Here is a 288358-nt window from a genome sequence, read left to right as displayed (position 1 = left end):
GATATGAACAATATGTTTGAAATTGTTTTCCGGCATCTCCCCTTCAATATAATCATGATCAGCCACAAGATAGCTGCTACAAAAAATATAGGGGTAAAATCACTGAAAGAAAAGGAAAAGCAAACAAGGAAAATCTATTTCACTTGGATTCAGCTGAGCGATTGTAAGTGTTAGTGGTTAAAACACACAGAAAACCCCAATGACAACAAATCCCTTCATCCTTGCTTGTCTCACTTTGCTTTGTCTGTTTGTTTAAAATATTTCAACATTTATGCCTGCTTTGTTTGCTCACAGGCCCCTTCCACTAGGTTTCTATGCCTTCACCTCACGTAACTAACTTTCCGCCAAATTTTTTCCCATTCTGATTTTTTTAAGATATATTAGACATTTTTTCTGTTTTTAATAATGAAAGGATTCCTTGCTCCAGAATCTGAAATAAGCCAAACTTGGTGATGATGAACAGAATCAGGTTATTTGTAAAAAAAAAAAAATCCTTTGATCCAGTCCTTTTTTCTTTTTTGCATTGCCCTTGCTTTCATTAGTGGTATTGCAAATTATATACAAATATACCTATGTATGTGTGTATGTTTGTGTGTGTGTGTGTACCTCTATACAGCATTTTGGAATATAATCCTGTTGAACCACACTAGATTTAGTCCCATGCAATCCCCCATCCCGTTAAAGACCTTGGAGTTTTCATGTCAAATGATCTAAGAGCCAAAGCCCACTGCAATTACATAGCAAAAAAAGCTCTAAGAGTTGTAAACCTAATCTTGCGTAGTTTCTTTTCCAAAAACACCACACTATTAACCAGAGCATATAAAACATTTGCTAGACCAATTCTAGAATACAGCTCGCCAGTTTGGAACCCTCACCACATCTCTGACATCAATACAATTGAACGTGTCCAGAAATATTTTACAAGAAGAGTTCTCCATTCCTCTGAAAACAACAAAATACCTTATCCCACCAGACTTGAAATCCTAGGCTTAGAAAACTTGGAACTCCATCGCCTTCGACAAGACCTAAGCTTAACTCACAGAATCATCTATTGTAATGTCCTTCCGGTTAAAGACTACTTCAGCTTTAATTGCAATAATACTAGAGCAACTAATAGATTTAAACTTAATGTCAACCGCTTTAATCTAGATTGCAGAAAATATGACTTTTGTAACAGAATCATCAGTGCTTGGAACACTTTACCTGACTCTGTGGTCTCTTCCCATAATCCTAAAAGCTTTATCCAAAAACTTTCTACTATTGACCTCACCCCATTCCTAAGAGGACCATAAGGGGCGTGCATAAGCGCACAAACGTGCCTACCATTCCTGTCCTATTGTTTTTCTTTTCTTTCTATATATATGCTTATACCTCCTTATATTTACCCATATATGTTTATATACTATATAATCTTTTGTATGATTCCTACATATATTGTTGTGACAAAATAAATAAAATTAAATTTAAAAAAATCTGAATTCTTGAATATAAGAAAAATTATATTCCCAAACTGAATGAACTGTAATTTTTTGAGTCTTCCTTTTTTACCTCATGAAACATTAGAAGTACATTTAACATTGTCAAACTCCATTTACAGAAAGCTCTTCCACTTTCAAATCGCTGACCTCAATTGAATAGAATGTCAACTCCATCATGTGCTCTGCTGCACATATGGAGTCAAACTACCACATTCATCAACCCCAGCTTGCTGCAGCAAAGAAGAATAGTGATGGCAAATCTTTTCCATTCAACACATCCAAAATTCAGACAATCTCTCCTTTCTACCTCCATCTAGACCACCCTGAACAACAGCACTTGGTGGCAGCACCGAGGCTGGGCTTGAAGTGGAGGCCTAGGCCTCCATGTCAGCCCTAGAGCCACCATTGCCACTCAAAAAGGCCACATGCTGCTCACCTTTAAATGGTGTTCTCTTTCTGTTGACAGGGCATACTCTATTTTCACACAGGCTCAGCAGCCTTTGAAAATCATGCAAGAATGGGGCATGCTTTCAAGAATAGTTGCTGGGTATTGCTGAATGCTGGCATGCCACTCAAAATGTTGTGCTGTGTCATTTTGACATGCAGGTCATAGGTTCACCATCATTGCTATATAATAGCCAGATCAGCATTTTCACAAAGGATTAAATTCTGGATATTAGATGTTATTAGGCATTAGCAAGTGATGTGACATTGAAAAGTAGGACTTTGAGACTGCAGAGGACACCATCATGGCCATGTAGCTTCATTAGGTTGAAATTTAAAAGATGGAAAGACCAGCCATCAGGCTACTGTCAAACTGAAGCTTCCATATCTTCTGGACTGGGTCAATAATAATAAACATTAACAATGATATTATTTTTGTTTTTTCCACTTTTCATCAAATATTCCCTCCCCACTGTTGTCATAGATTTTTGAGCAGGTGTAAATACTTTTAATACATGCACTGCAACCCTGTCTTTCCGGTTGCTTCTGTTGCTTTTGAACAATGTTTTTCTTTCAGTTGCTTTATTCCTGCCATGACAGTCATCCCAACAGGTCTCTGTTACACTTAGTAAATTATACTTGTTTTCCTATATCAAGCGATTGAATTTGTATTATCAGAATAGCACATAGTCAACTGTTATTTCTGATTTTCACTTTGTGGTTTAATAACTACATTACAGCAACTTTCCCACTTCCTTCTACGCCACATAAGCTTTTATTTAAGGAAATAAAATCCTTCAGGGTTTACCAGTTCTTCTGAGGTGCAACTCATCTTGTGCCAGCACTCCATCTTCCAGATATCAGAATGTAATGCCAGAAACCACATTTCTGCCATAAATACTATTTAGAGACTCTTTTATGCACTCACAGTTTCTTTTTCAGACATCTTCGTCAGATTGGAGGGTGGTGAAATCATCATCTGAGTCCTTGGAATTAAACTTCTTTCCTAGATCTTCACAGTCCCCAGTTATATGGTTGTATTTCTTCTTTGAAGTGTTATTTGTCCCCAGATGGTTTAGCAGGGAGAGATAATTTTCAATGAGCTTCCTAAAGTATTGGAAGTAGTTTGATCATCATCGACATCTGCAGGATCTCATTACTTTCATGAAAATGTTTAATGACACATTGTGGTGTTATAACATAAATATTACCACTTTAGGGCATGTGTGTGAGATAATTACATACATAAAAAGGGGACAATCTTGCATTACAATGCTGAAATGATGCTTGCATCAATTTGACACCCCTTCTTCCTCATTCCTGCAAAAAAGCATATTTTGTAAAATGAGTTGTTTCCATGTATTCTGGCAAGAAGCAACAAGGGAGTGAAGAAGAAAACTGTTCACCATAAAATCTGTCCTGCACTTTTTCATCTACTAGAACCTTTTATATGCTGTACATATCTAGAATTTCACCAGTTATTTGTGAATGAACTTGTTCTCACCGAAGGGGGAACAAAAAAGCATACTTTTTCCAGAAAGAATATAGGGCAGGCATACAATTGCTGCTTGTATTTGTTATAGTAGTTTTAAGGATATAAACATTGCATCAGTACTGTTTATAATACTATTGATTGTTACACCTGAAGAATTTTAAGTGAAAGTTAAATGGAATTGAAGCAGTGCTTGCCACTGGAAGACTAAATCTCCCAGTGGCAAATCCCCAAGAGCAACCCAAATCTTATTTCCAAAGGTTGAACAATAACTAGCATTACAAACTATTAACTTTGACATCTAATCCCAAACCTTTCAGAAGTTCTAATAATGAACTCCAGGCAATATTACCCACCTCTCCTTAGCCTTAGTACATCCAAGTGGAACAGACTGTTCTCTCCACCGTTCTCTACTCTACTATGCTCTGGTTTCCTTTGCTTGGGCTGTGCCTCACCTACTCTATACAACTGTACACCATCAGTGGAACCTGTACTCCTGGCTGGGAAATATTGCAGTCAGGGACATTGCCATTTTGTAACTGACAGCTATTTTCTCAATGTGTAGATTTTCTAAGTGCCATCCAAAAAATTTTTGGTGTGGCACCCAGTTTGCCAATAGCCACTGAGATCATCCTGGATAGTTTATGCCATACTTTTTCATTTTCAAGATCTTGATACTTGTGACCTTCTCAAATTCTTCATCTTCCATTCTGCTCTCTACTGCCACATCCACACTTTCTTCTTTTCAACTACAGTTAACTCTGGTGTACTATGAGCCAAGACTTTATCGGTCTTTATTTGGATATCCTACAATATTTTAACCTGCGCATTCTCAACTAACCTTTTCAACTCTATGTTCCCATCAGTTTTTCATTACTGGTACATGTTAATTTTTATAGATGTTCCAGTGAAACATTTTAGCAACTGTATTATATCATTGCTATAATCAAATTGTAGCATCTTCTTGCACGAGCTGAATATATGATCTACTTTTTCTTCTGCTTCTTTGCACAATCTGCTTTTCTTCTGCTTCTTTGCACAATCTGCATTTCAAATCATGTTATAATTTTTCAATTCTGGCTTTGGTTGCATTAGTTTGAATAGCTTTCTCTGGAGAATTCAAAATCAAGCCTTCAGTTTCTTTTTTTAAATATTCCACTTGTAAACCATAGCCAGGTTTTATCTTTACCCACTTTCCCCTCAGTCTTTTGTAGACATTAATCATGTAATGCTTTTCCTTGCTAGCATGCTGTTCTTGTTTTTATTATTAAGTTTCTTGCACATTCAGTAATTTCCAATTCTTAACTTGCATCAATGTTTGTTCTTGGCTGTTTTTAGATAATCAACAGTCAATGCATGCTTTTAGTCTTTTATGGTATGCTGGACTTGAAATATAATTCTGTTTCCATTTCTGCAGGGGGAGTATAATCTATCAATATTTTATCTTCTACTAAGATCTGACTGTCATGGGTTACCCTTCTGATAGAGTACATTACTCTATTACCGCCAGCATTGCTCTCAACTACATCAAAGCATATCAAGACCCACAACAAGGGGTATCCATTGATGGGTTTTGATTATTACTTTGGCATAATATTATTTAGTGGCATTTCAAAATTTGAACAAAATGAGAAACAAGTATTCCTTCTTCTTCCAAATTACTTGGCAGAAAATACTACTAAACTTTAAGGTACTTTATATACTTTATGTACTTTATGTAAGGTACTTTATGTACTTTATATTACTTACATAATATATATGAATAAAGATATATTACAAATGTCATGTAATAACATAATTAATCAAAAGAACACAATCTTTCATTTAATCCAGTTGTTTTAACCAGTGGCTAAATCATATCACCATGTTTATCATAGGAGTAATTAGAAAAGTCTATCTAAAACCAGCTATCAGAAAATGTTATCTTGTTCCATGAATGTAGTGCCTGTCAGACTGTGGATGATTTATCACCTTATAAGTACAACTCAAATTTTTGTATGGAAGCCAAGAGGACACAACTTTTTCCTTTCTTGATGCACGCACTGCTCTAGTTTCACCTATTTTTTACACTTCCAACTACAGATTTGTGGTTATTTCTATAGTCTGTCTCTTCATTATTGAAGAACTAAGACAGTTCAGATGGAAGACTAATTACAGAACTGTAGTTTATCTAGAGTTTGGGGGCTGTTTTTAGTGGGGAAAAAATTTTCAGGTTTTTTTTCACTTTTTTTCACTTTTTTCAGTACTGTTGTAACTTTGAACGGTCACTAAACTGTTGTAAGTCAAGCACTATTTGATATATGGAGGGTTGGTTTTTTTCCAGCGTCTTTGGACTTCAAATAATGCCTCCTATCACAACTACTCCAATATAGTAGTATCTGTATGAGCCTCTCAATATGTAAAGAAAATTTAAAGGTGCCTATACCTCCTCTCTCTTTATATAAAAAGTGAAAGTTAGAATATTTCAGTCATGTGATGTGACACCTGGAAAAATATGGTACCTAGAAATACTTCACTTAATCCACCAGGGAAAAATTGAAGGCAAATGAGGTCCAGGCAGAAGAAGAACATCATGGCTTCAAAATCTAAGGGACTGGTTTGGACAAAACTCAGCAGTACTTTTTCATGCAGCTGTTGATAAAAATAGGGTCGCCAACATGATCGCCAACATCCAATGACAGATATGGCACAAGAAGAAGAAGATACCTCCTATTCAAGCATCTGACCAGAAGTGTCTGTGCACGACTGGCTTGCTTTAAGCATGAGTCTTCATAAGCCTGGTTTAAGAATTTTGCTCAATCAATATTCTCAATTGAGAAAAAAAAGACTCTCACCCATTTGTACTACCTCCTTTTTCATTAATGTTGAACATGAAGCCACAGGGTTGCATCTGGTCAGCATAGCAGATCTGTCTCCTAGGGGGCATCCTTGTGTCTCCTGCATGCATTCGGTGACCTTATGAAATAATTCATATCAATACATTTCTATTGTTTTTTCTAAAGTTCACAAATTAAATGTGATATCCTCTATTCTATTTTTTGCTAAGTCTTATCAATATCTCTTCCTGGGCAAAAATGTTTAATTATACATGATTACAAGTTCAAGCAGAACATCAAAATTCTGCAACAGTTGACATCTGGGCTCCAATGTTTTCTGTGGTGAACAAACTTCTTTAAAGAAGGAGCTCCATCATTTTAGTTCATTCAAGGGATTGTATAATTAATTATTATAATGCAGAGTCCTGATAAGTCCCATCATCACCATTAGAAGGCTTGAAGTTTAGGGACTGATCATCCTGGGGAAAATCTACCTAAGTGGTCACTAAGAACTGACACTGATTTGATGGCACAAAATCCAAAATAAATTCTATCAGTGAAGTTTTCCAAGGATGAATACTTAGCCAAGACTGATCTTGCATTGGTTCCTCCTAAAGAAGATTTTTTTCTGTTTCAATAACACTTACTTATTTGAGCAGCAAGGTCTGTCTGAACTCTGGGGTGCCTTTTTTTTTTCTTTATGGTCCTGATAAATTTACACATCCTTTATCTGGTTGGGCCTTCAGCGCTCATCTCACTGTGCCCTTGATGTCAGCTTTATTCTTGAACTTATGTTCCTAGCATATTTGAAGGAGGCGTTGTTTGCTTGCCAGCAGTAACCTTCATCATGCAGCTCCCCACAAATTGCTACCTCCTGCCACTTCTGAAACTCAGCTTGTCCTTCTAATACATGAGAGAGCAAAGCAATCAACAAACTCAGAAGCAATAAATGCTAGGATTGCCTTCCCGAGAAAGCTCAGTAAGCTGCTGTAGTATACTTAATTCTTAGAATTACAATCTGCTTGGGAAAAAAACATGTTTAAATCTGTGACGACTCAGAGAGAGAAAATATTACAGTAAAAAACAAAACACCGTTCCATATAATGGACACACAATTCAGTGAAAGTTAAAGTCTATCCTTTTCATTTTGTCAGGAGAAAGAAACATTTTTAAAAAGATGCTGGGACTCTAGAAAGAGTGCAGAGAAGAGCAACAAAGATGATTAGGGGACTGGAGGCTAAAACATATGAAGAATGGTTGCAGGAACTGAGTATGTCTAGTTTAATGAAAAGAAGGACTAGGGGAGACAGGATAGCAGTGTTCCAATATCTCAGGGGTTGCCACAAAGAAGAGGGAGTCGGGCTGTTCTCCAGAGCACCTGAGGGTAGAACAAGAAGCAATGGGTGGAAACTAATCAAGGAGAGAAGCAACTTAGAACTAAGGAGAAATTTCCTGACAGTTAGAACAATTAGTAAGTAGAACAACTTGCCTACAGAAGTTGCAAATGCTCCAACACTGGAAATTTTTAAGAAAATGTTGGCTAACCATCTGTCTGAGATGGTGTAGGGTTTCCTGCCTGGGAAGGGGGTTGGACTAGAAGGCCTCCAAGCAGTGATGGGATTCAAGTAATTTAACAACCGGTTCTCTGCCCTAAAAATTTCTTCCAACAATCAATTTGCCAAACTGCTCAGAAAGTTAACAACCGGTTCTCCCGAAGTGGTGCGAACCGGCTGAATCCCACCACTGCCTCCAAGGTCCCTTCCAACTCTGTTGTTATTATTATTATTAAAGCTGCAACACTCAAGAGAATTATGGACCTTGATCCCACTGCTGAGGAATGAATATAGTTAAGGCAATGGAGACAGACATCTTCCACCTGGCTCCCTTATGTCCCACACTTTCAATAAACCTGATTGGGCAGGATGGGTCTACCATAGCTGCACTACAAAAATCTGGATGACTACAGGTAGTCTTCCACTTACGACCATAATTGAGTCCAAAGTTTGTGTTGCTAAGTGAGACATTTGTTAAGTGAGCTTTGCTCCATTCTACGACTTGTCTTGCCACATTTGTTAAGCGAATCACTGCAGTTGTTAAATTAGTAGCAAAGTTGTTAAGTGAATCTGGTTTCCCCATTGACTTTGCTTGTCAGAAGGCTGCAAAAAGGAATCACATGACTCTGGGACACTGCAATAAATGTGAGTCAGTTGTCAAACATCATCAATGTGAGTCAGCTGTCAAGCATCAAATGTAAATCATGTGACAACAGGGATGCTGAAATGATTATATGAAAAGTCACTTTTTCAGTGCCATTGTAACTTCGAACAGTCACTAAATGAACTTTTGTAAATTGAGGACTACCTGTACTAGTTACCTTAAAATTTTATGCATGCCATTACTGCCATCTCTAGTGATCATTGTAATTTTTTCAGCCCAAGCATGGTAGGTCAAGCATGATTCCTTAGTAGGGCTTCCATTGGCAAAACAGGTGGAAGGAAGGAGGGAGGAAGCAAGTGAAGGATGGAGCAAAGAAAGAACCACACCGTCCTCTTGAGGTGCCTCTTCTGAATGAATTCTTGCATCAAGCAAAGCCCTCAAAGGTCCTGGTACTTTCCTTGGAGATCATAATTGGCCATTCTTCCTTCCTTCTTACCACCTCCTCATGAACATATTGGGATAAGGATAAGCATATTGTATCTAGGCTGGAAAAATAGGGATGCCCTTCAGGTGGACACAGAAAGACATAAGCAACTCTATTGCTGTTTGTCCAGAGTTTTGCAGTTTAAGGAAGGAAGATTGTCAGGAATTTGAATGACATTGATAGGCAGTTCAGTAGAATTAAATGGCAGGTGAAAGAATTTCAGAATTAAACCTTAAATGACCTAGATCCTTAGGCTTCATGGGCTGATTTAATTACAATTGGAATTGCTTGGTCTCTATAATACACTTACTGTATATATCTGAGACTTGTTCTTGAATCTTCTGTAAATTCATGTGTGTCTGTGGTGTTAGTGACGAATGTGTTGCTAAACTGAGGACAGAGTCCTCAGTGTGTCTGTGTTGTGACAATATGCTCTGTTACTCATTTTTAAAACCAATAATATAGCCCTTCGTCGGCCCGAAACAGCCCTCATCCTTCAGCTTTTTCTTGAAGTCCCTGAAAATAATCCCAACCAGCTTTGTGTATGTCATTCACAGTTTTCTCAGTTGACTAAATAAATATAATCACCAAGAGGACTTGTGGAAGATAAAAAAGTTTAAACAGGGAAATCAGAACTAAACATAGACAAACTGTCTAGTCTACTCTTCCCTCTGATTTAAAATAATTAAGTTCAGCACAAAAATGTCCAACACGTCTAAAGTCCAACATTATTTCAAACTTTGGTACTACCTAAAATTGAAGTATATGTATGATTCCCCCTTGTTTTTCTGAAATAAATCATGGGAAAGCTGCACAGTCCTACCGATTGGCTAAACAGCTGGGTAAATATTATTCTGAGCACATTACACCTCTTGGCCTCCTGCATCACATGGATCAATAAGGCAACAAGGTCACCATATTCCAATTTGCTTACCATACAACAGACCATGAAGAGCTCTGTTCGTTCTCTCTTCCCTCCACCCCTCACATGACCTGGTTTCATTCTCTGCCAGTGAAGAACTTAGAGGATTACAACAGCTTAAAGGCTGATAGAAAAATGGAGGGGAGAGAAGCATTATTTTATTTTTGTAATAATGGCTTCCCATAATTTCACCGTTGCACACCACTGAATTTTAAGTAATATTTCATAACTATCAGAATCATCTTGCCAGGTTGCTACCGGTGGCTTCTTGCCAATTCTCTTTATCACTCTGGAGTTTAACTTGTGTCATAAGAACTGTTCTAAAATGTGCTGGGTATGATTCAGCAAGTGTCAAGGATAGCTCGAGGTGTACATGGAACAGTATTTCAACTAGTGATAAGTGATGAGACCTGGCTGGCTGGCATTTTTCACATTACCCATACCAGTCCTACCAATATGGGCTGTTGCTAGTATTTCAGAGCAGTGTAGAAGTTGCAATGTATGAACTGCATCCAGGGTACATTACAGTAAGCCCAACCCTGCAGTGAGTCACTGTAGAAGCCCCTGCTTTGTATGACTGTGTTGTGATGTCACTATGGGCAGAACTTGCAGAGTGACATAATTGAATATTCTCACATTCTATGAAAGTGCATCTTGTTCCTTGCTTGCCAGCAAAAACCAGAACAGGTGGCCTTGATGTCTTGTTTCTTACCACTATTGCCACTTTCTGTTTGAGACCAAATTGACTGAAACTTGCTGCTAGACTCTTTTTTGCCAGTAAGGAATAATTAACTTGTTTATTTGCCACCTTCTGCTTATTTGTGGGTTTTTTTTCATTTTGCAGGAGGCATCAAGTTATATCAATTTGATATCACTGACTGTCCTGTTACCTAGATCAGAACAAATGGATATTCAAATTCTTATTATGATTTTCAATAGCTGTGGCTGCCAACACATAAAGGCATTAGCCAGAATGTACAGGTTTGTTTGTCATTTTATCCCCATAAATATCATGCAGGGAAGTGTATGCTGAGAAATACTGGCCCACAGTAACTCAGTGACTTTCCTTGGCTCAACCTGGAATTAATTCCTTTGCTAGGTGCCTTCTGATACCTGCCATGGTTATGGAGCAAAGTCAGTATCAGTGAGGAAAAGTTAGACCCCTTGTTTCATTCCTTCTGGTCTATAATTTATTTTATGGTTTTGAGCTGTCTACAGTTACTGAAGGTTGAGTGACATACAAGTTTAACAAATTATTATATTATAATTCAAGACCAGCACATGCTTGAATTGGACCACATTGATAAAACATTTTGCCTTTGTTCAGATGTCTTTCATTTTTTAAATATTAGTTCCATTAAGCATATTCAAACATAACCAGGATTTTGAGATGAATCTTTGCTATTTACATATTCTTTGACCTTCATTTCTGAGACTTAATCCAGATGAGATCGAATTTTGGATGTCACTTTGGATGTCAATGTGAATTTAACCTGGATCCCCACATTTTCGGTAAAGAACAGGAGTGTATCTACACAGCTAATGATAAGTGTGATGCTGCCTGTTTCTGTAAATGTCTAAAACAGGAAATGTGGCAGAATTCAAATGCTTTTATGACCTAAGAGGCCCTCCATGTCTTGAGACCAGAGGAGCTGAAAGTTTTGCCTTACACACCTGCTTTCTCTTCTCGTGGCAATTCTCAAGCTTTAGAACTCCTACCAAGGGAGGTCAAGTCAATGCCTCCTCCATTAACCTTCTGCTAGCAGGCAAAACTGTTTTATTCAGGCTGGCCTTTGATGTAGAAGCTGTTTTTTTTTTGTTCAGTGGGATGGATGCTGTCTCTTTTATTAATGAGTTTTTTCACAGTATTATTATTACCTGGGCTTTTAATTTGTTTTATATTATTAGTGAATCTGAGCAGCAGAACATAGTTGGTGGAAAAGCAGGAACAATTAATTCATGAATGTTTAAACCTATTTAGATATTTTAAAGCTGAAATGTGCCTATCAGCATCACTGTAAATTATAATACATTTATAATTATAAATTAAAAGGATTTAGACAAATGCACTATTAAACTAATTTAGACAAATAGAGTCACTTTAATGCATTTTTTAATACAAAGATACAAGATTTTTTTAAAAAAAGGCAAATAACCAGTGAACATTAATCAATATTATAAATACACCCACCTTTCAGTATCCAGCCAATCATTACCACAGTTATTTGTAAATTCAAAGTTACATAGATGAACTTTTTCATAGTTCATCTTTATTTCATCTCTTTCATTGATGACATAGATAGCTGCCTCTGTAGAGGCTTAATTTGGTAATAGTTTTTTTTTTTTGTTTACATTTATACCCCGCCCTTCTCCGAAGACTCAGGGCGGCTTACAGTGTATAAGGCAATAGTCTCATTCTATTTGTATATTTTTACAAAGTCAACTTATTGCCCCCCCAACAATCTGGGTCCTCATTTTACCTACCTTATAAAGGATGGAAGGCTGAGTCAACCTTGGGCCGGGCTCGAACCTGCAGTAATTGCAGGCTCTGTGTTCTTAATAACAGGCTTTACCAGCCTGAGCTAAACTGGCCCTTGTCATCCCTAGGGATTTTTAAACTTGTTCTTCTTTTCTTTTTGTTTCATCCACAATAATGTATATTTTCTCTTGCCTTTTCTTTTTAAATTCACTATTGTGTTGAATAAAATATACCCTTAGCAAAGCTTTACTTGCATCCTGAACCGCCCTTACTTCGGTGCCTTTGTTAAGATTATTCTCAAAAAATTCCTTTAACATTTTTTTACAATTCTCCACTACCATTTTGTTTTGTAACAATGTATCACTCAATCAATACCTAAAATAATTATGTTTTTTTTTAAAATACACTGAAGTGATCTGAAAAGTGGTCTCTACTTTATAAGAATAAATAGTGAAATTTTAGAAATCCAAACTGTATCTGTTCCTGAAAAAGATCCACTTTTAGCAGAGCTGTCTTGAGTTCACTGTGTCCTCACCAGACATCTATAATGCCATATTTTCTGAAACCTAATCTTGTATTTGAAATTAGTAGCAAATACATGACCCCATAATTATTGTTCTAATATTTGACTGGTATGAAAGTGTTTGAAATGACACAAAAGGAATCATCTATAGTGAATCTCATAGAGAGCTGCAAGCTCTAGTAGGTTTGAGATCTTCCTTTGAAGATGCATTGCTCTGATCTTTAAAAGAAACTTGCAAAGGGAAAGTCAGTCTGTGCAAAACCTCTGTTAAATCTTCTTTTCTATATCAATATCCAGCAGCGCCCAGAACTCTTCCATTCTTTCTGCAAAAAAATCTGTGACAATCTCTCTCTCTCTCTCTCTCTTTGTATGGTGTTTCCCTGAGTGATTCCATTTCCTAACAGGATATTCAAGTGAAAGGAAGAGAAATAAGCATTCACATATACTTTATATTGTTGTCTGTAAGCAGCTGTAAGCAACTCTTGCAAAAAGTAAACTAAATCTTAAAGCATTGTTATTTCTCTCTTTTTTTCTGTATTCCAACCCAGTGCAATGGTAGAAGAATGTATATAAAAGGCCTCAGGACTCTGATTCTCCATCTATCAGCAGGATAACTGATAGAACAGAAAAGGATCAAATACTAGGAATGATCCCTCCTCCATCATGCAAACAGGATCCACAAAGCTTTCAGCATATACAATTTATTTATTCTAATGACTTTGGAAGCTTAATACAAACATCAATTTGTCTTGGTTGGCAATTTGATCAAGGTATCAGTTTTAAGGCACTCATTGAATTCCCAAGGGACCAGAGTTTGAAGTATTTAGGCATTCACTTTGGCAGGAAATGCACTCTAATACAGCCAGTTCACCAAGAGAACGCATTCTCCTCCAATCACTCCCCAAACTCTTTGCGTGCTTCTCTGGCAATTGTGTTTAGCCCACACATTTTCCACTTTCAGAAAAAGAATAAAGACCTTCCTCTTCCATTAAGCCCAGTTACATTAATGCTACTAATCTGTTTCCATTTTGTTTTCAACTTTTCACATTATATTTCAGAGTGCTACAAATACCCAGTGGGTAGAAGCTAGGCTCTAAATCAAATAATAAATAAAACTAAATGAAATATATTTTAAGACTGGTACAAGTTGGCAGCAATCACTATATCTTGTGGTATGAATGATTCAAATGCTTCTGCTGAACTGAGAGATGGAGCAATCAGGAAATATTCTCATTGTCTTCAGTGATATGACGAGTGGTACATAATTCTATCATCCAGACAGAGAACAAGGCCAATGTTTTAGTTGAAACCTAATTGAGACTGGTGGCAAGCGCCCGCTGAGTTTGTAATGGGAACCTAAATTAATTGACCCTGGAGAATGCAACTCTCCATCTTTTGTCTGATTAGATCTCAGCTTCATTCACTGCTATCAATACTGGAAAGGAATCAGTGCAGTTTAGCCATTTGTGTATATTGTGAAAGAAGTTGCATATTTTACTGCTAAACAAAAAAAGAAAAATAGTGACAGAACAACCATTATGGTTTGTGATCTAATGTTATCTTTTTGCGACAGCAGCACTGTGTAGAAGGATCTAACAAAGCCACATTATCTGAATAGCATGAGGTACAAATACTGGTTTTTTTGTCTCTAAGTTGGATATTCCAGAAATATACTTTCTTTTCTATTCTTAGACGACTGGGACAAAAATCTTATTGATTAATTAGAACCAGAATAAATTAAAATAAAATGAAAAGACTACAGTACAGTGAAAATCTGAAAATGAAATGAAGCCTCAAGCAGCATTAAAAGAAAACTGCCTCTATTTGCAGTTTAAAATAGCAGTGGAAAACTAATTTGAAGCTCATAATTGAAGGGACTCCATGCTAAAGACAAAGAAAGCGACATGGGGATATACTACTGCCAACACATGATCATTTAAAATCAGAAACAGTGATATTGGAAAACAGTGATATTGGAGAGTGAAGTCATACTAGACTAGATGTTAGACTTTCCCTTCTCAGAAATGATCTCTCTGGGAAATTTTTAAAATAGACTTCATTTGTATCCTCATGACTGTTTAAATCAGTATTTCTCAACCATGACAGTATTCAGATATATGGACTTCAACTCCCAGAATTGTCCAGCCAGTCCAGGGTTGGCTTTTGACCTAACCAACATTTGTGCCTGGAAGAACTGTGGCTTTCAGCTGGAATCCCATATCTGATTCGTAGCTCTCAGTAACAATAGCTGCCTAAATATAGAATGTCAAAGTTGTTTTTATGAAGAATCTTCCCACATTGTTCAGTCACTTTCATCCCCACCTCTTCAATCCTTTTCTATGATATAGCTGGAATTCAACTTCTGACAAGTTGCTCCTCTCAGTATTTCTATTATTTCAGAATAGCTTACATGAATAATTTTTAGGTATCTGAAAAAATATATGACAATTCAGCAGAGTTAAGAATTCAGAATCAATGTCAAAAATAGGATTCCTTGTCAAAGTCCATGTCTTAGGAAAACTATGCAAAGTACAGGAAACCCTCAGTTTAATTATTTCTGGTTTTACAGACTGGATACAACACATTCTTTTGGGCATTACTCAAAATAATAAATAAAATATTATATCTAAGTAGTCTAGATGATTCATATAAATTCCATCAATTTATGTGATTTGTGTAATGAGGTCATTACTAAAATTGATGCAAATTGATGCAAATGACATCTCCCCTATAAATGCATCATTAAATTGAGGGTTTACTAGATCTGATATGGAATGATGAGTGAGAGCTTGTAAAGACAGCTAACCAACTTTCAGCGTTGAAATAGCATTTTTAATAAAAACAGCATATCTCTCACCACTGAAAATATATCTGCATTTTTTGCCTTGTTTTTCATGATTCCCTTACAGAATGGAGTTGTACTAAAATTAATGATCCATTGGGTGTCAGGCACAAAGAATCAGTACCACCAGTTAGGTTGATGCATAGATCAGGGAGCTCCAACTTTGGCAACTTTAAGCCTGGTGGACTTCAACTCCCAGAATTCCCCAGCCAGCAAAGCTGTCTGGGGAATTCTGGGAGTTGAAGTCCTCCAGGCTTAAAGTTACCAAGGTTGGAGATCCCTGGCATAGATGATGTATTTAAGTTTTTACACAAGAGTCTAGTCAATTAAAGTTCAGCACTAATTAGTGTCAGATAAGAACAGAATTTAGGAAGGGCTGGACCAAGAATGCTTGTGGAAATGCAGTGATTCTAAACTGATGATGAGTTTAACTCCACCCTCCTGCTCTGCCTGCTCTTCTCCTACATTGGATGTCATAGAATCATTTTTTTAAAAGTTGATGCTTAGAATCTCGATGTTTTGAAACCTTCAATCCTATAACAAACTCATGTGGTTTACAAATTTTTTAATCTCTTGAATTCATAACAAATTATCTAATCATAAAAACTTTTGTTTTTGTTGTATATGGACTTTTTTAATGATATAACTCACCTTAGAAATACTCAGATGAACAAAAGAATCCTATGATGCCTGCAAACATAATTTTTTATCATGGAAAAAATGTGTAGTCTATAAGCTATGATAGCCTAGGCTAGAAATATTGGGCATAATATCGAATTAGAGGATTGGGAAATAATTTGGAACAAAAATTATAAATTAACCAGATTGGCAAAATACAAAGAAAATCAATATAAAATGTTTTACCATTGATACTTAGCACCTTCTAGATTGGCAAAAATATATCCAAATTTAAACCCCAATTGTTGGAAATGTGGACAAAAGCAAGGTACCTTCTTTCATACATGGTGGTTATGCTGTGAAACAAAAAAATATTGGAAGAAAATACATAGTTGGATACAAGAAGTAACAGGCATTCAAGTAGAATATACACTAAAACTCTTTCTTTTAGGAATCATGAAAAGGAAATATGAAAAAAACCCATATATTATTCTACATAAGACAAAGGCGGCATGACAACACAAACTTAATTTATGGACTACAAATAAGATAACCCTTTTCCAACAGCAACCACAGCATCATAGACTTTTGTCTCAATATACGACCTTACATAAATCATCATAATAATAGTATTCCAAACTATAATTTCAAAATAGCCAACTACGACCTTATAAACAACGACCTCTCATCTCTTGACTGGCAAAATCTGTTCTCAACCTGTATCACTGCTGAAGACCACTATAGAATTTTCCTACTTGAAGTCAATAGAGTCATTAAACTTACATACCACAAACCACCACCAAAATAAAAAACAAAACAAATTACCCATATCAATAAAAAAGCTGCAATCCAAAAATAATCCCTCTGGAGAAGAAACAAAAAGGACTATGTAGCAAATTTCAAAAACCACTACAGAAATATATGCAAACAAATAAAAACTGAATGCACCAATTACCACACCAAGCAAGAAGAAGACCTTCTGCGCACAAATTCCAGTCGTGCTTTCTATAATTTTGTTAACAACAAACTTAAAGACTCGAGATCCATCCCACCACTAAAAGAATCTAACGTCAAAGAATGTAATGATGAAACAGTTAAAGCAAACCTCTTTAACACATTCTTTGGCTCAGTCTTTGTTAACAGTAATGGCTCATACCCGACATTCCCCTGTCATACCAACAATGAGTACAACGACCTAACACATATAGACTTCACAGAAGAGAATGTTGAAAAAGCTCTTCGCAAACTGAAACCATCCCTATCTATTGGACCTGATAGATTATGTGCATACTTCTTAAAAAAACTTTCCACTAATATAGAACCCCTAAGCATAATCTTTGAAAAAGTTTTCATGACCAGCTCCCTTCCCAAACTTTGGTCACTAGCCACAATCACCCCTGTCTTCAAAAAAGGAGACCCCAGCCTAGTTGAAAATTACAGACCAATCTGTCTATGCTGCATCACCTGCAAAGTAATGGAATCTATCATCAACCAATCTATTACCCTCCACCTAGAAACAAACAACCTACTCTTTAATAAACAATTTGGTTTCAGAAAAAATCTATCATGTAACTTACAACTTCTTCACTGCAAAAATATATGGACTACAAATCTTGATCAGGGCAAAGCAATAGATGCAATTTACATAGAGTTCTGTAAAGCTTTTGACTCAGTAGTACATGATAAACTTCTCCTAAAACTAAAATCCTACAGCATTTCAGGACCCCTCCACAATTGGATAACAGCTTTCCTATCAAACAGACAACAAGTGGTCAAAATTGGCAATGTTCTGTCAAATCCTGTTTCTGTTACAAGTGGCGTTCCCCAGGGTAGCGTTCTTGGACCAACACTCTTCATATTATACATTAATGATCTCTGTGACCATATCATAAGTAATTGTGTTCCCTTTGCTGACGATGTCAAACTATTTAACCCCACCAGCAATACAACTACCCTTCAAAAAAACCTTGACTTTGTATCTGAATGGTCTAAAACTTGGCAACTCCAAATCTCAACCAGCAAGTGCTCAGTCTTACATATTGGAAAAAAGAACCTAAACACTAAGTACAAGCTTGATGGACATTATCTTACAGATAACCCCCACCCTGTTAAAGACCTTGGAGTTTTCATATCAAATGATCTAAGGGCCAAAGCCCACAGCAACTACATCGCAACAAAGGCTCTAAGAGTTGTAAACCTAATCTTGCGTAGCTTCTTCTCCAAAAACACTACACTACTAACCAGAGCATATAAAACATTTGCTAGACCAATTCTTGAATGCAGCTTGACTGTCTGGAACCCATACCATATTTCTGACATCAATACAATTGAACGTGTCCGGAAATATTTTACAAGAAGAGTTCTCCACTCCTCTGAATACAACAAAATACCTTATGCCACCACACTTGAAATCCTGGTTTAGAAAATTTAGAACTATGCCGCCTTCGACAAGACCTGTCTTTAACTCATAGAATCATCTATTACAATGTCCTTCCTGTCGAAGACTACTTCAGCTTCAATTGCAACAATACACAAGCACACAACAGATTTAAGCTTAATGTTAACCACTCCAATCCTGATTGCAGAAAATATGACTTCAGTAACAGAGTTGTTAATGCCTGGAATAAACTACTGGATTCTGTGATCTCTTCCCAAAATCCCAAAAACTTCAACCAAAAACTGTCTACTATTGACCTCACCCCATTTCTAAGAGGTCTGTAAGGGGCGTGCATAAGAGCACAAGCGTGCCTACCGTTCCTGTCCTATTGTTTCCTTTCGTTATATCCAATTAATATAATTATTACATACTCATACTTATATATATGCTTATATATTGTATAGTTATTTCATGCTTATGCTTATATATACTGTGTGACAAAAAAATAAAAATAAAGATTGGCATTTGTGAAATGTTGGAGAAGTTCAAATATACTCTCTGAAAATTTAATAATTAGAAAAGTATTGGATTACGCCAAGATGGACAAAATGACACTAGAATGAAAGGACTGATGGATTCAGATTTTTACGTAATATGGGAAAAATGGTATAATTGGATCGAAATTAGAAAACGGGAAATAACAGATAGTAGATTTAGTAAAATTGTATAGAGTATAGGAGAGCACTAGTGTGATGATATGTAAATGGTCACAGTCATGCCCAAGAGTTGAATAAGAATTGTTTAATTGTTAAAACTTAATAAAACTCAATTTAAAAAAAGGTGTAGTCTATAATTCAATTTAAGCTTGTGCCACAAATTTGTTAGCTTTTAATGTGCCATAATATTTTCTTTTGTTTTGACTGAAAGAGATGACTATAGTTACTGTTCTGGAATGAAAGAGTCAATATATTAACAAGGCATAAAAATAATATCAGCAAAACAGCTATAGAACGTTAGGTGTATTTTTTATTTGCATTAATACTTATATTTAATTTGAAAAGAAAGATTAAGATGAAGCAATAAACCCTGTAGCTGATAGATAGAAGCAGAGATAGAGAAAATATGTTATTATAATCAAAGAAGATACATTACAAGAGGCAATTAGGTAGAGAGCATTTAAGTAGAAAGTACAGTACAATTCTGTACAACTACACATACCATAAGAGAGTCTCAAATTCAATGAGGCTTTTACCAGTTAAGTGAATAACTGTTTTTATTGCCATCTCGAGTATTCTTCAGTCTGCTTGCTTTCAGAGGGCAAGAACCAGAATTTAAAGTTACTTTTTCTATTGAAGTAAACAGGAACTAAATTTTGACCATATCTAAGATCTAAGCGATCAAGTTAGTCAAAAAAGAATATTTCTTTACATTTCCTGTTCTAAAGCAACAAAATATGAAATTTAATGTACAATTAAAGAAAGCTTTTCCTTGCTAGAACCTAATAGAGTCAGACCTTTGGCCTATCATACTTCTGGCCTTATTTATATTGCCAGTGAGATAATCAAACAGCTGCAGAGTATTTTGGCATTCAGGAAAAAAATCTACATTGTACTTACTTCTATATAGGTTATATTTGTATACTTATTTCATACTCTATTCCCAAATTCTGTACAATTTCTCAATAAAATACCATTCATATACTCTCCTTAAATATTGGAGTTCAATCAAAATGTGTTCTTTATCCTATTCCACATCATCATCTGCCATTATTTTTACATCTGTGCTTTCTGCTCAAACTAGTCTATCATGTCCAATTATCATGCCATTTTCTTCCAATTTCCTGGTCTTCAGCCATGAAATCAAATGTGTTGCCTGTAAAAAGGGCAGAGTTACATACTAGTGGTAGTTACCATTCTTAAAGCTGAATCTAATACATCTAGTCCAGTGGTGAAATTCAATTTTTTTTACTACCGGTTCAGTGGGGGTGGCTTAGTGGGAGTGGCAGGGGAAGGATACTTCAAAATCTCCATTCCCACCCCACTCTGGGACCAGCCAGAGGTGGCATTTGCCAGTTCTCCAAACTATTCAAAATTTTCCAAATTTCTCCAGAACCTTTCAGAACCTGCTGGATTTTACCCCTGATCCAGTCCTACTATTTTTTTTTTTATTCAAAAAGTTTTACAAAATTTTTTTTCCCCCTTTCCCCCCCTCCTCCCCCCTCCCTTCGCAACCCCCCTCCCCCCCCGACTTCCCGGAACGAGCACAAGGTATAGTTAAAAATAAAACAAACATATGCTAAAAAATTTTCGTCCCAACTTAATTATACCCCTACAATCATCAATTCCTAACTTCCCCCGAAAGCAATCAAAAATAATACATCATAATCATTCAAAAACAGTCTGATAACTCTTAGTCTGATATCTACGTTGAATATAGTCAATCCATTTTTTCCATTCCTTTAAGTATCTTTCTTGCGTATTGTCTTTCAAAAAGGCTGATATCTTCGCCATCTCAGCCAAATTGGCAACCTTCAATATCCATTCTTCTATTGTTGGTACTTCTTTTTTCTTCCAATATTGTCCTATTAGTAATCTTGCTGCAGTTATTAGGTTTAAAATCAATTTAGTCTCAATTACTGTACAATCCGTAATAATTCCCAACAAGAAAAATTGCGGCAGGAACTTTGTCTTCTTTTTCAAAACATTTTGTAAAATCCACCAAATTTTTATCCAAAAGGCCTTTATGTCCTTACAAGTCCACCAAATGTGAAAATATGTAGCGTCATCACAATTACATCTCCAACATTTTGCTTGCATATCTGGATACATACATGATAATTTTTTAGGATCTAGATGCCATCTATAAAACATTTTATAAAAATTTTCCCTCAGATTCTGTGCCTGCGTGAATTTAACATTTCTAACCCAAATTTTTTCCCACGTTTCCAATAATATTGGCTCCTGAAAATTTTGTGCCCACTTTATCATACAGTCCTTTACCAAGTCCCTTTCAGAATCTATTTCAAGTGATCCAGTCCTACTATTATTGGGAGGTCTGAACCCCCTTTTGTACCATTTTGGGAGTGATTTTGGGAGCATGCACATTGCCACTCATTGCTTTAGCCAATGGAACAGGCAATCACATTGCATCTGAGCACAAAGAACAGGAATAGTTAAAGTTGCTTTAGCTCTGGTTTATGACAGTTCTGTACAATACTACAGGTAGTCCTCAATTTACAACAGTTCATTTGGCGACCGTTCAAAGTTACAACAGCACTGAAAAAAATAACTTTATGACCATTTTTCACAGTTACAACCTTTGTAGCATCACCATGATTGTGTGATCAAAATTCAGATGCTTGGCAACTGGTTCATATTTATGACCATTACTGTGTGCCAAGGTCATGTGATCACCTTTTGTTACCTTTTGACAAGCAAAGTCAATGGGGAAGCCAGATTGACTTAACAACCGGTTACTAACTTATCAATTGCAGTGATTCACTTAACAATTGTGGCAAGAAAGGTTTAAAATGGGGCATAATTCACTTAACAAATGCCTCACTTAACAAAAGAAAGTTTGGGCTCAATTGTAGTTGTAAATTGAAGACTACCTGTATTTCCTAGTACATTTTATAATTCAACAGTGTTGCCTTTTGAATCCATATATTTATTCATATATCAATGATATGGCCATGAGTTCGGAAAACTAAAGCTTTGTTACGTTTAACATATGCTTATGTTAAAAGATTCAGTAAAAACCAAGAATCAGAATGCCAAGGGCACAAATTTCAGTGGCAAATGGGAAAAGACATAAACTAGTGGTAGCCATTCCCAATCATCTGTCATTCAGTGGGCAGACAAAACACTTTGCCTTCTGGCCTCTTCAAACGGCTTGGATTTCAATGTCTTTTGGAAGCAGAGCAGGAACAGCATGAAATAGGTCCCTGGGAAATAATATTCTAAAACTGGTGTCCTAAAATTCAGCAACTTTAAGATGGATACATGTCATTCCCAGAATTCCCAGCCAACGTGGATTTGTAGGAGTTGAAGTCCACAGATCTTAGAGTAGCTGGATTGAAAAACACCGTGTTAGAGGGCAAGTACAACATTAAAGCATTAATAATACAAAACTGAGACATTTATTATACCATTAGACAGTGTAAATGCCCTTTATAAACCTTACTTCTTTTTTCACTATTTCCTTACAATAAGCCCATAAAACAACATTTGGAATAGTTACACTGTGGAGTTCTTGGTACTCTCTGAGCTTGGTTGTTTGCTTAAAGACGTTTCATTACCCAACTAGCTAACATCATCAGTGCTACTGAACACCAGGGAAATAAGCAGAAAACAATACCCCAATCAAGGAACTACTAAGGAGAAAACCACACCCCCACCCAAACTGGCAGGACAAGGTACGGTCTATAAATAGGTAATAAGCCATACACCCAATCGCACTGATGATGCGTCTGCAATCAAACAACCAAGCTGAGAGAGCACCAAGGACTCTACAGTTCAATCCTGAGCCACAAATATTCTCTTTTATTGGAGTAGTTATATTCCCAATATCCGAATATCACACTATGCAGGCAGTAAACTCTAGAGCAGTGGTTCCCAACCAGTGTGCCGCGGCACTAAGGGGTGCCGTGAGATCTTTTGAGGGTGCCGGGAACTTTTGAGCTACGGAGATTTTAAATATCTATTTCCTTATAAGGGTGCCGGGAACTTTTGAAAGGCTTTCCAAGGGTGCCTCAAACAAGAAAAGGTTGTGCCTCAAACAAGAAAAGGTTGGGAACCACTGCTCTAGAGGATCTCCATTCCTTCAATTCACAACAGCAAGTTTTGTCTAGATTCAGATGACTGTACTGAAAAATGATGACATAAAATCAGAAGCCCATCTTCCTCTGAGTTCAAAGAAGCAGACTGTGCATTTGCAATGAAAATGTATTTGTCATTTTAAAAACAAAATATTCTTGCAAAATTAGAGAGAAATCTGAGGACCATTCAACCCTATCTATCCCTTCCCAACCCCCCATCTTTTTAATATCATCCAACCAATCTTTTTGCTGGAGAATGGCAAAGGGTATATACGTCTACAAAGAAAGGGATTAAAAATCTGGAAGAGTCATGGAAAAAGATTACAGGATTCAAATCACTAGCCCAGAATTCACAGATGAGTTCTCTGAGCACGTGGAAGTACTTTAGAAAGTAATCAAGAGAGGTCAAAACATTAAATTACTTCCCACCATGTTCATATTTCCCTGCAATACAAGAAAGCATTATGGAAACCTATTTTTCCTGCTCCAGGCAATAACATTTTCTTCATTACAAAACCACTGAATGGAATTTCAGAGTATATTTGGCTAGATTCTGACTACATTAGTGATTTCAGTGGGGTTAATCTTGGGGTTACGTCTGTGCAAGTCTTCTCTAAAAGGCAAGGAAACTAACATTTACCAATGTTAAATAACTACCCATTTAAAAATCTACTTTTGTCTGGTTCCTGTAAATTCAGAGAGAATATGTTACATACTGTTATTCAGGTTTAGTAAGTTGTATTTTATGAAAAATCTAGAAGTCTAAAATCTATTATTAAAGTTGCTTTATATTATTTACTAAATATGTTTGAGATCTGAGAAAAAATAATATTTTACTTTGATCTGCAACAAATGTCTAATCTTTGTTGAAGGAGCAATACAACTAACATAATGATCAACTATATATAGTTTATATTTTGCTATACTTCTTTGCACTGCTCTCTGAATAAAATTATTACTATCATAAATTACTATTAATCCTCAAGGCAGTGTCAATTCTTAGCAACCCCATAAAAACATTTTCTTCATGACCTGAATAAAATACTAGGAAGTATAACTGAGAAGACGTTAATGAGCCTATTATACCAGTAGCTCTTCCAATGCAGAAAGGCATATAGAATAGATCATATAGAATAAGTGGGATCAGTTCAGAGCCTGATGATACTTAATACATTATTGCTAAGTTTGAAATATGACAACTCAAGGCACAGGAACTAGCATGATAGGACAACTGCTGAACACTAACAGGTGGCAGCTAGAAATGAATAAGAAAGAATAAAATGATGACAGCAATGATGAAAACTAATGGATAAGAGGAAGCAGACAGAGCTATTGTTGGAGCGAACAGTGTAATAGTGTTATAGGCAGGGGTGGGCTTCAAAAATTTTAGCAAGGGGTTCTCTGCCTGGTTGCTGGGTGGGCATGGTGGGCGTGGCCTAGTCAGCCTCCTGAACCACGGGGGGGGGCATTTTTGCCATCCCTGGGCTTTAGAGGCTTTCCTCGAGCCTCTGGGGGTTGAAAATGGCCTCCCCAGGTTCTGGAGGCCCTCTTGAGGCTGGAAACGGGCCCTTTGGAGGCCAGAAACTGACTTTCCCAAACTTCCAATAGGCCCGTTTTATGCCCTCCCCGAGGCTCCACATGCGCTCTGCACTTACCTGCATCCAAAACGGGCCGAATGGGGACTCTTGGGAGGGGAGGGGTGGGGTGGCCGGGGCCAGCTAGGAGTGGGATTTGGGGATTCTCCAAATTGCATAAAATTTTAGCTAGAGGTTCTCCTGAACCTCTGCGAACCCCCAGCAGCCCACCACTGGTTAGAGGTGAGGAGGAAATGGAAAAACTAAAATATACCTTTCACTGACTGCAAATTTCAAGGGTTTCAGCTTTGCTTCCCCTGAAAATAAGGATAGCTGTTTTTACCCAATTCTACTCTCCTAAATCAAGAAACTTTTTGGAGTAGCTGGAAAGGACTGAAATTGGGGAATATATCCCATGAACTATTTTAAAAATCATTAGAATAAATTTCATAAAAGTCAGAGATAAATTAGCCAAAACAGTCTTCATAATTTTATCATACACACACAGAACAGACAGACAAATATAGGCTTGGCAAGAATTTAACTTGTTAAGTTCCATTTAATAAGGAAGATTTAATCTGTAAAATGTATTAATTGGTCTACTTCTCTACAAACCATAAAGTACTATTTAGCACTTTATGACAAAATTCATTGTTAAATAATTGATGATTGAATTGGATTATATTGAATTGAATTGCCAATGATCACTGTGGTTTAAGGGAATCAGGCTAAATATTATTATGCAAATAAATAAAGGCTTGTACAAAAGCATTGTATGAATCCCATGACAGTAATACAAATATTTCTCTGGTAAATTCTTGTGCATTTATTATTTAAGAGATATTTCACTTGTTATAATTGTAGAAGAAGCTACAGAAGAATGATTAAACTGTAATTACAAAGAATTATTGGCCACATAGAACAGGATGAATATATGAGTGACTGTAGAAAGGTACAATGGAATCATGTATACATCATAGGGACAGAGCTCACAAAAGGCCAAATTCCCATTAATAAAGTTGATCTAGCAACCGAAGTAATTATACCAGGCCAGAATCTGCATAAACATTTTACTTGTTTACTCCTCACATTTAACCAGAGTAACATAATCAGACATCTAGTAAATATTTTACACTTCCATATCTATATACGGAATAGCAATAGCAATAGCACTTAGACTTATATACTGCTTCATAATGCTTTTACAGCCCTCTCTAAGTGGTTTACAGAGTCACCATATTGCCCCCAACAATCTGGGTCCTCATTTTCAGAAGGATGGAAGGCCTTGGGCCGGTGAGATTTGAACTCTGGTACCTCTGGGCCTCTGGTAAGGCCCAGTCTGTCTGTTATTAAGGGCCGTGATAGCTCAGGCTGGTAAGAAGCCTGTTATTAGAACACAGCAGCCTGCAATTACTGCAGGTTCAAGCCCGGCCCAAGGTTGACTCAGCCTTCCATCCTTTATAAGGTAGGTAAAATGAGGACCCAGATTGTTGGGGGGGCAATAAGTTGACTTTGTAAATATACAAATAGAATGAGACTATTGCCTTATACACTGTAAGCCGCCCTGAGTCTTCGGAGAAGGGCGGGATATAAATGTAAAATAATAAAAAAAATAACACAGCTGCTTGCAATTACTGCAAGTTCAAGTCCCACCAGGCCTAAGGTTGACTCAGCCTTCCATCCTTTATAAGGTAGGTAAAATGAGGACCCAGATTGTTGGGGGCAATAAATGTTGACTTTGTATATAATATACAAATGGATGAAGATTATTGCTTAACACAGTGTAAGCCGCCCTGAGTCTTCGGAGAAGGGCGGGATATAAATTCAAATTTAAAAAAAAACTGCCGAACTGCACCTAGCAGTCAGCTGAAGTAGCCCGCAGTTCTGCACTCTAACCACTGTGCCACTACAGCTCTTAAAATATAGATTTTATAAATAAAATATAGATTTTTTCCTCCTGTCATTCTTTCCTTCATTAGAATTACAGATAGTCCTCAATTTATGACCATAATGCAGTCCACCCATTATGGTCATGATGGTTGTAAAGTGGATCATCACTTGATCAGACCTAATTTTAGGACTTTTTTTGTGGTGATGGTTAAGTAAGTTGCAGTTATTAAGCAAACCCATTGTATTGCATGAGGTGTTTTTGAAAAAAAAGGCAGTAAATGCCAGTATTGGGCACAAGCATAGTAAATCACGGCCACATGATATGATGCTGCAAATGGCCATAAATGCAAGCCAGTTGTCCAACACCCAAAATGCATGACAGTTATGTGACAACAAAGGCTTGTCCATCAGAACTGGATAGCTTTGAGGAGGTCCATTATAACTTCAATGTTTGCTAAGTCACCAGACATAATTCAAGGACTAACTCTACTGGCCATTGTCACTTGGTTCATGTGCATATGTTCCACAATTATTCTCTTTTCCTATCTTCACCTTCCATATCAGCATATGTTCTCCAGCAGGTTACTCATCATTGGAGTACAACAGTCCACAGAAGACTTTTAAAACATGCCATTCCTTAGCCAGAATTCCAGCAGAGCTAATCGCGGGGGGGGGGGAAATCTTTACACTTAGAATAGGCAGGTTTCCTCATTAGCAGCTCTGAACTTCAGTGTTTAGCTAGAAAGATTCATCAGTGCACCATCTGGAAACCATCTGAAAGTAGGGTAGATCATTTCTATCCCTCCACAAAGAGCAAAAAAAAAAAAAAACTCACTGAAGAGCAAGGAAACAAAACCACATATTGGGAAATCACTATAAAATTCTTAAATTCCAAGAAGGAAGGAAAAAAAACTGGTTACCTGCTTGCAGGGATTGCATCTGAGATGACAAAAAGAAAAACTGAAACAGTCTGAATTAATCATTTTCAAACCTTACAATAAGAGATCCATATTTTTAGATGCTGCTATGCCCCCAGCTCTCCTTCCCAATTATAAATGTCTGTTTGCTGCCGTACAGTGGGAGAAAACAAGCTTGTAAAATACAGGGAAGGTAGGCACAAGTACTAAGCTGGTGGGTTCCTTCCAGCTGGAACTAGGTTGTTACTATAGCAACAACCAAATGACAGACAAGGTTTGGGGTTTGTTTGTGTTTTTTTTTTTAATTTGAAGAGGTCTACTGTGATAATAGCACTTCCAGGATTTTTCCCTGCCAAGTGATTTGAAAAACCTGTTAGAATCCAAATTACCATATGCCGTATGGTTACAAGTGCTGACTTTTAAATACTTTCTCAACTGCTTTTAAGCTGCCATCCATGCTAGAAGTATGGCTATCTTGATGACATTCCACAAACAAAATCCATGTTGTCATTCGTATACATAACACACATTCTCTGTGGGACCCAAATCATGATTCCAAGAAAGCAGTCTCCATTTGCAAGAGCCCTGAAAGTAATGGTTTGGGAGGGAGTGAAATTAATCCCATGGGCTAAGTTTCTAACCCCATTTTAGAAGATTTCCCCATCATGTGGCCGTTCATGATGCAAAATGATCTGGAAGATGAGCTTTGAGCCTGGTGGGAATACAACATCTCTCTGCTAGTCATAAAAAAACAAAAACCCACCTGTTTGAGGCTTCTGCACAAGCCTGGAACAGATGCCACTGCTTTAAGGGATGCTTCTATTAAAGTTAAAGTAACTCTTAAAGCAGCAGCAGCCCCTTTTGCATTTCACTTGGAAGAAGCCAGTATCATGTAATAGCTATCAGAGCAAGGGATGGTTTGCAAAGCCAAAGCTCTTTTTTAAAATTTTGAAACACTGTGTGCAGCCCTGATACTTGGAAAGCAAGTGCTGAGACAGGAAGCCATCTCTTTCATATGTCTGAGGATTACTATACATGAAAAAGAGTGGCTTTGTGGATATAAACATTGATGCCGGAATAAGACCATATGTCCACCATTAGGGCATCTATCACTTTGGTGACTATGCTTTTCTTCAACAGTGATGACTTTAGCTCTCTTAGAAAATAAGAGAGTAAAGCTGCCTGGCTACCAAGCAGTCATTCCTTCTATATTAAATCCTATTAAGGGCAGCAATGATAGGTCATCAATTTTGTGACCAAGTGCTTTGCCCAGTGCCTCTAACTATGACCGTGGGTTGCAGCAGTGGCTGAAGTGAAGGAGAAGAGGCAATAAATTCCAACCAAAATCAATACTTTTTAGGCTGCGGGAACTCAATCTCGTAGCAAGGGCACTTCCATGCTGTCATGGCTTCTACTTCAGTGAAGTAATCAACATCCCTTCACATTCTGCTCCACCGAAAAGGGAAAGAAAGAAAGAAAGAAAAGAAAACAAAACCCCAAAGCAGATCGGCACTTTGCAGATCTGCTCACCTCGTGTCAAAAGGAGAAGGAAACAAAAAGAAGCCTTATCAATTCCACTATTGCTGGGTAAAATCTGGGAGGATGTGTCGCTCTAAGGTTTTATACATTTGAGATTGCCAAAAGTTCAGTTTGACTAGAAAGGGGTTTTTTTTCTTTTTACTTCAAACAAATGTTCCTGAGTCAGGGCTGTAATTGTGAATCAAATCATAGAAAAAGGTCCTGGGTGTATGTATGTGTAGCTGGAAAAATATCAGATAAATTATGCAAGCCAATTTTGCCTCACTTGTAAATCAAATAAGCTGCTTATATCATCCGTAAGATTCATTCATGAGGCAGGATATTGCACAGTGAGTTTTCCTTTAGCTATCAAATCTTTCATAAGTATTCCAGACAGTGTGAGTATAGGCTGGTAGAACAGATTTACAATCCCAATTTATGAAGAGATTGAGGTATAAAATTACAGCAATAAAGTACAACACTCATCTTGTATATAAAATTTTTTCAGGTATTGCATTTCAATGACTTTGCAGGAAGAGTTTAACAAATACAGTGGAAAGACATTTAAATGTACAATAATAGATTTCAATTTGGATTAAAAATTTCACAGATTTCACAGATATGAAAAAAAAATAACATGGGCATGTACAAAGGGAAAAGAAATGATTTGCTCTTCTAGAGTAAGACATAATCTCTAGAGCTTTCTTCAAAATTGAGAGAAAAATAGACTAAAGCTTTTGTAGAGTTCTGTAAAGTTGAGATATAAGATAGAGCATGTGATCACCATTCTTTCCATTGTTCAAGAAAGGGCTGTTTTTTTAGCCACAGGATGAGTGGTCAAAAAATGGTTTACATTCACACCAAAGGAAGGTCCTGGTTCATTTTTAAAAAAATGTCCTTTATAGAATGTGATTGTAAGTCTGTAACAGTGTTTGTCAACCTTGGCAACTTGAAGATGTGTTGCTGGCTGGGGAACTCTGGGAGCTGTGTATGAAAACAAATTCAGAGATCCAGGCTTTTGGTATAGATGCATCCTTGCAACAAAAGTAGGAAAAAATAGCAACTGATCTTTTTTTTTTTTCCACAATCCTTCTTTCTCTTTTCTGAGAATGGTAATGGAGTAAATACCATGCCAGGCTTCATGTGGTCAAAAAAAAAGGAGGAACAAAATAGTCATGGCATGTTGTCAGCCCCACTAGGTAGATCAGACCAGGAAATAAACTCTACAGGGAAGTTAAAAATATTTGTATTGAGATTGGCTATACAAATAGTCTTTGCTTAATGACCAGTTGCTAAGTTAGCCCTCAGCCTATGGTCACAATTGAGCCCCAAATTTTTGTTGTTAAATGAGCCATGGGTTAAGTGAATTTTGCCCCACTTTCTTGCCTTAGTTGTTAAATGAATCACTGCAGTAACACGGCTGTTAAGTGACTCTGGCTCTCCCATCGATTTTGCTGGTCAGAAATTCTCAAAAGAGGATCGCGTGACCCCAGGACACTGCAACAGTCATAAATGTGAATTTTGATCATGTGACCATGGGGATGCTACAACGTCCATAAGTAAGAAAAATGGTCATAAGTCACCTTCTCATTGCTGTTATAACTTCGAAAGGTCACTAAATGAACTGGTTGTATGTCAAGGACTACCTGTACAAAGTTACCATGGACACCCCCAAAGGTACTTATGATGCATTTTGAAGTTACAATGGCTGCACCCGCTCCATGGGCACACATTTTGGTCACTTAGCAACCAACTCGCATTTATGGCCTTTTGCAGCATCCCACACAGCATCACATGACTACGATTTGCAACCTTTTTTTTTTTTTTTTTTTTTTGCCAGTTTCTGATTTTTCGTTTCAGTTTCTGGCAAAGAATGCCCACAAAATATAATGGATTTGTTTAATTACTACAGTGTTCCATTAACAACTGTGGCATTCACTTAACAGCTGCCTCAAGAAAGGTCATAAAAATCAGTGGGGTCAGATGGTGAAGCCCTTAACAAACACCATGAACTACAAAATTCTGGGGTCAATTGTAGTTGTAAATCAAGGACTGCCTGTGATAAAGTCTTGCAAGCCTGATAGCGCTATACATGTTCCTCCTCTTTTTATAATCCAGTAAATTATGGAGGCATTTCCTGCACTCAAGTCACATGTATCTGATCATTTCTTGGTAACATGTTCTCCCTCTATCATTCAAGGCCATGCTGTACATAAAATAAACCAAGTAACAAATATGTTAGAATACTTGGATCCAAAGTATAGGCTTACATTCCTAAGAAAAGAAAGTAAAATTGAACTTTTAGGAAGGAAGGAGTGTTTATTGGTTATGGTTTGCCCTGTAAAAGAAACAGAATCCTTGATTTTTCCACAGAAAGTTAAATGAAAAAGGATGGTATACTTTGATAAAGGACAAAAACCAAGCACTAATGAGATATCATAAATCAATTTAGACATCCAAACAAGAGAAGAAATAGTGCAGCAGGCTGAAGAATGCATTGTGATTATGTAGCTGCTATAAGAAGAACAAACTGTGAACTTCATCGGCAACAGGGAACCCAGTCAAGAAGATGCAGAAATTGGGCCGGACACAAGCATTCCAAATCAAAAGGGGTCACCTGGTGTAATTTCTATTCTGGAAGAAAGAAAGAGACCCCAGTTCCCTACCCATGAAGGATACTGATGCTGAAACACAAAAATAGCTACAAGCCATGGAAAAAGGAGATTGAAACCCATAACCAGGATGAAGTATGGACTCTTACAGAAATATCAAAAGAGAGAATGACCCTTGAATGTAATTTGGTCTTCAGCATCAAAGGAGATATTGGAAGAATATTCAATGTTCAGCTAGTTGTCAAGGGATACTTCCAAAATACAAATATGGCATTCATCATTGTTTGAAGAACCTGGGGAAAAAAAGGATTTCTGTGCAACTCTTAGTCAAACTGCTACATAATGGACTCTCAAGGCTAAACACATTGTTTCCTAGGAGTTTACAAAATGTAAAAATGACCCCCGTTTTGTACTTGAGGTGCAAAAAGGAAACCTGGATATATATCTTATTGATTTGATTTTGTATGTTGATGATGAAAGGGATAGTCAAAAAATTATAACAGAAATAGAGATGAATCAACTGGTATAATTCTCCTATTCTCTACATCAGGGGTGTCAAACTCAAGGCCCGAGGGCTGGATCTGCTTAGATCTGGCCTGTGGGGCTACCCTGGAAACAACAAAGGACTGGCCTGTGGTGCCTCTGCCAGTGAAAATAGAACTTAGGAGTGCTGCCAGTGGCCCTCCTGAGCTCCATTTTTGCTGGCAAAGGGTTGCAGGAGTCCGTCGCAGCTGAAAACAGAGCTCGGGAGCCCATTTTCGCTGGCAGAGTGTTCAGACCATCAAAGGTGCCCAAGACATGAGTGATGTCAAGCTAGCCCACCCACCCTGGCCATGCCCACCCTGGTCCCTCAAGGTCAAACACAAACCTGATCCTGCCCTCAATGAAATCAAGTTTGACGCCCCAACTCTACACACTCAAAGAAAATAATATGGAAGCTTCTTCCTTAATCAGAAAAAAAGATAATAGACCTGATGAAATACATTGAACTGATAGAGATTAATGAAATGCTACAAACATGAAATTGAATTTATCTGTAACCAGTAATCCTAGATTAGTGGGCACTATGGATGCAAACTGGGCCGAAGATGTTGAAAGTCTGTTAGTGGCATCTGCTTTATGATGGAGGAATTATCAGTCGCTGTGCATAGTGTAATGATTACACCATGCACAAAACACATGGATGCTAAATACCGCTTTATAAAAGAAACAGAACACAAAGGGCTTACTGAGCTGAAATATCACACAACAGAAGAAATGTTGGCAGATATTCTCATTACAGCCATCCATGAAACAAAACATTACATTTCAAAAGTTCTGTTGATATCTTCCAGGTCATTCATGGTTCAAGTTAAACAAATACAGAATGTTCTGCCTGGTTCAGATTTGAACAATTTGAAACCTAAAACACTTTCAGATGTTCTGGACATACTAGAAATAGTGACATTCAGAATAAGCCTCTTTGATTACAAACTCTGGATGACTGACTACTAAATTATACCAAAGAAACATAGAAAATCTCAAGCCTTTGCTATTCTGTAGCGATCATCTAGATTTTTGTAGATCTAAGTAGTTTATGAACTATACATGATTTTATTGTAATGTACAAGATAAATACGTTGATATAAGGTTCATTTTACTAACATAAACTGCAAACTTTATAGAATCAAACTCAATTGAGATATTATATGATAGATAGATAGATAGATAGATAGATAGATAGATAGATAGATAGATAGATAGATAGATAGATAGATAGATAGATAGATAGACAGACAGACAGACAGACAGACAGACAGACAGACAGACAGACAGACAGACAGACAGACAGATTATCGATATAGATATAGATTTTTTTTTTAAAAAAAGTGCAGCCCAATCTCTTGGGTATTAGTTATAAAGCAGAGCTTAATTACAAGTTGATCCAAATAGCATTACATAGTTGAGAAATTATGGAAAATTATTCATATACTTGCAGTATATTCCAATCATTTTCTCCAAAGGCAGTTAATTTCTCAACTTTAAGTCATTATATTCTTTGTCTGTTTAAAACATGCCCTTATCATGAGCATGAAAGACTGGGTTGTCACAGATGAGTTGCCTTGGTCCAGTCGACACCATAGTCAGGTTTTTCTGTAAGTTTTCCATCCATTTCATTTTTCAAAAATGATAAGCAGGAAAACTGTAACATCGAATTATGAATCTGTGTGGCTCCTTCCCAGCCATTTTGCAGCTTAGAATCCACTTCTCAAATTTACCTTTTTGTCTATAGAGAAATATATAACCACTGCCCTGCAAATACAGGATACATTTCAGTAGCATTGTTTTAAGATACATCTATTTATTTGCGCAGGACTGGACTAGAATTTTAAATTTTAAATTTGGTTTTAACGGGGTTTTATTATTTTTATCGCAATTTTTTAATATTCGGCCTTATTTAATAAGTTTTTTAATTGGTGTTTTATTTTGTATTTATATGTATGTTTTTATTAGGCTGTAAACCGCCCTGAGTCCCCCGGGAGATAGGGCGGTATAAAAATGCGATTAAATTAATTAATTAATTAATTAATTAAGTTTTATAGAGGAGGAATTGAACCTGGATATATTTAGTGGATTTCCTTGGTCACTCCTATATTAGTACACATTTTTGGCATGCAAGAGACTTCTTCTATAGAGTTAGTAAAAACTATGGTATGGATTCCCATGTACAGATTCACCATCCTTTGTTGCTTCCGTAAGTTCTTCTTCTGTTCTTTCTCATCAAAACATCACTGTTATTGATGTCTGAATCTTATCTAGTGCACAGTGGATACTTTGAGACTTATAGATACAGATTTATTGACGGCAGGAAATATTGCCTTGGAACAGAGCCCAGGATACAGGGATTGAAGCTAAGAAAAGTTTAAGCAGTACAACATGGCATTCAAGAATAACTTTCAAAGAATACCTTTATCCTTTTTGAAAGGAGAAAAGGGGTTTACTAACATACTGGATTTTTTCTTCCCTAAAGGACCCCTAATCTCTAGTTGGTAGAGCAGAAAATGAAAGTATCATGTAGAACCAAAAAGGCATCTGATAAAAAAGAAATATTCTATAAACCTTCTCAACCAATGTTATATTTCAACGGTACACATTTACACATTCAACACAGCATCTATTTACTATTCCCATAAGAGGGCAGAATTATTCATTGCCTGAGAGTTGCTGCTGACATTTGCTTTGATACAGTGGAGTCTTTACAAAGAAAGAATGAAATCTATTTCATACTGCAAATCCTAATGGGAAAGGAAGGGAAATATACTAAGTTAACAAGCTTGGTTTCACTTTTATTCAAGTGAAGGAGGATTTATGCACCTGTAGGTCCTATTCTTCCTGTCCTGACACCAACTAGTTCCATTCCAGGTTTAGAAAGCCAAGGGATTTAACAGTTGGAGATGGAGATCAGTCTGGAGATATGTTACCTATGCATCAGAAGGATACCAAACAAACATCCCACATGCAGTCAAACATATGGTATAACACAGTGATGGGTTTCAAAAGATTTTACTACCTGTTGGTGTAGTGTGGCTTGGTGGACGTGGCATGGCTTGGTGGAAGTGGCAGGGGAAGGATACTGTAAAATCCCCATTTTCTCCCTATCAGCTGGAACTTGGGAGGCAGAGAATAGATGGGGGCGGGGCCAGTCAGAATTTTTACTACCGGTTCTCCGAACTACTCAAAATTTCCGCTACCAGTTCTCCAGAACTGGTCAGAACCTGCTGAAACCCACCTCTGGTATAACAAAACAGAACATTATAGCCATTTTGTTTTTCCATTAGAAGTCTGAAATACACAGCTTTGATTCTCCTTGAAGTCTTGGTTGAAGCTTTCCTCATTTGCCATCAGATTTTAATATTTAGGGAACATTTTTTTTAAAAAAAATGTACCCTCAGATGAAACAGTAATTAGGAAAATGCTAGAATACACAGAGATGACCAGAACAAGAAATGTTTAACTTAATACTGATGAAACTTAAATTAAATTAAAGTAACTGAACAACATTAAATAAAGAGATGTAAATATAAACAAATATAAATGTATAGATAAGAACAATGAATATTATAATCTGTATGTATGTGTGTGTGTGTGTGTGTGTATATCTATCTATCTATCTATCTATCTATCTATCTATCTATCTATCTATGTTGGAGTAATGCGATTATCCTATTATTGAGTAGTAAATAGAAAAGATAGAATAGAGAACTACAAAAGCAAAATATGTATGTCGATACGGAATGCTGTAAAATTACCATTAATGTTATGTAATGTTCAATACGTTATGTCTTGACATGTTTGTTTTTATATGTGTGTGATTGTTTCTTGTGTTGTTTTTAAAGACAAACTGTTTAATAAAAATTATTTTTTAAAAAAAGATTTTAACATTTAATGTGACACAATGAGAAGATGACTAAATACACAAGGAGTGGTAATTTTCACTTTATTTTAAACTAAATTTTGTTTGTGTGTTAGTTATGTATGAGCCTTAGGGGTGGGCTGCTGGGGGTTTGCAGGTGTTGGAGAGAACCTCAAGCTAAGATTCTGTGCAGTTCGGAGAATCCCCAAATCCCACTCATGGCTGGCCTCACCCACCTCACCCCTCCCCTCCCATGAGTCCCCACGTGCCCATTTAGACGCAGGTAAGTGCAGGGTACGCATGGGGGCTTGGGGCGGGTAAAAAATGGGCCTACCGGAAGTTCAGGAAGGCCGAAAACAGGTTGTTTTCACCCGCCCAGAGGCTTGAAAAAAGCTTCTGGAACCCGGGTAGGGCAAAAATGCCCCCCCACCATGGTGCAGGAGGCCAACTAGGCCATGGCCACTATGGCCACACCCACCCAACAACCGGGCAGAGAACCCCTTGCTAAAATTTTTGAAGCCCACCCCTGGCCTTAGTTACACCTACATCTTTGGTTTTATCCTACACATTTTTAGGAGCCTTCTCCCTCAGTGGGGCCTCAAGACCCAAATTGTAATCCCATCAGCAAAATATTATAAAGAGGAATATTAAGAATTGGATTTGAAAGGTTATATGGCTTTGTGTAATGATGGATACCTCACCCAGATCCTCCGGAACTCATTTTCTGACTTGACAATACTTATCTTGTTATTGCACATTCTGAGAGCTCTTTTCACTGCTAAGTATATTAAAGAGGGTAATTTTTCTTATTTACTGAATACCCCAGCTTCTAGAAGCCAGTGGAAAGCATGAAACACATTTCTATAAAGACTGGATTTCATCAAGGCTCTGGCTAGAATCCAGTGTTGTGTAAACAAAACAGCTAATTGTCAGTATATACACATTGCCAGTCTGGGTCTCAAGTATATGGAGATGCCTCTCAATGTTTCTAAGCAATGCTGTGTGTGTGACTGCATGTCTGTATGTGTGGCATGCGTGTGCGTATAAGCACTGTGTATTATTAAAAGAGGAAAATAGTTTCCTCCCCCAGCCAACCAATACACAGGCAAGACAGATGATGTTGCATGTAGCAATAAGGACTTCCATCAAAGCTTTGGTGGGTTATGAGTGTGCTTAATCTATTCTAATTGTGCCATGATGCAATTTTAGGGAGTGCATAAATTGATACTGTGAATCAAAGTGCAGGTTTGTACCAATGTATTCTGAAGATAAGCTGCAACATGTTCCAATATTTTAAGCATCTTTTTAAAAAAATAAGGATTGTGCAATTCATTTGGAACCAAGAGTGGTACAATTATAGACATAGCATGCTTTTACTAAAATTCAGAATGCTAGAAGTTTAATTAGTCACCTAGGGTGCATGTTAAACAGGTTTCCAAATTTCATGGAAAATCACTACCACCACTATTATCTTCATTCCAAAATGGAAATATTTCCTAGTTTATAAACAACTCATTCTTGATACATCCTTGAAGTGTAGGGGTAGAGACATTGATTAATGGTTTCCCTAAGGTATCAATTGAGGGCAACTAGTATAGAGCCAACAATGCTTGGAGCAATGCACCAAACTCCTGTTTCACCTTTTTCCTGTCTCCCCATCTTAAAGTTGCCATAGTATCCAGTTATCCTAAAAGAGGTTATGGAACTGCTATACTTACGCATGCTGCACCCGTTAAAAAGGCACAGGGCTTTGATCACAAGATTGCAGACAGCACATTGATTTTTTTTTTATTCCTCTGCAGATGCTGCTGCTTTTAGATCTATTACAGTTTGAATCCCTTCCTCTGCCATGCTACCCCTTTACTCTCTGACTCCATTGTATTAAGGAGGACTAAAGAGTCCCAGGATTCAGATGAAAAAATGACAGTATCATTTATTGTCCATATGGATTCGTGTTTCGAAAGACATAGCAGATTTCATCACTATAGGGAAAGGTATGATTCATCTTTGAAATTATTTTTTTTATTTATTTTTATTTATTTTTGTCACAACATCATATAAAAAGGATTATATAGTATATAAACATATATATGAGTAAATATTAGGAGGTATAAGCATCAATATATATATATATATATATATAGGAAGAAGAAAAGAAAAGAAAAAAAAAGAAAAAACAATAGGACAGGAACGGTAGGCACGTTTGTGCGCATATGCACGCCCCTTATGGTCCTCTTAGGAATGACAATCCTTTGAACAGGAACAAGCAAAGAGAAAAGGGTTAATCTGCCTTTTCCAGTTCTATCCCTCTAATCAAATTTTCAACCACCCCAATTGTGCTTTTAAGTAAAAAATGAAAATGGTGGCAGAGCTCATTAATGTCTCATTACTTTTGGTCCTGAGGCAGTCTAGTGTGCTATTTCTGATCCGAAGTTTGTTTGCCTAAAAATTGTAACTTGCTTTTCATTATAGTAATCGTAATTCCAAAGCAAGACAAAAAATATAGACTCAATAGCCATACAATTGCATTAGCTTAACTACATAAGTACACACACGTAAAAGAATTATAAAATTTCTTTTTCTTTGGCCAGGACAGTAGCAACAATGAAGGGATAGAGCAGCCTAGAGTCAATTAAAAGACTAGTGCCAAGCTCTTGATCTGATCGTACAGGGTATTTCTCAGTCAGGGTCTCTACATTAAGAATGCCTTTTTGATTCTAATTTTTGTCTTGCTTTGGAATTACTATTACTTGCACATCTGACATTATGACTTACGAGACCGCCTGCTGTTACCCTATGCCTCCCACCGACCCGTATGCTCTCATAGAGAGGGTCTCCTCAGGGTGCCGTCCACCAAACAGTGTCGGCTGGCGGCCCCCAGGAGTAGGGCCTTCTCTGTGGGAGCATCGACGCCCCTGGCCTACGTCAAATGCCTGATCTTCGGACCTTCCGTCGTGAGCTAAAAACATACTTATTTATTCAAGCGGGACTGGCATAATAGTTTGATTTTAAACTGTGGTTTTATTAATATTTTTAATATTTTTAAATTTTAATTTTAATTATCAGCCGTTTTTGTAATTTTGCTATGTATTAATTCGTTTTTAACTGTACATATCTTGTATTTTATTTCTGGCTGTACACCGCCCTGAGTCCTTCGGGAGAAGGGCGGTATAAAAATTTAATAAATAATAATAATAATAATAATTATAAGAACCCAGGTCTAAAGGCTAGACCGACATAGGAAACTCTATCACCGCACTCTGGTAAGTCACAAAGCCATCTGATCTGTTCAAATTGACCCTGCCTTTTCCTATCTGCTACCTAAAAGGTTAAGGTTTGGTTATATTTGGGATTCCTGAGACTCCTGTAGACCAGTTAACAGCAAATCAATCACAGAACAAATCAACCCAGAGTTTTCACTTGAAGCAAAAATGATCAGATTTAAATTATGAGGTTCGGCAAAGACTTAGCTTCCTGGAAAAACATTATAATGGTAGGAAAGGTGGAAGGGAAGAGAAAAAGAGGAAAACCAGGTTGAAGGTGGATAAACTCAGTTACTGTGGAATGCATGCACTGTTGGAAGACCTGAGGGACCAAGTTAGGGACAGATCATCATCATAGAGTGCTTGATGTTGTCACCTTGAAGGATGCCCAGGTATTTGTAGTGAACTTCTTCATCCAGACTCTTTAAGTCATTTCTATAGGGCCATGGTAGCATAAGAGCCATGGTGGTGCAGTAGTTAGACTGTAGTATTGCAGGATAATTCTGCTGACTGCCAGCAGTTCGATTTTCACTGGCTCAAGGTCGACTCAGCCTTACATACTTCCAAGGTCAGTAAAATGAGTACCCATGTTATTGGGGGCAATATGCTGACTCTGTAAACCACTTAGAGTGGATTGTAAAGCACTGTGAAGCAGCATATAAATCTTGGTGCTATTGCTATTTATAATGATCATCTTCATCCAGACTCTTGAAGCTATTTCTATAGGGCATCTTGATTCCTGAAGATTTCATTGTTTTATCCCTATTCATGGTAAGGGTGGCACATTTGTCCAATAAAATACTAAACCAACATATTTAATTGCATTTATCTTACCCAACATACTCAAGGAAATTCTCAATAGTCCACAGCCTGTAATTCTAAAAGGGCACCTCATTCCTAGACACTACCAAAGTCTTCAAAACATATTATAAATTTCCACTTTTTTAAAAAAAAAATGCTCATCCATGATGCTCAGGAAGTGTGAACTCATTTTCTTTGCCATCAGAAGTAGCAATCTGGGATTTCACTGTGTGGTCACATGCAGAGTCTTATTATGAGCCAAAGATCTAATTACCCTAATCAGTCTGAAATACATGAAGTGTGAAATTAACTTGACTTTATGTTTACACTGTACAGTAAGCCAGCATTATAAAATTTGCAGAAAATGGAATTGTGAAAGATGTATAAGGCAATGATGATTACTGATTACGATATTATTAAAATGCTATTACAATGGATAGCAGAATCTGTGCACTATTTTTATTTAGCCAGAGATTGTTTTGTTATAAAAAAAAATCCCAATAAGATATATTCAAATGAGGTAGATTTATAACAGGGCACAGATGTCTTTTTTGTTTGTTCATTCTTCACTGGTTTCCCATAATCCAGACAGGCGATTTTATCGATTTGGTCATAATGTATCAGAATCAAGAAGCATCTGTGAATATTTCTAAGCATTTTATTTTACTTATGCCCTGTTGAGAACTGCTTCACGCTGGAATTGTAGAGAACTCAGAAAAACAAAACAATTTTTCCTGAATCATACATTCATTCTTCCCACTTCCTTGGAAAGATTTCCATGAACTATTATGGACTTTATTTTTTTAAAAAAATTAAGTAAATTAAACGAATGTTCTATCTGGAATCCTCAAAGTATATTTCATGCCGCAGATATGTTGTTCTGCCTAGCTTTGCTTTGCCAAATTTATAGCTCTTTTTATTACCTGTGAACACCATCCTCCTGGGTATTTACTAAATAAAAGTTGTATTTAATAACTGGTCTTGCAACAGCTCCTCTTTAAGGCTGATGTAGAGTCCATTTCAGCCAGGGAATTGCACTAATTACAGTAGCACCCTTTAGAAGTGTTGACATTATTTTGTAATGGCCAAAGGATTAAAGAGAAATTAGCTAGACTAGTATTTTAGTAATACAGGAACAACCCACAGAATTTTGCCTCAGTTTCAAGTGGACAATTAATGTTAGCAATTTCATTCAATAATTTTGAAGTCTTACAAAGATCTCAGTGCTTTAAGCAAAACAAAAATTCCAGTCAACCTGGGAGAAATTTGTGGGGGGAAAAGCGGTATAAAATACGAACGGTATTGATTTTGAAATCTGTCCATTTTCTATACTATTCTTATTTCTAAGCACTATAATTACCTTATGTCTAAAGAACTAGAGTTGCTTCAAATCATAAATGAGAATTGATGTGACCCAGTGGTTTCTTGGATTGTTTTGGCTTCAACTATGGGAGCAAAAAACCAACAGCAACTGAGATGTCAATATTTTCTACTGCAGATCCATAAGGCCAATGTTATTGATGAAAGACTATCTCAATCAGAAAAACTTAAAAGCAAGGATGGGACAGGATGAAAGATGATGATCCAGAGATACTCCCAAACATAAATCTGTTTTTTATGAACAGTTTTAAAATCTTATATGTAGACACTACTTGCCTAGAGATCTTCTGTCTTTAAATAAACACTAAAAATATGTTGAAACAAAGCCATTAGTGTACAAAAAAGACTTAAGGCAGAAAAGGGGACATTCTAAGAGGTTAAAATTATTTATTATATGTCATTCCAAGGCTACAACTTTAGCTTTTCCAAATCTGATGACCCCTAGTTTTGTCTGTAGCTCCCATCGCTCTGCCCCCAAAGTCAAGCTGACATAAAATAGCAGTTGTGGGTCAACATATAAGGATGGTATCAGATGCATATGAAGCATTTGGCTTTTACTGTAATAGATTGAGAAGTATTAGTCTAAAACATTTTAGCTCATTCTAAGCTTCCTACTTGGCTTTATGATGTAGTGAATTTTTATGTTTCCCTAACTCCATGGTTATCAAATAGTCATTCTGCATATATCAAGGCTAAAAGTTATCAAGCAGTGGAGGCATTGAATTGATGAGCACTAATGAATTTTGGCTCATTTTCCTGTAAAATTCTTCATTTCTTCACTCTTCTGTTTTAATATGCATGGTTTTAGGGTTCCAGGGAAGTTTGCAAACATCTTCAGTCATTTCACAAATTCAATGTGCAAACAAACATAGAAAGGCTTGGAACATGAAAGTGTTAACTAGATAGCTTGTGATCTGTCTCTCCCTCTACCACACTGGCAGTTGTTGACAGAACATCTGGATAGATTGGACAATGGTCAGAAACTAAGTCGAGATTTGTAAGAGATGGCAAAGTAGTCTCATAGCGTTCATTCCCATATTCTATTTGCCATGGCACAAAGATGCTTTAAGAATCATTTTTGAGGTACACAATCTCATGATACTACCTCCATTTCATTACCAAACTGTTGCTGAGGCAGCCTGGTCCTTAGTCATTTCTAACTGACGCCTACTGGTTCCAGTCCAAAGCTTCCCATGCAGCCAAGATAAACCTGGAGAAGATGTATTCAAGGACTGTGATCTGCTCAGTTCCAACTGCAGACATGTCCTTTCCAGTAGTGGGTTGCTACCGGTTCTCCCCAGTTCGCAAGAACCGGTAGTAAACATTTTGAGTAGTTCGGAGAACCAGTAGTAAAAATTCTGCCTGACCCCGCCCCCAATCTATTGCTGCCTCCTGACTCCCATCTCATCGGCTAGAAGAAAAAAATCAAGACTCACTTGTTGAAGAAGAGGAAAAAAAACAAGACACCATCCCTTTAAATCGAGAAGCCAAGAAGCCTCCCAACTGATCGGCTTGCTTCTCAGCCAGGAGATTGCTTGGCAAAGAAGAAGTGGGGGGGGGGGACCGCTGTCGTTTTAAATTGATAGAGCGGCTAGAAGCTCCTTTCTGGGTCAGCTGAACAAAAAATTGGATAAGAGGAGGAATTCTTATATGGTTCAATGTTTTTGAAGTTTTGGGGTTTGTGCAACATGGGCTTTGTGTTTCTAAAAAGGTTTGGGCAATTTCCATTGTGAAGTATCCTGTCTTGAATGAGTTTTCTGCCTGCTTGTAAATGGAGCCGAACTTCCATCTTCCACTTTATATTATCTGTAAGCACCGGTAGCTGTTTTCTGCTTACAAAGTTTCCTTTATGCAGCTGGCAGAAATGTGGAATTCCAGGCAGGTTCCTTGCTAGCAGCTTGATTATTCCTTAATTATCTGGGATATTTTATTTGGGAAATGAAGAGGGAGCAGTTTGATTCCTTCCCAGAACAAATTAGTGGGGTGGGGAGGAATTTTTTTAAATTTGCATTTATATCCCGCCCTTCTCCAAAGACTCAGGGCGGCTTACACTATGTCAAGCAATAGTCTTCATCCATTTGTATATTATATACAAAGTCAACTGATTGCCCCCAACAATTTGGGTCCTCATTTTACCTACCTTATAAAGGATGGAAGGCTGAGTCAATCTTGGGCCTAGTGGGGCTTGAACCTGCAGTAATTGCAAGCAGCTGCTGTTAATAACAGACTGTCTTACCAGTCTGAGCCACAGAGGCCCAAAATGGGGATTTTGAAGTAACCTTCCCCTGAAGTGGGGAGGGAATGGGGATTTTAGGCTTGCTGTCAAACATCAGCTATAATACTAATGACTGTTTTGAACAATATGCAGGTTGTATTACATGAATGGCTATTTTATATGTGAAATTATGACTGAAACTTATATAGGTTCACACTGTCAGGAAGTTTGTCATTAGTTTTAGGTTGCTTCTCTCTTTGTTGAGTTTCCATCCACTGCTTCTTGTTTTGTCTTCTGGTGCTTTGGAAAATACTTTCCCCCCCCTTCTTTCTAGCAGCCCCTTAAAAGACTGTTGCCTATCACACTCTTGGGCAAAGCATGTGAGCCATTTCCTCCTTTCAGTGGTTCATGAAAGTGCTTCTATAGCAAAGGTCTATAACCTTGGCCACTTTAAGACTTTAAGACAGCAAAGCTGGCTGAGGAATTCTGGGAGTTGGAAGTCCATAAGTCTTAAAGTGGCCAAGTTTGGAGACCCCTGATCTATAGTATGTAGATAATAAAGTTAAAAAAAGATGAATAACATTTTTGCAGAACTATAGATATGTTGAGGCTAGGTGTGACAAGGAATGGCTGGGAGGGGAAGGGCCAGGCAAGGTACCCCTTGACATGAGAGACATTGAGTTGGCCATGCCTACCCAGTCATATGACCATCAAGCCACACCCACTGTCACATGACCATCAAGCCACGCCCACAAAATAAGCCACACCCACAGAACCGGTAGTAAAAAAATTTAGAACCCACCCCTGGTCCTTTCCTTGTCTGATTGTTGCCAGTCAGTCTGGCATTGCTGTGTGAGAGGCCAGACATCTCTTCTTTTTCTGGAATATTAATTAATTAATTAATTTCTGGCATTGCAATATTAAACTCCAAAGATATCCTACTATTTGGTACCTGTATATGTTATGTATGTACATGTGAGCATGTGTGGGAAAATTGCAATATTAGTAAAGAATATCATAAAGACATGCACATACATGAAGGCAGAGAAATGCACACATGTATGGAATGGGGCTGGGAAAGAGAAAAGCCTTTTCACCAGATGTAAAGACTAGATCTGGGGGGAAATTGGGTTCAGGCAAGGGAAAAATCAGAATCACAATAGCAGTGAGAGCTCTGTGGTTTGCACTTGTCTGCTTTGCTTTTGAAATAATCTCTTTCAACAGCAAGAGAACTATTGAGGAGCTGGGAAATGCTGGCATAGATATATATCAATCTTATATTTCTCTGTCAGAACTATTGACGTCCCTGTAGAGACTGCTGCAGGCAAGGATGGGATGGGAAAGGACAGCAGGAATTCATTAAAACACTACCTTTAAATTATTCTACATGAATTCAGAATACAGAATAACAGAGTGGGTGATCTTGGAGGCCATCTAGTCCAAGCCCCTGCTCAAACAAGAGACCCTATACCATTCTGAACAAATGGCTGCCCAATCACTTCTTTAAAATCTCCAGTGATGGAGCACCTACAATTTCTGGAGGCAATTCTGATTAATTGTTCTCACTGTCACTAAGTTTCTCCTTAGTTCTAGGTTTGAACTTTCCTTGATAAGTTTCAATCTGTTACTCCTTGTCCTGCCCTCAGTTTGTGAGAGCCCCTCAAATAATGGAGCATTGCTATCATGTCACCCCAGTCTTTCTCTTTGTTAGACTACCCATGCTCTGTTCTTGCAGCTGTTTATCATATTTTATTTTATTTTATTTATTTATTTATTTAATTTATTTATTTTGTCACAACAGTATATATAAGCATAAGCATGAAATAACTATACAATATATAAGTATATATATAAGCATAAGTATGTAATAACTATATTAATTGGATATAATGAATTATATAAATGTTTTAACTTCCGGCCCCCTAATCTTCCTTGTTCTGCATTCTTTCCAGAGTCTCAACATCCTTTTTGTACCATGATGACCAAGACAAAAAAGATGTTGTGACTCTAGAAAGACTGCAGAGAAGAGCAACAAAGATGATTAGGGGGATGAACATTGGTGATATTGTGTGAAGGCAGCAAAACTTATTACTAAACTGTAGGAAAAGTAATCTATGTAGTTTCATTTTGTTCCCAATACCAGGATAAAATGAAAGCATGTGGCTGTGAGGAGCAGCTCTTGGTTAGTCCTGGCAGATCTGGGTTGTAAAAATCCAAACTATTATTAGATGGAATTTTCTGTGTTTCTTTGCTACTACCTGATGACTAATTCTTTGTTACAAACCAGCCCAAATTTGAACACTCTATTCTTAGTAACAGAATGAAAGGAAACTACACTACTAACCAGAGCGTATAAAACATTTGCTAGACCAATTCTTGAATACAGCTCGACTGTCTGGAACCCTCACCACATTTCTGACATCAATACAATTGAACGTGTCGAGAAATATTTTACAAGAAGAGTTTTCCACTCCTCTGCATACAACAAAATACCTTATGCCACCAGACTTGAAATCCTGGGTTTAGAAAATTTAGAACTATGCCGCCTTCGACATGACCTGAGTTTAACTCATAGAATCATCTATTACAATGTCCTTCCTGTTGAAGATTACTTCAGCTTCAGTTGCAACAATACACGAGCACACAATAGATTTAAGCTTAATGTTAACCGCTCCATTCTTGATTGCAGAAAATATGACGTCAGTAACAGAGTTGTTAATGCTTGGAATAAACTAATGGACTCTGTGGTCTCTTCCCAAAATCCCCAAAGCTTCAACCAAAAACTGTCTACTATTGACCTCACCCCATTTTTAAGAGGTCTGTAAGGGGCGTGCATAAGAGCACAAGCGTGCCTACCGTTCCTGTCCTATTGTTTTCTTTTGTTATATCCAATTAATATAGTTATTACATACTCATACTTATATATATGCTTATATATTGTATAGTTATTACATGCTTATGCTTTTATATACTGTGTGACAAAATAAATAAATAAAATAAAAATAAATAGTGTTTGATGGTGGGCATTGTTAGCCCCTCCCAAACCAAGAAAGACATGCTGAGTTACTTCAAAGCAGTTTCCTTATTGTTCCTCGCCTCTAGACAGAAATATTTCCAAATTAAGCCAAATTACTTGCATCATTAAATATATACTCTAAGAATTCCCAAAGAGGAGCTGCCTTGACCCTCTTCCTCCCAACCAAACTATTTAAGCTTTGCTGTCTCTGTTCTGAAATTCTGCCCCTATCTCTGTTTCTTATCTCTGTCTCCTGGGAATCTGGAATACATTCTGCTAGAGGGTCTATGGAGATTCTCAGTCATCTAAGTCATTGTTGTCCCAAAGGTGCTTTTTCAAAAGGCAACTGGACTTTCTTTGTTTCTCCACCATTCAGTCAAGCATCCAAGCTTCTTGGATGAGAAGCAAAACATTTTGCTTGAAAACAAAGAAAATCCAGTGCTTGAAAAAGCACTTTTGGGACATTCCACCAGTGGCATCTATACAGTGGTTGTAGAAAGACAGAAGTGGAGTAGGAAGTAGGTAGTTAGAAGTAGAGGATGTATTTAATATTGCACGTCTTGACAGCAACGAGGATTGTATTTGTGCAATACTAAAAAAATGAAGCTATACCACGAGATGAAGAAATAATTAAAAAGATACTAGAGTGTGCAGAAATGGACAGACTGACATTAAAAATGAAACAGAAAGAAGATACAGAATATTATCAAACATGGAATCTTTTTTATCAGTGGTTGGAAAAATGGGGTGAAGATTAAGAACCTATTATGTATTGTTAAGCAAATTGAATACCCATACAACACGATGTTTATTAAGCACTAAGAAATGTAATTAATAAAAAATAATTTTTATAAAATAAAAAATAATTAAAAGAAGAAGAAGTAGTAGAGGATTGTGAGTTTATCATTTGAATGCTTGGGTTGTTTGTTTTTACAAAAGCTAGGTAAGGCTATAGTCCAGTGTAATCTATCTGGGATTAAATCCCATTGATTACAGGGCGATTGCAAGTAAAGATATTGTATATTGAATTCTTGTATATATCTATTTTAGTGGGGGGGAGGAGTTTGTATTGCAGAAGCAGAAGAAAACATTATATAAATATGCAGCCATTCGTATCACAAAGAGTCCTGTTACAGTTTCTATGTCACATTGGAATCATTTACAAGTGATGTAATTAAGACAAAAGGTGTAATTAGCATTACTTGTAAAAACACCTCTGGAAATTAGAGCACTTTGAGACTAACAGATTTATTTTTGAATCCTTCACTAAGCATTTTCAGGAGTAGCTCTACCATGCAATAGGATGAATGATTGGTTCCAATCGCAACACAATGAAAAGATTAAATAATGTAAGAACAATGGACAGTTTTAAGAGCATTAGTTTAAAAAATCTTGGGTGGAATGGAGCTTTTTAAATATTTGAAGCACCTCCAGAGAAATCACTTGTTATATGCTTTTTCTTCAATGCCAGAATATTTTTGCCCAGATTGTTTCATGAAGTTTGGAGTGTTTGCTATTTTTTCTATTTTTACAATCTAAAGTAGAAACATTTATGATAGCTCCATTTCTCATTTTTGGACATAGCATCTGGCTTTGCCGATGATGAGAAAACAAACTATTCTAACAAATACTGTATGAATAGTGAAGATCAAATGATTTCTTTCTAACTGTTCCTTAAAAGACAAAGGGAATACGGTAATACATATCAGCTTCAGATAGGAAATATAAAACATGGCATAACTCATATTTCACTATATTTCATTTTAACCAGCCTCCAAAAAACATTAAATTCTGAAGGGTTCATATGCTCACCTATCATTATGTTTGAGTCAATTCAGTGAATATTCACATAAGGTATTTTATTCAACTAATACGAATCAGGAAACACAATAATATTTCTACACTTTGGAGATTCTATCTCATTCTTTTTCAGTTAAAAAGTTCAGAATCACTGTGTGTGCATGGAAGATTCAGTATTAATGAATAATGTTTTATATAAATAAAGCAGAAAAGAGGCTTACTGCATTAGATATACTGTAGATGGTTCTTAATATGCACATATTTTGCTTGATTTTCCAACAGTACAATTGGATTGGCTAGTGAATGTAGATATTCCACAGGAAAATATTCTGATTGGGGCAATATTGTATATTGTATGTAGGAGCCATGGTGGCACAGTGGTTAAAATGCAGGCTACTTCTGCTGACTGCCAGCTGCCAGCAGTTTGGGAGATCGAATCTCACCAGGCTCAAGGTTGACTCAACCTTCCATCCTTCCGAGGTCGGTAAAATGAGGACCCAGATTGTTGGGGGCAATATGCTGACTCTGTAAACCACTAAGAGAGGTTTGTAAAGCACTATGAAGTGGTCTAATAGTCTAAGTGCTATTGCTATATTATAGACTATGGTGTTGTATGAATGAAAACACTGCCAACAAACTAAGGAATATTGGATTACCTTAGAGGGTGACCTGTTTCAGACAAAGACTCATCTAAATTATAATTTCTTTAAATGGCTTAATGGCAGGATGAAGACTAGAATGTAGTCCCCTCTTTTTCCTAATCTCAGCTAATGATATAATTCTGGGGATGATACAACCTAAGCTCAATTGTATGGCACCAAGAATAGTATCTTCATTAGCAGTTAATATTGTGATAGGTAAACTTGTTAGACTTTCTCGAAGTTACTTCCCCAAGGGAGGCTCCACATATTAGAGGCGCAGAAAGAAAGCAGGACTGTATCAGCTGGATCTATCCATTATATTCTCTGCACTTCCGATTCCCTCTGTTCTGTGTCATATCAAGACATGGTTAGCACCATAATGGAAGGATGGCATAAGAAACAGATCTTTTTTTTTTAAAAAAGACATTTTGTGAAGCATTGCAGGAATAGATTTCTGAAACTCAGTACCCTACAGAAGAGAAGGCTGGGATTTGCAGTTCAAAATATCAGTGGGTACCAGTGGGGGCTGTTGATTATAAGCATACCAACACACACACACACACACACACACACACACACACACACACAAAATAGAATGGCTGAACTGATACTGATCTTTGGAGCTACAATACATGAAAATCAATAGAAAAGCAATTGAATGAATTTCTGGCTTGATAGTATCCTTCAAAGTTATGTATCCAACTCTATATTTTCTATTAACATAATTCTAGGTGAACAAACCATCATTTCATTAGCTGTTCCTTCACAGTATTGCCAAGAAATTAACTCTTCTCCTCTGCCTCCTTCTAATCTACACATGAAGCTAAACTGTAAAATAGTTTCAAGATATTTCTTTTCCTAAATACAGCTACTTTCTTCACAATTACCTTTTGGATAACTGTTTCATATAAATGAAGTATTGCAGTATTGCTCTCTCTTAGCCCATATACACATTTATGCTTAAATGAAATGTTCAATTTCCTTTTCCTCAGGTACTTGTCTTGGTATGTCCCATGTTATCAACTCACTTTGTATCTGAATCTTGTTCTATCCCTGGTAAGCAAATGTATTTCATCATGGCATGTTTAAAGGGTAGAAAAAATGCTTGCTTCAGAAAAAAAAGATATCTCATATATCAATTTTCAGAAAAGGATATGAAAAGGAAAATTGATTTATATCCTTTCCTAAATACAGGATATTAATCTTTTGAAAGCAAATTTTACTTTCAGACGCAATTGTGACTGTGTAAGGAACAAGAATTGTATCAATACCTATTTTTTCAAATATCTGGTATTTATTATTTCTGCAAACAGTATACCTCTATGCAAAACGAGTTGTGCACATACCCCCATTTATAACAATAGATACAAGAACATATTATAATCCAGAAATGTGAAGCTGTAGTAACTTATTCTGGTTTGTGTTTTGTGATATATTGATCCATAAATTTTGTCTTGCAAAACTGATTCCCAGCCCACAGGTCAGCCATGTACATCTGGTAAGCACTGTAAACATTACAAACCATAATGAAAATAATAAATGAAATTGCTACCAAGTCCACATGGGACAAACATCGCATCAATTAAAAACTAGGATCCATGAACATCAGCTGGCAGTCAAAAGCCATGATCCGAAATCCTTAATCTCTACCTACCCATACCAACACCAGTTCAATTGGAGTAAACCAAAAATCATTGGCCAGACTACCACCCACCACACTCGTGAGTTCATTGAAGCCTGGCTCTCCACAAGCAATTCCATCAACAGACGCATTGACAACAACCAGCCTATGAACACCTCAAAATCCAAATTAACCACACAGCCAACCAGAGACAGCACCAACCCTCAACCAACCCATGCAAGCCCCCCCCCCGCCCCAACCAGCACTTCACCACCAAATGACTCTCTTGTAAACTCATCACAAGACCCATCAAAAGACTCTCACTGGTGATTCACACCTGATCTCTTACAAGACCCACCATAAGTACCCACACCTGACCCATCACAAGATTCATCACAAGACCCTGACCTAATGGGATCCTGACCTGATGAGACCTCCCCATCACAAGCCCTACTGCTCACATGAAGCCCTTACACTGACACTGACATTCCCTCAACTCTTCTGAAGATGTTACCTAGCCTGATAATGAAACCAACCCACAAGCTTGGAGAACAAACCTTCACCCTCATCCCACACCCAAGCTACACATATTTGGCACTATTTTAATAGCACTGTCTTGACCTTTCATGCCTACATCATTGAGTTTGCATCATAGAGAGATGCAACAAATGTTGTTACTTGTTCCCTTTCCCCATGGATATCTATGATTGTGAGAAGTGAAGTACTGACTAAAAGCCCTGATCCACTAGAGCTAATCTTATGTTCTTGTGATCCCATAGCCTAGAGCTTTAATGCCTTCATTGCTTAGGACCAAAAGGATCACAGGTTGTTTAGTCATATATAAAAACAGTGTTTCATGGCTCTTCTCTGTTTATGCATCAGTCCTAGAAGAAAAAGTTCTGGTTTCAATTGAATGTCAGACTTCAAAACCCTATAATCAACAAGCTTCTATTCAGCATCTAGAATGGACAGTTCAAGAAAGGATGAAGAATGAGTCTATTTTGCACCATGAAGAGGCAGATTTCAGATATGTTCATTCTCCATTCATCATATTTTAGTCCTAAATCATTTGGCATAGACATAAAGTGGCAAATCTAATTCTTCTTTGTATGTTATCTCTGGTTTTAAATTTGACCCAATTTTAAAGTCCCTCAATATCCCTTAGATTTTATGGAAAAATCTAAGGGATATTGAGACTGATCATCATTTTACTTATTTAAAAACTGCGTGAAAAATCCAGAATCAAAATAAATTGTAATTCACAACTTAGCTATTAATTTAAATCTTTGCACACAAGGGAGAGAAACAACCTTGCCTATTAGAATCATCCCTGTCCAATCTTTATATTCACTTTGAAGAAAGTCACAGAACTTAATTTCTACCCCCACCCAAACCCCCAAATAACTGACAAGAAACTGTTGTTCTATCCTGGTTATGCAGCTGGTACTTTGAAAACTCTGGTTGGTATCAGATGAGGATTTCAAAGCTTAGTGCAGCACTCTAGAGAAAACCAACTAGTAATCATTTTTTGGATGATTGAAATAATGGTCAATGATTCAAACAAAAGCAAAAACTGGGAACACAAGATGGGTTATGAGTGGGAAAGGGATCATGTGGGCGAGGAGTTGGGATATGTTTTTTCAGAGATATTGGGCCCTGAAAGCATATGTGGATGTGGCTATTTGGAGGCCCAAAGATGTAGTTCTGTGGTCTTAAAATTCTTCTGAATGCAAGATGTTGAATGTATCTCAAAGGCCTTGAATTTTCTTTGCTGTTGCCAAACACTTTGCTCAGCTACTTTATAGCTCACTGATCAACATCTACCCAAACATTAAGTCATTGGAAATAGTGCAATCTAAGTTCATAAGAATGCTGCTTTCAGGACAACCTGGGCCGGTGAATAGCGCAGGCTGGTAAAGCCTGTTATTAAGAACACAAAGCCTGCAATTACTGCAGGTTCAAGCCCGGCCCAAGGTTGACTCAGCCTTCCATCCTTTATAAGGTAGGTAAAATGAGGACCCAGATTGTTGGGGGGGCAATAAGTTGACTTTGTAAAAAATATACAAATAGAATGAGACTATTGCCTTATACACTGTAAGCCGCCCTGAGTCTTCGGAGAAGGGCGGGGTATAAATGTAAACAAAAAAAAAAAAAACCTGAGCATCTAATCCAGTCCTGAGACTGGGCTGCTGAAGATCAAGGCTGCAAATAATTAATTACTGACTTGGATATCATTGTTCCCCAAAAGGGCTAGTTTGCTTTTTACTTAACTGAATAATTTCAATCCTCATTGTTCTAGTCAGTTATAGAAAAACGTTTCTCATAGTCTTTCAGGAGATTCCTTAGATCAGAGGTCTTCAAACTTGGCAGCTTTAAGACTTGTGGACTTCAACTCCCAGAATTCTCCAGCTAGCTATGCTATGCTGGCTGGAGAATTCTGGGAGTTGAAGTCCACAAGTCTTAAAGCTGTCAAGTTGGAGGACCCCTGCCTTAGATCTTTTACAAGTCACTAAGAAAATAATCAGAAAATTCTTTCTATATTGTGAATGTAGAATTAGGCTGGTCTGATCTTCTTTTTCTTATTCAAAAATTGTATGAAAATGACAGAATCAGCATAAAGTGTCATTCACAAGGATTGCTATCAGATCAAAGCCTTATACACAAGGGATACAGATAACAGGGCATTGGACTAGACTATAAGATGTCCAAGGTCTCTTCCAGCTCTATTTCTCTGTTAGAGCTACATATCAGGATCCCTGTTCAATTCATTTGGAAAGAAATCCACATCTGAATTTGGCCTAAATTCAGAATACTTTAGGAAATAAATAGAAAAAGGCCAGATGGAACCCACTAATTATATCAATTCATTTATTTTACCATCCCAACAAAGGTACTTCTTTGGAACAAGATTCAATATTCTATCTTCAGCAGGAAAATTTATTAAAGTCCCTGTAGCTTGCTGAACTTGGCCCTCTGGCTGTGGTGCTGTTAAATCTGTTCTTCATGTATTGCTCTACTGACCCTCTTATAATGACAGCTGCAAAAAAACCTTATTTGTCCCTTGTTACTACCTGCTTCAGGTTATTTTGCTGAATTTTATGTTAACTTCTTCAGGGAAGAAAACTTCAGTCACATAAATGTTGCCAAGTTTTATACAGCAGCAACAGATCACATTTGTAAACAATTTATGTTGGACTCATAATATCAACTAGACAACCTATGACCCTTTCCTTGAGAGAAAAGCACTGGAGTCTGATGTGACCAGAATGAACATTAAATTTCCTGAATCGTATTGCTATTGGTCTGGTTTGAAAATTAAAGAAGAAAACATCAGTGTGCTAAAGAAGAAAGATGTATAGCTGCCCTTTGTTTAATAAAGGACGTTTCTGATTCATCTGCTATTCATTAAGAATACTCTAACATACTAGTTTCTCCAAATCAGCAAATTCATGACCTGACTTTGCACTTTATGTCTAATGAGACCAAAGCATGACTATATTGGAAATTGGTCTGATGAAGAGGAACATCTTCACTTTCTGAAAATTCCTGGAATCATGACAATGTCATTTTTGTATGCACCAATGTTTATCGTTGATACAATTAGAATTTTGTAGGGTTCTTCCATAGTCCATTGCAAACTTGTGGAAGATACAAGTTTCTTATTAAAATGATGGGAGATCTTGTCTTCAGTATTGGTTTATGTGGTGGCAATTCAGAGAATTGAAGTGAATCAAAGAATTCTTTTTGAAAATGAGTGGCTTTAGTTTCTTCACTGACAGCATTGAAGGAATAATATTCTTTCATGATTCCAGAAAAGCATCTAATGCATATGGAATTGATTTTTTTATCATTTCATTTAGAAGAAACAAAATACAATTCTATGAGTATGGTTCTTCAGGATTGTCGAATGTTGGGAAGATGAAATCTATACATTCTTCTATAATTCTTGTCAGCAGAGCAATATCTTTCATCATTTTCATTTTTTCTGAATCTTGTCTTCTCCAACTTTCAATAAGAATTCAGAAACCATCCTTCTCTTTCTCTTAATTACATGTTTCTATCCAATTGCAGCTTGATTAAGCTTCTCATAAATATGGTTTTTGATGCATTAATTCTCCATATTATTTCCTCTTTTCACAACTGGTAAATCCTGACAGAAATCACCACAACAAATAATTAAAATTCCCTAAAATATTTTTGCCACATATATCACAAGGACTGTGGTCTGTGGCTTAAAATCTCTCCTCCCAATCATGGAGCTCTCATCTATGTTGAAAGCAAAGTTATAGCATTAAGAAGTTTTTTGATGTTACAAAGAGCATTTATTTATTTATTTATTTATTTTATTTATTTATTTTGTCACAACAGTATATATAAGCATAAGCATGAAAGTAACTGTATAATATATAAGCATATGTATAAGCATAAGTATGTAATAACTATATTAATTGGATATAATTAACTAAATTAATTAATAAATTTATTAAATTTATTTAATAATAAAGTTATTATTAATTAATTAATTAATTATAATTGGATATAATTAATTGGATATAATTGGATATAATTAATAATTCCATTAACTTTGAAGGATATCTTAATTTAATGTATTTTCCTATCACCAGACATCAATGTTGCTGCAATTATTATTATTATTATTATTATTGTTTCGATTTCTATACCGCCCTTCTCCCAAAGGACTCAGGGCGGTTTACAGTCAAAGTAAAATCAATTAATACAAAGGAAAATTTAGAGTTGGTTGAAGAACTTAAAACCAATAAAACCCCTTATTAAAACCCCACTAGGCCAGTCCTGCACAGTGAAACAGAAATTCTAGATGATGCTACAACAATAGCAAACTCCCTATGTCCCCTGACTTTAGCAAGGATCAAGTTGTTGATAAATATCTTACTAGTTTATTTATTTGATTTCTATACCGCCCTTCTCCCGAAGGACTCAGTTCCTCCTGATGCATCAATATAATAATTTAAGAAACATTACTTTTGCAAATGAAAGTATGTATCCCACGATAATGTTGCAGGATCCAATTTAGGATCAAAGGTTTATTCTTCCAACTTTCAGGCTCGTACTGGAGCCCATCATCAGGGAACTTCTCTCTTTCCAGAATACGTGCACTGGGCTGTTCTACCCATGGTATTTAAATGGTTCCTTATTGTGTGATAGCTTTTAGTTGTAAACTGGGAGATTGATGACAAGCTATTAAGTTGTTAATTGTTGTTTCCTTGTGCTGCCTAATCAGATAATCAGCACTCCTATTGACTGATAAGGGGACTATTTTTATTTGATGATTGAAGACTGGCCCTTTCAACAGGCCCTCCTCTTCGATAGGCCCTCTTCAAGATAAATACTCCTGTGATTAAATCTAGCCAATCATTTGGCTGTTGATTAAAAAAAAGGATGCTATCAGATTTCAGGCCACTTTGGATTGCATATCATTGTAAAGAAAAATGAAGCATTGCCACACTTTTGTACATACATCATGGCATCCTGACATTGTTCCATCATATCTCTTGGTCCACTAACACATTTTGAAGAGAGGATGATGAGTCTTCTGAATGTTTATAAAATCATCATTATTCAGTGCATCAGTCAGGCCTCTGTATGTTGTTGATCTCAAGATTGCTTGATTTATTGGGATGTAACTGAGCCTTTCACCTTCAATCTTAGCAGGCATGTCAAACAAGTATTGTTGGAACAGACCTTCTCTTCTGAGAGATTATTAAACTCATTCTTGTGGTTCATTATTTAATATGCATAGTGACACATGGCCATTGTTTCTTGTTATTCATCATAATGCCAGCCTCTAGCTTCAATTGGAAAGAAATATTTGTATTGAAAACTGTTGTATGAGGGATGTAACTGTGAAATTATTTGCAAACCACTTCCTTGTTTTTTTAACATAAGGTACTTTGTTGTTGCTTTTTGTTCACTGTAGTTTGGTATCATGACAGCATCTTTACAGCAATGTGTGCATTAAATTTTCTCTCATGTTCAAATGCTAATCTTGCTCAGGATCAATGACAATGGACATTTTTGCAATGTCTCAAATTTTTCTTTTTGCAAGTTGAAGGGATACCACGGGGTAGAGCATGTCGAGTCCTCAACATGGCAAGTTTCCCGTGATAATTTGTCCTGTGCTGAGATGGCAGAACTGAGATGGTTATGTCAAGACCAAGGTGGCCATGGGGACATGGCAGTGGCAAAATGGTTGCACTGAGATGGCCATGCCAAGGCGACTGTGGTGACAGTCACATGGCAAAATGACGGCACCAAGATGTCATAGACCCTGCTGATTGGGGTACGGCATTAACTGTCCAATGTATAGCAATGATGGATTTGCCTTCGAATAATCATAGAAAGACTCCATCCATTTCTTATTGGAAGAATTCTTTGGCACCAAAGGATATCACTTGAATTATCATAGGCGTATTATCCGATGCTCTTCCTGAACTCATTTGCAATAGCTTCATCATTGCTGTATAAATTGGAGTGTTCATTAGGTAGAGGTTGCAACTTGCCTCCTGATCTTTTTCTTCATACAGCAGAAATTGGTGATTTCTCCAGGGAATGGAGAAATCCACAGGCATGACAGTGAGGCAGGCCTGTGGCTATCACATCAATATCAGCAGAAATATTATGCCATGTGAGCTATGCATTTTGCCTTGCTCTTGCTCTCTTGAGGTCTTGTCATTGAAGTTAGGCTTGTAATGTTGAGGAACTCTCATATCGTGAATGTTTGCCATGTATTATTGAATCAATCTTTCCTTTTCTTCTCCATCTCTTTTTATATTCTCATGCCATGCCTTTTATTGTCATTTTGGATATCTGCAGCCCTTTTGTCCTTCATTTCTTCATCTCTTTTATTATTTGTTCTTTGTGTCCGATTCTGAAGATGTGTATTTCTCTGTTCTTTTGTCTTGTCCTCTCTTCTCCTTTTGTGCCTGTTGTTGTCATTCTGGATACATGCATACCTCTTCTCCTTTTTCTCATGTTATTTGTCCTGACTGATCCTAGAGTCTTCTAGCACTGGCCTCATCCAATTCTTTTCTTGCCTCCTTCTTGCTCCTTCCTAACAATGTTTGGTGTCATCTGTTAACCATGATATCCCACCTCTCTTTCCATGTGGTATAATTAGGCTGATGATATATTTTTTTAATCCTAATGCTGGATGGTGCCTTCATCACCTCAGAGGAGTATCTATAATACATGACCATGAGATGCTGCAATTGCCTGAAGTTTTCAAATAAAACTGGTGTAACATTGTGAAAATTTCAATTTCTTAGGATCAATGGATTCCCATTGTTCTTATGCATTCTTTAACTAACAAGAATTGAAGAGAGTGGTTTCTTCTGTTCAACAATGTCCAATTCTCAGTGACTGTCACAGAACATGTCTGGACAAGTTTCTGCAGTTTTCTCGGCTTAGTTTTTCAGAAATGGTTTGCCATTGCAACCTTCCTAGAGCTGAGAGAAAGTGACTAGCCAAAGATCAGCCATCTGAAAATGCATCTAAAATGGATTAGAATTCACAGTTTCTTTGTTTCTAGCTTGATACCTTAGTCACTACATCAAAATCAACACAGCATATTTGAGGCACCTTGATTCACAAATTGTTGCAGCATAATACAATAGGAATAGGAGTGACTTCTGATTTCCTGGTGGCTTCCCCATTGACTTTGCTTGTAGGAAGCTGTTAGGCAGTGTTGGAAATTATGTGATTGTGGCTAACCACAACAATGTTGCAGTGGCCACAACTCTTCAAATACAGCAGCTGTGAATATCCTTGAATTTTCAATCACACAGGAATAATGAGTCTCAGATTTTGTATGCATTTTTTACATTAATAGATGTAAGGTATCCAAATACTTTTGTGCTATGATGCAGAGTTTGGGTTAACTGAAGGTTGCAAACAAACAGGAGAGGTTTAGTAATATATAGATATTTCATTTGTAATGATATGAATATAATTTATTAAACTCATATGCTGTCCAAATTTCAATGATTCTACATTCAGTATAATTTTATTTAATTCTTGTTAATTTATTTGTTGGTCACGAACTTTGACTGCCATTAAAGTATATCATGCACTTAAATGATGGTTCTCAGACTTTCACTGATTCTCATTTGTATTCAAATTGTTATTCCTTTCTCCATATCCCATAGATCTCTTAATTTATTTTCCTTAATGTCTTTCCAATTATTTATTTGAACCTGTTTTAAATGTAGTCATTTAAAATACAAATTGAAAATCTATTATGAGTTTCTTTTCTTATTGCTATATTTCATAATCTTGAGTAACTTTCTCTAAAAGAATTAGGTTCTTTTTTTGAAAACATCTGTTGTTGTACTCAAGTTTCAAAGTACCATAGATTTCTAGGCCAACTTCCTACCCAGTGCAGGAATTCTCAAACCATTTTAGATAACTGGCTATCCAGTCTTTTCTTGAAAACATCTGGCGATAGAGCACTCACAAATCACAAGTGGACAGTTCCACAATATAATAGCTCTCATAGTCAAGAATTCTTCCTTATAGTCCTCCTTAACTACCTTAATTGAAGGAGTGGGGTTGAGGTTTAGAGTAACGGGACCCTAGAATCTTTCAGGATATATCTAGTAGCTTAGAAAGTTAATCCATCTATCTAGATAATGTTTTACTTATCTGTATAAAATGTTACACTTTATGATTTCATTATTATATCTTATTGTTTCTTCTCTCTTTTGAAGATGTTGCTGTAATTGGCATTATTCAAACATTCTAATAAAAAATTTCTAGGCCCCTTTTCCTGGATTTGTATTTTATTTTTAATTTTATTTTGTCAAGCATGTATTTATGACAGATACAAGTGTAAACATAATTATAAATACATGAAAAGGATACAAATAAAAGAAAACATTAGGACAGGGATGGTCGGCATGCTGGTGCATTTATGCACATCCTTATAGACCTCTTAGGAATGGGGTGAGGTCTACAGTAGACAGTCTAAGGTTAAAGTTTTGGAGATTTAGGGAAGAAACCACGGAGTCAAGTAGTGCATTCCCAGGCGTTGACAACTCTGTTACTGAAGTCGTATTTTTTGCAGTCTAGTTTGGACCATGAGTTTGTATCTATTGTGTGCTCTTGTATTGTTTTGGTTGAAGCTGAAGTGTTCATTGGCTGGTAGGACATTGTAGCAGATGATTTTGTGTATTATGCTTAGGTCAGACCAAAGACGGCGAAGTTCTAAGTTGTCTAAGCCATTATAAAGTATTATAAAGCATACATATAACAAATTTAAACTGTGATCCAACAATCATCTTTTATATTAGAAAAAGCAAGGAAATTTGACTAGAAAATAATTGGTAATCATTATTTATTATTATGCTTCATTGCACAGGCAACCAAATGTTTAGATGGAATTTGGCATTTTAGTCCATATCTTCCCAAGAACCTGATATAGGCAAACATTGTTGTTTAATTGTATCATTGCAGGATGTAAGCTGTTCCAAGTAAACCTGCCTTTTGCAGTTGACTAATGGTGATTTTTGTCAATGCTGATGATATTCAAATAGTCCTACAATTGTTTTGGGATTGCACCCAGGGTGCTTATTACTATCGATACTATTCAACTTTCTTTTGCTACAGTTGTTCCAGTTCTACTGTATATCTGGAAATAGTAATGTTAGAAACTATAAAAACTATCCACACATTTGCTTAAATCCATATGATTAGTAAGCAAGTTAGATGTACATCCATTTCTGCAAAAAGCATGTCTGCTTCTATATACCAGCAGATTTGCATCAGGTCAATTCATTCTTCAATTGGAATCATATCTTCAGATATGATCTGGACCAATCATCTCTTCAAGCCATCTTGAGACATGGTCAAAGTTAGCAACGGCATCAGCCATCTGTTCAAAACTAAATGCCTAGTCCCAAGTCAACATTAGCAGTTAGGTGCAAATGACTTCAGCTGCTAGAGATAGAAATGCAACAAGAGGGACTATTTGCTGCACCTGTTCTTAAATACAGTTCCTGCCAGAGGAGCTTATCTGAAGATAAGCTTCCACTTCACTCCTGGTTGACTGGAAGAAGCATGTTGGATTCGGTCACATTGCAGAGGATCATAATTAACTTATTAAAAATGTATTCAAAATATTACTTATATGAATTTTTTGTCAATTCAGTTTAAGAAATATTTTGTTCATGAAAACATATTTAAACACTATAACTTTTCATAAGCTTAAAATAATGCATTCCATAAATAATTCTGTATGTTTTGCATCAGTACCTATTGTTGGATTTTGTGAGTGAGGTAAACCATAGATTAGGTTTTTTTCATAGAGAAGATTATTTATGTTAAGTTGAAACAGAATTATGATACAAATTTTACAGCAGCATTGTTAATTACAATCTAAAGTACTAGTTTCATGCCACGGATTATATTTGTGGATATTAATAAGGTGCGTGTTTATGTGTTATTTTAAAACTAAACAGCAAGCCGAGAGCTTGTAGTATTACACCCTTATTGCAGCTCCAGAACAAATAAGGAAGAAGTGTATCTTCCACAGACCCGCCACTCATCTTTCAAAGAGCAATTGCTAAGTAACCAGTTTTATTTTGTATTACCTTTTGTTAAAATTGCTCTCTGATTAAACTTCAACCATATCTGTTATGGGATTTGTAATTACAAGAGAACTTAGTAAGAAAACCCAATTGGCTGGTTGTGGTTCTGAAACAGAGTCACATGGTGGCACATATCCACTGAAAAAGGTAATCCTTTGATGACTGGTCTTAAAGGAAGGCCTCAAAGTTGAGGATATAGACTACCTATTGGCACTGAATAGCTGGTAGCATCTGGCAAAATGTGTCTCATCTTACAAGCTAAGAAATTGTAGACCTGATTAGCAATTGATGGGGAAATGCTAGGATGTACAACAGAGTGGGAAATAGAAAATCTTCCTACCTCTACATTGCTCCCTATTTATAAATTTTTGTCATTTTTGCAGATGGAACTAGATAGTATGCTTTGCTGGATGCAGAGTATCAATTGTAGCAGTAGGAAACTAAACAGTAGTTATTGGTAGATCAGCAGCCTGTTTTAAGAAGACAAATTTCAGGAATTTAATAGCTGTTTTCTTCCAGCTGCTGTATAAACTCTTAGGCTTTAAGGAGGTCCATTCACAAAAATTGCCCATTCTTCTCTGTAATGACAAATCAGCTTAGATAAACTGAAATCATATATAATTTCATTATGTGTGATGAGATGTCTTAGCTTGGATAACCAAGAGCTGGCAGGACATACTGTATTGGCAGATCTGGCTACAATAGTAAGTCACTTGTTGTATAGTTCATAAAGAAAATAGTAGGAAAATAGTGTGACTATGTTTCATATCAATAATATCATTCCTCCAGGATTCCTGTGAAGAAGTTGGGTTTCAGAAAGTGAGTCTACCTCAGCCTGGGGACCAGAAATAAGCCAAGGTTTCTATTTCTGCATTAATCATTTTATAGCCTCTGAAAATACCTGGAAAACTAATGAAGTTATTAGCAGAGTTGGAGTTTTGGAATGCTTTTGATTCAAGGCTTTTTCTGGGACGTCATACTGAGATAATGGCCAGGATTACGTTTAACCAGCTCCAAAAAGTATATCAACAACTTTATCTATTTTTTAGAAAGCTAGTAGAGATGGAGACCACTTTGTTGACATCTGCAGTGAGTTTCACATGAGGCTACCTTTGGATATAATGAAGAAACATAAGCTACTGCAGAATTCAGTGATAACTAGCCAGCACAGTCTCTGGAGTAATCCAAATGGACAACATTGCTGTCACACAATATTAAAATGATTTAGATTGGTTGCCAATTTATTTCTACCATAGATGAAGTAGAAATGACTGGTGATCCACTATATACTCTGGATGACTTAGATCAGGAGTGTCCAACCTTGGCAACTTTAAGACTTATGGACTTCAACTCCCAGAATTCCCCAGCCAATATTATAAACAAGAATTTTATGTGACTTTCTTCTACCAGCTTCCCTAAGTACAAACCAAGACAAAAGTCTGAAGTGCTCCATTATTTTTGTTAATTTCCAGTACTGCAGATACACAAAGCGAAAGTTTAGAAATTTTATGTAAATTAGTATTGTACTTAAGATTCCTATTTTATGTGTTTTTGAAAAAAGAAAATCATACATTTCTGTCAGTAAAAGGCAGCAATAGAAGTTTACACACACCCAAGATTCAACAGTAATCATTATTCAACCTCAATATACTATGTCAAAGTGCACCCAATTGACAAACAATATAAAATTACTTATATATGATTTCCTTGACCAGCATGAGAGACTTGCTCTCTATTATTAGTGATGCACTTCACTGATTCAGGATGAGGTCTTTTCAGGTCTTGTGACTTCCTTTCTGATCTATATGAAATAATAGTTAAGACATGATCTACTGGGCCATTGTTTCAGAGATATCTCCTTATCATATTCCTCAATGCTTTCAGCAACCTCAAAGCTTCTGATGAGCCTGACATTTTTTAAAAAAATTCTGGGAGATATTCAGAAATGTATCTGCCTTGAAAGTAGCCTGTATTGAACTGTATAGCACAAACATCAGTAGGTGACACAGGAAATGTGTTATGTATGACATGTTATATTATGTCATAAAATGCTTTACTATAATTTTATGTCATAAAATAATTTATAAAATTTGCCTATTTTCAATTCACAGCAGTCATGAGTTCCACATTTTGGACGGAAAATGTAAGGTGACCCCTTTGAGGTACCTTGGTTCAAAAAATATTGTCCTACATGTCATACAAAAATGTTGTCCTACAGTTGTTTATTTTCTCAACCATAATTAAATATAAATAAAATCTGGCAATACTTCATGTAGTTTCATTTTATTTTCCTTATACAGCATTTCCTTTTTTTAAACAAACATACAATGCCTTTTTTTTTACATTCTTTATTCTGAGGCTACTTCATTTCAGTAAATGTTACAGTTTAATAATGAATTAAATTGAAGAACTGCTAAAGTATTTTGCTAACTTGAAAAATTACTTTCTTTTGAATACCACCTGGCTTCAGCTTCTATAAAGCATTTTGCTGGAGAAAAGTCAGATTAGATCTCTTTTAATACATGCCAACTGCAAGTATAAGCCAAAACTGCAAGTGATTAAATCTTCTGACAATTTTTTCTTTATTACCAGAAGCTGCAGGAATCTAGCTTGATTGCAGAATTAAAACTGGGAGTGGGTGTCACCACTTTTGTATGTAATTTACATATTCCAGATTATTCTCCAAACTGTTATTAATACCACAGGGTGGGAAAGAATGTATAATACTGTTACTTATTAATTCAACAAAATGACAATTTGAAGGGAAATTTAATTTCAGGGGAGAAAATAGCGGCAAGAAAAAGGTTAAAGCCATTCTTTCACAGTGCCCCCCCGCATTCTTGATATTTCATAATGTTCTTTGAAATATTAAATTCATTCTCAGGCAGAAATTTTGTAAGCATTCGATCAAATGTAGTTATAGCTACTTCTATATAATTGTGATAGATACCTGAGGATTTCTGTTATCAGTTGGGGATAATGAAAAGTTTGTTTATATGAGTACAATTATATGCATCATATGTAGCATTTATTTTGAATTTGCATATTAAAGGACTCAAGAGGATCAGGTATATACCTATCTTCATGAAAGAATGGATATTATAGAAAGGAACTGCTAGTTAATGTCAAGCATACTGGCAAGATGGAACAAAAGTCTTACTAAAAGTATTTTTTGATGTCTTTGGATTAAACTTGATTTGTGGCAACTTCTGGACAAGTCCATGTAGCTTTCTTAGCAACATTTTTTGAAGCTGGTCTGGCTTTGCCTTCTTTCAAGGGCTAAAAGAAAATGGCTCGTCCAAAGTCAACTGACCTGGCTTTGTGCTGGGTCTCCCAGTTTCTAACCAGGTCCCTTTAACCACTACATCAAAGTGATTCTCACCATATATGTAGCAACTTCTTACATTTCCACATAACTCTTTCCTTCGTTATCTGTTACTAAAAAAATAAAATAAAAATCTGCCATGGAATACAGAACCATAAGACACAGTTTTTCAGAGTGCAGTGACATTTTTCTTCAAAACTTCCTTGTTTACATGGAAAAGATGAGAGAACCAGTAAGTGACCACTAGAAGAAATCATGATATGAATCAGATTGAACTTAGATTAATTTATATTTCAAGTCATATTTTGAGTCAAGAAAAGCAGGTAAACTCCATTTAGCCTGCGTAAGATAGTCAGGACTTCTGAATTATATAGCACTTCCCTTGCTAACAAGATGGAGACCTGGAATATTAAATGCTTGCTATAAGCATACTGCATAATGTTTTGTTGATAAAGTTGACCAAATGTTCCCTAGCTTGGATTTCCATACTGAGGCTGGCTATGAGAATAAAACTTTAGAAACTGTGTGTCTTAACTGGATTATTTTCTTGTGACAGAGCTTTACTGAGCATGAGAGCCATTGTAATGGGCAGTTTAGTGTTGGACTGGCAATGGAGAAACCCAGATTCTAGTCTGCCTCTTGAGACAAATTTGTGCCAATCATGTTCTCTTGGGCCAATATACCTGATAGGGTGCTGAAAGAAAGAAAAGCACTAAGAAGATAATCTTCAACTTAACTGAAAGTTGATGCATAAACAAATAAATATCAGAATGGTTAAAGTAATATAGGTGGAATGTGATCTTCCTTCCATGTGTTTTAATTTTCATTTTTTAAAAAAAGTGGCATCAGCTCCTGCACAACACATATTATATAAAATTATACATTTATGTCCATCATCTATAAAGGATGTTGACCCTGTAATACATCTTCTTCCCAGAAATATGTGTAAGTAAAAGAATTTGTGACTTCCACTTTGAATATAGCTCCATAGATAATTTCTGTCCAGGTTGCTGAATTTACTAGCATAAATAACAAAGAAACTAGGACAACCATATGTCTATGAAGCACAAATAAAAACGTATCGTGCAAGGAGATAAACTAGAGTATAATTTTCAAAACTGGCTGAAGGTCACAAGAAAAGTTGCTGCTTTTTGGAAACATAACTGTTCTGGTGTCTGTTTCTCCAAAATGGTTGTAAATCTTGCTTTTTGATGCTGAGAACTTAACCGTGGACAAGCTTACTTTTCCATCACCCAGTCAACAGTTAGATTTAGCACATATTAATGAATGTCAATAGAAAAAAATTCCTTTTCTTAGAATGTTTTTCTTAGAGGTTTTCTTAGAATGTCTCTTTAAAACTAGCATAAATTATTTCTTGATAAATTTCCCATTTAGAGATTTAACAAAAAAGAAATCATTTTGCTTTAGAGTTTCTTAAAATTCAGCTTGCGCTATAGATTTTTCTTTAATATTGCTGAGACATTGTGCTCATGAGAACCTAAACATGAAAGAGTGTTTTATGTTATAAAGGAACAAAAGGAAGAATGTATAAGTCAGGAGCAAAATGAAAAAAAAATGCATTGCACAAATACAGATATGGAACAGGATGTGGTAACTAGGTCATACTAGATTTGAATTCTGAGAGCTAAACCCCATAATATCATTAGGACAATTATTTTAAAAATCTTTACCAAACTTCCCACATCTAATGACCTGCAAATGTATTAGAACAACAATTCCCAAAATTCAGTTAGTGTGACTGCCACTTGGTCATGTTAAATGAGAATTCTGGGAACGATAGTCCCAATACATCTGTGCTGTGGTGTAGAGGTGGAGCTCTTGCCTCACAATCAGGAGGTTGTGAGTTCAATCCTAGATAGAGGAAGATGTAGGGTTTCCTAGCTTGGGCAAGGGGTTGGACTAGATGACCTGCAAGGTTCCTTCCAACTCTGTTAATCTGTAGAGCACGAGACTGGAAAAAGATTGTTCTACACTGAGATGCTCTTTGAAATTCTATGCAAATGCATTCTTTCCAGTACACAAATCTATCTATGTAGTGGATGAAAATATTGATTTCTGATATATGTATGCATATTTTCTCTCTACATTTCTAATAGAAAATAACCAATCCATATGCATAAGCAAGACATGTTGAAAAATAATCAAGTTGCATTTATGAAGAACTATAACAAGTGGTTTCAACTTCAGTGAAGGTCCATTGGCTTTCTTCTTTGCAAAAACATTTTGAACCCAGAAATTGAACATTTGACATTTTCAGAGATAATGTATTAATTTAAAATTATTATTTTTTTGCATATTCTTAGCCAGCTTTTCCAGATGAAAATTGATTCTCAAGTAGAGTTTATACACAAATTCAACAGAAGAAACATCAGTAAATATTGTACTCTTTCAGTGATGGTGCTCATATACCTAGGAAACCAGCCAGCTTATCTTCTAGGACAACCTTTTCTTCCACCCCATTTTTCTCTCCTAGCACTGAGGTACTGTGACTCAATTACAAATTGGTTGTTCTGGCTACTTTGTTATCTAAATCATAGAGTCATAAGGCCGGAAGGGACTTGGAGGTCTTCCAATTCAACCTCCTGCCCAAGACAGGAATCCATTCTGAACACATGGTTGTCCAATCCTTTCTTTAAAACGTCCAGTGACGGAGCATCCACAACTCTGGAAGCAAGCTGCACCACTGATTACTTGTTCTCACTGTCAAGAAATTCCTCTTTATTTCCACATTGGATCTCCCTTTGACAAACTTCCACCTGCTGCTTCTTGTCCTGCCCTCAGAATAAATCAACACTCTCTTCCCTGTGACATGAGTGTGACAATCCTTCAAGTTTTGGGATATAAGCCACCATGACACCCTTAAACCTTCTCTCTGTTAGGCTAAACATACCTAGTTTCCTTGGACGTACTATACCAAATAAGAGAAAAATTGGATTTGGGTTCCCTACCTGAAAGAGAGGGATAGTTAGGCTGCTCTATCCCTCAAGTGGGATGCAGGGGCACAGAACTTTTGAACCTTGAAAGTTTGAACTTTACAGATGATACACAGCTGTCCTTGGAATGCTTTTGTAGTAGCTTCCTAGCTTTCCTAAAATAAGCCTGCCGAGCTGAGCTTTTGTGTCCTTGGAAATCTATTGCTGAAGTTTTTTGCATTGCCCGCTGAGGGAAGCCTGACACAGCTAAAGATGTCTTTCAGCTTTCTGAAAGTCAGCTGTGTTTGAGGAATGTGATACACAAAACATGAGAGCACACTATATAAAAGATACTACCACTTCTTTGTGGTACTGGGAAGGGAAAATGCAAAAAATTCAATATCAAAAGCTAATTCACACACATCATGTCACAAGTCATAATATGGTTCTTAGCTTAATGTAGAGTATGAATCATCCATTGTGGCTTACTGTTATGTGCAGAGCAGATTAAGATGGTGGTTAAGAAGTTGGATTAGGATGATCCATATTTAAGTCCACCTTCAGCTATAGAAATTCACTGGGTAACTCCAGACCAACATACTGCATAGGGCTGTTCTGGGTTAAAGCAAAGGGAGATTTCTCTATAAGCCATTCTAAGCTCCTAGAAAAAGAGGTTCTTAACCTGAGATCCACAGACCCACGGAGATCCATGGATAGATTTAACAGAGGGCAGGAATTAAAAAAAAAAAAAGCCTGCGACTTTATTGCAACCTATAACTGAAATGTAGCTTACATTGTATTGACTTAATGAATTGATAAAGCAATATATTACTATGCTACACATTTGTTATATTTTAACAGCTGTGTTTGTGCATCATTATATTATAAAGGAAATCAATGAACAGTATATTTATGTTTAAATACATTTAAATACATTTCTCTGAGAAGTTTCTGTACAATTCATAGGTTTCATCATACCTATGATTGTATCCCTGACAAAAAATGGATAATAATTCATTTCAGAAGAGAGGCAAACTGAACACATGAATTAAATCCTAGCATTTTTGCCTTTAACAGACTTTGACCTGGGTGGCGTTACCGAGGAACAGCCGGAATGCACCTGCTCCCGGCGCCTATGTAATATTTTGCATAGGACCTTCCCGTCCAGTTTGCGCACAAAGTGCGCAAAGAAGAGCCACCGAGATGGAAAGGTCCAGAAGAGGAACCTTCCCAAGGCTGTTTCTTTGTCGATTTTATTGGCGATTCTGAGGACACACATACGTTAGGGACGAAACTCGGTCATTACAGACGCCTCCCGTCAACCTGGCACAAAACTTGGGGAAAGTGCTGTTAGTTTGGGAGGCGGGGAGGCGAGGTCAAAATGTGTGTGCGCGCACGCGGAGCGCAACGGGCAGCTTCCCGCGTGCCACTGTCCCCTCAGTTTGCAGGATGAGGCGTCCCTCTCCCTCCCTCACGCGCTTTTTTTTCCTTTTTCTTTCTTTTTTTTTTTTTGCGCAAAAGGCGATAGCGCCCCCGCCTGTCTTTGCCGCCCCTGCCCTCCCAAAGAGCAGGGAGGGGCCACGCGGAGCCGCGCGCATCTCTCGGCTCCTCCAACCGTCGCCGCCTCTCCCAACATCGAAGCCTGGGAGACGCAGGCAAAGCCGCTGCAGCGGTAGCGCCCGAGTTGGCTTAGCATGCTCGCCTTTCGGCACCGGCGGCGACGGGTACTTGCTGCAGCCATCCGGCAGAAGCACGAGCGGCAGCTGGTGCCTTTCTTCCCGGGTCTTTAACGCCTGGCTTGCTTCTCCACTACTGCCGCTGCCTCCAGCACCTCCTCCTCCGGGTGGGGCGATTATGAACTAACCGGGTGACTACACTGATACCCCAGCTTCTCTTTTTTCCCGGGTAAGACTTGGCGTGTGGAGAAAGGAGCTGGCAGCTGCTGCTTGGCGGTCCCGCGGGCGAGGCGAAGTCATCCAGGTCCCAGTTAAGACATACCAGTCACAAACCAAGAGGGTTTGAGTCCAAGCCGAGAGGGGTCGCTTGCCCCTGCCGGGAGAAGAGCGGCGAGCGCGCGGGCGCGCACGGCTCAGCTCAGCGGGCAACCTCCACGGCCATGTGCCAGGAAAGAGCGGAACTGGGGTCAGCGGCCGCTTAGCCTGGGATGGGGGGGGAGCACCGGGGGGGAGGAGAGAGGCGGGAGCAATCCAAAGCTGGGGGGGGGAATTAACGGGGAGAGCTGACAGCGGGCGCCGGGGGAGGGGACTGTTGTTGCCGCCGCCGCCGTGTGCGGGAGCTGGTTGGCGCGTGCATCTCAGGGACCTGACTTCTGGGTCCCTCGGAAGAGCCCGGCAGGCGCGAGAGCCGAGAGTGGGAACGTTTGGTGGTTTCGAAGAATTCCTAGAACGCGGTAGGTTGGCGTTTTGTAGGTCTCGGTGAAAGGGTGAGCTTTGTTTCGCCGCCTCCTCTTTCCCCTGGTAATGCGAGAGATGCTGCTGTCTCTCCCCAAGCCCCCTCCCACCCAAAAAATATCGCTGGCTGTGGCTGGGTTTGGCAGCAGCGCTAAAAGCGAGCGAAGTGCCCCCAGCGCGAGCACACAGACACTAGACTGTGGCGGCGGCAGCTGCGAAGCGCGTGGGGGATCCGAAATATTTTGCCCTCGGGCTCAGGAAAAAAAAGCGCTTTCTCGCCGGCTCTCTTGCTCTCTCTGTCTGTCTCTCTCTGTAGCAACCCCGAATACTGTAATTGTAAAGGCAGAGGGGAAATAATGCCGTGGGGGTGGGTGGGGTAGGGTGGGGAATAGATACTCGAATGGACAAAGTTGCTTGACGAATCTCTTAAAACGTTCTTTTCCACAACGATCTAAAGATAGAGTGGAGACTCGTTATGAATATGATTTCTTCCCCCTCCCCTAATCTTTTTTATACTTCTCGTAACCCGTAAACTTGAATTTTAATTTGTAATCGGTGGAATGTGATTGCTGAATCTTTTTTTTTTTTGCCGAGTTTTTTCACTTTCCATGAGGTTTTTTTATTCTACTTTATTTTATTGTGGGTCAGAGTCAAAGGAGTGTGTGAATGGATTTACACACATTGCTTGGGAAGAAGTGCTTCCCGTGATTTTAAATGAAGTGTGTAACAATAGCTTTCTGGGACTTTTCTAGTCCTTTCCTTTGTTTTTCTCAGGTTTAGATTTTGCACTGAATTTCAGAGAAGTCGAAGTTCATGAACAGAATCACTGAGTCCACACACTGGGATCAGCCAAAAGATACAATGTTTGATTTTTACCTTTTTTTAAAAAAAAGTGATGTTTTGTGAATCCATCAATTTCGTTTATATCTTAATAGGTCGTGTGCTCCAACCAAAGCTTAATGCAGTCGTGTGAACCAATTTTATAAGCATTCTTGAGATATTTTTATATCTAATTTGTGTCCAAAAAACTACGTATACTACAGGGAAGAAAAAAGGTGAATTGAAGAGCTTTTATATTTCAGACTACAATATTAGAATAGAATTAACTGTTTAGGCAGAAGTGACTCATGGCATGTTCCCATAGGTGTCTACCAGGAAAGGAATCCTGTTGAATTCAGTGGCACTTCTATGTAAGTAAGCCAGTGGGATTTACTATAGAGAAGATGCAGATAAAATTCCATTATGAATGCTATCATGGGTTTTCCGTTTCAAGTATGTTCTAGAGGTTTACATAAATTCTGAATGTCTTTCTAAAATAACTTTTTACTGGTGTAAGAATATCAGCATATTTTAAAGGAATACATTTAAGTGTTAAAAGAGGACAGGAATATTTCACTTTAAAAATTAAAGTTTTTTAATTAATTAATTTAGCATTTAAAACTGAAAATAAACAGGTGAGTTGCTTAGAATTGCCATACAAAAGTACACTGAGATTTGAATACAATTCTGCAGAAAAAAATTACATTTTATGAATGGTATAATATTTTGCAGAGAGAGGGTTTTCCCCCTTAAAAATCCATAATCTATTCAACTAAGACAGTGGAAGCATCATTTTTGATTGTGGAATATAGGTAAAATGGTCAGACAAATGAATGGTTGCATTTAGGGTATTAGGAAATACATTATTTCCCACTCTGAAAATGTATATTCATTTTAATAGACTTAGTTATGTTTCTCCTGATATTACTTCTGTGTTTGCTATCCAAGGAGAATGACATTTTCAGATCAACTCCTTTAGGATACCAAATGGCAGGAAAAGTTCCCAATTTTATGGTCTGTTAAATACTGTATGCATCTTCCTTCTGGTTGTTTATAGTAGTATGCCCAGCTGCTGCCACCACTTTTTTTATTTTTGGCTCTACTTACCCCACTGCCATGAAACTTGGAAACAGTCAGATACAGGGCAAAGAATTACCATTTTAAAGACTCTATTTTTATGCTAATTGACTGTTCTTTCTCTCCTAAATCCTCACACATTCATGTTATTTTGCAATACAGTTAAAAATAGAGCCATAAAATAAAGCAACCATGTGTAACAAAGTAATAGGTTCACTAAAGAAGTAAACTGGTTGATTATAATTCTTAAGTTTATTATAGATATGCTCATGAAGTTTATAAACCTGCTATTAATTAGAAGTTCATTCAAAGATTAGCTACATAAACTATATACAAGGGGGAGGAGTTTTGTTAAATATTTGAATGATTGTTGCATGGGCAACAAATAGAAACTATGCTGCAAAGTTCATTTTTGAAAGTATGACTTCCTTGTTTAGTGTAGTTATCCTGGATGCAGTATTAGTTCACTGTTATAGTTTCACAAATTCTAAAATCTTTTCTTTTATTGGTTGCTTTGTAGACTAATAATAAAGATGATGTTGCCCCTCTATGCTTAAGAAAGTGGAGGAGTCTTGGTCATTATATAAAATGGGGAGAAACCATGTTTCAAGAACCTCCATCTTTTGAAATGATTTCCAAGTTTTAACCGGGCCCAAACCCACCTGCTTAGCTTCTGTGCCTAGACATAGTCATCTGGATGCTAATACTTGGGAAGATGCTCTGGAAGAAGCCAGTCCCAAATGTTAACACTTTGAATTAGTAAACCCAACCCAATCAAGATTACCAAGATTACAATTTGATTGTATCAGATAAAGCCTTGAAGGGATAATATGTAATATTTATCCTGGGTTCCCTTTGTAACATTGTGTATTAATAGAGATGCAAAGGTAGATCAGACATAATTACGTTCTACCAAAGAATCTTGTACAGTGTTCTCCCATTCTACACATAGATGGTATTTTTAGGATATAGGAAAGACGAGTAAGCATTTAGCTGTCTGTTTGATATATATCAGCTCTAAGGGAATAATATAGTTGCAATGATAAAAGGCTACCCTATTGATTGCTTTCTCCTTCTTCTGCAGGGGAGATTTCCCTTTGTACAATAAATTCTACTTACTAGCATATTTCATGTACCAAGAATATATGCTGAAGGGATTGGAGGAATGTATAGAATATCATTATGTCCACTTGTTTCAAAGTACAAAACTACGATTGTCCTCATAGTCAAGAACTTTCTATGAAATTGAACTATAAATGTATTTGGGAGTAACAATTACATGTATGATAAATCCCCATCTGATGCTTGAATAAAGTAACTGTAAATTCTGTGGCTTTAGACATTTGATAAATTTTGTTGAAAAAGCTATTATTATTATCATCACACATACCTCACAATCCATCTAGTTTTGCCGCCTTTAACATTAAAAAAGAAATTTCAGCATGCTTTCATCATATGAATGTTGTATATCAACAATATCTTTAAACACATGTATGATTCCATAGTTTTTGTAGTGTACACAATGCATACATATATTACAAGGCTTTCTGGAGAACTAGAGTTTTAGCTTTAACATTTACATAACCTTTCCAATTTTAAGAGCTTTTCTATGCGCATTTACTGTTTTTTCATTCTGAAGAATAAATATTTAGTTTTCAGTTAGCAGTGCTAAGTATACTGAAATATCGACTCAAGATTGAAACTTTCCTTTTTGCTTCCTGTGTTTTGCTTCAGTAGTTTATGACCTGATTCACATATATAAATAAACTATAAATAGCAATTTATACTTTATGTAATGTATTCACTTCTTAAGGTAGGTTTAAACAAAGCTTCTCCTTGGTGATACATTCCTTTGTTATATTATGAGATATTATACACTTTGTGTCATTTAGTATAGTGCATGAATTTTAATTTGGGCACCTGATCATTTATGTGTGGGTTGTAAATAGTTGGAAAAGGAGTAGAAGTCTAAATTAGATGTCATTTTATCAAAGTAGCTAAACTTGTAGCAATCTATGTCAGGATAAGGTACATATGGAAAGCAACAGAGATGTAATTGTAGCTGATTGATTCTGCAGACAAATAGCATTAACCTCTAATTGAAAGAATAATAAGCTACTTGGCAGAGGGGTGTGTTTTTTGCATATACCGTTAATTAAATTAAACTGGACATACGGTAGTAACAGAAGAGGAAGAATGTGATTACAGTAAATAAATCCATCCCATTTTTGGCTACTACCAGACTATTCTAATTATTTCCGTTTTCTCAAGGTAATGCGCAAATACTCCTCCTAGGGTTAATGCTACTATTACTTTCTTGTACTAATAAAGTTAAGAGAACCTCTGAAAAATGTCTAAAATTCCACACAAAAAAAATTATGAAATGAGAGATTGGGTTGCCAGACTGCTTCTGGGAGTGGACTAGCACTGGGATGGTTATTAATTATTGTCGCAGCCTTTTGTCACAACTATTGGCAGAGGTAATAAAACAAAAACTATTAGCAACCAAGAGCTTCAGAAGTTACCAATGAAGTGAAATTTGTAATGTGACAGCATGGGGAAGTCCTGTAAATTCATTTGGCTTACATTCAATTTGCTTTTAAATATGTTTTAATTTTTCTCATACACTTTCCCATTTTTTAAATCTTGTATTGTTACATGAACTTTTCAGAATGTGGCTGCTGAATATGCCATCTACAGGCCAACACATAACCTTTTGTCTGAAGAAGCTTGCCCAGTTCGATTATAGAACATCCTTGCCTGCTGGGGGGTTTTATGGTCACGATTTTATTTCAAAAAATATGTAATAGTCGTGCTATGTTTATTGTAGATAAGTACATGTGAGAATACACTTAAAATGAAGTTTAAAACATTGCAATTCTTTCTGATTAGTACTGGCACTACTGATTAGCAGTTTTTCTTAACTTGCTTAGAAAATATTTCCCCAATATCACATTTTATTGATTATTTTTGCCTTCGTTTCTGACTCAACAGTGAGAATAAATCAATATGGAACAGACAGACCACTTATTTTGTGAGGAAGAGAAAGCTTTCCTCAATCTGTTGAGAATTCTGAAAATTTTAGCCTTCTTATCAGTTGTTTTTTAGCCTGATTACCTGATGACCATAAGGCTAGATATATACACAGTGAGTTTTTCTTCTACTTATTTTTGTTTATGAGATTAGTTATTATTTTAGTAATGGGGATGAATTATATCAATTTCTTCTAGAATGTTTCCTTGCATTATTATTCCTTTATTAGAGAAATGTGGTCATAAATCTTGGAGGAAGCGTAAAGATATTATTAAAAGAGCTTGTTTATAGTGCTTCAATACAAAATTTGATAAGTGAGAGAGCTAACCTGATAACCAATGGGAACAATGATTTCCAAGTAGATAGAACTGTTACGTCAAACCCCAAAAATAAAAGCTTTTACTCAAAAAAGTGGGTAAGAGGTTGAGTTTCATGTTTTGGAGTAGGGCTGATCTTTTGCACATATATGGATGTTTCCCACAGTCAATAAAACAGCATATCTGGCCATTTTACACTAGTGTTCACAAAGCAAGTTTGTGAATATAGAGTTGAACGTCAAGATTTATTGCTATCCCTGCTGTGACATCAATAAGTAGGATTATGGATTCCAGCTTTAAACAGACACACTAGAACATTTACTAGCACATTGTAATTTAGAACAGAGGCCCCCAACCTTTGGGGCATCAGGGACTGGTTCTCTGGAGAAAAGTTGTACTGCTGTCCAGAAGAGGCATGGTTTTGTGTGATGACTGCATTCTGTGAATGGGGCTCTGCTTGTTTGTGTGGCCCAGTTGCTGACATACCATGGCCCAGTGCTGGTCCATAGACTGTGGGTTGGGGACCCATGATTTAGAACAGGGGTCTCAAATCTTTTGGACCTTAGGGACCACTAAATTCATAATTTTAAATCCCGTGGACCACTAATATGATCTGCCTAATGACCGGCTGGGTGGGCATGGCTAGGTGGTCATGTGACTGGGTGGGCGTGACCAAAACTCCTCACCTCTCCGCCCGGGTTCCTTAGGGCCCCAACAGGAAGCAGTTGTTGGAGCTAAGCAGCACCACAAGAAAAAGTTGGCAAAACAGCTCAGTTCAAATTGGATCTGACCGAGAAGTAGGCTCAGTAGAAGCACCTCACTGAGGACTACAAGCTTAGGTTTTCCAAGCAGCGGAAAGACCTGCGGGAGTGCAAGGCCAAGTACAGGTACCTGGAAGCTCAGCGGGCTGAGATGGTCAACCAGTCCGGCCATGATGCAGTCCCACTGGAATGAGGCCCTCTGGCTCTTCACCACCAGTGGCACATCCCTCCAGCCTTCACCCAAAGCCCCACACTAGAAGGCTGAAGCAGACCCCAAGTCGGAATTTCTGCCCCTCTCCGACTCACACAAAAAAAGCTCAAAGGGCAGCAACACAAACATTCATTGCACGTATCCGTCCCAGGGGCCGTAGTTTGAGGATCCCTAATTTAGTGCAATATTAAAAATGCAAATAATTTTTCTGTGGACCACAAAAATTTTCTCATGGACCACCAGTGGTCCATGGACCACCAGTTGGTGGCCGCTAATTTAGAAGATATGACTGTATTGCAGGCACAGTGATGCAGCATACCTGCTTAAATGCTATCTACTATGTAGATTTTAAATGGCATTTTCACTCATGGCATAAATTGGCAATTCTGTTTGATAACATGGGAAAGCTTTCTTGCTTTGTTTCTGGTGGTAGAGGTTCATCTCTAAGGTCTGTCTATAATAAATATTTTGCTATGTTTGCAATTTGTGTCATTTTCCACAGGCAATACTGCATCAGGATTTTGCCACTGCACAGTAGCAAAACAAAAAGTGAAGGAGATACATTGAACCATGAATATTGATGGCGATGGATTAAATGAAATCTGTATTATTTAGGACAGAAGTTCTCTCACACTATGGGCCAGGAGATGTTTTTATGTTATTTGCACATAGACTGTAGCATAATCAAAAACATCTCTGCACTTGATTTATATTTTCTAACCATGGAAATAAAGGCAGTTTTTATCTTGACATGTCTCTTGTCAGTGTCTAATCCAAATTAAAAAAGCAAGATAATTAAGGAAACTGAATTGAAATCGGAACTAACAAAACCTATCCATACATAAAATTGTACTTTTAAAAATTATATTACAAATATGTGTATGTTTCCTACTAAAATAAGATATATATTCTCTTTATACATTTAAAAAAGAATATTACATTTTTTGTCAAACATCCCCCCTCCCCCCATGATTTGACTTTCCCCCCTCTGGAAGTTTAAATTTTGTTGATTTAGAATAATTACGGTAAATACACACAGAATAAAGATCTATATTTCAGCCAATAATGATAATGTTAATTCTTATAAAGGTAAGGGTAAAGGTTCACCTTGCATATATGTGCTAGTCGTTCCCAACTCTAGGGGGCAGTGCCATGTCTGTTTCAAAGCCGAAGAGCCAACACTGTCTGAAGACGTCTCTGTCGTCATGTGGCCAGTATGACTAAATGCCAAAGGTGCACGGAACGCTGTTACCTTTCCACCGAAGGTGGTCCCTGTTTCTCTACTTGCATTTTTTACATGCTTTCTTTTTTTTATAATTAATTTTTTTTATTGCTTTTTTCTAACATTACAAACAAAAAAGAAAATACATTTATTCCACCCTTGTGCTATACATGAAAAAGGAAGATTTGGGTCTTCGGATATATCCTCACGATTGCCAAAATCCACGTTCTCGAGGTACAGGTACCAAGGCGTCCAATTTTCCAAGCGCATAGTCCACGAATGGTTTCCAAATCTTCCAGAAATATCTTCTTTATACACACCACTTCTAATTTTAATATCACATGTCATTTTATCATTTAAAGCTAATTTCCACATTTCAGAATTCCACTCTTCTATTCCAAAAATCACATCTAGTTTCCAATATCTAGCTATTATAATTCTACCTATTATAATCATAATTCTAATCAATTCTTTTTCATATTTTGTTAATTCTATTTCCTTAATTACCAACAATAATATAGTTTCCACTCTCAATATTATTACTTTCCCCATCATTTCAAATATCATTTTCTCCAATTGTTGCCAAAACTTTTTAACCTTATCACATTTATACCACATATGTTCATAAGTCCCCAATTCCATATCACATCTCTAACATTTTTTATTAATTTTTTTATTCATTTGTGACAATTTTACTGGAGTCAAATACCATTTCCAAACAACTTTGTAATTATGCTCTTTAATCCTTATAGATAAAGTCCTCATAATTCTACTATTCCAATTCACATTCCAATCTGACTCTGGTATTTCAATATTAAGATCTTTCTCCCAATTTATCCTCATCACTCTTTGTAGTTTTTCATCAGAGTTTATAATCTTATAAACCCTGCTAAAGAGTCCCTTTAGCCCAATTTCATCTTTCATAATCCGAGATACTAGATATTCAAATTCAGTTTGAATTTGGGGGGCCGGTTTAGCTCACGCTGGTAAAAGCCTGTTATTAAGGCTTATTAAGAACACAGTAGCCTGCAATTACTGCAGGTTCGAGCCCGGCCCAAGGTTGACTCAGCCTTCCATCCTTTATAAGGTAGGTAAAATGAGGACCCAGATTGTTGGGGGGGCAATAAGTTGACTTTGTAAAAATATACAAATAGAATGAGACTATTGCCTTATACACTGTAAGCCACCCTGAGTCTTCGGAGAAGGGCGGGGTATAAATGTAAACAAAAAAAAAAAAAAAGTTTCACATCTATTTGTCGAATAGTTTTCCCTTAATTTTTTTGTCCATTTTTCTATCTGTATTTTTTCAAACCAGCTTAACCCTAATTTTTCAATAATTTCTTTGTTCCTCCTTTCATTTTCTAAAACTTTTAACCAATCTATAATAGTTTCTATATTTTCATCTTTAATCACTTCATTACGTCTTGTATTATTTTTAATCGACAATTGGAAATTGGCCGGGCATTTTTTACATGCTTTCAAAGTGCTAGGTTAGCAGAAGGTGGGACAAGTAACAGGAGCTCACCCCATTATGCAGGACTAGGGATTCGAACCGCTGAACTGCCGACCTTTCAATTGACAAGCTCAGCATCTTAGCCACTGAGCCACCGTGTCCCTTTCAATTCTTATAGTTGAATTCTAAAAAAAAAAAACCACCAAAAAAAAGATTCACCAGAAACTTAGGAAATATGTAAATTTCTTATTAAGCTTTAGTAGATTATGTATTTTAAGTTACAAGATGTTTTGGAAATAATTAGGTAAGTTTTCATCTCATCTCAATTATAGTTGAGTTCTAACTCTCACAATTTCTTTGACCCAGAAAATGGGCAAACAAGTGGCATTGCTATTAATAACTTATTAATAACAAGATTTATTTGGCTAGTCAGTGTAATAAAAAGTAAATAGAAATAAAAATGGATGTAAATAATACAAGAAAAATAGTAGAGGGGAAATTGGCATGAAATTTACATGAAACATGGTACCTTGTGCTTATTTCACAAAATATTAAGAATAAGCATTCCATTTTATTTAAGTACATTTATTTTAAATAATTATATCTTAAATGATCTTGTAAAGAGCATTTTTGACAAGTTTGCATGTTAGGCTTTTATTATCATAGAAGAGTCTTTGTAAAACGTTGGCTTAAAATGTGTTCATTCCCTTCAATGTGAATATTAATCAGTAGGATACTTATTTATTGGATATAATTTAATATAACTAAATATTTTACAGTAAAAATTGTTCTATCAAAAATCTCATAAACGCAGAGCTTACATTAAAATAGGATTCACATTGTTGTTTAAAGATTTGAGTTCCATGCCAAACCAATAAACTGGATTGCGTCTAGTATAAGGAACATAGTTAATTTTTGTATTTTTGCTGAATGCAATTACATCGTTGAGATTTGTAAAAAAACGGTAACATGAAATTCAGTTTCGAAGATTGGCTTAAAACTTTTATACTCAAGGATTCACCAAAAATTTAGGAAATATGTAAATTTCTTACTTTTATTAGATTATGTATTTTAAGTTACAAGATGTTTTGGAAATAATTAGTTATATTTTCATCTCATCTCAATTATTTAGATATTTTTAAAATCAGTCTTATTATTCCATCTCTTTTTATATTTTTACATGGCCCAGAATGACAAATACAACAATCTTGTGTTTACACCAACACTGACTTTATTTCTTGACTCAATCTATAAGAAATAATTGTCCTGTTAGCATGTGCCAAAAAGAACAATCTTAATTTTCTGTGTTGAATATTTATAAGTAAATAATGATCACCTCCAAGGCTGTGAACTTAACAGAAGTTTTTTACTCTCTCCGAGCAACTGGTATAACGTAGGTGCATTTAATTCCCATCCCCTAATACTTCACTCAGTTATATTTAGACTCTACTCACTGACATGACCTCCACTAAATTCCATTAAGGATTAGCAGTGAGTGAATTTTCCCACAAGTTTTTTGCTTGAAAAAAAATAGAATTTGCACTCTGCTTCCTAATGTAAAGTTTTCACTAAAAGAGTTGCAGTAGGTGCAATATGCATATATGCATAGATCGTTGCTATATATTTGTCTTTGTTTTACTCTATCTATCACAATCTTGGGCATTTTATTATTAATAGAAATTAAAACCAACCTCTAAAACAGGTAGAAAATATCTGGCCAATAGGTCTAATTTGTCTATTAAGGCTTCCAACAAGGCCCCTCCTGATTTTAAACTCCATTCTAAATTTTTCCCTTTCTTTTCCTTCAGTTGGTAGGACTTGGCTTGGGGATTGCACAGATTTACCAAAGGTAAGAGGACAAAAAGATTGTCAGAGCCTCATTTCAAAAAGGGTCTGTATCTTAATTATTCCACATCTTTCCCATGGTTAAAAAATGTTGCACAGCTGAGATGACCAACAAAGTATTTTCAGATGAAATAGCAAACTGTTTATCCATAGTATGGTTTCTATACATGGGGAATGGGGAGCTTTTGTTATATATACAATTTTTTTTGTAAACAAGTTTTATTAAAAATTTTCTTTCATCATACATATTTTATGAAAAGAGTGTTGACCGGGTCACATCTTACACATTTTATATATATTAATATTTTTAATCTCTTCCAATCTCCCCATTTTTTCCATATTCATCTTTCATATAGTTCTTTTATCACAAATTAATCATTTTTCACTATATCTTGTTATTTCCCAAAAAAGTTTTATTTTAACATTCATATCCAATAACATATTTAGTGTACTATCATATACAATTAATCGGACCTGCCCGGTCACCACCCCCTTCCTTTAACTCTCTTCCCTTCTCTACCTTCTTCTACTTTCCACGACCATCCTCCCCTTCTCTTATCTACATCCTCTCCTCCTTCCTCCCTACTCCTTTCTTCTCCCTCTTCTATCCCTCTTCCTTCCTTTTCTCTTCCTCCTCTTCTCTTTCCTACCTCCTTCTCTCTTCTCCTTCCCTCCTTCCCATCATTCTGAAATGGTAGCCAGGCAGCTCCGATCTTACATTAATTATACATCTTCAATCATCTCTGTACATTAACCATCAATCCATTTTCTACCCTCATACCCCCCTCTCCCTCCCTCCCCCCACCCCCCCGGGACCTCCCAGAACCGAATACAGGGTATAAAACTAACAGTCAAAAATTAAAATATAACACAAATCATAATCCATAGTCACTCCTTAAAATCTCAACTCCCCTTCCAGAAACAAGGAAAATACATTTCTTCCAATCCATTATATATCAAACCATTCCGTTCCTAGAGTTCTCAGAAATTTCCGATTGAGTTGGTGTTTGTTCTTCAGTATAGTACATAGTTTTTGATATCCAACCTTCATCAATCAATACCAAAAGAACGTTCCATCTTCCAATATTCACCAAGGAGTCTTTTGTAATGTCTTTCTTCATTAGGCAGTCTCTCAAAAATAGTTCATATTTCCAACTTAATTTCTTAAATTTTACTGTCCAACCTCCAAAGGTAAAAAATAATCCATCTTTTCATATCTTTGGTATCATTTACATACATCAAATAATATTACAAATATTATTATTAATCCTATATTATCTCCACAATATATCAGTTGTAATAATTAAAATCTTCATTTACCTTGCTTATATCAAATAACATTATTAAAATTACACCTATAACTTATCCAAAATATATCAGTTATAACAATTAAATTCTAGTTAACCATATAACAACATTACATCCATCTCTCAAATATAATATTTAATCCAAATTCCTAAATTTTACTATCTATCCTCCAAAATTAAACAATATTCCATCTTCCTATTCCTTTATACCTCAAATATATCAAATAGTACCCTAAAATTACACATTTATATCAAAAATAAATCATTTACAAAAATTAACCATAATCATATATGATAGAATTAAACATTCTCCCTCCCCTTATCTTCTATCTTACACATTTTCCACGATCTATTCACCATTCAACTTAGCATCTATCGATTAAGGATTCCCAATCTTTAATACATTAGTGTAGAAGTTTCATGCTTTAAAAACTGTATTAAGAAAATACTTTCTTCCTTTATAATTCACTGTTAAACCAGCTGGAACCTCCCATCTAAAATATATCTGGTGTTTCTTAAGCTCATCCACTAAAAAGGCAAATTCTTTTCTCTTTCTTAACATTTTAGGAGAAATTTCCTTCATCATTATTATATCTTGTCCTAATATTTGAAATTTATTTTTATAAAATGCTTGCAAAATTCCATACCTAATCTTCTTATTTGTAAAGTAAATAACCACATCTCTCGGTAAACACTTCTGCCTTGCCAACCAAGAATTAACACGATAATTTTTTTCAATATTAACTTCAAAATCTTCTGGTTCCACTCCATCTATCTGGGCAAAGGCCTGAGTAAAAATCTCTTTCAAATTTTCTTCCTTACATTCTTTTAATCCCCTCACCCTTATAGCATATTCCATTAATTTATATTGTAATATAACCCTTTCTTCATCTGTCCTATCTACCTTAACCTGGATATCATCTATTTTATTTTCTAAATTAAAATTAATTTGAACCTCGTCTATCTTCCTTTGCAAATCTAAATTAATTTGGTTAAGTTCTTCCAGTCTTTCTTCGGTCTGAATACTAGATAGCAGTAATGGGGTAATTGATTCCTTTAATTTTTTCATCTCCTTCCTCTGCTCTTCCACCATATCCTTAAAATCCAGTATTTCTTTCTCCATTTCATTAAATTTTTGATCTATTTCTGAAAGATGAGCCTCCATAAGCTCCTGTAAAAAATTCCTTAGACCTTCTTTGATATCTTCTTTCAATTTCCGTATCTGAATTGAAGAAATTTCCAATATTTTAGAAGTAGTTAAATCTCTTTGCTTAAGAGCCATTTTTAAACTAAGTAATACCAAGAAGAAGAAGAAGAAGAAAAAAAGAAAAAAGAAAAATTCAGTAAACTATTCTTCTTAAACACTGTAATAAAAAGATAAAAAAAGAAACAAGAAAAAAATTCCATTTAAAAAAAAAAATCTTGTTATATTCTTCTTAAAGGTTCCACGCCAGCAATTGTAATAAGCATTTCCTTAGCTTTCACTTCCAATACACAAAATGCCATTTACTTTTATCATCTACAATCTTGACTACGAATACATTCTCTGTCAGGGAGTTAAAATCTTCTTACAATCAGATGCCAACGCTCCTGTTTCAACTCTGTCCGCGTTAGCAGTCCTTCAGTAATCCATGTCAGTCGCGGAGATGGACGCTGCGTTTTGTTCTGCCATTTGGCAGAAGAGTTCCGGATTCTGGAGCTTTTTTCAGGCTATAGAAGGAGCGTTCCCACCAAGCCACCAGACTCTTCCTGGGGCTTGCTGGGGGCTCTACTTCAGCCCAAATGCTCACCTCTCCCTCTTTGCCCGAGGGAAGAGGTTTTCAAGCCACTTGACAGCAGATTAACGCTGTCTGAGCGGCTCTACAGAATCATACAGAACTGGCGGTCTGAATAGACCGCCATTAACGAAGCGGAGCCACCGGAAGTCCATATCTTGTTATTTCAACTTCTGCTATATTGTTTTATTTCCAGGTTCATTCTACAAATTTCCAATTTCAACCATAATATTCTTTTTCCATACTTCTTTGTCTTATCTTAATTTCTACTTAATACATAATACATAAACAGTATCACTATCCGCCCTTAATTCCTAATCTCTTACAATAACATCAATTAATTATCTTATTTCTCCATTTCAGAATATATTTCTGAAAATCCCCATCCCGCTTTTTAACATTTCAACTTTGTCTCTTAATTAAAACTATCTTCAAAATTAAACCAAATTACCATTTCATATTTCATCTGCTATTCTGTTTTACTATAAACAATATACATCATCATATTCAAATCTGGCATTAAAATCCTTTAACTTAATTGACCATCCACAATTAATAATATTAATACAGTTCCCTTAAATCTACGAATATTTACTTTATTTCCCTTCCTCCTTTCCACTGATCTTCCCTTCTTTAACCATTTTCTCTTGGTCTCTCCAAAATTCCACATCTTGATAATTTTCTCCTTTTATCCCATTCTCTTAACTTCTTCTTTTTCTTTTTTTTTTTAAATATACTTATATCTTTTCTTCTGACTCCTTTTTCTCACTTTCAGATATATTATTTGAATAGTTCTTTCTACTATTTCCCTCTTTATCTTTTGATTGATTCATTTTGGGGGGGGTGTTCCCCCCATCCACTCTTTTTTGCCACTGTAAATCCCAGTGAAATCATCTAACTGCTTTTTGCATTCAATTCCTTTTCCTTCAATATTATTTTCTTGCTCCTCATTTATGCTCTCTTCTAGCACCTTCTCCCCTATTTCCTGTTTTATGTGTTCCAGCAAAATTTCTTTTTATTACCCTTTAGTGATTTATGCATATTTTTAAACATCTCAATTCATTCCTCACACATCCAAGACTCCATATTGCCAATTTAAGAAAGTGTTAAAACTTTTAAATTATGTCACATTTAATTAAAATTTAAAATCCAAATAGTCTCTTTTTGTTTTCAATTAATATCCAATGTTGTACCTTGATGAACGTATCTTTTCTTTTATGTACACTGAGAGCATATGCACCAAGACAAATTCCTTGTGTGTCCAATCACACTTGGCCAATAAAAAAAAAATCTATTTAAGTATTTATCCAGTCCACTCCAAGTTAAAGATTTGTTATCTTCCTCAGCCATTGAGAATTGAGACCAAGCAATGTAGAAAGACAGATACTCCTTAAAAGTTCTCAAAGTTTCCAAATTATCTTTTAATAGTCAAGGTCACAGCTGTACTTTCTTTTCTTTCTTCCAGTAAATATTGCAGTACTCTCTTTCAGCCAGCAGATGACTCTCTCCAATCCACAATATTTTCAAACCAACTAAATGTCAAAGCTGTCAAAAATATTTAAATCCACATAAAAACATACTTTTCCTTGGGTTCTTTTATTATTTTTAGTTTCTCCAAATCGAATTATAGATACAAAAACTTTCTTGGGCTTTAGTATTTTAGCCTACTCTTTGTTCTTCTCCCTCCATAGAATTTCCCAAATGCCAAGTAGCCGCTCGTTTCAGCTCTGGGGCATCTTTTAATCCAATTTGAAATGTTCTTTTACCTGTGAGTTGGCCAGTGACTCACCTGGTTCCAGCACTCCGTTCAAACACTGCTCCTGCACAAAAACTTAGTTCAGTTGCCCCAGCTTCAGAGCGGTCATTTTACAATGGCTGCCATCCTGCCACTGGTCCAGAGAGCTGCCTCCGAACTTTCGAGAAACTTGCCTGCTCCTCTTGGTCTTCCAAGATGCCTGTCCTTCTTCACCCTCCCTAGAGGACGGTTCTGGACCGAAGAACCCCCGACGGCGGTTTTTCCAGCTGGATTTTCATGGAGCTCATCAGAGCCTGCTATTTTTCCAACTGGTCTCACTGCGATGCTCCCGGTCTCTCCTTATATACAATTTTTGCTATGCAGGGCAAAGCAGAGAACACTGCTTAGACAAAGGGACTCCCTCTGTGGACATTATCTGTGTATGATGAAATGGAGTGATTTTCTCCATGAATGAAAAAACAGTGGTCTTCTTAATCTTTTCTCCCTTTATTGAGCTCAACCAGGGAGATGGGGAAGTTGAATCTAGCACTTGGACCAGTTTCATGTTCTTTGTGCCATCAAATTGCATTCTTGCAACAAAAAATAGAATGCAAAAGCAGGCATTCTTTATTACACCATTGCAAATTACTTTAATTTTGTTTTGCTGAAGCAATTTGTGTCATGGAAAAGACACAATGTGCTCAACACAGTGAAGAAGCAACTTGATTCACTTCAGTGGAGCAATTTACGTGCCCCCAAATCACTTCAGGTTAGTGCTGCAGCAAAAGGACCTTCTCAGCCATTTCCCCAATGATGGCTGAAGTACTTCTAGATGGGCAGATCAAGACTATCCAGTGTACACCACAGCAGCCCAGCCTGACAAATTTTCACCCTGCATTGAATGGATTCATGGCTTGAGCAACCATTTATCTGTCAACGTTCCAGAAAACCCTTCTTGCAGAAAAGTGTCAGGTGTGGCTAAGGATTACTATTCCTTTCTTCCAGTTTACTCATCGAAGAAATACTTTTTAGTATTTAGTAATCGGTCTGAGGATGCTCTAGGCTGAACAGCTTCAATATATGTTGCACTTGGAAGACCCTTGGAGTGCACCACGATCAATTCAGGATGATCATCTTTAGTGCACGCTGCAGACATTCCCACAGTGTCTACTGAAGCTGCATCATTTTAGGCAGCACTGCAAGAGAAGCTCTTGTCAGTTTATTCAGTCTCTGCAGGTCAAACCTGAGAAGAGATCCGAAGCAGAGCACAAGGAAGTAAAATAGTTAAATGTGAGGAATCAACTCTGCTTCATGAAGCAGCTTCAGGGGATGCCTCATTCATTTTTTCATCAAAGCAAAACTTCTCGTGTAAGCTCATTTAAACCTATTAGATATTACTGAGTTTATATCTTCTTTTTTTGCCAACAGATGGCACTCAAAGCCTCAAATCAAAAATTTAGAATAGTTATTAAATGCATATTAAAACAAAAAAGAGCATAAAATATCAGCCATTTTCAAATACACTATAGCATTAGATAAAAATAACAATTTCTTCAAGGAAGGCTTGTTTCAAAATGGGTTCTTGTGCAAAGAGTTCAGGCAAGCGTAATACTGAATTATTTAATAAAATAATTGTTACATTAAATGATAAAATAATGCTTAAATTAACTGATAAAATAATTTTTAAATTAAATAATGAAAAAAGCTGAATTGATGTTCTTGATACAGAAAGGGCTATTGACAATTTGAACTCAACTTCCTTGTTTAAGGTTCTGAAAGATAAGAATTTTGTAAAAAAAACTTCATAAAATTGATAAGTTTGATCTATATTTAACAGAAATCACAAATAATTGTTAATGAAGATTTAACAAAACCCTGTGAGATACAAAAAGGGACAAGACAGTTATGTTAAGCAGAGGGTTAAGACTAGAAAACCTCCAAGGTCCCTTCCAACTCTGTTTTCTATTATACTCTATCCTTCTCTTGTTGTTGTTGTTTTTTGGGGTTTTTTTTGGTTCAGGAAATATTGATTAGAGATACAAGATAACATGAGAGGATTAAGGGAGGAAAAAAAACTTATAAGCTAAGGTCTTTTGCAGATGAGTTGGGATTGGGTCCAGAGTATCCTTTAAATAGAATTGAAATAATGAAGTTGGTGCTTTAACAAATTTTAAGATTAATAAACAGAAGTTAACAAAAATATGAAAATCACAATTCAGACAGAATGGATGAATAAAGTGAGTTTTAAGATGTGATAAAAATGAATGACCTATCTAGAAAGGTGGTTTTGTTTCAAACAGTACCTGTTTTGACACCTGATGCATCATTTAAAAGTGGCAGAAGATTATATCTAAATTTGCGTAGCAGGAAAAAAAGCCACAAGTTAAATAAAAGATGCTACAAGATGTAAAGGAAAGAGGAGAATTGGAGTTACCTGATTTGAAGATGTATTTTGCAATTTGCTGGTTGATTTAGATGAAAGAGTGCTGTTGAGAAACAGGTTTGGGGGATAGAAGGATGTGACCTGAGGTTAGCTGGCATAGATGCTTGTGGTATAATAAAGTCAAGATCAATGTGGACTTTAGAAATCATTATGTAGATATGCCATATTTAGAATATGTAATAAATACAAGGCTACTTGTGCCCAAAATACTGTGTGAAAGGTCTGAATAATTATGCTGAAGTGATATTTCAGGTTTTTTTTCCCTTTTTAAAAATAAATTTACAGACATTTCTAAAATTCTGTTTTCACTTTGTCATTGTGGGGTACTAAATGTAGATTAATGAGAAGAAAGATAAATTTCAACAACTGTAGAATCAGGCTGCAACGTAACAAAATTGACAAAAGTGAAAGGGGTCTGAATACTTTCTGTATGCACTGTAACAACCCAAGAGAGGCATATGGGTAATTTTCCTGTATTTGATTGATTGATTGATTGATTGATTGATTGATTAAAAAATATAAAAATGGGGAGGGTGGGGATGGAGTGGGTGGAGGTGGGATCTGTTATTACTCAATCAATCACCTCCATTGCGCTATTCTCCCACTGGGGCACCAACCCAAATGGAACAGACATATCTTTAGGCTCTTACAAAAAGATAGGAGGGTTGGGGCCAACCTCACATTGGGGGGCAAGATGTTCCAAAGGACAGGAGCAACAGCAGAGAAGGTCCTCCTCCTAGATTCCACCAGCTGAATAATCCTGGTAACAGGCATGCAGCATGCCTGCTCTGCTAGCATGAGTGGTACGGGCAAAATCCAGTGAGATCACTCAACTAACTTGGACCCATGCCTTGAAGGGCTTTAAATGTGATCACCAACATCTTGAATTGCACCAGGAAGCAGACTGGCAACCAGTGCAGTTTGCAGAGCAGTGGTCTTATAGGGGCCATTCTTGGGGGGCCCAAAACTACTCACACTGCCACACCCTGTACCAGATATAGCTTTTGAATGGTCTTTAAGGGTAGCCCCATGTAGAGCACATTACAATAGTCCAGCTGTGAGATGACTAGGACCTTAAGAACTGAGTGCAAGGAATCCTGATCCAGGAAAGGCCGCAACTGGCGCATAACATAAAGTTGTGTAAAGGCTCTTTCCTAGCCATGACTTCCACCTGTTCCTTGAACGGGAGCTGCAAATGCAGGAGAACGCTCAAGTTGCAGACCGAGTCTCTCTGGGGCAGTGCCACCCCATCCATTTACAACAGTGATTTGTTAAAGCTTTGAAGAATTTGTGAGGTGTAAAAAATAATAATAAAAAGAAATCCAAGTTTTAGAACATTATTTGAAGTTACTAAATGTAAATATTTTTTTTAAATAAAAGAAGTATAGAGTAGGTTTATTTGATCAAGGTTAATACAGATGCTATCTCTGATCATCCTTAATTGATGTTGAGCAGGATTAAACAGCAAGGTTTTAAGGTTTTCTTATAGGTAAGAGATGGAATATGAGGAGAGATCATTTGTTTTATTTTAAAAGAAGGTATTAGTTTACCAATTTTATATTTCTTGTGATGAAGAGGGAAATCATTTCTTTATATATTTCTTTATATTTTTACTGTATTATTTTTTTTCCTTTTTATACTTTTTCTTTTCTACATCGTTTAGTTTTCTTTTTAAAATATGTTAGATTTTATTTACTTTTAGATAAAAGCTAATATAAACCTCTTTATAAACTTACATAAACTTCCTTATAAAAAGCATTCTAGTCTATAAAGGTTTGTTGCTGGCCAAGCAATGTGATACATCATTTCTTCCAGAATGAATGTAGGGGCATGAAATGATCAAAGATTAAACAGGAGTTGTCTACCCTTGCATTCAAGACAGAAGTATATTGCTATTCTGGAGTTGGATATCCTAGCTTCCCCTGTTGCTTTAAAAAACCCAAAGCACATTGAAATAAGCCATAATTCTTAACAGGTAAAACACAGCTTAAAATCATATTAGAATATGAGTTTATCCACAAGTTAATCCAAGCAAACATACTGAGAGCGGGACTCCAAGTTACAAAATTGAGCAGTCCATCAGAAGCGGCCAGTGCCTTTATCTAATAAGTCTATTTTCTGTAATACAGTACCCCCGTCTTATGTCTTAAAGCTTCCCCTGTTGCTTTAAAAAACCCAAAGCACATTGAAATAAGCCATAATTCTTAACAGGTAAAACACAGCTTAAAATCATATTAGAATATGAGTTTATCCACAAGTTAATCCAAGCAAACATACTGAGAGCGGGACTCCAAGTTACAAAATTGAGCAGTCCCTCAGAAGCGGCCAGTGCCTTTATCTAATAAGTCTATTTTCTGTAATACAGTACCCCCGTCTTATGTATTACGTTTCATTGTAGTAATTCAAGCAACAGCAAGAAGGCCAATAGTTCCTTTACTTTCCCCTCCTAACTTACTTGTTCTCACAGATTGCTGCTGTTGTCTGATTGATGCAGCTTAGCTACATGAGTTGGAACAAAAATATAAGCCTGTTGAGCAAATTGCTTATCAATTAATAGAATTTGTGGGAGGTTCACAATGAGCTTCAATTTAAGAAGACGGTTTACTTGGTCCATTGATTTAAAATGAATGATTCATGGACATCTCTTCTGCTTACGCTGTTCTCTGTGGAAGAAGAATTGTGGTTTCTACTTTCGTTGCTTTGCTTCTTTCAATTTTATTAAATAGTTGTTTTCAGCCATAAATTTGCTCCAAAATTGGCTTTGCTTAGATGGAGATTGCATAAATGTATTGTATTTGTCACAATACTTCTTTTCCACTGATAGTTGTTACTTATCAAGGTGACATTTCACAACTCTGCTGCTATAGCTTTTTCCTTTATTAGGTCAATGGTTTTCTCCTCATTTAAAAAAACTCAGGTGGCATGTAGTATTATTGACATTTAAAAAAAAAAACTGGCAGGCAAATCAAATCTATCTCCTGAAAGACCTGTCCTATATATGTTCTACATACAAATTTTATTAAGTTGTGTAATAGGTTGACTTTTGTGACTAGAATGAAATAGTTTTTTTCCCCCATGTGTACTTCTAGTTTACTTTTTAGGTAACATTACTTGAAACACTCTTGAGAATCCGTACATTTTTTGTTTTTATTAATAAGCTATTTTATGTACAATCATTTTCAAAATACCTTGAATTTTTAAAACAGAATTGAAAGCATGAGCACTGAATGAAATATGTGTTTATTGATTTGGTAAGTTTTGGAAGTTGTGCTGGTAAACTTGTAATAATTCAGAAAGCATTAAATTTAAGGCTTTGTGCCTATGTATTTGTACCAAGTATAATATGGAATTAAACCTGTGTGTATAAATCTTCTGGCCCATAGCCATTACTAAACAGGAGCCAGCATTTGTAGCTGGATATTTATTTGTTTGTTTATGGGCATATTGTGTATATTTCTTCCAGCAGAAGAAATAGCAAAAAGCCTGTTGATGATTCAGTGCTATTTTCTCCAGGTATCCTTCACATGGTAACTTCTCATATTAAGGGAATTTCTCTTAGCATGAGCAGGGCTGATCCACCTACTCAAGTACATGCTATAAAGAAGTCACTTTTATCAGCAGCAGCAAAGTTGTATCAGGGGCATGATTTCTCACATGCTTAAAATGGCAAATCAAAAGCAGTTTTTCTTGTATTGCTTCCCTCCAAATTCTGGAATGCCATTCCAGGGAGGTGTGAAGTTCCTAACTTTTTTTTTAACACTACTGATGCCATAGAAATATGCTTCTAAAATTTTCCCAGGCTTGTTACTTATTATATTCATATTATTCATAATAGATCGATATGGGTAAGCTGAAGTGGGATTCTTAAATTCTAATTTATTTCTTATGTTTTACTCCTAATTATAATAAACTAGATCTGTATTTAGAGAATTTCAGATGCAGTGGAAAAATATTCTGCCTGGAATTGCCCCCAAATAATAAACATTGCATCTGGAGTAGTGTGAATGATACATATAAAAATGTAGTTTAAAATGTTAATTTACTCATCTCTGCACATTCCAACATTTTTCTAATTATTTCATCTTGCAAAGGTAACTCTTCATTTTTCCAATTTTTTGCAAGTACAATCCTAGCTGCTGTAATAATATTCACAATCAAATATTTTATATCTCTAGTATATATCTCCGGTATAATTCCCAACAGAAAGGTTTCTGGCTTAAAATCAATATGCTTTTTAATCATATTTTCCAACCACATGTGTATTTTAGTCCAATATCTTTTAGCTTCAGTGCATGTCCACCACATGTTCTAATATGATCCAGGTATCTGATGACATTTCCAACATTTTTCAGATTTGTCCTTAGACATTCTAGCAATTCTTGTCGGGGGTAGATGCCACCTGTAAAATATCTTATACAAATTCTCTTTAAATGCTGTCGATATCGTCATTTTATAATTATACATCCCCAATTTCTGCCAGTCATCTAGATCTATCCCATGACCAAAATTCCTCTCCCAAGCAATCATTGTCTTTTTAACCTGTTCTTCCTCTAACTTCACCTCTAGTAAGTATCCATACAGTTTCTTTATCAGATTGTCATCTGAACCTGTTAAAATCTCATCAAAACTCGTTAAGTTATTATAAAAGCCTTCTGTTTTAACATCATTATCATTTCTGGATTGTATTTGCAAGTATGCAAACCAATTCATTGTTATACCCTCTGCCTCTAATTCTAATTTGGATTTTAACTCACCCTTTTCATTCAGCAATTCATTATATCTAACAATATGTTCCTTTTTAAATGTTACTGAGTAAGAGAATGCCTCAATGGGTAAAACCCACATTGGAATTTTTAAAAAGTGACTTTTCATAATATTTTCCCAATTTAATAACAATGTTTCTCTGACTATATGTCTTCTAAAATAGCCCTGTTATTTAGCTTGTCCATACCATAAAAAGGCCTGCCATCCCAACAACAGATCATGGCCTTCCAGAGTTAATATTCTATTATTTTTTAGGGTTATCCATTCTTTAATCTACATCATATTCGTTGCTTAATAATATAGTTCCCAATTGGGTAGCCCAAAACTGCCTCTAACTCTCTTATCTTGTAATAATTTTATTTTTATCCTTGCTTTTTTCCCTTGCCAAATATACTTCAGCATCGCTTTATTCAGCTCCTCAAAATACCCTCTGGTCAATTTAATAGGTATAGTCTGAAACAAATACAGAATTCTAGGTAATATATTCATCTTAATTGTTGATATTCTTCCCAACAAAGACAATTGTAGATGTTCCCACTTAGTCAAATCCGCCACAATCTGCTGTTTGAGTTTGCCATAGTTATTTTCAAGAATATAAACAATATTATAAAATATGGGATTTATTCTATAATTGGTTAAATGGAAAGATATATTAGGAAAAATGAGTATAAGATATATGTATGGAAGAGATGATTATTTTGTGAATGCACAGGAAGATATGTTAACACCATTATAGCATGTTGTAATGGAATTGATTTGATGAGGTTTTTTTATTTTATATTTAAAAATAAATAAAAAATTTCAAAAAAAACGTCGTTTAAATTGTGTTATATTTATGCAAATGCTATAAATGTTTTTTTTCCATTGAACACTTAAGAATAATAAATTTAGCAGTCAGTCCATTAAATCAAGAGTTTACTGTAATGTTTGTTTGTTTCTCATTGTGCTTTTAGGTCAGTGTAGATTCCTGGCAACTGCCTATACATTTTTTTTCCCATTCAGTTGTGTCCGGTTCTTGGACACTGCCTGGAGAAGTCCCTATAGTTTTCTTAGCAAAGTTTGCCACTGTAATTTTTTAGGGCTGAGAGAAAGTGACTGGCCCAAGGTCACTCTGCTGGATTTGTGACTAAGGTGGAATTAGAATTCATGGTCTCTCAATTTCTAGCCTGATGCCTTAACTACTACACCAAACGGATTCTCAGTATTTAAATAGTAAATATAAAACATTTCTAAACTATTTAAAAAAAAATTGTTTTAAAGGTTGGGCTAAAAAATAAAAAAAAAATAGGTGACCGCAAAATGTATGTAAAACAATTGAGTCTCTTTATATTTCTTGGAGAAAAGATAAGGGCTATAGTAAAAAAGAAAAGATTCTAAAGAGATTTTGCAAACAGTTGAAAGGTTTGCTGTTCCCCAATTAACTAGACATTGCGCTTTCTAGCTGCAGATGAAAATGATATTCTTTTTCTGAATCCACTTTGCTATATCTTAATTCAGTCTCAGTTCTCATCCAATATTCTTGTTTATCATTCCTAATTAGCAATTTTTCACCAACTTGGAGTGATTCTGACAAATGCTTCAGTCTTTGATGTATACCTTCATGATTTCATGCCAGTAAACAGCACTTGCAAAAAAAAAATGTAATAAATATTACCATTGTGTCAGCTGTGATTTTTCTGGGACAGTTGAGGTCCTTCGCTTAAAAAAGAGAGACATTATGGTGACTAAATGAAAGTAGATATAAATGTGGATTCTTCTTTTGAAATCTGAGCGAGCCCAAAGAATCTGCTATGCCAGTTTTAGTAGGTCTATAGCTGAAGAATCTGATTCACTGCTAGTTGCTCATCTTTCCTTGCATTTGTTTCTTCTTTTACAGTAGCTTAAAAATGCACAACAACCTGAGTTGCTATGATATCAAATAATTATTTACTGGTTCATACTGAAAGCAATAACTGACACCAAATAACAAGATTAAGATGGATGCCAAAGCATGTTGCTGTCTGCATTGATGCCTCTGAACTCTGCAGTAATTAGAGGCTCTCCTAGAAACTCAGGTTAGGTAAAAAATATTTCAACATGAGGAAGTTTGCCTGAACTACTAAACATAGCACATTGTGAGACGTAATTACTGAATTTTAAATGGGAATACTGGTCTCTTCCCAGACTCATCACAGCTGTATGCTTCAAACAGGAGTGGGCTTCAGGTCCTTTAGCAACAGGTTCACTGCCTCATCGGCCTCCTGCACCACAGTGGGGGGGGGCATTTTTTACCCTACCCAGGCTCCAGAGGCTTTCCTTGAGCTCCGGGGGGGGGCAAAAACTGCTTCCCCTGGGGTCCGGAGGCCCTCCAGAGGCCAGAAATAGGCCTGTTTCTGGACTTCTGGAACCTCCAGTAGGCCCATTTTTCTCCCCCCAGACCCTCCATGCGGCCCCTGCACTTACCTGAAATGATGAATGGGGACTCACATTGAGACTCCTGGGATGGCGGGGTGGGTATGGCCAGCCAGGGGTGACATTTGGTGGTTCGCCGAACCCTGGTGATCCTTGGCTAGAGAATCGCCCGAACCCTGCTGAATCCTCAGGAGCCCACCTCTGGCTTCAAATACATAAACAGCTACATAGCATTTAAACAGAAAACATCTTTGGTAAATAGTTAAACTCAGAGATGAGAGAAAGGTTTTGCAATTTATTCTTTTGAGTAAGCATTGGGAATTGTATGGGTTCTGTAGGCTTCCAGTCAAATATTTAATATTATATAAACGTAAGAATTTCTTGTGTGCTCAACTATAATAGTGTATTGATTTTTGAAAACGCAACGAATAATTGCAGATACATCTATGCTCTTTTCGTTTAAGTGTATTTTGTACTATCAATCATTGGCTGTTATACAGTACATGCATGGATTTGTAAAGAATAGAATTCTTTTATTTCATGTTTTTCACTGTATTTCTGTTTTACAAAATGAAGAGAAAATCTAAATTAAAATGGGGTCCTAGATTTTTCTTGACCGCTGATTCTTTCTGTGAATTCTAAATGGATAATTGTTAATTTTAGCTACTTTCATTTTATATTTACTGCCTTTGTTTGGCAAAAATTGGGGATGAGGAAAAATTAATAGTACTTGTTTTGATGGTTGTAAGGGAACAGAGCTAGACACTATTTCTACATAATCTCTCTCATTTCACTGAAGCTCAGAATTGTGTATATGAGTGTTATGGATAATGTATATGCACAATAAATGGATGACTGGGGAATTGTTTATTTTATTTTATATATGTTATGGTGGGGTTGGGTTTTTTTTAATGACAATATACTGATTCAAGATATGACTGGTACTTAAAACTATTAAGGGTGGGAAGATCTGCTTAAGGGAGCATCTTCAGAAAGCTTTAGAAATCATAGATAGACAGACAGACATAAATGTAAACATATAGCGTAAGAATTAAAGAGAATAAAGAACAAAGACTATATACAACAATAGCATAAGCAAAATTAAATCCCTGGGAAGGGATTTAAATAATCAAGTTATAGTTCTCATCTCTTTACATATCCTGTCTGCATGCTTGATATTTACAAGAGAAATAAACCTAAAAGAATAAGACAAAGATTTGCTGAGATCATATCCCTGTCATTTGACCCAACATACAGGGGTCTAACTTGTGTGAATCCAATTGAACCTTCCACATTAATGATAAACCAATTGTCTATTAGAATTTAATAGAAATATCTACCAGCGAGGCACCAACTATTTTAATTCTTTTTTTCTACATCTTGGTGAAAATAAGCTAAACAGTATAATAAATAACTCAAGAAGCTTGGGAAATTTTGAAAAGTGAGATTATAAAAGCACAGCCTAACACAATACCAATGAAGAAGAAAAATAGTAGATCTCAAAAGAAACCAGCATGGATGCATAAAGAACTATCTGACAAATTGAAAGACAAAAAGGACAAATATAAAAAGTGGAAAGAGGGGCAAATAACTAAGGCAGAATATCAGCAAATAGCCCGAGCCTGTAAAGATGAAGTGAAGAAAGCTAAGGCTCACAATGAACAAAGGCTAGCGACAAAAGTAAAAAATAACAAAAAAAGCTTCTTCCAACATGTTAAAAACAAGAAAAAAGTCAAGGAAACAATTGGCCCATTGCTGGGAGAAAGTGGCAAGAAGATGACAAGCAACAGGGAGAAAGCAGATCTACTTAACTCATATTTTGCATCTGTCTTTACACAAAAGGAAAAAACAATCCAACCTATCAAAAACAGCACTACAAAAAACAGATTAGAAACACAAGTTAAAATAGGGAAGAAAATGGTAAGTGAACACCTGTCTACCCTAGACGAGTTCAAATCACCAGGACCGGATGGATTACACCCCAAGGTTCTGAAGGAACTGGCAGACGCGATCTCAGAACCACTGAACTATATCTTTCAAAGATCCTGGAGCACAGGGGAGCTGCCAGAGGACTGGAAAAGAGCTGATGTAGTTCCCATCTTCAAAAAAGGAAAAAAAACAGATCCAGGAAACTACAGACCTATCAGTCTGACCTCAATACCGGGGAAGATTCTGGAAAAGATAATCAAGCAACGAATCACCGAACACCTAGAAGCAAACAAAGTAATAACCAAAAGCCAACATGGGTTTGTCAAAACAGATCATGCCAGACTAATCTTATCGCATTCTTTGACAAAATGACAAAATTAGTAGACCAGAGGAATGCTGTCGATATAATTTACTTGGACTTCAGTAAAGCATTTGATAAAGTAGACCATAACCTACTACTAGATAAAGTAGAAAATGTGGGTTAGACAGCACCACCACCAGATGGATTCGTAACTGGCTGACCAACCGCACTCAACGTGTAGTCCTCAACGGAACTACATCCACATGGAGGAAGTATGCAGTGAGTACCCCAAGGCTCTGTTTTAGGCCCAGTACTCTTCAACATCTTCATCAATGACTTGGACGAGGGATAGATGGGAACTCATCAAATTTGCAGATGACACCAAGCTGGCAGGAATAGCCAACACTCCAGAAGATAGGCTCAAGTTACAGAAAGATCTTGACAGACTTGAACATTGGGCTATCTAACAAAATGAAATTCAACAGTGAAAAAGTAAGGTTCTACATTTAGGCCAAAACAAAATGCACCAGTACCATATATGTGGTACCTTGCTCAATAGTAGTACCTGTGAGAGGGATCTTGGAGTCCTAGTGGATAACCATTTAGATATGAGCCAGCAGTGTGCAGCAGCTGTTAAAAAGCCAACACAGTTCTGGGCTGCATAAACAGAGGATAGAATCAAGATCACGTGAAGTGTTAGTACCACTTTATAATGCCTTGGTAAGGCCACACTTGGAATATTGCATCCAGTTTTGGTCGCCACGATGTAAAAAGATGTTGAGACTCTAGAAAGAGTGCAGAGAAGAGCAACAAAGATGATTAGGGACTGGAGGATAAAACATATGACGAACGGTTGCAGGAACTGGGTATGTCTAGTTTAACAAAAAGAAGGACTAGGGCAGACATGATAGCTGTGTTCCAATATCTTAGGGGCTGCCACAAAGAAGAGGGAGTAAGGCTGTTCACCAAAGCACCTGAGGGTAGAACAAGAAGCAATGGGTGGAAACTGGTCAAAGAAAGAAGCAACTTAGAACTAAGGAGAAATTTCCTGACAGTTAGAACAATTAATAAGTGGAACGACTTGCCTTCAGAAGTTGTGAATGCTCCAACACTGGAAATTTTTAAGAAAATGTTGGATAACCATCTGACTGAGATGGTGTAGGGTTTCCTGCCTGGGCAGGGGGTTGGACTAGAAGGCCTCCAAGGTCCCTTCCAACTCTGATGTTATGTTATGTTATGTTATGTTATGTTATGTTATGTTATGTTATGTTATGTTATGTTATGTTATGTTATGTTATGTTATGTTATGTTATGTTATGTTAAATAACAGTTCATCAATTCTAGTTAGTACAATAAAGGTAGAGAAGGAAACATTCTATTCTGCATTCCGTCTTTAGATTGATTGATTGATTGAACATTCAGTCAATTATGTGACATCAAATCGGTGTTGACTCTTAGCAACCACATAGATTTTTTTCCCATGAGAATCTGGCCAACCTGGTCATTCAAGTTTTCCAAGGGTGCACCATTACCATTGTATCTGATTTCATCCACCTTGCTGCTGATCATCCTCTTCTATGTTTCTACCAAGTCCATGGGTTAAAATCTTATCCAAAGAGTCATGCCTTCACATAATGTGTCCAAGGTATGATGGTTGAGTCTGGTTGTTTGTGCCTCAATGAGAATTTTCGCTTCATTTGATCAGTAATTCATATGTTTGCTTTCTTGGTGGTAGTCTCGTTGAATAAGACTTTAAATGGGCCTTGATCAAAGCCCCAAGAGTTTATCTATTTGCATTCCCGCTCTCTAGTAAACCAGGTAGTTGATATGGAATCGTACATAGCAATAACATTAATTTGTCCACAGGTAAACACAAGGCATTGTTAGCTATTCAGCATTTCAACCAGCATTTTTTTTAATATTGCCATTTCTCACATTAATTGATTTGCTTTTATTATCTTGTTACAAGCTTATTCTGAGTATGAAGGCCATGATGGGAAATTATAATTATGGTTTGCCATTGTAACTGCCAGCAGCCGAACCAGCATAACCAGTGGGAGGGATGCTACCAATAGACTTACCCCGTGATGTAGGCTTATATAGTGAAAACATGATTCACGTATAAGAGGAAAACTGGGAGAACTATATAATTTGCCAAAGAACTTCTCCCCAATTATTAAAAAATGAAGTGAAGAAGAAACATAATTAAATAAGGCTGAATGAATGCTGAATATATGTAGATCTTGATTAAGAGTAGGCAAAATAGAGCTGCTGAGAAACAAAAATGGGAGATAACTGCTATATAAAAATCTAAAAGTTTTTTTTAAAAAAATGAAACAAAATTATAAAAGGGGAATAAACAGTGACAGTTGGAAAGAAAAATGCTGTATGTAAATGTGTAGTTGTATGTACATATATGAGTAAATGATTTATCTTCTCTACTTGAAGATAATGCTGGTTAGAACAGGATGAATCTTAAGTTATTTGCTTCTGCCTAGTTAGCCTTAGCTGGAAACATAATTCTGTTACTAAGATGCCTGCCTTGAGGAAAGGTAGCTGAGGTTCCCCGAGACTAAATGCCTGCAGGTTAGTTAGACTTCAGTTCTCAGAATTCTCAACAATGGGAATTCTGGGAATTGAAGTTCCAGATGCTATTGTCAGAGGTTCTTTTTTAAACTGAAGCAAAGTTGATTGACCTAAGGCTCAAAAGATCCACAAAAACATTGAACTCTGAACAGTTTAATTTTTATATTTCTTTATAAGGGTTGGTATGGTATTTTATCTTGAAAAAAAAATTAAAGTATACAAGTGAAACATACAAATATATATGCATGTTTCAATGGCTAGTATACAATTTTCTCTAGACTATATACTGTAATGTTTTACTCTTACAGATATCTGTAAGATATTTCATGCCTCTTTTATCTGGGGTTTCTACTGCTGTTTCTTTATTAATGGACAGCATCTAAAGCACACGTGCTTTGCTGTGACTCTTCTTTTTCCTCTGGATGGCTCAATCTTTGTGAAGGAAAAACACCTTCTTTAATTTGACTGCTTCCTCTGTTGCTGGCTGCAGAGCTTCCAAAATGCACATTTCCTCTCCCACCTATCTCACGGTTTCCGCTTTTACAGGCAACCCTGCTGTGGGAATGCTGGGGAGGAGACTCACACAGAAGGGAGGAAGGCAGCATAGATGCCTGCAATTTTTCTAAGCAGCCTGGTCTTCCAAAGCTCTGGAGAAGATCTAAGTTGAAGAGTTAACTTCTTTCCTCTGTAGAGTATGGAGAAAATGCCTTTCTTCAAGAAGTAATATTGAAAATAATAAACCATACAGCCAGATTCTAAGGTAATTATTTCTTTACACTTTAAAAAGTATAAGCTTTTAAGCATTTGTTTCTTTTAGGAATTTGCAAATAACGTGGATAAATTGCAGTTTCAGATGTATGTCAGGTGAATCATGTGGGCTAAGTGACATAAGATCAGACTGGACCAATTTGAGACCAGATCTCTGAGAACCATTTGATGTACTGATTAAGACATCATGGTAGAAATTGGAAAAGCATAAGTTCTAGTCACTGTTTGGGCATGAAGCCCAAACATGATGTTTGTTGAAGAGAGGTTCAAGGAGATGTTGGATAATAATGAGAAAACAAGAGAAGATATAAAAGAAATAAAAGAAGATAATAAAAATATAAGAGAGGACATTTTGATGGCTTTTCAAGGTTTGGCAAAAAGGCTCGAGGGGGTGGAAGAGGAGGTGCAAGAAACTGCACAGTCAAACCAGCAATTAGAAAATAGAATGGGAGGAATGCAAATAAAATTGGACAAAAATGAAGATCAAGTAGTGGTGATGCAGTATAGAATGATGGAAGGAGCTCTGAGAATTAGGGGATTACAGGAAGAAAAAGGTGAAGATTTTTAAAAAATTATATTAGAAGCTTTGGCTGAATTTATTGAACTTGATCCACAAGAGGTTGCTTATCAAATTGATAAAATTTACAGAGTTAACTCCTAGATTGCTAGGCAGAAGAAACTTTCTAGAGAAATTGTGGTTTATTTTTTGAAAAGGACAGTGAGAAATCAGATTTTGCAAGTTGCATATCAGAAAAAGTTGAAAATAGGAGAACAGGAGCTGAAGGTTTTGAAAGAGATTCCTCCCAAGATGCTAAGGGATAGGAAAGACTTTATTTTTTTTTCACACAAGAACTCAAAAACTACCAGATTCAATTTAGATGGGAAGTTCCAGTTGGTTTATTACATTATGACAGTGTATTATCAAGGAAGAAGATTTCGTATTGATACTGTGCTTAAGGCCAAAGATTTTCTTTCTACTGTGCTGAAAGTTGAAGCAGAAGTAATAGAAAAAATAATTCAAGAGGCTCAAATGGGTGTGGAAGTTGAGGTGATCCCAGTGATGTTACCATCTGAGGAACAACCACAAGAACAAAGAGTGACGAGGGGAGCCCTCAAGCGTAAAGAAAAGGAGCAACAAACTCAAAGTAAAGGTCAGGATTCTGCTACAGAAGCGGTGGGAGGAGCAAGGCCGAAGATACGGGAGGATGATCTTCAGCTGATTGCTCAAAAGCTTCAGCAAGCCAGTAATGGCAAGTAAAATTTTGACTTGGAATGTCAATGGTTTGAATTCAGCTCAGAAGAGAAGACAAATATTTCATTATTTGAAACAATTTAGAAATGATGTGATTTGCTTACAAGAAACACATATTAGATTATCAGATCAAAAATACTTAATAAACTCAAAATTAGGTAAACATTTTGCTGCCTCAGCTTTGGACAAGAAAAATGGCATAGTGGTATATTTGAGAAAAGATGTACCAGCCAAGTTAATAGAGGCAGATACTTGTGGAAGATATATTGCTATTGAACTTATATTAGAAACAAAAAAGATTCTTCTGCTTGGTATATATGCACCCAATCAGCAACAAGAAAAATACTACAGAATGTTGTATGACAAGTTGATTCTATGGGATTATAGATCGTATATTATATTAGGAGATTGGAATGGAGTAATTGATACACCAAAGGACAAGATAATTTCTTCTAAAAAGATACCTGTACATGCAAAGCTCCCTAAATCTTTCTTTGAGATGATAGAAGATTTTGAGTTGAGAGATGTATGGAGATTGCGGAATCTGGAGGAAAGAGACTACACTTTTTTCTTCGATAGGCATCAATCTTTTTCACATATTGATTTTATATTAACTTCTAATGATTTGCTTTCTAGGGTAAAGAAAATTAAGATATTTTCAAGATGTTTATCTAATCATAGTCCAGTTTGGATGGAATTGCAATATGAAAAAGAAGGCAGAAGAATATGGAGATTAAATGAAAATTTGTTTAGATATCAGGATAATGTAAATCACTGTAAAAAGCAGATGAAAGAATTTTTTGATTATAATTTGAATAACGGAACATCAATAGAAATGTTTGGGATGCCAGTAAGGCCTTTATGAGAGGTATATTAGTATATATTAATAATAGACAGAGAAATAAGCAACAAAGACAGTGTAGGTATCTAGAAGAGGAAATTTATAAGAAACAACAGTTATTAATACATAATCCGCATGACCAAAAAATTAAGGATGCAATAAAGATACTACAGAGTCAATTTAATATGATAATGGCTGACCAAGTGGCAACAAATATACAATATGCCAAACATAATACCTTTTGTAATGCAAATAGACCTGGTAGGTGGTTAGCATACACTTTAAGGAAAAAACAAAAACAACGTACTATAGAAAAAATAGAATATAAAGGTAAAGAGAGATATCAACAGGATATAATTAAGAAAGCTTTCTTAGAATATTATACAAATTTATATGCTAAAGATAAAAATATTGAATATGGATATTGATAATTATTTGAAAGATTATAAGGTTAAAAATTTAACTCTAGAAGAAAGGGAAGAATTGAATCAGCCTATAACTTCTGACGAAATTATTTTGGTAATTAAACAATTAAAAATGGGCAAAACTCCTGGCACAGATGGGCTTACAGCAAGTTATTATAGGAATTTACAGGATGAGATGTTAGGTCCACGTAAGGAATTATTTAATCAGATACAATTAGGAGGGGGGATTCCCCTCTCATGGAGAACTTCTTTTATTTCATTGATACCAAAGGAGAAACAGGATTGTTCTAAACCTGGGAATTATAGGCCAATTTCACTTTTAAATAATTAACAATAATTAACAAAACAAAAGATTTTTGTTAAAATAATAGCAAATAGATTAATGTTAATTTTACAACGAAGAATTCATACTGATCAGTCTGGATTTATAAAAGGGAGCCAGATGGGGAATAATGTTAGGCAGATTGTTAGCTTATTGGAATATTTAGAAAAGAAATATTTTATTTCAGCAGCATTTATCTTTTTGGATGCAGAGAAAGCTTTTGATCGATTGCATTGGGATTTTTTATTTAAATTAATAGAAAAAATGCAATTTGGAGATGGTTTTGTAAGAATAATTAGAGCAATCTATGGAGAGCAAACAGCCCAGATAATAATTAATGGTAACTTAACAGAAGCGTTTAAGATTGCGAAAGGAACAAGACAGAGATGTCCTTTATCACCATTACTGTTTATTTTAACTCTGGAGCCATTATTGGACAAAATACGAGAATCAAAGGAGACAGAGGGAATTAAAGTTAGACAACATGAATATAAACTAAGAGCTTTTGCAGATGACTTGGTGATTACTTTAACAAATCCTATAAATTCAAGTGTATCTCTGTTGAAAATAATTGATCGATATGGAAAGGTTTCAGGGTTTAAGGTAAATCAGAATAGAACAAAAGTGATAATAAAAAATATGACCAGAAAACCGAAAGAAAAATTAGAGGAAATAACAGGATTTGAAATTGTAAAAAAGGTTAAATATTTAGGGGTCTATATTACACCATCAAATGTGAAATTGTATAAGAATAATTATGAAGTCTTAGGGCAAAAAGTTCAGAAGGACTTGATGGTTTGGAAAAAATTGCAGTTATCGTTGTTGGGGGGAATAGCTGCCATTACAATGAATGTTTTACCTAGATTTTTATTCCTCTTTCAGATGATACCAATAATTAAGAAAGATAAAAATTTGGAGGAATGGCAGACTGGAATTAATAAATTTATATGGGAAGGTAAAAAGTGAGGGTTAAAATAAAATAATTCAAGGTTTCTGGGAAAGGGGAGGTTTAAAAATGTCAAATTTTAAATTATACTATGAAGCAGCTGTTCTCTCTGCAATAAGTGATTGGTTTAATTTAATGGAGGAAAGAATCCTGAATATAGAAGGTTATGACTTGCTATATGGATGGCATGCATATTTAATTTATGACAAAAAAGTGGATAAGGCTTTTAAAAATCATGTGTTAAAAATTGCTCTCTTGCGTGTCTGGAAGAAATATTTTTATAAATTAAATTATAAGGTTCCTATGTGGGCAAGTCCTAGACATACAATAGAGAATATAAATTTAGAAAAGAATCAGGAAATGATTACATATAAAGATCTTTTGTATACTGAAAGTGGTAGTTTGCAGTTAAAATCCTTGCATGTATTAAAACAAGAAGGGAAAAATTATACTTGGTTCCAATATGGGCAATTACGTGCTAGATGGAAAGAAGATCAGAAAATTGGTATAGTCCAGAATGAGGAAAATTTGGTAAAGCAAATTAGAAATCAATCTCAGGAGCATATAAAGAGATTGTATAATGTGTTACTTGAAATAGACTCTGAAAGGGATTTGGTAAAGGACTGTATGATTAAGTAGGCACAAAATTTTCAGGAGCCAATATTATTGGAAACTTGGGAAAAAATTTGGGTTAGAAATGTTAAATTTACGCAGGCACAGAATTTAAGGGAAATTTTTTATAAAATGTTTTATAGATGGCATTTAGATCCTAAGAAATTATCATGTATGTATCCAGATATGCAAGCAAAATGTTGGAGATGTAATTGTGATGACGCTACATATTTTCATATTTGGTGGACTTGTAAGAATATTAAGGCTTTTTGGATAAGAATTTGGTGGATTTTACAAAATGTTTTGAAAAAGAAGACAAAGTTCCTGCCTCAATTTTTTCTGCTGGGAATTATCACGGACTGTACAGTAATTGAGACTAAACTGATTTTAAATCTAATAACAGCGGCAAGATTACTGATAGGACAGTATTGGAAGAAAAAAGAAGTACCTACAATAGAAGAATGGATATTGAAAGTTGGCAATTTGGCTGAGATGGCAAAAATCTCAGCCTTTTTGAAAGACAATACGCAAGAAAGATATTTAAATGAATGGAAAAAATGGATTGACTATATTCAAAACAGATATCAGACTAAGAGTTATCAGACTGCCTTTGAATGATTAGGATGTATTATTTCTGATTGTTTTGGGGGAGGTTAGGAATTGATGAGAATTGTAGGAGTATAATTGAGTTAGGAGGGAAATTTTTTTAGCATATGTTTGTTTTATTTTTTACTCTACCTTGTGTTTGTTCCGGGAAGTCAGGTGGGGGAGAGGGGAGGGGGGTTTTTGAGGGGAGGGGGGCAAGGGGGGAGGGGGGAAAAGGGGGAAACTTTTGTAAAACTTTTTCAATAAAAAAAAAGAAATTGTGTTGACTACACTCCAATTTTTAATCTACAGTAGTGTTTTATCTTTTTTAATGAGTACTTGAACTACTTACTGAGAGAAAGAGCATAAAATCTATGATCTCCCATCCCTTTCCAGCTTCTCCTGAATCTGCATTGGGGTGGAGTTGGAGTGGTGGAAAACCTGACTCAGTTTGTAGACTACAAGACCAAAATTAAGTGCAGTTTCATTATTTCAAGACTACTGATGCTTCCCAAAGGGATTAAGTCTGCTTAATGAACTTGGACTGTCACTTCGTACTATGAATTGATTGTTCAAGTTCTTTTCAGTCAGAATGACTATGATAAAATCCCACTACTGAACAATATAGTTTTTTCTCTCTACTGTAAATAAATTAACATGGTTATTGGTTACAGTGATTATTTCATGGAAGTATAGTTTTAGGATTAGTAAGGATGCCTGTGAAATATTAGTGAAAGGAAAGACAGGGGATGGGGAAAAATCTGTTTAAATTACCTAAGAACCATAAATTCATAATATGCACAAATAACTTTTACAGTATTGGTGTCAGCAATGAGGTAGTGCATAATTCAGCTTCACTAATGCAACATGACCGCATTAGTAAAAAGCATTAGAAGTAGCCAAGATAATTTTAAAGTAAATTTTAATTCTTTTCAGCCAAGTCATTTTAAAAGCCAATGAAAATTAGGAAAATATCCAAGTATTAAAGAACACCTTGTTTCTTGGGACTCTTTTTATATTTGGAATGCTTAGTTCAATTTATCTTAATATGAATAAGCAAAATGAAACACTAGCTCTATTTTGGCATAAAGTTGTGTTAGAAATTTGACATTATATAAAATGTTCTAAGATAAGCTAAGGCTAAAATAAAAAGTTGTAAACTAAGGTTTCAGCAACTTCCTTATCATGGATTTAGCAGATTAAAATAATGAATTTATTAAAAAATAAATTCTTTAATTTATTTTAATTTAATCAGAAAAACCTTTCTGATAAAGCTTGGAAAGTTAATGAAATTAAATTAAAATTTATGAAAACTAAAGTAGTCATTGCAGGACAGGGTAAAAAAACCCTTCTAAACCTGAGACACATTTTTTTTATTTTTTTTTTATTTACATTTATATCCCGCCCTTCTCCGAAGATTCAGGGCGGCTTACAATGTATAAGGCAATAGTCTCATTCTATTTGTATATTTACAAAGTCAACTTATTGCCCCCCCAACAATCTGGGTCCTCATTTTACCTACCTTATAAAGGATGGAAGGCTGAGTCAACCTCGGGCCGGGCTTGAACCTGCAGTAATTGCAGGCTACTGTGTTCTAATAACAGGCTTCTTACCAGCCTGAGCTATTTACTTTCCACAGATATTATAATAAAAAGAATCTTCTCTTTATTTAGAATACCTGATATAAAGCTTCTGACAGCAATTTTATTAAATAGGGAAGCTATTTAATATATCAGAATAGTGTCAACAATAGTGCAGGTTATTGATGTTTCTTCTCCAATAGTAAAAACACTCATCTTCCAATCCAGAATGTATTCAGAATATAAAAAGGGAACAGAACACAATCTTGTCACACTCCTTTGCCAGATATATTATAAGTCACTCTGCCTGGTTTGTAAATTCAATAATATATAATTTATTGTTAGGTTTTCAACTCCTTTCTTGTTTGTTTAAAAGATTGATGCAATATTTCCATATCAAGTTATTTTTTTATAACTCTTAGAATCAACAAATATATTTTAAGTAATGGTCAAGACATGGGAGAAAAGAGAATCAACCTTTAAATAGTTGGTGGAGAAAGTGAAAAGTGCTTAATTGAGGTGTGAGCACAGCCAGAGGTCGACTTCAAAAATTTTAGCAATGGATTCTCTGCCCAGTTGCTGGGTGGGTGTGTCCATGGTGGGCATGGCCTAGTTGGCCTCCTGTACCATGGTGGGGAGGTGTTTTTGCCCTCCCTGGACTCTGGAGACTTTTCTCGAGCTTCCGGGCGGGTGAAAACGGCCTTTTCCAGCCTTCCCGAGCTTCCGGTAGGCCCGTTTTTTGCCCTCCCTGAGCCTCCTTGCGTGCCTGGGAAGGGCGGGGTGGGGTAGGCAGGGCCAGCCAGGAGTGGGATTTGGAGGTTTTCCAAACTGCACAGAATCTTAGCTAGAGGTTCTCCCGAACCCCCAGCAGCCCACCCCTGAGCATAGCAGGAGCTTATATGGAATCTGGGAAATCACTGCTGAGCCACCCTTCTAGATTTTAAGTATTTATTATATGGGTTTAATGTTTGGGTTTCTGTGTTCTCTCACACTCAGTGAGAGAGAAAAGAGCAGAGAATTGAATGTCCAGGAAGGAAATACTTGCAAAGGATAATAACCAGTATGGGGAGGGAGTGTGGCAAGCCAAGTAACCAATCACAGCTAGATAAATTGGAAGGGAGCACTTGAAAAGGTCTACTCTGAAGAACTGGGCAAAAAACCACTTCTTTTGTGTCATAGCAGTCTATTCCCTGCACTTCAGAAGAGGTGGGCATCCTGTACTATGATCAGCTAAGTGGAACAAGCAGGTATGTCCTTGGTGTAATATCTATAAAGAGTAATATGATATTTTGGATTTTTTTTTTTATTTACATTTATACCCCGCCCTTCTCCGAAGACTCAGGGCGGCTTACACTATGTTAAGCAATAGTCTTCATCCTATTTGTATATTATATACAAAGTCAACTTATTGCCCCCAACAATATGGGTCCTCATTTTACCTACCTTATAAAGGATGGAAGGCTGAGTCAACCTTGGGCCTGGTGGGACTTGAACCTGCAATAATTAATGTGATTTTTATATTATATTATATTATATTATATTATATTATATTATATTATATTATATTATATTATATTATATTATATTATATTATATTATATTATATTATATTATATTATATTATATTATATTATATTACATTATATTATTATATTATATTATATTATATTATATTATATTATATTATATTATATAATTTTATTATATTATATTATATTATATTATATTATATTATATTATATTATATTTATTATATTTATTATATTATATTATATTATATTATATTATATTATATTATATTATATTATATTATATTTATATTCCACCTTGCCTTTAAGGACTAAAAGCAAAACTACATCCTTCATCCCCCATTTTTCTCTGTAACAGCAACTTTGGCTTTGATGTAGTAAGAGGGTCAAAGTCACCCAGTGAATTCCCATAACTGAAGGTGGATTTGAAACACCAATTCACATCTAACAGCATCCTCCTTGGTAGGGAAATACCGTATATACTCGAGTATAAGCCGAGTTTTTCAGCACGTTTTTTGTGCTGAAAAACGTCCCCTCGGCTTATACTCGAGTCTACGTCTTCGGGAACCCCGCACAGGAGGGGGTACCGAACGGACTCCCATGGGAGGGACGGGGAGCGGGCCCGCCGAGGTCTCGCGGGATTTGTCGCCCCCAGGCCGGCCCCCATTCCCGTGTCTGGTGGGCGGACGGCGCAAACTTGGCGGACTGTGCATTGGCGCGGGGAAGCCCTGGTGGTGCAGTGAGAGGGCTGGGCAGGGGAGCCGCCAGCCTTCTCGGCTGAGGAGGAGGGTTTCCCGACGCGAGCCGCCGCCGCGAGAGCCACCCAAGGCCAGAAGAAAGGTCATTCCATCGAGTAATGGGCGAAGGCTCCTTCCTCTCCGCCTTACCCATGCTGTGCGAGCCCGGCTGGGCTGCAACCCCGCCGCCGCCGCTCCTTCCTCAGCCTCCGGGCTCGCGCTCTAGCAGCCGCCAAGCTCAGGCCGGACTCGGCAGCTCCCCATCAGCACTCGCACGGCGCGATTCGGGCAGGAGGAGTCGGGCTCGCTCTGTGGCGGTGGCGCGCTGCCGCCGCCACCACCGCCACGGAGCGAGCCCGACCTCCTGCCCGAATCGCGCCGTGCAGTGCTGATGGGGAGCTGCCGAGTCCGGCCTGAGCTTGGCGGCTGCTAGAGCGCGAGCCCCGGAGGCTGAGGAAGGAGCGGCGGCGGGGTTGCAGCCCAGCCGGCTCGCACAGCATGGGTAAGGCGGAGAGGAAGGAGCCTTCGCCCATTACTCCGATGGAATGACCTTTCTTCTGGCCTTTGGGTGGTTTCGCGGCGGCGCAGAGCGCAGCGCCATCCCGCCTGCGACCCTCAAACTCGCGTTCCGCTTTCTGGTAAATTGGAGACGCCCCGGGTGAACAAACAATGCAGCAACTCAGAGCAAGCCGGCGATTGGCCAAGCTCAACCAGTAGAAAAAAAGGTTCTCCCCGTGTCGTCATTGTTGCTAGGCAGATGTTCAGGCGCAACGGGAGAGAGGAGAGGGGAAAACCTCCTCCCTCAGCCGAGAAGGACTGCACCGCCAGGGCTTCCCGCCAATGCATAGCCTGGCGGGAGTTACTGCAGCTCACCGGCTCCGCCCCAACTGGTGGTGTTGGGGCAGCAGCTGCCGCTTTCTAGCAAAAAGGTCGCTCGCCCAAAACTCCTCGCCTTCTCCTGGGAAGGGCTGGATGGCTAGCCGGGAAGGGTTGAATAAGCAAGCCAACCTCCCTCCCTCCCTCCCTCCTCTCCCCCGCAAGCGAAAGAGCGTTTTCCCGTTGGAAGAGAGAGAGAGAGAGAAAGGAGGGGCCGTTCCTCCCCTTCTTTCATTCTTTCTTCTCCCTCCGTGCTTCAGAAGCTGGGCGTGTGTGTGCGCGCCCTAGTCCCCTTCTGTTCCGTGGCGCTGGAAGAGAGAGAGAGAGAGAAAGGAGGGGCCGTTCCTCCCCTTCTTTCATTCTTTCTTCTCCCTCCGTGCTTCACCGTGCTGGGCGACCTGGAGCAGCTGCTCTTCAGCCAGATGCTCGGTGAGTCAGCCCGTCCCCTTCCTTCCCGTGGGGGTCTGCCTTGCTGGTGAAGGTTATTGGGGCTTTTGAGCAAGGGAGGAGGAACGCGAGCACCGCCTTTCGCTGGCATTCCGGGATTTCCTTTGTTTAGAGCTGGGAATCCTCCTTCCCTTTGCACTCCCTCCCTCTCTCTCTCTCTCTCTCTCACACACACACACACACACACACAGACTTCTAAAGTCGATTGGCACAATGCTAAGCAAACACAGCAGTGGGTCAAGGGTGAAGGGCTAGGAACCTGGCAGGTGAAAGGTTGAGCGACATGAAAGGCAAAGACCACAATTGTTTTAAGAAAGAAGCTTTAGCAGGAGGGGGATGGGAGGGTGTTTTAAGTTTTGGCAAACAGCCAGGCCAACTGTATTGGAGAAGGTCACACAACTGGCCTTAACATTTTAGCTGCTGTCTTTTCCTCACACTTGGGTTTAATGATATTAGAGATCCTTATTGCCCTGCCAAAAAAAAAAAGAGCCACCCCAACGTCTATGAAAATTAACCTTCTCTGCCAAGAGACACTGTGCAGGGTATTTTCACTATTGGTGTGCATACAGGCTTAGATTTGTGCTGGGTTCTTAGTGCTTAGAGCACTGACCTTCAGAGGCACCCTGGTCCCTTGGAAGCTAAAGGAGGACTCATTTTCATGCTTGCAGTTGTATTGTCAATTTCTGTGAGACAATGTTGTTGAAGTAACTCACTCACTCATTCATTCATTCATTCATTCATTCCTTGTGTGTCCAATCACACTTAGCCAATAAAAATTCTATTCTATTCTATTCTATTCTATTCTATTCATTCATTCATTCATTTTATTTTGTCAAATACATATTAAATAATTATATAAATATAAGCATGAATTGAATACATAAAAGGAATACAACTAAAGGGAACATTAGGACAGGGACGGTAGGCACGCTGGTGCTCTTATGCACGCCCCTTACAGACCTCTTAGGAATGGGGTGAGGTCAATACTAGATAGTCTTTGGTTAAGGCTTTGGGGATTTTGGGAAGAGACCAGAGTCAGGTAGCACATTCCAGGCATTAACAACTCTGTTACTGAAGTCACATTTTCTGCAATCTAGATTGGAGAGGTTCACTTTTAAGTTTGAATCTATTGTGTTCTCGTGTATTGTTGTGGTTGAAGCTGAAGTAGTCATTGATAGGAAGTACATTGTAGCAGATAATTTTATGAGCTATGCTCAGGTCATACCAAAGGTGGCGTAGTTCTAAATTTTCTAAAGCTGGGAATCCTCCTTCCCCCTTTTGCACTTTTATTGTTTTTCGTTCAAATAAATATTCATGTTATTTTACTTGGCTCTATCTTTATTTTTTACATTGACCAGTAGCTGCCTCATTTCCCACCCTCGGCTTATACTCGAGTCAATAGTTTTTCCCAGTTTTTGTGGTAAAATTAGGTGCCTCGGCTTATATTCGGATCGGCTTATACTCGAGTATATACGGTAAGTTTACTTTTTTCCATTCATTGAAAACCAGAAAGACCAGGTTAGGTTTATTTAAAAAAGTACACTTGCTGTACTTAAAATAACTCATACTGGATTTATTTTATAAAACACTGTAAAGTAATACACAATCCTACAATATCTACATTTGCTACTGCCTTCAAGACACTCAATTTCTGATTCTCTTAGAGTAATCATGTCTTCTCCATCTTCTTTTCTTTGAAATTCAATACGTTTCTAATCAAAATACTTATTTTGATTTCATTTTTAAAAATCCTCCACTGCAAGATAAGAAAATAACAAAGTGCTTGACATGAAGAATTTCAACTGTTTCTAAAATAAAAACAACTATACTTTGCAAGCTAAGGGTTAGAACTGCCCTGATTGCTTCCTTAAACCTATTTTTAAATGTAATTTAAAGCCAGAGTTATTACTAGTGGAATATTGTTTCAAATGAGAGTCGTTCTAGTACAGTGGTTAAGCCGCCAGGTAGGCCAAAGTTCCATTGACCCTTCACCATAGAAGCTCACAGGATGACTTAAGGCTATTCATTCACTCTCAGACCAATTGATTGGAAGGAAAAAATTGAGGAGGAAGCACTACGTATATCAAATAAGCAAAGAAATAAGTAAATTGTAGCTCTGTAACATGTGAAGTACTATTTTTAAAAAAGTGTTTTAGGGCATGTACAACAAAGTTTATCTACCACTACAAATAGCCCCCAAACATCTTTTCCTAGAATTAAGACAATGGTGTAATTTCCATGTCAGGGAAGAACAAATGAAGTTGTTTTGTGTCAAGTTAAAACTTTACTGCTACTTTTTCACTGCTCCCTATCAACTTTCAAGGCTATCCAAGGGTTTTGTCAAAAAGTGTGATATAGCTGTGATTGGAAGTAATAAATGTTAAACTTCCCTGCATGTATCTTGTGCTATAAATTACTTTCTACTATAACTAGAATTTGAACTTGAAAGCCTTATACTTTAATATAATTTCTTGTTTTTATTGGTTGTGGATGGACAAATAACTTTCTCTCTGTGAATTAATCTGAGGCAATATAAATATGCCCCCCTGCCATGAGTAGTCAGAATGTGCATCAAGCTGATTATTAATTCTCTCCATAGAAGTTATGCTTGCTAGGCTCAGACAAAAGAAATGTGTTACAATCTTATATTCTTGTTATAAATTGAATTGACAAATTAAATAATGGATGTTCTTGTACCGTATGTTGTATTAAATCTTTTAATTGTGTATGTACTGTATGTTGTATTAAGTAGATTGTGGTTTAGACAAAGGAAAACAAAACAGGAGCTCTTTCTAAAACAGTCATGAGGGACATTTCCAGATTGAGGCACGAATGAAGTTGCCACACTCTGCCCCCAGGAACAAGAAAACATATGGCTGCAAACCAGAGAATGTACCCCGTGCATTAGTAGTAGGATGCAAGAATAACTCCTTGAGTGTAATTTTCCATAGTGGTAGCTCTTTAACACCAATAACGTGCATTCAAATTGAGATAGTTCAGCCATCATCTGTCAGTCTTTCCCCTCTTTGTTCAGGTAGTCTTCAATTTATGACAGTTCACTTAACGAAGTTTCAAAGTTAAGACAACCCCCTCTCCAAATACTTATGACTGGTCGTGAAGTTGCATATGTGTCAAAATGGTCAAAAACTTGGCAACTCCAAATCTCAACCAGCAAATGCTCTGTCTTACACATTGGAAAAAAGAATCTGAACACTAAATACAAGCTCGATGGACATTATCTTGCAGATGACCCCCACCCCGTTAAAGATCTTGGAGTTTTCATATCAAATGATCTAAGTGCCAAAGCCCACTGCAACTACATTGCAAAAAAGGCTTTAAGAGTTGTAAACTTAATCTTGCGTAGCTTCTTCTCCAGAAACACTACACTACTAAGCAGAGCATACAAAACATTTGCTAGAAACACTACACTACTAACCAGAGCATACAAAACATTTGCTAGACCAATTCTTGAATACAGCTTGCCTGTCTGGAGCCCATACCACATTTCGGACATTAATACAATTGAGCGTGTCCAGAACTATTTTATAAGAAGAGTTTTCCACTTCTCTAATTACAACAAATATCATGCCACCAGACTTGAAATCCTGGGTTTAGAAAATTTAAAACTCTGCCGCCTTCAACATGACCTGAGTTTATCTCATGGAATCATCTATTACAATGTCCTTCCTGTTGAAGACTACTTCAGTTTCAATCTCAACAATACACGAGCACACAATAGATTTAAGCTTAATGTGAACCGCTCCAATCTTGATTGCAGAAAATATGACTTAAGTAACAGAGTTGTTAATGCCTGGAATGCACCACCTGACTCTGTGGTCTCTTCCCAAAATCCCCAAAGCTTTAACCAAAAACTATCTACTACCGACCTCACGCCATTCCTAAGAGGTCTATAAGGAGCATGCATAAGATCACCAACGTGCCTACCGTTTCTGTCCTAATGTTCCCTTTGATTGTATCCAAATTTCATATAGTTATTACATACTTATGCTTATATATATGCTTATATATCTTATAGTTATTTCATGCTTATGCTTATATATACTGTTGTGACAAAATAAATAAATAAAAATAAATAAATAAATAAAAATGTTGCAGTACCATGGTGATCATTCACTCTTATGACTGACCGCAGAGATGCTGCAACATGCCCCATATCCTCCCATCACGGCCCGTACCCCTCCCATCTTGCACCACTAGGTCCCCATAGGCACTAGGCTGTTTGCTAGCTCATGGGGTTTACATGGGCTTCCCCACCCCATTACCAATAGCTCACTTACCTTTCAAAGATCTTCAGAGCTCAAGATGTTGAAGTAGGAAAGAAAAAGAAAGAGCCCTGTGGCAGAAAAGCAGCCATCTTTGGCTCAGATGCTGGCCAAGCTGTTTTCCTTTTGTCATTACTAGATGGTAAACTTCCCTCCCCTCCCCCCACACCATAGTATCTCTATTTTATACTAGTGGAGTTAATGGTGGGGAGGGAAGGCATGTAGCCAACCACAAACTTTTCCTTCCTATAGAGTAGTGTGTGTGTGTCCTTACATATGCTTCCCCTCTTCGCAAAATCACATTTTTGAAGGGGGAAAGTGTCAGTGGTGAAATCCAAAAATTTTTACTGCCAGTTCTGTGGGCACGGCTTGGTGGGCGTGGTGTTGCTTGGTGGGCGTGGCAGGGGAAGGATACTGCAAAATCTCCATTCCCACCCCACTCCAGGGGAAGGATATTGCAAAATCTCCATTCCCACCCCACTCTGGGACAAGCTAGATGTGGTATTTGCCGGTTCTCTGAACTGCTCAAAATTTCTGCTACCACCGGTTCTCCAGAACCTTTCAGAACCTGCTGGATTTCACCCCTAGAAAGTGTGTATGCGCATGCACACGCGAGCAAGAGCACATGTGCCCTTGTGCACTCTTTCCCTCTTAGCAAAAGTGCTGTTGCAAAGAGGGGAAATGTGCATAAGGATGCATACACACAGGCCTGTAGGAAGAAGAGGTTGGCTGCATCCTTTTCCCCCACCATTAACTCCACTATGTAAGACGAGGAGAACTAATAGTGGACGGCAGGGAAGTCTATCATCTAGCGACAATGAAAAGAAAACAGCTTCGCCAGCATCTGAGAAAAAGACTTTTCTGCCACATGGCCCAGCCTCTCTTCCTTTCCTACCTCAACATCTTGAGCTCTGGAGATATTTGAAAGGTAAGTTAGTGATTGATAATAGGGAGTTGGTACAGAGAAGGCCCAAGAACCTGTGGGGACCCCAAGGGGTGGGAAGTGGAGCATGAGGTACCATAGGGTGGGTTGAACCCTTGGATGGCCAGAGGCAGGTAGTCTTGTTCCTGCACTAGCCTCTCCATAGTCTTTTCCATCCCTGAGGTACCCCATGAACATTTAACAATCCATGCACTCTATTAACAAATGGATTGGGAGAACAGGGATTGGAGTTCATTCACTTAACATGATTCAGTTAACATCCTCTTGGGTTATGACTGTAATGGGCAGGCTCCATTATGGTCATAACTCAAGGATTACTTGTACATGATTCTTTTCCAATCTAGCTCTATTGCTTAGAACTCTGGTCCCTAGTATCTGCTTAAGTCTTGTTTTGGATTCTAACCTTGTTAGCTTGCTTCTTTTAATTTAAAAGTCCATGAGGTTTGACTATCTGATTGCCTTGTGTTAATGTTATTTCAGATTCCTGGTGTTTGATATTACACAGCAGGACATGGCCAATTGTATCATTTCTTATCCATTTTCAGGATGTAAATTCTACAAGTTGGAATTGGAAGTGAGGATGAATGTGACTTTCCTGTGACTTCGCACCATGGTTATCACTGGCCAGCATTGCTGTCTATTTATTTTTCCACTTAGTTTATGAGATATATTTTGATTTGCTTGAGGCAGCCAGGAGAAAAGAAAAAACCCACGGAGTATTAGAGTACATGTAGTCCTCCATTTATGAACAGAATTGAGACCTTAATTTCCATTGCTAAGGAAGGTAGTTGTTGAGTGAGTCATGCCCAATTTTACAAACTTTTTTGTAACAGTTGTTAAGTGAATCACTGCAGTTGTTAAGTGAATAATGTGGTTTTTAAGCAAATCTGGCTTCTCCTATTAACTTTGCATATCAGAAGCCACCTGAGAAGGTCACAAATGGTGACCACATGGGCCTGGGATGCTGCAGTTATTATAAATACTTGACGATTGTAAAGTTGCCGTATTTTGATCACATGACTGTGAGGATACACAATAGTCATAATTGTGAGAACTGATTGTAAGTCACTTTTCTCGGTGCTGTTGTAACTTTGGTGGCTAAACAAATGGTTATAAGTTGAGGACTACCTGTATAACCAAGTTAACAAAATAAATTATCGATCAAGATTGGAAAATAATTGTTAAAACAAGGATGTGCCATAAATTTGGTCTGAGGACTTACCCAGTAACTGTGCACCATATTGAAGGCCAAACTTTAAAAGTTGAATGCAAGGCTTAAGGAATGTAACTCTGTCAATATTTTAATAGATTCAAAAGACAGACACAAGACTCGGGATCTATTTTTTTCCTTCAGAATCCAAGAGGGGTTAAATGTTTTTGACCCCAGTCGTTCTGGAGGTTAAGTTCAAAACAGAGTCTGATAATCACTTTGCTCCAGTTCAGGTGTAACAGGAAGCTAAGGTTAATTGAAGACTTCCTGATTTATTAAGGAGTGCTGAAGAAGGAAAGCTTAGTTTTGGCACAAGTCTTATATGTAGCTCACCTTATTAAGAATAAATGTTAACATATCATCTGTTCCATGAACTACAAGAGGCTAATTTTTACAATCAAACATCTACGTCGATGATCTGGGAAAAAATAGTAACTACACAGCCCCACCAAATTTTGCAACTCAAGTTCAAGATTTTTGTTGTGCTTCATCATTCTGGTAGGGGAAAAGTCTGTTATACATCTAAGCTAGGATTGTTAGCTTAGTCAAATTACCAGCATTCTTCATTCCAAAGCCTAAAATTAGTAGAATTTTTCATTAATACGAATCATCATTCATCCTAAGCATTTATTCTGTACTTCTTGGCATCAGAGTTCAAATAAAAAAATTTGAGCATTTGAAAGGACATTATAGATTGTCATGTTGACAGGGAAGAGTATTAGCTTAGAGCTCTGAGATGCTATTTTAATTACACAGGTTCCTGCATAACGGCCTAAAAGATATTTTTCTGTTTTAACTTATTTTCTAACTCAGTAATACATTGAGGAAATATTGCTAGTAAATTCAGAATAAAGATTTGCATAGCTCTGTGTGAAAATGGGGAAGTAATTAGTAGGCAAAATAGCTGGTAATAATTTCAAATGAAATTATAATTTCATCTAATTTAAATAATAATAAATAAATCTAGATACAGTCCTTTTGTGTTCAGAATTTTTATTCAACATGCTCTTATATTTTGTATGTACCTGTATATAATGGATGTATCTAATGTACTACTGATAAAAGCATAAGTTTATAGAATTCAAGTAGTGACAGACAATGCTTGCAAAATTATGTCCATCAGCTCACAAAGAATTGGAAGTGAGTGAATGACTAAGCCACAAAATAATGACACATTTTCTTGTGCCACTGAAAAATTGATTCTTTAATAACATGATTTTAGGAAAAATAATGAAAATAGTATAGATTGGAGAAATATCTAGTGGATTAGTTCTTTATTCAGCCAGAGTGAAGTAGATCTTACATTTACATTTTTTGTGATAATAATTTATAGGCACACAGCTAACATACTGATTTTTGTAACTACTAAAATCAATTACTAATACTAGTGTCTGGATTTTAAAAGAACAAATTATTTTGATCAAATTTGCTTGAAAAAGCAATTTTCTCAGCTGAAGATGAATGTGTCAGAAAACAAGCATTGATTTATTTTATAAGAGAAAGATAATTAAATTATCTTGTTTAGAATGTGTTGTCTTGTCATGAACTATGCAAACTATTTTTGTTTTTATTTAAGTCAAGAAAGAAAAAATAGTACCAACCTAGCAATTTCAGATTGTAATATTTAAAAAAAAAATATTTTCAGCCTTTAAACAGATTTTTAAAATCTTATTTTGTAACATGCTCTTGGGGATGGTAATCTTTAGTCACCGTGCAAATTTAAATTAAATTTTCTAAATAAATTTAAATTAAATTGCTAAAAAAATTTGGGGGCGTATGACACCATTAGTAATGATGTCATACCCAGAAAAATGTGGATTTTTTCAAACACACTGTAGCCAAATTATATAAATATATACAGCATCTAAAGGTAGAGTAATAAAATTTGTTATGAATTCTGTATTTCTTCAATATGATTACTATGGAAATTAAATTCTAAAACTTTATTATGATTTATGCAGCATAAATATTTTATATTGATTGGTTTTCTCAATATTTTTGATAATATCTCCTCTGTAATCATTTTAATATAAAGAAAAAAAGGTTAAATGAAAATGAAATCTCAAATTATGATCCATTGGTTGTGGATTTTCAAGAAAAGATTGGACAACTATTTGTCCAAGTTTGTATGATGACTCCTGCCTTGGGCAGGGAGTTGGACTAGAAGATTTCCATAGTCCCTTTTCACCCAATGATTCAATGGTAATGTATTAAAAATGTTTGGAACTAAATTGTAAAGTTTTCAATGTAGCATTCTGTGTGCAATTATTTTTAGGATTGCTGCCTAAATTTCTTTTTAAAAAAGTAACATTGTGAGCCAATCCATCCTGAAACTGTTTCTTAATGCTGCAAAATATATTCAATTAAGTGAAGTTTGTTCAGTGATTAAAGTGAGATTACCCCTCCTCAGGATGAGGTATAATTTTAATTCCTTCTTATTAAAAGCAAATATGGGAAGACTTGGTTATGTTTCACATTATGCTTGAATGACATATTTTGACTTAAAAATAGCTATACATGTTTACGCGTGGTGTATCAACCACAGCACACATATATAAAAATTATTTAAAATACAGATTAAATAAATTAAATGGTGTTTGGCAGCTTACAAAAATGTAAACATTAAAGCCACATGGTCAGCAAAATAAAAAAAGTCTTATAATCCTAGATATAAAGGAATATTTTTGCACCTTCTCCTAAACTGTAAGAAGGATGGATGGACCAAGCAATAAAAAATTCTTTTGAAATATAGAGAAACGGTGATACTTGAGTGTCAGTGCTAAAGATAGCTGGCAGAATCTGTAAAACTGCATAAAAATTGACAGCTGGACAGTGGAAGTAAATTCACATATATACATATAGATATACATATACATACATTCACAACATACACACATACACACACGCACAAACCCACGCTTATTATATTTATTTAATAACTTTATATGGCCATCCATTTTATATGCATGACTCTGGGCAGCTAAGAGTTAAAACAATATAAAAAAAGAAAATTAAAAACAACATTAATAACATAATGACAAAATTAATAACATCAGTAACATAACTGACAACAAAAATATATTCCACATTTAATACAAGCATAATACAACTAAGACCAAGAACTAGGTTCACCCACCCCTGTCAGGGTGCCACATCTGGGCACAATATTTTTTTTGTTGCATTAATTCTTTCCTTCCTTCCTTCCTTCCTTCCTTCCTTCCTTCCTTCCTTCCTTCCTTCCTTCCTTCCTTCCTTCCTTCCTTCCAATTAGATAAGGCAGTAAATAAATAAAAGATGACCCATTAAAGATTTTCAAGTCAGTTCTATAATGAAAATTAAAGTACAAGTTCATTATCTGTTTCTCATAACATTTTTTCCTCCTTGTTCTTCTCATGACTACACACGTAAATGTGGATTAACAATTTCCAAGGTGTCATATATAAATTTCACTCAAAATCATACATAAAAGAAGTTTGCTTTGTCACATATCTGATAGTTCAATTAATTAAAAAATATACATGTGACTTTTGAAGACTTCGAAGTATTTATAGTTTCAAAATATTTTCAATATTTAAGATACAGTGTGTTGTTTATTCTGTTTCCTTAAACATAATGTCTGGCATATAGTTGAATATCTGTGCCAAGTTATACATATTTCGGCAGGTCTGATATTTGGGAGAGGAAGGGAATTGCCAATAGACCTTTTATTGACCTTATGGTTCATTTATACCAGAAGACATTTTTCACAGAACCTTTAATCCAATTAAATCTGGTGTAGTCCTGTAATCCTGTACAGTTACCTGCTAGGTCATAACAGGAAAGTGCTATTTGAATCACAGTTTTTCAATTCATATGCTTTTCTACATTGTGCTAATTACCTTGTGTTTCATTTCTGCTGCACCACTGTTAACCTTTCAACTAATATGTCAGGTGTAGGAAAAAGGACATTTTAGAAGACAGAGAAGTTTAAAATTATAACCCCTTTGTTCTTCCTCAACAGACATAATTATTCACAAGTAACTTTAGGATGATGATGTTAGCACAGCAGATGGACTGTATGATAATTCATGCTACTGGCTCTTACAGTTCTTGAGGGTTTGCTAATAGGATTGTACTCACTTTAAAACTAGAGGTTTTTCATCTGCTTTAGCTAAAGCTAAAAAGAATACAGTACTGTAGTATCAGATTCTGAAATGTGACAAACAATCCATCTACTTAATTAGTCGTTTTGGCACCACAGAAGACTAGGTAGTGGTAGTGGATATATTTTTTTCTTTCCACATATAATATATACCCTTGTAGTAAAAATTATTTAGCCAGCTAAGACAACTTGTATATAAATTTCCCCCACATATACAGTTAGAAACGGTTATTTAGCAAGCTTATCTTGTATTGTAAATTACTCTCTCTATAAGCCTTTTATCTCTATTCCTACTTGTAACAATTAAAGCAGACAGTGTGAACTCCCTAATTTAACACCTGTTGAGCAGTGGAAAGCCAGGGCTACACACTAAAAACTGTTTCCTATAAAATTATTTTTACTAAAGGATCCCAGGTTAGTGGTTATGACCATGTCAGTGATAAGTTGTGCTACTAAGCCAACTCCATGTCTGCTTGCTGAGAGAAACTGAACCCACTCTGGGATGCAAACATGGAGCTCAAATATTGAGATTTGAGTTCCATTCCTGCACTCTGCTGAAGGCATTCCTTTCTGCTCATTGGAGGGGGGCTGAAATCCTTAGGTAGGAAGCTCTCATCCAGCCTCCAGAGACACAAGGAAGCTGAAATCCTAGCAGAGAGCAGACTTCTCATATATCCAAGTTGCCCTGTGCTTCTTACCTGGACTCTGTCCACTCAACAACATGTAAGATTACTTAACAACCACAACCGGGTGTGCCAAAATTTTGTTTTCTTTATTAGATTTTTTTTTCTTGTCTTTTCTACTTTATAAGTAACTCAAGGTAGTGAACTGTATTATTCCTCCCTCCCTCCTCCTATTATTCTCCAGACGACAACAACCCTGTGAGATGGGTTGGGCTTAGAAAGGGTGACAACCCAAAGACATTCAGTGAGCTTTCCCATCTCAGGCAGGACTAGAATTCACAGTCTCCTGGTTTCAAGGCCTGCACCTTAACCATTATCTTAACTGCCCCAGCTGACCTTTGCGGTCCCCTGCTTTTGACAAGGCATGCCTGGCCTGACTGCTAGGCCAGGTTGAGGCTGGGCTTCATGCTGCACTGAAAGCAGCCCCCTGAGACACAACACAGAGGTCAGCCCCAGCCCAGAAGCATGGTGCAAAGCTGCAGCCCCTCAGCCCAGTCTCAGCCACATTCTCATGAGGAAACTCATGCATGACCAGGGGAAGAAAATCTCATGGGGCTAGCAGCTGCCTCATGAAGAGCCAGTCCAGTCATGTCTTCTCAACGGCAGAAGCAAAGAGCAAAAGTCAGCTGGGGCAGCAGGGCACAGGGTGCCAGGGACCAGAATGCATAGATGGTAGAGACATAAGTGGTTGGGGAGAGTCAAAGCCCCCTGAGCCATAAATGTAAGCAGTCGGCCAAGCGCTTGAACTTTGATCATGTGACAACAGGGATGCTGCAATGGCCATAACCTTGGGCATCGATGATAAATCCCTTTGTTCAGCACTACCGTATCTTTAAACAGTTGTTGAATTTATGGTAATAAATCAAGGACTATTTGTTCTGTAACATTATTCTTTATCTCTTAAATTTCTAAGGTTGTATTTTGCAGACAAAATATTTGTCAGGTTAAGCACAGCTATCTTTACATGGCATGGGATGATGACTTCTAATCTTCCTATCTTCACTAGGCTTTTTACAATTTAGGGATTAAAAAGGATTAAAGAAGGGAGGGAAAGAATAAGATGGCTACTACTTGATAGAAAAAAGGGCGGGAATCATAATTCTGTTCTTTCTGTCTGTCTTTTTCTTCCTTTTTTATTTTCTCTCTTCTGTTTTTCTTATTTTTCCTTCATTTTTTATACTTTTATTGTATTCAAACATTCTAATAATTTTTTTAAAAAAATAAGCTTCTTTAGTGGGGAAATTACATCAGATTAAATAGTTAAAATCACTGTATTAAAGAGGTAATGTTCCTTGTGATACACCAAAAAGTGAAAGATCAGTGAGATATGATTGTATCAAGCCCTTGCCTTAAAAAGCTTGTTTCTTTTTCACCATTCCAGTGGTGGGTTTCAAATTTTTTTACTACCAGTTCTGTGGGTGTGGCTTGGTGGGTGTGGCATGACTTGGTGGGCAGGGCAGGGGAAGGATACTGTAAAATCTCCATTCCCTTCCCGCTACAGGGGAAGATTACTGCAAAATTCCCATTTCCTCCCGATCAGCTGGGACTCAGGAAGCAGAAAATAGATGGGGGCGGGGCCAGTCAGAATTTTTACTACTGGTTCTCCGAACTACTCAAAATTTCCACTACCGGTTCTCCAGAACTGGTCAGAACCTGCTGAAACCCACCTCTGCAACATTCCCTTATAAATTCTTTGCCAATGTATTTGGTGAGTATTACTGCTGAAGAATCACTGGTGGTGAGACTTCATGGATACCTGAGACATCATGAATAACCTTTTTAAATGAGCCTAGCCAACCAGTCACTGAACCATTTATTTCATCTGTAGTCGAAAAAAGCCATGACATGTACCAGGTTTTCATTGAAGGTGGAGAATAGTAGATAGGTTCTCATTGAGCTCACACACCATATTTCTTTATTGTTGCATAATATGATATTTTTTCAGTCCCCTAATCACTGTTCTTTGGAAATCAGCCAGATGGCTTACTTGATGCATTAAAATAATGAAAGACTCTTGACCAGTTTGAGAGGCGAAGGAGACATGAGAATGGCTATCAGTTGCTCTCTTAGCCCCTTCACTGATTGAGATATATGTTTTTTGTCCATAAAAACTCAGCAGTTTCGGGCTTCCGGTTGCACGGTTTGAGTTCTGAAGATGGTCTTCTTAGACCGCCAGCCCCGCGATCGCGTAGAGCCGCTAAGAGAGCGCAAATCAGTTGGCTAGCAGCTCAGAAACCTCTCCCTCGGGAGAAAAGGGAGAGGTGAGCAATTGGGCAGAGGTAGAGCTCCCCAAAGAGCCCCAGGAATAATTTGTGGGTCTCGAAAGGTGAGCTCCCTAGAAGCCTGAAGAAGCTCCGGATCTGGGGGCGTCTCTGCGTAAGCAGAGCAAAGCACCGCAACCTCCTCTGTGTTCAATATTGGATTTTAAATGGATTCTAAACCAGACGGAGCAAAAACAGGAGCACCGGTAGCTGCACGTAACAAATCCTAACTCTTTTGATACATTGTCTTTTGTTGAAACAAACTAAGAAGGCTAAAGGAAATGGCGCCTTTGTTCTAACAGGGCGTGAAAGTGAAAGTTAAGGAAGTTCTTATTGATGTCGCTGAGTAGTGTTCTTAAGGCTGCTGGATTATACATTTAACTGAAGAGAATTAATAGAGAGAAAAGACTAAAGAACATTGAAAGGAAAAGATTATTGAACTGAATCTAGGAAAAAAATTAAGAAACTGATTTTACTGACTTTATTATTGCAAAGTATAAACATAAAAGATGGCATCTAAGCAAATAAAGCCTGGTCTTTCTAAAAGTGCTGGAGGTTCCCCAGCCCATATGGCTGATCCAAAAACACTGAATTTGGAAGCATTACAAGATTCGCTGAAAGAATTTATGAAGGAATCTCTGAAGGAAGCGTTAGAGTCCAGACATCAGTTATCGAATAGAAATTTAAGGAAATTACAGAGGAGATAGTGGAAGTTAAAAATCTTGTCGAGGCAAGAAATAAAGACATTAGAAATGATATCGTGTTAGCATTTCAAAGTCTGGCAACAATTATGGTCCAGCTGGATGAAAGGGTGGAAGAAATTAATCAATCTAATTTGAATTTGGAAAATAAGATGGAGGAAGTTCAGAACAAAGTGGACAGGGCTGATGACGAAATGGTTTTGTTACAATATAGATCGATGGAATTTGCCCTGAGAATGAGAGGCCTGAAAGAAAACGGGGACAAGGCAGGTATGCCCTTTGTTCCCATTATTGTTTATTTTAACTTTAGAAATTTTATTGAATAAAATACGCAGGTCAAGTAAAATAAAGGAAACTAAAATTAGATATCAAGATTATAGGTTACGAGCATTTGCAGATGACCTGGTTGTTACTTTATCTCAACCAACACAATCGGTTATCTATATGATGGATATAATTAATCAATACGGGAAGGTATCTGGATTTAAAGTGAATCAACATAAGACAAAGATAATAACTAAAAATATGACTACAGATCAAAAGAAAGAATTAGAAAGAGTAACGGGATTTGAAATAGTGAAAAAGGTTAAATACTTAGGAGTATATATCACAGCCTCAAACGTGAAATTATATAAAAATAATTATGAAATGTTATGGCAAAAAGTGCAGAAGGAAATGGAGAATTGGAAAAAGTTACAATTATCATTGCTGGGAAGAATAGCACTAATAAAAATGAATGTTTTGCCTAGGTTTTTATTTCTGTTTCAAATGATACCTATGCTTAAAAAAGATGCAAATTTGCAGGAATGGCAAAAAGGGATTAATAAATTTATATGGATGGATAAGAAACCAAGATTGAAGCTAAAAATAATACAGGATACACGTGAAAGAAGGGGTCTTAAAATGCCTAATTTAAGACTATATTATGAAGCAGCTGCTCTGTCATTAATCAGTGATTGGTTTAACTTAACAGAAGAAAGAATATTAAATATGGAACGCCACAATCTTTTATATGGCTGGCATGCTTATTTATTATATGATAAAAAAGTGGACAGGATTTTTAAAAGCCATGTACTTAGAAGTGCTTTGTTATGGGTTTGGAAAAGGTACCAATACAAATTAAACTATAAAATTTCCATATGGGCAATTCCTAGGCATGTGATAGAGAATATAAATATAGAACAAAAACAGGAGGTGGTTACCTACCTATAAAGAGCTTATTTTTATGCAGGAGGGTAAACTACAATTGAAACCTTTAAATATAATGAGACAAGAAAGCATAAATTATACTTGGTTTCAATATAGACAGCTGCAAGCTAGATGGAGAGAAGACCAAAAAATTGGTATTATGTAATATGAGGAAAATTTGGTAAAGCAAATTAGAGATTATTATTATTATTATTATTTTTCAAATTTATATACCGCCCTATCTCCCTAAGGACTCAGGGCGGTTCACAGGCAGTTAAAATACATATAAATACAGATTAAAAAACAATTAAAAAACTTATTCTATTGCCCGAAATTTAAAATAGTATAAATAATAAAAACCCCTTAAAACCCATAACTTTAAAATCTAATCCAGTCCCGCGCAGATAAATAAGTGTGTTTTAAGCTCGCGACGAAAGGTTCGGAGGTCCGGAAGTTGGCGAAGTCCTGGAGGGAGTTCGTTCCAGAGGGTGGGAGCCCCCACAGAGAAGGCCCTTCCTGGTGTCGCCAGACGGCACTGCCTAGCTGACGGCACCCTGAGGAGTCCCTCTGTGAGAGCGCACGGTCGGTGAGAGGTATTTGCAGCAGTAGGCGGTCCCGTAAATAGCCCGGCCCTATGCCATGGAGCGCTTTAAAGATTGTCACCAGCACCTTGAAGCGCACCCGAAGGCCACAGGTAGCCAGTGCAGTCTGCGAGGATAGGTGTAACACGGGAGCCACGAGGGCTCCTCTATCACCCGCGCAGCTGCATTCTGAACTAACTGGAGCCTCCGGATGCCCCTCAAGGGAGCCCCATGTAGAGAGCATTGCAATAATCCAGGCGAGACGTCACGAGGCGTGAGTGACCGTGCATAAGGCATCCCGGTCTAGAAAGGCGCAACTGGCGCACCAGGCGAACCTGGTGGAAAGCTCTCCTGGAGACGGCCGTCAAATGATCTTCAAAAGACAGCCGCTCATCCAGGAGAATGCCCAGATTGCGCACCTCTCCATCGGGCCAGTGACTGCCCCGACAGTCAGCCGAGGACTCAGCTGACTGTACCGGGATGCCGCATCCACAGCCACTCTGTCTTGGAAGGATTGAGCTTGAGCCTGTTTCTCCCCATCCAGACCCGACGGCTTCCAAACACCGGGACAGCACTTGATAGCTTCATTGGGGTGGCCCGTGTGAGAAGTACAGCTGGGTGTCATCAGCGACAGCTGGTACCTCACACGAAGCCACTGATGATCTCACCCAGCGGCTTCATATAGATGTTGAACAGAAGGCGAGAGAATCGACCCCGCGGCACCCCACAAGTGAGGCGCCCGGGCCGACCTCTGCCCCCCTGTCAACACCGACTGCGACCGGTCGGAGAGATAGGAGGAGAACCACCGATAAACGGTGCCTCCCACTCCCAATCCCTCCAACCGGCGCAGCAGGATACCATGGTCGATGGTATCAAAAGCCGCTGAGAGGTCTAATAGGACCAGGACAGAGGAACAACCCCTATCCCTGGCCCTCCAGAGATCATCCACCAACGCGACCAAAGCCGTCTCCGTGCTGTAGCCGGGCCGGAAACCGGACTGGAACGGGTCTAGATAGACAGTTTCATCCAGGTGCAGGGGAAACTGATATGCCACCATACTCTCTACAACAGTGGTTCCCAACCAGTGTGCCGCGGCACTAAGGGGTGCCGTGAGATCTTTTGAGGGTGCCGGGAACTTTTGAGCTACGGAGATTTTAAATATCTATTTCCTTATAAGGGTGCCGGGAACTTTTGAAAGGCTTTCCAAGGGTGCCTCAAACAAGAAAAGGTTGTGCCTCAAACAAGAAAAGGTTGGGAACCACTGCTCTACAACCTTCGCTGCGAAGCGAAGGTTGGAGACCGGACGATAATTACCTAAGACAGCCGGGTCCAGGGAGGGCTTCTTGAGGAGGGGCCTCACCACCGCCTCTTTCAAGGCGGCCGGAAAGACTCCCTCCAACAAGGAGGCACTCGTAATCACCTGGAGCCAGCCTCGTGTCACCTCCTGAGTGGCCAGCACCAGCCAGGAGGGGCACGGGTCCAGTAAACACGTGGTGGCATTCAGCCTACCCAGCAACCTGTCCATGTCCTCAGGAGCCACAGGGTCAAACTCATCCCAGAAAATGTCACCAAGACCACCCTCAGACGCCTCATCTGAATTGTCGCAATTTTGGTCTAAACCGTCTCGAAGCTGAACGATTTTATCGTATAGATCAAAGTCAATCGCATATTAAAAGGTTATATAATGCGTTGATAGAAATAGATTCAGAAACGGAATTAGTTAAGGACTGTATGATAAAATGGGTACAAAATATTCAACAACCAATAATGATGGAAACTTGGGAAACAATGTGGATTAGAAATGTTAAATTTACGCAAGCTCAAAACTTCAGAGAAAATTTTTATAAAATATTTTATAGATGGCATTTAGATCCAAAAAATTGGCATGTATGTATTTGAATTTGCAAGCTAAATGTTGGAGATGTGATTGTGATGATGCTACTTATTATCATATATGGTGGACTTGTAAAAAAATCAAAGCATTTTGGATAAAAATTTGGTGGATTATGCAAAATATTTTGAAAAAGAAGATAAAGTTCACTCCGCAATTGTTTTTATTGGGTATAACTACGGATTGTACATTAATAGAGACTAAATTAATTTTAAACTTAATATCAGCAGCCAGATTGCTGGTGGTGCAATATTGGAAGAAGGAACATCTGCCTACTATTGAAGAGTGGACATTAAAAGTAACGAATTTAGTGGAGATGGCAAAAATTTCAGCATACCTAAAAGGCTATTCACAAGAAAAATATATAGCGGAATGGAAAAGATGGAGGGCGGGAGCGTAATAAGATTAAAAAAACTCAGCAGTTTCTTGTGACTCAATGGATATTTTTGGTCCATAGGAAAATCTTGACAGGTAAAGGTAAATATCCTGTGAATGATGTGCTTCATTTTGTTCCTGATAATATTTTCTTCTGTGAAATTCTGTCTTTTCCTCATTGTATCTTTGAAACAAAATGATTGAGTTTGTGAGGTTCTCTGTTTCTTTTCCTACTGTTTTCTCTGTTTTTGCTACCAGTGTAATATTCTTAAACTGCTCCAAGTAGCAGCTGTTTGAAACTTAGCTGGCTGGCTTTTCTCACTGCTGAATTTTTAATTGAATTCATCAGAACAGGAGGTTTATAATCTATGTGATGTTTTGCACCAATATTCTATTAACCTTGTTTTAGAATAGAATGACAGAAAGAGACCTTGAAGGTCTTGCTATTGATGATCTAGTACATTGATGGTGAACCTTTTCAGCACCAAGTGGTCAAACCGGAACTCACGTCTTTATGTGCACACCAGAGGCCCGGAAACTCAAAAACCACCTGGTCTTCTGGTTTCTGGTGCACCAGCTGATCTTTCCATGTGCCAGAGCCCCAGAAACCCAAAGACCAGTTGGCCAACGCATGTGCACCACCCAGCTGGTCTTGGGGTTTCCAGGGCTCTGGCACGTGCAAAGATCAGCTGGCTGGCACGTATGCGTGTGCTGGAAAACAGAAGAGCAGCTGCCGACAGTGCATGTGTCCACAGAGAGGGCTCTGCGTGCCACTTCTGGCACGCATGCCATAGGTTCTCCATCACGGATCTAGTACTTTTTGTTTTCTTGGTCAGCTGTGGTCATTCAATAAATGAATCATACCTTAAAGTGACAGATAGATACAGCTATCATTTATAATTGACATACTTCTTGCCATTTCTGTTATATGTAAGCAAAATTACTGAGGTTAAGTAGTATATTGCATATGCTTGTCTAGATATATGCATGGAAGCTTCCTATTCTGTCCTGAAACCCAACCTTCCATCTTCCCAATGATTGGAGGATCTAGGCTGGGCAAGTCAGGCCAGTGTATAACTATTAAGATCCCTGACAGGACACTGAACCACCTGTAGACAGGTTGATGTTGGAATTGGTATATTGATGGTATGGCCCATCAATTCAGGACACAGGCAAAAATGTCAGCCTCGTTCAATGTAGCTAGATCACTAGTAATTGTACGCTGGGCTACAGAGCATCTATAATTCCAGGTTCTGAAGACAAGTTATAATTCACTTTGTTCTGAGAAGATTTTTTTTAATTACTTTGCTTAGCTAATACTACTACTGTAAAACATTTTCTCTACTTAACCTGTTTAGACTTCAAAAGAAATTAGCTTTTGGAATGTCTGATTATAATAATTCAAAATCCTTGCTAACCTGGAAACAAACTTCTAATTGAAAGGTGGTAATGGAGGGGAATCCATCTGTCTTTTATTTAACAGTGTGTAAATGTGAACTCTGATTTTCCTAGCTTCATAAGACTTGTCTCTTTTTTTTAAAGGAACTCTAAGCAGTAGAACAAATGAAAGAAATTGCTTGAAAGAAATAGAGATGCTTTTTCCATTCAGTTCTCCCATAATAAATAGAAGGTGATCTAGTTTAGAAACCTTCAAGTACGTTTTGTTACAAATAATAGATTTAGCAGAGGGACTATACTCAGCTATTTGTAAATGATCAAAGGAAAAAACAAAATTCATTCAGCACATGTTTCAACAGAGAATGCTCTTTTTAAATAGTGACCTGTATGATTAGTTCTAGAACTCTTAACTGTCATGTGACTTTGCTATATTGCAATTTAAGTACAAGTAATATCATTAATTGTACAATTTATATAGAGTTTTTAATTGTTTAAAAAGATTGCTTCACAACTTTTCAGCATTGTTTTAAGATAGAGCCATCTTTATTCTCACCTTTCAAAAATAGGTATGTAGAAGGGATAAAGATAACAGCACATGATTATGTAGGAAACTTAAGTACCACGCAAATGTTTAAATATTACATGTCAGCTCTATATTTGTCTTGAATTTGTACAAAATTTGAGCTAATGTATTAGATTGCATTGATGATCCTCTCCTGATACAGTATCTCAGTACATCAAATTCCTATTAGCATATTTTAGTTCTTCCAGATCTTTAGCACCTAAAACAAAGTCTCAATCAATTATACAAAATTCATTACTTAGTAAATACACATAGATTGTATTACATCTCTTCTTTGCTTCTGAGTAAAACAATTTTATTTTACTAGAAGTTGTGTGATTCTGCACTAGTTTACTAGTCATGGTTTAATTACGACACAGCAGTGTCCTCTAAAATCACCCAATACTGAATAGATAAAATTCAGCTTTCCCTAAAGGACCTTTCCCATGGATACAAAGGGAAGAATTGATGACATAAGACCATTCCTGTACAATTCCAGCAGAGGTCTTTAGGTTAATAGATTTAGTCTACAAGATAATTTCTGGCTGATGGCTAGATTCAGGGCATCATACACAGAGCGTTGTCTTTGATTCAGTAAAGCACCAGAGTCCCCAGAGAAATTGGCTTTCACTTTATTTAACTTTGCTCCAATGTATAAAACTGAGAAATTAATGAAGAGCATCCAATCAGAATGCCCAGATAAACTTGCTCCTACCATTCTTTCTGCAATAAATATGTACTTTTTAAAAACCCTCAAAGCTTATTCAAAGATATAATATCTAGTTTAACTAGATTTGACCATTTTTATGTATTTGGAATTTGTGTGTGTGTGTGTGTGTGTTTGATTTTCCTATATTTAGGGAAATCACTATTTTTTTCCCTTTCCCCAATAAATATATTTTTATAACTATAGATTGTCCTGATTGGTTTTACAAAATAATTGTTAATTAAAAACTTTCCTCAATGCAAGACTGTCTGATTATGTAAGTGTCTGGTGTGTTTCAGAATTATCACAAGATTTTTTAAAGTTCTCTGTTGCTCCTTTCTGTTTTTGAGAATTGGATTAAACAAAATAGTCCTCAGTAAAAAAGATAGTAATTTCCTATCTGGACAAACTGACAATGTCAAATGGTTCACCCTGACCTGTAGCAGCCTATTACAATTATTTAATAATTAAACAAACTTATGTGGCCGCCCTAGTCATAACTCTGGGAGCCTTTACTTACATTAAAAATCCAAGAAATAAAAATCCCACCCCCATTTTATTACATACAAATTTTACTGAATAAAATTACATTTACTGGAGAATGATGGTTATATCACAAATTATGTGACTGAACTGTTAGTAGAGAAAAGCAGCCTCTCTTACAATAAGAGTAGCATGGTTTTAGTATAGGTTGTTCAGAATCATCACATTTAGAGTTTTTACTTTCCTGAAAAATAGATTGCTTCTTTGCTATCTTGTGAATATTTCAAGAGTTTCATTAATACTCTATTTTTTCCAGGTCTTATATCTTTTCATAAAACCCTTAAGACACAGAGGAATTGTCACAAACATTGCCATGAAACCCAATCTGAAACAATGGAAACAAGTAATGCTGTTTGGAATATTTGCCTGGGGCCTCCTGTTCCTGTTTATCTTCATATATTTCACAGATAGCAACGCCACAGATGCAGTTCCTAGTTCTTTTTCATATGTTGAGACTAAAAGACTCTTGCCTATTCAAGGCAAACAGAGGGTTATCATGGGAGCAATTCATGACCCACCCTTCTCCGAAACCGTCAACGAGATGCTCTTCAACAAAGATGTCTTAGATTCATTCAAGTCAGAGGCTGGGAATATTAAAAAGTGGACTAGCTTAGATAATAGTTTTGAAAGTGAAGAATTTTTTGCTTCTCAGTTTAGAGGAAAATCCAAAAGCAATTTTCATCAGAGGAGCAGTGATTATTTATTTGCTGCTGGTCAGCCTCAGTTATCAAATAATGTTCAGCGAATAGTGAAATTAAACTCTGCACAGGGGGAGGTACAGAAGAGGAATATTTTACAGAACGGTTGGTTCCCTCAAAAGAAGATAAAGAAAAGACACATAAATCACAGAAGAGGAGAACTGGTTGAAGAGTCCCATGAACGGAATGAAATTTATTCCACAATGTCAAAATCGTTCCTGTTCAGGCTTTGGAGGGGGGATGTCTCCTCTAAGATGCTGAATCCTCGCCTTCAGAAAGCAATGAAAGATTACTTGAATGCCAACAAGCATGGGGTGAAGTTCAGAGGGAAGCAAAACTCCCAACTGACTTCAGAACAGCTCTTCTGTGAGCTCAAAGCACGTGTAAACATCAGAACCATTGATGGTGAGGAAGCTCCCTTTTCAGTTCTTGGTTGGAAAAAACACGTCCCTCAAACGTCACTGAATAAATTATATCCTCATGGATTTGGAAGCTGTGCTGTCGTTATGTCTGCTGGTGCCATACTGAACTCTTCTCTTGGGCATGAAATAGGTGAGTAAAGATGTTTAGCTTATTTGACCTCTGCTATGTAGCTGGAATCCAGATAACCACATGTGGGCTATTTCTGTACTCTTTGGCCTTTATAAGATAAGGTAAAAGAAGCAATGGATTAGACCAAAGTTTATAAGAAAGCATCCTGTTTTGTATAGAGGCAACCATATTCTTTTTCTGGATTAAACAGAACAGCATTTTGTAGCAATCTTGTCATATTGCTATTCTTCAGCAATGACACTATAGCAAGGCACACTTTTTCTGAATCAAGTTGTAATACTCATTGTCTCCATTTGAAGACAACAAATTTATAAGTATTGCGAGAAGGAATTTTTTTCTTCTTCCAACACTTAGTTTCTCCTTTTTATACGATCTTTTCTATCAACTTCTACCCCCCCTCCAGCAAAAAAAGAAAAAGAAACTTTTGTTAACCAATATATTTGGAGGTCTGTGGAGATTCTCAGTCATCCAGGTCATGGTTATTCCAAAGGTGCTTTTCAAAATGCAACTGGACTCTTTTTTTTCCTTGAAGACATTTTGCTTCTCATCCAAGAAGGTTCTTCAGTTCTGTACTGAAGAACCTTCTTGGATGAGAAGTAAAACATCTTTAAAGAAAAGACAAAGAAAGTCCAGTTGCCTTTTGAAAAGCACCTTTGGAACAATCTGTTTGGAGAAAAAATTCGTACATTTTGTTTTTAATATAAATACATATTACTCATATGACCTGAATCAGTATAGAAACAATATATATTGCATTTTTCTAAATTTTAAAATATGTATAACACACATTTAAAAATCTATATTCAACAAATATATTAAGAGTTAGCATTTAGAAAATATTTGTATTAAGACAATGCATATGGATATAAACACAATTCCGGGCATATTTTGCTAAGTGGTTTAGAAATAGGACAATAGAACATAACTTGTCTTTGAAAAATTAGAAATTGAGAGTAACAAATTTTACAGATTTATATATTTCAAGTGGAAATGTTATCAAGCCAGGTTGAATACTCAGTTTATAATATTTTTGATTATATAAACATATGAAACAGAGTTCTCATTTATTTTAGTTTTCTTTTTTCCCTATCAAATAATTATTCAATCTAAATAGAAATTCCACATTTAAAACTTGGTTAAGATTGGAGAGATTTATACACACACAAAAATTCAGTTACACTATAAACAGCTGTATCATTCCAGTAAATTAGCATAGCAGTCAGTGAGACTCAGTTTTGGATACATCAGACATTTAATTGCAAGCAGCACTGCAATGTCAATTAGGGAAAAATTCCATTACTATACGGAAGCAGATCTGTTATATAGTAACAGATTTTATGTAAAGGCTAAATCATATATTTAATCTTGATTCCCACCAGATGTTGAACGGCAACTATCATCATTCTTTACCATTGGTTGATTGGGGTTGCCAGATATTAAAGAACAGCAACATCTGGAGACCCCAGGCAGTACCCAGGCAGTGGTGTTCCTAGACAAGTGAATCATTTGAAAGTATGAAAGGACATTAAGGTTAAATAGTTTTTAACCCTCTATATGAAATTACAATACAAATATCAGTAAATATAATATATTCATTGTGATTAGTGTTAATACAACAATTTATTAGCTATTCTATTATCATTAACTGTCAGTACATGAATTTGAGTCATGAACAAAATAGTCATTTCTTTGCATATAATATACTTTAAAAGCAACTTATCAAAGTTCTCTTTTAAATTGTAATGTAATGTAAATTTCAGTCCTTTCATTTTCCCATTTATTCATTGCTATAATATAACCAAATGTTTTAGCCATTTTCTCTCTTTCACTTCTTTTTCTGTCTCAAATCTAAATAAAAACATACATTTTAGCAATTACACGTTCATCATTATCACATAATTCAATTTCAAATTCTGTCTTCAATTCCAAATGTCCTGTTACCTTCTTTAAATCTTTCTGTCAACTATACAAATGAGAACTATTGAAACGTTTCTCAGTCAGTTGGTCTTTTGACTTCATCTTATAGTCTCCATGTTCTTGTTTTAACAATTCACAATATAATATATTCCAAAAGATAATTCAACATGTTTTGCTTGCTTAATGTATTGGTCAGGGAATATTGCATTCCAACATTATTAAAGGAAATTTGAATTTCCCCCCCAGCATTTTTATCTCTTACAAGTAGCAATGTTTTGAATAGATTAAGATCTTTATTGTCCGGTATCCTATTTTACAGAATGGCCCTCCAGAGCTCTCTCTGGGAAGCCCACAGATGATGGCATGCTCTCCTTTCTACTGTCGATAGCTCATTGGACAGCCTTATAGCTCTCCAGATCAATAAATACCAATTGACCTGTTGTTCATAATTGTAAATTTTAAAGCAATCCAAGGTGATGAAGAACAGCAGTGCTGTTCTTACAGTCTTCTTAAGGACACTTGATAATTGTAAATTTTAAAGCAATTACATATTCATCATTGATAGTATGATAGTAATATAAAAATGTGTAGTATTTTCTATTGATTTTTAAATCCGAGTGAACATAAATTTGAGCTATTTGCTTTAGTGAAGTTAGATTTCCATATTGATGAATTTTCAAGTGCAAAAAAAATCCAGCATGAGCCAACTGTTTCTTGGACTTAATTCTTAGGACGGCACTCTACTTTTCTCTGTAGAGATTCTGTCATCCAGATCATATTTGTTTCAAAGGTACATTTTTCTTTAAAAGACAACTGAACTGTTTTGTCCTTGAGGAGGAAAATGTTTTGCTTCTTTTTCAAGAAGCTTCATCCCTACCATCAGAACTGATTACGCTTCTTGGATGAGAAGGAAAATGTGTTCTTCTTCTTCCTCAAGGAAAAAACAGCCTTTTGAAGAAGAAAAAACCTTTGAGACACACTCTCTTTGGTTTTCCCAATAAGGAATACAATAATTACAGTGCCTAAATTAAAGCCTGTAATAGGCAGAATCATTTGCTTTCCCCTTTTCGCTAACTTTCCTCTCCCCCATGGTTTTTCTAAATAAAATTTAATAATCTTTGTATCATATCGCACAGTAATAATAAGCATCTAAAGTAGCAAAAACTGCCTCCCTTCCCCTCCATTTTGGTACTCCTCTCCAGTTTTCAAAATGGCTACAGGTTTGGTTGGATTTGTTTTTACTGAATTGTATCTTATTTTTTTATAGAAAGCTAAGTGTTGAAAAAATGTTAATTAGCTAACGTCAAAAGTTGAGAGATGAAAAAGTAATGAATTATTTCCCCTGACTAATAAACTCATGTGGCCATAGAAAGATGTTTTCTTTTGACATCTACAAGACAAAACTCTTAAGCAACATTTCATGTGTAACCTCAATAAGACCATCCTGTACTTGAGACATGAAAATACTCTTTATAAGTGCAAAACAAATTATGCAGAACTAAAATATAAACAGTTTTCTTTAGGGATAATGCAAAGCCATTCTAAATCCACTAAGAAGTATGAAAAATTTGAAGTCCTCTAAGCCATGTGGTTTTCTATTCATCCCTCACTACATGTTCTTCAAGACAGAGAGAGAGAAAAGTTTCTCTGTTATTAACTCTAACAAATATTAAGTTGTCCTATGGGTACTTAAATATGTTTTCTTATTTTTACATTTAAATATCCTTCTTTATCATTACTTGTTATTCTTTTCTCAAAAACTAAAATTTTTGTGAGCATTGAAAGTGCTATCATTATCCAGTTATTTCAGTAGGCATCTCTGCTTAGCATAAGAGCCATGCTGTCCTAGCACTAAAAGTAGAAAGTGGGTAATGTCAAATATTAAAGGAAGTCCTACTGGTTTGAAAACTTCTGTTGCAAAAAAGCTTAACAGTTTTCCCCTTTTCTCACAGTATGAGAAAATAAAACAATTCCAGTTAATAGATTTTTTTCCAATGCTATTTGCTTAGTGTCTCATTTTTATCTCCCTACTCTTTGAAGATTCACTGAATATACATTAATTAAAACATTTTCTAAGCCAAGTTTAGTTTTAAGGCTTTTGAGAGAACAATGACCTTTACTATATAAATACATGTACAACGTTTTCCACTAATCTTTGTCATTTAAACAGAATTAACAGTTTTCTCTCTAGCATAAACTTCTTGGAATCTTTCTTTCTATTTAGTAGGTTCACTACATTGTGACTCATCCCTTATTGAAAATGTTTCTTTTGCGTCTGTGGTGATACACATTTCCCTTTCTTCAAAATATTCATTAAACATCCCTATATATATGCAAATAAAGATACCAGCTTGCATATTGAAGAGACCATCTTGAATAATACTTGACTGAAAAAAAATCTTCCAATTTCCTGAAAGTTTTCTTCCTCTAGGGGAAAAAAAGCTTCTGTTTTGTATCTCGCTCTCAGATGCATGAGAATTTATTTTAGTGATGCTTATGAGGTTTGTTTATTTTTGTGAAGCAGTGGAAGGCAGTGCATATCATCCTGTATCTCATTCTGTACCCCCACCCCACTGTCCGACTTGATCTCAGGAATCCCCATATGGGGAGTTTCCTCCTAACGTCTTTCTCTGAGATGTTTTTGAAACATGGGGCTCAGAGAGGCTGCAAAACTACAGAAGAGATCATTTAGCATGAAAACAGAACATTCCAACACAACTTCAAAAGCAATTTCTTCCCCATTAATTTAGTAAAATTACAGAGAATTTTCATTGCTAAGCAAGATGTTTATTAAGCGAATTGCACCCAATGTTACAACCTTTTTTTGCTACAAGCAAATCACTGTAGCTGTTAAGTGAATCACTCAGTTGTTAAGCGAATCTGAATAATACATACCTCTTATTAATGCTCAAATTTTGATCACATGACTGGGGATTCTGCAGCGGCGATAAACTTGAGTTGTAAGTCACTTTTTTCAGTGGCGTTGTACATTTGAACAGTCACTAAGTGAATGATGGTAAATCAAGGACTAGCTGTAGTAAACATATTTCTAATAAAGGCTTAACCAAAGTAATATCTGAAAAATAGGCATAGTAAGGATAACACCTAGTCTTAATCTAAAATAAACAAATATGATTGGAAGTGTATATCTTGATGTGGTTATTTCCCCATTATTGCAAATCCATGTATTCACTGTGGAATACATGTATTCTATTTTTGTAGTTGTTTTGCTTGGCTTCTTATGGGATCTGTGGATACAGGAAGCTTCCAGTCAGATTTTCCTGTTGTGCTTATCATGAGCTAAATATGTGTGTATATGAAGCAATAATTTTGCAAACAAACTTTAGTTAGAAAACTCACACTATCATATCTAATTCATGGCAACCCATATTATTCTGTTCTCTTCTTCTGTTTTTGGTAGAGTCCTAACATTACTTCATTTATAGAAAGTTACATTCTTAGTATTTTCTTCCTCCCGTCAGTACCTGCTTGCCTGCCCACCCCCTTCTTTCTCTTAAAATAGTGTTCTGTCATTCCAGCCCTAATGTTTCACTCCTTATTACCTGCTCTGGAGAGTTTCACTTATACACCTCCAGGTAGTACATATAATTTTATCTGCCATGTTTCAGATGTTTAAAGCACATTTGTGATACATTTGTCTCAGCAGATAATAAGATAAGCTGCAAAATATTTGAGATGGATTTTTCTAATGGCAATCCATACAATACTCACTTCTTTCATATTTCTCTTTTCTTCACGAACTATCACCTCTTTTGTTCGTTTTTTGGCTTAATTCTTTGCTTTTTTTTTTTTTACATTGAGGCCACTGTTCATTTCTTTTCTCCTTTAGTTACTGAGAAAGGAATGCACAGAGGAAAAAGACAAATGTTTTTATTTCTTAGTGCATGTATAGTTTATCTTCCTACCCATAAGTATGTTCCTTCTGCTAATGCTCACTTTAATTTTATTGCTTATTTAAGGTATCCTTGTTTTATATCACATCAGATCTCTTGAGCTGTCATAGTCAGCTCAAGTTCTCATAGCCAACTGTAAGTTCAAACCTTACAGTTTTAATATACAATTTTGTACCATATTTATGTTGGTATTTATAAGCAAATACCCCCTACTTTATTAATCTACTTTTTTATTACTGTTTGTGGTAGAGGAAAAGATGAATGATAGGTGAGAAAACATGAAAAAAAGGGCATAGAAGTGGAAAATGCTAGCATCTGGGCCTCCTATAAAATGCCATGAATGAGACAGCATGATGGTAGAACGAAAAGCTTTTTGGAAAACTGCTTGTATCTCACAATGGAACTTTAAGTCCTTCAAAGTAATCCAGGCAAGAAACCAGAACTATTAGTACTTAGCCTAGTACCTTACTATTGCCCTGACTCTGACTCTTTCTCTTCCTGTCTCCCAATTATAGAAACATTCTTTGTCCTACATTACATTGATCAGGTGCCATCAAGCCAGTGAAAACTCTTGGTGATCACATTCATTTTTCTCAAGAAGAATCTGATCCCAGCTTGGCCTTTTAGTTCTTAAAATGGTGCACCCATTACTGTTGCAATCAAGGCAACTGAGCTTCCTCCTTCCTTCTCTTTCCTTCAATCTTTCCCAGTATTACAGAATTTTCAGATACTATTCAATCTAGCCAATACCTACCATGTAAAACTCAGGGCTTATCAATGCAGTATAGAATTGTTTCACAGCAGAATGGCAAAATATTGTATGAATAACTGAACTGTGTCTGATGAGGAAATAAACATTGCCAGGGTATATTCACACACACACTCATAATTTAAATGTTGGCCTAGTAATCCAAGACACAGCAAAATGTATTTGAAGATAAATATACAAAATGCATAAAAATACCCAAAGTATATAAACTTTAGGAATTGTATTACAACTGAGTATTTCTTCAGAGCATAACTTTTAAAACAATAGTTAAAAAAGGAAATAATAAGTGTAACTAGTTCTACAACTAGGTATTTGCATTTATTGTCTCTTTGTGAAAAGAATTATGCATAGCAATAGAACCATATTTACATGGATTATTAATTTTTCTGTTCTAATTTAAAAAGCATAATGAAATTTCTGTTCACAAGGACTGCTCACATTTCCATACTAATTTTAAAAGCGTAAATATTTGTCTTGGTTTAGGCTGTTCTTTGTACTAAGTCTTGAGTGAATTTAAATATTATAGTAGAATATAAGAGAAAATGAGTGGTGTGGTGGCCCAGATGTGCAGCCTCACAGTCAAGTGGCTGGGAGCTTGATTCTAGGTAGCAGCAAATATTTCTCTTTCTGGGCACAAAGAGAACATATCTGCTGTGAGCTATGTGTAGGTGTCAGGGCATCCGCCCAGTAAAAGCTTTTTTACTGAAGGGCATCCGCCAGTAAAAGGGATTACAGGGTCATTAAAAGAAAAAAAATGAGAATATAGTAGAAAATATTTGTGCATAAAACCTGCAGATCAAGCATGTATACTAGAATCCATTTAGAATATAGTGGAATTTACTTTTAAGTAAGCATCTATATGATTGCACATGTATAAAAAACCAAATAAAAGTAACTTTTTTCACACTAGATTCTCATGATGCAGTTCTGCGATTCAATTCTGCTCCAACAAAAGGTTATGAAAAAGATGTTGGAAATAAAACTACAATGCGCATCATTAATTCCCAGGTAAATCTGTTGAAGATCCAAATGTATATTATTTTCTAGGAGATATTGACCTTTTTTAAGCAATATGAAACTTAATAAATAATTTCTAAAAGTTTATATGTATCTATCTATCACCATCCACATATTCTACAGAATCTCTTTAACTACTCTACAACATAATTTTAAAATGTATAATCTAAGTTATTAGGTTCTACTATTTGAATTAACTCATATTTTATTTATTAATCAAAATGGATTGCTGCTCGTAGATAGTTAATATTCATCAACCAGCATATCTATTAGCTTCAGTTTAAAATTCTGTTACCGTAGGATTGTAAATAATAAACTTCTAGCTTCATAATACAGTATGAAGGGAAAAAATAATTTTATATCCTATGGATCACATAAAAAGACAGAAGAGGAAAATAAACAGGAAAGCCAGACTCAGTGGCTTTGTTGATTTGTCTGTTCCTATCATCTTTATTATTTCATTCTTTATAAATTGTATTTTAAGTAGACAACTTCATTTTTTCTGCATTTTAGAAGTATAACTTTGTGCTTCCTAAGCAAACAGTCAGGGCAAATCTTTTGGATTGTATAATTTTCCAGATATATAATTTTTATCCTTAAACATGCATGCAAAAATGGTTTGGAGAAAGATGTTTTAAATTAGTTAGAAAGATATTTTGTGCAGAAGTAAATCTGAATTTTTGAAATTTAAAAATGCCATAGGATGTGGAAATTGGATGGAATAGATATAGATTTTAGTACATACTGTACTGCCATTAAATATTCAGACCGTTACACCATTAAAACTCACAGGAACTAGATAAAATAGAGATGACATAAGCCAGCAAAGTGTTGGGAGAGTGGAATGAAGCTAAGAGCTGTAAGTGATTAGAGATTCATGATCAAACAGAATGAATACTCCTTTTTAAAAACCTGCAGCACCCTCTTGTGGCAGGTACATTATTCACTTCAAAACAAACTTCTATTTGTATGCATTTTGAATTTTATATTTCTTAACTATGACTTGTAGCTAATAAATTCCTTACTCCTCAGGCCATAATTATTTCTTAAATACTTGTTGGGAAATATTTCATGCCTGCAGTATCCCTGTATATGCTGGAAAATGACTTTACGTTTTTTTTGCATGGGATCTCATCATTCTTGAGCATACAGGTTGTCCTCGCTTACCAACCACAGTGGGGATTGGCAACAACATCACCGAGTGCTGTCACTAAGAGAAACATTGCATGACCATGCTGCTCTTACAACATCACTTTTGCTTCCGTAGTTAGGCAAATCATCACAATCGTTAAAGGGGCATCAATGACTGCCACTTTTTTTTGACTCGGCTTGTCAGAAGCAGGTTGCGAAGCACACATATAGCAATCATGTGACTGTGGGATGCTGCAACAGTTATAAACATATCTCCAGCTGTTGTAGTTTAACAGTGACAATTACTGATTGAAACCTACACAGAAAAATAAAAAACTGGTATGCTTCTACATAGACAGAAGCATGCTCTTTGGCAGAGCCATTCTCTCTTATTACTTTCTTCCTGGAAAGTGAAAAGAGAACACTTATCTTCTCTACAGTGGTATTCTACATATCAAGTGTGCAAGGGTATTTAAAGTTTCTTTAGGAGGGGGGCATTTAAACCTGATGACAGAAGGATTGGGGGGAGGGAGTTAAAGCTAATTTTTAAGCTAAGAACATAGACGGGAAATAAAGTTTGGAATTTTTAGTAGATATGTGTTTCTTTGCATTTAACAGATTCTTACTAATCCTAATTATCATTTCGTCGGTAACTCCTTGTATAAAGATGTTATTTTAGTGGCTTGGGATCCTGCTCCTTATTCTTCAAATTTGGATAAGGTAAGTCATAAGTTATTGTGTTGATACCATTGGGTACTTTCTTTATTCAAAAGAAATGAGCTTCACAGTCTTCCTCGGGGGTTTTGCCAAAGCTGAATCGATGATTGGAATTGTTAACCCATTTATGGGATGTAGATTTGAATGTTTAAAATATTGAAAGCAATGTTGTTTTTCATATCTCATTGAAATGTATTTGCATTAGCAGAAAATGACTAACCCAAAGTTGTATCAGTACGTAGTTGGACTTTAGCCATTTTTAAATATCTAGCTTTGGGGAATTCTCTGGATTTCCATTTTTTAAAAATGTTTTCTGATTCATATGTGCAAACATCTATGAACATTTTCTATGTATCCCACTATTTCTATGTATCCCACATAAGCAAAGTTTTAGAAAAAAAGTAATAGTAAGCAAAAAAGAAAGGCATGATAATGAAACACTACCATTCACTATTTTATCAAATTTGTTTCCACCCTGCTTCACACTCTGCCTTGTGTTTCTTTAAACTTTTCCCTTTTTTAGCATATAAATGCAGCCACAACTTTCTTGAACTCTTCTTTCCTTTCAGTCCATGTATTTTTTCTTTCATGTACCTCTTTTGCAGCTCAGCCCTCATTCATTTTATTTGCCCAAACTTCCTCATCATACTTTTTTCTGTACTCTTGTATTTGGTCTGCATTCATTCAGTAATTATTCAAAGTTGTGACAATGCTGAACCAGTGATACTTTTGATTGGCCCTCAAAGTTTTAGCCATTGCAGCGTACCCATGGTTGTGTGACTGCATATGGGTGCATGGCAACTGGCTCACACTTCCAAATGTTGCAGAGTCCTGCAGACATGTGCACAAGCAAAGTCCATGGAGAAGCTGGCAGGGAAAATCATAAGTCACTCTTTTTATTTTATTTTATTTATTTTGTCACAACAGTATATATAGGTATAAGCATGTAATAACTATGCGAATTGGATACAATCAAAGCAAACATTAGGACAGGAATGGTAGGCACCCTGGTGCTCTTATGCACGCCCCTTACAGACCACTTAGGAATGGGGTGAGGTCAATAGTAGATAGTCTTTGGTTAAAGATTTGGGGTTTTTGGGAAGAGACCACGGAGTCAGGTAGTGCATTCCAGGCATTAATAACTCTGTTACTGAAGTCATATTTTCTACAGTCAAGATTGGAGCGGTTCACTTTAAGTTTAAATCTATTGTGTGCTCGTGTGTTGTTGCGATTGAAGCTGAAGTAGTCTTCAACGGAAAGGACATTATAGCAGATGATTCTATGAGTTAAACTCAGGTCATGCCAAAGGCAGCAGAGTTCTAAATTTTCTAAACCCAGGATTTCAAGTCTGGTAGCATAAGGTATTTTGTTGTGATCAGAGGAGTGGTAAAGTACAACCTCAAATTTCGTCAGCATTTTCTTAAAGTCATAAAATCATAGCGCTGGAAGGGAACTCAAAGGTCGTCTAGTTGAACCCCTTGCTCAAAGCAGGAGTTTTATACCATCTCAGTCAAAGGATTTATTTATATTCTAGAATTATCTGGAAAGTATTTCAAAATCTCTGCTCATTTTGCTGCCCTTTGTATCAGAACTATCTAAAATATAGGTAGTCCTTATTTAATGATCACAACTGAACCCATAATTTTTTGTCTTGATTTTTTACAGTTATTGAGTTGCCACATGAACTATTTTGTGACCATTTTTACAATGGTCATAAAGTGAATGACTATGAGATTAAGCAGATTGTGTGGTTATTAAGCAAACCATTTGGTCATTAAGTAAATTCATTCTGAAAGAATGGGCTGGAAAACTGGCAAAAACATTGTAAATCATAGTCACATGACTATGCTGCATCCTGTCCTAAATTCAACCAAGTGCCTAAAATGCCACCAGGCAAACCTAAGGAGGCTGTGCGGCTGTTATAACTTTGAGGATGGGTCGTAAGTAACTTTGGGGGCGGGGGGGGTCAGACATTATTTTGAATGGTTGTTAAGTGACTGGTCATTAAATGAGGACTAGCAGTAGTTAATAGTGATTAAAATAGTGATAGTTTTTTAAGTCAAAAATGTAGCATTCTGCTTCTGCTGTGGTAACCACCAAGATTCATTCATATTTACAAAGATAACAATGTGATACCTTAGATAATTTTTGGTGTATGCTAAGCATTCTAAAAAATTTTTTATTTTCCCTGCTAGTGGTATAAGAATCCAGACTACAACTTGTTTACTCCATACATACAGCATCGCAGTAAGAATCCAAACCAACCATTCTACATTCTTCATCCAAAATTTATATGGCAGCTCTGGGATATTATTCAGGAGAACACTAAAGAGAAAATACAGCCCAACCCTCCTTCATCAGGTTTCATTGGTAGGTATGTCCGATGGTAGATTTTTCTCATGAGTTGTGTCTGTGTAAATAATTATTTATATCAGTTGAAATCTTGAATATCAAAATGGTAAAAAAAAAATTACAGAAGCTGATGGAAAGCATGTTGTTCAGTAATCATATCAACTGCTCTTCTTTCTAATTTTTCAACTGCTCTTCTTTCCTAATTTTTTCAGGACACCTGGAATTTCTGGAAAAAAAATCATTTATTATTGAAGTGTATGCCACAACTTTTGTCTATGGTGGATAAGAAGCTTTTACTTGGTTTCATACAAAGATAAAATATAAAATTAATGAACAATGTCTAAAGTGATAAATCATCTTATACCAGGTCACAGTTCAACTTTAGATATGAAAGTATTTCAAACTATGGCTTGCTGGCATTTGGAAATTAATTTAATATTTTAGCTTAAGTAGCTGAAATTATAAATAAATTAGCATAAAGATCTTTCAGTGATATTTGCATAAACATGAAAGAATTTATGAAACATAATGTCACAGTTCAGAGCATACAGATAATGTCAACTTTCTAATAGAACAAGGTCATCCAGCTGGCTTTATGCCAAAGGCAGGACTTGAACTGGGACTTGAACGTCCCTGTTTCTAGCCAGGTGCCTTAACAACAGCATCAGGCTGGCTCTTGCCATTAGTTGGGTCATCTTTTTACGTAGTCTTATTTTCTCACTGTATTCTGTGACTTTACATTACTAGAACCTGCAGATCACTAATAGTGTCATTAGCATAGCACAGATAGATTATTGTTTCTTCCTCTAATTTTAAACCTACAATCATCTTTGAATCCTGCTTTTTTCAATATATATTCAGCATATAGGTTGATTAAGTAAAGAAAGAGTATGCAGCTTTATTTTAGTCTTTTACCAATATGAATCCAATCTATGCCGTGGTAGTGCAGTGGTTAGAATGCAGTATTGCAGGCTAATTCTGCTGACTGCCAGGTGCTCACTCCTCACCGACTCAAGGTAGACTCAGCCTTCCATCCTTCCAAGGTCAATAAAAGAGGACCCAGATTATTGGGGGCAATATGCTGGCTGTGTAAACCACTTAGAGAGGGCTGTAAAGCACTGTGAAGCAGAATATAAGTCTAAGTGCTGTTGCTATTCTATCAAGGCTGTGGCTTCTTGTCTAGTGCAGCGGTCACCAATTGGTGGTCCGTGAGAAAATTTTGGTGGTCCACAGAAAAATTATTTGCATTTTTTATATTGCACTAAATACTGTTTATCTTTTTAAAAAAACTCATATTACTGGTCCGCAGGATTTAAAATTATGAATTTAGTGGTCCCTGAAGTCTAAAAGGTTGGTGACCCCTGGTCTAGTGTGTAGGTTTTGTAAGAGGACAATGAAATAGTCTGGCATTCCCATTTTTCTAAGCATATTTCAAAGTTCAACATGATCAATACAATCAAAAATACAATAATTTTATATGTAATTATGCACATATTTATTTTTGGTATTCTTTGGGTTTTTCAATTATACAGAATGCACCAGCAATAATGTTTTTTGTTCCTGGATCTTTTTCAAAGCAACTTGATGATTTGGTTTTCTCTCTTATCACATAGGGCTCCAACCTTTATTGCATCATCCTAAGCATTATTTTGTTAGAATGTGAAACTAAGGACATACCTTGCAGGAAAGTCTGCTTTCTTTGGTATTTGTGTATAGATTGAACTATTCCAGTCTGTTAGCCACTGTGTGTCGTTTTCCAGCCAGCCAATCTGGACAATGACAATCTGGCTAACAGACTGGAATAGTTCAGTCTGGCATAGTTTAGTTAAAATCTTTACTGATTCTTCTTTTGTTTCTTTCATATTTCTATAAATATATCATCAATTCTTGTAGCCTTCCAAATTGACAATGAAGACTCCTAATTTGACTTAATCATCTAGTGCTAGAAATTTGTATAAATAGGTATACTTATAAATCTCTATTGTGCAGAATTTCAGTATACTATCTTTGGTTGATCTGCTTGGAGTCAGTTAAATCTTTTAGTATACAAAGCTGAAGTTGGAAACTCTTTGAGTTCAAAAATAGTTTGGAAGATTTTTTATTTTTCATGTTAGTTCCCAGGTTTTTAAAATTTTCATTGAAATACTCTCTCTCTCTTTTTAGCAGTCTTCTGAAATTCCTCAGATCTTCGTCTTTTTTAGCATTAAGTTTTCTGGGGGGTAGAGGTTGATTCTCTGAGCTTGTGGGTTGGTTTCTGAACATTTTGTTACCAGGCTAGGTAACATCTTTAGCGGAATTTAGTAGGAGGGTGGGATAAACAGAGAGGCGATGTAGTATACAACATAGCTAAATGCTGACAGTACTACTTGGAGCCTTTTGAGAGATTGAGAGACGTATACATTCTAGCAATCAGTTCAGAAATAAATTGATATATAATTTGAGCTCTATTTGCACCAGATTAAAATATTGACATCACTATGTTTGAAAAAAAAGGTTTTGATTGCAAATCTGCTAAGAAACATGGAAGCAAAGACTGTCCATTTTACTTAGCTATGATAGATACATGTATCTATCACGCGTATCTTCAGGACACAATATTATTCTCAATGCCAACAGGTGGGAGAAAAACCATCCTATTCATGTCTGGCTATGGGCTGTGACCACTGATGGGAACTGACTGTTGAATTACACAGGCTTTGGCTGTCATCCAGAAGGGAAGTGGTTTTGTCCTTAAACAAATTCAGACACAGAAAGATTTGCAGCACTTTAGAGACAAAGAAATGAAACAAGCAGGGATGTAAATCCAGCCTCCGTCAGAAACACCATAAAGCAGCTGCTTCAAAATATTCTGATAGGTGCTTTGTGTGTACCCATGCATGTTTGAAATCAATTTCTTATTTTGGTCCTAAAATACTGTTCAGCCCTGTTGATCAGAAATGCTACTACAGTGAAGTTATTATTATGGATTTCTAACTTGGGGCCCATAAAGTTCACAAATTAAAATTATAAATATGTGATTTTTACTACTTACTGTGCATTTGACCAGAATGAAATGCAATAGACATTAATCCTATATTTTAAAAGAAAGGAGCAAGGATTGCTGAGCAATGTTTGCTAAGTTTCAGATATATATATTTTTTAATATTTGAGAAAAAAACCAGCACCTTCAACATTAGTCTGGATTCCCATACTATCCTTTAAAGTAGAGGCTGGGAATTTTTGTCATTACAGATGTTGCTAAACCACAATTATGAGCATCCTTCCCTAGTTAGGCTGCTAAGAGTTAATAGTTTAGAACATCTGGAGGATCACAGAGTTCTGCCTTTGTGTTACATATCCATTGTAATATTTCCCTTCCTTCAGTCCACAATTGAGCATAGGTAAAGTTCCCCCTTGCACATATGTGTTTGTTGTTCCCAACTCTAGGGGGTGCTGATCCTCTCCGTTTTAGAGCCAAAGAGCCAGCTCTATCTGAAGATGTCTCTGTGTTCATGTGGCCGGCATGACTAAAACGGCAAAGGCGCATGGAATGCTGTTACCTTCCCACCAAAGATGGTCCCTATTTTTCTACTTGCATTTTTTATGTGCTTTTGAACTGCTAGGTTGGCAAAAGCTGGGACAAGTAACGAGAGCTCACGCCATTACGCAGCACTAGGGATTTGAACCAATGAACTGCCGACCTTTCAATTGACAAGCTCAGCGTCTTAGCCACTAAGCCACTGCGTCCCTCACACAATTGAGCATAATGGATCACAAAAGAGTTAAGGGTACCACTTTAAAAATCAGTTATTTGGGTGTAGATTAATTTAATAACATTGTAGGCTCTGAAATCAGCTGCATTTAAGTGACTTATTACTAGTTTCTTACTGATATCACTGAGACTAAAAGTGATCAACTTACTCTGAATCTTACCCTCTTTTCCCTGAAGAGTACTCTGTTTATATTTCAAAAGCAAAATGAAGATTTGGAAAATAATACTCATTAAGACAACTGAAGAAAAGATGAGTGTCTTTCCTATACAAAGGCACCCAGCAGATGTAAAGGAAGAGAACAGAAGCTGGTAGCAGCCAGAAGAACATCTGAATATTCCATCACAGAGGGCTAATACAAAAATGAAGATCCCAGCAACCTTGACAGATTTGTAAACTGTGATAAATGAAAATGATATCATTGACGATTTCATGTTTGGTTTCCTATCTTAAAAAGAACTTTTTTTGTCATAAAACTATCTAGTAATTTTTAATTACACCCAGAATTGTGTGAGTTCAGTATTCATATATTAAAAGCGATTGTGTCTTGTTTTATATACTGTAACTCTTCAATTGTCATTTATTTGAGCCATAATGATTACCTGGTAAAATAGTCTATTGCTGAGTACTGTGATTGCAGAACTAGATATTAAAGAAACTTTTTTTAAAAAATAGTTACTGATGAGTATAAAATTGGCATAGGCTGTAGCATAAATTGCTTTTTGGCTTTATTTTTAGTTTATGTTTATTTTTAGTAACAGCATTCATAGCTTGGAAGGGAGACAAAATATATTTTATAATGTTATTTAGAAAACACATTTACAATATGTAATTTTTTATTTATTATTAAATTTATATAGCCATTCATCTCACAATGTTGTCAATTTTTATTTTTAGAGTTAAATTATCTTAATCTAGAGATGGTAAATGTTTATAAAAGCTTACTTTTTATGATAAAGTATTCAGAGCTTTTGCATCTATTGTAAAATGGTATATTTGAGTTTAAAAGGAAACAACTTTATGGCTTTACTATATGTAAATATTAGACCATTATCTTTTGCTAACTCTATAGAACAGGAAGAACAGGAACAATACAATTTTTTCCAACAAAGGAATAAATTAATTTAAATAAATATTAAATTTTCAGTTGATTACACTGCACTGAGCAATGAGCATTAAAATATTTGCAAATATGGTATTGTAGGCATTAAAGTATTAGAAATTATATTACTTTCTATGCTGCAAAAGGGAGAGTTTGGATAGGTCAGGTCCAAGAAAATTAAGTTATTAACATTAGTTATGCTACACTCCATACATATTTTCTGAGAGAGAGAGAATCTGGCTGAAAATATTCAATTGCCACACACACTTGATAAAGGAATCACATACTTTGAAAGGCTATCGCAGCCCAAACAGGATCATCTGCATGCTTAATAGGTGGCTTACATTTAACAACTTCCAGTGATGGGAGTCTACTGATTTCTTTTGCTATATTGCATATTGAATCAGTATAGGAACAAGATGCAAAACATTCAGTAATCACCTCGGTCCATATCAGCAGACCCATGAAAAGCAGCTCTCTTCTTCCTCTTCTCATCTGGAAGAGATACTTTGTGATGACTAAGAAGACAGAAGCCCAGGCCTATTATTATGCTATCAGTGAGAAAGAAGCAGCCTTCAGACTCTCCCTATCATAATTTGGGCTTCTGGGATTAAACCTTCAGCGCATAAGGACCTCCTTTTTCCTCTCTTTATTTTTAACATACAGTAGCTAGGAGAGCCTTGATTTCTCTTTCAGCAATGCAAGGCTAGTAGTATTTACAGAAGTAGATACATGAGCGTGCACTCCTCCATAATTTTGTCTTACAGTTCTGATGATATTGTATGCAGTTAAAAGGCGAAAATCACTTTGAAGGTCTAATTACAAAGCTGAGGAAAGAATTGAAATCCAGAAAGGGGTTTCTTAAACCAGCTTCATTTCCAGCTAGTTTGCACATGGCATTCAAGCATCTTAAGTCTGCAGTGTAAAAGACCCTGTAAACAAAAGAAATGTCTTTCTGCGGCCTCCAGACATTTTCAGACTATCATGTTGCTCCCTGAATCCCCCACAAGGGTATCTTAGCCAATCTACAGCCTTGGCAACAAAATCTGACCCTGAAACACTGTCATCATAAAGGTAGCTAGACTAATTAAAGCAAGATTCCGATAGCCCTTGAAGATCCTTTAGCCAACTTTCTTATCTAAGCAGGACTTTTGCAATGTTTAATCTGTCATAGCCATCATTCCTTGGAACCAAGAAAGCCTTGGAAGTCAATCCATTCATCTAGAGTAACATCCCAAGAAGCAAAAAGAATTGACTCCTCTGAGTATGGAACCCACAATCCCAGTTTCTTGGTTTTTTATCAACGTTATAACCAAGCCTGTCTGGGTAAGAGAACCACAAATTTGGGAAGCACACAAGCATAATTTTCCAAACTAATAGACATTCCCAGAAAAATCTTTACTGAATCATTATTGCCTACATTCTGGATGAATGAATGATCTGGGCTTCCTTGGGCAATTGGTTAGCCAAGAAGAGATTACTGGACTAGATGGGCCAGAGGTCCAATCAGAAGGGCACTTCCGAAGTTCTAAGCTGTCAGAAAGTGAAAATGTCCAGTACCTAAGCTTCTACAAAACGGAGCAGCTGTTGCATTCACTGTCAGCAAATTATTATTCTTGAAATATATTTTTCAGTATTCAACTAGGGAGGACAATCTGTGTATATGTTGCTTTTATGCACTTTTTAATGTCTTGTTTAGCTTTGCTTTATTCTTGCATTTTTTTTCTTTTTTTGAGTTTATATTTTAATTTTGTAAATAAAAATTTAAAAATATTGAAAGAAAAAGGAGCAGTTGTTAACAAGTTGCATTCACTGTCAGAAGAAACAATTCAGATAGTGTTTTCTATGTACTAATATCCAACTGAATTATAAACAAAGGTTCAACTTTATTTTTCCATATCTTTGTTTTTATCATAGTTTAAATTCAAAGTATAATTGTTTACATACAAGTTGTCCTCAAATTACAACATTTCAGTCTTAAGCGGTGATGATTGTAAAGAGGGTTACGCTGTGACCAACCTAATTTTACAACTTTTTTTGCGGTGGTTAAACAAACCAATTGTTGATTGTAGGCATGTTATAAAAGACTGTTGCATGACTGGGACACTACAAATGGCCATAAATGCAGGCCAATTGCCAAGCACTCAAAATGTGGTCATGTGACTGTGGGTGGGGCATGTCAGGCAGCCATTGGAATTTTGGGATTGAGTCATAAATTGCTCTGGGAGGGTCCATCATAACTTTGAAAGCTAAGCAGGACAATTTGGGAATAGATAAGAAGCTGTGGTAAACTATATACAAGTTGATTACAATAACAGTTTGTTCACAGAAAATTTTGAAATTTTAATCTTGCTGTTTTATTATTGTTTTACCTGTTAACTATTTTGTCATTAATGTAGTGGATAGATGAGAGGTTAATAATCTGCAAATAGAATTAATAGTTTAACAATTTGGGGGTCTTTAGTATTGTAATATATTTAGCAGTATTCAATTGGGGAGATAATAAGTGTAGATGAGTTAGTGGTTTTTAATGCACTTTTTTAATGTTTTGTTTGTTTAGTGGGTTTTTTTTTAATTCTTGGTGTTTTTTATTTTAACTTTAATAAATATAAAAATAGGAAATGATTTTTGAAAGCTGAGCTGTAAGTTAGGGACTTCCTTATTCAGGAGACTTTATAGGAATTTGAAGGAAATGCCTGTATAGACCCAGTGCTTGCAATGGGAGCACAATGTCTTTTTCAAAAGTTCAACATTTCACTAAATCTTAAAGTCAGATGAGAAAATGGAATGTCTTGTTGATTAAAAATAATGCAGAGATTTGCTACTATTTTAATAAAGGATTATGCTTATCTTGCAGGACAGAATTTAGTACCATATTCTACTTTTTATTCTAATACACAGTTATGTTATTTTCCTGTTTATGCTGTACTTCATGCTCCCAACTCTAGCATCATCCAGATCTGTTGGTGACTCTGGTTTCTGGTACTTGCTATTATAACCAGGTTGAAGCATGATTCTTTTCCTGGTAACCAAACATGTACATAACAAGGTATAATAAAAAGTTTGTAACCTATGAAAAATAAAGGGGAATTGACATTGTAATTGCATATTACAGTCTGTGGCGAAACTGCAGTTATGTATGTGCTTTATTTTTAGGGATTTTCATCATGATGTCCATGTGCAGTGAAGTCCATGTGTACGAATATATTCCATCCATCCGACAAACTGATCTTTGCCACTACCATGAACATTACCATGATGCAGCTTGTACCTTGGGGGCTTATCACCCGCTGCTTTATGAGAAACTGCTGGTGCAGAGGTTGAACACAGGACTCAAGGAGGATTTATATCGGAAAGGGAAAGTGATTTTGCCAGGGTTTCAGTCAGCGAGATGCCGACGACGGTTCTGGTTCCCATAAGAATGATATCTTTCTCAAACAATGTGCAATAAGGTGCTATAGTCATACTGATAAATAGCAGAAATACTTGAAAAATGGATCCTAGACTAACCAGTCTTAAGTCTACAGTGTGTAGTTAAGTAGTAGGCATGATGGAAATTCTTGTTTCTAGGGCCTCTTAGTTTTTCTTTGCAATGTTTCTAAGATGTAGCTTATTGAGAAATGCAAAATATAGTGAAAATCAACTTGAGTATTTATATATGGTCTGCCAGAAAACGCTTCTTCTTACATGTGTCAGATTAAAGCCTTTTAGAGGAAGCATTTTATTAGTTTAGTGTAATCCAATAAAACAGTTCTTAGAACAGAAATAAAAATGGAATGATAGCAAAAAGTTCTAGCCTAGGATTTCTATCCTTTCTCTCTCCTAATTTTTTTAAAAAGAACAATAAAAAGAACAAAAACTGGATATGTATTTAATACAATGAGCCATATTCTTTTCATTCTTTATTTCGTCTAGTGCTAGAACATGGCATCCCAGTCTTATAAATATTTTGTGCTAGTCTATTTTCAAATGCATTAAGACTGTATTTGATTAAATATATAGATAGATTTATAAGTAGATAGGAAAGAGTGACAAGAGAGAAACTACCTATGATTTCAGAAAACAGTTTATTATTTTGACCTGATGCATTAGCCAAAAAACCCTCTAAAAATCCGCAGGGGGAAAAAATAACCTGCAGAGTGGAAGAGAACATGGTTTATATACAGGAGATTCCAAGTTAAATTCCAGCATCTCTAGCTAAAGCTAGGAAAAAAAATCGAACCATTGCCAATAAGTATTGGATTAGATCAGGGGTGTCAAACCACAGTGGCCACACCCAACCCCGTTTTAGCAAAGGGGGAAAAAGTCACGATATGTCAAGTGACGACAACATGACACCATGAGTTTGACACCCATGGATTAGATGGATCAGTGATCTATGAAGCAGGTTGTTTGCTGTAAAGCAACTTATATTGATTGAGGAATATTAAAGTGCTGCTTTTGCCTTTGACAATTTGTCCAGCAGGGAAAATAGATATAGAAACTGATACTGATATGAATCATTGAAAAATGTTTATTAGAACAAACTACATCTAATCAATCGTCCGTTTTTATTCCAAAAACAAATAAGTTGATGCCTCAGGGAAGTTCAGATGTAGAGCTTAAAGTTTATAGACTCCTATGGAGACAGAGACTTCCTCTGAATCCAATATTTGGGCATTAACTAACCATTTTCTTAAATGTGAAGATCTGTTGAGCTGCCTTGCCTAATTGCAAGTGAGTATTTGGCATTACCAAAAATATTTACTTTGTACCCTGACTAAAATTGTAGCTTTTTAAAAATTAGTTTGGGTCAAGATGAACAAGGTTGGTGTTTCAGAACTACATAGGAAACACTTTTAAAAAAAACACCTGGAAACACTATTGTTTACTAACTAAAATAATTTACATAGTACACATTTTTATGATATGCATATCATAAAAAGTATCATTTGATACATGGCAGTATACTTTGAGCAGTCACTTTAACCAAATGTCATTTGATATTCCTTCTAGGATTTTTATTCAGTATATAGTGCCAAATGGTCTTTTTCCAAGTATTGCCCGTTTTCCAAAATATGGACTAGCACAAATTTATGGATGCCATGATCCTACTTTTAAACTAAACTTTGTTTTTTATGCACCATTTCAAATATTCCAATGCAACCACTTCTGCCATTTAAATTGTGGTTGTTTATTCTGTCAATTACAATAGCCGTAGACTGTGACGTTTAGAAATATATTCTTGGCTCTTCTTCTGAGATTATTGGTTTTACAAGAGAAGAGCTCCTGTATATTTTACTCCTACGTAATCTGAGGGGATAAATAAGAAAAAGAACAGGAGGATATCGGTAGGCCACTCTATTCTTCCTAATTCTGTGTTACTAATTTTTTAAAATGTCATGAGTAGAAGAAAGCAGAATGAATTATAAATTATTGGAAGTTTATTTCTTTTGAGACAGTAAATGAATGTGAACTAAATGTTAAATAGAATGTGTATATTTTTAGATCACCTTACTATATATACAAAGAGAGGGGGAGAGAGAGCTCGCGTATGTGCATTTTGGTTTATCTATAAATACTACATTATTAACATTTGTACTATAATTCAGTGAAAAATCTCACAAACGTATGTAAATTCTGTTTAAGAGTTTGCTTTATTTGCTGGTTTAAAGAATAAATACAGGTTGTCTTTGACTTACAGCCACAACTGAGCCCAACATTTCTGCTGCTAAGCAAGGCAGTTGTTAAGTAAGTCATGTCCTATTTGATGATCTTTTTGCCATGGTTGTTAAGCAAATCACTACAGTTAAGTGAGTCATGTACTTGTTAAGCAAATTTGGCTTTCCTCATTGATTTGCAAATGACAACTCTGGGTCACTCCAACCATCATAAATGCAGGCTGAAGTTGTATTAGGTGACTGTGGGGATGCTGCAACAGTCATAAGTGTGAGAAATGGTCATAACTCACTTTTTTAAATGCCATTATAACTTTGGTCATTAAATGAATGGTTGTAAGTCAAGGACTACCTGTAATTTTTTTTTTAAAGGCAGGGATTGATTGGAAAGGTAAGTTTCAGTTGATACAATGACTATACTGATAGCCTCACTTATCTCTGTATTGATAGCGATACAGGTGAAAAGCTGCACTCATTTTCTGTTATTTTATGGTCTATACTTTCCACTGTGAATTTTTTAATGTGGTGCTCTCGATTTTTATAAATAATGCCTTCAAATGGTGAAATTGAAATGTTTTTATGTATATTGCAGGGAATTAACTATTGAGCCAATTTTTCGTTGATAGACAAAAACACAATATTCTTTAAATTGTATTCTTCTAATCTTATATATAATTTGAAGGCATATTTAAACTATCATTGGTCTTCCCATTAGCCTTGCTTTCTGAAATCTTGTTTTTTAATCATAGTTTATATCCAGCATGTGTGCTCTTATTCTGTCAGTTTTACACTTAAAAAGAGTAAAACCCACTTTAGACGTAGAATCCAGTTTCCTATGAATTTAAGCTTTTATGATGTTAAAAGGTACAGAGTTCTTACATTCAAGATTAGACATTCAAGATAAATTGAAAGTGGGGTCACTGTTTGTTGGAATTTTAGAAGTCAAGGTTGCCCAGATAAGATTTTTCATTAGCCTGGGAGAAGAATTGTATTCTCTCTGTGGTCTTCACAGAATCCACAGTGTTGCTTAGTTAAGTCTCTGATTCAATTTCTCTGATGGAACCTGAGCTGCCTTGAACTCTGAAAATTTAATTACTTTTAATAATGAGTACAAATAGCCCTATTCATATATAAACAATGCCTTCTTATGAATCAGAAGAGTTTTCCTGGGTTTAGTTCTAAAGATAATATTCTAGTACTCTCAAAAGGATTTACTTTCAAATAGAAAGTTAATCTTAATCTTGAGGCAATTACAAAAATTGGAAGATGAGAAGTATTTAGTATCATTTCAGTTATATAATGGTGGGATTAGTACAGAAAGTCCCTGGATGACTTTGGGCTAGTTGTTAGCCTCAAAAGAATAGTTGTAGAGGGAATTAAATTGAAAAATAATGCTGTGCAAGTTGCTTTGTATTCCTAGAGAAAAATATTGATGTTGCTGTAGCAAGCAAACATAATACTTAAATCATACTTTAAATCAGAATAACAGAATTGGAAGGGACCCTGGAGGTCTTCTACTCCAACCCCCTATTCAAGCAATAACCCTATACCATTTCAGACAAATGATTGTCCAATCTCTTCTTAAAAATCTCCAGTGTTGGAGCACCCACAACTTCTGAAGGCAACTTGTTCCACTGATTAATTGTTCTGTCACAAAATTTCTCCTTAGTTCTAGGTTGTTTCTCTCTTTGATTAGTTTCCATCCATTGCTTTTTGTTCTATCTTCAGATGCTTAGTTGACTGTCTCTTCTTTGTGGCAGCCCCTGAGATATTAGAACACTGCTATCATGTCACCACTAGTCCTTCTTTTCATTAAACTAGACATACCCAGTTCCTGCAACTGTTCTTCATATGTTTTAGCCTCCAGTCCCCTAATCTTCTTTGTTGCTCTTCTCTGCATTCTTTCTAGAATTTCAACATCTTCTTTATATCATGGCAATCAAGATGCACAATTTTTTTTAAGCCAAAAACATGGTTGCCCCTTGAGTTGCTATCCCAGGATAGCCTACCAAACAGTGGATAAAATTAGTAAAAAAAAGTAAATGACTGAGGACAGGACAACTAAATTTCTACTACTTTAATTAAAATTAAATGTGTTAATATGATCACATCTCATGGACATAACAGGCAATAGAAAGCCTTAGCTTCTGTGCTGTGTTCTTTCCTTCTGGTGGAGTGATGAGATCACTCTTCTTACTTAAAGTCACTATAATTTGTCATTATTGCACATCTATATGTCTGAAAAGTGAAAATTATTGTTAGTTTAAATTATAGATAGTTGCCACAATCGAGGACAGAGCGAGGAAGTTCTTTGTCTTTTTTGGAGGAAGTTTTCTTAAAAGCAAAATCTTTGATAATTATGTGAAATTTACTTGCTTATGCTATCAGTGTTGACTTCAATAAAGCAGCATGAAACCACTTTTTAGCAACTATATTGTCCAAATTTAGGGGCCATGAAAAATAGCTCTGTTGCTGCAGATGACTATCCTGATTTAAATTTAACATAATTGATTCTTTGGCAACATAATAAAGTACATGGGAAGGGGATGTGTTCATGCCCATATATAAATATCCTCATTCCAGATAATTAAACTATGGTTAGCACAACCTTGGCAAATGTTATCTAGTATTTTGGCCTCTAGTTTCTATCATCTCCAATTACTGGAATGGAAATGGTGAGGATTACAGTCTAAAACAGCTAGATTTAAGAGTTGAATCCAAATGACTGTATTTCAACTTTAATGAATACATCTAAGCACACTTATTTGAAAGTATAGTCTAGTAGAGTCAGTGGTATTTATTGCCAAAGGGAGGTTTGAGTTGTAAATATGTGTAGAGAGGTGAAACTAAAAACTAAGGTCTTAGTTTTTTCTCATAGATTGATTATTAAAAGCAAGCAGAACAATTTGGAGTAATTTTAAGGCAATCATGGTAAACTAGATTCCAGAATATAAAGCCTTGCTTGAAGAGGTTTTGAAGCCACAGAGCATCAGATTTATATTTCATACTTAGCACCGTATTTCAATTGGGCCAAAGATACCATGTCAGCCCTGTGGTATCTTTGGCCCAATTGAAATACGGTGCTAAGTATGAAATATAAATCTGATGCTCTGTGGCTTCAAAACCTCTTCAAGCAAGGCTTTATATTCTGGAATCCAGTTTACCATGATTGCCTTAAAATTACTCCAAATTGTTCTGCTTGCTTTTAATAATCAATCTATGAGAAAAAACTAAGACCTTAAGTCAAATATCTGATGCAGATATTAGTATTATCTATAGATTGAAAAAGATATGTATTAATAAAGAAAATATATGCATTAGTAATAATTATTAAAAGAAAGTCATCTTATTCAATATAAAATATTAATGAATCTACGGGTAGTTCTTGCGTAACAACCATAACTGTTGCTAAGCAATGCAGTCATTATGCAAGACATCATGTGACCATGAGGGGCTTACAACCTCATTCCCACCAGAGTTATTAAGTGAATCACCTTTAGTCATTATGCAAAACATCATGTGATTGTGATTTGCAAATCTATCACTGGCTTTCTCCTTTGGCTCTAGTTGTTGGAAGCCAGCAAATGGCAATTTCATAATTGTGGGACATTGCAACAATTGAAGTGTGATGAAACAAACAAGGCAGTTGTTAAGCAGGACTACCTGTATTGGAAAATATTCTGGCTCTATATGATATTTAGCACTTGAAAAATGCGCTAGTTTGAACTCTATTCAAAATTTATTCTAGTCACAGATTAAACTTTGAACTAGGTAATGCAATTCAAAGTTCCTCATTTAATTTGATTACAACCCATACTTTTTACCAGTTTAAATACACAGGCATATATATTAAAAAGTATGCCAGTGTGATTTTCTAGTGTTCCAGCTGACCATGTACAAGCTGACAACGGAGATTCAGATTACTGTTTTCTGGAATTAAAGGAATTACACTTTGGGCAATTTTTGTAATAAATTTCCCTTTCAGAAATAGAGGTGGTCATAATACTGTCTTCAGAGTAGCAAAAAATACCTTAATAATTGATTAGATTTTAGTAACTGATGCTTCTTGAAAGTTTATGGAAAGAACTTTTAATATTGCAGATTTCTGTTGTTTAATAAAGGACTGTCTCCTATATGGTTAGATCAAGGCTGGTTCATGCAACAAACTTTCCCTTTTGGAAAACAAAGCAAATGGCCTCAACCCATGGCTGAATCTATTGAATGACTGTGTGATAGGAGAATTGCTCTTAGTGGGAATCTTTCCCTGTTGAATTTTCCACTTCCCACTGCAACTCTCCAAGATGTAGCTATTAATATTCAGTTTGATACTCTGTGGAAAGGACCTTTGGGGGGAATAGAAAACTGCAGCAAGAAGTAAGAAAAGTGAGTTGCACAAAGCTACCTTTCTCTTCATGCAACTTTGCATACAATGCATGAGTTGAAATTTGTCCTTAAATTATTATTTGTGAACTGGATTCTTTAAAGCTAGTTGCTGAGTTATTCAGTAGAAAACCGTGTACTTTTTAATAGCCTTGATAATTATTTTGTATGATGATTTTTAAGTGAATGTACACTCTTTAAGAAATGAAAGTTTGAGATTTTCCAGGAGTCATGTTTTTAAAAAGTGTTTGTATACATTTTAACACTTTTGTATTTTCTATTTTGATTTTATATATTTTTATGTATGAATAGTGTATAGACTTTCTTGTAAATAAAGTTCTTTTTTGTAAATTAGAAGCACTAATTGTTTCCTTGTTTAGTTTGAAGAAATGAAATTGCCTGGGCTAGATATCAGCTACTTCTCCTCATTCCCTGGGTTACAAAACAGCTACTTCTCCACAATCCACAATCCAGCTCAACGTCATCTGCCTTCAAAACAGCTTTGGGCTACCTACCAGGGAGAGGATTGAATGATATGATAGAATTGTCTGGAGTTTGGCTTCAGTTTTACTCTAGTATGGCTACTGGCTTTTGTTGTTTTAGCCTGTCAAGGCTGATTGAATCCTTATTAACTGCCCAGAGACACAGACAAATGAATCTTCAAGGTTAAAATATTGTAAATGTTTCATGAATTACTAATTAGAACTAATTAATATCAAATGGTTTGGAGACCAGTGAGCTGGTCAGGTTTCTAAATTAATTTAGGTGCGATAGAATTACTGTATATACTTGTGTATAAACCCATCTGCAGACAAGCTAAGCCTCAAATTTTTAACCAAAATACCATGGAAAAATTAAATGCCAATAAAATTTTAATGTTAAATATTTTTTAAAAATAAAATGTTAAGTTTTTAAAAATTGTTTTTTTAAAAAATTAAATACCATTTAAAATGTTGATTTTGTCAGTGATTTGGGAAGCCCTATAAATTTGTATAATAAATAAGTGAAAAATGCTCCATTCTCAGATAAGCTGACCTTCTAAATCTGGGCTGTCAAACTCCTGGCCCATGGGAAGGGAAAAAAGTTGTGATATATTACGTGATGATGATGTGACACTGCAAGTTTGACACCCCTGATATATACTAACAGATGTGCCTGTTCTCACATAAGCCAAACTAATTTTTTAATGTATTTTGGTATCTAAAATCTTTGTTGATCCACGAATATATATGGCAATAACTAATAGGGAGTGATGTGCTGTAAAATTTGGAATATTAAATTATAAAGTATTTGGATGTCCCTTTGTAGGGGGCAGAAGAAGTATTGGCTTTAAAGAATTAAATATAGCCTTAATATCTCCCTTCCCCTCCCCAAATAGCTCCTGAATAAAGCTCAAGAACCCTCTAAAATAGATTCTAGGTCCCTTATATGCCCACAGCCTATAGCAGATTTACATCCATTCTGCCTTCACGAAATCAATGGGAAGGATGATGATACTACTAAGTTTTCTTTCCACCTTACTGTCATGAGCCCAATAATACCTTGAGAGCTAATCTATTTAGTGATCTGCCTCTGGTGGTATTACTCCATTAATCATTAATTCTATTGCACCTAATTTAATTTTGAAAATGAACTAGATCACTGGTCTCCAAACTATTTGTTGTTAATTATTTCTAATTAGCAACTCAATGAAACATTAACCATAATTAGCCATTAACCATCGAAGCCTGACTTGATTGCCTCCTGCCTACCACAGGGAATGAGAATAATATTTTAAAATAGAACGTTCAACAACAGTCCCTAGTGTCAAAAAGTTATTTTTCCTTATGTGTGCATTGTAACTCAATTTTCCTGCAATAAATGGTCCCCATAATTCCTTATGGAGTTTTGTTCTAGATTAAACACACCCAGAATGCCAATTCCAGCAAATGAAAAGTGCTTGTCAAAGTAAAATTTCCAACCCTCAAAAAGAGGTAGTTCCCCTATATTCAGCATTGGTTAGATCTAATCTCTAAAATTGTGTTGAATTCTGAGCATCACAATTCTGAGCATGCACACCAGACAGCTGGTCTTCGTGTTTCCAGTGCTCCAGCACGGGCAAAGATCAACTGGCCGGTGTGCATACACACACTAGAAACCAAGAGAGCAGCTGGCGATGATGCACATGCCCACAAAGAGGGCTCTGCGTGCCACCTCCGACACACGTGCCGTAGGTTCACCATCATGGTCCTAAATAGTAAACTAAGATTGCATGAAAGTTCTGGACACAGCTATGAAGGAGAAGAAACTATAGGTACAGCTATGATTATATCTGGATCATCTATGTGGCTCTGGTGATCACAAAGAAAATGTTTGTGTTTACTATGTATGTACTTCATTTAGTACCTGCAACATGACCCCTGGTATTATAAAGACTGCACTACGGTATTATCAAAAGCAATCGGCAATCTTTTGGGAATAGTCCAATACCTAAAGTTTAGCAGAAGGGATTACAGCCCCTCCCAAGTCAAAAACTGCCCAGAGACATTAGATACGAGATGGGTGGCATTTATACATTTTATAAATAAATAAATAAAAGCCTAGTTTGTGCCTTTGACATTGCATATCAGCACTTTCATACAGCATATACTTTACCATTTGCCAGGGATCTACGTTTGGTGGTTCAAGGCAGTGATCTTTCTCTGCTGTGGTGCCTGCCTTATGGAATATTCTCTCCCTGGAAACACTAAGTTAGCTATATCACTTTTCATGTTCTGAAAGTCCCCCAAGATCTGATTATGCTATTAGGCCTGGCTATGTCCCAGGGAACCAGAGACTTGTTTAGAAGGTTCCGCTATTGAGATAGAAACACATTCTCTGCTTGAGCTTTTCACATATTTTTAATTTTAATTATCTCCATTTCTAATGCTCACTTTTTTTCTACTTTTAAATATCTATTTTTATATACTGTATGTGTTGTTTCTTTAATTACAGTGTACACTCCCCAAAGTCACTTCTTGTGAGATGTGATATAAATTTGATCAATAAATAAATTAAACCCAGGTACTTTTGGATACCCATTACTCCCTAACCTACCATGTATCTAGTAGTGGGATTCAGCCAGTTCGCACCACTTCGGGAGAACCGGTTGTTAACTTACTGAGCAGTTTGCAAACTGGTTGTTGGAAGAAATTATTAGAGCAGAAAACCGGTTGTTAAATTACTTGAATCCCACCACTGCATGTATCTATCATGTCTTGGCAATGCTATATATTTTTCTTGTAATTGTTATATAAGTAGTGAAGTTTACTGAATTCCGTATGTTACTATGCTCTGTTTTGGCTGAGAGGATGGCACAGTGAGCAGTGTATGGAATGTAAACATTAAAAAGGAGATGAACTGTCTCCAAGTAGCCTTTCTTTCACGCCTGAGATTGGGAAATGGCTCTGAAACAGTCAGTCCAACAGGTGTAACTTCTTCCAGCTAAATCTTCAGTGGAAGAGGTTTGCATATTTGAAGTTTCATTCTACCATATCATAACTAAGAGTTACTTGTTAAGGAATCTATGGAAAAGCTAACTATTCAAAAGAGAGAAATCATTCAGAACCAGAATAAGATTTTAGTTATCAAAAATAATAGGAAATCAATTATTAATATGACTAATTACTCTGATGCCATTTAGAAAATACTTTTAAAAATATTTTCCCTGCTTAGTTACCGCAATTTAGTTCACATGTTTGGGGGTTGAGAAGTGATGGGCCCAAGGGAGAACTAGCATCTGGATCTCACCAGTCCAGCATATTAACTACAATATAATGCCATTTCTTTATCTTGAAAAACTAAAAATACCTTGACACTTGTATGCAATTTTAACTGATAACTACGGAAGCTACTATTCCTTGTGCATACTAATTTAAATCCTTCAAGCAGGAAAGTCATGGTCCAGTGCTCAAAAGGCTTAAGGTGACTAAGTATCTGAGTTAATGTAAGACACAGCTGTAAGGGCATTAGAAGAGATTAAAACTTTTATAAACATGAACCTCAGATATCCTTAAAAAGAGGGGAAATGCTTATGAGCAGAAACTAATGAAGGTCATACAACGAAAGGCCAAAATTGTACAAGAGAAAAATATCAATAAAGGATGGAATCCAGATGAGGACAACAAAAGCTAATTCTCAATCCTAGCTAAGCCAGGTCTTAAATCAAAATGAGACAAAGAATGGATTGTTCAGAGAGATCAATAGACAAGTAATGCCAAATGCACCACTTTGGACCATCCCATAATGTCACAAGTGGAATCAGAAAAAACAAAGAGGTTACTGAAGGGACAATCACCAAAAGCCTCTCAACTTCTACCGTACTTTTTATGTTAGCTGAATGTAAATGCCTACAAATTATTTTTACAAAGAATTGTTCTACAGGGTTGTTGTTGTTGGTTTTTTGCACTATACTTTAGCTCACATGTGGGGAGTTATAAATAATTTGATTATATATTAAGAAAAACCAGAACACCATATCTAATAGGATTACAAAATATCCAAGAGGATATCCAACAGAATATTTCGTACTATTTTATTTATGGTTTTATTTTATAGAGTTCTTATTTTTTATGATTCTAAGCTCCCCAGAGTTACCTTGAAGTAAGATGGTGACCCATAAATTTTATAAATAAATAAATAAAAATATCTGTCAGTTGCTATTCTTTATTCCCAAAAGGATCTCATGAATAGATATAGATATAGGTATGAATAAATCAATTTCTTTGTTTTTAGGTTGAGTTGGAATATATTCTGAAAAATCATGATATAGCAAACAGCATTTTGTGTGGACTGCTACAGCAGAAATAATCAAATCACATTCAAACTAGGAAAACAGAAAAACTGCCTATTCTGCTCCTCAAACATACTCAGCAGGAAGTATTTTTATAAATAGGAGACACAACGTCCATTTGTAGCATGACAATAAACTTGAAGAGAAAGAGAGCAACTTATTTTTCCCACAAGTGCTATGAAAGCACTCTCTCTGCCTTTACATAAAGACATCAGACTCTAGCTTACACCAAATTAACACTTAATGCTAACCTGCTTCTTTAAATTAAATGGGTTTTTTAATAAAATAGTTTTATAAGCCTGGGCTATTGTCTTTAACTGAGCTAATGTCGTCTCTTAAGACATCTCTGCAAAGGAAAAGCTTTTCTCTTTTTTTTCTGAAGCCATTCTTATCAGTGGTGGGATCCTTCTGGTTTAACAACCTGTTTGGAGATCACGCTCATTGCGCATGTGCACTCCATGTGTGCACGCACATGATGCATGCTGTGTACATATGCACAGTTTCTCAAACCCGTCGCTTCTGCGTTACTGCTGGTGAATGTAACAGCTGAGGTGCGTCAATCCCCTCTGCCGGGCGACTCAGCTGCGATGATATAGGGCAATACAGAGCAGGGGCAGGCAGGTCCAATTACTCTTCGGAGTGAACTGGTTCATTCTCAGCTGATTGTTGGAGTTATCGGTTCGCCCGAACTGGTCCGAACCAGTAGAATCCCACCTCTTATTTCTATACATAGTCTTAAAAGAGAAGCTCGGGAATATTATTTATGTACGCAATTTGTTCCCAGACTCTTTACCTAATCAAACTTTAGACATTATATCGAAATTACAATAAAAATACAATGGTAATATTAAAATATTAGAATAATACAATACACTCAAGCTAAATTGATGATGCTTCTTTTAAAAGAACCAGATCTTTGTCAAACCTCCAGGAGGCTGTGGAAATGAAGCAAATCTTGACTTGAAAGATATGCTGTTTCATAGGACAGGAACTTTAGAGGAAAAACTTCTTAATTAACAGTCTTAGCCTGCAAGCCAATTGCAAAATATTTCAGGATCATGATTTTGCATAATAATATCATTAATCCTAGCAGCACAATAAGTTAAATGGCTGCCCAGCTCCTGAGTAATTATAACTAAACAATATGTAAACCACCTTTCTGATGCTTGCTATAGTACAGTAGTCCTTGACTTACAACCTTTCTGTTGTTAAATAAGACATTTGTTAAGTGAGTTTTGCCCCATTTTACGACCTTTCTTGCCTCAGGTGTTAAGTGAATCACTGTAGTTAGTAAGTTAGTACCTGATTGTTAAGTGAATCTGGTTAGGTTTGTCAGAAGGTCACAAAAGGTGATCACATGACCTTGGGACACAGCAATGGTCATAAATATGAACCAGTTGCCAAAGAGCTGAATTTTGATCACATGACCATGGGGATGCTACAAAGGTCGGAACTGTGAAAAATGGTTATAAGTCACTTTTTTTCAGTGCTGTTGTAACTTTGAACAGTCACTAAATGAACTGACATAAGTTGAGCACTACCTATAGTGTGAAAAACATATGTAACATATTTTACAGAGTCCACAATGAAATTCACAGAAGAAGGCTGAATTGATTCTACGTGTCAACAGCTACGGTCAAAGCGACTTTAAAAGAACTGCAATCGTGTCTAAAGAATTGTATGGCATCTTAATGATCATTCACTATGTTATAGTATAAGCCCATGATGGCGAACCTATGGCACGCGTGCCACAAGTGGCATGCATAGCCATATCAGTGGGCACGCGAACTCAGCTCCGACACGCATGCACTGGCCAAATGATTTTCGGGCCTTCTGGCCGTCCCAGAAGCAGGGAAACAGGCTGTTTCCTGCCTCCGGAGGGCCTAGAGGGTGGTGGGGAAGGCCCGTTTTTCTCTCTCACCTGGCTCCAGAGCCTCTCTATGTGTCTAGGGAGAGCAAAAACAGCCTTCCTCACCCCACCGGAGGCCCTCCGGAGGCCAGAAACAGCTCATTTCCCAACTTACAGTTGGACAGGAAGTGATATTTTTTTGCTGTCTCCAGCCTCCAGCGCCTCTCTAGGAGTCTCTGGAGGCTGGGGACAGCAAAAAAATCACTTTCTGTCCAACCAGAAGTTGGGAAATGGGCTGTTTCTGGCTTCTGAAGGGTCTCCAGGGCGGTGGGGAAGATTGTTTTCACCCTCCCCAGACTCATAGAGAGGCTCTGGAGCCAGGTGAGAAAGAAAAATGGGCCTACTGGCCCATCGCATGCCAAGAGCAGGGAGAATGGGGGGTCATGCGCGCATGCATGGGACGCATAGAATTATGTGGGTGTGGGCATGCATGTGAACAACCCCCTCTGCCCCCTCCCCTCCTGGCACGTGATGACAAAAAGGTTAGCCATCACTGATATAAGCTTTCATCTACTTGAAGCTATTTCATGAGGTGTATGAATTATAATCACAAATTGGTATAAAAATGTTCACACTTGGTCGTTAGGAGAGATTGAAATCAGGAGGCAAATAAAATACAAAAAGAATAGACCCTGACAATATAAACAGAAATGAATCTGAGTTCTGAAATAAATTATTAAGGTATAAAGTCATGTGGATAAATACCACTTCATACATAGAGTCTATAAAAGTCTTTGTTTTAGGAGATTTATAACTTCTTAAATTGCTGCAAAGCTCTTGATTTTTGTTCTAACACAAGTTTGGGAAATGTTAAAATAAAAGCAAAGCAAGGATAGTAATTATTAACCAAATAGTGGCAAGCTAATTAACACTTAGTAGAATACAGCCCCATGATTTCTTTCAATTTACAAATGATAGAATTGAATTTCTGAATAAACAGCAATTGAGCAGCTTCCCAATGGAATTTCTTTTTAAGTTTCTTTTTTTCAGAAAGATTTATTTTAAGCTTCCTGGGTTCTTCTTCTTTTCTTTTTTTTTTACTTGCCAGTAATAAAAATACACAGAACTTGCCTTTGTGAATGTATCTGCCATTAAACAAAATCGTATTGAATATGAGAATTTATTTATTACTGGTGAGCCAATAATGAGTCATTGCCGCTTTTAAATCAGGCGATGTGACAGCACTTACTATAGCAAGAACTGACTTGCAATGTGCTATAAAAACAGCAATAGTCAGAAAGTACAGATTTTTTTCTAAGATCCTGTGGAGCCTAGACACATGTGTCATTTGTGGCAAAGTATCTGGGTTATTACTGACTATAAGGCAGCTTCCCTGACATGTGACAGTGACATGGATTTTCAAATAAGCTAAACATGTTTTTTGGACAGTTTGAGGCCTCAAATAACATTCCAGAAAGAAAAGTTGTTCCCTATCTTGATGAAGAGGTTTGATGCAACTGCCATTTGGAAGATCTTGCAGAAAGTCAACACGCGAAAGGTGCTGATAATATCCCTGGCCAAGTACTTAAGGAGTGTGCTGACCAGATGGACTCTGTTCTTACAGACATCTTCAATCTTTTGTTGCATCAGGCCTTGGTTCCATCATGTTTTAAGACTACAATCATTGTTATCAGTTCCCCTAAAATCTATAATTACCTCCCTTAATGATTATCGTACAGTTGCATTCACTTCCATTATGATGAAATGTTTTGAGATATCGGTAAAGGACTATATTGCTTAATGCCTCTACCTTGACTCATTACGCTTATCGGAAGAACTGCTCTGAAGATGATACACTTTCTTGTGTGCGTCATCTTAGTTTGGTGTACCTGGAAGCAGTGATGGGATTCAAATAATTTAACAACCAGTTCTCTGCCCTAATGACCGGCTGGGTAGGCATGGCTGGGTGGATATGTGACTGGATGGGCATGGCCAACTCACCATCACTCACATCAAGGGGTGCCTCGCCTCGCCCAGCTGCACCTCGATTTATAACAATTGAGCCCAAAATTTATGTGGCTAAGTGAGAAATTTATTAAGTGAATTTTGCCCCATTTCACGACTTTTCTTGCCACATTTGTTAAGTGAATCGCTGCAGTTGTTAAGTGAATCTGGCCTCCCCATTGACTTTGCTTGTCAGAAGGTTGCAAAAGAGGATCACATGACCCTGGGAGACTACAACTGTCATAAATATCAGTCAGTTGTCAACCATCTGAATTTTGATCACGTGACTGTGGGGATGCTGCAACAGTCGTAAGTGTGAAAACGGTCATAAGTCACTTTTTTCAGTGCCATTGTAACTTTGAATGGTCACTAAGTAAACTGTTGTAAATCAAGGATTACCTGTACAAAAATACAAAAAGCTTCTCTGCTTGCAAAAAGCTGCCCTAAATATCAGTCATTAGAGTAGAAATGGGGGAATACACAATGAAGATCAATGAGTCACAGACACCATGGAAACCTAAACCATTCTGTCCGAATACTTTCCTTTTCATCAGCAATACCTGCAACCCAGAGTTACAAATCAGGCAGGGTGCCAGAGCACCTTGAGAAGTAAAATTGTTAAAATGCAACAATAATTATCAGCAGCCAATTCTTGCTCATAAAGTGAAACCCTTTAGCAGAGAGTTCATTTAAGCTCTCCAGAAAGTGGATGGGCACACTTGGGCTACAAAATGCTGAGCTAAAGAGACAAATTAACAAAGTATATAGGGGACCCAGTCTCTGCCCTCCCAAGCTTGTCAGGATCACAATAAAATTAGTACATGCCACAGATATCTAAATAAACTTCAAGTCTGGTGCCATGTTACTAAGACTTATCATGAGAGAAAACTAAAACAAATTGAAGGGAGGATCCACACCTCCTCCTCCTATTTTTAAAAAAATTTACTATCAATGAGGAATCATGTGCCTCGACCACTCCAAAGCAATGCAAGATATTCCTGTCCCAAAGGTGTTTTTTCAAGAGGCAACTGGACTTTGAAAACAACACCTTTGGGACAACCATGATTGGTTGACTGAAGAATCCCCATAGACAAAAGACTCATGTGCTCAGTGAACTGACAAAGCACCCTTTCCCACCAAGAAGCAATCGTTAGATCCATTTGCACCACTTAAAGATACCAACTGATCTCACTCACCTCACAAGATATCCTAAGGAAATCATCCAGATTTGAGGAAAGATCACATGCCCCCGGAAAGGCAGTAAAAAAATTAGACAGAGTATCAAGCTTTCATCCTGCTTCTCAGCCATTTTGTCTATGGCTATACCAATCCTTATGTAAATAGCTCTTCATCCAACCATTTCCTCCTCCCAAATACCGGAATAAAAATACCAGCAAAGGAAAAAAAACTCCAGAGAAATCACTCAGGCTATAGAAAGTCTGGGCGTACTGCCAAGGACCCTTAATGGCTGTTACAATGTAACAAGGCTTAACCACAGAGGCAATTTCAGAAAACACTTAAGCAGAGGATAAGGATTAGACTAGAAACAACACACAGAGGCAGACCAGAAAGCCTCCTTCCTGCCTTCCTGACAGGATTAACTCTGTAAAGTGGGAAAACCAAAAGGCTACTGGAAGGAGATTTCTTCGAACAGCTGGTTCGCCGAACTGGGGCGAACCCGCTGAGTCCCACCACTGCCTGGAAGAGAAGAATACTTATTTGCAAATGCTGTTTGTTGATTTTAGTTCGGCGTTTAATACAATCATTCCTCAGCATTTGGTGAACAAACTAGGACTAAGTTTTAATATTTCTTTATGTAACTGGATACTTTGTTTTTTTTGTTTTTTTTTTGTTTTTGTTTTTGTTTACATTTATATCCCACCCTTCTCCGAAGACTCAGGGCGGCTTACAGTGTATAAGGCAATTTCCTTATTGATAGGCCCCAGTTTGTGTGAGTTGGGAGAGAAGTTTCCAATTCCATCTCCTTGAGGACAGGTCCCCACAGTGCTGTGTCTTAAGTCTGTTACTGTTCACCTTGATAACCCATGACTGCTGTGCCAAGTCTGCTATGAATCATGTTGTGAAGTATGCAGATGACATGGCAGTGGTGGGTCTCGTCCGGGATGACAATGAAGATTTGTATAGGGAGGAGGTGAAAGCTTTGGTGGACTGGTGCAATAAAAATAAACTGGCTTGGAATGTCAATAAAACAAAGGAGATCATTATTGATTTTAGAAAGAGCTGGCATAGTAATACTCCATTTTGTATCAAGGCTGAAGCTGTGGAGGTATTAAATATCTGGGGGTGCAGATAACTAACAATCTGATTTGGTGTCTTCATACATTATCTTTAGTGAAGTATGCAAACCAGCATCTGCATTTTCTGCACTGGATGAGGAGAGCACATATTTCTCCTTCTGTCCTGGCCACTTTTTACAGAGGAACAATTGAACATTTTTTAACAAACTATCACTGTTTAGTTTGGTGGTAACAGTGCCTTAGATAGAAGATCCATACAGAGAGTGGTAAGGACAGCTGAGAAGATTATAGGATGCTCGCTTCCCATTATTCAGAATATGCGCTTATAAGCGCTAAGTGCTTAGAGCTCGAAATATTTTTAGAGACCCCACACACCCACTTCATGGCCTGCTTCTGTTGCTCCCCACTGGGGGGAGGTTTTGAAGTATTTCTAGCAGGACTACCAGATTCTGTAACAGTTTTGTTCCTTATGCCATCCATCTTGTAAATTTGCAGGATTCTTTTTTCCCATCATGTATATGTATATGTATACATGTATATGTATACATTCAAACTAGATCATATTGTTTCTCTGTGTCATATATGTGTATGTAAATGGGTATATGCATGATGATTATCCTTTGAGAATTGAATGCAATGAAATTTCATTTTAATGGATGCTGATTAGTGTACATTAAAAGTGACAATAAAGTTCTATTCTATTCTATTCTGTTCTATTCTATTCTATTCTATTCTATTCTATTCTTCCCATATTCTGGAATTCAACTCCTAGATTCTGGACTTTCAAGAACCTCAAATTCTGGACTTTAATTTCAGAATTGTCCAGCCAGCATGCTGATGGAGGAATTCTGATAACTGAAGTAAATTCTTCAAAATGGCTGAGGTGGAGAAGCACTCATGATCTCATGAATGAAGGCAAATGTATGTGTCCCAGGATAATGTTGCAGAATCCAATGTGAGTTGGTCACAAGAACCAGTCTTCCAAGCTTTCAGACTTGTGCTGGACCTTTTTCTCGCTCCAGATTGTTGTAGAAAGAGAGAGGTTTATGAGGATGGGCTCTAACATGAATACAAAAGCTTGGAAGAATAAACCTCTGTTCCCAGTAACTGACTCAAACTGGATCCTGAAACACTGATCTAGTTGATCTAGCCTATCTGAAGGGGAAATTTACATTTTTAAACACCAGATGGCAGTATGAGATCTGTTATTATGCTCTCCTTCCCACTTATAAAAGTGTTTTTGGAAAGGTGAGTACCATTAATTTATTAGTAAAATATTGCCTTTTAGAAATATTTACAGATTTTAATAGCAGATTCAGATTTAATTATCTTTGGAAATATTTTGATGCTGCACATTACATTATGTTATAAGAATTTAAATCTATTTCATATTTATCTAAGTGGAATATTATAATCAAGGAAGATAGACCTGGAACATGAGACAAGTTTATTATTATGTTATATGAATACTTAAAGCAGGACCCCCCAACTATGGGTGAAATGCTCCCAGATTGGACCGGATCACGTGATCCGGTAGCGATCATGACCAGTAGTTCGGTGATCTGGTAGTGATGGCAGAGTAAAGCTCTGCCCACCCCCCAGGTTTTAACCAGGAAGTAATGTGTTTTTTACCTTCTTTGCATGCACAGAAGGTTTTGCGCATGCGCAGGTTTTGCACATTTGCAGAAGATCTGAGCATGCATGTGATGCGTGCGTGAGCAAAGCTAGCATGAGCGCATGGTGCATGCTCCGGTAAGGAAGGTAAGGAGGGTAAGAAGATTTCACCTCTGCCCCCAACCCTCAGCCATGGCCCACTACTATGTGGTAGCCTATTCAGAATTGGGCTGCACAAGTGGCTGGCCAGAGCGTGTGCACACAGCTCAACTTGTGCACATGGGGTAGAATTCTACACTTAGAACTGGTCCTGGATTCCCTTTTTGAAAATTGAAAATTTTGGGTCCCTGGGAAGAAAATTGCTGATGCCGGCAGTAGGTGCCCATGGAAGGGAGGTGAAAACAGTTTAACACAAGAACAGATAGTAGGATGAGTTTCAGGGTCAAATTTTACATTTAGGTCTTGGATTCCCTAATGCTCAGTGGTGAAATTCAGCTGGATCTATTCAGCTCGCACTAGCCAGTAGGGCCAGTGGTGGGAGGAGCCTCCCTATTGTCATCACATCCCATTTTTGACCCTCTTTGCGCGTGCTCACATTTGCGATCCAGTAGCGAAGGTAAATGCATTTTACCCCTGCTAATGCTGGACAACAAGAAGAAATAAAACATGAATACATATTACTGCATTAGCAGTATGCCATGATACAAAAGGAAAGGAAAGGAAAGGAAAGGAAAGGAAAGGAAAGGAAAGGAAAGGAAAGGAAAGGAAAGGAAAGGAAAGGAAAGGAAAGGAAAGATGTACAATTACCTGGACAATTACATTGTTTGTTTGTTTGAAAGTCCTTTTTCATGGTCCATTGTCACAACATTTTTTTAAAAATCTACAACTTAGATATTCTCAAATAAACATATATTAACAACCAGTTGCTTCAAATAAGATTCAGTTAATCGTCTAATGTTATTCAATTCTTTCATCACTTCAAACAGTATCCTAAACTTACCAAAAAGCTCTTTTCCTATACTGCAACTTTTCTGAACAGTGATGACTTTAATATACGTGGACTTTGAGTTGGCTACACATCTTAAAGTAGCCAAGGTTGAGAAACACTGCTATAGTGATTATAGTCATAGGTTAGTTTTTCTTCCTCCTCCAATCAGTGCTTCATATCAGAACAAGAGGATTCTTGGTTGATCACTCTGCCTGTTGTTTTCTTCAACAGATGTTCTTGCAAACTGCCCAAATTCATGAAAGAATGAATTGATATACAGTATTTAGGTTGGGTTTTTTTTTTAAGAGCACTACTTGGACTAAATTATTTCCATGTAGTACAATTTCTGTTTTGGAGTTTTTTGTGGAAAACCACAGTTATAGGGCTTGAATATAGGAGTGCTCGAATTTATGAACTCATCTATAAAAACCTCCTCACTGCTATTTTGGTCAATGCTTTTAGGGGTGAAATTAGGAAACTCTCTCTCTTAAACTGCTTTAAGGAGACTATGATCAGTTGTTATACTTTGATTATGAAGGTGGGGTGAACTATGCCAGGGGTCTGCAACCTTGGCAATTTTAAGACTTATGGACTTCAACTCCCAGAGTTCCTCAGCCAGCTTTGCTGGCTGAGGAACTCTGGGAGTTGAAGTCCATAAATCTTAAAGTTGCCAAGGTTGCAGACCCCTGAACTATGCTATTCTGTTTTAAATTGTTTTGAGTTGCTTATTTTATTCGGGTTGCCAAGGTTGGATTAGGATATATTTCATAACAATGTTTCTATTTGGAAGTTTTATAACTCACTGTAATATCTATATATCTGCCTCTCTCTTGGGAACTTGAAGGAAGATATTGTATATTATTGTGGGAGATTCCGCATAACTCTTCCTGAAACACTGCTGAACACCACTGCCCGGAGAGCTCCTAAAGATCAGGTACTGTACGTAGTCATCTAAAGTGCAACTGTTCACTTCCTGATGGAAAGTTCAAACACCACAGAACAGTGATGGCGAACCTATGGCATGCGTGCCACCTGTGGCGCCTCTGGCACCTGTGGCACCTCTCTGCAGTCACGCCAGCTATCGTCCCAGCCAGGCTCTACCGTACATCCGTGCACGCCTCCTGCCAGCCAGGTGCTCTGCATGCGGAGTGCATGCAGGGGCGGTGCTCACATTGCATTTGGGGGGTTTGTGTGCACACTCCCGCTCGCAACCCGTCTTGGGCCTGGAAAGCCTCCTGCACCAACCTGGAAGCCAAAACGGGGCACAGGGGACATGGGAGCATGCGCGGGGAACACGCACACATGCATTTTATTTATTTTATTTATTTATTTATTCGAATTTTTATACCGCCCTATCTCCCGAAGGACTCAGGGCGGTTTACAGCCAGATAAAACATGAGAATAATACAAGTAAAAACAACAATTAAAAAACTTATTAATTAGGCCGAATTAAAAATATCACTAAAATAATATAAAACCCCATTAAAAACTAAATTTAAAACTAAAACCCTAGGCTAGCCCTGCGCAAATAAATAGATGTGTCTTAAGCTCGCGGCGGAAGGTTCGGAGGTCAGGAAGTTGGCGAAGCCCTGGGGGAAGCTCGTTCCAGAGGGTGGGAGCCCCCACAAAGCCCTTCCTCTGGGTGTCGCCAGTCGGCACTGCCTGGCGGACGGCACCCTAAGGAGTCCCTCTCTGTGAGAGCGTACGGGTCGGGGGAGGCGATCGGTGGCAGTAGGCGGTCCCGTAAATAACCCAGCCCTATGCCATGGAGCGCTTTAAAGATGGTAACCAAGACCTTGAAGCGCACCCGAAAGGCCATAGATAGCCAGTGCAGTCTGTGCAGGAGTGGTGTAACATGGGAGCCACGACGGGCTCCCTCTATAATCCGCGCAGCTGCATTCTGAACCAACTGAAGCCTCCGGATGCCCTTCAAGGGGAGCCCCCATGTAGAGAGCGTTGCAGTAATCCAAGCGAGATGTCACGAGCACATGAATGACCGTGCATAAGGCATCCCGGTCTAGGAAGGGGCGCAACTGGCGGACCAGGCGAACCTGGTAAAAAGCTCTCCTGGAGACGGCCGTCAAATGATCTTCAAAAGACAGCCGTCCATCCAGGAGAACGCCCAAGTTGCGTACCCTTTCCATTGGGGCCAATAACTCGCCCCCAACAGTCAGTTGCAGATGCAACTGACTGTACCGGGGTGCCGGCATCCACAGCCACTCCGTCTTGGAGGGACTGAGCTTGAGCCTGTTTCTCCCCATCCAGACCCGTACGGCTTCCAGACACCGGGACAGCACTTCGACAGCTTCGTTGGGGTGGTTCGGGATGGAAAGGTACAGCTGAGCGTCATCCGCGTACAGATGGTACCTCACCCCAAAGCCACTGATGAGCTCACCCAGCGGCTTCATATAGATGTTGAACAGGAGGGGCGAGAGAATCGGCCCCTGTGGCACCCCACGTGAGGTGCCTCGGGGCCGACCTCTGCCCCTCTGCCAACACCGTCTGCGACCGATCGGAGAGATAGGAGGAGAACCACCGATAAACGGTGCCTCCCAATCCCAATCCCTCCAATCGGTGCAGCAGGATACCATGGTCGATGGTATCAAAAGCCACCGAGAGGTTTAATAGGACCAGGGCAGTGGAATAACCCCTATCCCTGGCCCTCCAGAGATCATCAACCAACGCAACCAAAGCCGTCTCCATGCTATATCCGGGCCGAAAGCCGGACTGGAATGGGTCTAGATAGACAGTTTCATCCAGGTACCGGGGAAGCTGACATGCCACCACACTCTCTACAACCTTCGCCACAAAGCGAAGGTTGGAGACCGGATGATAATTACCTAACACAGCCGGATCCAGGGAAGGCTTCTTGAGGAGGGGTCTCACTACCGCCTCTTTCAAGACGGAAGGGACGACCCCCTCCAACAAAGAAGCATTTATAATCCCCCAGAGCCAGCCTCGTGTCACTTTTTGTGTGGCCAGCACCAACCAGGAGGGGCACGGGTCCAGTAAACATGTGGTGGCATTCAACCTCCCCAGCAACCTGTCTATGTCCTCGGGAGCCACAGGATCAAATCCATCCCAAACAGTCTCAACAAGACGGGTCTCCGACATCTCACCTGGATCCACCCAACTTTGATCCAAACCACCCCGAAGCTGAGCGATTTTATCGTATAGATAACCACTAAACTCCTCGGCACGCCCTTGTAACGGGTCATCCTGCATCCCCTGTTGAAGAAGGGAGCGGGTCATCCGAAACAGGGCGGCCAGGCGGTTATCTGCCGACGCAATGAGGGAGGAGACGTAAAAACGCCTCGCTTCCCTCAGTGCCACTAGGTAGGTCCTACTAAAGGACCTAACTAGTGTCCGATCAGCTTCTGAACAGCTGGATCTCCAGGCACTCTCTAGGCGTCTTCTCCGGCGTTTCATCTCCCTCAGCTCTTCAGAAAACCAAGGAGCTGGTTGAGACCTACGCCGGGTCAGAGGCTGCAAAGGCACGACACGGTCAAGAGCCCCAGCCGCGGCCAGTTCCCAAGCCGCGACTAGTTCTTCAGCCGTGCCGTGGGCAAGATCCTCAGGGAATGGCCCAAGCTCCATCAGGAACCTCTCTGAGTCCATCAGGTGCCTGGGACAGAACCACTGTATTGGTCCCGTCTCCCTGCGATGGTGAGTGGCGGTCTGAAAGTCCAGGTGGAGGAGAGAGTGATCTGACCATGACAACGGCTCAATGACTACGTCTCCCAAAACCAGATCACTCATCCACTGTCCAGAGATGAAAATCAAATCCAGTGTGCCTCCCCTGATGTGCGTAGGGCCATCCACTACTTGCGTCACATCCAAGGCTGTCATGGAAGCCATGAACTCCCGAGCTGACGTTGATGACATGCCGGGAGATGGCAAGTTAAAGTCCCCCATGACCACAAGTCTAGGGGTCTCAACCGCCACCCTAGCAAGCACCTCCAACAGCTCGGGCAGGGCTGTGGCCATGCAGCAAGGAGCATGGGGGCGGGGCACATGCATGAGGGGCAGGGCACATGCGCGGGGCGCTCGCATTGCATTTGGGGGGGTTTGTGCACGTGCGTGTGCATTCGCATGTGCGTGTGCTTTGGGCACTCAGCATAAAAAAGGTTAACCATCACTGCCATAGAATAAAGTTAGATATATCTATTGATTTCCCAAAAGGATTATATACTGCCTGCTGGTGATCAACGTAGCTAAAAATACCACAGAGTATATACCCTGAGTATATACATGACGTAATTAAACATCTGTATATATCTTCTGTGATAGCTTAGGGCAGAGGTTCCCAATCTTTTTCGCCCGCGGCTCCCCCGGAAATCCGACCTGCAACTGCGCATGCGCACCAGACGCGCCCGCGGCTCCCCCGGAAATCCGACCTGCAACTGCGCATGCGCACCAGACGCCCCAGAAATGGCGCATCAGCGCCGGACCCAGCGGGCGCAGATATTCCGCGGCGCCCCCATGACGATAGCGCGGCTCCCTGGGGAGCCGCGGCTCACAGTTTGGGAATCACTGGCTTAGGGGAAGATCATGGACTGTATATTCCCTTCTAATAGATTTTAATAAATGGATGGCAGGTCACCTAAAAAGAGCATTTGGACTTAAAAGCAATATAGCAATACATAAGCAAATAAATATGAACATACGCTATTTCTGCTTTAATTATTAATGAAATAATAGGTATTTGATTATATAGGCTAAAGTAAGGAAGATTCACTTCCTTCCTTTCGAGTTACTTTTCTAGTCCATCCCTGTAATTGAAGTGTCTGGAATATTCTTTATTTGAAGATGAAATTTCAAGTGCATTAAACAGATGATATCTCTTCAGGGACAAACTCATGTTTACAGATACGTAACAAATCTCCTTACGTGTGGTAAATATTGAGAACCTATTAAAATCAGAGATGTACTGACAAATATTTTGGAGGACATTCAAAATATATATTATAATATACTCACAGATTCAAAAATCTTTATTGAAGCCCTAAGTACAATTGATTTTGTTTCCCTCAAGCTTTTTGGTGGAAATGTGATCCACTACTCAGCACAACTCTACTGCAATATGCTATTTTATTTGATCGTTCATCTCCCTGAGCAGAGAACAAAGAATTGTGGAGTTGTGCTGAGTTGTGGGTTACATATTTCGCAAACTAGCCCGGGAAAAAGATGGAATAAAAATCAATGGTGCCTATTTAAATCGCTTAAGATTTGCAGATGATGTTGTCTTCTCACAAGACCCACAAGAGCTACAAAGACACATACAAGAGCTGCACAAAGCAGGAGAACCATTTGGCTTAAAAATAAACCTGAAAAAGAGCCAGGTTATATTTAATAAATTCACCAAAGAAAGAAAAAAAAATATATCTGGAGAAGAACTAGACGTAGTAGACCACTACATATACCTTGACCAATGGATCTCAATGGAAGGGGATACAATAAAGAAACTGAATAGCATGTTAAATGTGGTTGGCAGTAGAAGTGGGTTTCAGCAGGTTCTGACCAGCTCTGGAGAACCGGTAGTGGAAATTTTGAGTAGTTCAGAGAACCGGTAAATACCGCCTTTGACTGGTCCCGCCCCCATCTATTCTCTGCCTCCCTAGTCCCAGCTGATTGGAGGGGGCGGAATGGAGATTTTACAGTATCCTTCCCCTGCCACACCCACCAAGCCATGCCACGCCAACAAAGCCACACCCACAGAACTGATAGTAAAAAAATTTGAAACCCACCACTGGTTGGCTGGCATTCGGCAAGCTAAGCATAATTTTCAAGAACAACATTCCCCTATACCTGAAGAGGAAAGTTTTTGATCAGTGTGTACTACCTGCTCTAACATATGCTGGTGAAACATGGATGCTAACCTTACAATCAATACAAAACCTATGAGTGGCACTAAGAGCCATGGAAAGATACATGCTCGGCATGATAAGACAAGATAGAAAGACTTGCACATGGATTAGAGAACAAACAAAAGTATATAATATCACCAAAAAAAGTCAAAGAAATGGAATGGAAATGGGCTGGTCACATAGCAAGAAGAACTGATGGCCAGTGGACCAAGGCAGTCATACAATGGATCCCACTTGATAAAAAAACATCCATGAAAGAGACCTAAAACAAGATGGATCAATGACATCAGCAAGTATTGCAGGTCCAATTGGCAAAAGAAAGCTCAGGACAGTATTGGTTGGAAACATGTGGAAAAAGCCCTTCACCCTGCAGTGGATAGACAATAGCTAAAATGATGATTGCAGCTTGAGGGTATGGCCACACAATGGCTTCATACTAGATAAGATTGGGGCCTCTGCTCCCACGGCCCCCATAATTCTTTTTCACTGTTGATCCAGATAATCTCCAGTTCCGCTGTGACACCAGAAAAATCATCAGAAACACTGGGGTTGTGGGGGGGTTGGTAGTAATGCTGCTCTTGGAGCCAGTAAATCCGAAATGGTGGAAATTCTGCCTGCCCTCCATAACTTTTCCTGTTGAGCTTAAGTTGCAGTGGTACCATAACAGCATTTCACCTAATTAACTGAGTGGTGTCAGGGTGTTTTTGCAGCTTTATAGAAATAGCCTTGCTGGATCAGGACCAGCCTTGCTGGATCAGGACAAAACCTATATGAGTCCCACATTTTGTAACTTGCAATGGTCAGCCATATCCTTTGAGAAGTTCACAAACAGGAGATTGAGACCTATCCCTGTCCCACCATAGTTGCCCTGTAAGTGGTATTTGGAGAAGAGGAAAAACTCAAGTAAAGAAAATCTAAACAAAAAGAAAAAGATGGGGAGTTCTGTGCTATGCTATCAAAGAAATACACAGGTCACAGCAACAAATCAGGTGCAGCAGGAGCCCTGATTCCTCAGAGAAGGGAAATCACAACACATAAGCATTATCAAACAAATTGACACATAAGCATTAGTTATCAAAGGCATGCATGCCCTGTAAAAACTATCTCTTCATGTTATAACAATGTGACTCTTCTGGTTCTATAAACATGGGGAAGCCTAATGAATTTCTTATCTTTATCCTTGTGAAAAACAGCACAATGAAGATATCAAAGCCTCCTTTAGACACAGGATGGATATTACATAGTAAAGAACATGAGTCTTGCCAATATCATGAAGATTTGCTACTTGTAGTTTGACCCTGCTTACTTTTGATGCAAGAAGAATGCTGCATAGCAAAACAAGAACTTTTATACAAGGCTGGCAACTACCACGGCAGTTCTAGACTGCTTACAAAGTTCACAGAGTTTATTGGGGATGTCTTCTAATACTACTTCAGGAGCCATGCTCCCCAAACCTTATATCTTTAAGATCAATAACCCTTGCCTATACACGCCCCCCATGAACTTACCGAACCTCTTTTAAAACCATCCAGTTTAAAGAGTGCAGCCATCCAGGGAAGAAATGGTGAACTTTTAGCAGAACCTATGACCCCAGCAGAATGAAGAGTCAATGAATAGACCAGCTCTTTGTAATTTCTCTCCAAAGAAGGAGAGGACTTCAAGTCAGCAATGTCCAGTAGGCTAAAGTTCTGGGAGATGAAGGAATAGCCATCTTGCTTAAACAATGGTTGGCTTCTTCAAAAGGGCACTGGGTTCCCATACTTCCTTTTTCAATCACTTTTGGGAATTCGCCTATTAGGAAGTTTTGGACTGAGAAATCTGAAAACACCACCCTTGGTGGTGTTTTCATCCACCCTTGGTAAAAAAGTTTTAAATACAATTTTAAAACATTTTTTACTCAATAGCAAAAGGATGATTAGAACTTTGATTCTGGAAAGTTACAAGTGGACAAAGGAACCAGATGGACTGGAAGAAAGATTTTGGAATTAATTATAAAAATCTTTCCTGTGGGGAAATGCTTTTGTTTTGAATTCTTTTTTAAGGAAAACATGATGACACAGGACTTCAAAAATAGGACATTAGAGGGTACTAGAAGATTAAAATTAAAGGAGAAGAACATTTAAATTAAAATCAACCTATAAATACGAAATGAAGCAAAATATTTTAACATTGGGCATATTGAAAGATATTTTTGAATAATGGACCCTGAAGTCAATTTAGAGAGTATTAAATAGATTGTGTTTCAAAGTTGAGCTTCAACCAAAGGGTTATAGAAGCTAGACACACTCTTCATTTATCATACCTGTTTCCAGTTGTGTGCATCTGAACTGCTCTGATAAATTTAGATTGTACCCTTTCCAGAAAGGTGAAACATGAAACTAGGAAGCCAACTGGAGTTCCATAAAGGAAGTGGGTTAGCTGAAAAAGTCTTTATATCTTTCTTTTTCTTAAAGGCCACTACTTGTCTTTAAGGATGAGATGTTAAAGGATCATTGTGTTATTTTCTCCTAACTCAGGTGATAAACTGTGGTAAGAGCTTTCTTAGTCTCAACAACCTTATCAAACCATGGCTTTGTTAAAATTAGGTGCTGCTTAATTGAATAATTCAAGTCACAAACCAATAAAAATTATAGCTTTGGCACTAGAATTTTGTATATGACCAAAGGATCTTGTGTGAGATTGCATGACATGAAGGCCAACCAATACTGCTGTTGATTGTCATTTGCCAATGCATATATATGCTTATATATTATATAGTTATTTTCATGCTTATGCTTATATATACTGTTGTGACAAAATAAATAAATAAAAATAAAATAAATAAAAAGCTAAGAGGTCCATATGGCAACATCTTGCTTGACCTACTGAAGAAATGAAATGAGCCTCCAGGCATATCTACCAAGTGGGAGGTTCAAATGTATGCAAAGGGGGGAAAGTTTACTACCTGTACCTAAATGGGAAAATATTCTGAAATGTTTCACCTAGGGTAGCAAGTTTATAGTAATTAGCATGAGATGGCCATCAAACAAATCAAATCAAATCAAATAAATAAATAAATAATTGATGGTACTTGTTCTGATGCTTGCCATAGATGTGAGTTTGCCTGGGTTTCTCCTATGAAAGACTCATTATTACAAGGAGATTAAACCTATTTGTCATTTTTGCAAGGTAGAATCCAGAACAATTTGATATTTTAATTTTGGAGTCATGGAAAAAAGGGGGTTCAAGTTAAACTGAATTTCTGATTTGGTAGTTACTTGTGGAATTTAGTACACAGTGTATAATAACCAGGGCCCAAGCATTAAAGCTTCACTCTCATAGCACTATATTAGCATTTGGGTAATCCAACAGAAGGTTGTCAACGTAGCTCTGTCCATTCAACATAGATTTCAGCTTTTCATTGCAATGGAGGGAAGTAAACAATAATAATTAACAATGATCTATTATCCAAACTAAGTGGTAGGGCCATAGTCACTTGCTTTAAAGGGGGGGTTTGTAAGTAAGTGCTTTAAAGTAAGTGCTACTCTCCAAGACATAGAAGTGACCACCTATCAGCCAACCTGGCCCTCTGTCTAAGTTGCTCCCATTTTATATGAATGATCCCATTAAGCAGGAGATCATCAAATGCCCATGTTTCTTGCACAAGAATTATATCCTTGCCATCAGAGGACCAAAAAAATTGAAGCCTCTATTATGATACATGCCAGCAAGATCCCATGTTGGCATTTTTAAAATCCTTACCATCTACTGATCTACATGCTGTCATGCAGAAGTGGTATGAATCCTGACATATCAATGTCTACTTTATGGTCCTGATGAGTCTCACCAATAAGCATAGCTTCTAAGAGACAGAATTCGTAAGGTTAGAATTATCAAGAGGCTGCTCATGAACTTGAGCAACTGTAAAATATAATTTTGATTTTGAAGATTCTGGTCATTTCAGAGGATTGTTGGAATATGGATTAAAAACAGAAACATTCTTCTTTTCAAACTCTGGAGTTCTGTGAATCTGAATTGTTCAAGGCAGCTGTGACAATGCAGATAAGTTGCTCTTCCTCAACAGCACAATCACATTGTTTCCCAAGATGAAATTTATTAACCTGCATAGTTAATTGTGTATTAATGGCTTGATTGTTTTACAGGTTGTTTTTAAATATTTTCTCAGGACATCCAGACTTTTAATGATGTCAGCCTAGTATATATTCGACAAGGCACTAAAAGAGTTAATCAAACCTTCTTCTAGTGGTTCATTAGAGAGCGATGTTGCTATGAGTTGGACAAATTGTTTACATAGATCTTCCCCCTGCAGAGGCTCTGTTGATAAGATGTCCTTGAGGTTGTCTGAGTGGAGTGTTTTACTTTTGTGAGATAAAGTGCCAATACCCTCATGACTGCACTGAGTTAAAAGTGAAATGATTTCCTCAGAATGGAAAAGAGTTGGAAAATTTGGAAAAGCACTCAAAGAAGGATTCGTTTTTAAAGAATATACTACAGCTTGCCCAAATGCCAACAGGACTCACTTTAACTGCCTCCAGATGGAAGCCATTCTACCTTTTGTAAGTCCATTGGTTGCCTTTCACAGCATAGTAGCTGGACTGGGCGATGGCCATCTGTCTCTGTTTACTCTGTTATATAGAATTTGCAGTTATCTTAGTAGTTTGTAAGAAACATTTGCCTTCGCCCCTCCCCCCTCACCTGTCACTTTCTCTTAGAAGACTGATTTCAGGGGCGAGATCCTCCTTTGCAGGACACAATTTAGACCCAACCCATTTGCTTTGGCAGGATGAGTGATTTTATTTGATTGACTCTCAATTTTTCCAAAGGATTCTTACAGAGAATCTACTTTATTTTTAACTGCAGTCAGCAATTTGAAATTTGAAAGAACAGTCTGTGCTGTCAATAGATTCTGTCTAGTTATAAAATGTGGTGTGTTTTGTTCTTTCAGGGACTTAAAATTAGAGCCCTCATCTCCCTCCTATATGAGCTATTTGGCTGCTGAGCAAACAGCCGCCTTTGGAGAGGGAGCATTCACTATCAGAGAGAAGAAAAGCTCTAAAAATTGTTGACTTTCAGTCTTAGCCTATAGATCCCTCTTTAAGGGGTCATATCTGTTCCACAGATGAAGTGAAGTGGCATTATTTGCTGGAGAAGCTTGCTTGCTTCTGATATATCTGTCAATTTTCTCTTGCTTCAGAGGCTTAGATGAGGTCTGTGTTGCAGCAGATACCCACTGTCAATTCTTCCTTTTCCCCAAGACTGTGCTTGCTGTAAAAAAGGCCGATCCAATAATAGTGATATTTTTTTTAAAAAAAGTAAAATTGTAAAAATGATTAAGAGAAATCAAGTAATATAAAAGTAAGTGAATTAAAATGCGGGCTAGATAAAAACGTTTTTAGAGGGAAGATCATTATAAGGATTGATGTGTTAGGTCCTCCTCACCAATTTCCTATCATAATAAATTGTTCTCAACCTTTATTTAGAAGTAAAATTTTTGGTAAATTTTACTTATGTAAAACTACTAATATCTGATATAAAAGTGCTCCAAATCTCTCATGCTCATTTAAAGCAAAGATTTCAATGAATCTATGCAATGTGGGGATCATAATATTTTTTTAGTATTTCTCAAAAAGAAAGATCTATAAAATGGACATATAAACCTTCCACTCTCTTTACAAAATCTCCCTTGTCATACTCATTTTCAGCCTAGCCTTCAAGTAGGATGACCCCAAGTGCAGATTTTCAGTCCTAACAATTTTTTGTGTGTTTTCAGGATAAAAATCTGACTGTTATGTCCATTTTTTGCAATTTAAGAAACTGAATGTAAACTGTTTTGTACCATAATAATTATTGTCATGAAGCTTTTCTCCAGAACTCTTACCAATAATTAACCAACCAACCAACAAATAAATCCATTAATCCAAACAGCAGGCTAATTTTGAATTATGCTAAATATGTTAAAATATTTCAACCCATTTTTCAACATATTTTAAATTTTGTTGGTAGTCTACTCAGGGTTCCTTTCTTTTAATGTTTATTAGATTTGCTTAGTAAACCTTGCACACGGTTTTGTATGTCTCTGGGATGGAATTAAGAGCAAACTATTCTGGAAATTAACTTTTTCATTACCTTATGCAATCTGTTAATTTTGGTTGATTTTCATGCACGCATTTGAAATAAATCGTTGCAACCTAAGGGTTGTGACATAACCTATACAAATGTATGCATATGCACATACACGTACATATACTTGGTGCCAGGAAAATGTCAAAAACTGCACAGCCGTATCTATTATGATTTAATCAATGGAGGTGGGGTATGGGCTTTGACAATTGCTTCTGCTCCATCCTAAGTAAAACCTGAAAAAGCGGGCACTTTGATTTTTTACACACTGACATCAACAATCACGAGGCGCCTGAAATGTTTCTGTGGGGGGAGGGAGAGAGAGCGCAGGCGCAGTAGGGGAAAGTGACTTCATATGCCGCCACCTCAACGTCGGGTTCTTTCCTTCCGCCGCCCGGTCCCGTTGCTTTGCCGAAGCAAAGGGACTGAAGCGGAGGGAGGGCGGGGAGAAAAGTGGAGGGCCCATGTGCGCATGCGTGGTGTCGTTGCCAGGAACTGGCCTGGCTACTGTTCCTGCTGCCGCTGGTGGCGCGGCGGGCTGAGGAGGTCTGTGTCGGGCAAGGCGGCGGCAGCAGCTCAGGGACCCCGAGGGTGAAGCTGATGCCTTGCGGGGCCGAGCGCTGCTGCTCGTGGCTGAGTCTTCCCCACCCGGCTGGGGATGCTGAGTAAAGGGACGCTGCAGCGCCTGCTGTCTGCCATCAATAGGAGACGGAGGATGAAGCTGTTGATGGGGCTCGCTCTGGTCGCCTATGTCGTCTGTAAGTGGAGCGACGGGAGACGGGCACTTCATTCATCCGACTCCTTCGGGCAGGCCGGGAAATTGGCACGCTTTTTCTGGCCCCGGGAAGGCAGGGCAGGCTGCTTTCCTTGTGCGCGCCTCTTTGCTCGGCCGGAGGCAGCAGCGAAGGTGTTGCATGCAGCGCAGGGCAAACACAACAACAACGCAGGGGAGCCGCTATAGCAATTCCGGGGTTGCCATGGGTTTGGGGGGGGGGGTCACTTGAGTTTGCCACCCTCCTACTTCGGGGAGGAAGGGGGTTGTCTTATTTTTAAAGGGGAAAGAATCCTGCCTTCGGTCTCCATCGTGCATTTCTGTTCCGGGTGCTTCCTTGGAAACTTTTCCGAAGTGCAAAAACAAAATTCTTTCCCCCTCTGATCTGTCACCGGTTTAGGCCCTGACTCTACAGCTGACCACAAGCGTGTCTTTTGCTTTGAAATTCTTTATGGTTGTGGTTTTGAATATATTTTTCTCTTAATTTAGAGAAAAAGAGGTGAAGGTTAAGGAACTAACTTTTTCACATCCTCAACCGATTGAAAAGGAGCACAATCCACCTTTGACAGAAGACAGTTCATATAAATGGGAATCCTGTTTACTGACTTTGGGTCCTCTTGGTATTTTGGGCTCCAATTCCAACTGGAGATTACAAAGCTTTTAGTCCAAGTTATCTAGAGAGAGTATCGAGGGTTAATTAAAAGGATATGTCTGTTATCTGACTTGCTGGCCACCAGAAGAGTAGTTGAGTAAAACTCTGAAATGCTTAGTTGCTGTCCAGGTTTTCAAGGTAGCATCCCCAAGGTTTGAACTTGATGCATCCAAAGAATCTGCTGTGCCAGTGACTGCAAATCTTTTGGGCTTGGCCTCTCAAAAATTTGGAAAATGCCTAACCTGACTCTGCTGGCATATCACCCAATCCCCAAACCAAAAGGAAACAAATTATCTGTCCTGCATCCAGGCCATCCTAAACGGGGGCACTCAGTGGCAGCACTGCCTCAACTTCAGCCCTAATGCCATCAAAAAGGCAACCTCACAGCACCATATGCTAGTAACATTTGGGCAGTGTTCTTGTTCTCTTTCTTTTGACAGGCCCCTGCGGCCCACATGAGGCTGCTACAGGTTGCACGAGGCCTTCATTCTTGAAGTAATTTTGGAGAAAGCCCTTCCACAGTCCCTGAAGCTCCCCCAAACCACATGAAAGCATGGCCCATTCTCACATGATTTTCAGACGCTCCGGATGCCATGCAAGAGGACAGTCTTCTTGCGTGTCTTCTGAAGGATCTGGAACCTATGTGAGGAACACCCCATTCTCACACATTCTTGCATAAAAATAGGGCATGCTTTTAAGAATAGTTGTCAGGTGTTGGTGAATGCTGGTATGACACCCGAAACATCATGGTGTGTTACCTTTAACATGGGTGTCACAGGATCACTGTCGTGCTACCCTCTTGTGCATTCCAGAGATGCAGTGTCAGACCCAAACTCCAACCAGGTTATACTTGCATTGTGACTTTTCACACAAATGTAAGGAGAGAACTTGCAGTGTAATATTAAGATAAATGTTTCATCATTTTGAAGGTGCTACAGGTTGCTTCAAACACCCATAGCTCTGCACTGTATTATCACCTAAATCACAGCTTACTCAGATCTGTACCAATCTTCAGCCTGGTTCTGTCTAGATATTTTTGGAATTAACTTATAATTCCTGTGTTGTGTTTTATGAAAGGAGTCCATATGTGTTCTTAATCTCATATTTACAAATACAAGTTTCTGAGGTGTAATAAGTATCCTAAAGAAGGGAAATAGTTGATGGAAGGCCAGCATTTCCAAGAACATCTTTCTTGGGTTGGGAAGCATTGGGCCATCACAATACTTAGCTGCCTAGTTGAAGGTAACTGTATTTTAAACCTTTGTTTACAGTCCAAAAGTTTAAGATCAGGTTGGATAATGTCAGATGAATCAACATGACAAATATCTGAATATGTGGTTCTTGATAGAAAACGAAATTGATAGACTTATTTATATACTGGACACTTGTTTTATATGAGATGCATCAGTGAAATATTCTGTATTATCAAAAAGAAGCTTAGAATAGCCTATCCGTCCTTAAAACAAGATTTACTGGTTCTGCTGAGCAAGAATTATAATCTAGCCTGGAGGGCATCAGTTAAAGAAAGTTGGCTTTAAAGAAAGTTTTTTGCTTGCCAATAGTTTTGCAGTATTGTGGTTTTATTGTGTGTTATCTCTAGTAGTCAGGCTTAAGTTATTGGTGTCCAATCTGTTTTTATTGATAGAATAGAATAGAATAGAATAGAATTTTATTGGCCAAGTGTGATTGGACACACAAGGAATTTGTCTTGGTGCATATGCTCTCAGTGTACATAAAAGAAAAGATACGTTCATCAAGGTACAACATTTACAACACATTGATCCTCTGTTGATCACGTGCTTTTGATATAAACTGGGTTTTTTTTCTTCCATTCAATTGTGTCCAGTTCTCACCTGGATAAGCTCTTTGCAGTTTTATTGGCAAAGTTTTTTGGAAGTGGTTTGCCATTGCTTCCTTCCCAGGGCTGAGAGAAGGTAAACCCACCCAAGGTCACCAGTTGGCTTTGTACCTGAGGTGGGCCTAAAATTTCCATTTTTCTTGTTTCTAGTGTGTTATTTTAAACACCACACCAAATTGGCTATGAATAAGGACAATGAATGAGTTTTCCATAATTGATTTTGCTTCCAATTGGTTTTAGGAATTTTTTAACAATGTGTAAGGCCTTTAGTATATGCAGCACCTATGATGATTCAGTTTTGCATGTTTAAGGAAAGTAGTGATGTTTGCTAAATATTTGTGCTGCCTTTTGCAGGATATTAAGGCATCCATTAGCCATTTATTTGTGATGCAAATGGATCTGTCTCAAATTATCCCCTTAGGTAGTTTGTTTTTGAAATAACATATTATTGCAGAGTTGTCAAAACACACAATATCCAGAGGTTTCAAGCAACTTGGAGAAGGGATATTTTTAAAAAAATGCCTTGTACTTTTTCATATTACTTAATTACTTACAATTTCTTTTCCACTTGCTTTCTTTTCATATGAAAACTAACTGTATTTATTTATTTATTAGATTTGTATCCTGTTTTATTATCGTATCAGTAAATCAAGGTGGCGAACATGCCTGACACTCTTTCCTTCTCCTATTTTCCCCACAATAACAACCCTGTGAGGTGGGTTGAGCTGACAGAGAGGGACTGGCCCAAAGTCACCCAGCCGGCTTTCAGGCCTAAGATAAGATAAGAACTCACAGTCTCCTTGTTTCTAAACAAGCACCTTAACATTTTAGCAATATTTTTAAATACAAATAATATAAATTGTAAAGCCATCTGTGTTTTAAAAATGTTTAATTTTCTCCATTAAAATTGCAGTAAATTACAGTAAATTGTAACTTTTTGGAAATTTATTTTGATTAATTAATTAATAATTTATTAGTAGTAATAATTAATTAAAAATTAGCATAGTTCATGTGCTAAGAGTTTATAATACAGTTGAAATGGACATTATTTCTCTACTGAACAGAACCAATAGCTGGATTTAGCTCCTCTCAGCGTCTACCATTTCCATCCAACTGGTGTGTAGTAGGATATCTATAATCTATAAAATGTTAGTAAAGTTCAGTATTTTTTACTTCTTTTATATACTGTGAAGTTATGTCATTGTTCTATATGATATATAAATAAAAATGTTATTATTAGAAGTAGATGGTATTCTGAAAGCCGAGGAAAGCATTAGTTTTATTCAGAGGGGGCAAAGTGCAAATTCATTTATCAATTTAGGGAGTTACAGATGGGAATGTTTGTTTTTAGAATACTGTATGACAGTTTCAAAATGGGCATTGTGCTTCTGTCTTTCACCATTAATTGTTATTGGTGCTATTTATATATTTAAAATGACCTTGGTTAATGGCCAGGAAGTCTGTTTGGCCTTAACCCTGATGGATTTTAGGAAGACATTTCTTCCTCAGGCTCTAAGTTAGAATGATGTATGGCCTGTCTAATTATTGTAAAAGGTGTGGTTTATCTAATTCTATTCTCCTGCCAGCACAGTGGTCTTTGGATTTTTTCCCCTCTTGTTTTTATTGAAGTAAGACATCTTAGAAATTGATCAGATAAAAAAGCAAATAGAAGCTGTTACCATACCATGCTAAGTCAAAATGTTCTGAGCTTTAAGCAACTATTTTGAGTAGTTCATGCCCCAAACAAAGCACACTTTTGTTACTTTTGCTTGGATAGTGAAAGAAAATGTTGCTGTATCAAGTGAAACTGTTTTAAGTGTTCCATGTTGCTTTAGAAAAAAATGCACTATAATGTTATTTTTGGAGTTTTCCTTTCTGTCCTAACACAGTAGGATCAATCATTCCCCTGTTGCATTTACTTAGGCCATTTGAAGAAGAGCCCAAGGTGATTTTTGCACTGGCATTTTAAAGGATATGTGGCACAGTGAAAGCGCCATTCCGGATCTGATCACTGCTTTTTCTTCCATTGATCCAGTACCTGAATACCAGAAGAGGGGTATTAGTGTGTTTTTGTGCAAATATATTTTAAAAATCCTATAGCAAAATGGGACATTGTGTACAAGTAGAAAGCAGATAGAATGTGAATGGGAACTCATCAAATTCTCAGACAACACAAAGCTAGGTGAATAGATAACACTGTAGAAGATAAGTTCAAGATTCAGAAGGATCTTGACAGTTTTAAACACTGGGATTTATCTAACAAAATGTAATTTAGTAGTGAGAAAAGTAAGGTTTTACACAGACAAGAAAACCCTGATGCATATGTATAGAATAAGTGGTACTTAGCTCAAAAGCAGTAATGGTGAGAGGAATCTAGGAGTCCTAATGGAAAATCACTTAAATATGAACCAGCAGTGTGGTGGAGCTGCCAAAAAAGCCAATGCAGTCCTAGGCTGCATTAACAGAGAGATAGTATCAATCAATCAATCAGAATAGAGCTAGAAGGGAAGGTATCAAGATCACTGGAGGGTTAGTACTGCTTTATACTGCTTTCATAAGACCATAGTTGGAATAATGCATTCAGTTTTTGTCATGATAAAAAAAAAAGATGTTAAGATGCTAGAAAGGGCATAGAGAAGAGCATTAAAAATGAGTAGGGAGCTGCAGGTTAAAATATATGATGAATGGTTGCAGGAACGTGGTACATCTAGGATAACTCGGATTGATATGGTAACAGTCTTCCAAGTTTTGAGGGGCTGTCATAGAGAAGAGGGATTCAACATATTCTTCAAAGCACCTGAGGGAGGACAAGACATAACGGATGGAAGCTTATCAAGGAGAGAGCCAACTAGAACTAAGAAGAAATTTCCTGACAGTGAGAACAATTAACCAGTGACTTGCCTCCAGAGTTGTGGATGCTCCATCGCTGGAAATTTTTAAGAAGAGATTGGACAGGCATTTGTCCTCAATGATATAATTTTTTTCTGCTTGAGCAGGGACTTGGACTAGAAGACCTCCAAGGTCACTTCCAACTCTGTTATTCTGTATTCAGAAGTACAAAGTTGATTTGAATGGTCTGTGGAGCTTAGGAGCTATTTGCATATACTCTGATTCTATTGTTGCAATATAGTTCAGTGTCTTTAACATTTCTCTAAGTCTTCATCCACAAAGGCACTCTGAAAGCATCACAATCATCAGGACCAAAAATCATATGCAGTGTGCCTATATAGTGTGCTTAGCAAACCAACAAGGAAGTATTTCCCCTGAAAAGTTTCTCATGCTGATGGCTTTGGCGATTGGTTGCTTGGATAATGACTCCTTTGGAATTGTGCTCAAGGGGATTTGAAAAAACAAAAAGATTAATTGATTGGCTTCCTGGGCTTTTTTTGATATTCATTGTTGCACTGAATTTTGTCCTTTTGTTGTGGAGACTACAGAATACATTTGAAAATGCAAAAAGTTTCTGGTAGTTGGCCTGCAAAGCTTGAAGTGTGTGTGGACTCTTCACATTCCTGTGTGCTGCAAAAGGATGCTTTCACTTGTTGGTTTGACCTGTGTGCTGTCACATATCATTCCACTAGCATTTCAGGTGTAAGAAAAATATTTGCTTTACTGAACAAGGTTGAACAATGCATGACTTATGATTTCTGTGTGCTGTTTAGGATGTAAATACAGTATAACGTATAATTAGGATATATAAGGAAGCAGAGATTTTTAATTTTCCACAATAACGCTTCTGTCCTGGTCATCAGTTCACTCTTTTTCTTCACTCAGTCTTCTAGGTCTAAGCTATATTCTGCTCTATTCTGCTCTGCTTTGCCTTACCTTACTCAGCCAATGCCAGGCTGATAAGAAGAAAGTTGGGAACTGAGGGAGGGAAATATGAAGATAAGCCTGCAAGTGTTGGGGTAGACAGAGGCAGTGCTTGTTCCTGATTGTTTGCAAGGTTCAGTTTTGGTGTGCAAGAGGTTTACTTTTAAAACATTATGTAAACAAACCACATTTATGAGCTGACTGGAACCCATTTTCTCCCAGGATGTCTTCCTGTCCTGGAGGAGGTAATTGATTTGAAATGGGTCTGTGACAGATTAAGATCTCCATCTTCTTTAAAAAGAAAATGCAAAGAGCCAACTAGTAATTTCTCTTTTTATGTTTCTTTCTTTAGTTTTCCTCATGCAAAGAAAGATAGATTTTTTTAAAAAGTTGAACTAAAGAAAGGCTGTATAGGAAGTCCATGTAGCCATAATGGGATTATTCCTTTATTTTGTTTCCTCTGCCAATCTTTCTGCAAACTGGCTTGCTGGTAGCACTCAGCATGAATTGCTGTCCTGTCTGTTTCTATTCCAGGGATGAAGAATAGAATCTGTTCCCATTGCTTCCTACTGCTGAAATGCTTGAAACACTTGGTTTTATTTTGCAAAATGTGAAACGCTTAAACGACTTTGAAATTTATTCCTCTGAAATGCAGTCATTTCAAAATGGTTTTTCTTTTACAGAATATTCTGGATGAGATACTTTGTTTTGACATAACAAAATATAGTTTGTGTTTCATGCATAGAAGAAATTATCACTAAAGCATAGCTGTGGAATAATTAAAAAGCACAGTTCCTGCAGAATATAATTTGTTTGAGATTTCATATTCTAGGTATTGTACTGTATCAAAAAAGTGAACAGAACACCAGTTAGGTCTAGTGGTTAAGGCACCAGGCTAGAAACTAGGAGACTGGCATCTCTAGTTCACTTTAGGAATGAAAGCTACCTGTTACTGTGAGTCAGTCATTTTTTCTCAGCCTCACACAACAGGTTCAGTCAATAAACCAATCCAGCATTTCCTGTTACAACTAATCGATTAATATTTAGTTGATCTGGAAAAAAGTGGACCTGCACTTGCAGGAAAATGCTTGGAAGGAGGAAAAAAAACTCAAGGTGAATCCTCAGATTCTGAGCATAGTATATTTTTCAGAACTATATACCATACTACTTCTCTCTCCCTTCTGTTTTTCATAGGGGTAATAAGTGCTGAAAAATACATGCATGAATGTGTACATTTTTATGACTATTAAGTGATACTACTTTAAAGCGGTGGTGCTGTTGACTAAAACTGAAAATTATTCTGCAGTAAATATAGCCAGATATTTATTTCACCATGTAAGTAAAGTTTAAAAAATGGTTATCCCCATTCAATCTTGCTGTCCCTAACCTGTTAGGAACAGCAATATTAGGTCAAGAAAAGACAGTGCAGAATCCCTATGTTTATTGGAGCTCAGCAGAGTAGTCGGTTTCTTGGGAGTGTTGGATCGCAGTACTTCACAAAATAAATGTGCATCCCACCACCATTTCAGAACCTAATATAAGATCAGACTTGCTGTTGTTGACTGCTAGTTCCAAGGTGTTTGTGTGTGAGGGAGGGATGTTGTGATTGCTGTCTGTGCTTGGGAAAATTAGCTACAGTCAGGCAGAAACACTTCCCACCCCCATTTCTCTCATGCCTTCATACACTCACTTCACTCACAAGCACCCAAGCCAGTGTTGCAGCTGCCTGTGATAATTGAGACACACCCTGATGTTTTCAAAGACCTGCCGACCTCACCCGCCCCCCACTTTAGACCCTTAGTTTACAAAAACAGATTGTAAGATAGAGTAGGTAAGGGTGTAGGAGGAAAGGAGACTACAAATAACATATTGTACAGACTAGAGACAGGAAAACGAAGGCGACATTTGGAGATTGGCAGCTATTTCAAGTAGGCAAGTCCACTCCCAGGACCACAAGCTATGGTGAGCTTCGTATCCCAGTGGGAGCCCTGACTGGAGCTTTGCCAGGAGCTTGGTAGCAACCAGAAAAGGAACAACTGCACTGAAACAGCATCACAGCCCCAATTAGTGTAAGTACCTTTGGAAAAAAGCAAACGTTGTATACTACATTAGAGAATGTAGGATTAAAGACATATTTATGTGCAACATCATCTTGCAAAACCTCCTCCGGTGGAGTTCACCCAAAACAGTTGCCTGTTGCTGGGGAAGTTGTGTGCTGCAATAAAGCAGTTTGCTATGCTGTGGTGTGTCCTGTCCTTGGAAAGAAAAGAGCCCTTACAGCATGTGCCACTTTCCTTCTGCACCGTACTAATTCTTGACCAGTCAAAAATCATGTCCTTTATATATGTATTGCCATAAGCCATCACCTGTGGATCCCCATTTTTAATGTAAACTTTAAAGCACTGCATTCATTTGACTGAAGAGGTTGTGAACAATTGCCTGTTGCTAATGAATACAGGGAAAATAAATACCCTGTTAGGTCCATGTAAGCAGTATCACTGAAGGAAGCAAAGATTGGAGCAAAGACATACATAGCTAACCCTATAGCTTTCTATGTATTGCCTGTATTGCATATACCTGTGATGGCGAATCTATGGCACGCGTGCCACAGGTGGCACATGAGCCATATCCTAGGGCACGTGAGTGTTGCCCTAGCTCAGCTCCAGTGCACATGTGTGTGCCAGCTAGCTGATTTTTGGGCCTTCTGGGCCCACTGGAAGTTGGGAAACGGACTGTTTCCGGCCTCTGGAGGGGAGTGGGGAAGACCATTTTTGCCCTCCCCAGGCTCCTAGAAACCTCTGGAGCCTGGGGAGAGCAAAGAACAGGCCCACCAGAAGTCGGGAAACAGGCCATTTCTGGCCTCCAGAGGGCCTCTGGGGTGGGTGGGGAAGGCCATTTTCGCCCTCCCCAGGTTCTGGAGCCTTACCAGGTCCACCATTCTATCATGTGCCAAAAGCGGGGGGAGCGGGGGGGCAGAGCGCATTCAATTATGGGTGTGGGCACGCACATGCGCAAACCCCCTGTACTCCTCCCGCTTTTGGCACACGACGGCAAAAAGGTTAGCAATCACCGGCCTATACAGAACACAGACAGGCTGAAGTATAGAAGCTGAATGCATGGTTTCTTCCCTTCTCTAGCTACAACAGAAGAGTATAGAGTTGTGTATGTCCTTTAGGTTCTCTCTCTTTCTCAGGATAAATTTAGTTGGGTCTTTAGATTATCTTCCCATGCAATCATTTTGTACGGGATTTCCTGTTTTTTATTGTTGTGTTACTGCAGAATTTTGAATCATTGATCAGCTTACTAAGATAACATTCTCAAATCTTTTTTGTAGCTTGTCTTTACAATATGCCCTCCTTCTAGAAAGTTATTCTTCTAGCAATTACTGATTTCTATGAACACACTGTCTAAGGATAATAGCTTTTGTGAGCTTAAGAATATTGATTTTGCTTCCCCCAGATGGATGTGATTACAATGCCTGTTATTGCTTTCTTACAGAATGTTTTAAATGTTTTATAATTTCCATGTTTATTTCTTTGAAGTTGCTATTAGTAAAAGAGTTTCTGGCTGTTTCACGTTTGGACTAAAATAACCCTACAATCTCAGCATAATGCATAGAGCAGGGGTCCTCAAACTTGGCAGCTTTAAGGCTTGTGGACTTCAACTCTGGAAGTTGAAGTCCACAAGTCTTAAAGCTGCCAAGTTTGAAGACCTCTGGCATAGAGTATCCTAGATGTAGTTTTTAATAACAGAATAACAGAGTTGGAAGGGACCTTGTAGATCATCTAGTGCAGGGGTCTCCAACCTTTCAGACCTCAGGGACCACTAAATTCATAATTTTAAATCCCGTGGACCACTAATATGATCTGTCTAATGACCAGCTGGGTGGGCGTGGCTAGGTGGTCATGTGACTGGGTGGGCATAGCCAACTCCATATCACTCATATCAAGGGGTGTCTCACCAGCCTCTACTTGCCCCTCCCCTCCCAACCACTCCTCGCCTGCCTACCCAGGCTCCTTAGTGCCCCAACAGGAAGCAGTTGTTGGAGCTAAGCAGCCACCATGAGAAAGAGTTGGCAAAACAGCTCAGTTCGAATTGGATCTGACTGAGAAGGGGGCTCAGCAGGAGCACCTCACTGAGGATTATGAGCATAGGCTTTCCAAGCAGAGGGAAGACTTGAGGGAGTGCAAGGCCAGGTATCCGCGCCTGGAGGTCAGCGGGCTGAGATGGGCAGCCAGTTCCAGGCCATGATGCAGTCCCACTGGAACAAGGCCTTCTGGCTCTTCACCACCAGTGGCATTTCCCTCTAGCCTTTGCCCAAAGCCCTGCACCAGGTGGCTGAAGCAGACCCCAAGTCGGAATTTCGATTCCCCTCTGACCTCCACAAAAAGACCCCCAAAGGGGGAGACTCTCTGCAGCAACACAAACGTTCAATGCATGTATCCAGCCCAGTGGCCGTAGTTTGAGGACTCCGGATTTAGGGCAATATATAAAATGTAAATAATTTTTCTGTGGACCACCAAAATTATCTCACGGACCACCAGTGGTCCATGGATTACCAGTTGGTGACCACTGATCTAGTGACTAGCCCAACGCCTCCTGCCCAAGCAAGAGATCCTACACCATTTTTGACAAATGGCAGTCCAGTCTCTTCTTGAAAGCTTCAGTGGTGAAGCTCCCACAACTTCTGAAGGCAAGCTGTTCCATTGGTTGATAGTTAGAGTTGAATAAACCATAATTCATTTTAAACGTTATATGTATTTTTAAAAATGCTATGAGAAAATCATTGCAGTGGTATCAGTATATGACTTTTAATTGCAAAAAATAAGGACAATTAGAGCTTAAACCTTGTTGGGCTAGGTATGTGTTAGTGAAAAAAGGCAATCTTGATCATGAAATGCATGTAGCTTTTTAAAGAATTTGCATGCCTGTTAAAGTGAGGTAGGAAAGTTATGCTTTTATGCTGTTGCAAGCCACCCGGAAGTACTTGGGATAGTGAGATGGGAGGCATGTAAACTTGATAAATAAATAAAAATTGTGCTTGTCAATATTAAATTATTAGACTGGAGGTGAAAACAGGACTTGGAGACCATCTTATTCAATCTCCTGCAGAGATCAGTTCTTAGCAATCATCTTAGCTTTTCAGCATAAAGATCTTGCCCTTAACCTGGTCTTTTAGGTCTTCCAATGATGCAGTGATCATGACTGCAACTGAATCTATCCATCTTGCTGCTTGTCATCCTCTTCTGTTTCTTTATTTCTTTCCCAGCATTATTAATTTCTCCTGAAAACTAGGTTTTTGTGCAGTATAAGAAAGTAGAAAGAAATTTGAGTCTGGTAATTTGTGCCTTGAATGAGAAATCTGGGTTGATTTGTTCAAGAATATTTTTGTTTGTTTTCTTGGATATTCATGGTATGCTTAGGAGTCTTCTTCAGCACTGTTCAAACTGTCAGAACTGATTCCAACCTGCTTTTTCAAAGCCCATCTTTCATTTCTATAGTGTATCACAGGAAAAACCATTACTTTGTTTATTTCTTTAGAAAAGTTATATTTGTCGAGAGAAGCCATTGATATCCCAATGTAATAGCTGCAATAGTTTTGCTAAAGTTTTTATCTTGCTATATATTTCTGGAGTCTGAGCATATTCTTTCCATAAAGAAGGAAGCACTGCTGAGGAAAAAGGACTATTTTCTGTCCATAGTTGGAAACCTGACTTCTTGTTGTAGTTATTTCCATCAGCAATGGGAATTAATTAATTAATTAATTTTTAATCCTGAGTGAAATTAACTGGTCTTGAAGTTGGGTAAATATCTGTTGGATGTAAAGCTAAGAGGAAAAAACCTTGAAGGCCATTTTTGTTAAAAGCCTTTTTAAAAAGTGTTTTTCAGATTTTTTTTCCCTGCCTTCTAAAATCTGTACAGTTTTGAGTTCCAGAACTTCTAGCAAGCATTGTCAAAAAGGGCAAGGAATCCTGGCACTGTAATTGAATGCATCTAAAGACCATTGAGTGAGAAAGGATGGCTGGAAAAATTGAGATGAGAATAACCAGTGCCTAATTCTTTCAAATTGAGCATAACCCTTGGGATCAAACAAGTGAGTGAGGAACAGTTCTGGTTCAACTTCCCTAACATTTGGTTCTGATTTGTGTGAACTGTACTATCACATGGTTAGTTTGACTCCATTTCTGGATTGATGTACAGCTGAAATCCTTCCAGAGAATTAAGGGAAGACTTAGTGACACCATTAAGGTACAATTAAATATATTCATCTGTTGATCCCAGTAATTTTGATGGTTCATTGGTATGCCAGCCTGTTTACTTTATCCATGAAACTTAATGCGGCTTCCTGAAAATTAACTCTTTTCCAAGATCATCTAAATATTTTTTAATCACTTTTATGGCAGCCCTCCACAAAATTGACCTTGGCCTGCATAGAACTTGTGCTGGTTTTGATCTGGCCTATCCTAAAGTTAGGTGCACTGTGTTTTCAACCATCAGGGTAAATATTTCAGACAGTAAGATATCAGATTAATTTTGATTCAGTAAGCAGACTAAGAACAATTGCCTTATTGTCCACTGTAGTTAATGATAAAATGTAGCTAATGCGTTTATAAGTAGACTTCTAGATAGCCTGTTAACAGCGAGTGGGTGGCTTTGAAGTATTTTGGCTGTAATAGCAAAATTGGCTTTGTTTATGGAATCTTAAAGGTTTTGTATTAAATATCAGCTTGATCAAAGTAATATTGCCACTGCATTTATTTAAACTTTGTATCCATGTATTCTATCAAACAATGCATAAACTTTTTGCCAAAATAGATATGCTGGGAGCAGAACAAATTTGTTTGAAATAGAACACTCTATTTTAAACACTATATACAACTTTCTCTCCCATTAGCACAGTTACCATATTTTGGATATTTTTATGCCTTGTCTGTTAACTTCTTGGAATACATTCCCTGCTTATTGACCTTTTTTTCTTCCCAAAGAAGTACATGACTGCATAACTGTCTTAAAATAAATTGTGTGAGTTTAATCGGCTATCCTTAATCTTTGTATTTTTTTTAACTTTCATACAAAGCTTCTTATCCAGACTGATCATTTTTTATTAGTGTGCATCTTAGAGATGCATACATGAACTGGTCAAAGATAAACAAGTTGATTTTTTTAATTAAACTGGGCAATTGTTTTATTACCCTGTTTCCCTGAAAATAACACATCCCCTGATAATAAGCCCAATCAGGCTTTTGAGCGCATGAACTAAAATAAGTCCCCCCTGAAAATAAGCCCTCCCCAAAAATATATAAATGCATGTGCAGCCGGTCCCTGGCATTTCCTCTGGTTAGGGTTAGGGAGACAGAGCTGGAAATAAGGTAAGACAGCAAGAGGAGCCTTGTCTTGCATCACGCATCCCAAAATAATAAGACCTCCCTGAAAACAAGGCCAAGCACTTATTTCAGGGTTCAAAAAAATATAAGACATTTTTGGGGAAACACAGTATCAGAAGCATGAAAATGACAGATCAAAAACAGAATTTATGCCATCACTGTAAATTGCAGTGGTGGGCTGATTTTTTTTAAAAAAAATGAGCTTGTATGTTTACTTAAATAGGACTAGAAATATTCATACTATGGATTCTTATTTATCTAGGTCTTGATCTGATATCTGAAGTCTGGAAGAAAGAAAAACAAGGACAGTGTTTTATTCTCAATCCCTTTTATCTTTCTTTTTTCTCTCCCCCCCCAAAAATGAAAATAAAAAGAATTAGAAAATGTTCCATATGGTTTATTTTTTAAATTATACACAAGATTGATAAGATGTAAAAGAGATTAATCTGAGTTTAGAAATGCTCATACTAAATCAAGAAATGAACAAACATGTAAAACATTATCAGTGCAGGCAAAGTATTTCAGGAGTTTGTATAAAAGAAGAATCAGCATTAAAAGGAATTGCTGACTGTGACAGTTTAGATCCAGAAAATGAGACGTTAATCAACATCACATTAGGCAAAATGCATATTCTGAAAATGCATTGCTCTTTTTATCAGCTTTTGTTTGAAAATGAACATTTTCTGTTTATTAGATACAGGGAAGGACAAATTGGATACTTATCTTTTTGTTGTATTCTTGGGTCAATAGGTTATTAGGTTTTTCAGGATTAACATTTTATCTGCTTGCTTTTTTTTTAACCAAGAAAAAAATGAAGAAATATTGCATTCCTTAGAATTCAGCCACTTGTTGCTCCTTTTCAAGCAAGAATAAAAAGTGAATTCAGTATATTCTACATATCTCTATTCTTCCTCCCTCCATTTATTCCATTAGTTCAAGTTTTCTGTATTATTTTATCTCTTTCCTCGATCATGCAGAGAGTTTTGTATATATTCAAGAAAATAGCTGGAAAACCCTGATAGTTTGACTAGGTTTGGGTGAAGATCTCAAAGTATAATTGGAGATACTATGATATTGACATTACAGTTCCATCATTATTCCACAGGAATCAGTTTCTTGTTCCAGTTGAACACCTGAATAAAGCTTACTTCCAAACAAGATAAAAAATTATTCAAAAAAACCCCAACCTGTAATTACTAATTATTATTATTATTATTATTATTATTATTATTATTATTATTATTATTAATAATAATAATAATAATAATAATAATAATAATAATAATAATAATAATTTAATTTGTATACCGTCCTTCTCCCGAAGGACTCAGGGCGGTGAACAGCCAAAATAAAATACAAAAGAAACAATACATACAATACTAAAAAACAATCCTTAAAAAACTTATTCAAATGGCCAAATTTAAAATGTAATAACACCCTATAAAATTGACAGAAATTTCAAACCCATAAAATCAATTTAAAAATTTTTTTTAAAAAAAATCAAGCCAGTCCAGCAAGGCGGAATAAATAGGTTTTAAGTTCGCGGCGAAAGGTCCTAAGGTCAGATAGTTGTCGAAGTCCAGGGGGAAGTTCGTTCCACAGGATAGGAGCCCCCACAGAGAAGGCCCTCCCCCTGGGGGCCGCCAGTCGACATTGTTTGGCTGACGGGACCCTGAGGAGTCCCTCTCTGTGAGAACGCACCGGTCGTTGGGAGATAGAGGACGGCAGTAGACGGTCCCGTAGGTATCCCGGTCCTAAGCCATGGAGCGCTTTAAAGGTAGTAACCAATACCTTGAAGCGCACCCGGAAGACGACAGGTAGCCAGTGCAGTCTGCGCAGGATAGGTGTTACATGGGAGCTTCGAACTGCTCCCTCAATAACCCGCGCAGCCACATTCTGGATAAATATAAATAAAATAAATATAAATAAAAAAACCTTTTCTGATTCTCTATTCGTAAAACCGCCAGCAAGCTCTAGTGCAGAAAGTCATATGCATATATATTCCTTATCCCATGACAAGCATGATAAGCAAATTGGCATGCTATACATTTTGAATAAATCTTATACCATTTTTTCCTTTTGCTAATTTAAATGTGTTTGTTTTTTTAGATACTGTTTCCCCTGCCGCCGCCTCCCCTCCCCTCTCCCTCTCATCCCTTCTCTCCTTACCATATTTAATTCTGGCAAAGATATCTTAGATGCTTATAGTAGTTTAACATGCTTAAAGTAAAGGTAGTAAAAGTAAAGTAAACCTTAAAGTAAAGTGCTCAAAGTAAAAGCAACCTTTTGTTTGATGTGGGAGGGTCATTCTACGGAGCTTTATCAGCAGAATGGATAGAATGGATAGTTTGTTCCCTTAAATCTAGAAACAGCTAATGGGTATCTAAGAAGCTTTGGGACACCTTTTAGGATAAAGTGATGCAGAGTTCTGTTTCAAAAGCACACTGGATGCTTTTGAATTTGTTTTTTCAGTGGCATTAAAAATCTATGTGACAGGACTTCTTAAGCTGTCAGAAATTCTAAATAGAGAATTATGTTAATAATCTACCTATTTCAGAAGATATACTTGGTCCTGGGTGAAATTCAATGTTGTTTACTACCAGTTCTGTGGGCGTGACTTGGTGGGCATGGCAAGGGAAGGATACTGCAAAATCTCCATTCCCACCCCACTCCAGGAAAAGTATACTGCAAAATCCCCATTCCTTCCCTACTCCTGGGGGAAGGATAGTGTGAAAACTCCATTCCCATCCCACTCTGGGACCAGCCAGAGGTGATATTTGCTGGTTCTCCTAACTACTCAAAATTTCCACTACCGGTTCTCCAGAACCTGTCAGAACCTGCTGGATTTCACCCCTGGTTCTTGGGGAATCTTTATTCATATTGGGGACATTGTTCTGAATAGCAAGTAATCTATTTAAACTGGGTTTTATGTATATGGTAAACAGTTCAAAGCACTGAACTTGCATTATGTTTATAGATATCCTAAAGCAGCATATGAGCATTGAATTGTCTTTACGTAAAGGTTTAGGTGAGGAAAAGTGAGAGGGAGATGTTTAATGTATTAAAGGCACACTCCCTGGTATAGTGGATGTTAGACGTGATGTATTTCAGCATCAGTCAGGAAATTACAGGAGTTGAAGCTGTTATATCTGCAGGCCATTGAATAGGAGAAGGCTATTCTTTAAAACATTTTAAGTGTAAGTGGTTTTTTTTTTAGCTTTCCAAATAATTTTGGATACTGTTATTTTTTTTAAAAACAAACAAACCTGTAATCTTCTGAAAACTGCTTTTCTGCAATTTTCTGCAGGAACTCTTTCTTGCTTTTTTTAAAGGAGTTATGCTTTTAAGGTTTGTAGCCTTCTTGTGTTTGAAATATTTCACAACCACCATTTCCAGAATCATATTCATAATTTCGTCAAGTTTTAAAGGACCTCACCTTGAAATAATGCCTATGTTATTATTTATTAGATATTGAAGGGCCATTAATTGTCGTGCACTTCCATTGTCTAAAGCTACTTAATTTGCCATTTTATTGAGGCTTGATGAAAGCAACCATATGTGTTTATCTGGAGATAAATCGATGGAGCCTAACTTTTCAATAAACATATATGTTGGAATGAAACATTAGCTAGAAAATTCTAGATCAAAACTTTTCCCCTTTGCCATGAGATGCGATGAAACGTAGTAGTCTTGATTCACAAGATGGAGTGCATCCCAGAGGAATAAGAGGCTATTCTATGCAGATACTTTGTGTGAGAGAAAGAGGATGAAAACAGCCCCTCCCTAGTGGTTCTCAGAGTATATGCTTGATGTTTAGTTTCAGTTTGGCAAGGTTCTGTCTATAGGAACAATAAAGAAATCTACTTGAAAGAATCACTACCCTGTTTCCCCTAAAATAAGACCTCCCTGTATAATAAGTCCAATTGGGCTTTTGAGCACATGCACTAAAATAAGCCTCCCCCCAAAATAAGCCCTCCCCAAAAATATTAAATCGCATGCGCAGCCAGTCCCCATTTCCTCTGATTAGGGTTAGGGAGACAAAGCTGGAAATCAGGTAAGACAGCAAGAAGAGCCCCATCTTGCTCCACATGGCCCAAAATAATAAGACCTCCCTGAAAATAAGTCCAAGTGCTTATTTCAGGGTTCAAAAAAATATAAGGCAGGGTCTTATTTTCGGGGAAACACAGTACATGTCTTTCTTGATTTGGGGGCCTGAAATAAGCTATAGCAGGGGTGTCAAACTTGTGGCCCATGGGCCAGATGCATCAAGCACTGGCCACACCCACGGCCAGTTTAGCAAAGGGGAAAAAAGTCATGATGCGTCACTCAGCGATGATGCGACTTTGACACCCCAGAGCTATAGCATCGAATGGAGAACAAATATTACATTTAGAACAATAGCGTAATGACCTGCAGTCAAAATTAAGATCTACTTGTTATAATATTTTGCTATATAATACTTCTGTGTTGAAAACAGCATGTTAATCTATCAATACATAATTGTGCTTTAGATTCTTAAGTAAATATTCATAGTTGAGAGACATAAGCCCTTATATTTCTAGTCCCCACTTCCAGGGTCAAGATGAATTAAAATATACATAGTAGGTCACTTTTTAGAAAACCATTCCATTCCTGAAATAATAAATTGTATTACAAGCATATGTTATTCATATAGAATTATTAGTGTCTTAAAACAAATGTATTATGAAATGATGCCAATTATTTTTAAGCAATATTAATTAATGTTTCTGTTTTCTTTTTTACAGCTGTATGGGGAAATGTGCTCAACATGAGGTAATATACACTTCTCTTGTACATCTGTATAGCTATAACATAATTTTTCTTCCAAAGTAAAAGGAAAACTCTTCTCCCAACTGTGTTGCTTATTGCTAGAAAGGAAGTTAGGAAAATGATAGCTAGTGTGATTCATTTCTATGATGGGAAAGGTCACCTTTCATCACAAATTTGTGGATGAACTGAATACATGCATCACTTTACCCCTTTAAAAGGGCTGAACATTTTCATCAAATACGGAATGTGGTAGTTCACATTTAAAGCAAGGAAAATGTTCCATCTAGAATTCTACATTTGAAACAGGGAAAATATTCCATCCAGAATTATTCTGCTGGTCACATACCACTTTTGCTTAATCTGAGAGATGTTGGTCTTTCAGAAAAAGAACAGTGAAGAATAAAAATGGAAAAACTTGTATTAATTGGTCCCAAGAAAATTAGCATTCTTGCTTTTTTTGTTCCTCATTCTTTTCCAATTTTCCAGCTATTAATTCCTCATATTTTTATAAACCTTCCTATCTCTTTCTTTGCCCCAAACCATTATTGTATTCTCCCTTCTGCTGAGAAAGGTGGCTAGAAAGAAAATGGAAAAGGTATGCTATAATGCACATCCCTTTTTCATAATAGTACAGTTGTAACATTTCAAAAATTTTTGAATCCATAGTTAATGTTGGGAATTTGCTGTTTGCTATCATGAGACTAGAATATTTTAAGCATATTGTAAATGATAACATGTTAAAGCATTAAAATATATATATTGGAAAAATTACCCTTCTTTCCTATTTGTTTATTTTTTGTTCTTAAAAAGCATGAAGGAGAGTTCTTTGTAGCACTTCTGATTGTAAGGTAGAAACAAGCTATTGTATAAATGAGGACATTCATTAAGGACCTGCAAATCCTTAAAACAGCTGATCTTTTTCAGGGTTTTATAGCTGTTCCTACAATGCATTCTGAGGAAAAAAAGCATTTGCTTTGGAATTTAAAGCATGGCACAATTCTGTGAGAGATAATACATGCCCAGTATTAAGCATGAGATAGAAGTTTATTTTAGGAAATAGCTTCCCTATCCTTTATTTTAGGAAATAGCTTCCCTATCCTTTCCATCTAGCTCAGTGGTAGTCAACCTAGTCCCTACCGCCCACTAGTGGACGTTCTAGCTCTCATGGTGGGTGGTAGGGGTTTTGTCCGATACTGAAGCACTTTCCTTTTTTTTAATTTAATTGACTTTTTAAAAAAAATTCATAGCATTATTTAAAAACATTTTCATTAGGTTTTCATAAAATTCCCTGTGACAATTTAAATTTCTGAAAATATACTATTTGTATTGCCTGCGCATAAGTTTAGTTCACGTTACATAAGTGAAACTAAATGGCGCTATAGTGCGACTGCAAGCAAAAGAGCCTCGTCCCAGAATAGCTCGCGCATCTCTCCCCACACCACCCAGCTGTAACAGACAAGCAGAGCTGGTAGCTGGCACCACTCCTCCCCACACAAACCCAATCCACGATGCACGAGTGGCATGTGCAGATGATACACGGCACATTACTGTGGAACCAGTGGGCAGTTAGAAAATTTTACTACTAACAGAGATACAAAAGTGGGCAGTAGGTATAAAAAGGTTGACTACCCCTGATCTAGCTTGTACAGTATTCAGGCATTATCCTGTTGGTTAGCTCCATTCCAAGATATTTCTTTAGCACTTGTTGTATCTATCTATCTTGTACCTTGTTGAGAGGATTTTGCCAGAAATCTTCAAATTACACCATTTAACTGAGTCAACCCTCACTGTGAAATACTTTTCAGAACAAATATTTTGTAAGAAAATCTTTTTAAGCGATCCCACACAAAAGAAAAGTAAAAAAAGGCCATTAGAGAAAAAGAATAAATCAATTCATCTTGTTTTCTTCCAGGCCCTAGTGTTTCTCAATGTAAATTTTCTGGAATTCTCCCTAAGGATATTTGAGGAAGTAGGTTCAGATAAAAAGCGGTGACAAACCGAAAGGCACTTAGTGAAGGTTGTGACATTGTGTACTACATATCTGAAGTCTACTTCAGATTTAGTAATCGAACCCTGGAATTAGCTTTTTTATGTGGCAGGGTTCATCTCATAAGTTGGTGCTATGTCTCAATTACCCTCAAATGTGGGTCTTGGCGGGGGAGGGGTGTAAATAAAAATTTAAATGAAATAAAAAATAAATAAAAATGGCTCATGTGATTGAACATATCTCCCAAGATTTTAAATATTTTTTTTATTTCTATACTTTCCATTTTTAAAAATAGTATTTCTCCCCCTACTTTTGGAATTCAGTGGGCCCCATCCAGGAACTCTGCATTGTTGCCCCTTTTCTGTCCAGTACAGAGAATGGCGATGGTGGTTCAATTCATCAAAATCCGAAGGAAATAGATTTCTTGCTTTAATGTTCCACATGAAGCATTTCTAAACGTTGATCTTAAAACTTGCCTTTTCTGGCCATTAGCTTTTTTCCCCCTTTATTTATTTTCACAAGAGGTCAAAAGCTGTGTTAGGTGCCAGGAACACTACATAATGAATAGCTATGTTTAGTACTGCCTCTGACAATGCTATAAACTTTTTTTTTTAAATGCTCAAGGGATAATTTTATGGAAAGGCAACTTTTAACTCCCAGTACTGTTCTTATTTTAAAATTATTTGGCAGTCTTGTCTAAATTTTGTAGGAATAGAATTGCGTGTTTGATATGTAATAGTGTTGACAAAACCTTTTTCAGGGGAGGTTTTGTGATCATATAACTTAAAGGAAAAACAGCCTCATTTGACTTACAGGACCCCTTTCATAGGTGAAGGATCCTAAACAGACCTTTCATTCTACTAGGACAATTAGAAACTAACGCCATTTGGAATGTTTAAATGCAATATTCTGAAGTATTACAATTACCACATATAACTTTTGAGGTTTTACCACAAACCTTTCAATTTGCTGAATTCCATTTACATAAATAATTTTAAAGAACGGTATTTGAACTTTTTACCATTAAGCCAATTAAGTGCACAGGATAATCTTTAGAATATGAGCAGGAAACAGCTTCTATAAAAGCATTCATCCAAAGACAGTAATTTTGTTTCAGGATATTGTCTTCTCTGTGTATTTCAATCGTTTTCCTATTCACAGGATGGCAAGGCAGAAAATCATGATTTTAGCAATAGCTGAAGGAGAGACTTCAATTTTAAAAAGAGCATATAAAGAAGCTCTTTGAATAATACCTGACAGACTTATCAAAGGGCATAATAGCTATTTCATAAGCAGTCTTCTGAAGTATACCCCTGACTTTTTTTGGGTACAGACGAAATGTCAAATGACTTTTAACAAATTAATGAATATTATAAATACCTCTCATACTATTGCTTCTTAATTAAACTTTATTCTGTTCCTTGTCCAGTTAGCTCAGGGAATAATAAATATCCTTAATTTATCCTCACAGCAGTCCTATGAAAATGTCTAGGTCAGGGGTGTCAAACTCAATTTCATTGAGGGCCACATCAGGGTTGTGTTTGACCTTGGGGGGGGCGTGTGGGCATGGCCAGCTCGACCTCATTCATGTCAGAGGTGCCTATGGTAGCCTGAACCCTCTGCCAGCAAAAAGCTCGGGAGGGTCAAAAACGGAGCTTGGGAGGGCTGCACGCAGGCCTCCCGACCTCCATTTTTGGGCCGGTCATTGTTTTATTGCTTCCAGGGCGGCCCTGTGGGCCAGAGGTAAGCACCCCACAGGCCAGATCCAACCCACGGGCCTTGAGTTTGACCGCTGGTCTATGTTATGGAAGAATCTTTCTCTCTTCCCTCACTGAGGTGTCAGAGGTGCCTGTGGTGGCCTGAACCCTCTGCCAATAAAAACGGAGCTCGGGAGGGTCAAAAACGGAGCTTGGGAAGGCCGCACACAGGCCTCCCGAGCTCCATTTTTGGGCGGGTCATTGTTTTATTGCTTCCAGAGCGGCCCTGTGGGCCAGAGCTAAGCACCCCACAGGCCAGATCCAACCTGCGGGCCTTGAGTTTGACCGCTGGTCTATGTTATGGAAGAATCTTTCTCTCTTCCCTCACTGCCTGAACCAAGGTCTCCCCCCTTGATGCAATTATTTATCTGCTAATCACATTAGCTCTCAGACTGAGCTCTGAAAATGTAAAGAAAGAAGTATTATCCTACTTCTGAAACTGTCAGTCTCTATGAATCTTCCACGCTCTTTTGATATCACAGTGTTTAAGTAGACTATATGCTTTATTCTGTTTGCTTTCTGGGAATTTGAGCACCTATTCAACAGACTCTACCATTCTCACTAAAGCAGAATTGACTTTGTTATAGTCACAGGATGTTACTTGCAACCTGGATATATAAAACAAACAAAAATACATATTCCTAACATTCCTAGGTGGTGCCTGCTGCCCCTTCAGATTTAAATAAATAAAATTGAAAATTAAAGCTGCAAACAGGCTTAAATTTGACATGTTCCCTAGCTTTTGATTTACCTGACATTTCAAGCTATTTTTAATTTCTTAACACATTGTGTAAAATTGAGCAGTTAATCCAATGAGTGATTAAGGTTTGAGCCTTGGATTCAAATTCGCATCCCCATTCTTCTCAGTTTATTTTTAGGGGCCAGATTAGGTGTTGAGTCAATGTTGAGTAGTCCCTGCAGTTTTCTTGGCAAGATTTCAGAACTGCCATGGAAATAGCCTTGAGTTACCAAAGGAAAGGCACCAAAAAAATAAATATTTGATGATGTCTCAACCTTATCAGCATTCAGGCACAGTGTTAATACCTTCCTTTAGCACTTCTGATTCATCTATTTATTCTTTTAACACCCATTCACCTGGAAGAAGAAAATTAGAAATTATGGTGCCATTTTATTTATGTCTGAATACAGACAACCTGTGGTCATTGTTAATAGTTGGTGTGGTAACAGGTGGCTTCTTTTTCAAATAACATCAGAACAAAAACCTTAACGTAAATTCATAATTTTATAATGTTTTATAACATGACCATGTGGCTTGTCATGTTTAAAATGTTGCTTTCTTTCTTTGGCTTCCTATCCAGCAGGTTTATCCAGGATAATGGGGATCAAAAAGTAGAAAATAAAATTGAAGAGGTCAGTAGACTATGTTCTCTCTCTTTTTTTCTTCCCCTTTTTATTTATTATTCCCTTTTAATATTTTGCTTTGCATTAATAAATCAATTATCAACTTTATTCTCTTAATACTTCCTCTTGAATTGAAGTTTCTTTTCATTCTTTGGCTTGGAGTTGGTTAAGAGGGCCGCGGTGTGGCTCAGGCTGTAAGAAGCCTGTTATTAAACACAGCTGCCTGCAATTACTGCAGGTTCTAGTCCCACCAGGCCCAAGGTTGACTCAGCCTTCCATCCTTTATAAGGTAGGTAAAATGAGGACCCAGATTGTTTGGGGGGGCAATAAGTTGACTTTGTATATAAATATACAAATAGAATGAGACTATTGCCTTACACAATGTAAGCTGCCCTGAGTCTTCGGAGAAGGGCGGGATATAAATGTAAACAAACAAAAAAAAAGAGATGACTACAATGGTTCAAAGTGACACACATAAAAATCAGGTGGAGTTATATTGAAACCGTTGTAGCTGTATCTTGGTTTTTGTTTTTTAACCATATTCTTCCATTTGAAAACTTACAGAAATTCTCAGCTCCACCCCTGTAGACTGCTTTGTCAAGCTTCTTTGTCAAATTTTTGTTGGTTGGGGTTGAGGGAGGATAGTGTGGTGCTTGTTTTAATGTGTCCCCATATGGCTACTAACATGTACATCAGTTTTTAAAAATGTAATATAAATGTAACTTATATGCCACATAAATTTTTAATTTTTTTTTTAAATTTACATTTATATCCCGCCCTTCTCCGAAGACTCAGGGCGGCTTACAGTGTATAAGGCAATAGTCTCATTCTATTTGTATATTTACAAAGTCAACTTATTGCCCCCCCAAAAAATCTGGGTCCTCATTTTACCTACCTTATAAAGGATGGAAGGCTGAGTCAACCTTGGGCCGGGCTTGAACCTGCAGTAATTGCAGGCTGCTGTGTTCTAATAACAGGCTTCTTACCAGCCTGAGCTACCACGGCCCTTACCTAATAAATAATCATATTCTGATCTTCAGACCAATTTTCTCTGTGCAATCTGCAAGTGTATGTGTATATGTATGTGTGTCTGTGTGTGTATTTGTATGCACACACACACATTACATATACATACATATACACACACACTCACATTCTGTTTCCCTGAAAAATAAGACCTACCCCTAAAATAAGCCCCAGCATGTTTTTTGTGTATGCCTAGTATAAACCCTACCCCCAAAATAAGCCCTACTTAAGAGCCTGCAGAGCCAGCCGTATGCCTGTTCCATCTGGTTGCTCACAGTACTGTGGAGAGGGGGAACTACCCCTTGCACCCCATACTGGCTTTCCTCAGGGCCCCCAAGCTAGGCCATCCATGCCCCAACACCTCATGGCGGTAGCACTGGCAACCATGTGCAACAGGAGAGTCCACGTCGCCACTGGCCCACTTCTTCTGCTTGTTCATGGCCTCAGTGGAGCAGGAGGCAGAGCAGTGGTGGTGCTGCAGCCACAAGGCAAGGCAGTGTTGGGGCATGGATGGCCTGGCTGCAGGATCCTTAAGAGCCATGTGAGATACGTGGGGCAGCTCCACCCTCCCTCACCTCATGGCCATGGCATCAGCGTGTCATTCGGCCTCCTGCTCCGTTGCAACCACAAGCAAGTAGAAGAAGTGGGCTGTTGTGAAGTGTATCTTGCTGGACGGGGCTGCTGGAGCCACTGCCACGAAGTGAGGCAGGTGTTGGGGCATGGGTGACCTGGCTGCGAGGGGCCTGAGGTAAGTGTGGGCATATAGTGTGGGCACATAGGGCAGCTCCATCCCACCACCTTGTGGTGGCACTGACATGCTGTGCAGCCTTCTGCCTCGCCGTGAGGAAGCAGAAGAAGTGGGCCTCCCATATATGGCGGGGGGAATAAGGTACCCCTGAAAATAAGCCCTAGTACTTATTTTGTGGCCCCAAAGAAAATAAGACCTGGTCTTATTTTCAGGGGAACAAGCGGATATATATATCTGCATCACAATAGGTCATTTTGATTTTATATTAATGGTTTATCCTTGATACTTTTTATTTTAATGGGACTTTTCTGTTGCTAAAATGCAAGTGTATTAGATCATGACTTCAATAACTTTGATGAAATCATTAAGGTTTATTTTCATCATCAATAACTTAAATCTCAATTATTTCATTGACCTGTTCAAAATATAGCTAAGTTTAGAACCATGCCATTATTTTCAAAGGTTTGTGTGTGTGTATAACATAACAACAACACTACATGGATGTGAACAATGGAACATCTTTGTACATAAGTAATTACTCTTAATAATATAAAATATCATTAGTATAACTTCCAAAAAACCATTCTGAATGTGTGACTGAAATATGAGTAAATTCTAGCCATTTTCTCTTGAATTAGATTCATGATCACTGAATATAATTCTGAATATAATGAATATAATACATTCAGAATATTTATGATATACATAGTATAATAATTAAAAAAAATTAAAAAAATTATAAATAGTATAAAACTAAATAATTAAAATTAAATGAGTCCCTTGGTTAACTCCCAGTGAACTCTACAGTTCTCTTGAGAGTGTTGAAGGACTCTTTGGAGGACCTTTTGGGTGTAGAGGGCAAAAACACCACCACCACCATGTCCACTTAAGATAATGTTGACTGTATCTGAAGTGCATTGAGGGAGTCAGTTTGGGGAGATTTGGGTTTTTTAAAACATGGTTTGATTGAATTTAACATTGCAACTATAGAAGGTAGCCAAAAAAATGTGGCAGAAGGGAGTGTCAAAGAAGAAGGTGTCCACACTGACATTGAAGGACAGGAATGAAGGCAGGTGCCATGAGGGGTGCAGTTTTCCATGATGAGCGGGAGAGTATTTAAAGAAAGCAGGCAGGGTAACCAATGGTCAGTTTATTTTATTTATTTAGTTATTTATTAAATTTATATGCTGCCAATTTCTTTACTGAAAGCAACTCTGGGAGGCTATTCATCACTTGCATCTTTGTGCAATAACTTGATTAGTTCCAAATGAAGCTCAGGGAAGTAGCAATTGGATGTTTTCTGTGCTGGTCTATGACCATAATAAAGATTTGGTTTGATGTTTTTGGGTTTGGACTATGTCCTTTATTGCAGCTAACACTTTTGCCCTTTGAAATTGGAGAGATTCTTATTAAGAGAATGGCATGTCATCATCTGTCCATGATATTCCTGAAATATTTAAAGTCGCTTATAATGCCTCTATTCTCTACAAATTGTCATTTGAAATGGAAAATATATTAATACAAAATTAATTTTTAATTTTCTTTTAGGTTATTGCACCTCTAAGGGAAAAGATCCGAGAATTAGAGAAAAGGTATGCTGATTTGTGCTTTCAGTAGATCATCTTTTGTTTTATTTTAAGTTAAGCCAAGGAGTTTATGTCAGAATATTTGGTCAAGAGTGTACTGAAAGAACTGTACTTACTGTACTTACTGTACTGAAAGAAGGTCTGTATGCAATAAATGCTACTGTCTCTAATGGTAGTATTAAGTACGCATAATTTAAGTACACATAAGTACACATTTGAGGCAAGATACCAGATATGGTCCATCAATATTTATTGCTGAAGTTTACTGTATGCAAAATCCTTGCATTTGCTTTCAAAACAAACTCCAAATATTAACATATTTGTAAAACGCGATGTGCTGACATTTCCAGGAGACAATTAAAGGAAGAACCAATTTAGTTCTACCTTCCTCCTTTTAGCATTGTTGTGCTGTCATATTTAACTCTAAATGGTTGTCTTTCAGAAGCGAATCTTGTATTTTAGGCTGCAAATCTATTTACGCTTACCTGAGGATTATATCCCACTGAACACAGCAGAATTTCAGAATAAACTTCTACAGGATTATGTGATTGATAAATAACCAATGATAGGTTGCTACTACCTGTGTTTCCCTGAAAATAAGACTGGGTCTTATTTTCTTTCGATCCCCGTAAAAACAGAAGCTTCAAATAAAAAATGCATTGTAAACAAATATTATCTAACAAGTCAAGCAATGATTATGAAATGTGTTATATTATATCAGTGGTGGGTTTCAATTTTTTTTACTACCGGTTCTGTGGGCATGGCTTGGTGAGCGTTGCATGGCTTGGTGGGCGTGGCTTGGTAGGCATGGCAGGGGAAGGATACTGTAAAATCTCCATTTCCTCCCCATCAGCTGGGACTCAGGAGGCAGAAAATAGATGGGGGTGGGGCCAGTTCTCTGAACTATTCAAAATTTTTGCTACCAGTTCTCCAGAACTGATCAGAACCTGCTGAAACCCACCTCTGTAATAAGATAGATGTTGCAGAATTGAAAAAATAATCTCCTATTTTGAAAAACCAAATTGATATCTCAGTAAGTATTTAGTAGGCAGAGTTGCAGAGGGCTATTTCAGATCTGAATATGAGGTTCTCTCCCTCTATTTCAGAGTTAATCCATGACATTGCACTGGTAATTTTTACCCATGCTGGAATCAGTAATGTCTATTAGTGTAATTGGACTGAAAATCTCTCTGCTCCAGTCTTAGAATCATCCAGACATAATATTCTCTACACCTTCTTAGAGAGATGCCTTCTAAATTGTACCTAATTTATATTGTTTCTTTTTGAAAATGGGATTTCTAAATAGTCCCTATAGTGAGTGAATTATAAATATGGAGTAAATCAAATGTAAAATAATGAATCTCTTAGAAGCGCTGATGCTAATGATGTTCTAGCCTATCAGAATATTTATTCAGAATATCACCTGTGTTTTCTTTCCAAACATGACTATTGAGCTGTAGAGTTAATACAAATCTTTAAATATTTTTCCCAGGATGCTGATAAATGACTCTCCATATATACTGTAAAGGCATTATATTATTCTTCTATACTCCACAACAAAGCAAGGATATATTAAATGATTTTTGATGTCTCTGTTACTGTCACTGTGTTGTTTGTGCACAAGACAAGTGTGCTAGTTTAATACATTTGAGTCAGAGATGGGTTCCACTTACCTTTACTACTGGTTTGCAGTGGCAGCATGGGCACACACGTCTGTGCATGCGCAGAAGCTTCTGTGCATGCGCAGATCACCCATGATGATGTTGTGGCAGGTGTGTGGAGCCTCCTGCTGGTTTTAGTACTGGTTCTATAGAACTGGACAGAACCGGGAGCAACTCACCACTAATTTGAGTGTCTTCAGATTGGTTGTGGATGGCGGAAGTATACACAACCCTGTTAATAAATTTCAGAACACAGTCTGAGCATGTTCTTGAGATCCAAATTTGGGTCAATTCATACATCAGCAGAGACCTCTGGGGCTTCTTCTTATGCTACTTCAACAGTGTCTGGATGGCAGAAGTTGTTCTGACCTAGGCTTCCCCAAAAAGCACAAAGCAGAATCCTGGACCCGACAAAACCCTTTTTATTAAACAAACAGTGAATTCCTCTCATTCACCTTCAGCAAAGTCTTTCAACGGAGAATTTACAGTCAGAATTTACCTTATCTGGGTTGGAGAGCTGCCAGGCTGATATCTTCAAAACTTGGCAAGAAATCTCTGAGAATCACAAACCAATTAAGCAAACTAATTGTCTCCTGCAAATTCCACTCCCCTTTCGCTCCTCTTTTATTCCCTCTGGGAGGGGCCATTCATGTTCATGTAGCCTTACTCCCAAGTCAACCCTTGTTCCTTAGCTGTTCCCTTCATCTGGCACTCTGTGCATGTGCACACTGGGAACAGGCTCCAGCTGTTCATCTGCCTACTGCTGGCTGACTATGAAGTCAGCTGATAACTGGCATCCGGCCCTGGACCCCTCTCTGCCTCCGACGCAGAGCCCTGATTAGAGCCTTTCCCAGATTCCAGGACTGGCCCATGTTCCTCCCCAACCTCCTCGCTCTCGAAATCTGCTGCCAGCTCTGCTGGCCACTTGTGGGCCACAACAGAAGTATGGGTGGAAGACTAAGACCAGGTTTCTTTTCCATCTCTACAATGGAACAATGTTAATTTTCAAACAGTTCAAACAGAGGTATCCATTGCAAAGAAGTCCTGTTTAATTCTATGAATATGTTGTTTTAAAATAGATCTTCTGCTATAGAAGAATATTAGGTTGGAGTGGCCTAGAAATCTCTTAAATCAAAATAAGTAAACACTGGCAGGATGTGGGAAGAGAATCACGAACTCAACTTTTTTCCTCTCTTGTGAAATGCCACAATTATTTAGAGACAGATTTCCTTTGCTGTGGCGAATATTTGTAACAGTTTTTTTGCATATACTTTCAGTGATATTTTGAACCATTAAACATATTAGAAACATTTTTGGGGATTATTAACCACAGTTCTTCCTATTAAATACTTTATTAATAATTCTGAAATAAAAGATTTCAAAATTCAGATTTAAAAAATCCATGAGGGACAGGAAGCAAGTAAGTTCTTCGGTTGAGAAAAACTAATATTTAATTAACATTACAATGCTTGCAACTGTTACTGATGTGTTGTTTCAACGTTTCTATTTTGAAATGCTTCATAGTTTTACTCAGAAGTACCCACCAGTGAAGTTCTTATCAGAAAAGGACCGTAAAAGAATTTTGGTAAGTTCAGCCCTTGTTTGAGGCTAATCAATTATTCTCAGTTTTTAAAATAAAATTAATGAAAACAAAGCTGGAAATGGGCCCAACCTGAAAAGGAAATCTCTTACTTTGTGAAAAATTGTACAGGGATCCAAATCAATCTTTGGCTGAGCCTATGCAAGCTTGCGTGTCTGTGGCAGTATGGTGGAGCAACTGTTTAATTCTGTTTTGGTTCCTTTGTTGAGTATCCTACAGGCTGCCCCACTGCCCCCAGCGCTGTTTCCAATCAAATGCAAGTTAACTAACTGCTTCCATGATTTCTAGGATTTGCCCAGTTCAGAGAAGAAACAATGTATGGAGATTAACCTTTAATTAATACTGTCAAAAAGAGGAATTGATTGAGCAATACTTTTGTTGATATACCATGCAATTAAGAACCTTTTAGAAACTACTCTTTGTAATCTTAAAATAGAAAGTGATCATAAATAAAACCCCCATAAAGGATTAGTCATAAGACATGTGCATTTCTGTATTAAAATGAAAAAAAAATGTAACAGGCTTGAACTTGGTATTGGAGAAGTGATACTTTTAATTTAATTGAGTCTGTCAATGAATAATGCAGTATGATTATATTCATTTGAGCAAGGTCTCGTGTGATGCATTTAATGAGATCCTTCTATATTCTGGAACAGTAGCTTTTCAAATTATTGGTGAACCATATAAGTGAGCAACTTCAGATGCATTCCATCATATTTTTAATGTGGCCACTAAAGTGGTTTTTAAAAATCAGGCAATATTATTTATGTTAGCTAAAAAGTAAGCTATACAAAAATAATATGTGATTACCATCAATGATGTGAGATTAAGCCTTTCTAGAAACATTTCTAGTATTTTCTTTTTCCAAGGTAAATATTAACCTCATATCTGTGACTGCGCCAATTGCTTTACATCACTCATGGTAATTTGCATAAAATAATTTCCATTCCAAGTTGGCAAACGCTCCAGCCAAGCACTCTTTAAATCTATATCACAATGTAATGTTGCCCCTAATCAACAAAACCTTTACATTGTTTCACCACTTGCTGCTTAGTAACCCCTCTCAACCTCTTTCCATACTACTAGCTGAAATGTTTTCAGGTCTTCAGCAAGGATGAAATCCAGCAAGTTCTGACAGGTTATGGAGGAACCAACCGATAGTGGAAATTTTGAGCAATTCGAAGAACCAGCAAATACCAACTCTGGCTGGCCCCAGAGTGGGGTGGGAATGGAGATTTTGCAGTATCCTTCCCCTGGAGTGGGGTGGAAATGGAAATTTTGCAGTATCCTTCCCCCGCCACGCCCACCAAGCCACACCACACCCACCAAGCCATGCCCAGTAACCGGTAGTAAAAAAAAATTGGATTTCACCACTGGTCTTCAGGATGCCCTGTGGGCAGGCTTCAGCATCTTCCAAAGCTACCCAATCAGGGGCCTTTTCAGTATCTTCCAGATTGGCAATGTCAGTGCCAATCAAATTAGTGACCTGTTCTAGAAGCCCTTCATCTTGTCATTGGGGAGAAGAGCTGACCCAAAGCAGTTCCAGTTAATGGCACAGCTTTATTGTGGTGAATTGCAACACTGTTGGCTTTAGAGCAAATTGCATCTCCGTTATAACCCAACTCTTTTTAATGTTTCATACACACCTAATACCAGTTTTCAAAGTTCATTGAAATAATTATGCAGAAGAAAAAGTGCAGAGCTCTTGTTTCTTATTCTCAGGCTGTACTCACAAAAAATAATTACTTTCATAATTTAAATGTTCCAAGGGAAGTTGTGAAAATGTTTTCCTTCATTGATTATATTGTGTTAATGCAGACATTTGTGGTGGTGTTCAAGTGCATGCTTAGATTTAAGATATACATTAGATGGTAAACACATGTATGATTCTCATGCAATCTGATACAAAGGAAGTAGCATGTAAAATGGAACAGGTTTGAAACTGTGCAAGTTAATGTATCTATATTTATACAGAATCTCCTACAATACAGAATATTTCCTAATCCAGTTTTTGTATATGCTTACACAGTACTGTATTTAAGAACGGGAAAGTGCCAAAATAGTTCATTTTGAAGACCAAAGAATATGCTCAATGGGAAGATTTTGCTTAGCCAAGACACTTGTTCAATTTTAAAAGTGAGCAATAGGATTTTCCTAGAAACCCTTAAAAGAAATATCAATTCCAAATAGCACATGAAAAAAAAATGGAATTTCCACCCTAAGTGGTTGTGGTTGTTAAGCAGGTCAGCTCATGTCTCACTCAATTTTACAACTTTTTATGATGAGTCACTGCTGTCATTATGTGAACAAGATGATCGTTTCCTCAAATGACCTTTTTAAAAAAAAAAAATCACTGGAAACTAGCAAAAAAATGACACAAATTGCAGTTAGGTGACTGTAGGATGCTGTAACCAGTCCTAAATGTGAGCATTCATAACTTTGAAGATGGGTCATAAGTACCTTTTGGAGAATGTCTGTTATAACTTTGAATAATCAGTAAGCAACTTGTTAAGGGAGGATCACTTACACAAATGAATGAATGAATTAATAGTTTATGGTTCATAAATCTCTTATTAAAATATTGGGCCAATAATGTGTTGATATTAGTCTCTGTGGCACTGAGGGTGGATGATGTATCGTTTTGAGAAGCATTTTATTTTCTCTAAGGACATCATGTACTTGTCCTACCAAATCAGGTAGGGTAGACAAACTCTTAGTCCCTTTTATAATTTTCTGTTGCATGCTCTTCTTCCACAAATCTAGTACACATCTAGTAGCTTTTGTGGTATGATTATTTTAAAAAATGCTGTACTCAGTGTTATGAACACTTCTAATCTGGCATCTGGAACCTTTTAACAAGAATTTAGTTGAAAGAAAATTTTTCCTACAGTCAAATTTTTGAACATTGTGGGACACTAATTAATGACTTGGATCCTATGGGACCCTTGGATCCTATGGGTGGCAAATAGAATTTCACTTGCACAGTAGGACATTGCTAACTGGAACAATTTGTGGCATATCCTACAATGCTTTTGGGAAGCCTGCAAACCCTTGAGGTTATCATAATGCTGAGAATTCTCAGTGTATCTTGAGGGTGCCAAGTTGGAGATATTTGCTGCAGTAAGTAAGTGTTGCATTGCACCAGGAGCATGTATTTATTTGCAAATATTGCTATTGATTGCTTGTATTGGGTAGACACAGTAAACTTTTAACATAATTTAAAATAAAATAGATTTTTTAATCCCCTTTTAATTTTTTAACAGATCATTATATGTTTTTTCCCTTTGTTCACTTTATCAGTCATTTTAACTAAATAATATTAAATAATAGAGAATTATAATTTTTAATTTGGCTGACTTATCAAATTCAAGTAGAAAAATATTCCTTTTTTACTCCACATGTAATTTTCTACCCCTGCCCCCTTCGATACATTTTATCATTGTAAAAGACAGTAATTAACGAATGAATAGCCAAGTTGGCATATGTTCAAGACTCATCCACTATTAGTTATTTGGAATATCTGCAATCACTTTAGTCTCACAGCTGTTCTATAGCCGGTCTTGGTTGAATACCAAAAATTGGCTCTTACACAGTTGACCCTTAGGAAATTGTCATATTAAACTGAAGCCCATTTGTTTTCTTCACAGTTCAATAGTGCACAGTTATTTTCTATGGTCTTTGGAATGTTGTGGGTAATTAGGACTTCTAAATGGTACCAACTAAAGATCTTTGTATTTCTATGACAAACTAGATGACCTATAATTTTTCCTCATTATCTGTGCAAAATTGATAAGAAAGGCTTAAGGAAAACCAAGAGAAAATGGGCCTTTGCTCAAAATATAGTTCTGCTTAATTCCTCTATTTAATAGTGAAATAATAGCTGTGGGAAGAGGGCTCTTAATGAAGAAAGTGATGCAACACTTTTGGACTGTATTATAACTCTTCTGTGAACAATATGGGTCTTCATATCTGTTTTATCAGCCTCCGCATCTTCATGAAAAGCTTGCATATTAAAGTGGCAAAATCCTCTGCTTGATTACAAAAACTATGTTCTCAACATATACGAAATATATCCTACACAATGTGCGAATATACTGTATTGAGTCCTAAAATCCTATTTCTCTTCCTATATTTTACTTCACTTCTTTGCTAAACTAAAGGAAAATTTCTTTGGTGAGATGAGATTGTAAACATTAGTACTTATGGTTTGTTTAATTGATCTGCAGGAAAATCTTGTATGTGGCTTCTCAGATGCTAAAAGAATTTTGAATGCTGTTGTTCTTTTATGTAATGTTTGTGGACTTTTTGTCTGGTATTTTCATTTAAAATAGAAAAAAAAATTTATATGCAAACTGTCCTAATGCAGATAACTGGAGGAGCAGGGTTTGTGGGTTCTCATCTTACTGACAAACTAATGATGGATGGCCATGAAGTTACAGTTGTGGACAACTTCTTTACGGGCAGGAAAAGAAACGTGGAACACTGGATTGGCCACGAGAACTTTGAACTGATTAATCATGATGTCGTAGAGCCCCTGTACATTGAAGGTGAGTAACCTGAGACATACATGCGATTATGACAGTAAGGAAGAATTTGTCTCTTTGCATGAAGTGCTTTCTCTGTGTGGTTGGAATGTCTCTACAATAGCTTCTTCTGGTATACTCAAGGTGTGATAAATCTCATTTTCCATAATCCTTAGACAACATGATGTACACTGAGTGATTACTGTGGTATTTGACATTCAATTAGAGGCTTGATGCTCTTCTTTCAAGACTAAAGCAGGTTGTTTTGACCTTCTTGGAGATGTATGATGCTGTTCTGAACGTTGCAGAAGTTTTCAGAGCTTGAAATATTTTGAATCTGATATGATATACTATTGCATTCACCCATACATGGAGAGCTGTGTATACTGGCTTGTACAGACAATTGTCATTGGAAGTATTGAAATTCCTGGAGAATTGATATGGTGGATGCGTTTTCTTCCAAATATACCAATATATGATTAATATAACTAGAGATCTTGCCAATTAGGATGGCCTTGGTTTTAAATAGAACAAATTTCCAAGTTCTCCAGATTTTATCCAGTTGGAGTCAATTTGATATTGATCATAGCAAGTAGGGAATTTGGCCTCCACCGAGCATGCATCTGAAGATTCAGAGGATACAATATTGCCTTTCGTCATTGTGATTTGAAATCATCTGGAGACACTATCCTGGAATGCCTGGCTAGCGTTGTGGAAGTTTTATAAACATTTTGAATCAATCATTGGGAAATAGTGACACAGGACTTTGCACACTACCCAGCTTTTTTTTAAACTGGGTAGTGTGCAAAGGGCATTTTTTTAGCTTTAATCACCAGCTATTAAATTTATTATATTCAGAGTTTGTATTTCATAATTATGATATCCTTTTTTTCTATTTCTAGTTCTTGTCTCTAGCATATATAATTGCTTTCTGAAGCTCCTAGTTCTTTTGCTGAGTGGTGGAAGCCTTTCCTTCCTTTGGGTTGCTAAAGTGCCTTGCATGTTTACTTTCTGATTTTTGAGGAAGATCCGCAGTTCCAAGCAGTCCATGACTGTGGATGAGGACTTAAAGAATTGACTACCTGGCAGAGCTGGCTTTCTTAATATAGTTACTGTGGAGCTGGCCTCTTGATGTTCACAAGTGCTTTTTCTGGCTACCTATCTCAATCTATTTTCTCAAGATGTGTCTTGCCCTACATGTGCATGTAACCTAATACAGAAGATCTTGCAGTTGAAAAATAGCTTTCATCTGTGCAAATTAATCATCTGATAATAAACTGGATGGCAGCTTGAATTTTCCATAATATCTTTGATGTTCTGCTCTTCAGGAAAATGAGTTCACCTTGTTTCAGCTTTGATTACCCTGCCAATACTATAGAGCAGAGCCTATGAACTAACCCAGAATTCTGAGATGTGTAACTTGCACTATAATTCCGATTCTTTTAGGATATTGGTTACAAAAAGAGCATCTTGCAATATTTAAATGGGGTTTGACATGCATGTACTGTATCTAAAGCTGAAAAGTACTGTTATTATTTTGCTGAATCTCATAATTTTAAAAATCATTTAATGTAAAATAAATGATTTTTATTTTACTCCCTCCCTCCTTTTTTCATAGTGGACCAGATTTATCATTTGGCTTCTCCAGCTTCTCCTCCAAATTATATGTATAATCCCATAAAGACATTAAAGACAAACACAATTGGAACATTAAATATGTTAGGTGAGTATAAAGTTTAAGTGCAACGTTATTTTCATGTTTACTTAGAAAGGATAAAACCCAGCGTTCTCATTCAATTTTTCCATTGGCATGTCTCTCTGTAGTTGGTGTATCGTTGCATAACGATTTCCTGTTTGATCTAAAATGCTAAAAAGAGGTTCTGAGCTGTACTTAGCAGTTCACACAACATGCTAAGACAAAATACGGTTTTGCAACAGACAAGCAGCATGCTGATACTTGCCACATTGCATGTACTTGTTCAGGAATGTACTTGTTCAGGAATTGCATGTACTTGTTCAGGAATGTACTTGTTCAGGAATTCAACTTGAGGGTAGAGTTGACAATCTACTTGTGGAAGGGAATGCAGCTTGCACTAGCATGTGGCTCATTCAGTAGTAAAATTATTGGTTGCCAAAGACCCCATTTACAATTTTGAATAAAGTTGAAAGCCCTATATTGTACGAAGACACATTATGCATATAGACAGGTTGAGAGTTTAAAGCACTTTCTTTTAAGTATTGCAGAGGATTTGACATGATTGAACATTGTGTTGTCTGTTTTCGAGAATTGTGATCAACATGGACTCCAGAACTGACAAAAAGGAAACCTTTATTTGTCAATTGCCCAGCTTGTCTTAGCAGTGTGAATGTGTGTGCCTGCATGGATGTGTGCTTATACCTCTGTGTATGTGAGAATACAGACCTAACCAGAATAAAGGCATGCTGAGCTTGTATGTGCCAACATGATGTTATACAGTAGCTGAATTGCCAAGAGGTTATTTTTAATAGAGAATGTAAGCAAATATTCATGTCTAATACAATTTCAAATTATTTCCAGTCCATTGAGAATTTTAGTTTTGAAGCTGTTACCAAAGAACCTACTATAATAATGCCAAGGCAATTCAGCCCATGCTAATCATTGAAAATTGTGACAGATTGCAGTGAGAAGGAATTCACAAATCTGGTAAATGACAGATTCTGTACCATTGCTTTGGCTCAGATAGCAAAGGCTATTTAATAGTGCAGAGCAAAAAAACAATTTTATGGTAAAACATTCAAAGCAAATCACTAAGTATTGGCTCAGAAATAGAAAAGAACATTCGGAATAGAACAGAACATTCACCAATAATATTCCTAGCTGTATTTACATTAAGAGATAAATCTAAATCTTTTTAATTTAGAATAAAATTGTGCAATGTAATTGAAATGTAGCTGAGGGCACATTTGGCATTTTATCATATTAAAAAATAGTTGCAACTGCTGAAGGATCACTCCTGCGAATTAATAGGATGGGCAATTTTATTTATTTATATATTCAGTTTCTGGTGCCGCCCATCTCAAACAATGACTGTCTGAGTCATTGGGCAGCTTACAATTCAATATAAATATGTGTACACACAAAATAGTGTAGGGAGCCTAGTTGATTTTTGTAGAAGTGCCTGGGAATGCTTTGGTACCCTTAGGCTCCAAGATGATATTCCCTGTCTTAAAATGTTGTTTGCTCTATTAAGCATTAAGTCAGTGTTTCTTGGTCACTTGAAGATAGATGGACTTCAACTCCCAGCCAGCTTTGCTTTACTAGCTGGGGAATTCTGGGAGTTGAAATCCACCCATCTTCAAGTGACCAAGGTTGAAAACAACTGTATTAAGTAATTATAGTTGGATTATTCACCTGCATACACAAATATGGTTAAAGCCATTCATTCATTTGAATGAATTAAATGAATTAAAGAATCCATTCATTTGTAGTGGATTCTTATATCCTTTGTTTTGTAGCCTTCAGCCTTGATATTCTTGATTTTTAATGGGAGGATGAGAATAAGCTTTTCATTTTCACCCTGGATCACTCACTCATTCATTTTATTACATTTTGGTTTGTAATCCTTTCACAGAGGCTAGAACTAAAGGGGCAGAAGGATATGTGACACCTGCTGCAAATAACAATAAATTCCAGATTATAAATCACTTTTAACTGCCTGTGCTAATAATATAATGAACCCGCACAGCAAAGAAGTAATATGCAATATTACCTGGCTACATGCTCTTCCAAAATCTTCTAAAACTGGTATAGATTTTCTTGGCATAGTTAAATACTTCTTGAATCACAAATCAGCATTTGTCCTGTCCTGAAAGAAGTGCTGATGTGTAGTATTTTACTTCAGGGTTGGTTGAAGTAAAATAAAGTTATGTCTGCTCCTTTTAAAAAATATGTCCTCTTTTTGTTAAGGTTTAGCAAAACGTGTTGGAGCCCGTCTTCTCCTTGCATCCACTTCTGAAGTGTATGGAGGTAAGAAGTGACTGATGTGGTTGTATGAAATCATCCATATTTTCTGTTATGCGACTTTACTTTTTAATTAGGAATTACTGTAATTTGATTACATTCAACTTGGCATATTGTATTGTTCTGTGTTTGGCATCCTAATGCCATCAAGATGTTCATATTACAGTTCCCATATTCTCTGACCAATGGCCATCTTAATGGAGGCCTATAAGAATTGTAATCCAATTATAAAAGATGAGGTTTGTTTGCTAACCCATGGTGTAAAAGTGCAGTACAGTCAAACCTTCTTCATTCTTACTAATGGAGGTTGATTTCTTTGGTAATTTATGTTGATGGAAACAGATATTCAGAGATTTGAAATGTACAGTTTAAGCTATACAGTATCTGTGATGTGACTGTTGAACAATTTGTGAACAGAATATGTGGGATATCTTATTTATTTATTTATTTATTTATTCATTCATTCATTCATTCAATTTATATAGATTCCATCTCAAATGTATGATGGGTGAACCATTAAAAACAATATAGAAGCACCAATACAATAAAAAAACTGCAATAGAAGAACAATGAAATACTTAAAAATATACATTAACACCATGGTGTATATGAACAATTTGTCCTTGTAACATTACAGATAATTAAAGGACCCTTTGTATTGATGGGTGTGACTTAGTAGTGACCAGCAAAAGTAAATCAAAGTAGAACTGGAAAGAACAATTGACTGTTTTAGGCATAGCTCTTTTTGTATTTTATATAAATTAAGGCAATTCTCTCTCTCTCTTTTTAATCAAAACCCTTATGCTGTGAACTGCTTTCTAGACAATTCCAGTGCTCAATAGCAATTTTTAAACTGGCTATGTTTGAGCTATATGATCAGCATATTACCTTTTTCATAATAGATTTTGTTTGTTCTTGATTAAATTTTTTAATGGCCCATATATTCTGTGTATGTAGAAAACACACACACATACACACACACACACACACACACACACACCAATTGACTGGGATCATTTTCAAACAAATTAAGTCCTCAGAATTGCACTAAAACTACAGGTATCTCAAGGAAATTGAACAGATCATTCCAGTAAGATAAGAAAAAGAAGTTTTCAAGACAGAAAAGACATTCACGTAACATTTTGCTGAGCTCTGCTGTCCATGATTCTATAGAATAGTCTTTTTTCTCCTGTGGCTATGTGGTTCATTCCTGCATGGAATGGCTAAAACCTGTAGTGTATTGTAAGTCTGGGAAACTAAACATTCCACACATCCTGAGGTCAAAGTTAGAAAAAGGTGTTCTATCAAAAGTAATTAATATTAATACTGTTACTTGTTATTGGATAATTGAAAGCCCACCCTTTTTTTTCTTTCAAGATCCTGAAGTTCACCCACAAAATGAAGATTACTGGGGTCATGTGAATCCTATAGGACCTAGAGCATGTTATGATGAAGGAAAGAGAGTTGCTGAAACCATGTGCTATGCCTATATGAAGCAGGTATTAAGGGCAAAGTTTATGTGTGAGAGTGTGCCTTCAAGTCAGTGTTGATTCCTGATGGCAGACAGGACTAGCCCTGCAGTTTTCTTGGCAATGTTTTTTTCCTGAAATGGTCTGATATTCTTCCCAAGGTCACCCGATTGTCTTTGTGTCTTGGTAGGACTAAAATTCACAGTCTCCCAGCTTCTAGCCTGCTGCACTAACCACTATGCAAACTAGCTCTTAGTCATAACGTTACACAGGCAATCTTCAACTTCTGACCATAATTGAGCCTAACATTTATGTGGATGTGAGAAATTTGTTAAGTGATTTTGGCCTATTTTATGACTTTTCTTTCCACATTTGTTAAGTAAATCACTTCAGTTGTTAAGTTAGTAACAAACTTAACTAACTTAAGTGTTGTTATGTGGATCAGGGTTCTCCATTGACGTTAAAAGGTTGCAAAAGGAGATCAAATGACCTCAGACACGGCAACCGTTATAAATATGAACCAGTTGTCAAGTGTTCAAATTTATTTATTTATTTATTTATTTATTTATTTGATTTTTATACCGCCCTTCTCCCGAAGGACTCAGGGCGGTGTACAGGCAGAATAAAACAAGCAATACAAAATACAATTAAAATGCAATTTAAAAAACTTATTAAATTAGCTTGAGAATTAAAAAAATTACCTTACACTAAAAACCCCATTTAAAATTAATAAAAATTTACCATTTAAAATTCAATTCAAGCCAGCCCCGCGCGAATGTAAATGTAACTCACACGGCCATGGGGATACTGCAATGGTCGTAAGTTTGAAAAGTGGTCATAAGTCACTTTTTTCAGTGCCACTGTATCTTCAAAAAGTCACTAAATGAACTGTTGTAAATCAAGGACTAGCTGTAGTCCAGAATTTGAAAAATAAGTGTAATACTAAGGCACTTGCAGAGAAATGCAAACTATATCAGGTGTGAGATAAGTAGTTAACTTTGTGGGCTGAAAGCAGCCTTCAGTCTTTCTGATAATCCTATCTTTTTTTTTCATATATATTGATATAAAAATCTTTTTTTTTTTCATCACTGGTTTTCGGGGGGTGGGGGTTGTTTCTTGTTTGCTTATTTAGTCACAATCAGCTTTGTAGACTGATGCATATTATTTTCTCAGTAACTGTTTCTTTGAGTTCTTGTAAATCTGTGTTTGTTATATTTTTATTTTGTTTTTATCCCTCCTTTATTATAGTTATAAATAACTCAAGGCTTTATTATAGTTATAAATAACTCAAGGCTTTATTATAGTTATAAATAACTCAAGGCGGTGAAAATACAGTGATGGCTAACCTTTTTGCCATTGCATGCCAGGAGGGGGGTGGGGGGGTCACATATGCCCCAGCCCACATGCATAATTCTATGTGTCCCACCCCGCGCATGTGCGCATGACCCCCCTCCCCCCCGCTTCGGTGGGACCAGAAGTTGGCAAACAGGACATTTTTGCCCTCTGGAGAACCTCCAGGGGGGTGGGGAAGGCTGTTTTCGCCTCCCACCCCCACCCAAGACTTCTAGAGATGCTCTGGAGTTAGGTGAGAGAAAGAAACTGGCTTTCCCCACCCCACCCCAAGGCCCTCTGGAGGCAGGAAACAGCCTGTTTCCCTACTTCTGGTGGGCCCAGAAGGCCCGAAAATCAGCTGAGCTCACGTACCCACTGATATGGCTACATGTGCCACCTGTGGCACCCATGCTATAGGTTTGCCATCACAGACCTAATACTTCTTCTTCCTCCTGTTTTCTCCATAACAATAGCCCAGTGAGGTGGATTGTTCTGAGAATGTGTGACTGGCCCAAAGTCACCAAGAAGGTTTTCATTCATAAGGCGGGACTAAAATCACAGTCTACTGGTTTCTAGCCTGGTATCTTAACCACTAGACAAACTGACCAGCATCTAAACATTTTGTCTCCTCTGGACTTCTTTTTTAGATTGCCTTTGGAAAATACATCCATACATCCAGAGCCATCTCCAGCAACAAAAGCTTTAGCTTTATCATTAGCTTTATTGATGTTTTCAGTGTACAGTTAATTTTACTTCATCTAGTAGATTTTTTTGGGGGGGTGGGGTAAGAGCAAGGTTGTTGGGAAGTAAGAATAAACTAGTTAAATGGTTCTTTATGTTTCATCCTATGTAGTAATTTCATTTTCTAATCTACAGTTGCTAAGCTACCAAAAAGGCAGACTGACTATACAAATATTATAAGAGGCAGTGTAAATTCTAATACTTTCTGGCATTTCTTCTAGAAATATTATGAAGAGAACAAATAATTGAGACATGTTTGGCAACATTTCCTGCTGTTGTCAAGATCTATAAAAATTCATGGCATCCTCAAGAGTATCTGTTTTGTTTACTAGTTTGAAGTGCTTCATGTCCCCCAAAGCCTAACAAAAATTGATTTAGTTTAATCAGAAATACTCCTGACAGATCATTATATTATCCTTCCAAAGAGAAATCTCTGAGAAAGAGTTCTTTCAACAACAATCTTCCCCAGCTTGTACAGTTCCAATATGCTGGACTCCAACTCCCATAATTGCTAACCCATTTTAGAGGTTGGCTGGGCTGATGGGACTGTTGTAGCAGATATTTGAAGGACACTGTGTTGGCGGGTAATAGATCTATAACTGAACTTTTTTTTTGTCTTTTAATGACCCCATAATCCCTAAATCGGGACATATCCCTGGCAGGGGTGGGTTCTATTTACCTTTACTACCGGTACTACGCAACGGGAGCGCGCATGCGCAGACCATCAATTATGACATCCAGGTGGGTGGGCGGAGCCTCCTGCCATTTTTACTACCGGTTTTAAAGAACCGGACATAACGGGGAGCAACCCACCACTGATCCCTGGAGTCAGGGCAACTGAATATAGCTGAGTGTTTACTGGCCGGATGCCCTTCTTGTCGCCAATGCAGAGTTTGCAGCAGATAATTTCAAATTGTGCCCAGAGAAATATCTACCTAGGATTGAACTCACAGCCTACTGATTGTGAGGCAAGAATTCACCTCTAGGCCACTGCACCACTCTGATCTATAGCTGAACTGCACCATATGAAATCATTACAATTGCATGTGTTTCTGGATATGTCTTATTCTGGAAAAGATTTTCAACAGAATTTTTACATGATTTTTCTTGTCTTTTCAGGAAGGTGTTGAAGTAAGAGTTGCCCGAATCTTCAATACATTTGGTCCCCGGATGCACATGAATGATGGCAGAGTTGTTAGTAACTTTATCTTGCAAGCTCTTCAAGGAGAACCCTTAACTGTATGTATTCATCTTCTTGTCCATTCAGTTTAATGACTGTGTGACAAAGACAAATCAAAGTCTGCCATTTTGTGAAATCTTATAGGATCAATATTTTAGTAAAGAATCATAAATTAAAAATTTAAACATTCTAATGCATCATCTAATATTTAATCGCATAAGCACATTGTGTTGTACTCAGAAGTGCCATTTAATATTCAGATACCTAAGGTTATAGAATAGAACAGAACAGAACAGAACAGAACAGAACAGAATAGAATAGAATAGAATTTATTGGCCAAGTGTGATTGGACACACAAGGAATTTGTTTTGGTGCATATGCTCTCAATGTACATAAAAGAAAAAGAAAACAAAATACCTTCATCAAGGTGCAACATTTACAACACAACTGATGGTCATAGGGTACAATTTAACCCTTAATGATAGCAACAAAAAGTTACAGTCATACAGTCATAAGTGGAAAGAGATTGGTGAAGGAAACAATGAGAAGATTAATAGTAGTGTAGATTTAGTAAATATTTTGACAGTGTTGAGGGAATTATTTGTTTAGCAGAGTGATAGGCTTTGGGAAAAAAGTGTTCTTATGTCTAGTTGTTCTGGTGTGCAGTGCTCTATAGCGTCATTTCGATGGTAGGAGTTGAAACAGTTTATGTCCTGGATGTGAGGGATCTGTAAATATTTTCACAGCCCTCTTCTTGATTCGTGCAGTACACAGGTCCTCAATGGAAGGCAGGTTGGTAGCAATTATTTTTTCTGCAGTTCTAATTATCCTCTGAAGTCTGTGTCTTTCTTGTTGGGTTGCAGAACCGAACCAGACAGTTATAGAGGTGCAAATGACAGACTCAGTAATTCCTCTGTAGAACTGGATCAGTAGCTCCTTGGGCAGTTTGAGCTTTCTGAGTTGATGCAGAAAGAACAGTCTTTGTTGTCCTTTTTTGATGATGTTTTTGATATTAATTGTCCATTTTAGATCTTGCGATATGATAGAAACTAGAAATTTGAAGGTTTCTACTGTTGATACCGTGTTGTCAAGTATTGTGAGAGGTGGAAGTATGGAAGGGTTTCTCCTAAAGTTTACCACCATTTCTACAGTTTTGAGTGTGTTCAGTTCCAGATTGTTTTGGTCGCACCACAAGGCTAGTCGTTCGACCTCACGTCTATATGCGGATTCATCATTGTCTCGAATGAGACCAATCACTGTTGTGTCATCTGCGAACTTCAGTAGTTTAACAGATGGATCGTTGGAGATGCAGTCATTGGTATACAGAGAGAAGAGAATTGGGGAGAGCACACAGCCTTGGGGGGCCCCTGTGCTAATTGTACAGGTATTTGATGTGATCCTGCTTAGCTTCACCTGCTTTGTTAGGAAGCTTGTGATCCACTTACAAGTCTGTTCAGGTACTTGTTTAGCTTAGTTTAGTTTAGCTTAGTTAGAAGAGTGTCTGGAATGATGGTATTGAATGCTGAACTAAAGTCTACAAAGAGGACCCTTACATAGGTCTTTGGAGATTCAAGATGTTGTAAGATGTAGTGCAGAGCCATATTAACAGAATCATCTGTTGATCTATTTGCTCGGTATGCAAATTGCAAGGAGTCTAACAGCGGATCCGTAATGGTTTTCAAGTAGGAAAGCACTAGTCTTTCAAAGGCTTTCATGACTAGAGATGTTAAAGCAACTGGTCTGTAGTCATTCAGTTCCTTGATAGTGGGCTTCTTCGGCACTGGGATGATGGTAGAGCGTTTGAAGCAAGAAGGAACATAGCACATCTCTAGTGATTTATTGAAGATATGGGTGAAGATGGGGGCCAATTGGTCAGCACAGACAGAAATTGTTTCTAATACATGGAAGATTCATTGATAAGAAATCAAGTGAAGTCTTCAACCAAATAAGTGAACCGTTTCTATTGAAAACTGTTCCTGAATTGATATTTGCTAACATAGCACTTGTATATCTTGTGGTTTACTTATATCAGATATTCATGATATTCATTTATCATCTAGTGCTAGAGTTCTAGAAATGATATATATATATTTGTATATATATATATCATATATATATGAATATATATATATTTGTGTAAACTGCTTCTTAATTCCATTTGGTATGATTCAAGCAATGGCTCCTTTTAAAATAACATTGAAAGTTACTGCTGAGTTTTAACAATTTAAATATTTACAATAAAGTAATGCTTTTATCTTAGAATGGCAGAGAAGTTTTGCAATATAAAAGTAAAGGATTTTCAGGCAAGGCTGTATTGAAATCCTTTTGAAGAACAATGGAATCTCATAAGATTCAGCCTTTTCAAAATTGCAACATTTTGTTTTCTGGCAAACAACCACATACTAGCAGAATGCTTGTAATCTGCTTACTGGAAAGATTGTTGCTAAGACACTTAGTAGGCAGTCTCTCAACTTGCGCTAAAAAGATTTTAATTCTTTATAGAAGATTTAAATTCTTTATAAATTGTTAGAAAAGCCAGCATGGATGATTTAGTTTCATTTTTTGCCAACTTAAGAACATTTTTTTCTTTCTCATTTGTAAAGCAAATTGATTATTTGGGGCATGTTCTATTACGGAATCTTTTTTTAAAAATCCCAAAATCTTCCAGAAAAAATGCAATGTTGAAAATAATGGATTTTTTAATTGGTAAGAATTGCTAGACATGAACGAATGATCATGAAAATGAACAAATAGATCAATATGAAATAATTCTGTTGGTTTGTATCTTGGATAGGAAGCTTGTTGATGGCACTCTCATGAACCTAGTGAAAAATTAATGTGTATTTAAGTGGTCTATAATAGGATTGTTCTCCATCTAACTTCAGATAATCATATGGTAAATCAGGATAAACAAATAAGGATACATGGATGGTACTTGTACGTCACTGCAAAGTGGTATCTTTGCTATGCATATTTATGTCATTTTTAATTCTTCCAGGTATATGGGCCTGGCACTCAAACCAGAGCATTCCAGTATGTCAGGTATACATTTTTATGTTGAATTCAACCCAATCTTATTATGGCCTTTAGCTAACCAATGTTAATTGTTTCAAGAAGTTTGTGGCAAAGCGTTTTCCACATGCCATAGTTTTGCTATATAACTTTTCAGCACTTTTCCTGAGTAGTTTCATTCATGTGGCCCACTATCTGATAGCACTTTTTAAAAACTATTTGTAGGAATTTGTATGGAGATAGCATTATAATTATATTTCTTTTAGCTAACTGCTTCAAAACTAAAAGAAAAATAAAGCAGTAATAACTACCAATTCTGAATGTTGGTGTTGTGCTCACCTCAAAAGCAAGTATTCTGGCAAATTAGATCAGTGTTTGTCTTCTAGAACTTCATTACAGCTAGCAATTTGAACCTCCATCTAGCATACAATTAAGTAAACATCTCTTCGTACAGTTTGGGTTACAGATGTGAAGAATGATAATCATGACTCATCTAACAGTGTTATACCAAGAATGCCGTTGGGTGGCTTAACATCTTTCCTGGGAGAATCCCAAATTTATAATTCTAGAAAACTCAGCTTTTAAAAGCTCCTACTTAGGAACTTAATAACATTTTAATTTTTTAAAAAGTCATAAAATTACACTGTTTTCTACCCAGCAAACCACTGACTAAATATTTCTGAGCACCAACAACATCAGTTCAGTCCTGGTGTAGCTATTTTAAGAGACAGCGATGAGTTGTAAATGTTGAATTTACTTAGGGATGAAGGGGGAAGTTTCTTCCGCTTATGTTTTCTTTTCTTTTTTGTAAATAAGATTTACACTTTTGAGATGCTTTTTGCTTCTTTTCCTTTTTATGTATTTATGTGTTAGATTTTTGTATTTGCTATATCTATTTAACACAATCTTTAATAATATTAAAAGAAAAGGTCACTGCTGAAAATAACTGTCACACTGTACGTCCTGGCCTTATTCTCTCATTGCAAGGTGGTGCTTTAAATAATTGTTGCAAAGAAATAATTATTGTTTTAGATTAAAAAGTTAGAAAGGAGCAAATGAGCCATCGGTCCAAAGAGTGAATAAGTCTGCATCAATTCCAATTATGTATATTTGCTGGTCGAACCTTTGCCCAAGCAGAAGCTTGGTGTTGGGTCAGCCATTCAGGTATTTGTTTGGAGTAGAGTGTGGGAAATTTATTCACCCACGACCGAGTGGAATGTTTTTCTAGCAGCGACTTGGCTACATTTAATTCAGCCCAGTAGGTATACAATGTCTATTTATACCCACACTATTTGTCTTAATTTTGTCTTAATTTTTACAGAATATATTCAATATAAATTGCTTAGTAATAATCATAAATACACAAACACAGTGACTCTTAAGAGGCAAAAAAAGTGTTAGAAGCCTCTGGATTTCCCGTTTTTTTCCTTAAACCATTACTGCCATCTTCTGCTGAATAGGTGGATATGCAGTTTTCTTTGTAGGGAGAGCATTTTTTCAGTTTTAGCCAGCATAATGGTGGCTTAACACTAACAGAATAAGCACAATATTAAAAATTCTGTGACTACTTTTGCTGTTCCATTTATGCATATGCATCTACATTTATTGAATTTTGTTGGGGACAAAAATCACATAGCTTAATTATAAAAAGAGGAATTCCTCTCCCCCATTTCTTAGAGGGACTAAGGAACTTAAATTCCTTTCCTTATTCCATTGCTATCCCGAGTGAATTTGCCTATAAATGTTTATTATGCTCTTAATGCCAAAGTTAAGTATGACAAGCAGAAATGTTCAAAGAAGGATGTCAAAACAATCAACAAGGTGACAAAAATAATGCAGTCAGTGTCCTTCCCCCTGCTTGCCTGCATCATGGCTGGCCAGGTGTTAATTGCATAGTTGTGGCCGCCATCTCGAATTCCTGATGCCCATGAACACCTCTGAGGACTACAGTGGAAGAGTCACATTACATTTTGTTTTGAGATTTTCTACTCAGGCAGTTAAAGCAGACTTACAATGAGAGGTAACTGAATATACATGTTTGTTCCTAGACTCTCTATAAGCTATCCATTTACTTGAGTAAACTACCTTTCTGTTCTCTTTAAAGCATGGCTACTAGTGGTGGATTGCTACCGGTTCTATCAGGATTGGCAAACCAGTAGCGGCGGTGCTAGGCTCCACCCACCCACGCTGGACGTTTCTGCGCAAGCGCGCGTTCATGCACAAGAAAACTAGTAGCGACGAGTTTTGCAACCTACTACTGGTGGCTACACAGGCTGAACCTTGCCAAAAGTTGTTAGTAAATGTCATTGTATTATAATTTAATAATTAACATAATTAAGGCCCAAAGAAACAATCCAATTAACTACTTTTAATCTATATAATTCATTTATCTCTTGAATTGGCTACATTTGTGATTAAAATGTGGGCCATGATGTACTACACTCAAAACCAACTCTAGTTTTCAGTCTAATAAAAGTTCCCCACCCTGATTTTAAAGTTTTATCATGTTCTGCATCTAAATCTGACACCTTAATAAACTCATTCATCCCATTGTTTCAACTGGCACAGTGTGTCTTTTCTGAAAATTGTTTAGGCGGAAATGTTTTGCTTCGTCCCTTCATTATATTCAGTGTAAGTTGCTGTGGTTCACTTGCTTTAGCTTCTGTTCATGGGTATCAGCAGAAGCTTCCTGTTTCATCCCAAAGGTGAAGGTCATATGGAACTGCATGTATAAAAGGGATAGGACTTTGTCAGTCTCGGCCCCCTTGACCGCTGCCCCCGCCCCATGCCACTGCTTACAGTAAAACTTCCCCCAAGAGAATATTTTTCCTCAGCATCAGCACTTTGCAAGACCATACCATAAATAAATCAGGAAATAACTCTCAGCTCATATTGTCTTATCTTTTTTTTCCAGTGACCTTGTGAATGGGCTCGTGGCCTTAATGAATAGCAACGTTAGCAGTCCTGTTAACTTGGTAAACAAAACACTCTTGTTGTTATAAACCTTAATGGGAAATTGAGAAAAATAGTATGGAAATAAAAAAGCACCTCCAAATTCAGAGTGCATGGAATCAATCAGTGCTGGGACATAGTCTTTTGTATTTTCCTGATCTGAAAATTGCAATAGGCCCATCACCATCACCAATACCTCCTCCTGCTTCTCATTGTTATTAAAAGCATGAGCACCATATGAGGACAAGCTAGCATTGTGCAATATTTCTACCTTAAATGCAGTGAGTTCTATTATATCTGCATTATATCTGCAAATAAGGCCTTTGCAGATTCCTTTTTATAAATCAATTTTTAAATAAATTTTTGCATGCAGTGTGCTGCGTTTGTAATTATATTCTTGCCTCATAATATTCCATCTCTTTGAGATTTTGTTGCTAAATCAGAAAGTAACAAAAACCATTGAGGTTCCTGATAGTAAAGATTTCGTAGTACGATCTGAGATGTAAAATGCATTTCCTTAGGTTTGCCTTCAGGAGCGGTATGAAAACAATAGGAATTTCTGCTAGAACAAGGATTCCAGTCTTTGGATCATTCATTTCCTTTAGGAATTCCTATGGTAGATTCCTTTCAGGAACAGAGAATTCTGCAATTGGGAACATATTTTGCAAATTGTTAACGGAGTATTGAGGAAATAACTCTTTATGGAAGATCAAAATATTTTCCTCCTAGTTATTGTACTTAAATAATGAATTTGTACTATTATGCTATACAATACTATTATACTGTATCTATTGTACTATTGTACTGTAAATATTATTTTAATAATACTTGTATTTCTAGGGGAATCCAGAGGAACATTCTATTCTAGAATTTGCCCAGTTAATTAAAAAGCTTGTGGGTAAGTACATTTAAATTACTTTGTAAAGAAAATAAAGAGCTTGGTGATATGTGTCTCCTATTGATTGTTAAATGGAAGGTAATCAATTTAATAAGTAAGTTCAAATGATTTAATTTGGAGCTGCTACTAGAAAACCCAAAGAAGATGTAGTAATAATTAACTAAAAAGGGGGGAATTATAAGCCTCTAAATACTAGACTCGCACGTATGTGCGAGGGGAACCTTTACCTTAAATACTAGAACTTCTGTGGTCTATGTGTACCCTTTATGTGTACAATGCATTGTATAGTTGTATAGCCTGATCCGCCAGTTGCGTCCCTTCCTGGACCGGGATGCCCTATGCACAGTCACTCATGCTCTCGTTACCTCTCCTCTGGACTACTGCAATGCTCTCTACATGGGGCTCCCCTTGAAGAGCACCCGGAGACTTCAGCTAGTCCAGAATGCGACTGCGCGGGTTATTGAGGGAGCGGTTCGAAGCTCCCACGTAACACCTATCCTGCGCAGACTGCACTGGCTACCTGTTGTTTTCCGGGTGCGCTTCAAGGTATTGGTTACCATCTTTAAAGCGCTCCATGGCTTAGGACCGGGCTACTTACGGGACCGTCTACTGCCGGCCTCTATCTCCCAGCGTCCGGTGCGTTCCCACAGAGAGGGAATCCTCAGGGTGCCGTCAGCCAAACAATGTCGACTAGTGGCTCCCAGGGGGAGGGCCTTCTCTGTGGGGGCTCCTACCCTGTGGAACGAGCTTGCCCCCGGGCTTCGACAACTACCTGACCTTGGGACCTTTCGCCGCGAACTTAAAACTTATTTATTCCGTTTGGCTGGACTGGCTTGATTTTAAATTCTAAATTTTAAATTTTAATTGTGGGTTTTAAATTCTGTAATTTTTATGGGGTGTAATGTTATTTTAAATTTTCTGGCTAATTTGAATCAGTTTTTTAAGGGTTGTTTTAATTATGGTGTATGTTCTGTTTGTATTTTATTTGCCTGTTCACCACCCTGAGTCCTTCGGGAGAAGGGCGGTATACAAATTAAAACATTATTATTATTATTATTATTATTTTGACTTATGGTTGGTCACTTAGCAACTCTTCAAAATTATGACAGAGCCCCCAAAAGGTATTTACAACCGAGTTTTAAAATTCTAATGTCAGCCTCCTGTAGGTGGTGACCAGGCTGAGCCCAAGGGAGTGGTCAAATGAGTCTCTGCGTACCCACAAGAGATCTAAGTCCAGCCCACCATGAATGGCTTTCTTATCTCCCGCTCATTTCGCTTGACTGCTGATTGGTCAGATTCTTGTAGAGTACTTAAGCTGGTAATAAATCTTTATACTTATTTGAACTGCCTGAATCTCCTGATTTCCTCGGCCCTTGACATCTCCACAGTTACATGACCACATTTGGCAATTGGACAGCATTTGCAGCTATTTGGCGCACCCTGTGGTCATGTGACCATGATTTAGGACAGTTTTGTCAGAAACTGGTGTTTACTTCTGGTTTCTGGCAAAAACTGGCCCACAGCAAACAATGGTTTCACTTAACAACTGGATCAGTCCCATGATAACTCATGTTATGAACATCATGACTTAGAACTATGATTGCCAGACTGACTTACAGTTGCAAGTCAAGGACTACCTGTGTTATTATGGAACTTTTGATGTGGAATGCCTTGCAGAAGGAAATTATCTCTTTTCAGAAATGGAAATTGTCACAGCAGTCACTCAACAATATGCCTAATTATAAAATGTGTCTACAGGCAGTGGAAGTGAAATCCAGTTTCTGTCAGAAGCCCAAGATGATCCTCAAAAAAGGAAGCCAGATATCAAGAAAGCCAAATTATTGCTTGGTTGGGAACCTGTGGTACGTAATGTTTATCAATGGTATTGTAGTTTCAAAATGTAATATTTATTTCATACCATTTAAGGCAAATTGTTGTAATTTATTCTTTGGTGTGCTTCCTTTTGGGGAGAGGAGAAAGAGACATTTTTAAAAAACGGTTCCTTGATCCTTTATATAAAGCAAGTTAATTAAACTCAGGAGAAACTCCAAAAACCAGTCATTTTAACAAAAATACTGAAACAAAATATGTAAATCTCTATTTCTCCCTTATAAATGTCCAGTTTTTGCTATTTCTAATTTCATCAAATTGGAAAACAAGCAAACTTCCATGAATGTTTCCACAAATTGAGGAGCATAGTTTTAGGAAGCAGGGTTTTAGTACTACAGATAAGCACCACGTATTCTGTAAGCATGGATAATCCCCTCTCTTTCTCTCCGGAACAGGTTCCATTGGAAGAAGGTTTAAATAAAGCAATTCATTATTTTCGGAAAGAACTGGAATATCAAGCAAATAACCAATATATTCCTAAACCAAAACCTGCTAGGATAAAAAAAGGAAGAAGCAGACATAACTAAAAATTCAATTGGACAAGAAATGACATTTCTTACCTTGAATTTGAGAAGATGTCATATGTCTTTTGGTAAAGACTTCAGAACAGGTATCATGAAGAAAAAAAAACTGGAATTTCACTCTGAAGCTTGCTTTAAAGAAGTGGATGTGCCTCAACAAGAAAACTGCAGTTCTTGCCTTGCACTTTTTAAATCTGTCTTTTTATGTAAAATAGATGCATCCTTTTTTAGTATCTTCAGGTTTTATATCTTGCTGTGAGATCATTTGTTATAACTGTCCTTGACAGTTTTATTTACTGGTTTCTTTGTGAAGCTGCGCATATGATAAGAAGGGCAGATTTGCCAATTTATTTATAAAATGGGTACTTTAAATGAGAGAGACTATGCATAAAGAAAAACAAAGTAGCAGTATTGTCAGATGACAAACACTGGCATTTAGAAAATATCTGTACAAGAGTTTTATGTATTCTTTAAACCCATTCCCCTCCCCCATCCAACATTTAGTTCTAGTTGCACACTTGAATTTGAACTATTTCCACTGATAAATGCTATTTTAAATCACTACTGTATTGTGCATACTCTGGGCAAAAGTTAATGTATTATTGGCTACCAGTGGTTGAATATGCTATTTTAATAAAACACTGAACCTTACAGATTTAAGTAAAAAAAAGTCTGTGGTTGTGGACATATTATTATACAGTTATAGCAGACTGATGTAACATCTGCCTCTGAGTAACTGATTCTTTTAAACAATATTATGTAAGTTTTTAGATAGGATACCTTTTGATGAATACAGTTCAATTACAAATAATCCTGTGGAGTTAAATTAAAAATCAAGTAGAACTGGTAGTGGGTTTCAATTTTGGCCGCTACTGGTTAACACGTGGGTGCGCTCGCAACACTTCTGCGCATGCGCAGAGACATCCAGGAGGGAGGGTGGAGCTTCCCGCCACCATCGGTTCACCCAATCTGGGGCGAACCGGTAACAGCCCACCACTGAGTAGAACCATACAGGTAGTCCTCAACCTATGATCACAATTGGCGTCACAAGTTCCATTGCCTAGCAAGATAGTTGTTAAGTGAGCCATGCCCAATATTACAACCATTTCTGCCACAGTTGTTAAGCAGATTACTTGCAGTCATTAAGCATACCATTGATCAGTGAATCCAGCTTCTCCCGTTGACTTTGTCAGAAACTAGCTGGGTAGGTCACAAGGGATGATCATATGACCCCAGGATGCTGCCATCATTGTAAACCCATGCCAGTAGCCAAGTGACCAGATTTTAATCATGTGACTACGGGGATGCTGTGACTGTTACAAGTGTAAGGACTGCTTGTAAACCACTTTTTTGAATGTGTTGTAATTTCAAAGGGTAGCTAAAGGAAAGGCTGTACATTGAGGACTTCCTGTATGGATAAAATTCAGTGAACGACTTCTGCTCCCGTCTGTGGAATGCAGAATCTTCTGTCTGCTCTCAAAGCCCGGTCTGGGTTGTGCGGGATCTTAAAGAATACAAATTTTTTTTTTTTCATTTATATCCCGCCCTTCTCCGAAGACTCAGGGCGGCTTACATTGTGTTAAGCAATACAAATCAAACTGGGAAGGAGAAAGACGAGGAAATATGGATAATGTCTCTTTTCTGTTCTATAAATTATATTGCTATTTCCAGTAGTAATCTACTTTTAGCAAAAAAAAAAAAAAAACCAACAACGAAGAATCAGGGCCACTTCCACAAAAATTTTAACTAATTTTAACTAGGGCCTCTGGTGGCTCAGACTGCTAAGACAGTCTGTTATTAACACAGCTGCTTGCAATTACTGCAGGTTCAAGTCCCACCAGGCCCAAGGTTGACTCAGCCTTCCATCCTTTATAAGGTAGGTAAAGGTAGATAAAATGAGGACCCAGATTGTTGGGGGCAATAAGTTGACTTTGTATATAATATACAAATGGATGAAGACTATTGCTTAACATAGTGTAAGCCGCCCTGAGTCTTCGGAGAAGGGCGGGATATAAATGCAAATAAAAATAATAATAATGTAAAACCTCTGGTCACAACCATAATTTGTTCCATAACTTTGGTCGCAAACCTAATTTTGGAAATTTAATCCTTACCCCCCCCCCCCAAAAAAAAAAATGGTGCAGAAGGGGAAATTGGCCATGGAAGAATGTGCATTTTTTGGTCGGAACCCAATTTTATCAGCGTTCATGACCAGAGGTTCTACTGTATTGTTAATATTGACATACCTGAATCAAACATTCCTACAGAAACAACAGCATCCTGTTTTCTTTAAAAGGGAAATGATTTGGAATCTTAATCCTATTACAAGTTTTTCATCTTTTAATACTGCAAAAAATTTGAAATGTATAGGAGTGTAGACAGCCAGCCAACTTGTGCTGTCTTACAGGAAAGCTACAGTAACAGTTTACAGTCATCATCACAACAGTGTAGAGAGAAAATCGTGTGTGTTATCTCCAAGCCTTTGCAACAATACTTAATGTAAAACAAAGGAGAAAACTCTTTTGATGATTTGAGAAAACAATTCAGTGTTTTTAAAGGAGCAAAAGTGATAGTTCACAGAGTTCTAGCATTGGGGTAGTGGCAACATGATCTGAGGTCGGGAATAGGGAATGTTATCATCGGTTCTTTGTCATGGACAGACCATTCCTTCTTGACCCTGAAGTTCTCTATAAGCGGCCCCCTCTGCAGGGAAGAGGGATCTATTGAATTGGATGGCCTCAGGAAACTGATGGGTTTCAAAGGGAACTTGAGGTTATTCCTGAAGGTGTAACTATGGAGATTCTTAGTCATCCAAGTCACGGTTGTCTCAAAGGTGCTTTTTCCCCCCCAAAAGGCCACTGGATTATGTTTTTTTCTTGAGACAAAGATGACGTTGGTGCATGGTTCAGCCAGGGCTTTAGTTACAAACTGAAATGAGCATTTAAGAAGACTGAATCGCTACTCTATGATTGTGTGGCCTCTGTGATTGTGGCTCCTCTAGATTCTTTTAGTTTGTCAGGGGTCTTCAGGAGATATAGTGGCACGAGAGCACTGCTGGAGGAATACAAGTCAACACAGGAAGGACTCTTTATTAAGACAAAATGAGCTCACTTCTTTACTCTTATTGTATCTGCATACAGACAACCAGCAGCTTTATTCTAGACTCACTAGACTCCTTCTAGGTAAGTAGCACCCGTCAGACAAAGGTACTTGGCTTTACTGAGGTAAACTTGGCTAAGCAGGTTCTATGGAAATTACTCACTTTGTTAGTTGGGAGAGTTTGAGTCAGTTGATGTTGAGAAAGTAGATAGGTCCTTGTTTCTATGACCTTAGTCATGTATCTGGGTTCTTCTCCCTCCCCAGTTGGTTAAGGCTTCTCAGGAGATGGCAGTGTTTGGGGGAAGATAATGTTGTGGCCTGCCAGCTGCCACCAGAGCTGGCAGCAGACTTGGATGATGGGGAGGTTTGGGAGGAACCTGGGCCAGTTCTTGAGTCTGGGGAAGGCTCTGATGGATGCTCTGTGTCGGACGCAGAGATAGAGCCAGGACCATCCGATATTTCCAGATTTCCAAGTTCCAGGTTTCCAGTGTGTAGCATTGGAGTCCTGGATGAATTATATTATCTAGACCTTTTTCAGTCAGTTTTATAGTACTGACATGACATTGGTCACATTTGTTCACCTCTGAAAAGCTTGGGATGGGGATGTTGCATCCATCCTGGCCCTTCTGGATCACTCGGATCACTTTAGTACCATCAACTAGAGCATCATTCTGGATTGGATTTGGAGGTTGGAATTGGAAGTCACTGTTTTGCAGTGTTTTTCCCTTCCTGTAACTGGTAAAAGGATTGGGGAAGAGAAGTCTACACCTATCTTAACTAGGTGCCTCAAGGCTTGGTTTCTCATCACTTCTATTTAACATAGAAAGCCCGAGGGTGGTCAATTGGCAGTACAGTTTCATCAATATGCAAATGTTAATTATACACCTCCACCCTCGACTGGACAGGTAATGATGTTCTGGTGCTGAACCAATGCCTGAAGGCTCTGGATGGGGAAGAACTTACTGCAACTCAACCCTAGCAAGACATAATAGCTTACAATTTTTACCCCCGAGATCCGAAGGGCCATTATCCTTTTAGCCTTGAACCTTCAGGCCATGAATCTTGACTCTTCCCCCACAATTGGGCTAAGATGAGAGTGAATCCAGAAAAATGCAGAGTTGGTATGGTGATATCATGGCCCTGTGGTGGGTAATAGGATGTTATTGTATGACACTGTTGTTCATTTTTTTTATTTGTTGTAAGCTGTACATTAATATAAAATAGATGGCTGTATTTACTGTCTCAGTAAAGTTAGTCTTCATAATGTAAAATATGTACGGTAATAAAATGTATAAAAAAGCTTTAATTTTAAAGCAGTTATGTTAAGGAATATATGCAAGACCAATTTTTCTGGTTTCTTCCCCCAATTCCATCAGCTACAATTAAGAACCAGACTAAAATCAATTTAAAAAAATCTTTCTAGTGCCCTTACACAGAGAAGTAAGAATTAATATAGTCAATACAGAGAGGAAAGGGTTAATAACAATAGTTGAGACAGAGAATAATCTTAATAATAATCATCATAATTGACATTTGCTCCATGTCTGAAGGTGTCTGGATTTTGTGGGCCAATAGGAGCATCTTCATCATAATGGTGATGATAATAGCCACCATCATATTCATGGCCACCACGGCCTACGTTTGACCAGTAGGAGACATAATCTTCAAATTTCTACAGGAAAAGGGAAAAAGTGACCATCAATTTGCTGAAGCCATATGTTTTATTAAAATGCTATGCTTTGGAAGCATTGAAATATATTTTTCTTTCAATATTGATCAGATATTTTCATCCGAAATGGTATATGTACTATATACCATCTTCTGTATGTAATACACCATGAAACATAATCTTCTAATTTAAAAAGTTAATTGATTATTTTTGCAACTAGAATTAGAATTAGAATTTATTGGCCAAGTGTGATTGGACACACAAGGAATTTGTCTTGGTGCATATGCTCTCAGTGTACATAAAAGAAAAGATACCTTCATCAAGGTACAACATTTACAACTAAACCATATAGCAGGAAGAAGCCATTAATTCCAAGGTCCAATTTATTTCTCAGTGCAGGAATAAGTGAAGTATCCAAATCAAACAGCTGATCAGAATCTAGAATATATTAGGACATTGAAGCTTTGAAAGTTATTGTTTAAATATTGTATGAATCTCAAATCTGTACCTAAAAGTCCTATGTTTATTGTGGAAATACAGTAAAATATTTACATTTCAGTGCCTTCTTGCTCCTACAAATAGGAATTAACATGACATGGATTTAGCGTTTAAACTATTGACTTAAAATAATGTATTTTGATTTTAACTTCAGAATGGATTCAGATCAAATAGAGAAAAGCAAACAAAGAGATTATGTATAATAGCAAGCTTTCTGCTCAGAGCTTCAAGCAATTGTTATTTGAGAGGGCTAAAGGATTCATCAGGGGAAAGCGGCTACCGTTAATCTCCAGAAAAAGCTCAGCTGTTTCCTATCTTTAAGTTGGTGTATGATGAGAGAATTCAGAAACCTGCCCTTGGCTACTTTTATAGCCCACCTAAAAAATTTACACTTTTCTGTCCAGCATGATTTTACCACCTATATGGAGGAGACCCTTTGCAATATCCTCACTTTGAAATCATCTTATAAAGCAGAGGTGGGGAACTATGGCCCCTTTATGACTTATAGACTTCAACTCCCAGAATTTCTGAGCCAGACATGGGAATTCTGGGAGTTGAAGTCCACCAGTCATAAAGGAGTCGTAGTTCCCCACCTCTGCTATAAAGTAAAAGGAGAGTCAGTGGAACACCCAGATCCATTAATAGAGCATTTACTCTTTCTATGAAGAATACAATAGAATTGTATATAGTTTATGTCAAGAATAGACAGAAAATCCCAATAAGGTTGCCAAATTCTGCTTAATATTTAACATGAATTGCTTAAAGTGCTTTAAAAATATTAGTACATTTCTTTGTGTGCTTTTATAATTCATTTCAGGTGTAGAATACAAGTAGTCCTTGAGTCATGACCATAATGGAGCCTGCCTATCACAGTCATAACTCAAGATGATCATAAGGTGGTTTGGACACGTGACGAACCCGATTTTATAACTTTTTTGCAGCAATTGCTAAGTAAATAAACAATAGTTCATTAAGCAAATGCCACAGTTGTTAAGCAAACAAGTGGTTCCCTTACAATTTTGCTGAAAAGCAGAAGTAAACGCCGGGTTTTGGCAAACCATTGTGAAATGTGGTCATGTGACCATGGGATACAGCTATAAAGGCAGCCAGAGTGTGGTCATGTGACACAGTGGGATGACCATTGAAAGTTTGAGTCCAGGTTGTAACTAGCCTTCCTTCCAGATAGGCCGATCGCAACGTCAAACAGTCACTAAGTGCTGGCCATAAGTCGAGGACTACCTATAAAGAGTTGCTGAATGTGTGAATCAAATTTTACCTTGAACTTTGAAACTTGATACGATTCTATTTAATGAAGTAAAACTACTGGTTCAAATTTTAAGCTATGCTATCAGTGTTTAGCTATATTTTTTGCATACTTGATTGCTTATTATAGTATTTGGGCATTTTACAGATGAATATTATGCACATTTTTTAATAAATTATTTTCCTTTCTTGACAATGGTGTGTAAATTATTATAGTAACAGTCATTTGGATTTTAAAAACTGTTTATTTTTTACTCTGCTTTATGGATTACGTGATCAATTTTGTGAATATTTTTGATACCAGCTTAAAAAATACAACAGCATCCTGGCTTGATTTAGTTGTTCACCAACATTTATCAGGTGAAACTATAGTTAACTAGCTTGTTTCTCTGCTTATATGACAGAAACAATAAAGTGATCGTGTGATCACAGTTTATCTATATCTTGTTTACACATTGCTACTGGAAATTTGACATTATATTTTATTTTACTGAGGCCTCATCTCATTTTATACTCACAGCAGCCTGACAGTAGCAAACATGGCTAATATAAACAGCAATGACATGAAAATGACCCAAAAATTTATACAGGTAGTCTTCGACCATTCATTTAGTTACCATTCAAAATTACGACAGCACTCAAAAAAGTGACTTAAGACCATTGAGGCATCCCCATGGTCATGTGATCAAAATTCAGATGTGTGCCAACTGGCATGTATTTATGACAGTTGCATTGTCCTGGGGTCATGTGATCACCTTTTCCAAACTTGTGACAAAGGCGTGGAAGCCAGATTCACTTAACAACCATGTGACTAATTTTAACAATAAGTGATTGACTTAACAGGGCAAAAAAAAGTCGTAAATGAAACAATAATTACTTAACTCTCTTCCTTAGCAACAGATATTTTGGACCCAATTGTGGTTGTAAATTGAGGACTACCTATATTTGAATCCCAATGCAAGTGTAATCCCAGTACAAGGCATTAAGTATGTTTTTAGTGTTTCCCCCCTCCCCAATTTCCGTTTTCAGGGACCTACAGTAAGTATGTTGGGGGTGAAGACTTCTAATGATCTCTGGGGCAATGAACACTTGATCCTGTCTTTCCTCTATTAAAACTCAGCACTGTAATTACTATGACAAGCATTTATCTGGGTAATACATGACTTCATTTTAATAAGTATCACCAATTCGCATCCAAAACCCTATCAAAATTGTTTTCTATAGAAATATTCAGAACAAAAAAGTCTTTGCTTCCCAAACATTCCTGCAAAATGTCATAAAGTGTGAGTCAAGGGAAAAAAGGCCCTGAATAATTGAAAGATTACAATATATCATTCACTTCTTTTGCATTAAGTACTGTTTTTAAAAAAACATGATTGGAAAGTAAATTTATATCTAGGATTCAGCCTCTATCAATTTTCTGGTGTTCTTTATAACTTTTACTGTATTTATCTTCAGAAATAAAGAAAATATATTAGTATACTCTATTATAAATAAAAATTAACAAGTTTGAATATGGTTTTTCAAATTCTGAAGTATTGAAACAGCCTGATGCACATTCAAGTAAACATCAATTTGCACAGCGTCTTCAGTTTATAATAAATAGTTCATCCAATTTATAAGACTTCACTGTACTTTTCCTTATTCCTTTCTATTCTCAGTTTAGCATGTGACTTCCTAACAAATTGCTACCAAAGCCATGTTCTCATTCAGGTTTTTTTGTATGGCTCCTCTGCCTTTTCCTTCCAAAAACAACTATATCTTAGATTCCAATAACACATTCACACAAAGTATATGCAGAACTTAAAGTGGTTTAATTTGACAGGTAAAATGCTTCCACGAAAAATTGATTCATTAACTTCCAACGCTGAAAAGTATTGGAATTCCACTTCTAGGACAATTCTTGACCACAGGGATGGAGGAGGACATAATATATACAGTAATTCCAGGCTGCTGTTTGCAGTATGAAATACTTTATTCATGAAACAAATGTGTTTCGTTTGCATGTCCCATTTATGTCTCTGTAAAACCACAATATTAAAATGCTTTCTGTGCATTCATGTCATTAAATAACTGCTTTTTCCCAGAAAAACTTTGCCAGAAGTTAGATCCATGGTGGCAGAGGGGTTAGAGTGCAGTACTGCGGGCTCCTTCTGCTGGCTGCCTGTAATTGGCAGTTCAAATCTCATCAGGCTCAAGGTTGGCTTAGCCTTCCATCCTTCCGAGGTGGGTAAAATGAGGACCCAAACTGATGGAGGCAATATGCTGACTCTGTAAACCACTTAGAGAGGACTATAAAAACGGGTGAAATGCTCCCAGTTTGGACTGGATCACCCAACCCGGTAGTGATGGTGGCAGGTGGTTAAGAGAACCGGTAACAAAAATCCTTGACACCACCCCCCCGCCATGCCCAGTGACCCACGTAATCATCAGAGGCTTTTTTTTTACTTTTAAAAGCATTTTTTCTTCGGCCAAAAAATGCTTTAAAAGTAAAAATAAAAGCCTCTGATGATCGCGCGACTCAGCTGGGATCCTCAGAGGCTTTTAAAAGCATTTTTTCTACAACCTCTTCGGACGAAAAGGTTGTAGAAAAAATGCTTTTAAAAGGCTCTTCTGATGATCCCAGCTGAGTTGCCTGCTCGTCAGAGGCTCGTCCCAGCTGAGTTGCCTGCTTGTCAGAGGCTTTTTTTCTTTTAAAGGCAAAAAAAATGCCTTTAAAAGAAAAGAAAAGACTCTGATGATCAGGCAACTCAGCTGGGATCATCAGAGAAGCCTTTTAAAAGCATTTTTTTACAATTTCTTCGGCTGAAGAGGTTGTAGAATAAATGCTTTTAAAAGTAAAAAAAAAAAAAGGCCATGCCCACCCAATCACCCCCCACCAAGCCACGCCCATAGAACCGGTAGTAACAAATTTTACATTTCACCACTGCTATAAAGCACTGTAAAGGTATATAAGTCTAAGTGCTATTGCTATTAAATTATTTTAAATAGATGCCTGAAACAGTTATCAAGCTTGACCTGCTGTGACCACCTTCTCAAATTCACTTATAACAAGGGGAATGATTTCGTTTATAAAGAAGGCAGGTTTCCCATATTTACTGTAATGAATATAATTATAAGGTTCAAACGAAACTGAATTCCTTCCCATATCTATAACAGAAATATGAAGCTTATTTAGAAGAAAATATTAGGCCATTATCCTGAATCCAACAAGATTTCCACAATGCTAATTCAGATAACTGAACTACATTATTGAAAGTTAAAACAACTATGCCACTTACAGCTTCATCAAAACCCAAATAGAGAAAGTGCTGGTACCACTGCTGTACGTCAGGCTGACTTCTGTCCCAAAGCTGGCGCTTCTGACGTTTCAGATTGTTTAAGAATTCCTTGGCCTTATCTTCTTTAACAGACATCTCTTCCTTCATCAGAACAGGGGCTGAAGGAAAAATCGAAAACACCTAATCTATTAATGGCAACAGCGCTGTAGATATTTCGTCCATCATATGTTGAGTACATTCAACTCATTTGAATACTTAGTACAAGAGGTGAAGAAAATGCCACTGTTAAAAAGTAATATCCTATGTTATCAGCACAACACAGTCCCTGAATAAAAAATAAATTCTTAAAGTACTCCTTTTTCACCTGAGGTCTGTGATGATGGCCTAGAATCATAAGGCTGGAAGGGACCTTAGAGATCTTGTAGTACAATCCCCCTGCCCAAGCCTGGAATCCTTATACAATCCCAGACAAATGGTTGTCCAATCTTTTTTGAAAAATCTCCAGTGATACCTTTGGGAGGCAAGCTGTTGCATTAACTAACTGTTTTCACTGTCAGGAAATTTCTCCTTAGTTCCAGGTTGAATCTCCCTTTAATGAGTTTCCACCCATTGCTTTGTATCTTTCCCTTAGGTGCTATGGAGAATAAATTGAGCTCCTCTTTCCTGTGACAGCCCTTCAAATATTGGAAGACAGTTATCGTGTCTCCTCTAAGCCTTCTGTTTGTTAGGCTACACGTACCTATTTCCCTCAATCGGTTATCATATATTTAGCCCCCAGGCTCCTTATCATCTTTATTACTATTCTCTGCACTCTTTTTAGGACATCAGCTTTTTTTTTGGTATTATGGTGACCAGAACTGGCTGAAGTATTCTAAGTGTGGCCTCACTAGTGCACTAAAGAGTGGCACTATCTCTTCTTGTGATCTTGATGCTATCCCTTGGTTGATGCAGCCTAGAACTGCATTGGCTTTTTGGCAACTGCAGCACACTGCTTACTAGTACTTAAGTGGTGGTCCACCAAGACACCTAGATCCTTCTCACAGACACTACTGTTGAGCCAGGTATGCCTATGGTTTGGTTTTTCTGCCTAAGTACAGGACCTTAACTTTTCTTACCACTTAACTGTATTTTGTTGGATAGGGCTCAATGTTCAAATCTCTCAAGATTCTTCTGAATTTTGAGTCTATCTTCTAAAATATTAGCAATTTCCCCTAGCTTGGTGTCATCTGCAAATTTGATCAGTACCCTTTCTACCCCCTCATCTAGGTCATTTATGAAGGTGTTGAAGAGCACTGACGCCAAGACAGAACCTTGAGATACCCCATTGCATGTTTCCCTCCATGTTAAGTTTACTTTATTGTCATTGCACCTCGTACAACGAAATTAAATGCCATCTTCAGTGTACATTATAACTATAAAAATAAAACAGAACACACATCCTTCACATTCTACACAATTGAACTGAAAGCCCGATATTGCATTAGCATTGCACTATACAGTAGAATTCAATATAGTTATGTTGTGTCTTGCCCGCCCTCAGAGCAGCCGGGGCCTTCTTATCTGCTCCCGAACACGGAGGAATGTATGCCTCCCGGCCTCAGTCCTGGCTCCATGCCCAGACAAACTGCAGACGAAGGAGCACCTCCCTGCCCCAGCCCTGACTCCATGCCCAGGCAAACGGAGCAGCTAGACCCCTCCCCCTCCTCCACAGCATGTGAGCCTGAGGAGGGTTTATTACCAACTGCTGATTGGAGTAATCCTCGCATCAGAAGATTGGATAGGCGGAGGCAACAGAAGGAAGGGAGGGGCAGGCCTTAATGAGTGCTGAGTCATGGAGCCACACCCCATGGCCTATATAAAGGATCTACTTTCTGGCAGTCTCTGAGTCAGGCAAAAGTCGAACTTATCTTGCTGAAGTCACTTACTGGTCTCCTGCCTGCTCTGAGGACTTTACTAGGACTTTGGGCAGAGCTGCAGAGGCAAGCCTGATTCGGATTTCCCTGACCTGGCCGTCAGCGGAGGAGTGGGACACGACAAGTTACTGCCCTTAGATAGAAGCTGTTTTTCAGCCTATTTGTCTTTGTTTTTATTATCCTGTACCGTCTGCCAGATGGTAAAAGTTCAAAAAAAGGGTGTCCAGGATGAGATGGATCTTTAAGAATGTTTTGAACTTGAATGTAGATGTTGTTCCATTGAGGACCACACACTGAGTGCAGTTGATCAGCGAACTATAAGTCCATTTGGTGGTGGTCCTGTCTATCCCACATTGCTCTGTCTTACCAAGCCGTAGGCTGTGGTTTACTTTATCAAATGCCTTAAGGAAGTCTAAGTATACTATATTCACAGCATTTCCTTGATCCACTGATTTAGTCACTTTATCAAAGAAGGCAATAAGGTTTGTTTAGCATGACCTTTTAACAAACCCATACTGACTTATAGTAATCACCTTGTTCATTTCTAAGTGCTCACAAATCTGCTACTTGATAGTTTATGACTTTCATGTTAAAAAATAATCTAGAATGAATTGTTTCCTACATAGTTTATTCTGTCTTTATGGATTCCAGCTATCTTTTTTCTTCTTAATAACTTAACAGTGTTCTATTTCTATTTCATAACAAAATTTATTATGAAGATATTAATGTACTAAGTAAAGGATGCAATTAGTTCTTAATCTGTTTTTATGAAGATTAGATTTTTTAAAAAAATCTATAGATAGAGGTGCTCTATCAAATTCTAGAAAATCTGAGTATTTTATTCTAGAAAATATATAGAATCTGGAGGGATTATACCTTAATACAGTACAAATAGTATTGGGTAATATAGTATAACATGTTTAGATATTAGCAATAGCAATAGCACTTAGAGTTATATACCGCTTCATTTATAGCCCACTCTAAGCAGTTTATAGAGTCAGCATATTGCCCCCAACAACCTGGGTCCTCATTTTACCCACCTCGGAAGGATGGAAGGCTGAGTCAACCTTGAGCCTGGTGAGATTCAATCTGATCAAACTGCTGGCAGCTGGTGCTCAGCATAAGTAGCTTACAGTACTGCACTCTAACCACTGCACCTCTGCAGCTATTAAATTATGTTAATTATTGTAATATAATATAATATAATATAATATAATATAATATAATATAATATATAATATAATATAATATAATATAATATAATATAATATAATATAATATAATATAATATAATATAATATAATATAATATAATATAATATAATATTATACTATACTATACTATATTATATTATCATATCATATTAATCAAAAGCTTAGTCATAGGATATACACGTTGGTTCTTTATATCCAAACATGGCCATTTAATCACCCTTCAAGTGATTTCAGAGCAAAACTACATATCTTAATTAAATAAGCAGCTGTAAGCAGTCTTATGCCACAATTTGCCATGACACAGTTAGCTTTGAAACTGAACACCTAATGACATGCCTAGTAATAATTAATCTGCACATTAGTTATATATATTATATAACTAATATAATATATTAGTTATATTGTTAGATAGCACTAATATTAAGCATAGACTTACGTTTTCTTCTCTACCTTTCTTTTCCTCCAGTTAAGCAATCATTGGCAATTAATCCACTTGAGTGTTTTGTTTTGAAATTACCGTACTTTTTGTTTACTATGGGTTCTCTGAATCACGAGTTTTAAGACCTGATTTATTATCCTGTTTGAGCAGCTAAACCACCATTAAATTAACTGCAGTTTCTAGACTGAACAACAATATCTCTACTGAGTAGAAAAGATAGGAAACTGATGCATGTTCAAATATTCCTCGACTTGTGACCAGTTGGGACCAGAATTTCCAGAATTGGGATCAAAATTTCCGTTGCTAAGCAAAGCGGTTATTAAAGGAATCACACCTGATTTGCCATGATTGTTAAGTGAATCACTTCAACTATTAAGTGACTCACCTGATCATTAAGTGAAGCCAGCCTCCTCCATTGATTTTGTCAGAATGTGGCTGGAAAGATAACAAATGACAGTCACATGACTCGGAACCTGCAATCAACATGAATATATGCCGATTGCCAAGCTCCCAAAGTTTGATCATGTGACCACATATTGTAGGATGATTAATTCTTGTTAAGGATGTTAAAATGTTTTACTTTGTCAGAATCTTGAAAGCAGAGGTCATTAAAACAAGTCCACAAAGCAGATGATCTGTGAAAATGGGGATTTAAAAGTACAAGGGACCTTGCTAGGGGTACTTACAACCTGGTTCCAAAGTTTCAACAGCTGCCTATCCCCATACATTTAAAGCCGTTTTCAGCATCCCATAATCATGTGATTTTATGACTTTTTGCTAAAAACCAGCATTTTCTGCCCATAGTGAAAAATTTGCCTTATAATTGCAAATTATATATAACCACCACAAAAAAGTTTGTAAAATCAGACTGGTTGCATGAGTGACCATCAAAACTTATGACTGTAATATGCAGATTCCCTTATGGTCATAAATCAACAACGACCTATACCCCAAACGAAATCAAGATGAGTTGTTATGAGTTTCTTTCTGTACTTTCTATTTGGGCAGGACTGAATTGCTGCTTTTCCCAGCTTAAGGTTCACTGCTCTCTTCAAATCTTGGTGTTCATGAAGCTTGGGTTTCTTTTTGCAAATGTTTTATTATCAAAGTAGGTAACATTGCCAATGTTTTGATGCAATAAAGTGATATTTGTTGGCTTTTTATGCATGGCAGATTGTCTGTATGTCTTCCACAGGGTTGTTATAGTTTGTGAGCTTGTTTCTGACTGATCTACTGTGCTGGATTATTTCATTTTAGATTGTTCCTGGCTATTGTCTTGGCTCTTTCTTATCTACATCTTGATTTGCTAGATACAGCACTGATGATGTTGCTTTCTTTGGCCATGAAACATTTTCAAGGGAAAAAAAAAGAGCAGTGAACACTAACATCCCAAATTCCAACCCGGAGCCACATATATTCTTCATAATTGTTCATTACTCTCTTCTCAAGACCGGATCTACAGCTTATATGAAAGCAAACCATTGAAAGTGTTCTAAAACCATACACCCCACTCTGCAAAGTTTAGGCTGTTACAGTCTTTTGTTAGCTCAGTCATTCATGGATAGCTTTGCATTTATCCTGAAAGGCTCTTTCTCTTTTAATATGACTTAAGTAAAATAACAGGATGGACATTACTGATTTCCCAAGTTTCTCTCTCTCTCTCTCTTTCTTTCTTTCTTTCCTTTCTTTCTTTTTCTTTCTTTCTTTCTTTCTTTCTTTCTTTCTTTCCTTCCTTCCTTCCTTCCTTCCTTCCTTCATTCATTCATTCATTCATTCCTCCTTCCTTCCTTCCTTCCTTCCTTCCTTCCTTCCTTCCTTCCTTCCTTTTTTCTTTTCTTTTCTTTTCTTTGTCTGTCTGTCTGTCTCTCCCCCCCTCCTTTTTTCCCCTAAAATTTGAGTCAACTAAAATAACAGGAGAGTTGTACAGAAAACACAGAAAACACATGCCAGGGACTTTTTTTTACCAAGTCACTTTCTCTTAAATTACAGGGAACAAATTGGACAGGCTAAATATGTAGTTCTCTATTTTTAATTATTTTTCCAAATAACGTGTCAGAAAAGCTGTGTCATCTTAAGACAGGCTTACCTTCTTTTTTCTGAAGCATCAGCCTAAGTTTATTTGCCTTTGAAACACCTGAAGAAAAGCAAAATTAAGTAGTTAAGAGTATAAATAATGCACATTTTTCCTATGTAATGTTACTTTTTAGACATAGGCAATTATGTGAGTGATGAACACAAATGATTTTCCTTTTTTGTGCTCAGTACAAATAATGCTCCAGTACTTAAAAGAAACTGTGGTGTTTTAAGTGCATTTCCGACAAACATCAATGAATAAAATTACATAACTAATATTTAAAGAATTTTGTCTATTTCAGGAATAGACATATTTGAGAATAACATGTTTATATTCATGCCATACGTTTCACTACTAAAGAATAGGTTTCTAGAGCTGTACATGCACAAAAATGTTGGCATTAACTTGACAAATTAGTAAACAGCGGCACTGTTTCTTAAGAAAGAAAGGAAAAAGTAAAAAAACCACCAATTTTGCCATCAGCCCTCTTTATAAACAAGCAATTCTCCTTGGATCATTGAGGTAGGGCAGGTGGGCCACAATGGCAACTTTATGACCTGTGGACTTCAACTCCCAGAATTCCTGAGTCAGCCATGCTGAAATCCACAGGCCATAAAGTTGCCATTGTTGCTCATCCCTGGGCTCAGGGTAAAAATGCTGAAAATAAGTATTTAAAAAGGCAAAAACAAGAGCTAATGAATTCAGGCAAAATCCTTTCTTATTACTCAATACCAGTTCATAAATCTGGGGCCTTCAAGAGGTATTCAATTGTAATTCCATTATGCATGCTCTCCCCATCATCCAGCTGGACAGAGCTGAGAGTCTCCAGACCAGTGTTTTCAAAACTTGGCCACTAAGATGTATAGACTTCAACTCCCAGAATTCCCCAGCCAGCATAGGGAATTCTGGGAGTTGAAGTCTACATATCTTAAATGACCAAGTTTGAGAAACACTGATCTGTATGGAAGGCATGCATTATCCTCTTTCACTGACCTCTATACTCCTATTACAGTGATGAAATTCATTTTTTTTTACTACCGATTCTGTGGGCGTGGCTTGGTGGGCGTGTTGCTTGGTGGACGTGGCAGGGGAAGGGTACTGCAAAATCCCCATTCCCTCCCCACTCCTGGGGGAAGGATATTGGAAAATCTCCATTACCACCCCACTCTGGGACCAGCCAGAGATGGAATTTTCCGGTTCTCCAAACTATTCAAAATTTCCGCTACCAGTTCTCCGAACTACTCAAAATGTCTGCTACCGGTTCTCCAGAACCTGTCAGAACCTGCTGGATTTCACTCCTGCTCTATCAAAGGTGATGATCCAAATGTACCCTTGATATGCAACACTGCTAGTTACCTGTGTTATTGCAAAGGTACACAACACCATTTCCTTTTCTTTTCCCAACAGGCCAAAACCCAATACCAAACCTAGAGGATTGTGCCCATTTCAGTACAGATAGTCTTCGACTTAGGCCACAATTGAGCACAAAATTTCTGTTGGTAAGTGAGACATTTGTTAAGGCATTTTACGACCTTTCTTGCCACATTTGTTAAGTGAAACAGGGTGGCTATTAAGTTAGGAACACGGTTGTTAAGTGAATCCGGCTTCCCCATTGACTTTGCTGGTCAGAAGTTCGCAAAAGAGGATCACATGTCCTGGGACGCTGCAACTGTCATAAATATAAACCAGTTGCCAAGCATCCAAATTTTGTTCGCGTGACCATGAGGATGCTACAATGGTCTTAAGCGTGAAAAAACGGTCATAAATCACTTTTTTCCCTGTGCCATGCAGTCATTCAATGAACTGTTGTAAGTCGAGGACCACCTCTATTTTTGTTTTTGCCCTTACTGCTGCCAACCATCCTTCTTGAAGAACTCTGATTGCCATTAGATCGGCCTCTCAAGAGCAGAGAAGAAACAGCACATAACAGCGGGATCAAAAGGAATTTGTCTGCCTCCCAGCAGTTGCAAATGTGCTGTGGGGAGGACGCTCAAGAGCAGAGAAGAAACAGCACATAACAGCGGGATCAAAAGGAATTTGTCTGCCTCCCAGCAGTTGCAAATGTGCTGTGGGGAGGACGCTCCAGCAGGTGGGGCACAGAGGTGGGTTTCAGCAGGTTCTGACCAGTTCCGGAGAACCGGTAGCGGAAAGTTTGAGTAGTTCGGAGGGAGAAATGGCAGTAAAAATTCTGACTGGCCCTTCCCCCATCTATTCATTGCCTCCCAAGTACCCAGCTGATCAGGAGGAAATGGGGACTTGCAGTAACCTTCCTCTGGATTGGGGTGGGAATCGGGATTTTATAGTATTTCCCCTGCCATACCCACCAAGCCATGCCACACCCACCAAGCCACACCCACAGAACCGGTAGTAAAAAAATTTGAAACCCACCACTGGTGGGGCATTACTGGAACTGTTCTCTTTACTAGCATGAGGGCAAGCCAAGGGCGTCTCTGGCCCCTTCATGTCATTAAGGGAACAGCCTCTATTCCAGGTCTCTCCAACCTTGGCAAACTTTAAGACTTGTGGACTTCAACTCCCAGAATTCCTCAGCCAGCTTTGCTTTGCTTTGCTGGCTGAGGAATTCTGGGAGTTGAAGTCCACAAGTCTTAAAGTTGCCAAGGTTGGAGAGACCTGCTCTATTCAGCAACGGGAGCGCAGGTGTCTCCTAGGTTAAACGTTCCCTCCACCACCACCACCATGGGGCGGCCTGCTTTTTCCCTCCCCCCCGCACCTCCAGCGGCCTCCAGTCGCTCACCCGCCCCTTCCCGAGCACGCACAGTCTGCCCGCCACGCCTCCTGCTCGGCTGACTCACCCGGGCACGGGCAGAGGAGGAGGAGGAGGAGCCCCACCAGCGCAGCCAAAGGCAGAGCGGCCCGTTGGGACCAAGCGCGGCTCGGCAGCGGCATCCCGGCTGGTCCTCAAAGGAGCTTTGGTCCCACGTTGCACGGTCCTGCTGGGGGGAAAAGAGCGCGCGCGAGGCGGCGGAGTGAGTGAGTGGGAAGGAAGCGGCGGGAAGAGTCCGGCTCCTTCCTCAGCCGACACCCCGTTTCCCCTTCTCGTTAGCCCGCTGCCCCCCTCGCTGGCTGGAAGGACGGGAAGCGGGTTCCGGATCTGGAGCTGGATGGAAACGGCCTTGGAAGGGGAGCAACGCGGCTTGCCAGGTTTCCAAAGGCAAACCTATTCGGCGCCAGAAAGGTCTCCTGGCTACAGTTCCAACCATTCCGGTAGCACATCCGAGATGGCGGTCCCAGCCTCAATTAATTGTACACGGGTAAAACATCCGCAGGGTGGGGTCTCTGTGGAGCATTTGCTAAATGGACTCCAGAAGCGGTTGAAAACGGTTTCCCTCGCTCGAGGTTTCCCCATCTTTCCGGCTCATCTCTCTTGCTGCCAAAACCGCATTCACAAAATGCAAGAGTGCACACACACGTACAGGAACTTAACAATAGGCAGCGACAGTAGATTGCATTCGCATTCCCTGACCAGGTTCCCTCACCCTCGCCCCGGTAACCCCATCATCCCCTGCCCGGCAGGCAGTCCAGAGATTGAAGCTCCACCTCCCTTTTAACATCTGTGAGATGTTTTTGTGTGTGGGAGGAAATTTAAAAAGTGCTCAGGCTTCAATTGTTTAATTTCTGTCCTCCAATTCATACATTGGCTACCACTGTAACTCTCTCCCCCCCATAACTATATTGGTTAGAGATTTATCAGGATCAAGATATCAGATAACCCCTCATATAGGAAATGCTACTTACTTTTAACAAATTAACAGAGTTGGAAGAGACCTTGGAGGTCATCTAGTCCAACACACACACACACACCCAAACAGGAGACCCTACACCATTTCTGACAGATGGCAGTCCAATCTCTTCTTGAAAGCCTCCAGTGATGAAGCTCCCACAACTTCCGAAGGCAAGCTGTTCCATCGGTTGATTGTTCTCATTGTCAGAAAATGTCTCCTTATTTCTAGGTTGAATCTCTTCTTGATCCATTTCCACCCATTATTCCTTTTCTGGCCTTCAGGTGCCTTGGAAAATAGCTTGACCCCTTCCTCTAGGGCAGCCCCTTAAATATTGGAACACGGCTATCATGTCTCCCCTGGTCCTTCTCTTTGCTAGAGTACCCATGACCAGTTCCTGTAACTGTTCTTCATTTCTTTTAGATTGAAAGATCCACCAAAAATACAAGCTTGTATATTTGCATGTTTTCTTCATGCCACCTTAAGCTATTTTATTTCTAATTGCTACTAATTGCCTTGAAATCTTTTTTTTTTTTTTTGCTTTGGCCATGAGGATTTCAACTTGTCTATGTACTATTCTTAGATAAGTGGATCCCTCTGCTATTTTACTGTTCCCATCCATCCTGAAAAAGCAAGTACTTAGCACTTCAGGGGCAATTCTGCTGTCAAGAAGTTGCTTTTCCAATAGGAAAAGGTCACAAAAACTGATGGTTCTTCAGTCCATGGAGAACACAGCGCTTCACTTCTAGTCCATTCAGTTTCTAGGCCATTCAGTGCCTCAAGTACAAAAACAACAAGCGTTAGTGTTGAATTTGTTCAGTAAAACATAAGCTGGGCACGCTACCCTACGAAATAGTAGGACTTCTTGGTACGCTCTGAACTAGATTGCTTTCTCGTAGATGTTTTATTATCCAGCTAGGTAACATCCTCCGTGCAAAGGAAAGGGGGGTTGTAGATGTTGACCAATCCAAGAACTCAACAGTTCAACCCAAACATAATATATATTTCCTTCTATTGAAACTGCAAATAGTTCTGCCATTAAATAATAGTATAATTGGATTATCAAGGATTATCCCTTTCAGTAATGGATTCACTAATACTTGGAAAAGTTATATTCCCATTATCTTACAGTGCAACCAAAAAACATTTAACAACAGCTAACACTATTAACCAATTATTTTCACAATAAGACAACCAGGAATCTTTTAAATTCAGAAATACTCATTTTTACTTCTGCTAAAAACGAAACAGATGTTCCTTTGTCAAAAAAGTTGCTGGCTGGGGAATTCTGGAAGTTGAAGTCCACAAGGCTTAAAAGTTGCCAAGGTTGGACACCCCTGTTTTATAACTTACACCAGTGTTTCTCAACCTTGGCAACTCCAAGTTATGTGGACTTCAATTCCCAGAATTGCTAGCTGGGGAATTCTGGGAATCGAAGTCCATACATCTTAAGATTGAGAAACACTAGTTTATAGATATGAATGCATTATGGTAGCACTTTTCTTTCTACTGTCCTTTCCTTGCCAAATCGAAACTCATCAGACATCTTATCAGTTCTTCCTGCATTATGATTCAGCAGAGCTTTTTCATTGAATAAGAGGGTTCAGGCCTCTTGCTACTCAAAATAGTATCTTTCTCCCTTGTAGCTTGACTGGAAAAGCTATCACACCTTCAGATATGTTTTGGCCTTTGCAATCTTTTCTTATGGGTTTCAATTTACCAGAGAAAGAATGGTAGAAAGGAAGTTAAGAACTTTCTTATTAAGCTGGGTCAATTCCAATACACTCTTTGGCAGGGTAGGATAAAGGAAATGCTTACTAGATATTTACATCCTCGACTGTGACTTATATAACAGTTTCCAAATGTGGAGCTAGATGGCAACGGAGTTCTCTTGGCTTCTGAAGTTCTGTGAGTTTTTCTTTGACTGCAATGCATTTCATCAGCTGCAAGGAAGTATTGTTTTAAGATATTAATTAATTTATTCCTGTGGTTGAAGAATGGAAAGCTAAAAGTAAAATATAGTCCATGGCTTAATTTGATAAACTTAATTACCAATAGGGTTGTGACCATTTTGTGAGCAAGTTTATCTACCTGTCTCTACCTGTCTATCTTCATTAGTTGGTTTGACCTGGTTTACTGGAGATATTAGGTGAGAGGAAAATGTAAAACTGCATTAAGAAAACTTATTTCTAATTTGAGAAACAATAATCCTCATTCCACCATCCACATGCCTCTTGCAACAGCAGCTAGGAAGACATAATGGAGTCAGTGTAGCGCCAGAAACCAATAACCTACCTAATTGCCCTACTCCAAATCCTCAAGTGGAAAGGAAAGCTATTTCTTACTTTCTGAATGTTAAAAATCAGAAGGAGACCTGTGGGAGTAGCTTTTCTGACTAACAAATTTTATTAAAAGTCATACGTTTTTGTGAGCTGTAGGATTAAACTTGTTCTGCATTTAAGAGGAGGATGAGACAATGGTAAAGGAAGAAACGGTGGTGATTCAGATGCAGTTTACATGGGAGGGAGATTAGAAGTAGCTGATAGATTAGCAATTCTAAAGTGTTCTATTTCTGAATTTTACTCCATCAATTAATCCATCAGAAAAAATGCCATCTTACAGTTTGGCAGAATCTCTTTTGAGAGCCTACTGTAGTATACATCTACAGTAGGCTGAGAGCCTACTGTAGTATACATCTTTAATTAGACTGTGGAAATCAGGTTAAATTCATTATTTTCCGGTTATGCTCTCAGTCCTATCCATGTTACAGGATTGTTTCTGTAGGAAAAATGAGAGGAAAGATGCTATGTAAGCCACTTAGTGCTCCTGAATGAGAAGCCAGACCAAAACCTAACTAATGAATAAATCAATCAATAAATAATCCACGCATCTCTGAAAGTTTCTGTTACAGGAGCAGTCATGTCCATCCATGAAACTGTTTAATAACCACTGGTAATACTTTGATTGGGTCAATCAAAATAGCCTGAAAAGATGTACAAACTGTTGAGTACTCCAGAATTTTTCATCAGACAAGATGGCACAAAAAATAGGGAAATGAAAAGAAACAAGGAAACGCAAAAAGCAAGCAAAGTGTTTTATCCTTGAGGCCTGTAAGGTCACAGTAAGTCTTCATAATGAAGTTTGCAAACTTTTTTCTACTATTTGTGTTAGTTCTAATAACCACACAACTCTGGCAACCTATTCTCATGGGCCCCAATTTTAAGCATATAAAATCCACTATTTATATATCATTCTTTATTTTTTTAAAAAATAATCTTCCAATAATTGCATGATGAAATGCTTATAAAGCTGTATTTGCAGATAAATCTAAAGACAGATTCAGAATGCAAATTATAAGCCTTTTTGCCAGCATTTTATTTGTCCCTGGTGTATTCATTTGTCATTTAAAATATATACTTCTTAGGGCCCTGAATAAGATGGTTCATTTATTTATTTTTTGCCATAAAATTACTGCTAAAGCATATTATGAAGAATAAAACCAAAGTCAGCATTAAATCCATGAATCAAGCAAATAATATAAGTAACAGCAAGAAAAGAACTATTATCTTATGACCCAAATATGTCAGAAACAAATCAGTCCTTGAACACCAAGACAAACACATTTAATCCATTTTCTAACTGCAAAGAGATTGTAGCAGCCTTTTTCTGGGTAATTTCATCAGACAAATGTTATTGAGGAGCCCAGTTCCAGGATCTGAGCCCCATGCTCCTTTTTGGTGGGTGTGTATATGCAAATCTTCTGGCTTAATGCTTTCTGTGCCCTCATTGGGGAGAAGAGTTCATATATGGCACCATCTAATTAACCTTGCTTTAATATTCTTTCATTCTGCAAGGGGGCAGTAAATGCCTCATATTCCCCTTAGGATGCATTGTCTCCTTCTAAAATGGAAGTTTTACTTAATAAAGCATTTGTGAAGCTGCATTAAGCTTTAAGCCTAATACACAAAGCAAGCGAAGCCTGAGCTAGGTAATTGTCTGGAAAATGATAGCTTTCTACGAAACAGCACTTCCAATCTCAGTGCTCTCCTGACTAGTCCTAATGCAGATGCAGAAATGAATGCCAGGCGAAAGACCGGCTTATAACTAGGGATTTTATTTCAATAGTTAAAGAATCAGCATCAAGAATGGTACCACAATGGTGTGAATAGCAGCACCAGAGGAAGATTAATTCTGTGGTTGAATTGGGCCAGATTCTTTTCCTAAAGCCATAAATATTTCCATAGAAGAATTTTCTGCTGCTGATTAGCACATATGTTCATGTCAAGGGTGTGATAACGTGCGATGTGCAATTATATTTGGTGTGGATAATTACTGTAAATTAGAAGCCCTAGAATGGGACGCTCAAGGGCCTTTTTTCTTTTTGGAAAAATTGTTCATCTTCTTGCGAGCATCCCTTTAATAAGGTTACAATCTGAAGTGAATTTATACAGACAGTTTAAGGCAGGCAGAGAACAGAGTTCAGAGTAAAACCTGTTTAAAAAATAAGAATAAAAACACAATGCAGTATAAGAATGCTCCAATTGGTGATGAATTCCTCTGTGGGCAGCATGTGACTAACTTTACTGGCAATATAAGACAATTTGGCTACAAGCAAGGAAAGTAAATCATTACTGAAAATAATAAAAAAGGAAAGCCTTTTAAAAATATTCCCATTCACTTTGCCTCAAGAAGATTGTTGAGAGAATTTTTAAAAGATTTTTTTCCTGACAGATACCATATTTTTTCCAGCTTTAATTAACCCTATAGTGGGTTAGAGTGATTCTGAAATAAGGGTAAACCTACATTTAAGTAAACAACAGTCAACACAATGGAAAAAAATGAGTGTAACAGTATGAAAGGTTTTCCTAGAGCAGGGGTGTCAAACTCAAGGCCCAGGGGCCGAATCTGGACTGCGGGGTACTTAGATCCGGCCCATGGGACCGCCCTGGAAACAGCAAAGGGCTGGCCTGCAGTGTCTCTGCCAATGAAAATGGAGCTCAGGAGGGCTACAGTTTCGCTGGCATAGGGTTTCAGGAGGCTGTTGCAGCTGTAAACGGAGCTCAGGAGCCCTTTTTCTCTGACAGATCGCTCAGGCCACCACAGGTGTCCCCAACACGAGTGACAGCGAGCTGTCTATGCCCATCCTGTCCACGCCCACTCTGGCCCCAAGGTCAAACACAACCCCAATGTGGCCCTCAATGAAATAGAGTTTGATACCCCTAACCTAGAGGGCCCGTATGGGTTTTTTTATATAAGTCATTTAGTGGTGTTCATTTTCATTTTTTTATTTTTGGTCCCCAATTGGAGTTTTCTCTAGTAAACTCGGCTGTGATTCTAAATGTGTGGTGCTCATTTCCTTTTTCGATCCATTCCGGATTTCTAGAGCTGCCCTTGATACAGAAAATATTTGCCCATTAGCAATTTTATCTCATTGCCTTAGGTTTTCAGAGTGGCCCTAGTCATCAGCAGATAGAAAAACATTGTGGCAAATGGGACAATAATGTGAAGAATAGACATGAACAGATGTGAGAATAATATGAGAATAACCAGCATTCTCTGTTGGCTGCATTATGGGGGGGAGGTGTCCTTTTTAGGTAGAGTAAATGACAATGGAGACAAAAGGGAAACCAATTCCATCCTAAGGTCACATAATCGCTATGTCTGCATACCAAAAAAGTTTTTGACTTCTCCCACAAAGATAAAAGTGATTTTGATATAGATATAAATGCACACCAACTCCCAATTTATAGAATTTTTTTTTTTTTATTGGCCAAGTGTGATTGGACACACAAGGAATTTGTCTTGGTGCATATGCTCTCAGTGTACATAAAAGAAAAGATACATTCATCAAGGTATTTATATGGCTGCCTATCTCAAATGCATGACTATACAGCTAGCAACAATTAAAACGGATGCATAAAAGAATACAAAGAATATAAAAATCATTTTAAAAAGATTAAAAAAAACAAGACAAATACAATCACAGGTACAAAACTCACCAACAATCAACATGACCCTGCATGGGCTCCTGTCCACCTCCAGAATCCAAGCCTCTTCTCAGAACCAGGTTTTTAAGGCTTCACTAAAGGCCAAGGGAAGCAGTGGCTCAGTGGCTAAGACACTGAGCTTGTCAACTGAAAGTTCGGCAGTTCAGCTTTTCAAATCCCTAATGCCGCGTAACGGGGTGAGCTCCCGTTACTTGTTCCAGCTTCTGCCAACCTAGCAGTTCGAAAGCACGTAAAAAATGCAAGTAGAAAAATAGGGACTATCTTTGGTGGGAAGGTAACAGCATTTCGTGTGCCTTTGGTGTTGAGTCACGCTGGCCACATGACCACGGAGACGTCTTCGGACAGCGCTGGCTCTTCAGCTTTGAAACAGATGAGCGCCATCCCCTAGAGTCGGGAACGACTAGCACATATGTGCAAGGGGAACCTTTACCTTTTAAAGGTGAAATGGGCCAGGGGAAGTCTAATATCAGGGGAAATGGTACTCCAAAGACTGGGCCCCCATGACTGAAAAGGTGCTCTACCAAATGACATTCCATTACAGGCAGGATCCAGAACATCTACATATATTTTAACAAACTTTCTACCAATTGCCAAAAAATGAGGTTTGGAATCAGTTGTGTGACTTTGACAAAAATTAACTTTGCAAGGCCCTTAGAGCTTCCAGGCAAAAGAAAAGCCAAAGTGGGATTTAATTACTAATTTCCCTTTTGTCTTTAGATAGCTAATGCCACACTTCTGCCATTCTTAGAATAGATAAGGAGAAAAATATATTATTACAGGTAGTCCTCCACTTACAACAGTTCATTTAGTGACTGTTCGAAGTTACAACAGCACTGAAAAAATGCCTTATGACCATTTTTCACACTTATGACCATTGCAACATCCCCATGGTCATATGATTTACATTCAGATGCTTGACAGCTGGTTCATGTTTATGACGGTTGCAGTGTCCTGGCGTCACGTGATCCCCTTTTGCAATCTTCTGACCACCAAAGTCAATGGGGAAGCCAGATTCACTTAACAATCATGTTACCAATATAAAAACTGCACTTAAACAAATGTGGCGAGAAAAGTCGTAAAATGGAGCAAAATGTGTAACAAATTCCTCACTTAGCAACCTAAATTATGGGCTCATTGGTGGTCTGTGAGAAAATTTTGGTGGTCTGCAGAAAAAATATTTGCATTTTTAATATTGCACTAAATCAGGGATCCTGTTCTGTCCTCTGCCTCCGTCCGAATGATGGCTTAATTAGCCGGTACTATCAGCTCTGGCAGCAAAACAGCCAGCGTCTGCCAAGAGCCCTTGTTATCTTCCACGACGCTGGTGAGTCACAAACTTCAGCTCTAGTCAATCAGTGGATTTGCTTGTTACAAAGAGACACACCAGCTCTCGCTGCCTTTTATATGGGGTGTGGCTCCATGACTCAGCACTTCCTAGGCCTGCCCCACCCTTGCTTCTGTTGTTCCCTCCTCTCCTGCCTACGAAACCTAGGATTCAACCACGCCTGATTGCTGTCAGCTGGGTCTGCAGGTGTGGCCTGGGGGGGAAAGAGTCAGGGGATGGAGGCCTCATTATTTCTTCCACCTGGCCTGCTTCTGGCTCCTGGAGCTGAGCCAGGGAAGCTGGTGCTCCCGAGGTAAGTCCTGACGGCCCTTCCCCCTCACTGTCCAAGTCACTTTCTGGTAGCAGGCCCGGCTCCAAGTCACTTTCTGGCAGGAGGGCCGGCTCGGGGGGCGCAGACACAACAGATCCTCAAACTACAACCCCTGGAACAGATACATGCAATAAACATTTGTGGTGCTGCAGAGAGTCTCCCCCTTTGGGGTCTTTTTGTATGGGTCAGAGGGGGGCAGAAATTCCAACTTGGGTCTGCTTCAGCCTCCTGGTATGGGGCTTTATGTGAAGGCTGGACGGAAGTGCCGCTGGTGGCGAAGAGCCGGAAGACCTTGTTCCAGTGGGACTGCATCAGGGCCTGGAACTGGCTGACCATCTCAGCTCGCTGAGCCTCCAGGCACTGGTACCTGGCCTTGTAGTCCCACAGGTTTTCCCTCTGCTTGGAAAGCCTATGTTCCTAGTCCTCAGTGAGGTGCTTCTACCGAGCCTCCTTGGTCAGATCCAATTTGAACTGAGCTGTTTTGCCAACTCTTTCTCTTGGTGGCTGTTAGCTCCAGCAACTGCTTTCTGTTGGGGCCCTAAGGAGCTCGGGTGGGGAGGGGAGGAGTAGGTGGGAGGGGAGGCGTGTAGAGGCTGGCTAAGCACCCCTCGACATAAGTGACATCGAGTTGGCCATGCCCACATAACCACCTACCCACATCCACCCAGCCAATCATTAGGCAGATCATATTAGTGGTCCGCAGATTTTAAAATTATGAATTTAGTGGTCCCTGAGGTCTGAAAAGTTGGGGACCCCTGCTATAGATAAACAAGGAAGATTTATGAAACTGAATGTGCAAGTCACATTTTTTTTCTTAGGATTGCTTTAATCTACACATTAATCTATTTTACCTATTGCCCTTCCTTATGGCAGGTCTTATTGGATGAATATGGCCCTTAGTATTTAGATGATATAAGAAGAAATATAAGTACAAATTTTTTTATAAATCATTATTTCTCACACATGCCCCTTGTCATCCATTTGCTGTTTCAGATGGCAGTTCTGATGAATGATTTCATTCCTTTTTATGTCCATCCATTTTTATACATTGTCAGTAGTAAAAAGGCATACATATTAATCTTTTTTATCTAAAATAAAATAAACAGACTAGAGACCAGAACTGTTGGATTTTTTAGATTCAGGTCTGCTGAGTTCTTGAGTGAAAGTTATTCTTTGGAGAGTCTTCATTGTTGAATGTAACAAAATAGAATATCAGATTTGGCACTGCCTTGCAAAGTAGTACAACAATGTCAAATCAGTTGCTTTATTAATTTTTATATAATTAGAATTATACTGTTTGTTGTGCTAAACTTTAATCATCATTTCATTGCCATAATCAACTTGTTTAAGGTGCTGCCCATTATTATATATGGCTTTCTTTTTCATTTCACTATTGTTGAAATTAATTGTTTTAAAATAATTTGAAAAAAGTAACTGTGTAACACTAAAACCACAGATAAAAGGTGAAAAAATAAAGACAGTACTTAAAATCACTTCAGAAGAGAGCAAACATTTCTAAGTGGAATATGACACTTTTTAAACAAGCAACAGATAAACATGATTAATGTTCTGGCAATAAAGAATTTTTAAAAAATGATAAAACAGCATCTATCTTTAAAAATAAGGGAAAGGCTGCAGCTTTTTTTACTTGCTGTTCCAAATGATATATAAAAAATATGTGCAGAACACACTTGAAAGATTTATTGAAGTTAATGACTTGCACAAGAGCATTGTATCATCTTGCACAAGTGTGTATATAAATGTATAGCTATGCACCCCATTACCCTTGGTGGCAAGAGTTCTTGGACTGCCCGTTAACCCTGTGCTTAGTCAAAAACAGGAAAACAAATTCTGCTGGACTAATTATTAATTATTTTAGATAATGATTTTAATAATAATAGTTCAAAAAATACTATTAGAAATACCAGAAGGAATAAGGTTATCTAATTATACTATGTTTCATATTTAAGAAGCATGTAATGAAGGATTTTGCCTCTTTAAAAAGTCATTCAGTTAATTAATATGATTATTTTTTGCTTCTAAAGATTCTCAAAAAGTAAAGTCAGTGAGGTTTAACGACATATGGAACACAGCCTAATTTATACTTAATATTGCAAGCAGGAAGAAGATTACATCCAGCCTCAACTAGTAATAAAACAGAAGAAACATTCCACAAGCTATATTTCCCTATGCAAACCAAAGAATATTACGTATTACATTTAAATGCCATGAGGGTTAAATCACAGTCTTTATAACCAGCTTGCATTTAACTTTACAATGCAATAATATGAAACTGTCAAAGAGTTTCTTCTTTCTATATAAATTCATTTGTACTTTTTTAAAAGTTCCCATTTCTAATTTAAATGCACAGTTTAATAAAATACCTTTCAAGTAATTTGCTTCCTGTCTTCCTGCTTAGCTGGGAAGGATACACCTTTTCTACTACAGGAACAAGCTGGTTTTTATTTTAAGCATACCTAGCTCCTGAAAGGGATACAAGAAGTAACTGAGCAACAGACCCAAAAATTATCACTCTTTTCTTAAAATCGTCAGGGCTAATGTTTGAAGGACATTAATTCCATGCTGCAAAAAGCCAGCCCTTTTCAAAAAAAAAAAATGTTCCATGAAGAATTTCACAGCTGAATTGGGAAGAAGAATCATATTTCTGCTCAGACTGTAAAGCAACATTTCTAAAAGGAACTATATATGATTCCAAGCAGATGTACAGTGTTCTCATCTTAAAGGAATTTCTCTGTGTATGTATATGTACAATATTGGCAACAGATTGCACAGTATATTTTAACCTTTTAAGTTATTTGCAAGGAAAGAGGGAGAAAACCTATGTTATCTAGCTCACATTTGATAGGTTATATGCTAGACTTCTGTGTGTTTGACTTAAGGAGAAATAAGAATTTTCATCTATCAAAGGAGATAGTAGAATGCAATAAAAAATTGTTCTGAGTCAAACCAGTGAATCCCACTAGGTCAATAGGTTCTTCTGCTTTTGACCTCTCCCTGGACTTACAAGCCTTATGGATCTTTTTAGTTTTTTTTTTTTTAAAAAAATCTTCTATAGTTAGTTTTATTGCAATGCTCTCTACATGGGGCTCCCCTTGAAGAGCACCCGGAGACTCCAGCTAGTCCAGAATGCGGCTGCGCGGGTTATTGAGGGAGCCGTTCGGAGCTCCCATGTAACACCTATCCTGCGCAGACTGCACTGGCTGCCTGTGGTCTTCCGGGTGCGCTTCAAGGTGTTAATTACTACCTTTAAAGTGCTCCATGGCTTAGGACCGGGATACCTATGGGACCGTCTACTGCCAACATCTATCTCCCAACGACCGGTGCGCTCCCACAGAGAGGGGCTCCTCAGGGTGCCATCAGCCAAGCAATGTCGGCTGGCAGCCCCCAGGGGGAGGGCCTTCTCTGTGGGGGCTCCTACCCTATGGAACGAGCTTCCCCCTGGACTCAGACAAATATCTGACCTTCGGACCTTCCGCCGCGAACTCAAAACCTACTTATTTCGTCTTGCTGGACTCGCTTAAATTTTAAATTTTAGATTTTAGATTATTAAATTGTATGGGTTTTTAAATTTTTTAGTAAATTTTAGTGGGAATATTTTTATCTATAAGTAGCCAAATTAAATAGGTTTTTTAAGGGTTGTTTTTAGTTTTGTACTGTTGTTTTCTTTCTGTATTTTACTTGTGGCTGTACACCGCCCTGAGTCCTTTGGGAGAAGGGCGGTCTATAAATAAAAATATTATTATTATTATTATTGGAAGATTGTAGGACGAGATGGAATATCTTGGTTTATAGAGTGTTTGCGGTACCCGTGATTGAAGCCAGAGTCTTTTTAGAAATGCTTGTTATGTCACCAAATAATAATCTAGCCCCAAGTCTGAGAAGCACAAGGCAAAATATCTATATAGCTGGTCTCCAGTCTACTTTTAAGTTGCTTCATCAATGCAGTAGAGATTCTTATCGTTAGGCGTGTTTCATCAAGCATCTGAGAAGCCTCTTCTAAGTTCCGGTTCAGGAAGTGTGATAACACCTCCTGAGTATGCATTATAAACATTAGCAACAATAACAGCAGATCATAAAACTTTGTATTCTATTTATTAACTGCCAGAATTTGGATATACTGCTTGATTCAGATAAAACAATCCATTTGTTATTGTCCATATTGTTATGCAGCCCATCCTCATCTATCCCAGGGCCATACAGGAGAAGCTGTCAATATCTGGCTAAAATTGAACCCAAGCAAGATGCAGTTTTCTGATGTCTCCATGTTATCTCTTCATGGAATGACTCTGTCTCTGAGAAAGCAGGTCAATGATTTCGGGCTCCCTCTGGCTAAGAAGGTGAAGTCATGGCCAGGGAGCCTTTTCCTAACTTTGTCTGGTATAGCAATTATACCTTACCTGGATGTTGTAACAGTAACTAATGTTCCCATTAGTTACTGTGTGACTTACTACAGTGTACTCTATATGGCTTCCTTTCAAAATCATATGGAAGTTTCAGTTGTCCATAATGTAGTAGCTCAAGTGTTGCCTGGTATATGCCAGTGACAACACATAATACCCATCCTCTGGGCTTTATACTACTTATTTGCTTTTCAAGTACATTCAAAGCATTGGTTTTACTCTTTAAAGTTCTACTAGCAGACACACTTACAGGATGTCTTTCTCCAACAGATCTCTACTTACCTAACACTGTATATCGGAGAACCTGCTAGTGGTTCTCTATCATGCCTGTTTGGTGGGTGTGCCTCCATTCTTGGACATCTCCCTCCGGGAATTTGATCTGCTGTTACACCTTTCTGTAAGGTATTAGAAAAAGAAGTTTGGTGGAGAGGGAAAGCCTATGACATACAAGTTAGCAACATTAGGAATAGGGCCGTGTGTACATTTTGTTGTTTTGTACTGATGCGTGAAAGTCTCTTTGGATGCAGCATTAATTAATTAATCTGAATGTCCAGCTCATCTCTTCATGGACATATCCTTATCATTTTCTTGGCAGCAGAACATAAGTGCCTTCTGCTGATCGGTTGAGAAGCAAATCTTGCTGAATTCAGATCTCCAAAATCAGAAAACAGATGGCAATATGGACATCACAGGATTCTAGCCGCTTGCCTAGATTAGCAACTAGTATTTAACACAGGTTACATTTTGTGGGAGATTTTTCAAAAGCAGCCCTATCATGACAGGAACCTATTGTAACTGTGCTGCCAAATCTGAATGGCTCACAAATAGGTACAGGTGGCACATGCAGGTGTGTCTGCATACAATATCATTTTTAAAAATGTGATTGAAATTGTTGAGTTTTCCTTTCCTCTGATGTAACCCAAGAATCATAATACAACTTACCAAGCCTGGTTTTACAGTTTCCATTAGTCTATTCTCTTTATTACTGTTGGTAATATTATCACTATAAATGTTGTCTGCTTTACTGTGTCTTTATTTTAAAAAATAGTAACAATTACCCATCCCTTTATGAAGGCATTTTGTATCAAACCTAATCAACATAGAAGAAATAGTTATATTATTCGGCACCAGTATATATATGTAAAAAAAAAACAAATTACTTCATTATCAGTTGAATTCTCCTCCGATTCTCTTAAATCCCATTAAACTTTGTTTCTCTTAAAAGGAAGCAAGATGGAAAAGCTTTTTTCATATGTTCTGTGGTTCTACTACAGGCTTTTCCAAACTTAAATGTAACCATTGTATAAACCCTCGGGGTCAGGATCAAAGATGCACAAGTGATCAACATACTTTTTAAAAAAATTATTAATGTATCTAATTTATATGGCTATCCACATGACCAAATAAACTCTAGATGGCAAACAAATAAAAAATAAAACATTACTGTTGTGGTCTGCCAGCAGTCTGTGGAGCTGGCAATAGAGTCGGACAGTGATGAGGCTGGGGAAGGCCCAGATGAGGGCTCTGTGTCGGAGGCTGAGGTGGGACCAGGGCCTTCGGGGAGTGAGGTGCAGACTCCAGAGCCTCCAGACCAGAGACTGATAGTAGTGAGGCAGAGTAACAGGAAGAGCCTGTTCCTAATACATGCATGAGAAGAGCTGCCAGAGGCAAGAGCAGCTCAAACAAAAAGTATAACTTGGGAGCAGGGCCAAGAGATAATTGGCCCCTCCCATAAGTCTTAAAACAGACGAGCAATGGCATTTGGGCTTTGCCAGAAAACGTTGGTAGCTTCATCTTCTTGCATTTATTTTTGTATTGGTGTCTTCTGAACGTTTGCCAAGAAAGGCCTTTGGCAGTTTGCCTAATTGTACCAAGGTTTGTGATAGGATTGAGGAATTTGTGTTGGGAGGAATTTGCTTTAATTTAGTTGAACTATACTGGGAATGAAGTGATTCTCAGCTGTTCGAATAAAGTTTGTCTTTTCACTGACTGAGTTTCCTACTACCTACTTGGGCCTGGGTCACAACAATTACTTTAAAACTACATGAAAACAAAATTAGGTTGAGCTCCATAATCACCAATCATATATATACCCTTGCCAGACCTCCCATAATGCATATCCTGGCCCCATTGTCTGCGGGAAGAGTCAGATTTTTAGAGTCTTCCAAAAGGCCAAGTGTTGTGACTCGTCCTCCCTCCTCTCCTCAGCCGGGCCCGTCCCATCTCCAACCAGGCCTGTTATCAGACTCCGAGTCTGATAATGAAGATGAACGGCCTGTCATGCCTCCAGCCCCCGGCCCTGGCCCTATGCCCAGAGAGGATGCCAGGAGTGAACAAACAAGCCTGATAAACCTCACTCATACGGCGTGTGTTCCTTTGGCTCAGCCGTCAGAGAAAGCCAGCCAGGTGCTGGAATTACTGACAGCAGATCCAGCTGAAGACAATTTAGCGTAGGAGGACCCTCACTTCCGGAGATCTGAGAGGCAACGCCAGCAGAAGGAGGGATGGGGCAGGCCTGGATAAATGCTGAGTCATGGAGCCACACCCCACAGCTCCACTCCACTGCTTTTGGCATTCCAACCTTGAGTCAAGCAAAGTCTTATCAAGTTTGCTGATACCGGACCCTATCGCTGAAGTCACAACTTGGACTCCTGCCTGCCCTGATAAACCTCGAAGGAACTTGGCAAGCTGCAGAGGCTTTGTTGCCAAATTGGTCACGGACTTCCTTGACTCGTTTGTCGGAGTGGGGCGTGGGACACGACACCAACAGAGTTGGGAGACAGTCTGTTGCACAGGGCAGACTCCATGACAGAGAAGACATACTTCCTCGGGTCCTGCAGGTGACATTGCTTCCCCAGTGAGACCCAGAATATGCCCAGCCCACCCCATTAAATCTGATAGGCAGAAACCACTGAGGAAAGGCAGCCTCTCATGTAACCTGGTTATGTTCCCTTAGTCACCTTGAAGAGCTAGGAAGCTGCCTGGCTGTATTTTCTTCAGCTATAATAAAATAAGTAGTCGGCAGTTTCTGCAACGATGCTTGCAAATGAAACGGTAAAGCAATTATGAAATGCACAGCACTAGACATCACCCAAAGAACTCTTAATAAAAACAGAGTGAAAAACAAATTGTAAGAAAATAGAAGCAAAATGATGGTGTAGAGCATATGCTATATATTTCAAGACAGACAATCCAGAGTAATGGTATACTCTGGTCTATATAATACAATATAGATGCAAAAGTGTACAAACACAATCGCACATGTGCCTATAATGTGATGAGTTGATTCCTGTGGTCCCCTTGAATGGGGATCCCAAAGCCTTCCTTCCTCAATTGCAAAACTCTGGTGGAGTTTGGTAAATATGGCCATTGTCATCCCCTAGAGGGATTGTCTCTGGTGCTGAATTAATCCAGAAGAGGTAAATAGGAACATCTTTACTTGCTTTTCTTCCTTTTGTGGTTTAATGGAATGGGAAGAAAATGTGCTAAGTTTAAATTCTTTTCAGAATGAGTCTCTCTGATCCAGAAACAATTTAAGTGTTTATTGTATACATCAACTAACACAAAGTCGAAAGAACAAAAAGAGAAAGAGAAAGAAGGAAAATAACAATGATTCCATTTTGGCAGTGGCTCCTTCATCCAGGAATTTGTAGACAAACACATGCACATGTGACACTCAAATCCAGAACATAGAACACACACATAGAACATGTGAATGTGTGATACCTAAACACAGTAGATGTTCATGTGTGATCCCCAAATACAGAACACAGAACAAACTTATCAGAGCAAAAACAATTTTCCCTAGGAAAAAACAATAGGATCCATCGTTCTATAAATGGCTATATTTTTCTTGGGCTGTCAACTCAGTGTCTCGTTAAGGCTCTGCTTTGAGGCAGGATTTGTTTTTTCTCTGTTCTTTATCTAGACTGAGAAATGTAGGGTTCCTTTAACAGTTTCCCCTCTGAACTACTTGGCATGAGATGTCTCTACGATCACTACAATAAAATCAGTTTTAGTTCTGGGAAAAATGTACAATCACCTTTGATGTAAGTCATTGGATGGTGACTCATGCTTCCTCCTCCCCCTACCAAAAAATCACTTCTTTCTGTCCTTGTAGAAGCCTGAAGGTTGACATTATCTTTTCTGCGAATAATTTATATTTTGTACACATTCTTTTTTCTACACGAGGGAGGCAGAAAACAAATTATGCCATCAAATGGAAATATAAGAATATGACTAATAGCACAAAACCCCACAACCGACTACATCCCACATATTGAACTATTTCATTTGACATTACATGCAGCTATTTACCCCAATATTTTCCTTACAGCCCAAAGTAAATGTTAGTTTTCATGCTGTAACTCCTTTATTTACATCATGCCTTATCCACTGTGCACAAAAGTCATATTTATTGCACTCTTAAAATAAATAAATCCCTAGCTAACCTAGAAGGGAATCCTCATCCTGCTTCCTTGGATTCTCTGCCTGCATTGGCTATGTGTCTTGCCTTTTTTACATTCAGTTTAATACAAGAGTTCCTTACAGCTCCTGCATCAGTGATTTAAAACTAAGAGACAGTTATTTGGCCCTTCACTTCCAGAGGCCCACTGAAATGAAGAATGTCAACATTGTGTGGGTGGAGGAAAAGTTGTGAGTTTCAGTGCTCAGGCTGGGGAGTCTTATAATTTTTCAGAGGATTTCATAGGTGATGTGGTAGGTGGAACCTATTTACAACATACCTGTGCCAAAAGGGCATGTGGCATAAATATTCATGCAGCTCGAATGTTCTGTAAATTATTTCTAAAGATTGTACAAGAAGCTGCCTATTCAGGTACTGAGAGTGGAATAGCTTATGAACAGTCTTTTTCCAGCACTAGTTGCACAAGCAATCTGAGCAGATGAGAACTATTTGGTTTTAAAATTCAAGCTGGGGTTCATCTATCATTTTACACTGATCTGAAAATGAAGCTTCACTCGAAGTCAGTGTTTTTCAACCTTGGCAACTTTGAGACAGGTGGACTTCAACTCCCAGAATTCCTCAGCCAGCATGCTGGCTAAGGAATTCTGGGAGTTGAAATTCACATGTCTTAAAGTTGCCAAGGTTGAGAAACACTGATCTAAGTTAGAGAAAACGGTGGTTGCAAAGCTAAGCTATGTATGTTTCCAAATAGAGAATTTATAGCACTTCCAATCCAAAGACACTCAAGCATGAGAAACTAAGAATAGCTTCAAGCCTACACTCGTCTCACATGGCCTTCTATCTCACATGGCAACCCATTAGATTTTTAATTCCAATTTAAATAAATGCAAATGTTTCTTGGCTGATTCTAAATGACAAAGTGCATGAGCAAAGCTGTGAAAAAAATCTAGCAATGTTGCTTTGCTTGAATTTTAAAGAAATGTAGATGAGGAATAGACTGTATGCAATATTTATTACTTTCACTGAAACTGTTAACATTTAGACCTAAAACTTTATGTTCAGAAATGTCTAAATATTCTCTTAAAACATGCATTACAGAGTTTTAACAGAATTACGGCATGACAAAATTCTTTATAGCACACACCACTGCTGAGAATCAACATAGGAAAACCTAGCCTAAATTTTATTAAATGACAGCTATCAACGTTTCAGAGTTCCTAATAACTCATTCACCATGTGGTACTGCTTTAAAAAGATCTCCCTGGACCAGCATCACTTCAATCAGGGGTGTCCACAATATATGGACAAAAATCAACACATATTCAAAATTGAGCGGAGCTTCAGTCTGCCCCACTGCAGCCAATAGCTTTACTTTTTTTACCATATCTTGTGAAGACCTCTTATATCTCATCAGTAATAATTATTCTAGGTCCTTCATTTTCTTGACCTGCACTATATTAGAGTAAAATTGGCTCCTAGCTTCCTGCATCTTTTTCTTGTCTTCTTTTCATTTCAACAAGCAAAATTCTTCTAAAGTGGAAGATGGTCTTACCATGACCTTAAAATAATGACCACTTCATATGGAGGAGAGAATTGCATGGGTCACGGAAAATGTCCAACTCTCTTGTGACATAGTCCAGATAAGAACCCATCCAGAAGTACTAGCATTATCTTAATTGTAAGGTTACAACTCAGAAAGCTCAAGCTGCTGATACAGTTGTCATCTGCAGCTCTATAACTGTCTGGTTTGGTTCTGCAACCCAACAAGACAGACACAGACTTCAGAGGATAATTAGAACTGCAGAAAAAACTATTGCTACCAACCTGCCTTCCATTGAGGACCTGTATATTGCATGAGTCAAAAATGGGCTGTGAAAATATTTACAGATCTCTCACATCCTGGACATAAACTGTTTCAACTCCTACTCTCAAAACAACGCTATAGAATACCGCACACCAGAACAACTAGACACAAGAACAGTTTTTCCCTGAATGCCATCACTCTGCTAAACAAATAATTCTCTCAACATTGTCAAACTATTTACTAAGTCTGCACTACTATTAATCTTCTCATCACCTTCCACTTATGACTGTATGACTGTAACTTTGTTGCTTGTATCCTTACAATTTATATTGTTATTAATTGTTTACCCTATAACTATCATTAAGTGTTGTACCTTACGATTCTTCATGAAGGTATCTTTTCTTTTATGTACACTGAAAGCATATGCACCAAGACAAATTTTTTGTGTGTCCAATCACACTTGGCCAATAAAAAATTCTATTCTATTCTATTCTATTCTAGTCTAGTCTATTCTAGTCTATTCTATTCTAGTCTAGTCTAGTCTAGTCTAGGCTAGTCTAGTCTAGTCTAGTCTATTTATAACAAATTCTTGCAAATTAGGAAATCTATCTCTCCTTACTTTTATAGTTCAACAAAGTAGGGAGGATTCCTTCTGTGACATATGCCATGCCCCTATTCCTGCTGTCTAATAAGCTGCCTCTTATTTAGACTGTTGTCTAGGCTTGGTGTCTTCCTCCTGTCTCTCAAGATCATTACAATACCAGATGTATTTCTACATGTGTTCTGCCTATCCTATGACAACATCACACATTGATTTCATCAGGAGGATTATATGTTTTCATGCACATGTGTACATACAGGGCCAACCTGAAAAAAAGGGAATTAGCTAACAACATTAGGTTTGGATCACCACATATTGGAGCATATGCACCAAGACAAATTCCTTGTGTGTCCAATCACACTTGGCCAATAAAATTCTATTCTATTCTATTCTATTCTATTTGCTTTCTCACACATACATTGAACAATAGCTAACCTGACAGATGAACTCCTACAAAATGAGATGGAACAGAAAGAGATAATGAGCTTTAGAGGAAGTAATCTTTTGTATTGACCAGGTGAACTGGGAACAAATAAGCAGTGTTCCCCATGTGGTGATAAGAAAATGACCTGATTGGTACAATTGATTCATTGACTAACATGCAGCTAGATTACTGGTATGTATTTTGAGAGTGGATCAGCATTCTGTCCCTGCAACTATCCAGTGGTGGGTTGTTCCTGGTTCTGTCCGGTTGTATAGAACTGGTAGTAAAAGTGGCGAGGCTCCACCCACCCACCTGGATGTCATAATTGACGATCTGCACATGCACAGAAGCGCGCACATGCCCGTTGTGAACCGGTAGTAAAGGTAAGTAGAACCCACCCCTGAAACTATCCCCTCAGCCCAATCTCCCTGTTTGTTAACCAAATCACATCAGCTACTGGGTAGAGTTTCCAGCTCCAAACTCTGTTATTTGTCTCAAATCTTGAAAGAAATGATGAGTTGCATTGGGAAGAGGAAAACAGGATTGAACAGATGAAGGATGAGTCAAGTGATTAGCAGTTAAACCAGGCCAGTTGGCTCACATAGCTTTGGCTCAAAAACCCATCCATTCAGAATGTGACACTATGATAAGGAGTCCCTACCACCCCAGGCTCCAACCTGGTACCTCCTTGAACATGTGACTTAACAGATCATGGGGGCTTGGCCACAAGAGTCCTTGGGATTTGAAAACAGAAATCCTCATTTCTCCCATTGCAGTTTTGTTTTGTTTGTTTTGTTAAGGCTTCAAAAGGGGTTTTGCTTTGCTGTGATAGTAACTTATTGCCCCTCCGGTAGATGGTTAACCTGAAACTCTAGATAAAGAAGAGGAAGGCTAGGGGAAACAGGCAGTGTCAAAAAAAGTCCACAGGATGGCTGAGATTGTGTAATAGGCTTTCCCTTTTTTAGATGTGGACCCACATATAAAAGGGACAGGATTTTAATTGCACAGTTGCCTTCTTAACTCTTTTGATGCCTTCCTGCAGATACCTGGGTGCAACAATTTTGAAAAGATCTTTTACTCTAAGAACCATTCTCATAGAATAGGAATGTCCAACAGTGGTGAAATCCAAATTTTTTTGACTACCAGTTCTGTGGGCATGGCTTGGTGGCCGTGGCAGGGAAGGTTATTGCAAAATCTCCATTCCCACCTCACTCCTGTGGCAAGGATATTGCAAAATCTCCATTCCCTCCCCACTCTTGGGCCAGCCAGAGGTGGTATTTGCCGGTTCTCCAAACTACTCAAAATTTCTACTACCGGTTCTCCAGAACCTTTCAGAACCTGCTGGATTTCACCCCTGGGGTCCAAACTTGGCAACCTTAAGACTTGTGGACTTCAATTTCCAGAATTTCCTAGCCACCAGGGGAATCTGAGAGATGAAGTCCACAGGTTTTAAAATTGCCAAGGTTGGACACCCCTGCCATAGAACATTTCTTTAAAGCACTGCACAACCCTGATAATTAGCCAAGAGTTATTATTAAAAACAGTTTATTTTGTGTGGGTGTGGGTGGAACTCCTGAGAAGTCCAATACTGGAGATGAATTAACTTTGACACATCTGAATAACTTATTGCTACCATACTTATCAGCTTGAATATACAGTATGTTAGTCCTCAGATCTCACATTTATCTTCATCTGTTCCATATTTTAAGCTCTTGTCATAATGCCAGCAATCATTTTCAAGCACTAAAAACATTTGTAATTCATCTAGCCTTGCCAATTTCCCATCCTTTATATCATAGTGGGGTTTTTTAAGATAATGAGTGTAGTTTTGTCATTGTTTTTTAAGTTCTGATTGTAGAGTTATTAAATTACATATCCTGAATTTTTTAATCCTTCAAGTTTAACTACACAGGGAAAAAACCATTACATTAATCTTACGGAAATTTATTCAAGCACACAATGTATCCTCTGTCTCAGCAGGTTTTACTGAAAGTAAGTGTCCATCATGTTATATGTATCATAGAGATATGTATGTTATATCTCTCTTAATCTAATTAAAATATAAAATAGGATTGTATAATGCAGTCCTTTTCAAATATATATAAACTTAAACTCCATATTTGAAACAAACAATGCCTAAAATGACCCCTATAATGAAGTAGTTTGAATGATCAAGTTATTTTAAAATTTCAAGTTATAAAAATCTACACCAGCCATCTATTTCAGTGTTTTTCAAACTCGGCTCTTTTAAGATGCGAGGATTGCAATTCCACACTAGCTGGGAAATTCCGCCAGCTGAGGTTTGTACATCTTAAATTGACCAAGTTTGAAAAAACACTGGTGTTAACAGCTTTTGGTGTTAAGTGACAGCTCAATAATAATTTACTTTACCTTTTCACATTGGCAAGTATCATTTGAATTTTACTATCTTCCTCAATGTTGTTTTTTAAATCAAGAATTCTATAACATGAGGATTTAATCCTTAGCACATGAATTACCTCGTCTCCACATTTGTAAATATAAATACTCCCAACTTAGACACTATTTACTCAGCCATGTTGGCCAAAACATCTGGCAGATTCTATGTAGGATAATATGAAAGTAATATCATAGCTAGGCCTTTCCTTGTGTTTAAACTCTACTTCTTTGTGCAATTGTACAGTTGGCTTTTTGTATGACAAGAGTTATTCTCTCTTGAGATAGTTGGAAGGTGCATTCTAAAATAGTTGAATTCAGTCTGTTTGAAAAGATAATTTTGCAATGACAAGCCAGTTTCTTTCTGAGTTTCAGAGATTTCTGAAACCTTTCAAGAACTTCTAACAGAATGTAATTTATCTCACTTGTGTATTTGTGTAAGAAATTATCTCTTTTCATAGATTCCTTGTGCATATAATTGCTCCTTGCTATGATTGAATGAAAGGTTGATCTCTTGGAGACAATTTTTGAAGTATTAGTTTTAAATTTTAAGAGTATAAGCAGCAGGAAAAAATAAATTCAATAAGAAAACTATCTTGGCTTTGTGAAAATATTTCAGCAACCAAAGGCTAACAGAAGAAGTATACAGATTTTATGAACTTACCAGAATGAATAATTTAAGCTAAAAGAATTAAATAAGATAATAAAAATAATTGCTGTCAAAATTTAACATGGCTTTCTTTATTCTTACAAGTTTATTTTGACTTTCTGCTACTCAGGAGGGATGAGATATACATTTATCCAATATTAGAGTGTGGTGAAAAGAGCTCAAGAATGGATAACTTGTGTTTTGTTCAACAAGGTAGGTGTGTGAATGTCAAAAAATCAAGATAGGGACTGCACACTTTTTACATTTTTGATATTGCTTCTTGTTTTTATTTTATGGAATTGGCTCACTATATGTTGCTTTATCATTGTGGATGCCCCTTGATCATTTTATTGTTATAAATGAAACTCTTGAATGTGGCAGACAAAATATTTTTTAAAATGAATAATAAATCAAATGTGTTGCGCCCCCCCCTCAGGTAATGTAATTGATCTGAAAGCAGCATATTTCACAGGTTTTGGGCAGGGACATGCTCAAGATCGGGGAGCAAGATTTTTATGGAGATGAATATTTGAACAAGGTATGTATTCTCTATTCTTCATTCATTTATATAGGAGGCCTTGTTGAGGGAATAGAATGTTTGTAGTTCACACTAAATCCAATACTGTATTTATTTTATAGAAGATGTTCCTCCTTGTTTGTAATTGTTACCTGATGAACGGCAACTCAGATGCAACAGCAAGTAGCAAACTGTTCAGTACTGTGTATCTCTCAGGTCCATTCATCTAGTAAAATATTTTTATTCTTTTGTCCTAAGTGGTTCATAAAACAGTCATAACAAAACCACCATAAAACTAAATATAAACTTTAAAATGCATTTACTAACAACCAAAGCATTAAAAAAAAGAACTTTAGCAGCAAAGGAGTTATTAAGTTATCCAATAACTAATTAAAGCAGAACTGGGAGACATAAAATCGAAGAAACAGTAAAACACATCCAGGAAAAAAAGGAAGAGTTTTATAAATGCCAGCAATGATGGTATCAAACAGACCTCCAACAAAAAAAATGTTTCCAGAGGTAAACAAAAAAACAACAACAACCAACTTTCCTCCTGGCTTGTTTGTTAAGTCATTTATTCTCAGTTATTTCACTGCTGTCTCTAGACATCTGTCCAGCATGTCAATTACTATAACTAGTTCTGAAAAAGGGGAGAAATAGCATTGAGTCCTGTAGATTGATTATTCCATATTTTAGGTAAACTCGAATAGCTATAAATAACTTTTCCTTTATTTGGTTTTACAGTATTTGTTATTTGCTCTTATTTGTTCAATGCAAAGCAGTGTAAATAATGTTTCTGCCTCCAGAACAATGAGATTACTGTGAAGAGTTTTGGATGCAGAGCAGAACCTTCAAATGAAAATCTGTAGCCTTGGGAAAAAGCCCTCAAAAGATCTTGTGTGAAATCTACACACAAGATCAAGGGGCCGGAATAGCTCAGGCTGTTAAGAAGCCTGTTATTAGAACACAATAGCCTGCAATTACTGCAGGTTCAAGCCCGGCCCAAGGTTGACTCAGCCTTCCATCCTTTATAAGGTAGGTAAAATGAGGACCCAGATTGTTGGGGGGGCAATAAGTTGACTTTGTAAAAAAATATACAAATAGAATGAGACTATTGCTTTATACACTATAAGCCGTCCTGAGTCTTCGGAGAAGGGCGGGATATAAATGTAAACAAAACAAAACAAAAAAGTAGAGAAACCCTATTCAAATCCTGTTGGTCAAGAGAACCAACTGGATTTCAAGTGCCTGCAGTAGGAGGTCCTTACATGTGTTATATTCCTGGGCCTGAACTCTGATCTCCGAGTCATAGACACAAGGGGCCTGTTTGTTTTTCACATCTGTACCTCCTGTGAGCTGAGATTTATCTGTAAAGATATTGCTGAATAGAGTGTAAAATCCATTATCCTGCATAAATCCAATAAAGTTTGATTCCTAATAATAATTGTGCTTGCAGTGGTGTTGGAGGAGAATGAAGTCTTGAATGTAAAGTTGCCATCCCCAACCAGACGCTGCCCAGAAGTGTTGGACTATAATCTAGTATTAGAGGTGGGTGGATATGGGGTTACATTTATGCACAATATAAGATCTATTTTCATGATCTATTTTCATTCATAACAATAGCCCTATTAGGGGGCTTGGGTTAAGAGAGAGTCAGTAGCAAAAATGAACTTTAATGACCGATTCTGGACTACATTCCTGTCTCTCTATTCCTAGTCCACTTAAACCACTACACTATACTGGCTCTCAAGATGGCCTTGAAATAGCAACAGGTATAGAAAAGAAGTGTTGAATCCTTTAAAAAGTGGCTAAATGGGTTATATAATACCAGTTTTTAAAGTATTTTACTGACTGCTTGGGAAATATCAGACCAATTCAAACTAGTATTGATATTACTCTATTAAATGTAAATGTCGTGGATTCAAGGACTGAAAAGATGATGAAAGATTCCACAAAGAAAGATCAAAAGAAGTAGGCATTCTCCCAATGGTTGAACTCTCCTGAGGGACATTCAGTTAATTTCCATGCTATCTTCTTGACTCACCAATTGTAAGTCTGTTGGAACTGAACAAAACAGGTCCAAATTTGATACAGTGGGAGAAGCTGGCAAAGCAAATGCTGAATACAAAAATTGATTGGATCTGGTTTGGGGCTATGGAGAAAAACATTCCAGAGAAATCCTCCTCTATATCCCTATGTATGCATTTAATTCCCATTATACATTAAAAACGCACTTGGGAACATCAGGATGGGGAAATTTGATCTAGAAGATATCATAACTTCCATTTGTTTTACAGAAAGGATGTCTGGAGTGAAGTATTGAGAAAATCAAGATAGTACAGACAATAACACCCTTTTTAAAATATTTATTGGGAAATGAGTTTCAGATGTATGTCTTTCAGCAGGAAAAAAGGGAATGTCAAGAAAATAGTGTCTGTCTGGGGATTTGATATACCATGTTAAAAAAGCGGAAATTCCCAAATTCTGGGTACACTGAAAAGGACTTTGGGGATTTTCCCAATCCTGTTGTGATTGCAAGCTCTCCTATCATAAAAGCATGGCATTATATGAATGATCCTGCAGACAAGGTTTTTGTTTTAGGTAAAAGGTTTGGCCAGGCAAAAGTGGAAAAACAGAAATACATTAGTTTCTCTAGTATCATATTCCTTCTCTCAATGGCCTGTGGGAGAAACACCCCCCCCCCACAAAACAGATGCTTTTCAGAAAATTTGACATTTGAGCTTTTTTTCTCTTTTGTCTGCATACACATTATATTCAGCATTCCTTTTTCAAATAAATTTGCATTCCCTCAAGAATCATTAAACAAACCTCGTTATTAAAGTGTGTGAGTATGTTGTGTGTGCGTGCGTGTGTGTGCGCATGAGTATGTGTACTTTGTTGAGCACCATTTTATTTATGGCCTGGTGATTTTCTGACAGCAACTTTCACTGACTGCTGTACATGAAAGACATGCCAGCATCTGAAATGTTTAAATGGAATCCCCTTTTGCTGCTCTGTTCTTGAGGTTTCTCTATCAGCCAAAAATATTGCTTCTCTATACTTTTGCTTTCTTTGTTTGGTGTTTTGTTCCCACCCAAAAAATCAGGCCTCTTTTTTTCTCTCCATAAAATCAAATCAGAGTTTCCTTTTATCTCCTTTTAGCCATGAGTTGTGGTTTGTCTGAGAAAAAGTTCTCCAGCTAAAAGCTTGTTTTGATATCATGGATCAATTAGTACTATCATTAGTACTAACTAATGAAGAATGTCAATTTTTTAAAAAATGGATAAAGGCAAATGCTATGATGACAGGGTAACCTATTTTTGTCACTATTGTTCAATCAATAATTTTCTATTAGCCGGAGACAATTAGCTGAAATTACTTCAATGGGAGATTCTGGTTAGGATTTCCCCAGTAACTTCTTTGAGCCACAGTCGTGCAGTGGTTAGAGTGCAGTACTGCAGGCTACTTCTGCAGATTGCCAGCTGCTGCAATTTGGCAGTTTGAATCTCACCAGGCTCAAGGTTGACTCAGCCTTCCATCCTTCCGAGGTCAGTAAAATGAGGATCCAGATTGTTGGGGGTAATATGCTGACTCTGTAAACCATTTAGAGAGGGCTGTAAAGCACTGTGAAGCGGTATATAAGTCTAAGTGCTATTGCTATTGAGGCAATTTAACAGCATTAGTGAAAAGAGAAGCATTTGAATTTGAAAACAAAAATATCTTCAAACCTGCTATACTGGCTGCTATACTATCTGGATAGTCAGGAGAAGCTGTGAGGTCCATATTGTTACTATTTGAAAAATTGCTGTTAGTTTTGCTATTTACTAGTTTGCCTCCAGTATGTTCCACTCGTATATCCTTGAATAAGTCTTTCCTTCTTTCTTATCCGAGATAAACTAAACTCTGTAGCAACATCAAAGAACATCAAAGGACTAGGGAAGTCAAACCAAGTATTTGGCTAAACCGCAGAGAAGCTCCACAGAATTATTTATGATCTGCAATAGCAAAACTCTGCAGGGGTTGATCAAACATGTTTGCATGTATGAATATAGTCCCCCAACACTTCTTATTGTAGTTTGGAAGAGGGCAAGATGAAGGTGTAATAGGCAAGGAAATGTGGCTGTTAAAGGTTATAGATGAATTGATCCATGTAGATGAGAAAATACTGGAATAATATGTTAAGAAATGAAGACCAGAGACCATGTACCACGTTGTAACTAATCTAATAGTGAGGATAACAGAGTGGATTCAGAGCAAGGCCATATGCTTCTGGTTGTACCCTCACATTTCATATATATTTACCATGTAGGTGTTGACCCTCCTTGTTGAAATGGCTGTGCCAAAACAGTAGCTAATTATACTTAAGCTCCTGAGAGTTCATGTTTCAGATAAACAATACCTTTAATGATCCCATAAAGGTAGTCTGAATGTTCCATTAAAAAGTTACATTAAAAGTTCAAGTTATAAAAATGTACACCTACAGATCTATTTGTTTTCTCAATTTCAACTTTTAAATGGTGTGAACTTCAACTCCCAGAATTCCCCAGACAGCATGTTGCAAGTTTCAAAACACTGATCTATTTTAATCTTGGTTTCGCTCTTGCATTTATATAGCATTCCATATAGCCAATCATTTACTTAATTTTATTGCCTATAGAATATTACACAAAAACAAACTTCTTGTAGTCAGATTGGTTTCAATAGTTCATATCAAAGCTGGCCAAAACTCAGAAAAAATTAGGTTGATCTTTGTAAGCACATTTGAACCTCCTTTCCTAATCCCTCTTGCTCTTCCCACTGGCAATGTACTTCAGTACGTCTAAATAAAGATATTAAACAATAGCCCTTTGTACAGTGATTTCTAAGCCTTAATGTTATTTAGACAGATTTTCCTTGCTGTGATCAGTGCAATGGAAATAAATGTTCAGAACCTTTTCTTAAAATAGTTGTTTCATAAACTTTGTGGAAGAATAAAGATAATTTGTCTCTATTTAAAAGGAAAGGACAACCAGAAGGGCATCTATACTTGCAGAACATAAATCATTTCAGCAGGAATATAGTGAGCATGGCTGATCTGCAGTTTGTATGTATTGGACCATACTGATATTTATAGGACATAATACTCAGGGAAAGGTTTGACCTCCAAGCCTGAACAATGATTTACATCAATTGAGCAAAGGCTTGAACTTATTCCAAAATTGATGCACAACATTCAGAATCCAAGATGCAACCATTCCAATGTGTGACTCTAGAAGCAAGGATTCTAGAAGCTCGAGGACCATGTGACTGGTCTCTTTGAATTTATAATGGACCATCAAATGTCTTGTTAGAAGTGAAGATGGGGGTGTTCTAATGCTCTATGTCTACAATTAACTTGTGAGAAAAACTGTGTTAGATAACTTGTGTGACAGTAATCGGGCTGCTGTCTGGTGTGTGGGGAGTATTTTACAAGTACTGTAGTTTATGGGAAAAAATTGAAGCATTAATAGATTGAATAATGACCTAGCTTCTCATATCCTATTTTTCACATAAGGTCTTAAGTTAACTAAGCATGAATTAACTGTAATGGTTTGCAAGAACTGAACCCTCATAGTTGAAAAGATGTTTTCTGTATAGCTTTTATTCTGATTGACCACAATTTTTAAATATTCCAATTATTGCCTGTGATCTGAGTCCTGCCAGCTGCTTTAGGCCCAGGCCCTCTAAAGACTATGTCACAACACATTTAGCACATTCATTACTAACTGAAATCATGAGTGGAATAATTAGTTGAAATAATGATATTACTAGTTTCAACACACACTAGTCAAAAAAATATCTTGGGAATTTAAAAAAATGAGAGTCCACAAGTTCTAGTTACACACACACACACACACACACACACACAATACAATACCAATCATAATTCAAAAAATAAGATGCTGCATGTGGACTTAGTTGAAACTGTTTGTGCTCAGTGAAGAATGCATTGTTTTGACCTGGGTCGTTCTTTGTATTTATTTCTGCTAAAATGGTTCACAATCCAGCTGAGACCAGTATCATTTTTACATAACATTATTTTCTACAAAGTACTGTAACACCTTAGGCAATTTTACATAAAAGTAAAGGCCTTTGCAGATTAAAATCAACTTCCTCCCCAAACGTATGCTTAAATGGGCTTGCTTAGTTGCAGATGAGCATAGCTACTAAGGATTAAATTCAGCTGGTGAGGTTACAACTGAATTCAGTCTTATATGAGAATTGTGAGGTTTACTAATTTTTTGTTTAACTGAGGTTGGGCAGAGCTTCCATGGAATGCTAATTTTTCTACAATGTTCCACGCAAACAACATAGCCTCCCAATTTCTAAATATTGACACAGCCATGTTATTTTGCTTCCCAATGAACAAAAAGCGCTTTATCAAGATGAAGTGTGGTTGCTTCAGATAGCATTTCTCCAACTGAAATAGTCAGAATGCCATTTCACGCGGCCATCCCGAGCTGTTTTCATCTGTGATGGCCTCCTGCAGGCCTCTGTCAGCGGGGAGCTGTTT

General features: G+C 37.4%; 3 protein-coding genes across 5 annotated transcripts; 2 read left to right on the top strand and 1 right to left on the bottom strand.

Annotated features, from left to right (window-relative positions):
* The first annotated feature begins 69546 nt into the window (after nt 1–69546).
* Nucleotides 69547–155179, top strand: ST6GAL2 (ST6 beta-galactoside alpha-2,6-sialyltransferase 2). Of its 2 annotated transcripts, XM_058186607.1 has the most exons (7): nt 69547–69874; nt 100896–101109; nt 132992–133985; nt 141496–141593; nt 143352–143453; nt 145646–145820; nt 153810–155179. In XM_058186607.1, the coding sequence occupies exons 3-7, from the start codon at nt 133049–133051 to the stop codon at nt 154070–154072; spliced, it is 1575 nt and encodes a 524-aa protein (XP_058042590.1). In that variant the 5' UTR covers nt 69547–69874; nt 100896–101109; nt 132992–133048; the 3' UTR covers nt 154073–155179. The 2 variants fall into 2 exon arrangements, with proteins under 2 accessions (XP_058042590.1, XP_058042592.1); XM_058186609.1 differs by lacking the exon at nt 100896–101109.
* A 31483-nt stretch (nt 155180–186662) lies between these two features.
* UXS1 (UDP-glucuronate decarboxylase 1) lies at nt 186663–242913 on the top strand. Of its 2 annotated transcripts, none has more exons than XM_058186611.1 (15): nt 186663–186958; nt 205447–205474; nt 210538–210586; nt 213900–213943; nt 217123–217183; nt 221565–221745; nt 223340–223444; nt 225668–225727; nt 227099–227220; nt 230383–230502; nt 233442–233485; nt 236370–236430; nt 237248–237305; nt 239064–239167; nt 239591–242913. In XM_058186611.1, the coding sequence occupies exons 1-15, from the start codon at nt 186859–186861 to the stop codon at nt 239720–239722; spliced, it is 1269 nt and encodes a 422-aa protein (XP_058042594.1). In that variant the 5' UTR covers nt 186663–186858; the 3' UTR covers nt 239723–242913. The 2 variants fall into 2 exon arrangements, with proteins under 2 accessions (XP_058042594.1, XP_058042593.1); XM_058186610.1 differs by having other exon boundaries at nt 186664–186958; nt 210535–210586.
* A 15-nt stretch (nt 242914–242928) lies between these two features.
* Nucleotides 242929–258514, bottom strand: ECRG4 (ECRG4 augurin precursor). The gene is made up of 4 exons (XM_058186616.1): nt 257980–258514; nt 255179–255226; nt 249527–249684; nt 242929–244487 (listed from the first exon to the last, which is right to left on the bottom strand). The coding sequence occupies exons 1-4, from the start codon at nt 258071–258073 to the stop codon at nt 244323–244325; spliced, it is 465 nt and encodes a 154-aa protein (XP_058042599.1). The 5' UTR covers nt 258074–258514; the 3' UTR covers nt 242929–244322.
* Between the last annotated feature and the right edge of the window lie 29844 nt (nt 258515–288358).

This window comes from Ahaetulla prasina, chromosome 5, assembly GCF_028640845.1.
Source record: "Ahaetulla prasina isolate Xishuangbanna chromosome 5, ASM2864084v1, whole genome shotgun sequence".
Lineage (NCBI taxonomy): Eukaryota > Metazoa > Chordata > Lepidosauria > Squamata > Colubridae > Ahaetulla > Ahaetulla prasina.
This window is presented reverse-complemented; position numbering and strand designations above follow the sequence as displayed.

Bases quoted from the DNA above. Each gene is read 5' to 3' on its own strand.
- ST6GAL2 (XM_058186609.1), top strand. From the start codon at position 133,049: ATGAAACCCAATCTGAAACAATGGAAACAAGTAATGCTGTTTGGAATA. The intron at 133,986-141,495 runs GTGAGTAAAGAT...TTTTCACACTAG, and splicing joins TTCTCTTGGGCATGAAATAG to ATTCTCATGATGCAGTTCTG. The intron at 141,594-143,351 runs GTAAATCTGTTG...TGCATTTAACAG, and splicing joins TGCGCATCATTAATTCCCAG to ATTCTTACTAATCCTAATTA.
- UXS1 (XM_058186610.1), top strand. From the start codon at position 186,859: ATGCTGAGTAAAGGGACGCTGCAGCGCCTGCTGTCTGCCATCAATAGG. The intron at 223,445-225,667 runs GTGAGTATAAAG...CTTTTTGTTAAG, and splicing joins TGGAACATTAAATATGTTAG to GTTTAGCAAAACGTGTTGGA. The intron at 230,503-233,441 runs GTATGTATTCAT...TAATTCTTCCAG, and splicing joins TTCAAGGAGAACCCTTAACT to GTATATGGGCCTGGCACTCA.
- ECRG4 (XM_058186616.1), bottom strand. From the start codon at position 258,073: ATGCCGCTGCCGAGCCGCGCTTGGTCCCAACGGGCCGCTCTGCCTTTG. The intron at 255,227-257,979 runs GTGAGTCAGCCG...GCTTTTCTTCAG, and splicing joins CCTCCTCTGCCCGTGCCCGG to GTGTTTCAAAGGCAAATAAA. The intron at 249,685-255,178 runs GTAAGCCTGTCT...TTTTTCCTTCAG, and splicing joins GATGCTTCAGAAAAAAGAAG to CCCCTGTTCTGATGAAGGAA.